General features: G+C 39.6%; 2 protein-coding genes across 4 annotated transcripts; one reads left to right on the top strand and one right to left on the bottom strand.

Annotated features, from left to right (window-relative positions):
• Nucleotides 1–13,261: 13,261 nt before the first annotated feature.
• Mios (meiosis regulator for oocyte development) lies at nt 13,262–46,460 on the bottom strand. Of its 3 annotated transcripts, none has more exons than XM_052719830.1 (12): nt 46,327–46,460; nt 45,208–45,290; nt 38,574–39,907; nt 38,201–38,299; nt 32,214–32,468; nt 29,492–29,661; nt 26,296–26,361; nt 25,222–25,380; nt 22,253–22,405; nt 20,304–20,508; nt 14,615–14,744; nt 13,262–13,675 (listed from the first exon to the last, which is right to left on the bottom strand). In XM_052719830.1, the coding sequence occupies exons 3-12, from the start codon at nt 39,865–39,867 to the stop codon at nt 13,579–13,581; spliced, it is 2,628 nt and encodes an 875-aa protein (XP_052575790.1). In that variant the 5' UTR covers nt 39,868–39,907; nt 45,208–45,290; nt 46,327–46,460; the 3' UTR covers nt 13,262–13,578. The 3 variants fall into 3 exon arrangements, with proteins under 3 accessions (XP_052575790.1, XP_052575791.1, XP_052575792.1); XM_052719831.1 differs by lacking the exon at nt 46,327–46,460 and adding an exon at nt 45,778–46,263; XM_052719832.1 differs by lacking the exon at nt 45,208–45,290 and having other exon boundaries at nt 46,327–46,453.
• Nucleotides 46,461–73,759: 27,299 nt separating this feature from the next.
• On the top strand, nt 73,760–251,876 carry Col28a1 (collagen type XXVIII alpha 1 chain). The gene is made up of 35 exons (XM_052721312.1): nt 73,760–73,888; nt 77,121–77,281; nt 78,097–78,653; nt 84,172–84,192; nt 85,340–85,396; nt 86,876–86,929; nt 88,650–88,691; nt 91,069–91,095; nt 96,391–96,435; nt 98,735–98,779; nt 99,992–100,045; nt 115,297–115,365; nt 116,401–116,469; nt 127,027–127,095; nt 130,124–130,192; nt 135,067–135,135; nt 139,357–139,425; nt 140,501–140,569; nt 146,118–146,189; nt 146,884–146,952; nt 150,111–150,182; nt 154,219–154,287; nt 155,321–155,389; nt 159,129–159,197; nt 159,524–159,592; nt 171,822–171,890; nt 175,303–175,371; nt 212,153–212,221; nt 212,691–212,771; nt 212,862–212,897; nt 217,748–217,784; nt 219,627–220,175; nt 221,887–222,044; nt 248,621–248,810; nt 250,243–251,876. Exons 2-35 carry the CDS (start codon nt 77,158–77,160, stop codon nt 250,413–250,415), a joined length of 3,429 nt encoding a protein of 1,142 aa, XP_052577272.1. The 5' UTR covers nt 73,760–73,888; nt 77,121–77,157; the 3' UTR covers nt 250,416–251,876.
• The last annotated feature ends 8,704 nt before the right edge of the window (nt 251,877–260,580 follow it).

Here is a 260,580-nt window from a genome sequence, read left to right as displayed (position 1 = left end):
CTTTTTCTTCATGCCTTTGAACTATCATTGTTCTTAGTATGGAATTCACACTTACCATTTGTACGTTCTGAATATAGAATGTCTCTCACAGATCTAGCTATTTTGAGAAATTTTGGAGACATTAGATCTGACCTAGTTAAAGGAAGTATATCATTGGTAGGTTGTCTTTCAAGATATAGCTGGTCCCTAACCCCTTCCTCACTGTACTCTTATTTCATGGCCACCATGGTATGAATTTGTCTTCGCTCCCATTCCCTGTCATCCATGAGGTACTAAACCATCTGAAAGCACTAACAAGCCCTCCTGTTCAATTGTGTATGTCAAGTATTTTGTCACAGTGACAAGTGATTGCTGTGATGAATCTGTGATTCTTAAGACTTAAGAATTAGTTGGAAGAATTCTTCAAGGGTTTGGAGAACTGACTAGAGAAGTCCCAGAATGTAGTGAGCAGAGCTGGGAAGACCAAAATGCTGATAGAAATAAAGACTGCTCAGTGGAGATGAGACTCTTGGGAACTAGACTGGAAAGGTCTATATTTTTATCCATGTCCTGAGACTAAGTGAGGCTAAATTCAAAATGAAGACATTGATTTGGCAGAGGAATTTTTACATAGGTTAGTATTGGCTGTGACATGTTCTCTGCATTCAGCTTTTAGCTGGGTTTACAATAAGAATTGGAGTACAAAGCTGTGTTGAAAAATGTGTAGTTTGGGTAGAAAGGGAATATTTAAAGTGGGCACAAAGAGAATGTATATAGTTGTTCAGAGCTCAACACCATGAAAAAGAAAGCAAATGTATTTCATTGGATAGTAGGAGAGATACCATGGGGGCATCACAGAATGAGTCTTTTCCTCATTTGGAAGGTTTCACATTAAGAAGGGAGTGTCAAGGAACATTGTGTGCATAGTTCTAAAGTTTGTTTTGGGGGGTTTGTTTCATTTTCCCTGTGTTTAGCTACACAAGCACTGTTAGCCTATGCAGACATGGCCTAAATGGATCTAGCTCCTGCCCAGACTATTAGTAGATCTTGGCATCATCCACATGGTGTTTGTTTTTTCAGGCATGTAAAACTCTGTTGAATACCATGAAGGATTCCACCTATATTTAAAGTAAGACCTGGGAGTCTAAATAGTGTTTTCAAGTCAGAGTCCCTGGAGGGAGCCTCACAGTGTGATGCATGAAACTTAAGCTGCAGTGCAGACTCCAGGGTGTAAGAGATGCCGGGACCGACAGCAGTGTCTGCAAAGTGAAACGACAGGAACCAATAGAGCCAACCTGAGAGGTCCCGTTGGCTACAGTGGGCTAGACCATCAGGGCAGGACTGCCCAGACCTATTAGCATGCTCACATCATGATACCACATGCCACAAATGCCACACCTGAAGCTACAAGAATTTCACTTTGCCAAACTGGATTTTGGTCTTTAATCCCATTCTTCCTAGTTGTTCTTAACTTTGTATTATTGTGTATTAGAGATATGTAACCTTTTTTTTTTTCCACCTTATAGAGGCCTTACTAAGAGGTTAAATATCTGCAGAAGTTTGAATTTATAATTTTGAATAGTGGCCTGTAGGAGGTGGCATATATGCACTGTGAAATGCCCATGATCTTTTTATACTCACATGTGGAATGTTACCATTTGAACATGAAATTGCCCCACAGATTCATGTGGTAAGCATTTGATCCCCATTTAGGGCTCTATTTTGGAAAGTTCTAGATAAAGTAGGTTACTAGGGGCACAGCTTTGAAGGGGATAACCTGGCTTCTGGTCCTTCCTTCTCTTTGCTTCTTGTCTGCCGTGATATGAGCAGCTGCCTCCTCCAGAGGTTTCTGCTGCTGTGATGTTCTGCTGCACCGTAGGTCCAAAGATAAGGAACCATGTGCCCATGGACTCAACTTTCTGAAACCATGAGCCAAAATCTTCATCTAAGTTGTCAAATATTTTGGTCAGTATAATTTATCTTTGATTTCAAGTTTTCTAGCTCCTAAGAAATCTACAGATTACTTAAGGAACATTAGCATAGCTGGTTATGGTATGGCTAGCCTTTTACTATATGGAATGAATGTAAGTATAGTTTGAAAACAAGGAGGGACATCAGCCATTCCCAGTATGTTTTGTCATAATATTGGAGAAGAGGTCAGTCTCCAGTTCTTTTAACCAACTTGGTGTTATCAAATGTCGAGAGTGTCCTCAAATTGTATTAGTCAGCCTCGGACCTCGCTCTCTGTTGAGTCAGTCCTCTGTGCTAGTGATAGGCTGCTGTGTCTGTGCTGCTTACCATGCACACTGAGTGTCCCATATGCACAGCAACTCAAGGAGTGTTGTCGGAACAAATATTTCCCTGCCACAAGTCCAGATTTTTCCTGCAATGATTTCACTGAAATACTATTCACAAATCATACAGTTCACCCATTCTGAGCATATAATTGAATGATTTTTGTGTAGAATTTCTAACCTTACTCAATTGTAGGATGTTTTCATTGTACCAAAAGGAAATTCTACAATACTTACATGTTCATTTTTTACTCCTAGTAAGTGCTCAGTAAATAGTGGTTGACTATAGAGTATCAGGGTAGGCAAAGGAGAGTTTCAGTATGTTCATTCATTTATAATATAGCATACATATATCTTTAAAAACTTTTATTTTAACTTAGTTTATAAAACTAAGAAACATAGAAAAGAGATAGCACAAAAACAGTGTAAAAAATGCCAGTTCTAGAATTGTAATAGTATTACACTTACTGAGGCATTCAAACTTGAAATTGTACAAGAAATATCAGGATTTAATGTAGATGACGAAATCCAAAACAGTTTCCTTACATGCTAGTTCTGTAGAGCTTCAGATGTTTGTCATGATAAAATTATACACAAATCTGAAAGTATCTTTCCTGTGCTAACTGCTCTGAGTAACCAATTAGTGCTATTAGTAAACATATAGAATTTGGAGGTTGTGTCTAATATGTTAATGTAATATGCATTGTCTTTCCACAAATACTCGGTGTTAAGTTCCAGGCTAATTATTGAAGATACATATAAAAGTCTGAAATCTGTCCACAGCAGCCTAGCATGCTTTCAAGGTGTCTTGTCTTACTAGCTAGCTAGTATTTAATTGATCTGAGGTTTCAAAGAAATCCTCCTGATTATGAGCCACCAGATACGGTTTTGCTTTATGAAACTTCAATTTGGTTTCTTCCTTTATCTAATTTACCTGGAATTTTATTCTTATCTGTTATGAAGATAAAGCTGATCCTAATGCCATCAAGTTGCCTTTCCTACGAAGACGGTATAAATCCTAGAGTATCAGTAAACACATGTTTTGAGTTACTTTCTGATAGTGATGTTGGCTTGATGTAAGCCATTTATGTTTCTTATGACCCCATTTGATCTACAGCATGGGGTTATGAGATGGCTAATTAAGACCAGAATTGTAGGCTCTGAACAAGTTATAATGTAATATGTTCCTCTTGACTGCAAGGATTAAAATTACAGCTAATATTGCTTCTGCTTTCATATTAAAGAATGTTAGCAGGGCATTGAGTTGTATACCAGTTCCTCATTTTAAAAGATGTAGGCTGAAATACTTTGGTTTCTGCATATTAAAAAATTCTGTTTCAACATAGTTGTGTCTTTGGGTGAGGAAATAAAGATCAGAAAACTTGAAGGCAGTTATCAAACAAATGCCACAATTTGAAAGAAAATAATACAGATGATTTAGAGTTAAGAGTTTAGGGCAATGCCATAGTTAACACTAACTTAACTAGTCTCATTTTCCAAGCAACTTCATTTCTCACAGTTTGAATTACTCAAGAAAATCTCACATCATAAAATGTTAAGGTAATAAATGTTATTTAACAATAGTTCTAAATGAGTAGAAAGATTGTGTCTCTTGTTGCTTGAATTTTTAAAGTTAATCAACAGGAAGATCTTTGTTGATGGATAATTTTTAATTAAAAGTTAATATTATTACATTAGGTACTGTTTAGTTATTATTTAGATAGCAATGTTTATTTTCATTAGTTCAACTCCAACTGATACTCTGCATACATATACTAACTAGTCAAATTGTGTCAAGTGCATTTAACACAGTCTGAAACAGCACCGTATTTCACTGAAACATTTTAATATTTTTCTTTGGAGAGGCTTTAAATTATATGAAAACACTGAGCCTGATAAGTGAATATGCTTTATTTAAGAGCTCCATCTGCCCTTTGAAATGATCAGAGTTCCTTTTAGCAAATTATTTCTTCCATATGTCTCAGAAATGTTATGGTTTAGTTGATCATGTGGTTGACCTTTTATACAAGGCAGACAGTGGACCAGGGATTGCCTCATTTTGGAATCTCCTTAGAAATGACTAAATGTTTTCCAGATGAACATATTGGAGACTTAGAGAAGAAGTAGGAGTAATTTGAAGTCATTGCTTCCAAACCAGGAGATTTGTGTGAACTTCTCTTTCTATTGGAAACCAGTGACCTAAAAGGAATTGGGCCTCTGGGCGGTTTGCTTTACTTTCAACAGTACAAATAAACTGAAAAAAAGTTGGGATTAATTATGCCATTTATACTGTTCTTATTTTCAAAAAAAATGAGATTAAGGCAGCTGCAGAGGTTTCTGTCTTTCCTTGTTTTCTCATTATGAACTAATACAGTGACTTTCCCGAATGTAACTTCAGTTACCAGTGGAGACAAATGGGGTCGTTTATTGTTAGTTTTCACAGGACCACTCTGCTAAAACTGGCACAAATATCCTGCCTTGTTCCTTCTTAAGGAAAGTAAAATCACTTTTCAGGAAAATAAAATGGGTTGTGTTGCTGTTGTCCCTTGATCTTTCATCATATGACCTAAACTTTGAGGTCCAAATTTAAGAATATATTTTAAGCAATCCAATGAAAATACATAATGAGAATATCTGAGCTTTAAAACTCTGAGATGTATTCAAATAAACAAGCACAATACTCCTGTAGTCTGTGACCCAACTGAAAGCTCAAAGGAAAAGCTACTCAGGAAAGAAAAATTTGTAAGTTTAAGACATCATTATGTGGTGCTGTGGAATAATCCTTCTATACACTGTGAAGACACTGTTAATAAAAAGCTGATTAGCCGATAGCTACGAAGGATTTTCAGGGCAGAGAGAACACTGGGAGGAAGGAGGGCAGAGTCAGAGGAGTCTAGAACCAGACTGGGAAGAAGCAGCATGGTAAGTCAATACATGAGGTAAAGGAGCCTCCAGGCAGCACATAGATTACTAGAAATGGGTTAATTTAAGTTAGAAGAGCTAGCTAAAAACAAGCCTAAGCTATCAGCTGAGCATTTATAGTTAATAATAAGTCTCTATGTGGTTATTTGGGAACTGGCTGGAGGGAAAGAAAAGTCCACCTACAGTGTGCACATCTGTGATTGCTTAATTAAAGAGAGGCAAGTGTTATATAATGTGTTACATCTAGGTATGTCTGGTACACAATCTGCAGCACATGACACTCGGCTTGCAAATTTTCTGAAAGTGGGATCTAGACACAAGTACGCTAGTGAGTGTTTCACTAGAAATGAGGCTAGGAAATTTCAGAGATTTGAAATAAAACAGCCTTATAACAACAAAATTCAGATTATCTAAAAATACATTGCAGAAATGGATGACAACATGGATGTACTTCAGCTTTTAACATTTTTGTGAGTTAAAATCAAAGTCAATGACATTTAGAAAAGCACTGCTGTTTCTGTGTTCCCTACATATTCTAAATTCAGCTACATATGTCTTGTGATCATAAGATATGGTTACAAATAGCAATAATCATTGCAAAGCAAATTACAAGGTGGCATGGGAAAACATTTCACCTCCAGCAGAGGAGGGAGTAGATTACCTCACTTATGAACCCTGACTGTTACATGATAAAGACAGCAGACTTTAAAATGAAAAGGTAATATATGCTAAAATAGCAAAATTACTGTATGAAAAGTAAAGACAGACCCCTTGCTTTAGGCAAAACATCTAAATATATTGATGAAAAACCTTAGACACAAATATTTCAACTTCTACGAGATCTGAAAACTTTACTAAAAGACTACTTTCTCAATTTTTTTGTCTTTTTATTTTCTTGAGACAGGTTTTCACTGTGTAGCTTAGGCTGGCCTCAAACTTAGAATTCTCCTGTCTTCACATACTGAGTGCTGGACTGTAGGCATATACCACCACATCTGGACTCCATAACTTTTCATATGGATATAATCATGCAAATAAAGATTCCAATTATATAGGGCTTTAAAATATTAATTACACAGCAATATTTTATAACAAATGTCCATTTGTGAAAGATTATGCACAATATCATTGTTATACATATTGCATGTATAATTATAGTGACATATGAAAATGCTCTCAAACAGATATTAGTCTCAACTTGGTTCTGGACTTCAGTTCCTGCTTCTTGTGCCAGTGGACTGAGGGATTTGGGCTACTGCACCTGCTCTCTGGTTCTTAGACCCTCGGTCTTAGACTGAGAGCAACACCCTTGGCTTCCCTGGCTCTTGGGTGTTCAGATTTGAACTGAACTACTTACCTGGATTTTTTTTAAATATAAAATATTTTCAATTTTTTTTCTTTGAGAATTTCATACAATATATTTGGATTCTATTTCTCCCCCTAAATCCTCCCAGATCACCTTCATCTCATCCCTCCAGTCAAATGCATGTTCTTTTTTAATATCCCATGGAGTTCAATTTGTGTTAGCAATATACTCTTGGGTATGGAGCCATCCACTGGATCATAGTCAACCAAGCAGGGCCACACCCTTAAAGAACAGATAAAATAGTCTGATGAACAGAAGAGTACCAGATTTCAATCTAGACCCTAGACCTAATTCTAGCTTTACCACCCAATTATTACACTTCCCAGAATGATCCTTTCTTTTCTTCCACTTCATTTATAATTTTGCATGTCCTGTTATTTAGACTCCAAATAAGTGGTTGAGTTAAAAATGGCCAACAGATGAACTACCAGGTGGTAGTTGCTTCCTAGAATGCTGTTCTGCAGAGGGTTCTGAGAAGAAGTGTGAATGGTGAGCTATCTGGGTCAAGCATCAAGAAGGGTGTGCTCATTGCTTATTCACCACCCAGTTCAGAAAAGCTTGGCCTAACCAGCTCATCAGAGGCTAAAAAGGGTACTAACTGTCACTGGAGAATCTAAAAAATGAAGGAACAACTGTAGAAAAATTGTCTCCCCTCCCCGGTCTTTTTTTCCTTATCATCTCAATTCTGGTTCTTACTAGGATCCCTTTCTACCCATTTCCCCAAATCCAAGAAAATGGCTGCTATCTACATTAATCAATACTGAGTAAAAATGCCCTCTAGTTAGTAGTCCTCAAAGCAGCCTTTCCTAGCTGCTTCTTAAATGCACACAGAAAACTCACAGCACCACCCACCACCTAACTGCTAGACTCTGGAAAGAATCATTAAGTATCGGGATGGTTCCAATCCCTGCATAATCAACCTTAGTTCTGGTACTTCAGCTGAGTGAATCTTATTCAGAGGTAGGTTAAACAACTGATCTTAGAAAATTTAGAAAGGAACAAAGAAAGGAAATTGGAAGCTAGAAGTAAATGAGGGAACAGTTTAAATTCAGGAATGCTAAGAATCCCAGAGGCAGAAAGAGATGCTAAAACAGAAGTTCTAAGTCCCATCCTTTTCCTTGTATGTATCTTTTACCAAAACAACAAGCTGTCCTGTTTTCATAGGCTATGTAGGTCTACTTTTTGCCATCTATTTTTGAATGTAGCCCACATTGTCCTGACAGCTAAATGATGTTCTTAGCCTCTCCTTCCAACATCTGCTTGCTCAAATACAAGAGTTCTGAGAATCGCTTGTCAATCTAAAGTAATTTGGCAGTTACATTATCGCTCACCATGCAAGATGCAGGGTCTCATACATTTATTTCCATGTCATATGACATGACAGCAACTAATAAAAGAGCGAGCCCGGCACAGTGGTGCACACCTGCAATCCCAATATTCAGAATACTGAGGCAGGAGGAATCCTGGGCTAAGCAGCAAGACCTGTCTCAGAAAGCCCAGAAAAAGAACTGGAAATCTGGCTATCATCAGATGGCGGATCTTGACAAGAACATAAGGTTTTATAATGCTCCCTGAAGGCAAATAACAAAATCTCCTTGAGAGATAGGACAGTGACCAGGAAAGGCCTTTGTTATCTTTAATGTTGTAATTTTTTTTTATTGAGATTCTGATTGTCCTACCATAACTCTAGAGTGGCAGATTCAGTTTCAGTAAGAATGCTGATGGCTAGAACATGATCAGCTGAAGCCTCCACTACTCAGTACAAAAGGACTGGAAATGATAGGCAGCTCATTAATCATTTATCCCAGGGATGAGTGTGTTCTGGTGCAGATAGGGGCCTGTAGGTGAATGCTGCCAAAATGAGAAATGTCACTTGTCAGGCCTCATGCATAAGCACCATAGAGCTATTTTTAAGCTTCTGTGCAGATTAAAGTTGTACGCCTCTTCCCTACAGTTCCGTCACATATGCTTGGCAATTCTGTTCTATGAGAATTCATTTTCACTCTGCTCAAATGTCTCTGCTGGAGAAAAATATTCAAATTCTTGCATGTACATGCATAAAGATATACAGAAATCTCAACGTTTCACATTGTGGAAGTGGACTCCAAGTGAAGACCAGTAGAAGAGACAAGCTACAAGTAATAAATGATTGGGGAGGGGGATTCTTTCTGGGAGGATGTTTTACCGGGAAGGATGATACAGTTTTAACCTCAAGGTCCCAAAGGAAAAATAATCATATACTCCATATAATACTTCCTGAAGGCAGAAACCACAGAATTCAACAGAGTATACTTAAAATTATCATTGACCCACTAGGTTAAGAACATTCCCAGGAGTGGCTGTCTCAAATGACCCTGAGAGCCTGTGCCAGCTTATTCATTTCCAGTTTGTGTCTGTCTTTCTAGTAGGGAATAGCCGTCCCTGTTTGGAGCAATATTTCAGCATTCATTGGAAGAATTTACTAAATTTAAAAAAATGCTACTTTAGTCAAGCATACAGTACTGCACACAGGGGGCACAGAGAAAGATCATGAGCCCAAGGCCAGCCTTGGCTACTTGTCTCCCAAAGTGTAGAAGTCAGGGAGGGCATCTTGTCTATCAACGGACCCTACATGTGTAATTTTCTTCTCTACGCTCTGTTTATGAGGAATCGAAGATCAGAAGATTTAAGACAAAATATTTCTTTTGCAACAGACATATCCCACAAATTTGTGACTTAATATTTATATTTATAAATGTATATACCTCCACCTATTTAGGAAATTTTATGTACACCTAGATTTGTGCAAATATTAAGTATTCTTGTCTAACGTGAATTTCCAAATGGATAACGAAGTAATTTTTCTTTGATTAAAGTTAGAACGTAGGAACTTTGCAATACTCATTTTTCACAAAATACTGCTACTATATTTGTTGTTTAGAAACAAAATTACATAATGTTAAAACATTGTTACATTTGACAATGGCAACTTTTTATTTAGCTATTATTAACTAAACATGGCTATAACATAAACATGGCTATAAAAATTTGGGTATTTGGTATTTCAAACTTCAGGGTTTCTTGCAGACTCAAGTGTATAAAGCATGCATAAGTGAAACTAACATTCTTTAAGTAAAAAGATACAAAGCCAACAGCTTTTGTGAATTGATACATAAATGTCTGTTTCACATTTGAGACATCAATCCCTTCAAACATATTTCAAGACAATTCTTTCTTTGTGACTTTAAGATTCCAACTTAATTAGATTACTCTATCTGAATTTCCAGTTAGGAAATTACATTAAGGCAGCATGCTTTTCATAAGTTGGATGAAAGACTATGTGCTGAATTATTATTGCTATTTCTGGCATTATACAAATTATCCTTAATCCTAAAGCAAAGCATTTAAAAACATTGTCCTATCAATGGTGTTAGTAAGGAAATTACATTTTGGAAGATATTATGGACAATTGTTTCCTTCAATTGTTAGAAAATTATTTTAAAAATTTAAAATAAAAATGAAAGAGACTGACGTTTGGCTGTAAAGATACAGATGCCTCAGCAATCTCATTCTGTCAAAACGACAAAGCAAATCTAAACACTGATCTGAATGACTCTGAATCTGATTGTACTGGAACTGAGCTTATGGCTACAACTTTCATCAGACACATAGATTCCATGACAATAATGGTGCCAATGATCATTTAATATCATACCTTAACAGTGTCCACCAATCAAGACATGCAGATGCTTGCTGGTCTGTTAGAAGCATGGGCATCTGGGCACATTCAGAATTCACCACTTACTGTAAAGAACTTACTGTAAATGAATTGTGTATATGTACTCCAGGTTGGATAACAACAATGGAGAGAGCAGGCTTCCTGCCATGGCCACAGAGCCAGAAGAGAAGAGTCAGAAAATCTACGAGGAAGACACAGAGGAGAAAAGGTTGAGATAGTTACTAATTATATCTAATTATATACTAGTGACTTCAGTGACATTAGGAGTTTTATAACCATAAATGGAGAGTGCAGTGCAATTTCTAACTATCTGAGGGAGGGCTAGACTAAAAGTATAGTGTTTTTGCAGTGTTACTACTAGACACAATACTGAGAAAAATGATTTCTAAGTAAATTAGAACTGTACTAACTTTCCTATTGTGAAACATGTTTCTTTACCTCAGGATAAATCACATCTGGCTGATTCATGATGGCAACACAAGATGCCTGGTCACAATTAACTTGAAAAAGCCAGTGATATGGGTGATATACATTTCCATTAATTTTTACATCCCTTATTATTGAAAAGAAATGCTAGATAGCAAAAAGACAAACATTACCCAAAGCCCAATGGGAAGACGGTCAAATTTCCATGAAAATATATTTAACATGCTGTGCATATTCCCACGTAGCCTTTCTTTTTCACCTACCAATGGCAGAGCTTCCTTAGTAAAAAGATCTACTTTATTTGAATAGTTGATCAGTATTCCCTATGTTTGTGTTAATATTTGATGTTATAGTGGATATTAAAGTTCTACATTTGTTTTGTAAATGAAGAACTACATCATACCTATATCTGTACATTTGTCCTCTTAGTAACTCGTAAAAGCTTTCTGCCATCTTATGACAAAGGGTTGACTATTTCTAAGGATTTTTAATATGTATTTGCTCACTTCATTTGAAGAACACTTACATTTGACTTCATTATTGCTCTTGGTGTTCTCTCGGACTGTTTCCTTCCCATAGTCATTAAAATGCAGATCCTCCCATTTAGTAGATGCAGATAGGTGAACAGCACCCTACTTTCTCCCTTTGTGTGCATGTGATACTAAGAAACCTTGTGAACTCACCTTATGTATGTTAAGCATATGTTCCCAATGACCTACGCCTTCTGCCCTTTACCGCCATCCTTTTAATCAGTGTGCTACTAATGTATTTGTCAGCTGACATAATTTATTTTGTCTAGACAAGTAAAAATGTCCCTATGTCTGTTACTTCATGTATACAATGGCAACAATATCTCAATAACTCAAAAATATCTTGGTGAGTTTAGTCTCAAATACCAGTGATCTAGGGAATAAAAAATGGGGAAATAATTCAAATCTATTTTCATTCCACACACAATGCAAGGCCAGATAAATAGACATCATATAAACTGTATGGTTAGGCTCAAAGGAAATATTAGGAAGCTATTACATAGGAGAACCTTTAAAATGTTACAAATAAGTCTATATTTACATAATAGACTTCATATTTATATCTTACACTCTATACCAAAACCTTTCATTAATTTTACATTTTTAGGAAAAATGAAAATATACATCCTAAGATTTTGACATTACTTTGAAGCTCATGTTAAGGACACAGTAAGGTTAAAAAGAATATTTTAATTTATGCAGTATTAAAGAAAATATTCTAATTAAATGAAAGTAGTAGGATTTATGAAGACCAATAATCCCATAATAGCAATTTCTATAAGAAATAAGTCATTATTCCCAAGTTTTTCATCTGAAAACTCACGCAGCAGAAATTTAGAACAGACATACATTATCCCCGATGTTACTCTATGCTTTTTGTATCATCAGATCTTAAATAAACTAGATTCCATTTTTCTTGAATATGTAAGTCACGTCTGTCTAGTCTAACTAGATCTTAGTCTTTCATCAGTCCAGCTGCCGACATAAAGTTTTTAATGTTATTCAGCTTCAGACACCTCCGAAATTTACAGAAAAGGATCCTTTAAGATTATGACTTCTAGCAGAAAATTCAGTTCAGGTGCTATGCACAGCAGGTGACAAAGAAGCATGATAAAATCCTTCCTCTTCAATCTGTCCAACTAGGCAGACAAACAGAAATGGAAACAAAGTCCTTGAACTGGCCCCAATGCACATACTTTAGCAACTTATATCTAAAATAGACTTCAAGAATGCCCTTGTTTTGCCCAACATCACGTAGTGTACCTCGGAAAAAGACAGATTCCAAAATTGACAGCACCATTAAACCTGTTCCTACATATGATCTTGCAAAGAATCTGTATTCAGAAAACTCTTCTGATGGTGAGAAGGCTGTTAGTATGGTAAACAGAGAAATCTCCAAAGACAAATCAGAACACAGGAAGAGAAAAAAATTACACTGAAAAACTCTTCAGCATATTTTCCTGAAATTTCACACATTTTTTCTTTTTCTTTTGTAAAGAAAAAATGTTGTGAGATACATTCTTTTTACTTTTTTTTATTCATTTCCTTATTTTCCAAGTGTGTGTGTGTGCACCTGCCTGCCTCATGCCACAGTGCCCTTGTGGAGGTAAGTGGATTCTCCTCTTCCACCATGTGGGTCTCAAGGATTGAATTCAGGTCATCAGGATCGGCAGCAAACCCCCTCACATGCTGAACCATCTCACTGGCCTGCTCTTAACTTGGATTTTTTGAGGAAGACAACAATGAACTATGTAAAAAATTTTTACATTAAAATATAAATGTATTAGTAAGTCCCCTAAGTGTGTGTGTGTGTGTGTGTGTGTGTGTGTGTACTTCTCTCAAACATATTGTTAATATTTATTCTCCAGTGTGGGTCAGGCGCTAATTCTCAATGTCAAAATTCACATTTTATCTGAATGGAATCTAAGCATGGGTAAGCTTAAATTTTTATCTGAACCATGGAATTGGCCATTTGGCTTTAAATATGTGCAGATTCTATCAAAAGATATCAAGTTCAGATTGAGGATGCAGGCACAAGGTCTGTTTTTATTCTAAAACCTTCTACATACATTCATAATTTTGACAAAACCCTAGAAGGTTCTTTCAAATGAACTTTAACCTACTGAACAGCACTTATATCCAGGCTCTGATGTTTATTTCAGCAGCATTTGCCTCTAAGAAGCACATCAAAATCACTCAAACATCAAATGGCTCATCTGATAGAATGATTTATTTCCCATTATAGGAAAGTCATGAGTGACTTGTTCTGAGGTATGTTTCTGAACTATGGAGGACATCTATTAAAAACTCCACACTTGAAGGTTTCTCTTTAGGTGTAGCATTTCAAGGCTGAACAGTCTCTGCTGGTACCAGATTTCCTGTTGTATCCAACTGCATACATTTACACGTGCATGCAGATACTGGACATTCTGCATGGTCCCTGAAAAAATGGTGAAATAACAGTTAGGAATCCAAGCTTTACATCCACAAATACATTTATATAATTATCTTCAAAATGCTACTGGGCTAAGTATGTAAACTAAACCCCATAATAAAAAACTGTATTCAGAGCATCAAATTAGAAACCATCACCAAGGTGAACTTTGAAGAGAATGTTCCTGAAAATGAACAGTTTTGGTTTCCACACTAATAATATACCAAAACAGTTACTAAGGGGATAGGGTATAATTAAGAGTTCAGGTTAGCACAAATGAGACAACACTCATGGGAGTGTTATGTTAATGAACGGCACAGGACCCCTAGCACTGCTCAGAATCAGCAAGTTCACTTTGAGAACCATCATTGCAAGAGCGATTTATGTGGGGCTCACCTAGAAAGAACTAATGTAGTAAACGTGTGTGTGTGTGTGTGTGTGTGTGTGTGTGTGTGTGTGTGCATGTATAACTATATTCATAATTTAATTATAAGAGAAATTGTAAGCTATAAAAAACTGTAAATATCCTATCTCCCAACAGGGTTAAATAACATTAAGCATTTAATCCATACAAAGGATTTCTTAGGTAAGTATAACTGAGGTAAGCTCTCACTATGTAGCCATATCTAGCCAGGAATTTGCTGTTCAAGCTGTCCCTGAACTCATCTCATAGGGATCCACCTGCTTCTGCCTCCCAAGTGCTGACATTAAAGCAAGCACCACCACACACCTGGCATAGATATTACTTTTACAGTTTAACATTATATAAGGTAATAGCAGAACCATCGACATTACCTTTGTTAAGTCAATAAGCAAATAAGTTTTAAAAAATTAATTCTTCAATTAGACATAATACAATGATACCAAGAGCCTGAGCTATTGAAAAGGATATTTGCTCTATGTCCTATAACTGTAAGATTATCAAGGAAGAAAAGTGTTGTTTACCTGAACCAACTAAGCATATGTCCGGCATGCCCACCATGCCGACAATTGTGACACCAGGTAAACCAATTGTTAAACTGAGCCAACTTTTTGTCCTTGCTCAAGTCCACTTTTTCATCTGATTTGGATCCGCCTATGGGAAAAGAAATTGATCATCATAAGCCACATCACAGCAGTTTAAGTTTCTTAAAGGGTAGCTATGTTAAAATATAAATCATATACTATATTGCAATAGCAATTTTATTAAGATCTAAGACTTATAGCTTACATGTATGTAATAGTTACACATACGTGTGTGTGTTTTTTTGTTGTTGTTGTTTTCAAGACACAGTCTCACTATGTAGTTCTAGCTGTCCTGGAACTCACTATGTAGACTAGGTTAGCCTGGAACTCACAGAGATCCACCTGCCTCTGCCTCCCGAGTGCTGGGATAAAAGGCTTGTGCCATTACACCCAGCTAGTTTACCTATATTTTTAATGGTCAACAAAAAAAATGCAGAAGTGTATCCAAACCCACTAAGAAACTATATGAATTGCAAAACATTAGTCAAAAACTTTTCCAAAAAGAAATCTAGACACAGGTTTCAGGTGAGTTTTACCGAAAACCAAAAGCCACTCAAACTTTTCCAAAGAAGATTTTAAAAAAAGTTCATGTGGTACTTCTTGGGGTTGGTACAATTTGCTAAAAAAATAACAAAAACAGCATGAGAAAAATGACTGACCAATCTATCTCCTGAACAGACATAAAAATAACAGGTAACATACAGGCAAACAGAACCTTGCAATAACACAACCCAATTCTCCTTCCAGGTAACTATAACAGAGACACTGTGAACATATATGAAGGGGGACATGAAATATTTACAGCAGCACATTATTCATCCTAGTAAAACTCTGGAAAGTAAATGGTTAACAACATATTAGAAAATCCTACTGTACTCCTGAACGAGACACTCAGTGGTAGTGAGAAATAAATTATAGCAGCAGTCATCAGCATCACACACACACACACACACACACACACACACACACACACACACACACACACAAACCAAAACAAAACAAAAAAACAAACAAACAAAAATCCAAAACTGGAAGTTTAGGGTTAATCAAAACAGGAAAATGAAAGGATAAATTTCATGTCTTCTGCATAAATTTGAAACTACAAGCAAAAGTAAATGTGACAAGGCCATGCATCTAATCAACAGGCTGAATAAGAAACTCAGAATCACATGTTCATCCTTAAAAACATAAACATACCAACAACACTAAATGGAATCAGTGGGTTATATTTATATATTTTTCTCTCTGTGTGTATATGTTGTGTATCTAATTAGCACACAAAATAAGAAAAAGCAGTCATGAATTTGAGAGGGTACAAGGGGGTAGGACTTGGCAAGGGTTGGGGGTAGGAGAGGACATAATTATATTTTAATTAAAAACACATTAGGAAAAAAAGAACTGGTACAGATAGGGTTGCTTGTGGTGGCACATGCTTCAAAACCTAGCACTTGGGAGGCAGAGGCAGGCTGATCTCTGAATTCAAGGCTAGCCTTGTCTACACAGTGAGTTCCAGGATAGCCGAGGCTATATACTAAGACCCTTTTTCAAAAATGAAAAAAAGACTGGTGTAGGCCATGACTTAAGAAAGGTAGGGGAGGAGACTCTTGGAATTTCTATTTATCACAATATATGACATAAATACTCATCCATGTTCAGTTCAAAAACAATTAAAAGACATGTACTACTACAAAAAATTTGTTTATACATGTGCATCTTCACATGTATTTTCTTGTTGACCCTTCCTGTAGTACTTGAATTTCAGGCATGTTGGACATCTCCAGGCTTTTCTACACACACTACTTTGCTATGCCACTTTTTGTGTTCCAAAAAATGCTGACTCTATTCATTTTGGCTACCTCAATGTTTTGTTTTAAAACAAAGCAAATTAAAATATTTTAAGATTCTACACAATTACAAATAAAAATACGAAAAAATTAAATAAAAACTGTTACCTCTAAGCAATTATTACCTTTTAAAACATGTATATAATAAAAATTTTACCTGTATCATTGCTAGTCACATTTAATAGCTACAGGAATAATTTTATAGCTAGGAATAGTTTCTTAAAACATCCATAATTTTCTCCTGATGGTATAAAGGTAAAAGAATGTATAAACAATATTTAAGAGGTCGTTGCACTGAAATTGCTCTAAAGGATTTACCAACAAATCAACAATGAAAAAAAGGAAAAGACAGAGGGAAAATACAGACTTACAGAGATACTTATTTTTATACCCTTGTGTAACGGTCTCTTTAGTTATTTATTTTTAACTCTGTGTGTGTGTTGCCTGCATGTATGTCTGTGCACCAGATGTGTGAGTAATGACTGAGGTGGTCAAGAGGACATTGGATCTCTGGGACTGGAGTTACAGATGGCTGTGAGCCATCATATGGGAGTTCAGAATCACACCCGGGGCCTCTAGACCAGCATCCAGTGCTCATAACTATGAGCTACTTCTCCAGCTCCTTTATTTTTAACTCCTAACTTTTCAGAGGGGACAGTCTAGAACAGGCTACTTACTGTGTACATTTTTCCTTTTTAAATGAAACTGACATATTAAAGTCTTCCTTGCTACAAAGAGGTAATTTTTTAAAAGATCAAGTGTGTTCAAATTTTTAAAGATTTATAGTGAATTAAGAAGATACCCACTGCAAAATATTTGGAAATTAAGAGTCTCACCCATGCACTAACAAAAGGAGGAAATCATTATAAAATCTAGCTTTAAAAAAATATGTCACCATTTATAAGTTCTATAAAGGCACAGGTTTTAATGTGTGGTTTTATTTTTTGGACTTGAATAACAAGTACTATTAAGTATTTGTAAAATGTTTAAAACTTATGTTAATTAAAACTTCTTAACAGAGTTTGATTACGTAACTGAGTTTAACATTATGCAACTCTTGTGCTCAGTGGCAGAATGTGTGCTCAGCGTGCGTGTGTGTGTGTGCGCGCGCACGCAAGACAGAGAAAGAGAGATTCACTAAATAAGCTCACGAACACTGACTTCTAGGACCATGATGTATGATGGATATAATGTCTGACTACAGGCAAAGCACCCGAGAGAGGTCTTTGTACTTGTATTTCTAAACTGGGAGACAATGTTTGATTTCTATTAAGTCTGTTCAATTTTGGAGCTAGGAATCTTCTGATAAAAAGAACAAATTCTCTAGTTACTGTATCATAGTCTTTAGGATTATGTTCAGGCTCCTAATTTTGGGGCTCTGCTTCCTATGAATGCACTTCCTAGATAGATCCTATGCCACTGAGGAGGCATGTGCTGTTCAGCATAACTTCCCCACACTTTCCACCCTTATCCATCCAGACACAGAAAGGCTTTCCTGATCATAACAAGCATCAGGGGAGCGGCCTTTCAAGATCTTTCAATGTTTCTTTCAAAATTCCTAACGACTTCCATGTAAAATACATTTCATTCTACCACAACAGGATAAAGCATTTCAAAATTCAAAATGCTTGGGGATTTTGTAAAAGTAATACAGAACAAATATACTTTCTATAACACATCAAGAAAGCCAGATATATTTGTAACTAAGTACAGTAGCATTTTTGCAGGAAAGCATGTGGGTATTCACAAATAAATAAAAATCTTACTAGTCTTGTTCATTTTTACCAGTTTTTATTGTCAAATGAGAGTATTATAAATTCATTTTTAAAAATCCTCTGAAGCCAGGTGTGGTGGTACATCCCTTTAATCCCAGGACTCTGAAGGCAGAAGCAGGCAGATCTCTGTGAATTTGAGGTTAGCCTGGTCTACAAATTGAGTTCCCAGTCAGCCAGAACAAACAAAGAAATCCTCCGGAATCTCAGATCTTCCTAAAGATTTTGGAATTAGACACAGGGTCTGTGGACTACTCCTTACTCCTCAAAATATATTACCCCTTCTTTCTTATTCTATGTTAGTTCTCCATGTTCCATGTTTACTGTTCATCATGGGCTCTAAAAAGCTCCTGGATTCACTCAGCTCAGTGCATCAGCCTTATCATAATATGTAAATAAGTAGATAAACTTATATTATATTCAGAACCAAGTATGGGAGAAATTTCTGAAACAAATATTATGATGTAATAAATCATAGTATTCAGCATTTATTAGTTTCCACAATAGCTTGAACTATCTATGATTTAATTTTTTTCAATTCCAGGTAATTATCTTCTCATACATGTTTCAAAATTAGGAAAGATCAAAAAGTTAATACGTAATAAAAAATGAAATGAACTGTAGTCCCAACAGAAGGCAGGTATTCTTTATAACTTCCTGGGACTTATGGTCCAAAGGCTATACTAAATGTAACTACTTTGATATATCTCCATTCTCACAGATACATGATTTATTTTCTTTTATTTTTTCACTGTACTAGATGCTCCAAATTATTACATTCTTGTTATAATTGGGGCTACATAAAAACCAGCATGCAGCATAAAATAAAAACCTTCAATTCATATTTAAATCAAATACTGGGGGTATGGTTATGTACACCTGTAACACCAGTACTTCAAAAGCCAAGGCATGGTCATGAGTTCTAGGCCAGCCAAGGCAACATAGTAAGACACTGTCATAAATACTAGAATGTATACTTAAAAACATTACACATGGAGGAAAAAGACACAATGGCCACTTCATTACACCAGTGTACTAAATAGCCAAATAACTTTTTTTTTTTAAAAAAGACAGGGTTTCTCTATGGAGTTAGTTCTGGATGTCCTAGAACTTTCTATCTAGACCACACTGGATGTGAGCTCACAAAGATCTGCCTGCCTGCCTCTGTTTCCTGAATTCTGTGATTAAAGGTATCCTCAACCATGCCCAGCTCATGCCAAAATGTTTTTTTGATGAAGACTTTTGACATTAGTATCATTTTCAAGTTACAAAACTGGAATGTTCCAAGCTATCAAGTATATTATATTCCATTATTTGCTGTTCTCAAAAAGTAATTCCCACGTTTACTGTAAAGAGTAATAAATATCTGGTATTTTTCATCATTAAAAAACATACATCATCCCTGGAATGGTGGCATATATCTTTAATCCCAGCACTTGGGAGGCACAAGCAGGCCAGCCTGGTCTACATAATGCGACCCCTTCTCGACAAACAGAGAACAATAAAACCCCACGTCTATACTACATAATTGTCAAAATAGCAAGACCAAAAACTGAGAATGCAAGCGTCCTGGTTTCTGGGCAAATAGTTTATGTATTAGAAGTGAGGATGAAGTCAAAAGGAATGTGACAGTACTCTGAGACTATCAAAAAGCCGTATGGATACAAGGTATTTGTTAACAGCTGTGAGCACATTGAATTTTAAATATCAAATCTGAAATATTGGTAGCTGCCATAAGAATGGTATAATTATAAAATCACTCATCTTTAAGCTTTAGTCATCAATTTTAGGTTGGCCAGCATCTATGAGATTACCTGAGTTACCATAAATACAGACTTTTACTTTTAATGTACAGACTTTATAAATTAAAGAGGTAATAAAAACTTTCAAGCCAGTCAGTAAAGTGCCTTTTCTTAAAAATAGTAGACATTAATATATATTTTACTTGAAACAATAATTGAATTATGTAGAAAAAATGAGTTCAGAAAAATATTTTGTGCAATGATGTCATACCAGGACAGCTAGAAACAGGTGTTCCCATGTTAATGAGGCAAAGTGCACATCGAGGAAGGGGTTTTCGACAGCCAGGGCAACTTGTGACCTTCGATTTGGTTGGTGAGCCACTCACACCATACTGACTAAAGCCTCTGCCCTGGTGAGGCACTGAGGAGCAGCTGTAGGAGATTGATTTACCACAAAAATTACAACTCACAAACACCTACAAAGCAAATGAAAAAGCAATTTAGTGCAAACCATAATGGAATTATAAAGTCTGATACTAACAAAATACATTTTAAAATTTTATTTTACTTTGCAAAATGATCCATCTGATTAGCTCTCAGTCCATGTCTCCATGTAGCAGTTACATTATTTGGTATTTCCTGTTACCTTTACTTAATTACATTCTTCCTAATACCACTGATACTTGTGAAATACTAGGACCTTTAGACCCTAACATTTTATAATTATCAGGGACATTGGAATGCATGCAAGGCCATTACAAAATACCCCAATGTGGTTTAATATAAAATGTGCCCCATAGAACACTTGGTCCACAGCTGGGAATAGGCCTTGATATACGGCCTAGCTGGAGAAAGTGGGTCATTTGGTATGGCCCTTCAGGTTTCTTAGCCTGCCCTCACTTCCTGACTGTGAACACAAAGTGTCAGCTGCCTCATGGTCCTGCTCCCATTCCTTCCCCACCACGAAGGGCTGTATTCCCTACAACTGCTGTCCCTTAAGCTGCTTCTTGTTAGGCAGCTGTTTACAGCAACAAGAGAAACTAAGGCACCAAAGTTCAACCACTAAACCAAAGTTCAGTGACCCATCCTCTGAACAAAAACTGCTTATAAAAGCAACACTCTGAGCTGGACTTCCTGACAGGCCTATGACCCAACTACTCAGGTAGCTGAGGCAGAGGATCACAAGTTCAAGGCCAGCCTGAGTAATTTAGTAAGATTCTTGTCTGAAAAAAGGAAGGAAGGAAAGAAAAAAAGAGAGTGAAAGAGAGAGAAAGAGAAGAGGGGAGGAGAGGGGAGGAGGGATGGCAGACAGATGGATAGAGAAAAAAAGAAAAAGAAAGGAAAGAGAAAAGAAAGGAAGGAAGGAAAGAAGGAAGGAAGGAAAGAAAAAAGGGAAGAGAGAGGAGAGCTGCGGATGTAGCTCAGTATGAGACCAACTGCTTAGCACATACAAGGCCCCAGGTTCCATTTTGAGAACAAAATAAAACATCCCACCACCACCTTTTCTAAGATGAAAAGGAATTAAGGCTCCTGCAAAAGTACATTAAATGTTTGAAACAAAGCGGGTGAGATGGTACAAACAGCCATTAGAAGGTGCTCACTAGGTTTTAAAAAGTATTCAGCTCTTCCAGATTAGTAACACACAGCACAATACTGTCTTACTAAAACACCTACTCCACCTTTGCAACTGCTGTCAAAAATAAAATAGCACCATCCAGTGCTCACGGTGAAGACAACCAAATATCTAACATCTGAAGTAATAGTACGATATCATGTCACATACCTTATGTGATAATTGATTTCATATTAAAAATGCCATATAGAGACATATGTCTATACTTATCCTATTTTTTAATCTCCAAATCCTGCTCTACTGCATATAAATAATACATAAAAACAATACACACATGGAATTATTGACATTTGACACTCTGAAAGTGTTTGGCAGACAATGAATCTCAGGCAGCCCTAGCAATTACGCTTTCCTGAGATCATCTGGGCCTACTGTCCTTTGTTTTATCTCCAAGTATAGGTCAGCTGTACAAGATGATTGTTAGGAAACAAAAAAGTAAAATAAAATAAAACAGGAAAAAATTAAGAACGAAGTGTGTTCTGGAACAAAGACAATAAGAGAAAGTCAATATAAGTAAAAGAATGGGTGATAATTCACTAATCTGATGCTCACATTAAATTTAATTTTCTCTAGAACAACCTACTTACCTGTGCTAAAGGTTTGGAACTGGGATCCAACTTACTCCTATGAATATCAAATTCAGCTCGTTTGTGCCAAAACCTCCAGGCATCTAATAAATTTCTGTAATTCTCAATCCAATATTGAACCCTTTCATCTTTAAGAACATCTAAAGGTGAACCCTAAAAAAACAAAACAAACAAACAAACAAAACCATGAATTGTTTCAAGTATTTCCACTGTCCTGGTTTAAATCAGAAGATTCTGGGTAGAACATGGTATGAGTAACTCGGAAGAAATGGCCTCTCCCCTGAAACTGGCTCCTAATGAGGAGAGCCTCACTACTCTGCCCTAAGCTGGACTTCACTAGTGATGTAAGAATGCACCTATGTAACATACCTGACCAGGAAGTGGAACTCCTTTTTGAGTTTACAGAGCAAGTGGAAAACTATCCACCCTCCTGGCTAATGCAGTCAATGGTGATAAAAGTCTCCTTGTCCTAAGTATTAAAACTTATGGATTCAAAAACTCTGCTTATAATGTATCCAAATTACACATCAAAACTACTTAATGACATTTAAACTAATACTGAATCTTGCTTGTCATATGTAATAGTGAAATGTTGTTTTCACATAAGTTAAATATGAAATGCATATAGGCATTAATGAGAAGCAAGAATTGGTTTTCCTAAGTTTACTTTAAAGTTCTTCTCATTCAGAACATCAATTTGACCAGTAAGAATATTTCTAAAACAGATATAAATGTCAGAGTTGACAGAAGAAAGATGTAATGCAGCATGTAGCACATTCAAAGAAATATGCTCAAAGAAAAACACTTAAAGACTTAAGGAAAATAATCCCTTAAACTAGTGATAAATAAGGAATATAAACTATAACAAAGTTTATTTTTAAAAATACTTATGGATATAGGAGAAAAAAAAGTTCCTGGCAAGTTTCATGGCCAAGGGCAGCGATAGAGAGAAGAACAAATAAACAAGCCAACATTAATTGTCCAGTGGAAGCCGGGAATGAAAGCACACACCTTTAAACCCAGCACGCAGAAGTAGACAAGGCGGATCCCAGCCTGGCCTACATAATGAATCCATGGCCAGCCACGGCTACACAACGAGAGCCTGTCTCCAAACAAGAGGAAAGAGGAAAAGAAATGGTCCCCCTGAAGAGGAGCTAAGTAATAAAAAGGAAAGAAGAAAAGGACCAGAACCCCAGGCTCTGAACACTAGAACTTGTTTATGCACAGAAAGGCCAAGAAGAAAAGGAGAACAAGAGTGTGGAAGAGATAAAGAATCAGAAATAATAGACCCAAACAATTTCCTGAAAAATCACAGGGCTTCTTGAAATAAATCCAGAGAGACATGAACTATCCCACATAGCAAGGAAAACAGCTAATGTCTCATCTGAACCAAAGAGGCCAGCTGAATATGAAAGCAATTCTTTAAAGCGCTGCAAGAAAAACCAAGATGAACTAGATGCTTCTGTTAAATGTAAGCTGGGCCATCACCTGTATTACAAGAAATGCTAGAGAATAAACAAGGGGATGAAAGAAGATTAAACTCATACCCACAGGAGGAACAGACACTAGGAACAGTAATGAACAAACAGATAAAAGTCTGTAATTCCTTTCTTTTTATAATTTATAGAACAAACAAATTACTAACTAAAACAAAAAGGACACTGTAAGTTGGAGCTTATAAAGTATAGAATAAAATATATGATGGCTGGACAAAGGAAAAGACGCATAAATAAAATTATACTGTCATAATACGTGTAAAATGTGAAGTTTAAGAAAAGCCCAGGGCTAGATGTGAGGTAGGAAAGGGGGGCTGTTACAACACGTCAGGTGTGAAATGCAGTATGAGGGAAATGTGACTCGGATGAGTTCTGGATGCATAGTGGGAGACCCAGAGCACCACATTTAACAAAAAGACAACAAGAAAGGCATAGCTGGAGGCCAATAGGAGACATAAGGGGAAACACAGAAAGAAGCAATGGGTACACAATAAGGCAGGAAAAACCAAGGAACAAAAGGAAAGTGGACAAACCAAATGAAAACAGCCTGATAGGAGAGTTAATCTAAATAAATAGACACAGAGGAAACATCTCAACTGAATGGCAGCAATTATCAGACTAGATGTTTTAAAGGTCACATTATGTACTGATTGTTTGCATTTTAACATTTTACAAATTGTGCTGTTGCTAACCCATCTGTACTCTGTAGTCGTATATCAGTAGTTCATTTAAAAGACAAACATCTCATCCAATGAGAAAAGTTATATGGCGGAATACCTTTGCTCACATGGGTGGTGGCTTGATGTTTTATATAAGCTGAAGGGAGGGGTAAGCACATTTTGACTGGCTTACCCAGGTAAGGCAGGCTTGCACATAAAAGGAAGAAGGCACCAAGGAAAGAGGCGCTCATGCACGAAAGGCTACGACTGCTGGAGGGCTACTGGACATAGCAGAGACAGACCTCAAGTTTCCCACCAAGGTAAAGTAGAAAGCAACTTTTTCCTGGAATCTGGTTTAACCACTGGACTGTTAAAGCAATGAAAAAAAAATGTTGATGAACTAGTTATTAAAATTACCCTGTTGGTAATAAAAAGGACACTAAGGGTTAAAAGAATTGAAGTATAACTTCTCTTCTATTGTTCAAATGAAACCACAGTTCATATCAGGGGAGGGAGTCCTTTATGGAAGATGGGTTGGACTCTGACCTGAGGCTCTGGTTCCATCTGAGCTTCACATAAACTCAGAAGCAGTCAAGACAGGTATTTCCCAGACTGAAAGAAAAACCTGGATAAGCTGATGAGATCAGGGGCAGTAAGATACAACCCAAGTCCCCAACAGATCAACAAGGTCAAACTACAAACCAGAACTCCTAAGCAAGGAAAAGAGAATGTATGCTTTAGCTGAGGAGATACACGCCATGCAGAGTATGGCTTGGCATTTTGGCTCTGAAGACCAGTGTTAGACTGCACTAACCTGTAACATGCAGTAGCTTGCCGTCTGGACATCTCCAGTTCTATCCACATAGCTCTCCATCAAGTCCACTCCATCTTTAGTGAGGCCTGTAAGCAAGATTCCTTCCAAATTGCCAGCCTCTTTCATTTCGTTGGTCAGCTTTTCGATGTATTTATTTAACTGAAAAAATTCAAAGTGATTTTTCTAATGCAATGTTTCACTACACATTCTATAACTGAGAATTACTATATTTAGAACAATTTTATTCTTGATGGAAAACATTTTAAGACAGAAACTCTTGCCAAAATCTAGACATGTACTAAAAAGTCTACATCTATTTCAAGTTCCACTACAGGATCCACAATCACTTTATTTTAGTGTGACATGTATGCAAGGGTATGTGTGGAGGCCCGAGACTGACATCAGATGTCTTCTCTGCCACCCAGCCCTGGGGTTACATGCGACACCCAGGCAGGGACTTACACAGGTTCTAGGAGATTCCACTGAGTTTTTCAACTGTGCTATCTAACTAGTTCCCAGAATCATTTCAAAACTGACATTTCCTATGATTATAGATGGCTAACTCTAAGGGAAGTGTCCTCTTGTCTCTCATGGTGGCATGAAACAGAATCACAGAATTGGAATGACATGGAAAATCATCAATAAAAACTACTTCCTTTACATGGTCTAATTTCATCCTATTCTAAACCCCAGCCAACATTCTTCCTCAGTTCCCCAACGCTGTCATTACAATAGCACTGCTAGTCATCCGTGTGCGTTTCATCCTCATAACCCTCAGAGGCAGCAGGTAAGTGTTTAGGTACTGAAGTCAAAGATTTGTGTATAGCATTACTAACACAAATTTAAAATTTGTATCTGCTAAGTTTTCTTCTAAAAGCAAAATTAAACTAAAACATCAAGTCAACATTCTAAAACAAATTTAGATATTGTATATTTATAATTTCAATGTAATAATTACTTTTTTAGATTTTATATAAAACTTTTCAGGTATATAATGATATATAAAGATTAGTTTCTTAAAATAATTCATAGTAACCAGTAATCACCTCAAATATAGACTGAATCAGTTCTCACCTGAGTGTCACCAAGGAATTTACAAGCAAATGCCACTCTGTCACGTACTGCAACTTTGTTTTCATACTGGAAAAAAAAACCCAAACAATTGTACATGCCTTCATTTTTCAGTTTTTACAGAGACTAAATATGTACCTAATATGTAAGTTTATTTTTATGTGTTACTATATATATATGTATATATGTATATATATATATATATATTCATAAAGCATACATTTTCATATGTATATATGTTCAGATGTTGGAAGAGTCACCAATTGCCAAAGAAGCCTTTTCTGATGTTACTATTAAGAAACACAGTATTAAGGTCGTTGTCCTTGACAGTACAGATTTACCTTTCAGACACAGACCTGCCTAATTCAGTTATATATATTTTAAAAATCAGTTCATTCTTCTATAATACCAATATAAACTGCAAGGCACGATGCACAAATATCAAATTTAAAATGTCATCTAATCCTTCTTTCAAAGCAATCAATTTTGAAGAAACAGCAACATAAAATTAATCACCAAATCTAGGAAATCTATGAACTGGGTATACCAGTACAGATTTTATTAAGAATACTAATAACTTGGGCCTGAAAAGATGACTCAGTGGTTAAAACATTGGCAACTTCATCCCGTAACTGATGGAAGCAGATGCAGAGATCCACAGCCAAGCACCAGGCCAACCTCCAGAAGTCCAGTTGAAGAGAGGGAAGAAAGATTATATGAGCAAGGGAGGTCAAGATCATGATAGAAAAAATCTACAGACAACTGAACCACGCTTGCAGGAAATCATGAACTTTAGATCAACAGCTGTGCTGTGGGATGTTCTGTATGTTACGTGTGTTGCTCTGATTGGGTAATAAATAAAACACTGATTGGCCAGTAGCCAGGCAGGAAGTATAGGCGGGACAAGCAGAGAATAGAATTCTGGGAAGTGGAAGGCTGAGGGAGAGAGATCTGCCAGCTGCCGCCATGACAAGCGAGACGTAAGGTACTGGTAAGCCATGAGCCACGTAGCAACTTATAGATTAATAGAAATGGGTTAATTTAAGATAGAAGAACTAGATAACAAAAAGCCTGCTGCGGCCATACAGTTTGTAAGCAATATAAGTCTCTGTGTGTTTACTCCGTTGGGTCTGAGCAGCTGCGGGATTGTCGAGAGAGATTTGTCCTGACTATGGGCAGGACCAGAAAAACTCTAGCTACACAGCTGTGTAACTTCCATAGTTCTGGACTAGACTGTGTGCATATGGGACACAGTCATGTAGCTTGGTCTGTTTAAGGGGCCCCTGGCAGTGGGATCAGGATCTATCCCTGGTGCATGAGCTAGCTTTTTGGAGCCCATTACCTATGGTGGGATATCTTGCTCAGCCTTGATGCAGGAGTCCTCCCTTGGTCCTGCCTCCAGGCTTGGTCCTGCCTCAACTGAGGCTTTACTGACTCCCCATGGGAGGCCTTATCCTTTTGAAGGAGGGGATGGGGGATGGGTCATGGGGAGGGGGGAGGTTGGAAGGGGGCCAGGAGGAAGAATGAGAGGAGGAATCTGTGGTTGGTATGTAAAATGAATTTTAAAAAAAATTCTTAAATAAAAAAATAAAATTTAAAAAAAAAAAGAGTATTGGCTACTGCTCCAGGGGCCCCAGGTTTAATTATGCGGCACCCACATAGTGGCTCACAAACACCTGAACTCCAGTTCCAGAGAATCCGACACTCACATCTGGCTGGCCTCCTCTGCCACTGCACACATATAGTACACAGACATACATCCAGAAAAACACCCACATACACAAAATAAAAATAAACCTACCTTTAAAAAAAAACTATAATTCGTAAACACAAAGCCTAAAAACTGTAAACAGACACTTCTGTTCAATATAGGTGGTTTGCAGCAGACTCTTCAGAGGCAACATTTTATTAATCGGTATTAGAAAAAATTACTTTGAAAATATTACTATAAATTTAGAAATGTACAAGTCATTTTGCAATAAGAAAAAAATTTATAGGTAGAAAAAAGATCCAAATTCTATCAAAATCATTCTATTAAAGTTTTTTTTTCAGTTGATACCCACTTTATTGTCTTTATATCTGAGAAAGTTGGAGCCCTAAAAGTTAACTGAATAGCTAAGATTAAACTGTGGCAGATCAAAGACTGGCTCTTTATCTGGCTTCTAAATTCAGCACTCACATAAATATAATATAAAAAATAAAACGAAAGTACACAAACATTAAATTACATACATACTTGAAATAGCTTGGATATATGACCTTCCTTCTCAGCTCTCGCTTTTGGTATAAGAGAAGAAGGGATCTTATCATAGGTAACAAATTAAAACACAGAAATGTAATGTTTAAACAGTCTCATTCCCTAGCACTTGCTCTAAGTATCCTGTTAGTTCAAACACAAGACTTAAAAATCTGGTTAACAAATGTAGTAATAACAGTTAAAAATAAACATTCCTTGATATTAATTTGAAGTTCAGAAAGGTTCACTAGAAGTTTATTAAAAGAAATGGACAAAATAAACTGGTCACTGTCAAAATAAACACTAACGTTTATTTAAATTTTCAGTATGATAGCTCAGTAAAATACACGTTTTTACAAATCTTATCGATTGCCAATTACTGAAGCAATGCATCTTTTATAAGAAATGCTCTAATAGCAAACAGAGGACTAAATCTTAACAGAGAAAGTTCTTTTCATCGCTGGAAAGAAAACAGAGTGCAAAGAGGTTTGATGTGAAGCTCGGGACTCAACAACTGAAACGGGTTAGGAAACCGCACTTCATGAAAGGAAGAAAGGATGTGCTTACACACGGGACTAAAATACCTGAAAGACTAGATCAAACGTAGTCTGGTGTAAATTGGGTGATTATGTAATTGTTTTCCAAACAGAAACTGTCTGAAAATGACCAACATTAACTTAAGATGTATGGACACCTTAGCCAAAACTGACTGATCATCAGTTGTACACACACATACACATCACACACACACACACACACACACACACACACACACACACACACACACACACGATTAAAACAGCAAATACATGTATATGTTTATAGTTGTACATTTCGACAGCTCAGTCCTTCAGTAAAGGATGAAATAGTCTTGGTTCTGCAGCTAAAATCTGTATTAACAGAATTAGAAAGAGCAAACCTGTTTTAACTCAAAGGAGCTTCTGGGGAAAGAAAACAACTTACCAAGACCCCATCGTAAGCCCCCGCTTCACTTGTCAGAAAGGCAAACATGACACACAGGTAGGGGTTGTTGAGCTGCAGTCGGAGTGTGCTGCACATCTCCCTCCAGAGGGAGTTCTTCTCATCCGTGTACCCTGACAAAGCCATGGCTACCACATTGAGATTCAGGTCTCCTGTAGGTTAAAAATATACAGCTAATCAAAGCGATCAGAAGCTTACTAACTTCTTTCCCTACAGTTCTTAAATTCTCAACACAGTGATCAGAGGGTGAATTTTATCCCAAAAAAAGAAGCCCACTTGAATAAGAAAAAAATTAAGACTGTTAAATTTGGGAGAGTAGAAAGAAAAAAAAAAAAAACAGTTCATATACACACGTGTAATTGTGTGCATAATAATCACTTTGTTTCTGCTGTACTAGACATTCAACACAGAATCCTATTGGCATGCTTTACCACTGGGCTGCTTCCACAGCAGCAAGTACATTTAAAACTGTCAAGTTCTTTGTACAGCTGTCTCCTTTGTGTTATATTATTATTTGGTATCTAAATGGAGACAAGTAAAACCATCTTACCAAAATCACTGCCCCCCTTATCAGTAAGGTCATCTATGCTATCTCAGAGTACTGATAGTAAATGTATATACCCCACCACTATCATTTTCAAAGTTTTCTTATTTTCCTACTTCTAATCATTTATTATTTATTTATTTATTTATTTATTGAGACAGGGTTTCTCTGTGTAGTTGGTGCCTATCTTGGATCTCACTCTATAGCCCAGGCTGGCCTCGAACTCAGAGATCTGCATGTCTCTGCCTCCTGAGTGCTGGGACTAAAGGTGTGTGCCACCACCGCCCAGCCCTACTTTTAATTACAAATTACATATACTGATATACGAAGTGTCAACTGGAGAAAAACAGTGTTTCAGTATTTTTATTATAATACACTTAGAAAAATTTCTAGGCCAAAATGAGCTATCAGAACTATCACAAAACTGCACTTAGACATGTTTGAGACAAAGCATCTGTTACTAGTGATTTTTAGACAGTTGCTCTGTGGTGTACAGGACTGCTTGGAACCTAACAACCTGCTCTTCAGTTCAGCATGGCCTTCTAAGTTTCGCTCCAACTGTGAAAACTACAATCTCCCTTTGCCTTTTTTCTTAAGCGTTGTCTACCTTTCTTACAGCTCGATTCTACATTCTTTCTTTTCCAATTAAAACAATTACCCCCGCCCCCCACTTTCTATTCTTAGCAGCTTCATTATTCACTTTTACAAAAATGTCTTCCAAGATACTTGGTGCTTCATTCCCCTGCCTACTCTTAAAGCTTTAAGTCTTTTAAAACAAAAGCATATGAATACCAAACTTTCCAGGTATACATGATAGGAAAGTATGCTTTCAGGTTGTAGCAAAACTGAATTAGAAATAGAGTCCCTTTTGGAGGAGGGAGGGCAGTGCTACACGTTGAACCCAGGGTCTTCTATGTGTTGTTCTTCTTTTTAACGGCATTGCATGCCTCTCATACTATCAAGTGCAGAAGGCTTTCCCTGAAGCAAAGGTGCTCAGGCTAAAGGATTAACTTTTTTTTTTTTTTTTTTTGGTTTTTCAAGACAGGGTTTCTCTGTGTAGCTTTGCGCCTTTCCTGGAACTCACTTGGTAGTCCAGGCTGGCCTCGAACTCACAGAGATCCTCCTGGCTCTGCCTTCCGAGTGCTGGGATTAAAGGCGTGCGCCACCACCGCCCGGCTAACTTTTTTAACTTTTGGAATGAAAATAAATATTTTACAGTCAATGGCATGTTTATTTTTTTATGGTATAAATGAACTATGAATGGGTTAAAGGTTGGCCAGAGCAAGTAAGAACTTAGTATTCTGAAACTCAGAAATAATTTTCTATATGTATTAAAGATAAATAGCTATATACACCTTAGGAATTTTCAAGTGAAATATATACCTGATAATCAAAACAAAACAAAACAAACAAACAAAAAAATCACAACTTGCCAGGCAGTGGTGGTGGCACACACCTTTAATCCTAGCACTCAGCATTCAGAAGCAGTCAGATCTCTGAGTTCAAGGCCAGCCTGTTCTACAGACCGAATTGCAGGACAGCCAGGGATACACAGAGAAAACCCATCTCAAAAAACAAACAAAAAACAAAACAAAGGGGGTGGTCTTGGTTTTTGACTGATCTGTTTCTCTAAGGATCTCTGGCAAATTGAAACTTTATCACCTTTGTTTCTTTCTTTCATTCCTTCCTTTCTTTCGATGCTACACAAACATGTTTTAAACAGACTCAAGTAGGAACATTTTCCAGATCACAATATGCTTTTCATAAGAATCTATATCAGTCTAAACAAAAATATCATTTAGTTTCCTACCAAAAGAGAAAGTATACAGTAAAATATATTTAGATGTTTGTAGTAAAGGTGCTCACAAACAAAAGCAGTTCCAACATACATTCCTTAATGTATATGATCCTTCTTTAAAACAAAAATGGAAATACATGCTGGAAAACTTATTATTAAAATGCCATTTAAGAACATTTTGTTTTTAATGACCTATCCTGAGGCATTTAAATATGGGACTGGCTAATATTTACTGCTTAGCACTATATACTTTCCCTTTCAATAAAAATGTGTGTAAGATGTGGCTAGGTAACTGAAAACTATCCACATCCTTTCTTCAGCAGATTCTATGAACTGTCAATCCTCAGAACATAACCTACTACCTTTTTCTGAAGATGCTCCTTCATTCAGGATTTGGATTGCTCGTCGAATATCCAAGTTGAACAAAGCCACAGCAGCAGCTCTTTCCCATTCTCCTTCTTGCACAAGAGAGTTCAAAAATGGCCCCACATCTACATCTGTTCCCTTCTTTATCCACCCACAAAGCTGTAATGCTAAAATCCTCTCTTCATTTAAGTTCTGAATATCAGTTTGCTTATCCAAGCCACTCCAATTATGTCTGCTGCTTTCCACCATTCCTAAAAATAGAAAACATTTTATATTGTTTGTTTATTGTTATTTTGAAACATATTAGGCAACACTTCAGTTTTACAAAAAAACATTTCAACAACATTCAGAATATTCAATTTCTCAGCCATAATCTTACAATAGCTTAAATAAGCAGCATACTGAAATTTTAAATAAAACATTTTACAGCACAGTTGAAGTACTAAGAAGTTATTGCTGTAAGAATGAATGTTCAGGCCCACTAAGCTGAGACGCTGCTTCAACCCTCTAAAATATATAGCTCTTCTCTAACTCACCACTTGTTTCCTCTGTCCTCCAGACAGCATTGAACATCAATTCTCACATCTGTTCCCTCACTAGAACAAGCTCTAACAGAGTAGGTGGTTGAATTACTTTATCTACAAGGCATGCCGTCTGCCTTGGAGAGCAAGGCACTTGAGCTCTCTTCATTTGCTGCTGTGTATGTGCAGTCACATGGCCTTAACAAGACAGGGCTGGACCACCTCTGTCTGACTGTTATAGTTTGTGTAACTATCCACATGCATGAAAAAGGAGACTGCAGTCACCAAAGGACTTCGAGGTAGATAATAAAGAGAAAATCCAATGGGAATGACCTGACTATGTCTCACTCTGCTATTAAATTAGAAAACTGTATATTATCTTTTTTTTAAAGAAAAAAACTTACTATTTTTTAGCATTACACTAAAATCATGGCAGTTGGTTAAAGGCAAAGTAATTTCATTTAGGCAAATAAAGACAAAGTGTACAAACATAAAGTTTAGGGACTTTATCAACTATAACACATTCCTAAATGTTCTAGAAAGTTTTATGATCAAATTGTCAAAAATACAAAAAGTATTTTCAAAAAAATTAAATTATAAATGAGGAAATGTGAGTGTCCATATAACAAACTTCCTTTATTTAGTAATTTACACATGTAACTTACAACAATTATATATTTATATAGTTATATATAACTCAATGATACTTACATAGATCAACAGCAAATAAATGAGCTTTTCAATCAGTTTGCCAGGTAGTGGTGTCTAATGCCTTTAATCCCAGCATTCCAGAGGCAGATGCAGATGGATCTCTGTGAGTCTGAGGCCAGTCTGGTCTACAGAGCTAGTTCCAGGACAGCCAATGCTACATAAGAAAACCCTGGGTGTGTCTGTTGGGGTGGGGGGGGTTTAATCCATCAATTGTAGGCAGGATGAAGTAGGGTCTCAGGGTTCCTTACAGTTTGGGAACCACACCCTTGATAATCCCCCCTCTGGAATTTGAGCTGAATCTGTGGTTTGTGTCTAGACAACAAAGCATAGCAGAGATGAAAGAATTTTACAGATAGAGCTAACTGAGGTCCTTACTCAATTGACTCTGAGTGACTCAATGGCCGGTTATATGGTCTTAGCCTAAATTAATCAGGTCAACCCTTAAAGAGAGTCTACAAAGAAGAGAAGCAGTAGAAAAGAGATCTCTTGGTCTTAAAGCAGTCAGAGCTGCCATATTGGTAAGGGAGTCTGTGAGAAGCAAAGAACTGTGAACAACCTTCAGGAGCCATGAGTAGGCACTGGCCACCAACCGACCAAAGAGAAGGGCATAGCTTGGTGCTACAACTATAACTACATGGAACCCTTGGCCTCTCAGCCTCTGGTCTCTAAATCCTAAAAACTACTCCCACCTCTGGTAGTAAAGGATGTGTGCATCTTTCTATCTAAAGCCAAATCTTATCTAAATCCAATTCTTTCCCATTCCGAGAGGAACTTTATCTCCTACATGTGCCTTCAACCTGTTTCTGTGGTTGTTGAACTTAACCAACAAGCGCATGAATTTGGAAGAGTACTCTGATCTCTAGAAGGAAATATTAACATTTAGCCACAATGTTCATTTTAGTTTTGTGAGACTTTGAGCAGTGGCCAGACTTGACTCATGGAGACAATGAGACAATCTATGTTATAGAAAAGTAGCAAAGGATCCAAAGCTGACTAGCCACAATTAATCTGTCAAGAGATTAAAAAAATAAAATAAAATAAACATTAAAAAGAGAAAAATAGCTGGGTGTGGTGGTGCATGCCTTTAATCCCAGCATGGTGGCTAAGGCAAATGGATCTCTATGAGTTCCAGACCAGCCTGGTCTATATACTGAGTCCCAGGACAGCCAGGACTACACAGAGAGACCCTGTCTCAAGACAGACAAAAAATTATATAGAGAAAAGTATTTAAAACTTAGCTGTCATTTTCAAGTTAAACTTTATATATGTACATCTATGTATATAAACAAAAATCACTTAGTCTAAATACCTTATAAGGAATAAAAATAGGTCTAAGCTTTCCACAATACCTAAAATTCATACTTTTAAGTAGCTTGTGTGATTATCACCTTGATGGTGGTTTGTGACAAGTCTAAAATATTATCCATAGTATTTTAAACTATATCTTTTCGCTTTATGGAAAAGTTGTAAGGTAAGTTAATAAACTAATTAAATAACTGTATATGAATTAGTTATTTTGTGGTGCTGTGGATTAAACCTGGCCTTGAATGTGCTAAGCAGGTGCTCTGCTGCTGAGCTACATCACCAGTCAAAAGGCTTGGCGGTGGTGGCGCATGCCTTTAATCCCAGCAGCACTCGGGAGGCAGAGGCAGGAGGATCTCTGTGAGTTCGAGGCCAGCCTGGGCTACCAAGTGAGTTCCAGGAGAGGCGCAAAGCTACACAGAGAAACCCTGTCTCGAAAAACCAAAAAAAAAAAAAAAAGGCTTTTTCTCTAGGGGAAGGGAGGTAGAGAGGTTGGAGATGGGGAGTGATGTCAAGACCTCACGTAGGCTAAGTACCAATCTATTGCTGAGCACCACTCTCCCACCAAAATTACTTTTTCTCCTGACACAGGCTCTCATGGAGTCCAAGCTGACCCTGAACACATTATGTAGCCAAGGATGACCTTAAATTTCTGAGCCTTCTGCCTCCACCTCCTAAGAGCTGGGATTATAGAGTTCACCAACACCCTCAGCTATATGCAATGCTGGGGATTTAACCTGGGACTTCCTGCATGCTAGGCAAGTATTCTCCCAACTCCAGCCCCAAATTACTTATTTTTAAGTAGAATATTTTTAATTTAATGAATTGAACTCTGGCAGCTCAGAGATTCTTAGCTTGGCAACTATGCTGTGGTTAATTAGGATTATCAAAAAAGAAATGTGATACCATGAACTTCAAATGGATCGTTATACTACAATTTTTAATATCTATAAAATTTTAACATATCTATGAAAGAGAAATTAAATGTATGCATGATATGCAACACAAAAATGAAAAACTTTTCACTGAATCTGATATTGCCCATATTAATAGAATCATTATCTTATTAATGCTTGCAAAGGGAACAAGCATACTCAATTAAAATAACAGCTTAAAAAAGTCTCAAATCACCAATCAGATTATATGCATTTGTATATGTCACACACACACACACACACACACACACACACACACACACGTATGTGTATAAAATATATATATGTGATAAAATAATACACTATAAGAATACTTTGGTGTTAAGAAAACAAAAACAAAATCTTAGTGAATTTGCTTCTTTCAATCAATTTTGAACACATAAGTTTTCTAGATCAAAGTTAAATTTTTTCAAGTATAAACAAAATTTCACTGTGTTGGGTGGAAAGTTGGTCAAGCCTTTTATTATACAACCTTCTGCCATATTAAAGACAGGAAGTGGGGTGGGAGAAATAGCTTAAGCAGTTAAGTCCTAGCTACAAGCCTATGAGCCTGAGTTCCATCCCCTAGAATTCCCACAGAAGGCCAGATGGAATGACCTGAATCTCAGCACTCTGGGAGATGGAAAGTAAAGAGAGGAAATTCTTCATGGGTTGGCAAGACTACTTACTGTATGAAGTTTATACACAGTAGGAAAGACCCTCCCTTAGCAAGGTAGATGGCTAGCACCGACTTCCAAAAGCTGTCTTCTGACCTCCACATGTGTGCAGTAGCATGTGCATGCCCATTCACACACATGCATGGCTTTTTCCAATCAGCATTTAAACATGTTTAATCTTATGTTGAAACGGCAAACACAGCAACAACAGCCCTCCCCTCTACTCTAGGTTAGCTCCCGCCACTAATTACTGTTTTATTCCTCCCTTCTATAGCCTAGTTTAATTATTTATAGTTGATGATTTCTCTTCATACTGTTCAGTTGTCTCAGTCAATTGGATCTAAAGTATGAAGTGACTTCTTTCCCTTGTCTGCATGAATATAAGCTTCCCATGTTTTTCCTATTCCACTACCATTCTCCACTTTAAGGCATTTCTTTGGGTTCTTTGAACAATTTCATCTATCCCATAAAATACCAGTATTTCCAACATACTACTTGCTCTCTGGTTATACTCCTCCTGTACTCTGGACTCTTAGTCCATTGCCCAATACTATAAATTTTATCAACAAAGTACTTAATTCTTTGTTTTTTGTTTGTTTGTTTTTTGAGACAGGGTTTCTCTGTGTAGCTCTGGTACCTGTCCTGGATCTTGCTCTGTAGGCCAGGCTAGCCTCAAACTCACAGAGATCTGCCTGGCTCTGCCTCCCAAGTGCTGGGATTAAAGGTGTGTGCCACCACCACCTGGCCAGTACTTAATTCTTTGTGGCAGTGGTTTTTAAACTCACAAACCATAGTATATTCAAGTTTATAAATGATGATCATATATTATGCCTGCCTTTTTACGTCTGTTAATAAATAAGGCCGTTTCTCATTAAACCTACTTATTTTATTATTTGATAAAGGTTACTCTTTCTGGTGTAGTTCTAATGGGAAAAAAAAAAAACACCAAAATGAAATAGATCATAAGCTGGCTGTTCATCTTTCAGCACTGTGCATCAAAGTAATTTCAAAGTCCTCAAAAAGAAAATCCACTATAACAAACGCAGCTTAACTGAAATGTTAAACCTACTCTGAAAGAGCATGTTATTGTGCATTTGGTGCTACTTGTAGCACAGTGAAGCAAGTCCTATAAAAAAAAAAATCTACTTGGACTTACTATTTCTGCTATGGCTTTGACTAAATAATGCGAATGATTTTTCTAGCACCTTAACTGCATGGAGTACAAATAGACTAATAAAATGTGGGAACCCTAAGAGACAATATAACAATGTCACAATTAATTCCAATAAAAAGAGTAAGAACAACTGCTTAAAGCAACCAGTTTGAAGGTAGATGGTGGGGGGATCTTTTATTCGTAAATGGTTTATCAATTTAAATCTTACATTAATTTATCCATTAATTGATTCCTTCACTTACTCATCAAGGACTTCCAGGTATTCTTCAAGTGTCATATCACAGTCCTTGTGAAAGTATTTCGGAAGCAAAATCAAAGGGATCTTCTTCAGTTAGAGATCTTTAAATTAAGTCTTTACAAGATGCTGTGATATAACCGTGGCTAACAATCAGCATCTTATAAATGAACTCTTAAAGTGGGTCTTCAAATAAACAGCACGGAATAGTAAATGAGTCGATTTAAGAAAGGTCTGTGTCACCTGAAGGAAGCAAAGTTCCTTCTACAAAGCCTCTGGGTATAAATGCACTCAATATACTTAACCTTCACTAAAATAGTGCATCAGAAAGCCCAGAGGGACAAAGGTATTTATATACACAGTCCTGAAACAATCTTAATCAACTAGGAATCAAGTAAAGAGTCCAAAAGTTATAAATGTATTTAAAATATAAAATGGAATTTTCTTACCCAAAGATGATTTTACTATTGATTTAATTCCTGCATAAACCAATGATCCTTTGTTGCCTGGAGATTTTTGATCCATATCTTCTGTATACTGCTTCATAAGTATTTAAATGCATAGGAAATACTGGTAATTATGCATAATAAAATATTTCAAAGTTAAAATTATTTTAATTAGGAGCAAATTCTTAAGAATCTATACAAATAAGACAGTTTCACTTTACTGACCACTTTCCTGTCCCCAGTCCACAAACTAAAACTTTCAACAGTTTTAAACAATTTTACCTCAGAATTTTAGATTATATAATTTGTGTTTGCATATAAAACATTCATCAAGTTTCCCCAATTTGCCTCAAAAAGTTAACAGGACAAAGGATATAGTGCAGAGTATACCAGAGTGACTTGAGCTGTGGGTCTTCATTTCCAGCTAAAATGTGGTTTCTCCATACCTGCTCTGTATCAAGTCCATACCTTGATAAAGCCCGGAGGCGCATTTTTGTTGCTATATCTTTTTCTAAGGAATTATCACTTTCTTCTTCTGCACATTCATACAAATGACGACCACAAGCCCACATTAATGATGTAATCGGGCTCCAGGCAAGAGATATCCTTTCAAAAACAGTGAAGTCAGACATTGTTCGGTTGGGAGTCACAACTATCATTCGATTTTGACTTGTCGGATGCCATGCAAAGGAAGCAATGTAATTGTCACAAGGTTGCACACTTCTTTCAATTATTGTGGGTTCTGTTTCATCCCCAATGGGAGTGGGTGTATGCTGCATATCATACAGCCTAATAATATTACTATCCCTTGTTAAAGTGGCAAGCAGACCTGTTCTAGTTGGACACCATGCTACTTTTGTCAAGGGCTTTGGTTGCTCAGTCAAAGTCAAAACCGGCTTCTCAAATTTCCTAAGATCCCATATTGCAACCTGACCTTCATAGAAGGAAGCAACACGATCATGGAAGTATGGGTCTACTGTCACTCCTTGTACAGCTTTTGTATTTACAAACATCTTCTGGCTTGTGTTACGAAGATCAAATATGGCGAGGTTGCGATGCATGCCAGCAAGGAGAAGTTTCTGGTCTCGTGGAAGCCAACAAAGAGATAGACAAGCATCATTTTGCCCTAACTCATACAGTGGTTTTGTTACTAATAATGTTGTTTCAGCTTCACCTGCTGAAAGTCTCACTTTTTCCATGGGAACAATATCAGGAGTATATTTGCTGCAGATATCCCATATGAGAACTGAAAAGTCAGCTCTGTGCTTGTCTAGACCAGCAGCAAGCCAGTTACTATCCAGTGGATTCCATGCGAGAGTATTGCATTGTCGAGCATGTTTTGGGACAAATTCTTTTCCTATCAAATCTTTAAACTTAGAGTTATGATCTTGACCAAGACTTGTAAGTACAACTCGACCATTTGCTTGTCCTACTGCAAGGAGACATTCAGGATCATAATTGAGATACCATGCAACACATTTCATATAGGGTGTATCTGAATTTATTGACAGTAATGTAGCTGCAGAGTCTTCAGATAGACGCAATGATCCAGCTTTGAGTTCTGAATTCACAGCCGATTCCACATGATAAAGGCTGAGTTCTGAGTCACATACAACAAATCTATCAACCTGGTGTGGTGCCCACAAAATATCAGGCTTGGTACCGCTCATGTTTATTGATGGGCTCAAAAAGTCCAGTCAGGTCCATTCACTGAAAATGTTTAAAAATAAGAGGTTTAAAATATCAACAAAGCACAATCCTTAGGTTGAATTCTTTACACAAGTACCTTCTTTTTCTCTATATTTGTATTTTTCTCTCCACCCAGATTTAATATTCATTTGATTAAAAATGAATTAAAGAAGAGTAACCACTTCCTGCAATAAAGTGATCTAGTATGAATCTGAGAACCCTACCCTAGCTTTATTTCCCATGCTGAATTATCTTAATTATACAGTTACTGGTACCTTCAATTTAACCTTGGGTTATAATAACTTCACTATGATGAGTAAATTAATAAGTACCATACCCGTGACAGGGGAAAACTTAAAGAAGCAGCATGAATGGCACTCCTAAGCAATGGTTAGAGCAGCACTCAGTGGAACACTCCTCAATGGTAGATGGCTGTATTTGTGCAAACATGGGAATTCCTAGTCACAGAAAGCTACTGAGCGTAAGTTAACTCACTTACTTTGGACTCATTTAACTCTATGTGTCTTATATAATGAAGAACACAAATCTGAAGTATAATATCATGCAAGGACATTGGCTTTTTTCAACTTTCAACAATAAGGACCAGGCTTCTGTAGAATAAAAACTAGAATGTACAAAGGAGTTAGAAGATTTATTCTAGCTTTGCTATAATTAGTTATAGGATGACTTTCTCATCTATTCAATAATGAAGTTATTTAAATTAGTACTTCCCCAATTTTACTCATTCATGGACCACTTATAATGCTAAAAGATTTCTCTTTACACTGACTCTTTTTTAAAATCTCAATATCAGTTTTAATTTCATCAGTAGTTTCAGAAACCATGAGTATACTGTATAATTACATTTTAATATATGCCAAAATAAATATATTTTGATTGTGTTCTACCTAAAAATTACCTGTTTATGATCAACAGTACACATATAACACTTACTTTGGGAAAATTAGTTAAGTGCCATTAGATGCTCTTAGTTTTTAATTTTATAAGGCTAGGTGAGTTTTGAGTAAAACTGGAATAGTTAAAAAAAATCTCATTTGAATAATAAAGACTGGATACAAATATTATATATTTCCAAGTGGCTGGCAAGAATTAATAGGTTAGATACAAAATTAACAAAATATTTACAAATTTCACTGTAATTATATTTGTACAACCAGGTTTCAGTTTTCAAAAAGTGAACATATGGTCCACCTACATATACTCCAAATATCAGGTATAGACTAACATATATTCCTAAGAAAGATATACTTTGATAAGTATTCATCTCACATATAGTTGCTTTACCTCCTAATCTTGAAAACATTCTTAGATGTGAATTCTCAATATAGAATTTCATAGACTCAATAACATACTTAACTTTTAAAAAGTTAAATACTTTAAAAAAGAGTTTTTTAAAAATAAAATGTACAAACTGAACTTGGGGGTTATCTTAAAAAAAATTAAAAGGACAAGAATTAAAGAAGAGTTAGAAGGAAGGGATGCATTTGAGAAGAGTAGGGAGCGAATATGGTAAAAATGCATTGTGTATATGAAATTTTCATAAATATTTAACTTTTAAAAAGATTTTATTTTTAAGAATGTGTGTATATGTACATGTCTGGGTGTTTATGCACGTAAGTGCAATGCCTTTAGAGGCGAGGAAATGGCTTTGGATCTCCTATAGATGGGAGTTACAGGCTATTGTGAGCCACCTGATGTGGGTTCTGGAAACCGAACTCAGGTCCTCCGCAGGAGCACAGTGCTCTTAACTGCTAAGCCATGTCTTCTGCTCTCATAAAAGTTAGATGATTGGAAAACAACACTTAGGAATTCTTATACTGGATTTATTTTCTTCTTTAACACTTCTGAAGCTCAGGATCAGTCATTTCAATCATATCCTTAATGTCACCTTGACTCTTTTATTTCCTTTTCCAGTGTGTTGTTTCTCTTTCCTTATCCCTAGATTATCCCTATTATTTACCTCTTCCCCTCCTCATCTCAGGGTACTGCACTGAGATAGTCTCAAGGCACTATAAACTGCATGAGAGATCAAGGGACATATAATTTCTAGTCTGTGATACTACCTCAACGATTCTCTTGTCTTTCCACTATGATCCTTTAAGGGTCAGAATGACCTTTGTGTTGTGCCTATGTGTGAGCATACATGGTTTATGTGTTCACGTGGACAGGTGTGTGTGCACAATGCAAATATATATAGAGCACAAGTCATGTTAGATGTCTTCTATCACTCTCTGCCAAATTTTCTAATATAATATTTTCAGAAATTTTTTGAGAATTTCACATGCACAATCTATTTTGACCATATTCACTCCCTATTCTTCCCAAATGCACCCCTTCCTTCTCACTCCTGCCAAATTCCTGTCCTTTTATTTTTTCAAGATAACCTACCCAGCTCAATCTGTACACTTTATTTTTTGAGACAAGGTCTCTTATTGAATTTGGAGTTGACTTATTTGGTAATACTAGTCCAGCAAACCCAAGGGATCCTCCTTTGCTTTCCACAGCCTCTCCAGTGCTGAAATTACAGGTCCATATCACCATGCCCAGTTTTTACATAGATTCTGAGGATCCAAACTTATGTCTTCCTGAGTGTGTAGCAAGCACTATACTGAGTCATCTCTTCATGGCAGAATAATCATTGTACAACACAAGCAACCAGTTAACACAATTAATTTACCAGCCTGTAAATACCTTCAGCCTTTACCTGTTGCTCTAACCTTCTGGCATACTCTACTTGCTATGTTTTATCTACACTGTTTTTCTGTTCAGTTCCAGAACCCACCCCTCTCCCAGTGACCTTATCTTTGCAAATGATGTTCTCCTTAGCCATAACACTTGCCTCACTCTTGGCTAAGGAAACAGCCTCAACTTCTAATCAACCATGTTCTCCTGTCTAGGAACAGACTCTCACTGACTAGCATTCTTTCTCTTTAATCCATCTGAGTCTCTTCTACTAGATTATGTCTTCCAAGACAAAAGATGAAATATCTTTTGTTTTCCATTGCACTTCTAGTACACAGCATAGAACCAGCCACTTGGTAGATGGTTAATATCTGTCTAATGAATGCATGTGTTCAGGGACCCCTGAACAACTGTTATTTCAAAGTTTTGCCTGTTTCCTCGTGCTTCCACCTTTTCCTAGCCCAGAAAAATCAACATTTCTTTTTTGGGGTGGTGGAACCTGGCTCTAAGCCAAGAACAAAGCACTGGCTGTTCTAATTGGTTCTAGTGACAGAAGACCCAGAAGTACAGCATCCTGAAAGGAGATTATTTTTAATACACTGTATTCTATTTGTTCTATAACTGCTTATTTAGCACCTTGTATGTTGTGGGCACTGTTTTCAACTCTGGGAATACAGTGTTGGACGGGGGCAGATAGAATCCTGTTCTAACAAAGCTGCATTCTGATAACAGACACAGTCAACAGAAAAGAGTGTGAAAACGGAAAAAGGAGGAAAAAGGGAAGCAAATCATATAATAGGAACCAGCTAAGACAGCAAAAAGAAAAGCTAGATGCCACCTACAGCATCTGTGGATTGTGACCCCTTTGGCAAACCTCTATCCCCAAAAACGACTTACACTATGATTCATAACAGTAGTAAAGTCACAGTTATGAAGTAGCAACAAGAATAATTTTATGGGTGCGGGTCACTACAACATGAGGAACTGTATTAAAGGGTCACTGCATTTGGAAGGTTGAGAACCAACGCACTAGAGTAAAGGATAATAGGCATACCTATAGTCTCACAAATAGAGGCAGCTTCTTAATAAACATTGTCTTGAGATTCTTGCTATGCTCCTGGGGGGGGGAGGGGGGAGAACTCAATACTTATATAAACACACTTTAACCTAGAATTCCATACTGGAATCTTATTCTTGATACAAAGCATGTATGGTAAAAATAAATAAATAAATAAATAAATAAATAATAAATAAAACAGATTACATATAGAAAAATACAATTCAAAAATTCAAGTGTTACTGCAATCTAGGTGTAGTGGTGTACACCTGTAATCATGGCATTTGGGAGGCAGAGGTAAGAGGATCAAGAGTTCAGAGCCAACCTCAGACACAGGAAATCTGTCTCAAAAACAGTAAGGTTACTGTATGTGCCAGTTATAGTCAACTTAACATAATCCAGAATCAGCTGATAAGAAAATCTCATTGAGGGACTGTGTAGATCAGGTTAGCCTGTAGGCCTGCCTAAAGGGGATTGATTATCCTGATTATATTATCTGAAGTAGAAAGACCAACATAATGTGAGTGATACTATTCCAGTGGGCAGGGGGATTGTCTGAATTGTCTGAGAGCGGAGAAAGCTAGTTGAGCAGTGAGCATGCACACATTAAATTACTGATTTCAGCTCCTCACTACAAAAGTAATGTGACTAGTTGCTTGTCTTCCTAGTCCCTGTCACCTTGACTTCCCCAAAATGAGGGACTATAACCTGGAAAGGTAGCTAAAATGAACTCTTCCCCCTGAGGGTTCGTCTGTCAAAGTATTTTACCACAGCAGCAGAAATCAAAGGAAGGCACTGTAATTTTAAAATTTTAATTTACATGATGCTCAGTGAAGAACCAATCAGCATTCTGATGCTATCCTTGTAAAATACGTGACCGCCCACAAAATTATGACAGTAACGCATACAAAATCACAGAACTCTTCAGTTCGAAAGGAACTGACTAATCTTTCTCATTTTGTGAGGGAATGAAGTCAAGAACAGACAGCTTGGCTCCTGGGCCAGGTCTGTCAACTTCCATCTTAGCCACGTGCTGTAGGAAGGATCAGCTACCTAACTGACAGGACCCAGTGAAAAATGCAAATGAGAGAAGTGATGGGAGAGCTTTAAACGGCTTGTCATTCTAAAGGTTAGGCTGGTGCTACCGCATAGACTGCACATTACAAAGATGGCCTGGAAAAAGCAATGTGTCTAGAACCATCCTGAAGAAATCTAACACACAATACAGATGGGTTCTCGCTCATTAACATGCATAATATGAATCCGGAAGAGAGAAAAGTAAATAAACAAATAAGGACTAAGAAATTCTTTAGCCACTTAATTAGCTTAGACCCTTACCAGTCCCTATTAAGTATTAACTTGGGTAAAATCTACCTAATTTCCACCACACAAAGTTCTAACATCCAAGACAAGATAATAAATAAGCTCTCTGCTTCACACAGATATTGGTATCCCCACCATTCTACCCTTCTTTCAGTCCTGGGAGTAAATGCTTTCAGATGCTGGAAACACTGCAAAATTCGTTGAGGAGGAAGGAGTTTGCAATAATTTAGGTCCTCACCTTCAGGTTTAGTGTTCATTTCCCTTCAATGGCTTCTCAATAAAGGAAAACCATGGAGAGTTCCTGGTTCACCACCAGAACATCTATAACATCCAAAAGAAATACTGTGAGTCGTGGCCTGTAATTCTCTAGCAGGCACAATTCAAAAGTAACAAATGAAACTTTATTTTTTATCTTTTTTGTTTGTTTGTTTTCGAGACAGGGTTTCTCTGTGTAGTTTTGGTGCCTGTCCTGGATCTCACTCTGTAGACCAGGCTGGCCTCGAACTCACGGAGATCCACCTGGTTCTGCCTCCCGAGTGCTGGGATTAAAGGCGTGCACCACCACTGCCCGGCTTAGAATATCTTTTAATTTAATTTAGCATATCAAAAGTATTTACATATATACAACCAACATTAAAAAAAATTACTAAACTTTTTACAATTTTGTATTATACCTTGGGAATCTAGTCTGTACTTTACACTTAATAACACATCTCAACCCCACGTGGCTATTGGACACAAGTTCAATACACTATAATAACGCAAAAACAAACCATTATATGCTTTGGGGGGTTGGCTACTTTCTTACCGAGCTACATCGCTGTACGACAGCAGTTTCAGGAAATTTGCAGTACTACCATCTCCAAGATGATGCACTGCACACATCTAAATTTTCATTAAAATAGTTATTCCAAAATAGCCGACAACAGTCATTTGCTGAGCAATTCAGCAAGACATACAGGCTTCATTCCTCGCAAGCAATCTGCATTATCCGTGGAGGCAGAGAGAGCCCAGAGCTCACGGGGTGACAGGCCCTTTAACAAGAATTTAATAGGGTACAACTGGAACTCAGCGTGTTGTTATTCCGGGTAAACCAGGAATCTGGTCGCGACTCCCACGTTCCAGACCCCCGGCTGAGCCGCTCGGCCAAGGGGGACGCGGTTCCACACACCCGCCGCGGCCGCGCACCCAGGGCGGTTGCCACGCGGCCGCGGGACGCCCGAAGGCTCCCCACGAGGCCCGCCGGCCGCCCGGTGCCGTGACCGGAACGCCACCCGCCGGCGAGGCTCTGAGGAAGCGGCCGCAGCCGCCACCCCGGGGCCCACACCGAGACCCGCTCCGGGCCGCACTCACTGACCTGAGGAGGTGGCGTGCCGCCACACAGCCGTTTCCGGCCTGACGCCGCCCCTCCCGCCGCGGGAGCCGCGCGCGCGCGCGGGCGCGGGCAAGATGGCCGCCGAGGCGCGGGCGGTGACCCGGGCCACCCGCGGGGCCCACGACCGAACCAGCGCCGCGGCCTGGGAAGCGGACTTCCACGCCTCGAGCCCCGCCTTCCCCTCGCCCGGCGCCGCCCCGGGGCGGGGCCACCGCTCGGAGACCCCGCCTTCCACCCAAGCGCTCCGCCCAGAGGGGGCCCCGCCCGCGAGTCGCGCCCCTTCTGTCGCCCACGCGTGGGCGGGGCCACAGCCTAGAGTCCCCGCCTTCTTCCCCACCCTCGCGAGCGCTCCGCCCAGCGTAGGCCCTGCCCCGGAAGTCCCGCAAGCTAGCCATTCTTTAACCCTAGGCCCATGGAGTTTGCTTGATTCTCAGGAGCCAGAAAGCAGGATCGAGCCAGTGCACACGCTTTAGCTTATGTGATCCATTTTAATTAACACTGAAAAGTAATGACGAGCGATGTAGTAGAAAATTCAGGATTTGGGGCTCATGATTAAACCCTTTGTTTATTCCAAAAATAGGTCATGAATACCAAGGACCGACTCACTGTGTTGAAAAGTTGGGATACAGGAATGAATAAAAAGACATGGTCCCTGTAGGAAACAGGACAGAAAAATGATGGCTTTTTAAAACTAATTGAATACTACTTGGGAGAACGCCCAACTCAGGGTGGGCCGCGGGTGTCAGCAGAGCTTCTTTGGGGACCACTAGACTAAGAAAGACAAACACTGATTACATGAAAAGGGAAACGACAAGAAGAGTTGGAAGAGAAAAACCTAGTACCGAAAGAGAGCAAATGCTGGGTCAGGAAACAGGACATAGGAGTGGGAAAGCAACAGTCCCTCACTTACCTGTGGGTTTGCTTTACGAAGTTCAGGTTTCCACTATTCAGCCAAAGTCTGAAAACATTAAATGGACGATTCCAAAAATAAACGATTCATAAATTTTGATCTCAGAGTGTGATGAAATCCTTCTGGGTCCTGTTCAGTCCAGCTCTGATCGTCATCCAACCACCCTTTGTTCCAGTGTACCTAAGCTGTCCTCTGGGCTATCAAATCTGCCAGGGCTTTTCCTTCAAGTAACCCTTACCTGGTAGCCTAATACTACATAACAATGCCTACATCAATCACCATTTCCTCTTATTATGTAGGCATTATATTGACAAATCATCACAAGAAGGGTGAGCATAATACAAAGAGTAAGAGAGACAGATTCACATACATTTTGTTATGGTGCTGTTGGCCCTTCATATCCTCCAGCTCTGCACCTGAAGGTTCAGCCACCACTGACCAAAATATGTTGGGCATGGTGGAGCACATCTGTAATTTCAACACCAGAGGTTGAAGCAGAAGCATCAAGAGTTCAAAGCCAGACTCCACTATATAGTGAGCTTGAGCTAGACTGGCTGTATGAAAATACCTCTGTGTCTCTTTCTCTGTCTCTCTCATCTGTCTGCCTCTTCATATGTATGTGTATGGGTATGTCTGTTTTAAACTTGTATGTTTTTCCTTGTCATGATTACTAAAGAATGTAATATACTAATTCTTCACATAACACTTACATTGTGTACACTATTATAAGTAATTTAGAGATGATTTAAGGTACAGAGGATGTATGTATGTTGTTTGCAAATATCACACCAAGATAAAACATTTGAGCATATGTAGATTTTGGTATCATTGGAGAATACAAAGGGACAATTATAACTACTATATTATATTATTATTGTTGCTGTGACTGTGCCTAATTTATAAATTAGACTTTATCATAGCTATATATGCATAGGAAAATATAGTATATTTAAATTTGGTACTAACCACAGTCCGAGGTATCTACTGACAGACTTTATATACAAGGTTAAGGGGAAAATAATATATGAATAAACCAAAGAGGTGAGGAGAGCTTGGGAAACCCTATTAGCAATGCATTGAAAATTAGCTTACAGCCTTTGCACAGGCTTTTTCGGAAAGGCAATTGTGGAGTCACTGATGATTCTAAGGTAGTGATATAACCAGTTTTTCCACAGAGAGCTGGAAGGTAGAATAACCAAGTAAAAGATAATGAAGACTCAAATTGCCAGTGGTAAGAAGACAAGTAGGTTGCTTGTGGGGTAATTCAGAAAGTGAGATGAACAAAGCTTGTGACTGACCAAGTCAGTGATGAAGATTCTAAGGCGTGGCTCCTGAGGTATGCTGCAGATGTTTCCATTCTGACATAGAGATTCCCTTCAGATGGCTGACAGCCTAATCCTGTATCCTTGTGCTTGGAGTTGGGTATGATGATAGCAACTGGTCATTTTAGTAAGAGGGTGAGTTTGAGGAATGTTTTACATTTTTGACTCCTGCTATGTAAAGAACATGAAGTATAATCAAGGAAATATATCATAAGATCCATCACTTTAGCATGATCCTGCCCATCCTCTAGTTGGTTTTGGCCTAGAACGTATGTCCCCACATAAGTAAGACCAACCTCACATTTTGTAAAAATGGCTTTATCAACACCTGCCATAGTTGAGGAAAACTCCATCAATAGATGACTTGACTTCTTACTTCAGAAAAAAAAAATCAAAACTACTAGGTAGGGATCCCTAAAGCCCCCCATTGTTTCCAGCCCCACCACCCCTTCTTCAATCACTATCACACTTCTAGCTGACGTATGGAGGTAGTACATGTTTCTGCTATTGTGAGACCTGAAAATATCTGCTTCGGTTTTTTTCTATGCTTAGGTATCTTTAGCCTCACCATTTCTGCTGGGTGTGACATTTACATACTCAAATCACTCTGTTTTCCTCAAAGGCCAGGATCATACTTGTTCTGTCTGATTCCACTTTCTTGCGTCTTTCTGGAATTTACTCCACTCTGTCTTTCCTACCTACGAAGTTGTTTGCCAAAGGTCAGCGATGATATTCACGCTGCCAATTCCAATGACCAAGACTTCACCTTTGCATGTCATGCACAGCTGACTGCTTTGCTCTCTTGAAATACTTTCCTTACCTCCTGAGTGCTGGGATTAGTCGTGTGGTACCACATTTGGACCATTTATCACTTTAAAAGAGCATACTTGCCTCCAAGTTTTAGAAAGACATTTGGTAACTCAGCTTTTTTTTCACATATATATATGATATATATCCACATCCTTTGGCCTCCCTTTCAGCTGGATGCAGTCAAAAAGTTGTGAGTGTGAGCACTGAGTGTGAGCAAAAATGGACCATGTTCCTTATAGGAGAAGCTTCTCTCATCCACTGCCTGGAAAATGGCAACAAGTATAAATCAGAAATGGAAGCTATATATTAAGGAAGGCAAAGGCAGCTCATTGGTCTAAGTCTTAGCATAATTTTGGAAAGCTGAAGGCTCCTTCCTTGGATCATTAAAGGTTTCTGGAGAATTACACAAGATAAAATTAACATCATTCTCTTTTCAAAAAAAGTCATATTTTCTGTTCTATACCTCTCATTGAACAGTATTTGAATAAACTGTCTTTGTGACCTAGAAATGGATAATGTCATTAAATTAGTCTCTCTGTTCCTATAACCTATAACCTTGGTTTAGGTATTTTTTACTTCTCAACCAGGTGATAGTCTTCCCACGTGGTGCCTGCTCCCTTCTTCCTAACATTTCATCTGTGTGGCCAAATTTGCCTTCTTGAAAGCCCCTCAAGTGATCCTTCATTTAGATTCTTCGTTTATTACATAACTTCTCAACCCAGTCTCAAGATGTTATTCTGGCAGATGATAATGATTAGTGTGATGGTTGGTTTTTGTCAACTAGACACAAACTAGAGTCACCTGGGACAAGGGATCCTCAATTGAGGAATTACTTCCATTAAGATTGACCTGTGGAGCATTTTTTAAATTGCTAATTGATGCAGAAGGACCCAGCCCACCATGGGGGGTGGGTGTCATTCCAAGGCAGGTGGGCCTGGGCTGCATAAGAAAGGTAGCTGAACCTGCCACACTTGCAAACTAGTCGTCAATGTTCCCCCATGGTCTCCGCTTCAGTTCCTGCCTGAACTTCTGCAATTGACCTCCGTCAGTGATGAACTGTTACCTGAAAGTGTAAGATAAAATAAACTCTTTTTTTTCCCCAAATTGCCTTTGGTCATGGTGTTTATCACAACAGAAAGCACTTTAGGAGAGAAACTGGGCCCAGGAATTCTGGGAATGTGGGGAATATGGTGAAACAGACCATGTTGTTTTGTGAAAAATTTTGGAGCTTAGGGCTAGAAAAGCAATCAAGTGTGAGTGTTCAGAACTTAGTGAGCTATTATTATGGGAGTGTGGAAGATAAGAATGTTGATAAAAGTGCAGACATTGGAGATGTGGCTTGTGAAGTTTCAGAGGAAGTTTGAGAGTCCCTCAAAGGCTCTATCAGGGCCCTTTGTATGATACATTTGATTAAGAATCTGTGGAAGTGAACACTTCTATGCTTTTCTGGGACAATCTATTGTGATTAATACAAGACCAGCAGTATTGTAAAATTGTCAAGGACATATTCCCTAAGGTTCAGCACATAAGAGCTGAGGTTCCAAGAGATCCAAGGATGTATTACTAGCTGGCAACTGAACTTCGGAATGTATAGGAATTCCCCACATGGTATTGGTTTTGATATTTGGAAGGAATCATGGAAATTGGCTGAGGCTGGCAGCATGACGGGATTCATGCCTCCCTACAGAGAGGCCAGGAGGCCATTTGTGCAGGTGCAGCCTTAGTTGCAGTGGTAACTCCAGGATTTGGGAGATGCCAGGCCCATGGGATGACCACCAATGACAATGGTAGGTATGGAGTGACTCAAGACTGAGCTTAATAGATAAGGTGCATGTGCTGTGGATGGCAGAGCCACAGAAGTGGAGTCACCCAAGCTCTTTGGAGCCCAGAAGATCACGAGTCTTAGATGTCACACACTGAGCTGTAGCTAGAGTTTTCCTGCCTGGCCCACACTCAGGACAAATTTCTCTCACCTGCCAGTCCCACAGCCGCTCAGACCCAACCAAGTAAACACAGAGACTTATATTGCTTACAAACTGTATGGCCTTACCAGGCTTCTTGCTAACTGTTCTTACAGCTTAAATTAATCCATTTCTATAAATCTATACCTTGCCATGTGGCTCGTGGCTTACCGGCATCTTCACATGCTGTTTGTCATCGTGGCGGCTGGCAGTGTCTCTGACTCAGTCTTCCACTTCCCAGCTTTATTCTCCTCCTTGTCCCACCTATACTTCCTCCTGCCTGGCTACTGGCCAATCAGTGTTTTATTTACCAACCAGTGTTTTATTTACCAACCAACCAGAGCAACACATTTGCCATACAGAACATCCCACAGCACTGAGCTATGTATACTGTTTGAATTTGGTTTTAATTTTATCTGATTGTAACTGTAGCTGGTTCTTCCTTCTTGGAATAAGAAAGTATATAAATTATTTTGTATTTTATAAAAACCTAGAGTTAAGAGACCTTAGACTTTTATAGAGACATTAAATACTTAAAATGTTTATTTCTTTTTTATTCTATAGGACTTTAAAAGTTGTATTATGTTTTATAGCATCGTATTAACATGTGACCTTGGGGACAAACAAATAGGAAAAGTTATGGTTTAATAGTATTTAATGTATTCCTGTGTCAAGTTGACAAGGAGCCAGTTGTGCTGGCTAGCTTTTATTAATTTTATACAGGCTGGAATCATCTGGAAAGAAAAAATCTCAAGTGAGAATTTTCTGCATAAGAATGGCCCATGGAGCATGTCTGTGGAGCATTTTCTTAATTGCTAATTGATGCAGGGGGCCCAGCCTACTATGGGTGGTACCATCCCTAGGCAGATGGACTTGGGATGTATAAGAAAGGTACATAAGACATATAATCAAATAAGTAGCATCACTCCATGGCTTCTGCTTAAGTCCCTCCCTCCAGGTTCCTGCTTAGATCTTCTGCCCTAACTTCTCTCAGTGATGAACTATTACTTGGAAGTGTAAAATGAAATAAGCCTTTTCCTCCCCAAGTTACTTTTGGTCACAGTGTTTATCACAGCAACAGAAAGCAAACTAGTACAGTTGATAAGAAAAAAGATTTGTTTTCAATGAATAAAATTAATTATAGAATTACCTAGAGCATATAGACCCTAAAGCAATTATATTGGTAGGAAATTCTGTTGGTAGTAAAATAGAGAGAAAATGATTCTAAAATAATATTAGAATGTAGATGTAATCCAACTGAAGATAATAAATTCAAAACCAGCATTAGTTTAAGAAAAAGATTAGGTTCCAGAAATGCCAAAGCCTCTGGAACACTGAAAGATGTTACTGATGAGGTTACCCCTATTCTGGCCAGACTTATTTCTCACATTTGTTTCCTTAACTCATGCTAATGCCAACCTACTGAACTGTTTACATGTACTTTCCCACAGCACTCTCTCTATAATGTCTTTGTTTCTCCTCTTCCTCCTTCTTCTCCCCAACCCCACTTCTCCTGTCCCCAATTTCTTCTTCCTTTTCCTCTCCCCCCTCTTCCTTTTCATCTTTGTCTTTGTCTTTAGAATGCCCTTGTTCAAGACTGAGAAAAATCCAAGTTCATCCATGCCTCAAGATGCATAAGTCCCTCCTTAAAGTCATTTGCTGCTGGAAGTAATGTCATCCTATGCCTGTCTGTCATTTGCTGTACATCCCTCAGACTCTTGGTATACACAAATTGTATTATAAATTCGCAGTATTGTGGCTGCACTGAAAATTCTTGGAGGGTGAGATATATGCTATAATCAGTGTTCCTCTCATTATTCATTGAATTAAAACAATGTGAAAATCATGCAAGCAAATGAGTATCTTTAATCCAAATGGGTTTTTTTAAAAATTGCTGTTGAATACTGAAAGGCGTATCTTAAAAATCAGATGTTTCTACCATGCACAATTATTTTGTTCTCTGTGTATCTTTCAGGATTTGTTCACAGATCATTTGTGGAACAAGATGTTACTAGTGAGATTTTTGTCTTTAGTTCTGGCTCTAGCCCTATGAGACTAGAGCACAGAAATGAGGACTGAATATCCTGATAGTTCAGAGTGAGGTGCCGTTGTCTAGGCAGAGCTGGGAGAGATTTTGCTGCCTTAAGACTCAAACCCTCTTGGAGGATATAAAGTACTTTGAACCAAGGAGTCTGTGAGAGACTAGTTTTAGAGAAATTAATTTTGTAGGTGAGGTCTAGGGGTGCTGTTCTCTGTGGGGAAACTTGATTTGTGTGTCTTAGAGGAGGAAAGTGAATGCAGAACCGGGTGAGATGCTATTAGAGAGGAATGCCTGTAAAACTTGGAGGAGAAGACATGGGGCAGCTAGTTTCAAAGTCCAAGAGGTAAGAGGTGAGTGTTCTAAGAACAATGCTGACTCCAAGCATTTGTTAGCCCAGAGGATGCCCAAGCCTGCCCTGTCAACTGAATGGAACCACCAGGTTGAAATAGTTAGGCTGTTGGTGTCAATAGGACTTTCTGACTGGAGTAGAACATCTCAGGAGAGAAATGTTGGAAGCATCCAGGTTTGGACAAGATGGTATGTTATGGAAATTGTATTTGATATGCAGCAAGAGAAGTTTCATTAAATCTGGCATTAAGAGAACTTCAGATATGAAAGCCCCAACAAAGCAGAATATACGAGAGTACATGGACACTTTCTGAACTCAAAGCAAGGTATAACCAACCTAGTACAGGGGTGTGATATGAGATGTTCCTCCATAGTCTGGACATTTGAATACTTGGTCCCCAGTTAGTGGCTGTCTGGGGAGGCTTAGGAGGTATGGCCTTGCTGAAAGAAATATGTCAGTGGGGATAGGTTTTGAGGTTTCAAAAATCACTCACTGGTCCAAGTTTGTTCTCTCTCTTTCCCACTGTGGTTTAAGATGTGAGCTTGTAGCTTGCTGTTCAAGCCAATCTGATGCCACACTTCCCTGCCTTGATGGTGATGGATTGTTATTCCTCTGGAAATGGAAGCCCAAATAAATTCTTTTTCTGTAAGATGCCTTGGTTATAGTGGTTTATCACAGTAATAGAAAAATAATATACCAACTAAGTTTTTTATTCATTTCTTCCTAAAATGGTCAGACACTGCTATTCATGAGCTTGGGGAAAACAGAAACCCCCAAATAGGGAAATGAGAAAGTTTCTGATGCCCTTTTTTAACTTCAGGCTTCCAGCCAGAAGCAGCCTGGGCTGAGGAAGAGAAAGCCTCCAACTCCAGTTCAGTTAATCACATGGTGTAAACATGTTACTGATAAGAACGAGATGGTTTTATGATGAAATTTGAAAGAAATCACTTTTCTGTCAAAGACTGGCCCAAAGATTCATGATCTCTGCCTGCAATTCCATCCAACTGGCAAGGAAAATTCTATTCTACTGAAAACCGAGTATGAAAGCAGGGAAACAAATCTGTACTGTGATGCAGTCAATGGGCCCCTACTCTTTTAATGAACTAGTAACACGGAGCTATAAACAGAAGAAAAACAATTTTTATGCGACTAAAATTTGCAGTGCTAGAGGCTAAACCTGGAGCTCTGCACATGCTAGGCAAGTGCTCTACAGTGAAATACCTCTCAGCACTCGGGAGGCAGAGGCGGGTGGCTCTCTGAGTTTGAGGCCAACCTGGTCTATAGAGTAAGTCCAGGACAGCCAGGGCTACACAGAGAAACCCTGTCTTGAAGACAAACAACTGAACAAAAAAGTGATTCTTCAGTCATTATAATATTAATTATAAAATTTAATAATCAGCATGCAAAATTTTCTTCTACACACAGATTGAACTGCATAAAAAGTGTAATGTGGTGTGATGTGGAGGGGCATTGGCATCAATTGTAGTCATGCCAGACTGCCATTGTCAGGTGGCAACAGTCTATAAGAGAAGAACTTTCTCAGTGTGGAATAGTACTGAGAATGATACCATAAGTAATGAGGAGCACTCACACATGGCAGGTAAATTATCATGTGATGGATGCTCGAACTTAGGTTAAAAAACAATCTCTCTAGGAAGCATCTTTACTTTTGCTAATATAGAAAAGAATCTCTGTAATTGTGTAGTTATTTAAGAGTTAAAATTCCGCCGGGCGGTGGTGGCGCACGCCTTTAATACCAGCACTCGGGAGGCAGAGCCAGGCGGATCTCTGTGAGTTCAAGGCCAGCCTGGGCTACCAAGTGAGTTCCAGGAAAGGCGCAAAGCTACACAGAGAAACCCTGTCTCGAAAAACCAAAAAAAAAAAAAGAGTTAAAATTCCAATCTATGTTTGGTTTTTGACGTGTCAGCCAAGGAGATGCATATCACATTCAATTCTTTGTAGGTATGTGAGAAATAAATGTATTGAGCATAACCTGAAGAGCCCCACATGACTGAGTATGACTGCAAAGGGCTGAGCTATTTAAAAAGCAGGCTGGTCAATCATTTCCATAGGCAGCCTTAAGCATTCTTTAATACTATACATAATAGTCTATATTCATGTTTAGGACATAAACGTAGGGGGTTATGGTACATGAGCTTTAGTATGTAAATTTTTAAATGTCATTTTTTGACCCTACATATATGTAAATTTACTGACCTAATTGAAGATTTATAATATCTTCTGTTTATGTAGGGATACTTTATGCTAATTTATATAAATGTTAAAATTACGTTTATTAAATACCTGTATTATTGACTGAGAGTTTTTCTTTCTTATAATTTTATGTAAAAGTTTGAGAAATAAGACTCTCATTTATTGGCCTGTAGAGGATGTAGATGCATCAGTAGCTGCTTTGATGTTACCGGATATAAGTAAAGTCTACCCACCATATTCAGTAGACTCACATAGGATTACTCATTCTAATAAAAGCATTGACTCCAGAAGTTTCTGTAGTTAAAATTAACATTGCTATTACTCCTAGCTCTTTGAAATTTTGATTACTGTAAATGATTCCTTTGAAGCTAAAGTTTTCTTTCACTTGTATTTATTTTACCAGGTAGAGTTTAGGGAGTGGAGAATATAAAAAGGAATGAACTGCCTGCATACATACACAGCAGATAGGTATTGTTAGTGATTGCGTGGAACACTCTTCCTCTGGGTTTAGAGTTAAATAATTATGCTTTATAGTCAGAGACAAGGAAATTAAATGTCAGTATGAATCACTGAATGGGACTTGGACCCACCCTATGATCTAAACTTCCTAGTTCCTGTTCTTAGACTGAGCTCTCATTCTTGGATCTTAAAACATAAGTGTAGAGAAGATGAAGTCACATATGTACATGATCTTTAGCACAGTTTTGTTCTTTCAGTTCAAGCAAAATGGGAAAGTGGATATTGGATTTTAACCTTCATTGTTCAGGGTAAATATCACTACTTCTCCCATAGATAGGATTGACCCAGGGGCAGACAGATGCCAAAACATTATATACTAGTGGAAATATTACAGAAAAAGAAGGGGGAGGAGTGGGATTTTCATGATAGATCCTAAGGAATTTTTCAAGTTTAAGAGATCAAAGCCTTTGGAAAGAAAAGACAGTTCCAGAATATACACTATTTCAAGTAGCTCTTCATTCCACAATTATTAACTGATGAATAGTCATCATGCCTATATATATATGTATATATATATATGTATGTATATATATGTATGTGTATATATGTATGTATGTATATATGCATTACAACAGAAGTAAAATAACATTGAATTCCTTCCCTTAACTTGTGAGATAATATTAGGCAATAGAAAATGTTTACATTCCAATACAAAATGCTATAAATTTTGTTAGTTGGATGTTTCCATAGATAATTCTGGAAGAAATTAGAGTAGGAAGAGAGTTTAAGAGACTTTGGGTTGAGCCAGCTCAACTCAAGCCCCAAAGGGAAAATTTAGATTGCATACTATAGTCCAGAGATCTAATGAGCTTCCACATTGATTCAGTGATGGAAGAATGTCAGTATGGATCATGTTTCTTTCTATTCTCTTGTTCTCTGATTACCTTCATCAAAAGGCTGATTCTTTATCTGTAGGCATTTCTTCATGTGAGAAGTCTTTTCTGAAAGCTCTGAGGAGCAGGAAAGCTTCTTCCCTAGAAATCACCAGCAAACATCTTTGTAATCTTATTTGCCTGAACTAGATATTGAAATGTATCCTCTTCTAAATGAGTCACTATAGCCCAGTGGTTCTCAACCTGTGGGTTGTGACCCCCTTGGGGTCACATATCAGATATCCTAGATATCAGATGATTTACATTGCAATTCATAAAAGTAACAAAATTACAGTTATGAAATAGTAATAATTTTATGGTTGGAGGTCATCGCAACATGAGGAACTGTATTAAAGTAGCACAGAATTAGGAAGGTTGAGAACCACTGCTATAGCAAGGGAATGGGATTCTGTTCATCTATGTTGACTATATTAATAGTTGAACAATGTCTGAGCAATAATCAGAAAATAAATGTTTGGATTACAAGATTTAGAGGAAAAATGTTCAGGAAATCAAATGAAATTTTAATTTCAGATATTCAATAAAAATTTTCAGAAGTATGTCCTAAATATGAGATATGCGTGTGTTAAGAGACCATATATTTTTAACTGAAACTCAAAATCAACTGGACAGCCCACATGTTTTTCTTTTGTGTGTGTGTGATACTGAGATTTGAACCCAGGGCTTCATGCATGCTAAACAAGCCTTCTGTCACTGAACTGTATTCCAAGATCATTTATATCTGATCTAGAGAACCAGTTAAAGTAGATAAGTGGAAGACAATTACAATGCTTACTTCAGCTTGGAGAGTTGGGGAGGCTGGAACATGGCCCCCTTGTTTATTACATCTCCACCAGCTTTCAGTTTCTGATAACTACCTGAGCTTGGCTGTCCTGGAACTTGCTCTGTAGACCATGCTGGCCACAAACTCAGAGATCCACCTGCCTGCACCTTCCAAGTGTTGGGATTAAAGGTGTGTACCACCATGCCTGGCTCTAAACTTTTCTTTAGTTCCTTTTTACAATTTGGAAACTTATCTTATTTGGATTTTGCCCTGAGGTCACCACTCCGTTTATTACATTTCTTAGTTTGTTTATCTCCTTGAATACAGGATTTAGCTCTACTTTACTTCCTGGTGTTCTTTTTTTCCTCAAATAGTACACTTTCCTTGTTCAGCTTGCTCCTTTTTATTATAAGTCTTTATAAGCACGAACACTAGTAACCATGTGACAGAGTCTACACTAGGCTGTTTTGAGATTTCCTTTGCCAATGGAATTAATCCAAATCTCTTCCTGTTGTGTGTGGAAGACTATTTCCTTGGAGTCACCCACCATCTCCTCTTCTACATAGAACCATGAACCTTGAGGGGAGGAGTTTGATGAAGACATCCCATTTAGAACTGAGTTCTCTAAAGTCTCTCACTCTCTGCACATTATCCAGTCGTGAGTCTATGCGTTACTTATCATCTATTACAAGAAGAAGCTTCTCTCATGATGGTTGAACAATGCTGAACATTATCCTATAGATTAGAGGTTGGCAAGCTTTCCTGTAAAAGACAGAAAGTAAACAGTTTAGGCTTTGGGGACTATTGGTCTCCATTACAATGACTCAACTGTATTAAAAAGCAGCCACCAATAACAAGTAGGCATAGTTCGGATCTGTGTAATCTTCATTTACAGAATAGCCAGTTGGCACATGTAATGTACTTTATACTAGCAAATTATCACATGTCATTTGAATTCACTGAGAAGCTAGCTCTAGAAGTGGGGTTGTCCATTCCCCACTTCAGACCCAAACACATTTATGTCAAATTTTCTCCAAGACCTCTTCTCAGGAGATTAGCTGGGCTCCCTAACTCTTGGATAAAGAGAAATGAGAACAGCAAAACCACCCTAGAGAAAAAGCATCGTGTCCTGGAAAACAGCCAGAAGGCAAACTATTTCCAAGAGAGGTTACTATTTTTCATCCTGTGATGTAAAAATGCCCACACTGGATCAGGCCCTCTGAATGGGTGAGACAGTTGATTGGCTTGATCTGTTTGGGAGGCATCCAGGCAGTGGGACCAGATCTTGTGCTCATTGCATGAGTTGGCTGTTTGAAACCTGGGGCTTATGCAGGATTGTTTGGCTTGGCCTGGGAGGAGGGGACTAGACCTACCTGGACTGAGTCTACCAGGTTGACCTCAGTCTGTGGGGAAGGCTTTGCCCTGGAGGAGATGGGAATGGGGGGGGGGGGCGTTGGGGGGAAGGTGAGGGGGACGGGAGGGGGGAGAACAAGGGAATCCGTGACCGATATGTAGAACTGAATTGTATTGCAAAATAAATTAAAAAAAAAAAATGATTAACTTAGTATAGAAAAGAAATTGAGGTTCTAGAGGAAATGAAAAGAAATTGATCTTAAAGTGATATTGAATATTTAGTAAAGCTTTATATTATCAGCTATCAGAAAAGTTGATTTCTCATGAATAGATGTGGATCCAATACCAGGATATTTTGGCAAGATTTCGAGTAACTTTATATACATCTGTGGATGAACTATGAACCAATGGCTGAGGGGTCCACACTGGATCAGGCCCTCCGAATGGGTGAGACAGATGATTGGCTTGATCTGTTTGGGAGGCATCCAGGCAGTGGGACCAGATCTTGTGCTCATTGCATGAGTTGGCTGTTTGAAACCTGGGGCCTATGCAGGATTGTTTGGCTCGGCCTGGGAGGAGGGGACTAGACCTACCTGGACTGAGTCTACCAGGTTGACCTCAGTCTGTGGGGAAGGCTTTGCCCTGGAGGAGATGGGAATGGGGGGGGGGGCGTTGGGGGGAAGGTGAGGGGGACGGGAGGGGGGAGAACAAGGGAATCCGTGACCGATATGTAGAACTGAATTGTATTGCAAAATAAATTAAAATAAATTAAAAAAAAATTATATACAAAAAAAAAAAATGCCTCCAGTGTGAAAGAGAAGCCAGAAGCTCAGCAATGAGAAGCTCATCCATACAAAGAAAGCTTGACGAGGAACTCCAGATGACTGGCTTCCCTAGTTGGTTGTTTTTGGATGTTTGTTAAGTCCTCAATTTGATTATGTTAACTTTCTGCTGTTACTTATTCTTTTACTTGGAAGTCTTAGCTGAGGGAATGTTGCTTTCCTTGGAATTCTGTTAGGAACTCCAGCTGACTTAATGGGCTTCTCTAGTCAATTCTCTACCCAATTTCTCCTGGGTGTTTTAAGTACTTAATTTGATGGTATCTATCTCTATCTATCTATCTCTATCTATCTATCTATCTATCTATCTATCTATCTATCTATCTTCTTCTTCTTCTTCTTCTTCTTCTTCTTCTTCTTCTTCTTCTTCTTCATCATCATCATTATCAACATCATCTAGTTATCTATCTATATCCATTTCTTGCTACTTTATCTTTAACTTTAGATTGCTATATACTTAACAGACTCACTCATTCAAAACCATAAGTTTGGCTATTACAGATCATTCTCCAGACCACAGAGAACAGCAGATTTGGCACAGAAGAGGAAAGTTGGCTGGAGTCTGCTGTATATAGCAGGGATATGTACATTGTTGTATTTTTGATATTTTAGCTATGGCCTCACACTGTAGCTTAAGTTGGCCTGGAAATCATTATATCACATTGGCCTCTAGATGATCTTTCTTCCTCAGCCTTCCAAGTGCTGTCATGCCTGGCAAATAGCTATTTCAGATAATGTTGCTTTTGTTTACAAAGAAACCTTCTTTCCTTCTGTGAACCATTCTACATCAGCCACACTTCCCCTAACAAGGATGGAAAGTTATCCATATATAAGATGAGTAATTGCAACAGAGACCAATTAGTTCCCAACCTCAATTAGTCCCCAATGTCTAAAATGTTTACTTTCTGTCCCTTACAGGACTTCTTTTCTACAAGATAATGCTTGGTATCACTCAACCCTCATCAGAGAAGCTTCTTCTTGCAGTAGATGAGAATTAACATGGAGACCCACACTCTGGACAATGTGCAGAGAGTCGGGGAGTTTGGAGCACTCAGTCCTAAATGGGATGTCTTCATCAAACTCCTCCCCTCAAGGCCCACAGTTCTATGTAAAAGAGGAGATGATGGATGACTCCGAGGAAACGGTGTCTTCAGACCCAACAGGACTGAAGACATGTGATTCATCTGGCTAGTGTTGGATTAGAAATGAACATATGCTCCTGGGACTCTTGAGCTGTTTATCACAATGATGACAGTCTCTGACCTTCTATAGGATCATCCTGGTGCTCGGTTGATGTGCATTTGGAGCTGTCAGTGGTTTGTGTCCAGAGAAACAAGGTAGAGCTGAAAAATGCACAGGGAAAATGTGCTAACTAGATTGTCTGAGGCTTAGATTCACTTTTCCAATGTGTTTGTCCTGCGGAGCAACAGGATTCCTGGTATTTAGATACACAGCATCTCAGGCACACCTCTGTCTTTACCAATTAGGAAGTTTAACAAATTTAATACTGTGTTGGTTTTTGCCTAACCTCATTTGAGCTGAACTTTTGTCACTAATAGTGAAAGAGCATAATGCCTTCAAATCTGTAAGTTCAAAAAGTCACTCAATTAAAGTTGTGTTTTTTGTTAGATGCACTTGGTATCCAGGATAGATTATAGAAGACTTGGAGTGAAGGAAGATAACGGCTAAGAAATCCACTTAAGAATTATGCTGTCTCAGCTAGAGTCTGAAACCTAAACTGTGTTCTTACCTGGGATTTCTGGGTGTTGGGAGGTATCTAGTGAGCTGATTGAGTGGCCCTAACATCAGTCTTTAGACTTTCAATCATTGATTCTACAAATATTCCATAAGCTATCTAGGAATTATCTGCTATTCTGGGTGTAAGCTATCTATAGTTGAAAAAGTATGATCAATTACCCAAATCTATTTTGCTGCCTATTTGTATGAACAGAATTTTACCAGAACACTACTGTGCCCATTTGTTTGCGTATTTGTCTGAGACTGCCTTTGTGCTATAGAAGTAGTTTTTAGTACTTGGGACAGATATCCTGTGACCTGTCAAACCTAAAATAGTCACTTGTCCTTTAACTGAACAGCTTTGCCAATTATTGAGCAAGACTGATGGAATCCTTGCTCCCTTGAAGTCACGTTCCAGTAGAACACAAGAAAGAAACAGAAATATGATGAAAAAATAATGTGGCTTTGTATACGTGTGTGTGTGTGTGTGTGTGTGTGTGTGTGTGTGTGTGTGTGTGTGTGTGTGTGTGTGTGTATAGACAAGGAAGTCCTCTTGACCAGAAATCTGAATGTAGAGAACTTGCCACAACAATATCTGTAACCTGAGCACCTAAGCATTCTGTGCAAAAAGAACATGTAAGAGCAAATGTTCTGTGGTGTGAAGAGACTTTTTGAGCTAAGACACAGAAAAATGAAAGTAAGTTAGAAAGTAGAGAACAAAAAGGTAAATAAATTCAAGAGATGGTGGATTATGTGGGATCTTTATAGGATCCCAGGGCAGGTGTGCTGGGTAACTTGATCCAAGCTAGCCAACTGAATAGGGAACTTCAGTTGAAAAAAAAAATGTTTCTCTAAGACTGGCCTGTTGGCAAGCTTCTGGGGCATTTTCTTGATTAATGATTGATGTGGGTGGGCCCAGAACACTGTGGACGGTGCCACCTCTTGGTAGGTGGTCCTTGGATGTATAAGAAATCAGGCTGAACAAGCCAAGGGAAGAAAGACAGTAAACAGCATTGCTCCAGGGCTTCTGATTCAGGTTCTGCCTCCAGGTTCCTGCCTTGAGTTTCCTCCTTTGACTTCCTCAACGGACTCTGGCCTGGCATATGTGAGCCAAATAAGCCCTTTCTTCTCCATGTTATCATAGCAACAGGAACCTAACTAGACTAGTAGAGACTCCCACATCCCCTTGTTCCTATAACTCCATCTTTCATGGTAGCCTGGCTAGGAAATTATTTTACAGATCTTTTATTTATCTATGTATTTATTTATTAGTTTAAAATTTTATTGTGAGCCGGGCGGTGGTGGCGCACGCCTTTAATCCCAGCACTCGGAAGGCAGAGCCAGGCGGATCTCTGTGAGTTCGAGGCCAGCCTGGGCTACCAAGTGAGTTCCAGGAAAGGCGCAAAGCTACACAGAGAAACCCTGTCTCGAAAAACTAAAAAAAAAAAAAAAAAATTTTATTGTGAAAATTGCAAACATGCAGAAAAATAGAATCACATGTGATAATGACCCACACTACCCGTATTTTGCATTCTACAGTTGACACTTGACATACCTTTTGTATATTTGTCTAACACACACACACACACACACACCCCAAGTCATCACTCTATCTTTTCTAAAAGATGCATTTCAAGCTGGATGGCAGTGGCACAAGCCTTTAATCCCAACATTCAGGAGGCAGAGACAGGCAGAGCTCTGAGTTCAAGGTCAGCCTGGTAACAGAGTGAGTTCCAGGTCAGCCCCTGTCTTGAAACCCTCCCACCTTAAAAAAGATGCCTTTCAAGGGAATTTGCAGATACCAATAAACTTTCTTTTATATTTTATAAACTTTATTATTTTAAGAAATTTTCAAATAAATAAAAATTTGCACATCCAAATTAACCAGACCCAAAGTCTATACAACTCAGTGAACTTTTATAGATTTAGAATAGGCATTTGGAATGGAAGCTATGAAACTTCACATTAAATTTTATACTTTAAGTTTTGAGTATCTTTTGTACACTTATCCCAATATATTTTGTATACTCAACACCCTAAAAAAACTCATGACAGAAATAGAACTAGAAAAACTGTCTGGTGGTTTAAATGAAAATGGCCCACATAGGCCCACAGGGGGTGGCACTCTTAGGAGGTGTGGCCTTGTTGGAGGGAATGTGTCACTGGGGGCGGGCTTTGAGGTCTCAGGTGCTCAAGTCAGGCCTAGTGTCTCACTCCCTCTTCCTGCTGCCTCCTGCTGATGTAGAACTCTGAGCTACTTCTCCAGCCCCACATCTACCTGTGCTCTGCCATGCTTCCTGTCATGATGATAATGGACTAAGCCTCTGAACTGTAAGCAAGCCCCAATTAAATGTTTCTTTTATAAGAGTTGCCATGGTCATGGTGTCTCTACACAGCAATAGCAGCCCTGATTAAGACAAACTATTATTTTCATGTCCTCTTTCATAAGTTGTATCTATTACCTGCATGCAGTCCTTCCTTATCCCTTAGGTTTGGTCTTCTTTGTTCTCTTTTCTTCATGGTGTCCTGCACCCACATGTACATTTGTTTACATGTACACATGTATTGTTGACTAGATTTTGCATATGATCATGAACATGAGGTTTAGTTCTTCCTAAGATTGTGTGAACTCACTTGATACCATACATTCTAAGTCCATCTATTTTCAAGCGAATTTTTTAACTTCATTTCTCTTTAGAGCTGAGCATTTTATATATATATATATGTATATATGCATATATGTATATATGCATATATACATATATATAAATTTTCATGATCTATTCATTGCTAATTGACAGTTAGATTGGTTCTAATTCTCTTCTACAATGAATAAAGCAGCAGTAAACTTGGGGTGCAAATATCTCTATGGTAGGATATGGAGTTCTCTGGGTATATGCCCAGGAGTGAAATAGCTGGATCATATTGCAGTTCTATTTTAAATTTTTTGAGAAATCTCCAAACTGAATTCCACAATGGCTGTATTACTTTGTACCCCCACCAACAGTGAATAATGGTTCATTTCTCTATACATTCTCTCCAACATTTGTTGTCACATTTGTTGACAGCTGTTCTGACTGGGGTGAGGTGGTAACCCAAAGTATTTCAATTTACATTTCCCCAATGGCCAGGGATATTGAACACTGTTTAAAATAGTTATTGACCATTTTTATTTCTTTTTTAAAAGATGTCTGTTAAGTTCATTTGTCCATTTGTTGATTGGCAGTTTTCCTCTTGGTTTTTATTTTATTATGAAATACCAACTTAAATTAAATACCAGGTTATTTCCTTGATATTTAATTTCTGCCATTCTTTTTAATTCTTGTCATTAGCACCTTCTCTGAAGTGTAGCTGGGAAAGATTTTCTCCCATGCTGTGAGCTGTCTGTTAAGTCTACTGATTGTTTCCTTTGCTGGACAGAAACTTTTTGTTGTGTAGTCCCATCTGTTAATACTTCTTGGGGTTAGTTCCTATAACATTGATGTTCTATTTAAAAGGTTCTTGACTGTACCATTATCTTGATTAAGTCTTAGATTCATTTTGAATTGATTGTTGAACAAGGTGAGAGATATAACCAATTTCATCCTTCTGCAGGTAGAAATCTGAGTAGTCTTCCCCCTAGACATTTCAGAATTCCATAATTCAAATTTGATTACTTTTGAAAAAAAAGGTTTAAACTAAGTGGTAAAATTTAGGGGCATGAAATGCCAACTACAAATCACTGTCTATTTTATACATGTGCTGAATTATCACACTATACCCCACAAATATGTACATAAACATAAAAATGTTTCTCTACATACATATTTTTAGTAAAATTTGCCATTGCCTTTTAAATCAACATTATTATTTTATGTGCTGGGGTGTTTTGCTCGTATATATGTCTGTGCACCATCTATGTGCTTTGTGCTGTGGAGGCTAGAAGACAGTGTCATATCCCTTGGAACAGTTGTGAGCTGCCTTGTGGGTTTTGGAAATGGAACCCAGGTCTTACTGAAGAGTAGCCAGTGATCTTAACCTCTGAGCCATCTCTCCAGATCCTCCCAACTGTCTTTTTACTTGCTTATTTCTCACACTAGATTACAACAACATTGTTACTTGTTTTCTATCTATTCCTCACATAGCAGGAAACAAGTTAATTTACGTGAATTTCCATTTTATCTTATGCTACATTAGGCAGTTTTTCTGTTCATACAGCAAAGTAGTCTGGCCACTGTTTTGACTTACCTCTTTGTTCTTCTAGTAAGAAAATTTGGCGGGGCTGGAGATACGGTTTAGTGGTTAAGGGTACTGGCTGCTCTTGCAGAGAACCCTGATTCAATTCCCACCCTCACATGGCAGCTTACCACTGTCTGTAACTATAGCTCCAGGGAATCTGACACCTTCACACACACATGCAGGCAGGCAAAACACTAATGCACATCAAATAAAATAAAAATAAATAAATCATTTTAGAAATGAAAGTTTGTAGAAACCAATTTCCCCACTCATTTAGCACCATAGGCAGTGAGCAACTTTAACTGGTTGTGGTTAGACTCTCACACTTTCCACAAAGTTCCACAAGGTGGTGCCCAAATATTTTATTTCAAGCAACAATGCCCAAGAGTCATGGTAATTCCTGGCTAACTTGTGTTAGTATTTGACATTTCTGAATTTGGCCAATTAGCAAAATGTGCAATATGTAATTTTAAGTAAAAATCACTTATAGTAAATAAAGTGACATATGTATAATTTCAGAATTTCTTAATATGTTATGATTATTACAGCAAGTAACTTTAGTATATGGCTTAATATTATTAAAAGCTTTCAAAACCCCAAATAGTAAATTAAGAATTTGCTTCAAGTTCATTTTACTGTAAGCTTTATCTACAACTGATCTATCCTTCATGTAGAATTTAAAGGAATAGAAGAAGCAAGCAATTATATTAGAATAATTACATTTTTTTGTTGTTGTTTTTTTCGAGACAGGGTTTCTCTGTGTAGCTTTGCGCCTTTTCCTGGAACTCACTTGGTAGCCCAGGCTGGCCTCGAACTCACAGAGATCCACCTGGCTCTGCCTCCTGAGTGCTGGGATTAAAGGCGTGCGCCACCACCGCCCGGCTGAATAATTACATTTTGATAAAAACTTAAAGATGACTCTATGATCTTAATTTGGGATAACACCGTGTGAAACAATATGTTATGAACAGACACACAGTGAGACACAGTGGAAGAGACTAAAAACGTTTTTGTTCAGGAATTCAAAAATTATTCAGTTTTTTTGTTGAATCTTCTTTTGAATCTTAAGTACATTGACAGGCTTATTGGATTTATTATTCATATGAGTGCTGAGCCCTAACTGTATTGCTAGCTGTATTTTGGTCAGGTTGACTTCAGAAAATTTAATCAGCATAAAACCTTCAGCTACTTGGACAAAACAACCCAAACCTGGAGGATAAAGTTTCCCAGCCAATAGAAAGTTCTAAGATGGAGTGTTCATACCTTTGGTGGCCAAGCGTTAAGATTTACACACTGAGAAGTGAGAGTCATAACATGCTGGAATTTGGCCCGTGATGATTTTACCTGAGCCACTTGCCCCTAAAGTTACTCATAGTTTCCAAATGTAAATTTCTTGCCATGCAGTCTCTTTCTTCTCTTCCTCTGCCATAAGCCTAGAGAGTGTAAAAGGCTATGAGCCTCCAGGGAGGTTAGGAATAACGAGAGGTAGCTGGTACTGCAATAAAGAGCTGAACTTTATTTTCCCTCTAATTCTGGCTTTTCCCTTTTGTGGCTGTTAACATTAGCCCCTGTTTTATCCACTTTGAAATGGAGAGAAATTAACTATGCTCTGTCTTTACATTCTATTTTGAAATTTGATACCATTGTTTGCCTTCAGCATAAGAAAGGTTTGAATACGTTGTACTGGGGAATTAAGGAATTCATCAACATACAATACCACACCAATACCAGAAAATAAATTCAACTCATTGAAAACTAGCAAATATTTTTTCCATTAAAAACAAGATTGAGGACTGAAGAACAGCTTGCCACACAAGTGTGAGGACCTGAGTTCTGCTCCTCAGAAACTACAGGGAAGCCAGTGTCACCAGCAGAAGGGGAAGACCAATACCCCAAAACTCTTCTGACATCTACACATGCACCGTGGTACCCATGCACCAGAAATCCCACCCATGAACACAGGCACACATACATATATACCATACGTGCCCATATACACAAAGTTGTGTTTTTTTTTTTTTTAAAAAGGAGTCAATCATTGTTATTAGAAGATCTGGTCTTCTTTCAATGGGTGTTGAATGAAAAAGTTAACTGTTATATCCATTGAGTGAAGAGAATAATCAAATTAAAACTGAACTTGCACACCTAATTTCTTTTTGGTGTTTATTAGAAAGGAAAATTGTCAATTTTTTTCTAGGTAGCCTCCCAATATTTTGATCTGAAGTAGTTGCTTTGATAAGGAAGAAACAACATGGAAGAAGGAAACATATAAAAGGGACAATTCTAGTAGGCATAACACTGTTGTGGGAATATATGCTGTCCTTTTGCCTTTAGAGACAGTATGTGTTGCATGTGTGACAATTACTCAAGCTGGGAACCAAATGCCAGAAGATTAAGGAAGCTATATTAGGGAATAAACAATGTAAGAAAAAAAACTGTTTCAAATTGCTGCATGCCTAAGTTATTCTAAAAAGACAGTTTTTAAAATAAAAATAGCAATAGCAAAAGATAAATAAAATTAGAGGATATGGAAAAGGTAAACTATAGCTGAAGTTTTCCTGTGTCTTACCTGGCCCATGGTCAGGACAAATCTCTCTCACCCACCAGTCCTGAGGCCACTTGGACCCAAGTAATACAGAGGCTTATATTAATTAAAACTGTTCAGCCATTAGCTCAGGCGAACTATTGACTAGCTCTTATACTTAAGTTAACCCATAATTCTTATTTATGTTTAGCCACATGGCTTGGTACCTTTTCTCAGTTCTGCCTTCACATCTTGCTTCCTCTGTGTCTGGCTGGCCACTCCTGACTCAGCCTTCCTGTTCCCAGAATTCTCTTCTCTGCTTTTCCCACCTATACTATACTTCCTGCCTGGCTACTGGCCAATCACTGTTTTATTTATCAACCAAATCAGAGCAACACACATTCACAGCATACAGAAAGACATCCCCAGCAGTAAACTGAATCAGAATTTGGTGAGGACGTTGGGACTGCAACTCACTGCTCCAGACTTAGGCAATGCCCCTTTCCCCAAGCTTCACTGCCAATGACGACTTTCATTTCCTTATTTTCTTTGAAGGATTTTGATTTTTCTCTTTGCTGATGAATAGGACCAATACCTTCTTGTTGTTCTTCCAGTTTACTGTAGAAGAGCACAAGAAAGTGTCTAAGCCATATTCCTGGGGCCAAGGAGCATAAGGAGTCTTGGAAGCTTCAGAGCTTTGGGACAGTTGTCAGAAGTTCGACCACACCATGTTTTATACTGGGGGAAAAATTAGCAAGGGACTTTCTCTAAAATAGTTAGGAAGCTCATTGCCTTCTCTCTTCTCTGTCATGGCTGCTGGTGTTCTTTTATACTGGATCAGCAGCACAAGTGGCTCAAACTGAAAGGAGCTGTGCAACATCGTGTGATGCCTCACTTACTCTTGCCCCAGACAGATCCTTTGGATACAACCTTCAGCTGATTTGTGACCAGCTTTTTAAAATGTTTTTATTACTTCACACAGATTACTTTTCTGAGATATTTAAGGCAACAACTGATAGATTTCCTTTGAAATGCCACTTCCTACGCCTTGTCTCACATCTGTCATGTGAAGGTGACAAGTGTGGCTAACATCTGCAAAGAAGGAAGAAAACATGTGGTTTTTACCTGAAGATTTCACTGTTACTTAAAAGGCCCAGGGGGATTTCTTGAAAGTATGCTTTGTGAGGAGGTAAGAATGAAACACAGCATTCACATGGAAACTTCATCTGATGATAGGATAGGTGTTAGAAGTGAGACTCAAGTGATCTTTTATTTTGTGATGTATATATGTGGTATATGGATGTGTTCATGTGTGTATGGTGTATGCACATGTGTGTATGGTATGTGCTTGTGTATTTACGTATGGTGTACGTATGTGGTATATGTGTATGGAGGATCGGGTTGTATGTGTGGTGAATGTGTCAATGCATGAGTGTGAAGTGCAGAAGAGGATATATGGCGTGACCTGCTTGGTCACCCTCTATATTATTCTTCTGAACCAAGATTTCTCACTGAACCTAGAGTGGCAGCCCACAAGCCCCAGCAATCCTCCTGTCTCTGCTCCCCAAACTGCTGGGACTGCTTGGCTGGCTGTTTTACATGAGTGATGGGGATTTGAACTCAGGACTTCATGCTTATGCAACAAGTACTTTAATCCATTGAGTCATCTTCCTAGCCACTGTTCTGACACTCTTTAAGTTTAGCATGGCAGTAGGAAGGTTACTGAATGATTTTTTTTTGTCGCAATATTTGCAAAACCTGAATTGCTTCTCTTTTTTTTCTTGCATGTACATGTATGTACATATCACATGTGTGGACGCCAAGCATCCCTGTTGGATGCCTTTCTCAGTTGCTTTCCATTTCAGTTGTTGAGACAAGGTCTCCCTCAACACCTGGAGCTCTCTGGCTAGACTAGCTGGCTAGTGAATCCGAGGACTCCTCCTGCATCCACTGGTCCAGCACTGATGGGATAGGCATGTGCTGCTCCATCTTTACATAGGCTCTGGGGGATGGAGTTCAGATCCACAGGCTCTTTACTCACAGAGCCATCTTCCCAGTCTTCTTTTTATTTTACTTGAAAACCTTATTTCCTGTTTATTTCAAATTAAAATTTTGCCAAGAAATAATTGTAGATTCACATGCAATTCTAAAATAATAATTAATAATTAATAATAATAATAATAATAATATTTATAATACCATAGAGCCGTGCAGTCTGTTCTTTACTCAACCTGCCCCGATTGGCAGCATCCTGATGTACTTACAATGAATGTCATGGGCAAGGTGTTGACATTGGTAGTCATGATGCACCCACTCTGTCACCACCGAGGTTACTCTTGATGTCATTTATAAATGTGTGGACTCTCTTACCTCTACCCATGCTGGTTCTTGAGAGTCTGTGCTAACCACTACTCCACTGCTCTCCACTCCATGGCTTTGAAGTGCATGCCTCTGGAGGGCAGAGGGTGAAGTGTGTGTGAGGCACTCAGCACCCTGCCTGACACCGCCCTGGTGATCTTGAAGCAGAGGTTGTTATCGTTATAATAAAGGAATCAATTATGTTAAAATATCATCCTAATAAAGTTAACTATAGGACCTGCAATGTGACTCAGAAGGTTAGAGCGCTTGTAGCCTAAGCCAGACAATCTGCGTTTCGTCCCTAGCACCCAAATAGAGGTAGAAGAAGAGAACTGACTCTACAAGGTTATTTTCTGACCTCTACACACACTATGCCCAGAAAATATAGACACACATACAAATAATCAACAAATTAATAAGAAAGCTAATTTTTAAATAATTATAATAATATATCTATTGCCATCTCCAATAATCAAGTTGTTATGGGTCTCAGAGGAAGTCCATACAGAGAAGTCTATCATTTGTCGAGTGATAAGGTATATTTTGCCCCAATAAATGTTGACTTCCTATGGACTTGTTAGTGGACAAATCTCCCCTGCCTTCCTGTACCCGAATAACCAGTCAGAGGCTTAATAATAATTATAAATTGCTTGGTCTATGGATCAGGCTTATTGCTAGCTGACTCTTACATCTTAAGTTAACCCATTTATATTAATCTGTGTATCACCACGTGTCTCATGGCTTTACCTACATCCTATTACATCTTGCTCTCCTGGCGGCTCACAGCATCTCTCCTGCCTCTGCCTTTCTTCTCCCTGTATCTCTCTTGGATTTCCCACTTGGCTCTTATCCTGCCTTGCCAAAGCAGCTGTATTTGTCAACCAATGGGAGCAACACATATTCACAGTGTACAGAAAGACATCCCACAACAATGGACTGAGTCCACACATTAGAAAATAGAAAAAAAAGACACCGGGACAGTGCAATGACCTCTTTTCTTGGAGAGGCATCTCAGAATACCAGCCACTATAAAACTGTAACCACAAACCAAGTTCTTTGCCAGCCATTTGAGAAAGCCAGTGACTTGAAGGCAAGTTTTTTTTAGCCATGAAAAAAAGTTCTATTCAGAAATCCAGCAATCCAAAGATGGGGGCTATCACTAGCAAAAGTCCATTTTGCTTAGGTCCTGAAGGTGCAAGGCTCTGATTAGAATTTTAGAGGGGCATGCCAGATAGGTGGATACCAGGATAGTTACACATTTGAGTGGTCTGCTTTTCTAATGCACAAACTGCTATGTCCTGGGTGGGGTGGGGATGGTCACTCGATGTCCTGACTTCTTTAAATGTAAAGAAAAGTTAGTTATTAAAATGTCCTGTGCCAGCTGGTATAATGGTGTGCACTTTTAATCCCAGCACTTAAAAGGTGGCAGTAGGCAGATCTCTGTGAGTTTGAGGCCAGCCTGATCTACATAGCGAGTTCCAGGACAGCCAGGGCTACAAAGTGAGACCCTGTCTTGGAAAAAAACCTCAAGCCTTTTTAGTTGTTCTCAAGCATAGGTAATACTGCACTTAGTCATTGAAAAGGTGTCTTTAATCGGAGACCAGGGGAAGCTTTGGTCCCTTGGTGAGGTGGAAAGGCAACTAGAAAAGATAGTGCAATGCAACTTCTCTTTTTTTTCTGGTTTTTTAAGACAGGGTTTCTCTGTGTAGTTTTGCGCCTTTCCTGGAACTAACTTTGTAGACCAGGCTGGCCTCGAACTCACGGAGATCTGCCTGTCTCTGCCTCCCGAGTGCTGGGATTAAAGGCGTGCGCCACCACCGCCCGGCACAATGCAGCTTTCCATAGAACAGCTGTAACCTGGTAGGTGGCTTCAGTCAGTGGTGACACCTCCAAGGTGTCCCCTTCAGCACTTTCAGTCAGTGGGAGATCAATAATAAATATCACATTGCTCAGCTCTGTCACCTCCAAAGTTAGTGGAGGTGATTTAAAATCAGCTAAAAGCAAGCAGAACTGGAGGACTTATTCAGGTTTCCCCCAAGTTACAGTTACAGTTAGAAAAACATCTTGACAGATGACTCTCTGCCTGCTTCCTTGATGGGAGAGCAAGGCCCTCATAGAAGTTAGGGGCAGACCCAGAACTCAACTAAGACTATATATTACTTAAACTTTCTATTACAAAGAATTTCCAAGAATCAGAAGTAGAAAGACTGGAATAATGAACTGCTACATGCTCATCATTCAACTTTGAGAATTATTAATCTCATGTTCATCGAAAAAACAATTTTGAATCTGAGTCTGATATCATTTATATGCCTCACAGTGCTATTCTAACCAGTGTCTCAGAGAGCAAACCCCAGGCAAAGAAAAAAACAGAAATCAGAAGGAGGATATAGTGTGAGAAACAAAGGCAGGTTGCCAATCAATGCCTGAAGGGTAGAAAATTTTCTCAGGTTTTTTTCTTCTTCAGAAGAGTAGTCTGGAAAACACAGACTTATTCTGAAGGGACATTGTCCCTTTAAGTTGCTTACTGATCCCACCCAGATCTTGCACCTTGGCCAAATGCCTAACCACTCTAGTAAACAAGAATAAGAGATTGCAGAAAATTCAAAAGCAAAGACAATTACTTCCCAGAGAACAGAACAATATCAAGTAGCTAACTGCATCCCTAATAACGTCTTTGCTCTGGGCATCTACTGCACTGGTCTCTCTTTCCTGCTTGACAGACTGCCTAAGGTAAGACACAGCTGCTTGCTTTTCATTCTTTAACTCAGGACCATCCAGGAACCCTGCAAGGATAAATGGCCGATGTTCTGGTCATGTGAAGGGAGCTTATTGAAAACTTTGCCCTCTGCTGTTACTTGCAACCAACTGTTAGATAAACATGAATAATTGCTAAACTGAACTAAAACGAGTTATTAAGCTATTTAACTTTTTGTTTTGCAAATTTTATTCTAAATTTACAGGCTACTAAACTGTGCTACAATAATGTTAATATCTTTGGGAAACTTTTTGAAGATTTGAAATGAATTTCTACAATTCAGGATTAATTATAGAATATTTTAACATTTGACTAGTTTAGAAATTTGAGTAAAGAATATCCAATCATCTTATCTTCATGTAGAAAGTAGTAAAATGTAAAAACTGAGAAAAATTCATAAAATCTACAGAAAAATTATTTTACTTCTGAAGAATTATAAAATATAAAGTCTCTTGAATGCATTGACCCTGATATTCACCTGAAATAAATTTTAGGCAAAATTTCAAAATGCAATATTTGCCAAAAGGTCTGCATTTATAACATTTAGCCTATATTAACATAGAGTTTTATATTTCTTTCATTTAACTAACCCATTTTCCATCCTTTCGATCCATTTGTACATCTTTCTAAAAGATAAGAACTATTAAACACGAGAGCAACAGAACACTCTGAAGGTGATTAAAAGTGGGTGGGCCCTCAAAATGTCAAGCTAATAAAGTCAAAGAGTTCAGGAAGGTGATAGACTGGAAAAACTAGAGAAAGAAAACTAGAAAGGCAGGAGAGTGCCCAGGGAAGCAAAAAGCTTTGCTTCAGGTGGCTAGCGAAGAGCCCTCAGAAGAAGTCATAACACAAAGGTGTTATGATTGTTGCAGGGGCTGAGCTGTGTCAGTGACTGTCATGCACGTGAGGGTTTAGCTATAAATTCAGAACTCTGAGCCAAGAAAACTACATGTTTGAGTGCTTCGTTTTAAGGGAGGACAAGTCATTATTTGAAGCCAACAGTTCCAAAGTCCTCTCATCCTCTCAGTGTCTCCCTCCCAGAACTTCTGAGATGTTCCTCATGGTATGGACTCAAGCAAAGAGAAAACACCTGTGTAGCACCCATGATTTCTTTCCCCTCTGAAAATGCAGTAGCAGCCTTGTGTGTCTATGTGATGCCATCTTTGCACTAACTTTCGGAATTAAAGTTGTAGTTCTTCCATGGACTTCTCCTTGGTTAAAACAGAGATGCCATTTGCATGTTCTATTTCCTTAGCACAGTTCCAGTGGGTTTTATTGTTTGTTTTTGCTTTGAATACCCAACTGTCTTCTTATCTTAGTATACCTGGTCTGAAGCTTGGTTGACATGTAGCCACGTATACTTGGTACATGGACCAGCCCAGGTGCTTGTTCATACAGAAGCAGTGTTCTCTTAGTAAACGTCCTGCTGCATGCTATTTGAGGAAGAGACTAGTGGCCTGGATCCAGGCATTGCTTTGTCGCCGACCTAACAGTCTTGCTTCTTTGGGGGGTGGTTTATCCATCTGGCATGTATGAAAGAAGTCAGTCTCCGACTCATCACCGCCTTTGCATGTATTTCCACCCTCTACTGAGCATCTGGAAAATCATGGTCATGAATTTTCAGTTCACATTCTCTGGAGGCAAGGTGCCAAAGGAGGAAGCTGTGGTTCCTTTTCCAGGCCTCCTGGAGTTAATAGAGCCAGAGGAGGCAAGCACTCAAAACCATGCAGATTGTTAGTTCTAAATAAACTTTTTGTTCTCATTGTTTTGGGCATCCTGATCTAGCAACATACATATCAGTCTTCTTTTGTCACGGAATTCTGGGGATTTAAACATCACTTTGTGTACAGCTGGGCATATTAGACTGATACAGATGACTGAGAATTTTGATATAGATTTAGAATTTTCATTGTTTATCTACCTAGAAAAATAGTTTCACTGTGTTGTTTGAAGAGTATGACTCCTTACTTCAAGTCTTTTCCCATTTACTGTTTGGAAGCTGCTTTGAAGCAAATCTATTGCCTTTTGTTCTCACATTCTTTCGATTCATTAGATATGCAGTTCTACTTTGAACCTGATGAAGACAAACTTTCCCAAGCAAGAGTAGAAAAGAGAAAGGAGTATGGGAGGCTGAGGAATAATTCAATTCTTACCTGAGTTTTGAACTCAATGATGTTGTATGGGTAATAGTGAGACTGAAAGGGTAGTGGTTCTGTATGGTCCAAGGAAGGTGTGCACTTGCTAAGAATCGGTTATAATGAAAATGAATGGAGCAAACATTCTGAATTCACTCTGAGGAGTCTGCAAACAACAAAGCAGGTACTGTGATGGAACCATAGTCCCTAAATAGTGTGGGCCCGAGACATTGACAAATGGCCCTCCTTACTCCCTGCTCTCCATAATATAATGAGAAATTACTGCTGCTTAGACATAGTTATTGAATATGAGTGAATATTTACTAAGAAATGTTTGTTCATGTTACCATGACTTGCTTAGGTTGGAAACTTTAAAAATCTCAGTGTGATTATTTTATTTGAAATGTGAAGGTGTGTGTGTGTGTGTGTGTGTGTGTGTGTGTGTGTATGTGTGTGTGTGTGTGCGCGCGCGCGCGCGCGCGCGCGCGCGTGTATTTGAGTGAGCCAGCAGAGGACACCATGCTGAAGTTAGTTCTCTCCTTACACTACATGGGTCCTGGAGACAAACTCAGGTCATCTTGCTTGGTGGCATGTGCCTTAACCCACTGAACCATGTTGTTGACCCATATGCCAATTTTTAACTCTACAAGCTTGAATTTATTTATTTATTTATTTATTCTCCCCCCTTTCTTTTATGGCTTTCAGTTTAGTGTTTTTATGCAATTCCTGAGTGTGTGAATGAGTAGGTCTCTGTTCCCTGTGCTTTCTCTTGGATTCTTTTCTGTCTGTTTCTTTGTTGATTTGTCAATTTCAATGTGTTAGTTTTTGTTTTTTCATATCCTATCACATCATATCATATCATATCATATCCTTTAGAAGTCTGTTTGTTTTCTAATGATAGTCAGGAAGGGGATCAATCTGGATGGGAGGGGAGATGCAGAGGGACTGGAAAGGATAGAGAGAGGTAAAACCATAATCAGAATATGAGAAAAAAATCTATTTTCAATAAAAGGAAAAAATGGTAAACCTTACCTTTTATGGAAGTATTTATAACTTGATTTTCCATTTCAAGGTGTTACCAGGCAGATGAATTTTCACCATCTCCCATCATGAGGAAAAGAGATGCTGCCTTCTGTCTCCTGCTTTTGCCAGCTTTTATGACTCAAGCAGTGTGTGGACAAAGAAAGAAAGGACCAAAGCCAAACACACTGGCCAGGAAAAATGACTTCCGGGGTAAAAACATAGAGTGTTTAAAAAGTTTTAGTTTTAGCCTGTGAAAGCACTAATATAAAATTTTAAAACAGTGTTTGATATAAGTAGAAACTCATATGTATGTATACATGTGATGTTCTACTTGATAAAATTATATCATAGCAGTAATAAGCCCTGCATATTTAGATCACCTCAGAGATTTTAGAGCACTGTGCATGTATTATTTCATTTGAACTCCACTTGTAAAATAGGAAGGACAGAGACAGTCACTCTCACAGTATAGGTAAACAGGGACAGAGAGCATAAATGGCACCTTCAAGGCCATAAGCAGATTAGCTATTAAGAAACTGATCGAGGATTCACATTCAACTTTATTTTCAAATTAACTTTGTTTTTCTGTTGTTATTCCTACGATGAGTGTAGACGTTTTCTAATTTGATTTCAAGGTCCTAATATGACATAACTCAAGTGTTGAACAGAACATTATTGATTTACCTTTAGACTCCTTTGCCTCATATTTGTTTAATTTTAAAAATATATTGCACTTTCCTTTCATATGCTTTAAGTGGATTTACAATGCTGAGAACATATGACACTTTTTTTATTTGGTCTTGCTTTTCATTTTATGAGAGGAAAATATTTTGTAGAATTAGAAAAATATTTAGTTCTGTAAAGTTAAGCTTTACCTTAAAGGCAATCTGTCATCTTTCAAAGTCTCTCTCATAGTTACTACTCTCTTAGAAACAAAACAGCGCATCACCTTGGGGTTCTAATTATGTGATATTGCATGTTGAGGAGGGACAATTATGTTACACACCCTTTGTGTTCTCTTTCAGACTCCATTTGCTTCATAGATGTTGTCTTTATCTTGGATAGCTCTGAAAGCTCTAAAATTGTCCTCTTTGATAATCAGAAAGATTTTGTGGACAGCTTGAGTGAGAAGATTTTCCAGTTGACTCCTGGTCGTTCACTGAAATATGACATCAAGCTGGCAGCCCTTCAGTTTAGCAGCTCTGTCCAGATTGATCCATCCTTTTCTTCTTGGAAGGATCTATGGACATTTAAGCAGCGGGTCAAGTCACTGAATTTAATTGGGCAAGGTACCTTCTCTTATTATGCCATCTCCAATGCTACAAGACTACTTAAGAGAGAAGGGCGTAAAGACGGTGTGAAAGTGGCTTTGCTGATGACTGATGGCATCGATCATCCCAAGAGTCCAGATGTCCAAAGTATTTCTGAAGATGCTAGAATTTCAGGAATATCCTTTATCACGGTGGGACTTTCCACTGTGGTCAATGAAGCCAAACTTCGGCTGATATCTGGGGATTCATCCAGTGAACCTGTTCTCCTACTGAGTGAGCCAACCCTTGTAGACAAAATCCAGGAGCGCCTGGTAGGTACCTAGAGGGTTCAACATAGATGTCTCATGTGTTTTGATATGTTAGACTTAAGCTATTAAGAGTAGATAAGAAATGTTGACAAAGTAGGATTCTCATTGGGCACAGAACCTGAAACTTTCTGGAGCTTCTTTCCACTACCTTGACAATTTACTGGGAACGTGTGAAGTTTGTCACAGGCTGAGGTTGGGAAAGATTACTTTTAAAGCATATACCATACTCTCCTGTTCATTCATCTAAGATCATGTACATTGTTGACTTATACTCATTTTGATATCAATTTGTGGTCTGCCTTATTTGTTTTAATTTTGTACTTTCTCATTTCCCACTTGCAGAATGGGACTGCCTTATCTATTTCCATGTTTACTACTTAAACATATTTAAAATTTTTTCTTTTTATTTCTTATTTGTTACAAGCCTGTCTATATTACTTTTCCTATTGCCTGAAAAAGCAACATAGGGAAGGAAGAAAATATTTTGGCTCGCAAATTGAGGGGGTAGTCTGTCATGGTGTGAAAGCCTGGTGGCAGAAGCATAAGGCACTTGGTCATATAGTATCCATAATCACAAAGCATAAAGAGATGAATGCATCTGTTAGCTCAGGGTCTCTTATATTCAGGCCAGGACTCCAGTTCATGGAATGCTGTTGTCCACTGTTAGGGTAGGTCTTCCTGCTTTAGTTAACCCAGTCTAGAAACTCCTTCATAGACGAGCCCAGAGGTTTGTCTCCTAGGCAATTCTAGATCCTGTCAAGTTGACAGTCAATGTTAACTGTCACATGATCCACTTTCAAATCACCTGTAGTCAATCAATGATTTTCCCATCAGACCAGGGAATCCTTCTCTTTGTGTTGTTAGCTATGGAAGTGCCTTTCTGTATTGACTACCCATCTATGTGTAAGAGCTTTCCCTTGCTGCTTTGGGAAACTAGGCAAAACAATCAAAATGAAACCCCTCTTTACATTTCTCAAGGAGAAAACTCTCAGATAGAAGTCAGTTGATTTATTAAATGTTTAATACTGATTTTCTAAAAAATACTAATTAAAAGTTTTCCTAAGCAGATTACATTTCTGTAGTAAGAGCACACACACACATACAACAACAACAACAACACGTAAAGAAATCTGTGAGAGAGTAAAGCTGAGATGAGGTGGGGAGTATATAGGAAGTATTGGAGGACGGAAAAGGAAAGGGTCAAAGGATGTGATTATGTATTGAATTTCAAAGGCTTAACTTTTCTTGAGATGGCAGCAAGGCAGAGGTGTCCTTTAGGCACTGATCATTTCTCATGAATATTTTCTAAATGTTGTGAAGAAAATTCAAACATTCCAAAGATTTTTTTTGATCCATTTGTTCTCTCATCCTTTCTCAAGATTTAACTTTTAATCTCAATTGAAAGCCAACATATGAAACACATTTTTCCTAGCAAATAATGTCACGTGTGGCGTGCTGTCCAGCTTTCCACATATCTGGTGCTGCACCAAACACTCCTATGTTTTATATAATCTCTGTAAAATTTATTCTACATGTATGTGTGTTTTTTTCTGCATGTATGTATATATAGCACATGTCCTTGAAGGTCAGAAGAGAGCAATGGATCCTCTGAAACTGGAGTTACAGGTGGTTGTGAACTGGGAACCAAACTTGGGTCCTCTGCAAGAACAAGTGCTTTAACTATTGAACAATCTCACTATCCCCTCTATGTTTTATTTTTCTTTATTCTATCACAATCTTACGTTGTACATTAATCACAATGGAAGATGATTATTATCACCTGTAATTGGAAGATTTCCTGTGTCCCAACCTGCCAGCGGTCAGGACAAATCTCTCTCACTCATGTCCCCCAAGTAAACACACAGAGGCTTATATTAATTATAACTGCATGGCCATGGCTCAAGCTTTTGCTAGCTAGCTCTATATCTTAAATTGGCCCATAACTATTAATCTATGTATCGCCACATGTTCTGTGGCTTTACTTGTGTCCCATTACATGTTGCTCCTTGGGCAGCTCACTGGCATCTCCTGACTCAGCCTTCCTCTTCTCCAAATTGTCCTTGTCTGCTTATCCCACCTATACTTCCTGCCTGGCTACTGGCCAATCAGCGTTTTATTTATCAACCCATCAGAGCAACACATTCACAGCATACCGAGCAATATCCACAACAATCACCCTATTTTATTGCAAAAGAGCTGAATGAAAATTTAAGGTATACCAAGACTGCTGAGTATGTATGTTTAGCCCTGAAAATGAATGCATATTTAAAAAGGAAATCACAATGAATTTTGAAAACTTGCTCAATCAGAACTGTCTTCCAAACTAGCAACATCACTCTTCCAAAGTTACTATTGTTTCTTGCCTCTTGTCTCCGTGGACTGAGCCTATATAGACTGGAGTCAGAGACTAGGCCCATGATTCCCAGATGAGTCTGGCTGGGAGCAGATACTTCACAGGAGAGTGAAGCTTGTCATGGAGTGAGGACAATACCTAGCCCTGCCTGTGCTGGTGGTTTGAGGAGTCCTCACCACTCAGCTGAATGCAAGATGTTTCGTATAGAGCAGAATCCTGGGAAGGTAGACATGTGGTGGTCTGTTGTTCCTCCCCTCTCTTCATCTGTGGTGTGAGAAGGGCTGACTCCAGAAGGCACCGAGCAGGCAGCTCCTTGTTTGGCCAGATGTTCAGACTCGGGATGTTGCTACCCCCCTCTAAAAACACCCTTGCTGAGATTCCTGCCCAACCACGGACAAGAACTCTTGGCAGCGGACTGGAGCTAGGACTGTTTGTTTCTGGGAAAACAGAAAATGATCATCGAGACTCTGCTTCCTCAGCATCCTGTGACTTCAACTTGTTTGTTCAGATGTTAGTTCTGTGAATAAACCTCTCCTGACAAAGGGATACTGCTTTCCGAATGCATCCCAGGTCCAGAGTTCTTATTCGGCTTTGGAAAGAAGGACACACCAACATTCAATGTTTACATTGCCCCTCTCTATAAAGCAGGACCTGATTTTTCACCAGATCGTTGGTGAATTCCTCATTTAATCTATGATTATTATACCATTAGTTGACATTTTCACTTTTTATTTTGAAATTCTTATGTGGTTAGGTTTTCAAAATAATTTAGTCATCATTTAAGAACAAAAATGCATTTCTTAAATGCACAATTCCATCAATTTTGACAGGTACACATATTCATACAATCACCAACACTATTAGAATGCAGAAATTACTATCACATAAAAATGCCTACTCAAATTTCTTTGTGATCTCTGTCTGTCTCTGTCTCTCTGTCTCTCTCTCTCTCCTTTACTGCAGAGTGACTAATCTAATTAGAGGCTCATTTCTGTCTGTTTCAGAGTTTATAGTAGCAATTTTTCTCCTAAGTTAAATTTCAAAGGCTTTTGTTGTTGCAGAATTTGCTGGCCTTTGCTCCCATCCCATTTTTTATGATATTAATAACTTTGTCAATTCTTCACATTTCCTCCATCACCCTTTATAGCATTGGCCTTGTACTCAACTGGCCCTTCCCTTCCAGCCTTCTATTTTGACCACTATCCCATTATTCAAATCTGAACCCATTGATGGAATGTACTTCTTTTATTTTGGTGAGGACATTTCTCTATTTATTCTTGTCATTGAAATGAGTTTCAACAGAACTTACAAGCCATAACTCAAACTGAAATCTGTAGACCGCCTTTAAAGATGCCCTTCACCCCAGCTGTGACTGTGTGTACTTCCTGGTCATTCTCAAAGCCAACCTCTTCACTAAGGATGGAAACCCACTTTCCAGCACACCCAGCTCTGTCCACTGGACCCTTTGACTATCTGTCCTCACTGTTGCCCTTGTCTTATTGCCCACACTAGTCTTTATGACTCTTTCCCCCGCAAACTTTGACATATAGAGCAGCATACCATTGGGGTGTTAGTTGGTCCATTGCATTCCTTCCTTCAGAATCATCCAGAAGCCCCACCTATTCCAAGAAACTGTTCCTCCCCCACTCTCCTCGTTTAAGACTTCCTACGCTGCTTTCTGTGTGTTGTCCTCAGTTAGAGGTTTCTGACTGTGAGTGCCCTTAGAGATGAAGCTTTGTTCTTTGTTTGAAACAATCTTATCTATTATGAGTGTCAGGTCCATTTCTGTTTCTATAAAAATATAAATTCCAGAAAATGTGAAAACAAATCAACTACAAAAATAGTTACTTATGTTGTTAGGGTGCTAAGGAGAAATACAGTGAAGCAAAATTGAGTTTTCAAAGGGAGAGCTGAAAAAAGGCACAACTATGCTAAAAGCATGAATTCAAAAACCAGTAAGGTAAGGAACCAAGTGTGGTGGCTCATGGCTGTAATCCTAGCTCTTGGGGTGTTAAGGAAGGATTGTCATGACTCTGAGATCACTCTGGACCACACAAGGAGTTCTAGCCAGCTTGGGCTACATAGTAAGACCCTTTCAAATAAAAAAGGCCACAAAAATGATAAAGATGAGCCAGGCGGTGGTGGTGCACATCCTTAATCCTAGCACTCGGGAGACAGAGACAGGCAGATCCCTGTGAGTTTGAGGTCAGCCTGGTCTACTAAGTGAGTTCCAGGACAGTCAGGATTGTTATGCTGAGAAACATGCATAATTATTTCTACATAGAATCATATTTATAATAATACTTTTTGTCATGGCACATATATTGTTTTTTTATCATTTAATTCCTTCTACATAGGAAGTTATAAATGTAGTTTTCTTTTATATGAATAATGCATATTGTTATGAACTATTCAAATGTTTCACAAAATATTATTTTTAGTACTGCTAAGATGTAAAAGATACACCTCTTTTCCTTACATTGGGCTTTTATAAATAAAATATCATATTCGGGTCTCTTAAAAGTTTGAGTGAAAAATCCTTTCTCCTAGGTAATCATAATAATGAGGTTGTGGCGTCCCATGTTTCAGATCATCTTGAAAAATGCCACCAGCCTTGTGATGTTCTGTTTTTGAGTTTTAATCCAGTTTTATAAGACCTACTGATAATTTCATAAAAAGATGATTCCCAAATCAGTGTTTTAGTGCCAAGAAAAATAAATGCACATATGTACAGAGCTGGGGACAAGAAAATATGTAATTATGTATTTGCTTAAGTCTTTGCAAGCAAAAGTGAGTTTTTCATTACAATCAATTAAGGTTAGAGCTAAATTATAGAGATAATTAGAACTGATCAAAGAAACAAAAGAAATAATAGAACTGATCAAAGAAACAAAAGCTACAGCACAGGGTGCAGTAGGATAACGTTCTTAGGAAATAAAGAGTAATTTTGAATGTTAGTGCCCCTCCTGGCTCCTATTATTACATGGCTAAGGGCGCTCCCTGGGTGGTTGGCTGGCTGGTTTTATTGCTTTTACAAGGTTAAAAAGGCTAAATTGCTATTCTTCTTGGAAATTGCATATCCCATAGAGAATAATTAAGACTAATAAAAAGATGGAAGCAGAACTATTAATCGAGTTAATGTTTCATTCTTTTTCCCCCCTGTTCTAGGATGTCTTATTTGAAAGGAAGGTAGGCACCACATGCTTTATTACTATGAATTACTCTGAAAACCTGGATTAGCAAACGAATGTGATTCCCATCAGGTGTGACTAAATGAAAACGTGTAATACTTTTTAAAATCAGCTACTTTACTTTGAGGAAACCACATGATTTTATTTTTATACCTCTGTATTTCAACTGTAGGTTAGAAAAATTTAGAAAAAGTAGAAAATATTTAGTGGGATTTGAGAGATTGTTTTAGAGATCAATGCTACCAAGTGACAAAATTTGTCTTTACTTTGACTTGATTGTTTTATTCTAAGCATGGATCAGATACTAACTGCTTGCAGGAGTCCTCTGATTCGGAAGGTACTTCTGCTATTGACCAGCACCAATCTAGTACTCAGTTACTGCTGTTTGCTGGTTGGACTTGAAGCTTATTCACTTCTCTATTTTGAAGAAAACTGAGCCAGATAACAGCAACCAATCAGAGCACGTTGCAAAGCAAACTAGCTAGTAGCCATCTATTGGAAAGGGCATAGTACAAAAGGACACAGTTTTTAAAAAAGGTGGTTATGAGCATGCCCAGGACTCCTGAACTAGACTCTCTGCACCATGAAAAGAACAGGTGATATGGCAGCATCTGTTAAATGTGGTCTGTAACTTTTGAAGACACGCAGAGAAAACAACACATTATCATGGTTGAGCCTGTTAGGCAGCTATCATAAAACTCATTCTGTTTTCAGAGATGTTAAAATAAAAACAAATGTGCATCTTGGAACCGATAAAATATGGTTTAAATCATGTTTTCTTTTGTTGAGTAGGGAGAAAGTAATATTTATATATGACTGAGCTGTGATGTGTTATATAGAAGAGAGTGATTAGAAATTCCAAAATTCCACAGAAAATGCTTATTTTTCTATTTGAAACAATCTCTTTCTAGAAGTGCATTAATAAATATTTGGTTGAACATTTGTTTTATTTAGCCATAGCAAAACTTAGTAATACTTCAGTAACTGGCTCTTACCCATCCTGAGTTTGCCTTGAATAATTTAGTAGAAAGAGAGAGAAACTTTCTTCAAGAGAGTTTCAGTTAGTTGTATAATGACTAAGATTTGGCATGCTAGCACACACTGTATTTCACTGTGTATTAATGTTGTGTTTCTTGCTGATTCAGTGTGAACACAAGATCTGTGAGTGTGAGAAGGGAGATCCAGGCGACCCAGGGCCTCCCGTGAGTAGATGTCTATGTTGTACTTGGGGTTGATGAAGACAGTGATGAGACTGTTTTCAGAAAGGGCTTTTCAGTGTCATTTCTTATTTGATAATTGGAGCCAGAATTCCTCAATGATGAGAAAAAAACATAGAAAGAGCTAATAGAAGATATTGGTGGTTTAGGTGATGACTTATCTCACCAGTGATGCAGCAGCAACACCATGTAGCCTCATGGGGAAAAAGTCAGTTAGGATGCTTGGGGAATTAGGTGAATTCTGTAAATGGAAGCAACCGTGAAGCAACTGAAACCCAGTGGTGGGATTCACCGTAATTATTTATCTCTGACTAACAGTGTCAGAGAGCATCCACACTGCTCGTTCACTTATCTATGTGATTTGAAATCTTGTCCTAAGAGTTTGGAAACCTGGAGAACAGGTTTTACAAAGTGAATGGACAACATTTGTGACCTGGAGCTTGTATTTGAAGGTGGTGGCAAAAACACTTATGTGTGAGTGAATGTGACATATTTTACCCTGAAACTTAGATCCAGACTTCAAAGTTTTTTCAAGTAACTCTACCAACCAAGGTATTGGAGTGTTGGAATTCCTTTCTCACAAAATACGGTTAGATCTATTACATAATAATATGCCAGTCAATAGACGCTGAGTTCACTAAAGTGAAGGTTTAATCTTCTTTTCCTCTAAAGCTGTTGTTTAACTTATTACATTAAGAGATTGCTGTGAACAGTGGCCAGGAAAACTCACTATTGGGAATTGACAATTCCCGTCACAGCTTCATAGTACCTCACAGTACTATCACAGCTTCATAGGAATAAATCATTCATTTCATGTTTATTTAGTGCCCTCAAAACCAGTTCTCAGGAAAGGAAGCTTTTTGGTGGTATTTAGTACAGGATGGAAGAGTTCCCTCTTCCTGTATCTGGAGGTGGTCCCCTAGATCTAAATAAAACTCTTTATCACAGGCAGGCAAGCTGGCTCAGTAGAGGTCCACAGTAGCCCAGGCCAGAAACCACCCACCCCATGTCTATTCAATCAGACTTAAAAACATTTGTATGAGTTTAATTTTGTTTGAAAAAATGGATGAGAAGTGACTGAAGAAGAATTCAGTTGGGAAGACAGACATTATCCTCTTTTGAGCATATGGAAGATTTGCAGTGTTCCTAATACAGTAAGGGGGTAACAGAGTTGAATATCAGCTTGCTTGGTTACAGCTGCAAAATTTTTTTTTTTTTTTTTTTTTTTCGAGACAGGGTTTCTCTGTGTAGTTTTGTGCCTTTCCTGGAACTCACTTGGTAGCCCAGGCTGGCCTCGAACTCACAGAGATCCGCCTGGCTCTGCCTCCCGAGTGCTGGGATTAAAGGCGTGCGCCACCACCGCCCGGCGCAAAATTTTTGATACAGCTGGTCAGAAATGATTCAAAAGCATAGACAACTGATAGAGTACTTAATAAAAATAAACTTTTCTCCATTTACTTTCAGGGTACCCATGGGAATCCCGGTATCAAAGGTGAGCGAGGACCAAAAGGAAATCCGGTAAATGAATAAACAGTTTTCTTTGAAGCTAATACACCTTGTATATTTATTTAGAGAGTGTCTTGGTAGGTTTCTTTTGTTTCTGTCAACTTGACACAACCTAGAGTTATTTGGGATGTGAATCCTCAATTGAAAAAAATGCCTCCATCAGATTGCTTAAAGGCAAGTCTGTAGTACATTTTCTTAATTTATGATTTAAGTGGGTGGGCCAGTCCCATAGCAGGTGCCACCCCTGGGCAGGTGGTCCTGAGTTATATAAAAAAGTAGTCTGAGCAAACTACAAGGAGCAAGCCAGTAAATAGCTTTTCTCTGTGGCTTCTGCTTCAGTTCCTGCCTCCATGTTCTTGCCTTGAATTCCTGCCCTGACTTCCTTCAGTGATGGAGTGTGACCAGAGAGTTGTGAATTGAAATAAATCTTCCCTTCCCAAATTGCTTTAGGTCATAGAGTTTTTTTTTTTTATCACAGCAATAGAAACTATAAAAATTAAATAACTCTTGATTAATCAGGAACTCACTCTATAGCCCAGGCTCAGACTCCTGTGTGCTGGGATTAGAGGAATGAGCCACCACATTCAACTAATTGAGTCAATTTCTGTAGTATATGAAAAGTTTACACAGCTGATAAGGAATTATCAGGCGTCTAATAATTAAAGAGGCAAATGATGCAAAGCATTTTAAAGAAAGGAAATAAAATTAATAAAGAAGGAAATGGAGATTTTTCATTAAGTGAATAAAAGAAATTTGACTAAACATAGGGTCCTCTTTAACAATAACTATTTATATTTTTGGAAAGTTTGGATCCCACACGATTTTTTTTTTTAAAGAAACAATTTTCTAGTTCATGCAGCCTTGGTTTTTTGGTGTTTTGAGTTTCAAGACATGTTTCTTTTCTTCTTTCTCTCTTTTTTTCTTTATAACAGTGGAAGCCTCAACTTTAAATAATAGTAACTAGTCATAGTGGTGTGTGAGGCCTTTGCTCTCTGCTGCAAGGACAGCTTGGCACACACATTTTGGGGAGAAAACAGGAAATACATAAGAGGCATTAAAACACTCAAACTTTAATTTAATCCCATTTCTAAGAATATTATTAAGAAGAAAATCCATCTAACATTATATACATGAGGGTATTCTTGGCACTTGCCGAGAATCTGCTTGCCGAGGAGAGCGAATGTGTAGCATTCTTGGGCCATGCTACAAAACCATCTCATGTTGACTTACTCTACCAGGTCCCAACTGATGCCATCACACCTTTTTTTTTATTGTATTAAAAACTAGGCTATAAGTCAATATTCACATTTCATTAGTTTGGTTTGTAGTTTTGTGCTCCATACTTGATTTTCCTAAGTCTTGCTGAAATCAGGCAATCTCTCTTGAGGAACATTTTAGAAAATATTCAAAGCCCCTTGGAGAAAAGCCAGAGTGTCCTGTTCCAGAAAAACACAATGCTGTGTTTGAGAAAAACACCATGTTGTAAACTGGAATGTGGCTGAAGTTGTGAAAATCAATCTGCGTTATGCACCCCGACCATCTGGCTTTACTCCAAAAGGCCAAACCTTATCTGAATTGCCATTTTCCTCTTAGATTGCATGGTGAAAATATCAATGGTCAAGGCTTAAGATTCTTCTCTAATTGGCTTACCCCATTATCTAGGAAGAGCACATTTTATTGAGCAATCCATCACTTGCCGAAGAATTTTGACTGAGTTTGTTGTGTATTGCAGGGGGATGCTCAGAAAGGAGAAACTGGAGAAAGAGGTCCTGGGGTATGTGCAAAATTGGAATGCTTTTCTGAAAAGTGATCCTGGGACTCTGTGACTGACTGGCTTGACCCTGCAGAGCAATTGCAAAATTGATTCCTATGTACCTATGCTCTTGGGGGCTCAGGCAGACAATCAGACAGCTATGATCTCAGAAGTGGAACTATGGGGGGAAAATACTCTAATTAACGGAGTGGTGATAGGACCTATGACATCGCCCAATACCCAGCTGAACTATTTATGAAAGACTCAAGTGACAAAGGCACTTCACTTTACTGCTTTTGGGTATTTTTTTAATGATAAAAAATAAGCTGGAATTTTAAAAATGTAAGAATTATATTGTCTAAACTATGCCTTTATCAATTCGATTCTCTTAACAAAAATAACTTGATTATTCTGTTTTGTTTCTGGAGATTGCTTGGGAAGTAATTATGGTATGTTATTACACTTTTAATTTTATGTCTTCTAGGGCATGGCAGTAAGGATAGCAAATGGAAACACCACAGTGACAAACAGGGCTTGTGTTGTGTCACCTCTGTTTGCCTATCCCCTTGGTCATTGTAAACAGGCACAGAATCAGAACCAGAATTTTAAGAAGTTGGTCTCTCAGAGTTTTTAATTAACCTCCTTGGAAACATCTGACAGAAAGTTCGATCCCATGGACAGGAGTTTGTTCAGAACTTCTGCCACCTATTCAGGAAGTACTTCTTAGTTGTTGTGTAGATTCTCAGTGCTGGGTTTCTCTAGGTGATGGGAAGCTCCTGAACCTGAGGTGAGGTGAAGAACTCAAGGGCTGTAAGTGAAGAAAATTAACTGAAAAAGGAGCTTGGGGCGGGGACAAGGAGGAGAGAAAACTAAGATGATTATAAAAATTTGACCCTGTAATTTGAGATATGATGGTACTAGAAATCATAAAATTTTATGCCTAGAAATAAGAAAATCAGAAACAAACTTGGCAGACTAGTAATGCAATTTTGGATACTTTAAATTGGAGTTATTTTAAAGCCAGTGATTAATAGGCCCTGAATGGGAAAAGCAAACAAACGAACAAACCCCTGAAGAGGTGACCAAGAATTCAGAAGAAAACAAGAATATACTGTGAACAAAGTAAAACTCCTTTGTGTCTGCAGAGCTCTATTGAATCTGTCCAAAATCCATTCTTCCCTCTTTCAACAAAAAGTAGTAACAAACATTTTAAACGGTTGTGCATTGTAATGAGTAGAGGATATTCCAAGAATTCTGAGACTAGAAGCTTACCTATTCTTGACACAACAAATGTGGATGATTTTTGCAGGAAATACCAAATTAACTGAGTATAACATGGTCTTTAATTTTAAGCACCATCTTAGAAATTGAACAATTTCTGTGAACAAATATTTCTACACTGGATTAAATTATGCTGTCACTCTCTTTGGCCAACTCTACTTTCAGCTTCTATTACTAAACACCCATTAATTTAGAAAGAAGTATTATTTCCTGTCTGAAGTTTCTATTTGGAAATGTTACACATGTGATGAAATAAAATTTTTGTAGGATTCATGTGTAACTGCAGTATTACCTCATTTACGCCATCAGTTTCTCCAGCTTGTATTAAATACATCGTACAATTCTATTTTCATCCTTGAAAATATAGTTGTAGGATAATGATGGAAAGGACTTGCTATTTCTTGGAGTTGGCAATTTCCCAGTCCATTTAATACTCAGAATTGTGTCTCTTAGAGGGCTTATGGGAATGACATAGTGGAAAAGCCTCCTCAGGATTCCTACGAGTGACTCAGAAGACAGCTGAGGTGCTGGCTTCTCACTTAGCGTGAGATAAAAACCAATAACTCAAAGGTCACTGACTCATTAAGGCTGATAGAGGAACCATTCATTTCCCTGATGTTATATATTTTAGACAGGATGTGAAGGGAGGACCATAATGGATACAGACACTTACAAATATTCTAAAGGGTATGGTCTCAGCTCATTTCAAAGCCAGTCTCTCTAACTGACCCTGAGAAACATTCAGCTGCAATAGTTTGATAGTTTTAAAGTCAATATAACAGTTTGAAAGCACTGTTATTGGTCATCAAGTTCACAATGACTTTCAGTGTACATTCTCTCCTTTGGTTTTGGGCCAAAGGGTAAGAAATTGAATTTGAAACACAGAAATCTGGAACTGAGAATAGAATGTAACAGGGAAACATAGGTTCATTTTTCTCCTTAGTAACCGCATATTTCCAAGCTCAGGGAGACAGAAAGTAGCTTGCGCTTATGTGGACTTACTTCCAAGACTTGCTGATGGAATTTGTTGCACCTTTTATGTGAAAAATGTCTGGTGCTCCCTCTAATGCTGTTTTATAATATCTTCCTTTACCCTTTGATTTCTCTTTTAAACTAGGGAATTCCTGGCTACAAGGGTGACAAGGTAAGTTGGTAACAATCAGTTGACCAGAATTTTAGAATAAAAACATAAACAGAGTATGCTTAGGTACTATTATTGTCCTTCCTCATTTCCAAGCACATTCTTAAGTCAGTTAGTGTCAACTACTAGTGAAATGTAAGATGGGGATATGTATTGTAGAGGGTGAAGGCACCCCTAAGATTCCAGTGTCCCTCCAACTCTGCAAACATGGTTTTTTTCGTTAGAGAAACTGATTTGACAAAAAAAAAAAAAGCAGCATAGGTTGTCAGATAAAAAAGCTCCTCCATGCAAACAAATGCTAACGCTTAGAGGAAGCAGCTGTGCTGTTGCTTATGTTCTCAGAGAATCCAGATGCTGACCATCTCCCGGGGAAAGAGAGTTGATCGTGGGTAAGCAAGGCAGGACTGTTGATCTCAGTGAGCTAACAACTTACAGAAGGAGTAGGTTTGACATGGAAACACAGGGTACAACTTGGTAGATAATTTCATGATTATTTGCAAATTACAAACTAGGAACTTAAAATGCTTCAAAAGAAACTTAGAAGTTGCACCGGTTATGGAAATCTCTGAGAGTGCTCAGTGGTTTATTGATACACCTATCCCAGAGTTCCGTATGAGCAGATCTTCTGGTTGAAGTCGGAACATGTTCCTATCATCCATTCTGTCCTACAGAGCACATAGGCCACAGACCTGGGCAGTGGACTGGCAGTTTTAGTGGGTTCTATTATAGGTATTCTTGGTCTCCCCATTTCCCAAGAAGTCAGCACTTTTACAGTATGTGAATCTTGTGCCATCTTTCTATTTGGTAGACACAAGCCCAGGAGCTCCTGTGAAATGGCTGAAGCCTGCTAGGTCTTATACAAACCTCTTTCCAATCAAGTACTTCCTGAGTCTGAGAGGGATCCAAGATGTGGCTGCCTTTAGCAGGAGTGGGAATCATACAGAAAGCACTGTTGTGCCCATTGAACTTCAAGACTTACAGCTTCTCTTCTTGTGGAAGGAGCATGTTATAGGAAGTTCAGGGCTTTGAGTTTGGGACTAGGGGTGCATGGATATTTAAACAATCTATGTGTTGTTCTTTGTTTGATTTTTTCCAAGACAGAGTTTCACCTATCCCAGGCTGGCCTTCAACTTGCTATGTAGTGGAGGATGATCTTGAACTTCTGTTCTGCCTTCCTCTCCTTCCTATGCTGGGGTTACAAGTGTGTTCGGACACTTCCAGGTCATCTGGTGTTGGGGATGGAACCCAGAACTCCAAGCATGCTGGGCAAGCACCCTGCCAACTGAGCCACATCCAGGCCTTTTTATTTTTTTTATAAGTACATTTCTCAATTAGGGAGTCAGAACATTAGTTTGAGAGTTGGATTTATAATGTTCAGCTGTCTAGAAACACAATATATGGGCTTCTGCCTGTATTCTTTGGATCAGGACCCCACAAATAGCAGGGGAGAATCTAAGCACAGGCCTGTAAGTATAGTTCCAGCATTGGTATGCCCAAAAGAGGGAGGGTTAAGACAGTCCGTGTTTTCTAACTCAGCATCTAGAAAAACATGAGCCCCTCAAGATACCAGAGTGACTGTTTCTTCCTCTACACAGAACTGAATTAATACAGGCCTGGGGGATTTACGTAGTTAGTGGATAGTCAGATGGGGTAATGGGTGTGACAACATATTTAAGCTGTTTGCTGGTACATAAATGTGAAGTGTTGTTATGAAAAGGAAAGAGAAAAAAATAAAAAGGAAAGAGAAAGATTTTAATAAAATTGATATTTGTGAAAATTAAAAAAATCAATAAATATAAGGTTCTTTTATATATGGTTGAGGAAAACTCATGGATGAGGCTCCTTATCATGTGTGTGTGTGTGTGTGTGTGTGTGTGTGAAGATTCAGTTAACTTCCTGGGGAATTGTAAACTTACTGGAAGAGTTCGTTCTCACTTGGAACACCCAAACTGTCAGAGCAAAGTAGCTCAGATCAGTTGACACTCAGATCAAGACTCAAGACCGAATCCAGAAGGACAGCGTTAGGAACTCGAGGCTGGGACAGACAGGGCAGATCTGTTCAAAGCTCCCTGAAGCACTTGCTCATTAGAATTATGTGATTGTGGTCACTCTACGGGAGTTCATGAGCCCACCACAAAAAAAAAAAAAGGAACTGCCTTTGCTGAGGCAAATAAAATGGAGACAATATTTTCATTGATAGAAATCTGCCCACAAAACAAATGCTGTTCCTCAGGACCCTGTTGCTAACAAATCTGTCTGGGGACAAATGGAATGTGAATTCCGGCCAAAAGAATTTTGAATGTATTTATGGTAGTTTTCTGTTTGATATTTTGGTCATTTTGTTCCTATCCAACATTAGGAAATTAATTGCACTCCAATTGAGAGTTCAAGAGCAATTTTTCCACTTACATTCTGAAATCAATATTCAGCTTGTTCTCGGTGAAAACTCAGTTTTTCCTGGGTCAGTTTGACTCGTAGGCTGTGGTGAGACTCGATCACTTTTGAGCAGAGTACAGCTGGCTGTGAGAGCGGCCGCTTCCTCCCTTCTGCCCAGACGCTAGCAGGAGCTGGGCAGTGTCCTGTGCCGAGGGTCAGGTGAATGGAAAGTAACGTACAGCCCATGGCAGCGTGCCTTGTTGAGCTATGGGCAATTAACAACACAGACTTGAAAGTCTAACAGGGTCAAGTTCGTAGTCATGGCAATGTAATGTCTCTGAGCCTTGCATTCCCTTCAGAGGACTGGGATATGTATGTAAATACTGACACATATATGTTGTGAACATATATAATCACAGAAAGGCTCAGGGACAAACTTTGTGCCCGTAACTGGTGATTACAAGGCCATTTCCTTACAGCAGTGCTACTCAGTGTGTGGCACACAGCGTGGCAGTCAGGTTGGTTGATATTATGCAACGAGATAAAGCTTGCACAAGAATATGAATCCATTGTGTTATTAAGTCCAGGGCTTCTGCTGTATTTAGTACAATGCAGCATTCTGTATCACTAAGACCTGGGATTTCAACTACTGGTTTTCATAGTTTGACTTCCCCCGAAGAGGAGCAATGTACTGAATTACATTCTAGTGCAGTTTTCTTATGTCTCTGTGCAGTGGCTCAGTGAGTAACATGTGCTAGAGCAGCCACAGATAATAAAGCAAATGTAGCAGAGGCAGAGGTTAAACGAAGGGCTCTGGACTAGTAAGACTCACAGTCGGCAGGCAAGCAGACCGTTCACCCCTCCCGTCAAGTTTCCTTGCTTTAGCAATAAGAATTGTCTCGAGGCTCAGAATAAAGATACACATGGAATCATTTTTAGGTGCTAGAGAGTCTTATTAACTACAGATGTGAACATTTTGAGAAAACTTGAATCTTTTCTGTCTAATTGCCTGGTGCTTTTCAGTTCCAACTACCAGAAGTTTGAAAAGTCTGAGAGGATGGGTTACCATTCAGAGGCTCTCAGTCCACTTGCACAACTGTAAAACTGTAAAACTTGTAAAAAATAAAAGTATTATTCTTAATATTTTAATTGTGAAAATTATGTTTTTTGTATAATATTATACTTTAAATTTGTATGCATTGTAAAATGTTCACATTGACCTCAATGAATTTCCTGTCACCACACTTACCATTTCTTACAGTGACAATACTTAAAACTTATTTTTTAAAGATCAAGAGTAAAATCGTTGTTAGCTGTAGCCTGTGGTGATATATTGCGTGCCCCAACTATAAGAGGCCGTCCTTTAGGTAACAATAGCCACCTTATACAATACGTCTTTTGTCTATATCGTTAGATATAAATAGACCTTTTGAACTGATTGCTCTCGTCTAACTGAAATCTCGTGTCCTTTGACCAGTCTCCCTAAACCCCCGTGTGTTGTACCTGATAACCGCTATTCTTCTCTCTGCTTCTAGTTTTTAGATTCCACATATAAGGGCGATCATGAGAGTGTTTGTCTTTGCATTGGTTTATTTCATTTAATGTATGTCCTAGGTTAATCCATGTTATTAGAAAAAGGAGTGGTACTCTATCATAGCTCTCTCTCTCTTCCTGTCTGTCTCTCTATAAATACGTGTGTGTATCATATTTCCTTACCTTTTTTGAAACACAAATGCTCAGTCTATAAAGTTAAACTGACATTTATCTAAAGCAGAAAATGTCAGGTAATATCAGCAAAATACTGCTATAAACTCAGAAGCATAATTTTAATGTTAGTTTTTTAATTTAATTTTTATTTTACTAAGAAATTTTTTATTCATTTTGCATACCAACCACAGATCCCTCTCTCATCCCTCCTCATTCTCCTCCTCAGCTTTTCCCTGCAACCCACTCCCCAACCCCTCCTCCAAAAAGTTAAAGCCTCCCATGGGGAGTCAGCAAAGCCTGGTACACTCAGTTGAGGCAGGACCAAGCCCCTCCCCCTGCATCAAGGCTATGCAAGGTGTCCCACCATAGGTAATGGGCTCCAAAAATCCAGCTCGTGCATCAGGAATACATCCTGATCCCACTGCCAGGGGTCCCTTAAACAGATCAAGCTACACAACTGTCTCCTGTTTGCAGAGGGCCTAGTCTGGTCCCATGCAGACAGATAATACAGCGGGTGTAATAATTAAAGTTGTGCAGCATGCTCAACAGTGGACTCTTTTTTGTCTGGAGGATCTTGCTAACTCGCCATGACTGCCTTCTCCAGATATAATACTGTCTAGTCTTAGGAACTTTCTATTTGTTTTCTATGCTAGTGCTACTAACTGATCAAGGTCAGTATTCAGACTGGAACATGGCATTGTGAAAAATATAGGGACTTTCAATTAAAAGAGAGCTGGATTCAGATCCTGATTCTATTCTATACTTACTATGTGATTATATAGACTATATATCCTATTATATACAAGCTATATGATTGAGGGACAATACCTCAAAGAGTTTACATTTTCCTGATTGTAAGAACAGAATTATAAAGCTGATTTCATTGATGCAACTTTTGGAATCAGATCACTATATAAAGAGAGTGAAATATGGTAGATGATCAGTTATTTTCCTTCAAATTCCATTTCTCTGTCACAAATGACAAGCCCTCATCAGGTGGTACTACTGATTCGAATAACTTTAGAATAAATTAGGATAACTCATGGACAAAAAAATTCAAAGTTCAATTCCCCCCTCAGTATTGAAGATGAAGTGGTGTGAAATTGTGTAGAGCACTCACCTTATGTAATTATGCTAAGATGCTTTCTCTAAAACTCAGAATATTAAAGACTGCCAATGTGTTATTTATTTACGTATTTATGTATTTATTTGTAGGGTGAACGAGGAGAATGTGGTAAACCAGGAATGAAAGGTGACAAAGTAAGGAGCATGGTTTTAAATGTTAGCAGCTGTCATCCCCTTTGGCCTGAGTTTCCTTAAGAAAAAAATCTTGGGAAGACCTGGAGTTCAGTTTTTCACATCTGAAACATGTAAAAACTGAAGTAAACATGTAAACATGAAGTAAACATGTAAAACATGAAATAGAAAACCAGAGAATACATAACTTAGATAATGAAGTCCTCCCTCATAGACCATTAAGACCATTTTGTGACATCCCAGTCTTTGAGGTCAGTCCTATTGAACATCATGGTGGAAAGAATAGCTTGCAGGTCAATGCAAGGTGCGCTGAGTGCACTGGAATGGCCTTTGGATGCAACTTCACACAGAAGACTAAAAAATGCCATGAAGTTAGTGTAATGACAGGAAGCAGGTGGCAGAACTAGAATAGAGAATAAGCAATAGTATAACTGTTTACCCTAGATCAATATAAATATGGGTGAGGAACTTAAGCTAGAGACATATTCAACTTAGCATGCCAAAGACTTTCTTGATCTTTCTTAATTCTTAATAGATCCAAACTACACAGACTGTGTATCCAAAAATATAATTATAAATGATGCCAAAAGGCATAGAATAAAAATAGTTGCCATTCCAGTAAAAAAACTATTGACTATGAAGGCTATCGAGATAAGGAAATATAAAATGTCTGTGTTATATGGATGGATGGATGGGAATGACAAGGGAAGATAAGCAGAGGCTGAGGAAGAGGATAAAATAACAATACTGGCATGTTGCATCAAATTCTTTAAATAGCTTGATCTTTCCTGGAAGCTGATAAACTACTGTAGAGTTGTAGACAGGCTGCAGTATACAGCATGGTGATTATTTCTAGGTAAATCAAAGTGAGACAATGAATACATTCAAATGGGAGAAGGACACAGAAATTTGTAAGTACAGATGAATGAATCCACGAAATAGAAAAGAGATGAAAACCAAATACTTGGGGACATATTATGAGGTTAAAATGATTGACAAATAATTAATATATTTCATTGACTAAGATGCTAGATGTTGTAAAATGCTGCATAGTTTTCTGTGCCAAAAAGAAAAATACTGCCAATTTATAGGATGTGATTCATTTCAAGTGTATCTCAATGTTAAGATATAAAAACATGAATATGTATGTATGTATAGGGTCCATAAAATATGGCACCCTTGATATGAAACATCCTTTCACACAAATTTATAAGAAAAATATGTGAAAACATTAAGAGACAGAAAAAAACATAAATAAGGAAAATATCCAAATATGCCTGCAATCAGAGAGGTGAAATTAAGACATTTCCATAATTTGACATAATTTTACCAAATTAGCAAACAGCAAGGCAACAAATGATACTTGTTCTTGATTAACATCCCATACAATTAATATATATATATATATATATATATATATATATATATATATATATATATATATATATATATATATATATATATATATATATATTTGTATTCAAGTAATGACCATGGCCAACACATTTTATTTATAAAGTTTCTTCCTTTCCATATATAGGTGATAGACAAAGGAGTGACAGACCCTCAGTGGCCTCTGCTTCAGTAGTCATCTTCTAGAATCCTTAGTGATGAATCAGAATAAGACAGAGATGTAAACACACACACAATCTAAGGTTATTTAAAACAGCACTCATCAGATGCACTTCAATGTCCAAACTAGGGAATGAGTAACAAATTATGGTAGGGCCTGATTTTTATCAAATAACTTTGAAAAAAAGGTAGAAAGCTTGGAAAAGGTAATCTACACACTGTATTATACTCACACAAAATAAATTGTAAATGTATTTTGAGATATGGAGCACACTGAAATATTTTGGAAGATTATTGAGTATAAACAGTGTTTTGTCAAATTCCAAGTTAAGGACAAGAACAACCCAGTTGTCAAGCAGACTTATCACTGATTGAACAACATTGGTTTGCTGGAAAGAAATAATATTCCACTAACTACAGGAGTTTCTATACTTAATTAAATGTTCTAAGGACCTTTGTGAAGCAATTCCCTTACTTTGAACCAAATATCAACATATAGGCTAAATACTGATATCATAAGTTGGATTTTCTTGGAGTTTATTTATTGAAGCAAAGTTTGACTCTGGGGTCTCTTGTTAATTAGGATCATTAGGATCATTTTGATTCATTCTCTTTGATGTCTGAATAACCAGGAAAGAGTGAATGTTACCCAGAACATATTTTTAATCTAAAATCTATGCTTTATAGAGATGGATAATTAGAGAGACTTACCATTAATTTTACTCCACAGGGACCTCCAGGGCCATATGGACCAAAGGGACCCAGAGGAATTCAGGTAAGGAGGCAAATAGAAAATCTAAATTTGAGCTAGACTCAACTTGTGAGCTTTGAATAACAGTAAAACAATAAGCAACAACAACAACAACAACCCCCTTGGCCCATTTGAACCATCTTTAATTAAACCAGAGTGTCTAGAAATTGCAGCTAGGCATCAGTAATTTTTAAAAGCTCCTGGATGATTCCAGTTTGTAACCAGGTTTAGAAACCACTTTACTAATGTTTTGATTAACTTAGCTCTCTGAAGAACCTCATCAGTGCACTTGATAACTTCAACTGATGAATAGCTAAGGGAATAGAAAATAATTTATATGGAGAAAGGCAGATATGAGAAGGAAGTAGCCATTGATTCTATAATATACTTATAAGAGTTGTACATTTTTTCTAAATTTATTTATCTAAATATTTATATTATGCCCTTCGATTCAAGTAGTTAATTCTTGAAGATATGAAATGAGTCTATAATTTAGTTATGTACTGTGGACCCCAGAAAATAATTCAGATCAATTTTTCCAGTGAAGCGACTTGTGTCTTCTGAGATAACAATGGATGTAGATGAGCATGAAGATGTAATTATAGCATTGCAAAAACTCTCCTGAGGGTTTGGAGGTACAGCTCAGTATTTATCAGACAAGCATGAAGCCCTGGCCTCAATCCTTGGCACCACAAAAACAAGACAAAACAAAACAAAGCAAGAACAAAATCAAGCCAACAAAACCCAGCTCCTCAGATAGGCTAAAAGTTATGTTTTTAACCCAAGAATTGTTAGGCTGTGTCTAGTTAACCAACTTCTTCATTTTGACCTGGATTTGCCAGAGCAAGGTGGTGACTGGCCATTGCAGGCTTGTTGTGAGGGACAACTTTCGATGATCTGCCTAGAAATATTTAAAAAGTTGTTTGATAGGCAAAAATCTTTTTAAAAAGTGGAATCCAACACAGGAAGAAGATGAAAAACACAGACTTCGAAAGCAAAGATCCTATTCAAAATATATTTGTTTTTAGTGTATGTTGTTTTAGAAGCTTTTAATTTGACTCAAGGAGTTTATGCTGTGCAGGTTCTCATTTGAATGTGATCCCAAAGTAGGTCAGAGCCTTACAGTCAGGCTGCTGACACCAGGATGCCCAGGAACCCTAGGAAATGGGTTATGTTTTTTTGGTTGGTCTTCTAGTTTGGGACATAAACTAATTCATGGTTTTCATCTTGGAGCAGGGCATTGGTGGACCTCCAGGGGATCCAGGCCCAAAGGGATTTCAAGGAAATAAGGTAAGTTTTTCCTAATTCGGAGATGGGCATAGTGCCGTTTGCTAGTGCATTATGCTGCTGTGAGTTTTATTAGACAGGAATCAGTCAATTCTTTGAAAAGTGCCTCTGGAAATACTTAGTAACCTGCAGGTGTATGCGCAGGATCAAGCTCACGTATACACAGAGAGGCAGTGGTACCCTTTTATTATTTACTACTTTATTATTCGGGCGTTATTAACTATGAGGAATCATCCAGCACTGTTGATAGGCTACTGTATTACTCTCGATGTCTAGTATTTATGGTTCACTGGGAACTGAAAAGCAGTACCCTGCAATGAGATGCCAGCCATTCCATTTTTCTCCTAGTAACCAACCCCACATACAGTTTATTAGAGAACAGGATTTATGACTGGCATGAAAACAGGAACCAGCATTCTCAACCATCAGTACCGTGTTTGTGACAATATCCCATAGATAATCCAGTATGACAGAGGGGAGGGGTGGAATAAGAGCCAAATAGTATCCCAAGATTCTCTAAAGGGGCAGGTGTTGAAGTACCTGGTTATAGGACTTTCTTTTCCTATGTGTCTGGCCACTTATCACCTAGAAACAATGCTCCTCTTTTCTTTTCAGCTCTTCTCAATGACTAGTAAACTTCATAGATGTGATCAATATCCAGTAATGTACCCACAGAGGTAGTGAAGGGAGGTGTGTAGAATTTTGGACAACTATTAGCTACAGAAGATGCCATCCTCCATTGACCCCCAATAAAGGTCATCTTTTGAAGATGATGTTAGCGTTAGTTATAGGGAACAGTTGGGCTACTTGAGCGTTAATTCTCCAGAGGGTGAAAGGGAGTGACAAGTGTGTATTTTTAATGAGATAATGACAGTCTGAGATTTCCCAGGCCACTTTTAATTGGCAAATTAAAATAGAATGGGCCTCTCAGCAGGAGCAGGCTTGAGCTTCATCTAGGGAAATGTCTTTTCCAGTCCTTGCCTATGATTAATTCTCTCGGGGGGACAGAAATGGCTCTGCTGAATACTGAGTGGTTTTCATAAAATTGCTTCAGCTGTAGGTAAAATCCTGCCCAAAGAAAAACCATGCACGTCTTGACAGTACATACATATTTCTAGGAATCATTGGTCAAGCAAGATGCTGATTTTTATAATTGTAAAACAGAGGCTTAAACTAGGGTATCATGGCAGAGGTTTGTAACAGTGACAGAAAAACAGATGAATGAGCCATAAAGGATGTGAGAAATTGTGCTGGCCTCATGTTGTCATTTTGGAAAGGAGAAATAAGGCCCAGACTGCATCTGAGGTGGAGGCGGGGTGAGGGAGAGGCAGGGGCAGAGGTGGGGCTGTCAGCTTCACAAGGGACCGAGGAGGAGGAACAGCACTGGGTGGTGGCGGTGATGGCTATGGCAGTGAGGGTGTATGGAGACAGGTCCTTAAAGGGTTGTTATTATTGAGGCATGTGCCACTACCGCCTGGCCTATCACTTTTCTTTATGCCTAATAGACATCTCTACTTAGGTTTATGTTTGTTTGTTTGTTTGTTGTTTTTTTAAGAAATAAACCATTTCATCAACTTTAGATTTTAATTCTAGAAATGCACTGATTTTTAATAAATGAGACTTCTTTGCATGGAGGAATGATTATAATAGACAGAATAGTTCTGTGCTTGATTTTCATGGCATGTTCAAGAAGGGAGTCATCTTCCCAAAAATATTTGATGATTTCATCAAATTTCATCTCAAGAATATTTCTTTAAGCATTTTTATTTCTTATTTGTTTGGATTTTTTTTTTTTATATGCGGACATTGTTTTTGAGACAGGACCTTACACAGCCTTGGTTGACCTGGAACTCACTGTATAGACTGCAGAGGACTTGAACTCACAGATATCCACCTGCCTCTGCTTGCCAAGTTCTGGAACTAGAGATGTGTACCACCATGCCCTTCAAACATATATTTAAATTAAAAAAATCCAATTAAAATTTAGCTGTGATAAATTATACATGACATAAAATTACTTAGAATTTCTTTTCTTCCATCCTCTCTCTCTCCTTTTTCTCCCCCACTGCATGTTTCTACTCTTCCCTGTCTTCTCCCCATTTCTTTTTCCTCTCCCTCGCTGCTATATTATTATTATTATTATTATTATTATTATTATTATTATTATTGACAGGGTCTTGCTCTGAAGCCCAGGTTGCCCCTAAACTCGGATCTTTCTGCCCCTACCACAAAGTTCACAGCCCATTATAAGATGCCAATTTCAGCCAGACTCAATTCTAGCTGATCCAATGGATGAGACAGGATGACCACTAGGCCAATTTGGGTGACTTAGTAAGATTTTGACTCGAAATTATAATAAATAAATAAAATAAAAGGAAAGTGAGAGAACTTGACTGTAGTTCAGTGGTAGAGTACTTACTTAGTATGTAAGGCCCTGCTTTAAATCCCTAGCAGCAAACACATACACACACACACACACACACACACACACACACACACACACACACACACACACACACACACAAGCTTGGGCAATGCTAGAGAAGGTGTTGGTATTATTTGGAAGCTGTAAGGTAGAAATGACTTTCCCTGTCTATCTTTAGTTATAGTTCTCATTTCAGGTAATAAATTTATTGGTCTCTTTGTCCTCCTCCTCCTCCTCCTCCTCCTCCTCCTCCTCCTCCTCCTCCTCCTCCTCCCCTCCTCCTCTTCCTCTTCCTCTTCCTTCTACTTTTGATCCCTTTCTATTTATTTCATGTTTTGACTATTTGCCTATATGTATGTATGTCCACTATGTATATGCCTTGTGTCTGAAAAGGCCAGAAGAGAACATAAAATCCCTTGGAACTGGACTTAAAGGCAGTGGTGAGATACCATGTGGATACTGGGAACTGAACCAGTATCCTCTGGTAGAGTTTCAAGTGCTCTTAACTGCTGATCCATCTCTCTAGTGCCTGGTCTCTTAATCTTTGTTTTGAAATTATTAGTACTTTCTTGTAATTTTTAATATTTTTGGGCCTGTTAGTCAGGGTCACATTAATCATCGGCTATTGTTTTTTTTTTCCATCTTATACATTTGTAAGTATATTGTCTTAAGAATAAGGTTTGGGGGAACAATCCCATCTTGTCTCTTGGGATGTGTTTCTAAATTGTGAATATATAATAAACTGCTTTGTTCTTCAGTCTGAAAATCATGTTACATTGAATATTATGTTATTCTTTCTTCTCATATATTATTTCATTAGAAAATATTTTTAAGAAATTGCAGTTGAAATTTATGCCCAAAACTCTAAATTTCAAGCAGTCTGTATTTTCTAATGGGCACGAGCAAGATTATTTATCCTCATACCTCTACAATCATAGCTAACATTTATTGTACATTTCTTACGTGACATGTACAGTCCTTAATATACTGTTGCCAATATTGCCTCCTGAGGCATGATTTATTCTTATCACCATTAGACAAATTAAGCTTCTGAGGTTCCAAGAATGTAAGCAATGCTCTCAGGCCCTTAGAGCTGGAAAACCTCAGCATCTGAGGATAAAGTCTGCTTTTACCCATGATATGCTATTTACCCTCCTTCAGGAAAAGAAATGTTGAATTTCTGAATATTTTACTCAATACCAATGTGTTTCTTACAGTCGACATGGAAATTATACCTATCTCATCTCACAGTCCATTCTAAGTGTGAGAAACAGTTTGTTGAAAGGGCATTTCTGCTTGTTTATAAGCTCACATGAAATTCTAGGAACAAAGGAAGGAAACTGCCTGGAGAAAAGAAACTGTTTGAGCTGAATTTTCAAACACTGTGTCTCTAAGAGACCAAAACAGACACTGTACACTTACAACATTCACAAAGATTCCGTGAGAGTTTCTAGATGGGGCCTGCCTATGGCTTTGAATTTATGAATGGTGTCTCTCATGAACTACAATCACTGTTTGTTGTTCTGGGTTTGGATTTTCTTCATCAAAGGTCTCCTGAACCCAGAAAAGGTGGCCAAAGAACAAAAAGAAAAAAATAGCATGTGCTAAATCAGGAAAAATGTGCCTCTGGCCCAGTTTCACCCATCATTTCTGCCATTAATACTTTCCACATGGAAATTAACTCCTATTCTGCCCTGAATGCCCTTGTTGCCATAGCAACAAAATATAGATGTTTCTTAGAAATAAGCCTTGGTTCAGAGGCCCTCAGTCTCTCCCACTCACAAGGATCATGTGATAGCACTCATAAGAGCATCCCAACAGTCTTTGAAATCATTAGAGGTATAGTTATGGACATATCTGAAAAGCCTTAGCCCTGGGACCAAGCTGAACTTGTAACTCAGGAGAGACTGGAACCCCATGGTCCCAGCACTGCCAGCTTTCCCAAGGCCACTGTGGTTGGCCCAGGCTGTAATCAACAGGGCCCTCTGCTAGCTAGCTAGAATGGGTCAAGATGGGGAGGACTTTCAAATTTGTAAATAATTACGAACAAACGAGCACAGTGAGGGGATACAAGATTTTACTTGCTCTTGCCAGATCTTGAGACCTTTCTGAGGTTCTTTTTAAGGGATATTTCTTTCTCAAATCTCATGCAAATCTGCTCTTTCTGAGGGGAAGGACTGTGTTATAGCATGTGTGAAGCTGCCAATGACATTTGAAGGTGCCCCACAGTAGAGCCTGGTAATCAGGGCCCAACAAGCACAGGTGACCGACACCATATGTACCTCAAACTATTGGAATTGGTGCTATTAAAACTATATCACATGAACTTATCTTCAGAGGCAGCTGTCTTCCATGTTCCACCTTGCATCGTTCTAGGATATCCACAATATTTCCAAAAGGATTTTTTCCTTAGAGTTTTCTTCTTCCTCTTTGGGTTCATGTATAAGAAACACTAAATACTCTTATGTAGGAGACTTAGTATTTATGTTCAGTTTAGCTTCAGAGATACTGAAAAAATTCAGTGAAATCAGGCAGGGCCAGTGGGTGGTGCAGGGAAATGCATGACTGTTTGGAACAGCCAATTATTCTTCTAACATTATAAATTGGGCCGAATGGTGTAGGGTTCACCCATCAATAGCTTCCTGTGCACAAATTAAAACATTCTTCATGCTCTCATGTGTGTTCTCCTCAAAGTGGTAAGAGGATGTGATTCATGTATGACTTAGAGTCTCATGCTTTCTAGAATGTTAATATTTTACTGGCATAGAAATATCACTACTGAAGACACAGTAGTTTTAAAATACATTACTTTTGGCTAGTCTTAAAATACTTCATTTGGCTCAAAGTTAACATAGTGGCTCTAGGACAGTGGTTCTCAACCTATGGGTCACAACCCCCTTGGCAACCCTCTAGCTCCAAAAATGTTTATAGTTAATATTCATAACAGTTGCAAAATTGCAGTTATGATGTAGCAACAAAAATAATTTAAATAATTTTATGGTAAAGGGTCGCAGCATTAGGAAGATTGAGAACCTCTGCTCTAGGAGGTTAACCTACTAAATATAACTAATATTTCCAGTCATAGTTTGGAAATAGTTAAATGCCATAATAAGAAAAACTGAAAGAATTTTAGATTTCTCCTCAAACAAGAATCATGTATAGATTTATTTTAAGGTCTCAAACAACTCTCTGCTTTCAACTACCTACCAACTATGGTTTGTAACATGATATGTAATCTCTTATAACGTCATGCGATGTAAGTCAGAGAAAGCTTATGAAGTGTCTGCAATTCCTAGTAAAAATAATTAATCAAGAGAGTTTTCAGACACAATTCTCTAAGCACATTGGTTGCATTTTGGGCGTGGAAAGCAGTTTCAAAACAGCTTAAGCATTGTGCTCCCTGGTTCTCCTAGTGGGGGCTGGCAGTTATGAACAAGATTATGATGAATCAGTGCATAGGGAGGAGCTCTTTATAATTTTCATTATAATATTTGTCGAATGAATGATACTGGCCAGATTTTGAGACCCTTCTGCTTTCAGAGATGCTGAAGTCTAAATATTATTTCTGTTCCAAACCTAATTAAAGGGAAAGAATTGTTAGTAATTCAGCAATTCCTGATGTGGAAAGAGCTTTGACTTGCATGAACATCTGCTCACCAGGAATTTAAGCAAGCTTATTAATTCATCTGACACGAGACAACTGATAGTGACAACTTGAAAGAGTTCCCAGAACACATGGGTTGTCAGCCAATGACTTCAAGGCTGATGACTTTCATGCCTAAATCTCTGATCCCTATGGCTTCAACAGCTGAGGTAGACTGTGTACATGCACGTACATGTGTGTATATGCAGTTAGAGCCTGCCAACACAGAAGCTCTCATGAGCCAAAAAAACCAAAAAGCTGGCAACACTTGCCAGGACATTTCTGTGTGTAACTCATATGCCTAGTTAGATTGGACACTAGGTAGAATAGAACCAGCCATGTTCTCAGAAGAATGCCATGGCTTTTATAATTATGTCACTGTCATTAATTCAAGTACATTGCAATAGCAATTTTGCAGGGGGGGAAAGTTGTTCATTCTAAGGATAAGGCATTTTATTAAAATTGTAAAGGACACATAACCTAATGTAATTTGAACCATTGAGAAAAATTCATTGGAATTCAACATGATAACAATGTTATTTAACAGGTATTATTGTTTATACTTCATTTATCTTATCATTTCAGTGAACTCTGTATGAACCAAACAATACTTCCTCCTTCTAGTCTCCAAGCATGACTTTTAAAGAAACACATAATACTTCAAATTGGTTACCCTTTCCGTAAATCAGTGGTTTTGTTGCCACAGGAATGGAAGGTGTCCAACTTGAATATTTTCTAACAACTTACTTTGTGCAGGAGAAACCTAAATAGTCCATCAGAGGCAAGGTTGTAAAAATCTCTCCAATTGGCTTCTACCAGACTTTCATTTTAGTGAAAGTGGCACACACTTCTCTAGCTTTTGTTGTGTGTGAGGGAGCCTGACTTTGCCACCAGATCGCCCTGCATGAACTGTCATTTCTGTCTGACCAACATGATCAAGCACTGGCAACCCCATTCTACAGTTACTGAAATCTAGTAATACTGCTACTTGTAGTTTTTACCAGTTCTTTGTTTTCATAGAATATTTTCTTTAGAAAACACAAATGGATACATGTGTGGACTGTAGTCGAGTAGATGGTATTTTAAAAATATTTAAAATTGGAAATTTGAAATAATGATGGTTCTACCGCTAGTACAGTTTATTAACTATGAGTTTATATATAAAGTTACAGTATGTAATCACAGCATTACAAAGTATAATTTACATTAATTTTATCACCAATGTGGTGACACATTGATGTTATAGATCTTAAGTACCTGAAATGGAATGTGAGTTGGTTTGTGTAAGATCTATTTCTTCTTGGCTTACATCTTATTATATTTGTCTTGTCTTCCTCTGAAAGATCTTCAGTTGTGAATATATTATAACTCCGACATTTGTGCCTTTCATCCTATTCCAAAAATCAAATGGGTTTTAAAATTCTTTAAAAATGAAAAGTATGTGACTTTAAGAGGTAGTTGGACATGGTAGCTAAGGGCGCCATCTCTGATGCCAAACTGCGAGGCTGACAGCAGTTTTAGGTTTTATTAGCTGTGAAATTCGGCATGCTAACTGACTTCCCTGTCACTCAGCTTTGTTGTCCATGCTCTGGGTTGATAAAAGTTGTTGTTAGGACTGAAGGAATTAATATATGCAAAACATTCCACATAGCATCTGTCCCAGAGTGGATCCCACACGTGTTGCCAAGCTTTATCAAACAACTGAACCTTTTGACAGCCTTCTTCACAGCATCAGAAGTCTATACCGCTATTCTTCCCTGAAGTAAGCCTTTAACCATACAAAACTTCCTCTGGAACAAGAGAAAGTAGGAGCTCAGAATAGAGAACAATTCAAATGTACTCGATGGAGACTGACTTCCCTGTGCCCTACTTCCTATTTGACCTTCTTTTTAAAAGAGGAGGCTTTCCTGACTTTTCCCCTAAGGCTCTGCACAGACTCTTGACTAGATTCCTGTTGAGATGTAACCTGGCCACATTTGGACCATCTTGCACATAGAAAACGCTCATAGTTATCCTTTTCTGTTTTGAAAGCCCGAGAACAACTGTCACAGGACTCGCATTGGATATGTCACTTGTATCTCAGAAATGACTCCAAGAAGTTGTCAAGACATCTTTTCAAGGGTGAAAGGGGCCCAAGGGATGATTAAACTGTTCATAATTGTGCTGGGTTTCAATGAATTGGGCAGCTCTTACATTAGTGGTTCTCAACCTTCCTAATGCTGCAACCCTTTAATATAGTTCTTCAGTTGTGGTGACCCACAACCATAAAATTATTTTCATTGCTACTTCATAACTGTAATTTTGCTATGGTTATGAATTGTAGTGTAAATATCTGTGTTTTCTGAAGGTCTTTGGTGACACCTGTGAACGGGTCATTTGACCCCAAAGGGTCCATGGCCCACAGTTTGAGAGCCACTGACTTCCATTGTTCATTATTTTAGAGAAAGGAAACGTTTTCTTTGGTTAGAGTCAGTAATAGGTACAAAAGTGTTGGGTTTTCTTTGGCTGAACTTTCCTGAGAATGTAAGCTTTATTGTGATCTCATTATTCTTTTAGCTATAAGAACTGTTAATTGTGTCTAGGTGAGTTTGAAGGAAAAATTGTGGAATAGTCACTTGGCAGCATCATGCATTAATAATTTATATACCTAAACCAGTTGCCTTTATTGAAAACTTAGGTAACTCCAAAGGAGAATTTCCAGACCTATAGTTTCTCCCAGAGCTGACCAAGTATCCGTACAGTTCCTGCTCTCTCGCTGATGCTGAGTAAACATCCAATGCTTAGGAGTTTTCATGAATAACTGTAATTAGCTAAGCATTGACATATCAAAGGGGAGCAAAAATCTCACTTATCATCTTCTCAGAATGGTAGTGGGGGCTTGGGACCACATTAACGCACTAGAAATACAGAGTTGCAGAAAAACAGTGCTCTTATTATTAGAGTGAGTTTCGTCTCATCAGAGAATTCTCCTTTAAGCACAGTGCTTAAGACATGATCTGAAGGGTAGATAATAACAAAGAGGTCATAAGAGCACCCAAGGTAGAGGGAGTGGCATGTTCTAAGATCTAAGATCTCATGGCAGAAGTGAACAAGTCATGCACAAGGGACTGGCCATTGCTACTAAAGCAAAGAGGAAATTGTGACAGGGCTACAAAAGCTGCAGTGCCATGCTATGGAGCACCTTGCATGGAGCTGTTTTCTTGTGCTAGCAAAGGGAAGTGCCTCAAAGGTTTTTGTTTGTTTGTTTGTTTGCTTGTTTGTTTTTTCAGTTTAAAATAAAAAGGAAAGATTTCTCTGATAGCAATGGAGGAAGCAGATTGGAGGGTGCTGGAGTTGTAGGTTGCCTATTAAGGACCCTGCTGTGGTTTGAACAAAAGTTAAACCTTGTGTGTATTATAGAGATGGATGAATTCAGGAGAGATTTCAGAGGCATGCCTACAGGTGTCTATATACATTTTTCGTGGATGCCTCCTGCATTCTGGTTTGACGTAAGAGGAATGAACTGTGGAGATATCACATAGATGGAGAATACTAGACAATAACCAGGTCTAGGAGAAAAATGAATTTAATCTATATTTAGAAATGGCTAGTCCCTTTTGCAATTATTCATTTCCCAAACTTCCCTGAGGCTGTTTCTGTAGGTTTCTGGGACACAGTTAATTGTTGGTACTGTCCATGGTTCTGAACCAAGTCTCTGGCCTTTTTAATCTTTTCAAAACCCATAGCCATATAAGGTTCTTGAGCACTCGGAATGTGTTTTATATAGTTGGAATTTCTTCAAGCCTAAAGTACATGTGAGCTTCAAAGATGGAACTGAAATAATGAAGAAATTAATCATTAATACCTTAAAATATTGATAACATTGAGATAATATTTCAGGCAATAAGTAAGCGGTTATTAATTATAATTCATCTATTTCTATTTACTTCCTTAGTGTAGCAACTAGAAGATTTAAAATTATATTTGGGACTTGTTGAGTAATTTCCACTGGACACTGCTGCTCTTGACAGGGACCCTATTTGTCACCCTATTCTTAGCTCCTTGAGCCTACCAAGCTTCTTGATATCCAAAGAACATCTCATATCATTCTTCCCTCTTCTTCAACTCTTGCTGTTTTTCTTTTGTAGCAGAGTAAATAAAATTCCTACCTCTTTGTTTATTTCAAATATCTCCCCTATTGTAATAAACTTTCAGAATTCCTTAAGGCAGAATTAAATATTTCTTCCTAAGAGATGCACATGTTCTGTTAACATCTCTATTCTAGCTAATCCACATGCTTGTGTTTACTTTCTTATTTGTTTCTCTCTCTGGGCAGACTATAAGCATCTGCAAAGTATGGATGTAATGTGAATCATTATTCTAATTATATCAACTGATGCTCAATTACAGGCATAGGTTGCTGTTCACCAGGTAGTTGACCAGACCTTGTAGGAGGTTGGTCAATAAAGCCCCAGTGAATAACAATTGAATGCTTACATAGTAAACAGCTACAGTATATACTTGGATATAACTTGGAAATTTTACAGACAACATTTTGAATCTTCTTAACATCCTTGTAAGGTACATGCAATCATCCTTGTTTTGCATTTTGGAATCTCATAAAAGATCTAATATTGCAAATGAAAGAACTAATCCATTGGACTAAATGGCTCCAAGGCCATGTTTTATTTTTCATGTGATTCTATACATAATGAAAAGTGGACTTAAATGCCGATTATATTTCTGAAATGGGAGGAAACCCTATTTCCTAGAATTGTTTGGAGATCAAATGAAATAATGTGTGTGAAGAATCAGGGCAATGCTTATAAACAGTAGGTTTCATTTCACATTGGCTTATTCTCCTCTTGAGGCCCAGAGCAACAGAGACATTTGTAACTTCCGGGAAGGACCTAAATGGTCTACCTGACCAACTCATTGCCCCACACATGCATACGCCCATTCACAAGGAGGCCATAGTAAACAAACCATTACACCTCTAAGAGGTGATGCTTCTTAAACCAGTTCTCTTTCTTGTGGTAAGTGCTTCTAGTGGTCAAGAAAAGCGAAGCAGGGAAATAGCAAGTGCAGTTAGTGTTGCGGGTACATGATCCATGCACGCGTGTGCACATACGTGTGTGCTGATTAGGGCTGGCAGGGATAACAGAGATAAAAGGATCAAGTCTGGACTCTTCCCTGTCTGTGATGTCCTGCTGAATTCCCAGAGAGCAATTCTGAGTGTGGATTCCTCTGCATGCCCTGTCTTGCTGAGGCAGCATGTCTCACAATGGGTATCACTTTCTTTGCCACCATGGTCATGGTAGGGAAAATGCAAAGGGAATTAACATTAACCCTATGTTAGTGCTCATTTATGGGTCCTATGTTGTGACACCAATCTCCTGGAAAGAAAGTTTAAGTTAGTAGCGTGTGAAGATGTGTTACTTGTGGGCCGTGTTCCAGGAAGGGAAAGCAATCCTCCCACGGTCTTCATACTCCTATAGTTCTCTTGAAAAAGCAGCATGAAGAAATCTCCGTGGTACCTGTGTCTCGCCTGGTCCTGCAGCTGGTGGGACCCAAGTAAACACACAGAGGCTTATATTACTTACAAACTGTATGGCCTAATGGCTCAGGCTTCTTGCTAGCTAGTTCTTACAACTTAACTCAGCCCTTTTCTATTAATCCATGCATTGCCATGTGACTTTATGACTTACCAGTATTTTCACATCTTGCTTCTTCTGACAGCAGCTCGTAGCCATAGCGTCTCCCCACTCTCCTTTCTTCTCCTCTCTCTCCAGTTGAAATGTATGGCCTAACCTTATCCTGCCTGCCATAGGCCAATGCAGCTTTATTTATCAACCAATCAGAGCAGCACATATTCACAGCATACAGAAAGACATCCCACAGCAGGAAAGGCTTCCTCTCTTCTTGATGTTCTTGGGTCGTACTTTTCATGGTAACCACCAAACCAATTGTCAGTAGTTAGAAGAAACTTTCTTGGGCCGGGTGGTGGTGGCGCACGCCTTTAATCCCAGCACTCGGGAGGCAGAGCCAGGCAGATCTCTGTGAGTTCGAGGCCAGCCTGGGCTACCAAGTGAGTTCCAGGAAAGGCGCAAAGCTACACAGAGAAACCCTGTCTCGAAAAACCAAAAAAAAAAAAAATAATAATAAATAAATAAAAAAAAATAAAATAAGAAACTTTCTTGGAAACCTGGGCAGTGGTTTGTTTCCAATATCAAACTTGTAGATAAACACTGAGTAGGGCAAAGCTTCCACACTAACAGCAGCTCAAATTTCCCCCAAATGGTTAGTGCAAGTGGCTTCTGACCTATTATGAAACAAAGCTGTATTTAAAAGGAACAAGATAGAGCAAGTGAGCTTAAGGTTTTATGTTATTATTGCATTTTAATACTTTCCTAAAATTGGAATTTTAAATTTAAATAATCAAAACTTAAAGAAAAACATGTTTTTTAAAAAAGGTTAGCTAAATAACACCGTAATTTCTAAAAAATTATAAAAATTGACTTGAGAGCCAGTGGTGGCACACTCCTTTAATCCCAGCACTTGGGAGGCAGAGGTAGATCTCTGTAAGTTTGAGGCCAGCCTGGTCAACAAAACAAGTTCCAGGACAGCCAGAGCTGTTACACAGAAAAACCCTGTCTCCAAAAACAAAACAAAACAAAATGGTAACCGGAGGACACCATTAACACATTAGCTTCTTAAATTATCTTCCAAAATAAGGCATTAGCTTAAGAAAAACCTATCCCAATAAATAATATGTTTAAAATATTAAGGCTGCCTTAAAATTTTTTAACATTTTTTCTCATGGAGTGATTAACCTTTTTCTTGATAGCTGGTGTTTTTAATAGAGTAGGTTATCTTACACCAATATTAATATAAAGACCTTATCTTAGAAAAACTAGCTATGTGCATTTTAAGTGAATATCTTTGCTATTTGGTAGGACTTGTTAATTATTGAAATGTAGCAGAAAATAAAAAGTGGTCAAAATTTTACTATTGTTATGATTTTAGAATAGCTTCATTCCAGATATCTCCATGCATCTTTTTTTAACCTTCTCAAAATAAATAATAAATAAAATAAAATAAAATAAAAGAGCAAGAGGGCTGAGTGGGTAAAGGTGCTTGCTGCCAATACTTGTAATCTAAGTTCAACCCCAGGGACTCACATGGTGGAAGGTAAGAACCAACTCTTGAATGCTGTCCTCTGACCTCCATCTGCGTGCTTTGGCATGGGAACCCACATATACACACCCAGTAAAATAAATAAATACACAAATAATAAATAAATGTAATAAAACATTAAACAAAACCAAAACAACTCAACTACACACCCAGCCTTGTGTTTAGTATTTTTCCTAGGTGCTGACTTGGGGTGTGTGTGGGGGAGTTGTACTGTATTGTCTGTCAAACATTTACCTTCTTCAGAGAAAATGCCCCTGTTAGATTTAAAAAATAAACAAGAACCATGTCTTAAACTTCTCTGTGTTTACTTCATGGTCCTCCACAAGGCAAGTATACAGTATCCCTTTATGAACTGATGGGACCAGCTACCCATATGGGGCTCGTATAACACACATGGGCATTCCAACCTGGGTGGAAAGTGAAAGGAACTGCAAGAAAATGCTCTTCAGAGAGACGAGATTTGAATCTCCAAGAGGCTGAGTCTTTTCTAGCCACGGCTTATTTTTGAGGTTAATAAAACAGATTCAAATTTGGTATGAACTTTTATGTCTGATATGAAGAGAAAGAGAGAGAAATTCCATGGACAAGAATGTGTAAAATAAGAATGGCCTTTAGCTGCCTGCTGCAGAACATTTGGAGAAAGCAGGAGCAACTGCAGAATTTCAAAAGAAAGAAATTCACTTGATTGACCTGCCAGACTGGGTTTTCTCCACAGCATGCACAGCAGCCAGCTGTGAATGCCATCGCCCACATGCCAAAGCGTCATGAACTCTGACCCTGATGTTTATACAGATTTCCTGTGTTTTAATTAATTTTGCATCTGGGCATATGTTTCGGGAAGTTGTCTTTTCTTGTTCTTTTTCTTTTTCCAGTTGGTCAAAGTCAACAGACTTCTCTAAAGCCATGTTCTTCCACACCAGTATAACATTCCTTTGGTTGCTGTCTGTCCCCTCCAAAGTCATAGGTCTCTGGGGGGAAAATCAAAACTAGTAAAAACTCTTTAATTTTCCTTAACTTGAGTGAAGTCTGGTCTCGGTGTATGTCTAACTTTACCTCTTGCAAACAAGAAGAGAAATGTTTACTATGGGTAAAGCCTGACCTTAAACATGAGAGTGGGTAGAATTATTCCTTAGCATAAATTAAAGGGTCATGTGTGTGTATAAAAACTTGAAAACATACCAATATTAATCAAAGTAATAGGTAATTAATTTAAAATTTTTATATGTATGTTTTAAGATACAAGTTGCAGTAGGATTAAGCACCTCCCCATATATTTAGGCAGGGCAAAGCAATCTGGTATATGGAATAGATCTCCAGGAGCCAGACAAAGCATTAAGGACAGCCCCTACTCCCATTGTTAGGAGTCTCACGGAGAGACCAAGGTACACAACTGTCATATGTATGTAGAAGGCTTAGGTCAGTCCCATGCAGGCTCCCTGGTTGTTGGTTCAGACTCTGTGAGTTCCTATGAGCTAGGTTAGTTGTTTCTGTGAGCTTTTTTGATCTTTGACCTCTCTGGCTCCTACAATCCTTAGATGACTGGAAGCGGGGATGGGGGATGGGGAGGGCACTTTTCAGGATCAGGTAGAAGGGAAGGGAAGGCAAGGGGAACTCCCACAAATCTACAAGGATGACCCTAGCTAAGATTCCTAGCAATAGTGGATACATAGCCCGAATTGTCCAACTCAGTTGTCCTCAGAGAACCTTCATCCAGTGACTGATGGAAACAGATTCAGAGACCCTCAGCCAAACAATAGGCTGAACTCAGGGAATCCTGCTGAAGAGAGGGAGGAAGGATTGTAGGAGCCAGAGGGGTCAAGGAATATTATGTTTATTTTTATTATGATTTGCAATATTTTTGAATGTTATTTAAAAACTATAAATAACTGAGGACAGGGTCTGTGTAGTAGGCTTTGCTGTTGTTTTCAGAGCTGCCATTGCAACCTTGTACACCAAAGAACTGCTCAACAAATACCACTGAGCTGAACATGCCTCTCTGTTTCACTCTAGGGTGAACCAGGTCCTCCTGGTCCTTATGGTCCCCCAGGAGTCCCCGGTATTGGACAGCAAGGTGTGAAGGTAATGATACTTGCTTCATTGTCTATAGATGACTATTGAACTTATTACTGGGCCGGGAAAGTGAAGTGTAAACCTTGTTCAGTCATTTTTTCTGCAGCAGGTATATACATTTTGGGCCTTTGTACACTGCAGCATCATGGTCTTGGACAGTTACCATAAGAATAACCAAGACACATTTCACTTTGGTTGGAATGAAAACTTTGCTTGTCCAAACACTCAGCCTCTCATAATGCACACGTGGTTACTTGGGCTTTAAACACTAATGTACAAATGTATTATTGGGAAGTGTAGCATCTGAATATGTAAACTACCACCTGCTCATGTTACATGAGCAGAACCTAGAGGCCCAACACACTGAGTAAATGCTGGCAGGAAAATTTGTAAGTAACTGTGAAGGTAGGGAGCATCCTGGGGTGCTCTGTGTCACACAGAACATATGAGAGAGCAGAGGGACATACTGATTTTAAATGGACTTTATGGTCTAGACAACAAGACTTCAAAAGGGTACAGTTCTATTCAGTATGCTTAGAAGGTAGTCAAATGCTGCCATACACAGCATTTCAGCAAGAACAACATAAAGACTCCAGGGTAGGTGGAGCTTATATGGCAAATTACTGGAGGAAGATTCTTTGGAAGGAGATCAAGTCTGAAACAGAGCTTAAGGAGAGGGGAAAGGGTAGTGTGGGGACAAGGAAGGAGTGGCATTTTAGGATAGTGGCAGGGAATAGCTCACATCTTACCTTGGCCATCTCAGAAACAACTGCAGTTCCTCTCCCCCATTGCTACACTATCATTTGTAAGTGCTGGACACACTGGGTTGCGCTTAGACAAGGGCTGGTGAGCATTTTAGGGCAATTTGTTTGCTTCAATTCACGTTCAAGCCCATTAGCCTCCTCTGAATATGTTGTTGTTGCTCTTGAACATGGAAAGTTTGGTTCTTTTGCTACTTCTCTCTGTTGAAATTGCCAGCACATTTTCTATCATCTTATTACTTATTTAAAAACTCACCATGTAACTCTGCTCTTCCTGTCTCAGGGAGAAAGGGGCCAGGAAGGAAGAACAGGAGCTCCGGGACCCATTGGAGTTGGTGAACCGGGACAGCCAGTAAGTACAAAAAATTGGAAAATACAATCCTTATGTGTTCATTCTGGTAAAAATAAATGGCCAAGTGACTCTGTTTTGTATGTTTTTGTGTTAAAAGGTACTTTAATAACAGAAGTATGTAAGAACCAGATCCACATTACTGTTCATGCATGAAATAAGGCTACATACATGGTGTGATAGTTTGAATGTAATTGGTGCCCATAATCTCATAGGAAGTGGCACTATTAGAAGGTGTAGCTTTGTTGGAGTGGGTATGGCCTTGTTGGAGGAAGTGTGTGTCACTGTAGGGGCAGGCTTTGAGGTTTCCTGTGCTCAGGATACTGCTTAGTGTTTCAGTCGATTTCCTGTTGCCTGCAAAATGTAGGACTCTCAGCTACCTCTCCAGCACCACATCTGCCTGCATGATGCCATGCTCCCCATCATGATGATAATGGACTAAACTGCTGAAACTGTAAGGCAGCTAGCCCCAATTAAATGTTTTACTTTATAAAAGTTGCTGTGGTCATGATGTCTTTTCACAGCAATAGAAACCCTAACTAAGACATATGTGTGATCTTTTCAACTGGTCTTCTCTCACTGTAATCTTTTGTAAGATTCATCAGCTTGGCAAAGGAAAAAGAGTTCTCATGTGTCAAAGTTTCCTAGGAGGTGACAGATCTGGATTAGGCCTACTGTCTATACATGGTGGTTGATATCACTGTAGCCCTGAGAACAATGGGGCTGGAATGAGGCTGAGGATCTTCTCATTACGTAATCCTTGAGAATGCTCTAAAATTGGGATTGGTGATGGGACCAAGATCAAGCCTATTTTATTCACAGCTTCCACCTTCTGTAGCTTTGAAGTTTGCTATTGTTGGAAAGGGAAAAAAGGGTTCTGTCAAGAGAGATCTGCAGAGGAAATGAATAAAACATGACTCTTCTGTTATGAGGATCTTTGTTAACTTCTCAAGTAATCTTTATTCTCAGCAAAGAACTGTCGCTGACTCACTGAGGCAGAAGCAAAAGCATCTAGCTGAGCAGTAGCCTCCCTGTGTGGTTTTGTAGTACATATCACCTCATATAATCACTAACAGAAACACGTTTCTTTGCAGTACCTGTGAATGAAACAGCAGTATATTGTCTGAGGTTTTGTTTTATATGACTCTGTGTGTGTGTGTGTGTGTGTGTGTGTGTGTGTGTGTGTGTGTGTGTGTGTGTTGCATATTTCAGGGCTCAAGGGGCCTGAGGAGGGCATTGGATCCCCTGGAGCTGGAGTTGCAGGTGGTTGTGAGCTGCCCCAATGTGGACGTTGGGACCTGAATTGGGGTTTTCTGCTAGAGTAGAAAGATCTCTAACTGCAGAGTCATGTCTCTAGTTCTCCAATTTGACTTCTTAATAGAGTCTAGATATTTATCCCTTATTAGCATTGTTCTACATAATTTCATTCTACCTAAATTATTTTTGTTACAGCATTTTTTTTTAAATTTTTTTTTAATTTATTTTAATTTATTATGCAATACAATTCAGTTCTACATATCGGTCACGGATTCCCTTGTTCTCCCCCCCTCCCGTCCCCCTCACCTTCCCCCCAACGCCCCCCCCCCCCCCCATTCCCATCTCCTCCAGGGCAAAGCCTTCCCCACAGACTGAGGTCAACCTGGTAGACTCAGTCCAGGTAGGTCTAGTCCCCTCCTCCCAGGCCAAGCCAAACAATCCTGCATAGGCCCCAGGTTTCAAACAGCCAACTCATGCAATGAGCACAAGATCTGGTCCCACTGCCTGGATGCCTCCCAAACAGATCAAGCCAATCAACTGTCTCACCCATTCGGAGGGCCTGATCCAGTGTGGACCCCTCAGCCATTGGTTCATAGTTCATGTGTTTCCATTCATTTGGCTATTTGTCCCTGTGCTTTATCCAACCTTGGTCTCAACAATTCTCGCTCATATAAACCCTCCTCATTCTCGTTGATTGGACTCCCAGAGATCCACCCAGGGCCTAGTCATGGATCTCTGCATCCAGATCCCTCAGTAGTTGGATGAGGTTTCTAGCACAACAATTAGGGTGTTTGGCCATCCCATCACCAGAGTAGGTCAGTTCGGGCTGTCTCTCGACCACTGCCAGCAGTCTGTTGTGTGGGTATCTTTGTGGATTTCTGTGGGCCTCTCTAGCACTTTGCTTCTTCCTGTTCTCATGTGGTCTTCATTTACCATGGTCTCCTATTCCTTGTTCTCCCTCTCTGTTGTTGATCCAGCTGGGATCTCCCGCTCCCCCAAGCTCTCTTTCCCTCGACCCTCGCCTTTCATTACCCCCACTCATGTCCAGGCTGTTCATGTAGATCTCATTCCATTTCTCTGTCATTGGGCGATCCCTGTGTCTTTCTTGGGGTCATGTTTTCCGGGTAGCCTCCCTGGTGATGTGAGTAGCAGACAATTCATCCTTGTTTCATGTCTAGTATCCTGCTATGAGTGAGTACATACCATGTTTGTCTTTCTGAGTCTGGGTTACCTCACTCAGGATGATTTTTTCTAGATCCATCCATTTGTCTGCAAACCTCATGATGCCATTGTTTTTTTCTGCTGAGTAGTATTCCATTGTGTATATGTACCACATTTTTGTTACAGCATTTTTTCCATTAACATTTATTTGGTTTTACCCATATCTTTAACAGTCTCGTTTACGATAGCTTCTCTCTTTTGTTCTCTCTCTCTCTCTCTCTCTCTCTCTCTCTCTCTCTCTCTCTCTCTCTGTTCTTTCTTTTTTAACTTTTATATTTTAGACAGGGTCTCATGTAGCCCAGGCTTGCCTCAAGCTTTTTATATAGCCAAGGATGACCTTGAATTTCTGATTTTCCTGTCTCTACCTCTGGAGTGCTGGACTGAAACGTCCATCCCACCTTCTTTTTTCGTGGTGCTGAATGTTGAGCCTGGGCTTCAAGGATACTAGGCAAGTGCTCCACTAGCTGAGCTATATCCCCAGACTTTCACCATTTCCACTTGCCTGATTTCTTTCTTTCTTTTTTTAGGAAGTGCATTTTTAGTAGCTGTTTCGAGTGAAAGTATATTAGCAGTAAGCTCAGTCTTCAGCTTACATGTTTTTATTTTCTATTACAGTATTAATTTCCAATTACATTATTTGGTTTTCCATTTTAAACTTTTATTTTATTTGTTATTTGTGTGTATGCAGACATGCATGTTGGGGGGACACTCATGTGCCGTGGCACACATAAGAGTTAGTTCTCTACTTTCATCACGGGTTCTGGGGAACTGAACTCAATTGACTTGGCAGCAATCCTCTTTACTGACTAAGCCTTCTCCCTGGCCCTTATACTCTTCTTTTTCTGGGTGGGTGGGTGGATTTTGAGACAGGGTTTCTCTGTGTAGCCCTGTCTGTCCTAGAATTTGCTCTGTAGACCAGGCTGGCCTCGAACTCACAGAGATTTGCCTGCCTCCCAAGTGCTGGGATTAAAAACATCCACCACCACTGCCCAGTGGCCCTTATCTTCTTAACAGTGATGGAAACCTGCATTACATGTTAATTCCACTTTCTACCACCACCAACTGTGTACTTTAAAATGTTTGCAATATGTTTATAATTTCATAATAATTTATCCTTTATCCAGTTACATCATACCTCGAACGCAAATGAAGGCTTACGCTTCTTGCATCAATCACACTTATGCTTCTTTAGCACCAGTCATAGAAGTCCGTCTGCTCTCCCCTTGTGACCTAGGTAGAAACGGCTGCAGGGTCATCTAGGTCCATGTAGGCTGACACAAACTATTTCAAATGGTCCTGGCCAAGGCTGTGCCTTCAGGAGCCAGAGGGGGTCACTGTGTAATTCTCTCAAGATGTCCTTAAGGGATGGCTTTGGTGACACAAGGGTGGTGAGGTTGGCTGTTTGATTGGCAGTCCCTTTGTTCTGGGAAGCCAGGGCAGCCCTAAAGTGATTTGCTCATTTGGAGGAAATGAACATCAGGAGTGCTTAAGAACTTAAAGAAGTTCTCATTAACTCTAATAGCGATTTATCAGCTTTAACAGTGCCTAACACCTACCCAGTGCCTCAGGGACAGGGGAATCCTCTTTTCCTGTTTTTGCGGCCACAGAAGCAGCTTACAGGCCTCTATAGAGTGCACCTCTTATTTTTGAGCCCTGAGATCATCGCTGTTTTTCTGGGCTCAGTTATGTCTTTATGATTCACTTGAGAGGAAACGTTACATTCTTTGTCCTTCTGTTTGTCATCAGAACACTGTCACAGTGCTGTCAGAACATGCCATTCTTGTTTTCCAAGCTACAGTTATGCAAATTATACTGACACTCTGATGGTTTGTGCTTTAGCTGGAAAGGAAGATCATAACGAAGGTGAGGAAAAGCCCAGTACAAAAATGTTATGTCATAATGATGATAATAATAAAAAATCAACCATGTGAGTTTTGTAATTATTTAGAAGTAGCAAGAAGATTGGGAAAGATTCTGTGGAAATCCCTTTCTTTTTGCCTCTTTGCCTGATCATTTCGAGCGACCTCGTGGTTAGTACGACTCTTGGTGTCACAGTGATACAGTGTGGTGATAGCTGAGGTAGCATTTGAGCTCCGGTAACTAACTCTGAACTGTCAGCCCTAGTCTCTGTGTAATTACACTGGTGTGGTGCTTATCTGGTAACTATAACTAATTCATAAAAAGTAAATTGGCCAAGAGTCTCCAGGTAATTTCTCCGTGTGTGCAAGGTTATTCAGAGTACTTTCACTAAAAAGTATGCTCTGAAGTAGAACTCCAATTACTTTGAGGTTAAAAATAAAATAGATGACACTGTTGGAAGATAATGGCCAATTTTTACTATGCGTTAGCACACTAATGCTTGATTTTATTAAGGAAAGTTATATTATAAATATAATGAGCCATCATTTTTTATTCCATTGTTAATGTATCCATAAAGCTTTTCACTGATGAGACTGTACTAATTATGTTCCTGCATTATACATATATTTGGTAAAAGCCAAATAAGTCTGTCATGGTTGCAATCCTTCATGGCTTTTACAAAAGACAGTGAGATTATTTATGGACGCCTTTGTATCTTTAAAGGGTGATACACAGGTCTAAGGTTGTAGTGGCTCAGTTGATAAAATGCTTGCCTAGCATGCAGAAGGCTCTGGGTTCAATTCCCAGCACTACACTGTGGTGGTTCAGTCTGTATCTCGGCACTATGGGGCTAAAGGCAGGAAGTTCAGGAGTTCAGGGTCATCCTCGGCTCCAGGGATTCGAAGTGGGTCTGAGCCACATGAGATCTTATCTAAACAAACACATACACAAGTTAAAATTAAATAATAAAAATGAACTCCTCTATTTGTTTTTGGGGAGGTCATAAGGGTGGGGGTGGACCTGGGAGTACTGGGAAGTGAGTGTGATCCGGGTGTGTTATGTGAAATTTCCAAAAAATCAGTAACAATTTACGCTAAAATATAAAAATAAAAATGATGCTTAACCATTTGCAAATAAGCGTTTTGTAAAATGGTAGTTTGCACTGCCTAATAAATTGAAAGCATCATTCTTCTAGTCCAAGCACCTATTATTTCTCTCCTCTGGTTAATAACCACCTTCCTTCATTTCTGCTTAGCTGAAGGACCTGGGAGTATACCAACAGTCTAGACTATCACTTCAGCTTGTGCTGATTAATTCTTGGTTCACTGGTTTGGAAATCACCTAACTGTGTGCCCATGAGGATTAGCTTTGTCCTCAGGGCTTGGAATCAAGAGTTACTTAGAGTGCCAATATGCTTGCTTTCAACTCAGCTGACATGTTCTAGAAATACAGAGAAGGAAGGAAGCGGGACTGATGTTGGTTCTGTTCAGTGTGCCTCTCTCCACACTGTTCAATGGAAGCCAATTCCCCCAGAGACTGGATTATGTGCAGTCTTCCAGAAAAGGACAGATGTAGCAGTTGTGGGACTCAAATCCCCTTCATTTAGTCAACCCTAGAAAGTATGTATTGAGTGATTAGTACTTAGCATTAAGTACTAAGTTTATCATTAGAAAGACTAAACTACTTATTTGAGCTCACATTGTTAACATATAGTAAAATTTACTGTTGTACCTCAATCTAAAAGTCCCTGAAATCAGCTTTTAACTATCAGAAAAGACTGTTTACTCCCCGAGACCAGGAGTTGGTCCGTCTGCTATTCCTGGACCCCAGCACAGTTCATTTTACCAACTGGGCATTTGGTGTATTATTTAGCATTCTGGCGTTGTGATAAAATGCTATTCCCGCAGTTGCTGTGATAAAATGCCATTCCCAGAGAAACCTGGTAGAGGTGGTGGTGGGAGCATTTCAGCTTACAGGTTATAGTTCATCGTTGAGAGAAGCCATCCATGGTGTAAGTTCAAACAGAAACCTGGCAACAGGAACTGAAGCAGAGGCCATGGAGGGAAAGCTGCTTACTGGCTTGCTCTCCATGTCTTGCTCAGAATGCTTTCTTACACAGCTTAGGACCACCTGCCCAGTGGTGGCACCATTCACAGTGGACAGGGCCCACTCCTATCAGCAATTAATTAAAAAAAAAAAACCCTGCAGATATACCCCCATTCCAATCCGATGGAGGCAATCCCCTACTTGAAGTTTCTCTTCATAAGTGACTCTAGTTTGTATTAAGTTGACAAGAATTAACCAGCACAGTTAATCCCTTGTCAACTTGACTACAAAGTTCTGTAGCAGAGACATAAGAAGTGAAGGGGTCATGGAGAGAACCTGAGGCCTGGCACCATGTGGCAGGGTTGGAGTTCCTGAGGTTAGGAGATTATTGGTAGAAGTATAGCCTTGATTGCTGTGGAAGCCCCAGGATTGAAGGGTTGTAGAAAAAGCTGAGCTGTGGTACTAGTTGGCAGAACTGGAGTTCCTGAAGAAGCCTGACAAGGCCATTGGTGAAGGTGAAGCCTCAGTTACAGTGGAGACCCTCGCATATTGGAGATGACAGGGCAGTGGGATGACCACCGAGGACAGTGGCAGATGTGGAGTGGAGCTGCTCTGAGCCTAATAGATCATCTGTGTGTGCTATGGATGGCAGAGCTACAGAAGCAGGACTGCCCAAGTCCTTTGGAGTTCAGAAGATCATGAATGAGTTACAGATGTCACACACTGATCTACAGGACTTGAACTACACTGCTGAACTTCGGTTTTGCTGTGATCTGATTGTTACTGTGCTCTAGTCCTTCTTAGAATAATAATAAAAAGTATGTAACTTATTTTAGATTTTTAGAGGATCCCACAGATAAAAGATTTTAAAATTCTAAAGAGAACTTGGACTTTGAAAGTGTTGAAAATTATGACTAGGAATTGTAAACTTTGAGACTGTTTTATGGTGTGTTATTAACATGAGTTCCTGAGAACAAAGGAAAGGTTATGATTTAATAGTGATGTGTCTGTGTGTAGAGTTGACAAGAGTCAGTTGTGTTGCTTAATTGTTGTCAACTTGACACAAACTAGAGCCATCTAGGCAAAGGGAACCTCAATTGAGGGACTTTTTCCATCAGATTGGCCTGTGGGCTTGTCTGTGGGGGCGTTTTCTTCATTGCTAATTGATGTGGGAGCACCCAGACCACCGTGGGTGGTGCCATCCCTGCACAGGTGGGTCTAAGATACATAAGAAAGGCAGAGGAGATGAGCCAGAAAGCACCAGGATTTCTGCTTCAGTTTCTGCTTTCCAGTTCCTCCTTGAGCTGACACCATAGCTTTCCTGGAGGATGGGCTGTAGTTTGCAAACCAAATAACCCCTTTCCTCTCCAAGTTGCTTTTGTAAATGGTGTTTTATCACACCAATAGAGAAGCAAACTATTAAATTTGGTGAATGTTTGTTGAATGAACAAGTGAACCCAATACACACATTCCTCTTATTTAATGTAATTTTGTTTTTTTTCGTTTGTTATATTTTTAGTGGAGAGTAAATTGTTAATACTTTCCTTAAATTGTGTAATATTAGCTTGGCACTTCTCAGTTTAGTTTACAATCTAGTTTTTATGCTCATTTTAATTTTTTCTCTAATTAATTGCTCGGCCATTAGAGCAAACTGTCATAGATATTAGACTTTTGATTAAGGTTTTGGAGTTAAAAGCTACTTTTCCCATAAGCATTGCAATTTAAATTAAATTCCATGTTAGCTTTTTCTTTTAATTAAGTCTTTACTAAGTAGGCTATGCATAAATAATAAAGACCAACTTTTAAAATATGCAATATTAAGAAAAAGCAAAAAGTGTGTTTAAGACTGGCATAAAATCAGGTTTTTATTTGTTTTGTTTGTTTGTTTTTGAGACAGGGTCTTTCTATGTAGTCCTGGCTATATAGACTAGGCTGGTTTTGAACTTATGGAGCTCCACCTGCCCCAGTCTCCCACGTGCTGGTGTTAAGGGCATGCACCATCACATAGCTTGCTAATTGTTTTCTGACATGAGAATGAGTGAGGCACATCATGCTGAGTCCTGTCCTGCTGCCATTCTTGTGCAGAAAACATCTCTAAGGCTTCTGGCATGTGTGCTGGAGATCTGAGCTCATGATTGCCCAGCAATGACTTTACCCTCTGGTCATCTCCTCAGTGTCCAAAACTAGAAACATTTTAATTTTTGTTTATTTTTTTATCTATATTGGTTTTTGCCTGCATGTATGTCTGTGCACCATGTGATGATGTCCAAGGAGACCAGAAGAAAAGTGCTGGATTTTTTGAAACTGGAATTACAGACAGTTGTGAGACATCATGTGGATGCTGGAAATCAAACCAGGTCTTTTGGAGGAGAAGACAGTTCTCTTGACCTCTGACCATCTTTCAGTTCCCCAAATAGGAATTTTCAAAGGTCAAAAAGTTTCCCTCCTCTTAGGGGTTATGGGGATGAATAGAAAAGGAGAAACTTTTGCAACACAATTTAAGCTATTTCCGCTAATAGATGGATTGATAGTGTTCCCTGGCCAAGGGAGTTGGCCTGAGATAGTAGTCCACTGAATTGTCCACAAGCTCTAAAGCCAGCACACTGCACCCAGTCGGCATGCTGCACCACAGTGATTCACGTCTGTAACCTCCAAACTGTTGGAGTGGAGACAGGTAGATCCTGAGGCTCACTGGCTAGCCAGTGTAGACAGAAACCATCAGCTCCAGGTTCAGGGAGAGAACATGTCTCAGAAAGTAAGGGGGAGAGCTGAAGAGATGGCTCAGCAATTAAGAGCACGCATTGCTCTTGTGGGGACTCAAGTTCAATTCCCAGCACCCAGGTCAGATGCTGCCACAACTGCCTGTAACTCCAGCTCCAGGGGATACCCTCCCCCATACACATACACACACATTAAAATAAAATGCCTAGTGTTGATGCAAACCTGTGTTTTCTTTCAGTTTTCAATGAGTGAGTTTTCTGGCAGCCCACTTTACACTGCGCTGTTTCCTTCCTTACTGTGGGAGAAGCCCTCACCTCTCCCGGTGCCTTTCTGAGAGAAGCTATGAGGACTTCTTAAAACCATGTCCCCCCAGTAGTGATCTTAGGAAGATATAGAATTTATGCACAAAATTGTCTGTGAGTTCACCCAGCTCCAAAAATAACTGAAGTTTGTCAGGTCAGAAAGTGGAAACAGTAGTCACGCTTCTCATGGGCCTGTCTCCACAGGCTTTTCCCAGGCTCTTGCAATGTTTACTCAAGCAAGTAAGTCTCTTCTCCTGACCACACAGTCCTGGATTTCTTGTTTCATGGGATGTGTTTTCTTACCCATATTCTGAGGTGTTGTAGAATATTATTGTAAGATGTATTGCATTTGTTTGCACTGTAGAACATTTGTTTAATGATGCAAAGATGTGTTGCATTCTTTTATGTTGCATTTGTTTAACTCTGTGAAGTTGTGTTACTTTGCCTGTCTAAAACACCTGATGGTCTAATAAAGAGCTGAATCATAAATAGTGAGGCAGGAGTGAGGATGGGTGGCTGGCAGGCAGAGAGACTACATAGAAGGAGAAATCTGTGAGGAAAAGAAGAAAGAGCAAGAGATCAAGGAGAGGAAGATGCTAAGGGCCAGTCATCCAGCCACCCAGCCAGCCAAGGAGTAAGAGTGAAAGTAAGATATACAGAAAAAAAAGGAAAAATCCCAGAGACAAAAGGTAGATGGGATAATTTAAAGTTAAGAAAAGCTGGTAAGAAATAAGCCAAGCTAAGGCTGGGCATTTATAATTAAGAATAAGCTTCCATGTGTGATTTATTTGGGAGCTGGGTGGTGGCCTCCCCAAAGAGTAAAGAGCCAAAAGAGAAAGAGCAAAAACAACCAACAACACTGAAGCATTGTTTGTTTCCATTTTCTTCTAATTTGAAGACAGCTAGAGGCTCTTATGCCTTTCAAAGAGAAGGAATATTGAATGCAGTGAGGATCCTGTTACTCACAGGCCCTTACAGCTGATCAGCATGGATTGCACTAGAAGGATTCTTACTAAAAATGGAGTGGGACTACATCACCACCATGTCTGTGGGAACTGAAACTGACCATTCTCTTCTGGTGTTTCCCCCCTCATCTTATCACCTCCCATCCTCATCCCCATTCTCTTCCCCCACCCTCTCCTACCCTAACCAGGGTCCCCGTGGTCCTGAGGGAGCACCAGGAGAGAAGGGCCCACCAGGAGAAGGATTTCCAGGACCAAAGGTAACAAAAGCTTCTGAACCAGTGGAAAAAGTACTTTGTCTTACATGGCCATGAATTACAAACTGTTAGAAGCCAAGTGTTCTCCTGGCCATTTTCACCCCACTAAGTAAAGAATATGCAAATTTCCCCATAACATGAAAGCACATAAGCATGAAATTTATAATTATAAAATAAGTAATCAGCAGACTTGCATTTTGTGTAATTACTGTATATTAATTAGAAAATTATCTTAGTTTATAGGCACTAAAACTACATGCATTTCTTTTGGGTCCAGAAGTTAAGTTTCTGAGTGTAGCTATGGCAACCTTTGTCTCACAGCTTTGTTTTACTAACTCAGATAAGAAAGAGAGTTTAACACCTCAGTTTTAATAGTATTGCTGTCAACATCATAAGAAGAGTAACTTTATCACAAAGAAAGAACAAGACATTCTGGAAGACCCACTGCTGACCTGGAGTTGGGAAAACAGGCTTCCTACTGTTTCCTCTACCCTGTGTGTTAGCCATTCTTTCTGTAAAGGTCCAAAATGGCAGGTACTTCAAGCTTTATGAGTCCCTGAAAACTGTTGCAATGACTCAGCTTTATGGTAGTCTGAAAACAGCCACAAACAATGTATAAATAATGGCATGTGGATGACTAATAAAACCATATTACAGAAGTAGGCAATGGGGTCTGATTAGTGGTCTGTGGTTGGCCAACTCTTGGTCTTCAGTCTACAGCGTATCTGCCAGCAGCCACATAGAAAACAATTTTCGAAGGTACTTTGGGTCCTATCCACAAAATTTTAGAATAAGAGACACTTTTGAAATCTTTCTTCATTTCTAAAGTCTCTCTCTGAAACATACATGTTGAGGTATACACACAATCCTGAGAACCATATGCTGCTCTCCAAGTGTCTAAGAACCCCTTAGAATGTGTCATTCTTTCAAGTCACTGAGGTCTGAGCTCTCAGCTACAGCTACATGCTCTAACCATCTCATTCTTACCATCTTATGCATCTTACTAAGAGATACTCTTCAGAGCTTAGAGCATCTCTCTACCATGATAAATATTTGGTATCCATGAGAAACCCATGTTTCAAGAGGGGAAAGCAGTTAACTAAAGCAATAGACACTAAATTGTGAGTGATAGATGGGTTAAATTTTAAAAGTTGTCCTTGTTAAATTTATTATAGACTGGAAATAATATGTGGGATAAGGTGACCTTAAGTCACCTTAAGGTAACTATCCAAAGAATCACTCTTAAGAAGGCAGATCAAATGCAATTTATTACTATATTTCATAGTTATGTGTAGTTTCTTCAATGCTTTGGTACCTAGTAGATTTCTATTTATGTCTCACCTAAGTAATCTGAAAAATTCAAATATCCAGAATATTTCTCTTTATATCTCTGTGCGTTAAAGCAGAGGAGGGGGTGAGAATATTATGCTAAATACTAAGATACTGGAAAGTATACTATTCCAGGGCATGCCTTAATGGTATGCCCAACATATTTTATACTGTATAAAAGTGATACAATGGGGTGCTAGAGAGATTGCACAGTAATTCAGAGTACTGCTTGCCCTTCCAGAGGACCCAGGTTTGATTCCTAGCACTCACATGAGGATTCATGACCACATGTAACTCCAGTTCTAGGGGATCTGATGCCCTCTTCTGGCCTCTGATGGCATCAGGAATGCACGTGGTGCACAGACTTATATGCAGGCAAATCATTACCCATACATATGCTACATTCTGGAATAGTAATAATAATAACCCAGGGCACTGTATTGGCTCCTGACTTACCAAGGAAAGGACCTAGTATCCTCAGTGATGCTTTAGGATCAAGTATACAAGGTTGCATTCTGGGTAAAACTTAGTCAGAACACTTTATTTTCCCACTGGGCAGACTAATAGGAATTTCAATAGATAGCTAATTTGCAATGGTATAGGAAATAAGTAGTTAAATTATGGTGTTTCAGTTTTATTTCTGTTTCTGTGATAAAATAACCTGATAAAAAGCAACTTATAGGATGAAGCTTACTTTAGCTTAGAATTTCAGTTTAGGGTCCATCATAGCAAGGAAGTCACAGCAGCAGGAGCTTGAGAGAACTGGTCCTACCCCACCCTCAATCAAGAACAAGGAGAGAATGGATGCCCGCACAGTCACTTGCTTACTTGCGCATGTTCAGTTCTGTTTCTCCACTCATATGCAGTTTACTCCTTAGGGACTGGCGCCACTCACAGAGGGCTGTGTCTTCCCATATCGATGAACTGACTCAAGATAAACCCCCCGCCCCAGACATGCCAACAAGACATTCCAATGTAGACAATCTTTCATTGAGACTTTTCCTAGGTGATTCTACATTGTGTCAAGTTGAGAATTAAAGCTAACCAACACGTATGACTATGGAAAGGAATGCAGTTGTAGTTCCCTATTTTTTAGAAAACAGTCTTAGTTTTTACTCTTGGTTCTAATGAATGTATTAACTGAATTTCACTTCTGACTGATTCATGTGGCTTCATTTCCTCATAAAGGCAGAGGGTACTAAGACTTTATAATATTAATATCAGGGCAGAACAAGTGATTCTCATAGCTTATTCGAGATTTTCCATGAATCCTTATAACCTTACATTTTTAGTGAATTTTTGTAAATTCAAACATTGATTCAGTAATGAACTCCAGCAAGCATTAGTTCACAGGAGAGACAAATTTTCCTTATCACCATGGATCCATTTTCATCATTAGTAAGGAAAAGAGGCTTGTTGTCATTAGTTACACTACATGATTGATTGGTTCTCTGATGGGATTGGAATTTAGCTCTTTTTCAGCTTGAGTGATGCTGTGTACGTGCTTTCTTGGACAGACTCATTCCTGTTTAAATGTTAAAAACAACCCATTTTTTTTTCTGAGTTGCAAATCTCAAAGTTAGAATTACTAATTTTGAATAAGCAGTGAGTTTGGATGCTTGATTTGAAGAAACTATAATATAAACTCTTTTAAAAGTCTTAGTTTTCTTTGTGTATTGATATCTTTTCAATTTGCTTTTAGGGTGAAAAGGGTTCTGAAGGACCAATTGGCCCACAAGGATCGCAAGGCCTGTCAATCAAAGGGGATAAGGTATTGCATATAAAGTATATGATGGAAGCCATCATAAAGTAAAATTATTTTTGACATTGCTCCTTATTCATGTGCAATTTGGGTTGCATATAATAAGAGAACCATCCCACACAGGTATCTAGTAACTATAAACTAGTAAGTTTTGGGTGTTTTACTATGCAGGATGAATTATGATGTGAAAATTCACATTATTTATATTTCAAACAATTCCTCACTTATTTGAGTTCTAACTTACAGTGCATTCTTTTATCAGCAATACATCTTTGAAACCAGATATTAGCAAAAGATATTTCTAGATAAAGAACACAGTTGTTGAAAGTATATTGATGGAGCGCGTATATTGATGGAAGGAGAAACGATGCAATTATATTATGATCTCAAAAATTTAAAAAAACATATTGACAATAATATATTACATGAAAATGTATCTATGCACCTATGAATCTAACCTATATCCTTGGGCTCTCACTCAAAATCATTATCCTTAAAATGAAGCTAGAGTAAGGGAATTTGTTTAAGAAAACTAGCTTTGCTTCCTTTAAAAGCAGAGACCTTCAGAGTTTGCCTAATATTAGGCAAAGGTTATAGGCTCATTGCAGTGAGGAAGACCCATGCTGGTGGAAGCCAGTACCAACTCAGGACAAGGATGCAAGGCTAAGGTTTCCATAGGATTTGAGCTTGTGTTGGTAGTTTGAGGCACATTCACAAAGACACAAGCTGGCTTTGGACTGGATGCTCTAGGGAGGGGAGAGAATCTTATGGTTATTTTATTACTCTCCTCTAGAAGTTGTGGGAAAATACTTGTGGATGAGTTGTGACTGGTTAAATGTAATAAATAGTAGATGCACCCAAATTTAGACAATATATGAGATGTCTAACCATTTGTTGAGATTTGAACATTTTTTTATTATTATTAGTTTGTCTGTGTTCAGACATGATGACAGCGTACTCTTGCTTCCCTACGGTCCATAACACTGTCTGGTGTTTGTGGTTTGTGAACTCCTGTTCAGCCCTGTAGCCTCACTGCCAGGTTCTAGTTAGCAGAAGCTGCCTTACTCCTCACTAGTAATTTGTTTACTTTAAAGGGCTCGGTGATTAGGAGTGGAACCGAAGTTGGTGATAGAAGCTACTAGAAGTTGATCAGACCCTAAAGAACAGTGGGGAGTGGAAGTTGCCATACACACACACATACATAATTAAAAGGTCATGAATTTTAGAAGGATTGGAGGGCACATGAGCCACTGGGGGAGAGAAGATGGGATAGAAATAATGTAAATACAACATTCATGTATGAACTTGCAGGGAATAATAAAATAGATGTAAAAAGAGATGTATGCAAAAACTAGAGACCTCATGTCAATCATGAGTTATTTATCTGTCAAGCTCTAAGCATATCATTATATTATTTATATTAGAATAGCAACTGATAAGATCATCTCAAGTGTTGAGTTTCAATCATGAGTGATATATTCTCTTCTGACTGTAATTAGCAAAAGCAATGATAAACAGTGAGTCATGCAAATTTTAGATCTAATGTAATTCTTGGTTCAAATAGCTGAACTCTAAGTGTAACTACAGCTGTAAAATACTTCTTTCTTCCTTTGGAGTTGTGAGAACATGGTGGTCGTTGTGACCTCAGTACATTAACCTTCCAAGTGTTACTGTGACATGGCATATGTGCTCTCACATCTGGAGTTCATGCAAAGAGAACTTTGAAATACCTGGACACTGTCATGTAGAGAAGCTTTTATTTGCCGTTCTCTTACAAAACCAACTCTGTCTGCTCTTCTCTTACTGGTCTTTTTTTTCTTTTCCCATTATTTTAGGCAAAATACAAAGTTCAGAAACTTTGATGTGTGATTCAAGTGACAATGTAGTATTCCTATCTTAAGACTCACAAATATGTAATTGGTTAAAAAAATGATGAAGTACTTATGACACAGATATTAATTGATTTATTTTCTTTAATAAAATTATTAATTGTATATGTGGTACTGTGTAATATAAAGACATTTTCACACAAGTATATATTATACGTTGGGCATATTTCCCTTCCCATAATCCTCCTCTCTTCCATCCAGGAATTCCCACAGATAGTTGTGCTTCTACTTTGAAGTCACATGTGCATACAGTATTGTCTAGGAACATGAACAAGAGAAAACATATGTTTGTCTTTCAAAGACTATCTTAATTCTCTTTGTATCATTCTCTCCTATTGTATCACAACCAAATGGTAGGCTCACAACCAAAAAAAAAATTTTTTTTGCAAATGATATAACTTCATTCCTATGGCTGAAAGAGTTCAATTATGTACATATACATTTTCTTTACCCATTTCTGTTTTGTTTAACATCTAAATTGGTTTCCTAACTTAGCTATTATGGATAGTGCTAGATCAAACACTGATGACAGCATAGACTTTTTTTTTAAATTTTTTTTTTTATTTTGCAATACAATTCAGTTCTACATATCAGCCACAGATTCCCTTTTTCTCCCCCCTCCGGCCCCCCTCACCTTCCCCCCAACCCACCCCCCATTTCCACCTCCTTCAGGGCAAGGCCTCCCCCGCGGACTGAGATTAACCTGGTAGACTCAGTCCAGGTAGGTCCAGTCCCCTCCTTCCAGGCCGAGCCAAGCGACCCTGCCTAGGCCCCAGGTTTCAAACAGCCAACGCAGACAGCATAGACATTTAATTGTAAACTCTGTACGAAGGTGGGGGGGGGTCTTTGCTTTCTTTACTGACTAACTGCAGATTGTTGCTTTTGAGGTGGATTCTGGAGTCAGCAGGCTTGAAGCTAACTACTGTCATCTTGCCGTTCTTGAAGGTCATCTGGGAAGTGGAGACACAGAAAGGAGTTTTAAAGATGACTGAACTAGACAAGGCATGACACCCACTGAGTACAGGGCCCCTGGGGACTACGGGATCAAGTTCTGAGTCAGGACAGTCTATCTCTGATCAAAACTAGACACATTTTTATTCTAGGGCATGTCTCGACACAAGTTTAACATAGTTAACTTAATTTATATAAAATCTGATCCAATGATGTGATTTTGTTCGTAAATAACTATTCCACCCAAGTTGCCTGCTTATCTTTCTGAACCAAATGTCACTGGCACACAGGCGCACCTGGTCATTTTCCCCTATGGCTGTTTACATACAACTAAAGCAGCAACCTTCAGTTACAAAGCAGACCTTATATTGGATGTCAAGTCAAAAAGATTCTTTATTCAACCTTTTGAGAAAACGTTTGTTAACTGGGTCTAGAGGTATAGGCCTGTAATTCCAGCTACTCTGGAGGCTTAGGTAGGGGCATCACAGATTCAAGACTGGACCACAGAGTAAGTTCAAGGTCAAAAACAGCATTGAGAGCTCTTATATCAAAATAAAAGGTAAAAAGAAAGTTGGGTGTCTGTCTCAATAATAGAGAGCTTGCCTCACATGAATCAGGCCTTAAATCCAATATCAAGTACTCTGCCAGAAAACATTTGCTCTCCCCAATGTAGTCTAAGTATAATTGCCATTAAAACAAACACGAAGCATATTTGTCCATGCTGCTCAATGGCACATTTCTCAATAGGTGTGTTTGACCTAACTGTGGTATTTACTGACCCCTCCCCCTTTGAAGCCATCTCTTTTGTTGGCCTCTCTGGATGCTCTTAGTCCACATTGCTGTTCCATTTCTCTAACCTCTAAAGACTGCAGTTCTAGAAGGACTTGCCTCTGACCTCAAGTTTCTTGGTAAAGTCAGCCAGGCATGGCATTAACTGCTGTCATTATTTTGAGGGCCCTCAGACTGAAATCCCTAGTCCCTCTCTCTCACTTAGTGTCTTCACTTAGATGTCAGTTCCAGGCTTCTCAGATTGAACAAGTCTGCTACAGAGCTCCAGGTATCCCTCCACCTCCAGCCTTGCTTCTGTGGCTTCTCTTTCTCAGTAAGTGGTAACTCTCTTCCTTCAAAAACCATGGAGAAATCCTGGGTTCTTCCCAGTTGGCAGCAAATTCTCTTAGCTCGACTTCATAAGCAACCTAGGGCCTGAGTGCTCTCTCATGAACATCCATTTTTTTTTAAGACAGGGTCTCACTATGTAGCCCTGGCTGGCCAAGAACTTGCTACATAGACTCGGCTGATATCTGACTCACGGAGATCCACCTGCCTCAGCTTCCTGAGTGCTAGGATTAAAATAGAAGTCACTAGTGAGGGCACACCACCACACCTGCCCTCACTGGTAATTTCTACTTTGTTTTCTTGGAGAAGTTTGGGTTCTTTCCTTTTGTTTCCTTGCATTTCTTAATTTTTGACATGTTATCTGAAAAATTTAGAAATACTTTTCTCTGATTTATTTTTCTCATACTTTATTAATTTTATACTTTTAAATATTAGCTGTGCTCCATAAGGAAATGTTTGTATTTTTATAATAACTTTATATAGCTTGAGTTGTGAGAAAAGTGGCTGCTAAATGTAAACTGGTACAAATTCTAGGTCATTCTTATATATTTAGGAATATTTATATATACACATATATGTGTATAATAACAACAATTAATAAAAGCAGAGGTCATGAATTTGAAAAAGCAAGGAGGGGTGTCTGGGGGGTTGCTGGGCAGAGTGGAGGGGGAAAGGATGTAATTATGTTATAATCTCAAAAATTAAAATAAATAGTAAAAATTTCATTAAAGATAACTACTTTAGATAAAACAGTGGATACACCACTAATTATTTTGGTACATTGGACTATAAATTATTGAAAGGAAATGCAGGATTTGATTTTTCATGTTGAATGTGTTAAAAGTATAAAGATAGATTTTAATCTAGGTCAATTCCAGATTAGCAAGGCATGGGTGAATGATGTTTTGTCTACTCATATTTTGACAGGGGGATTTGGGACCTGTAGGACCCCAGGGACCAGTGGGTATTCCTGGCATCGGAAGTCAAGGCGAGCAGGTAAGTGGTTCTTGCTTCCTCTTTCTTGGCAGACATTTCATCCCAGTCTTTGTGTTCAGGGAGGATCAGACCTGCGAGCATGTCTGTGCTCATTTGGCAATTGAATTCCAGTGGAGTGTTAGTTCAGAATAATGCAGGAAAGGATAAAATAGTATCATGAGGAGATTATAATTTTAGGACTTTCAATTCCTATATTAAGACATTACTAATAGGTAGGTATTCTGGTATAATATTTTATATGTGTAGCCCTCCTTGGGAGAGAAGTATTTTCTTACCTGCTGGCTTGTAGTATTTTCCTCTTTGAAGTAACTGTATTCTCAGCTCCAGTACCATCAGAGGAGTGTTTCACATCCCCTTACCATTCTCCTACCTAAGCATAGCATTGGGACTTAAGTACCGGAAACAGGCCTGCCTAGTTAACTTAAAGGCATCCTTCCCCAAAAGAAGCAGAACATGATGGGATTTGTTTGTAAAGGACATGGGGTCTCTTGTGGTCAGAAGAAAGGAAGGATGTCTAGATCCTCAGAGCTGGAACTGCTTTTAAAATCTTCTGATACTCGGGGAAGCTGGAAAACTGTCCAATGTAAATGGTCCGAAGCCCGAACATCAGCACTACTATTGTTCACTCTCTGCCTTTAGCCGTACAGTCTCATTTAATCAAAGCCACCAGCAGACACAGATTCATTGCCCTGGTTAGAAAGTGGCTAGCTCAGCTGATTAAAATTTAGGGCTACAGTTTGAATTATTATGTTGCCTGGAGAATGAATAGTACTTCCTTGACCTAGAGTGATGACAGAAGAAAAAGGTTTGAAAGTGAGGTAATTCCAAATCTCATTGCTGGCCTGAAGTGTTGAGTTCATTCCTAAGAATGCTTTTATCATTATTAGTACATATTTGTTATCCCAAGCAATAGTAAGGTTGATTAATATTCCTTTTCCCACTTCCTCACCCTTGGCAGAGTTCCCAGTCTAATATGTTAGAAGGATTAAGGTGCAGAAAACATCAAGGTCAATCTGTAAATAGGTGTGGAGGTAATAATCAGAGCTGGGTATTCTGGCTACTGATGCTCCCAGGTTGACTCTCAAGACCCATGGTTTGTCTGCTGGGCCCTGCAGGGCTGCCTTCTGGTCCCAAGATCCTGGCAGCTCTGTCACATCCTGGGTTTTGCGGTTTGTTGGGGCTGTGATACTTATCTGGGACTGACAATGAGGTTCAAAGGCAGCCCAGTCTGTCCAGATGGTCTGTGGATCTGCACCTCCCACCTGTTACTTCCTGGCTTCCTGTTCCCTTTAATGCTGGGTCTTAATGGAGATTGCTATTTTTTTAGTTAAATTTTTAAAAACAATTGCTTTCAATTTTATATGCCCTTTCTTCGTTACAAAAGAAAAACAAAAACTTAAAGGTAAAATGTCTTTACAGGGCTGACCCTTAATGGGTAGGAGAATGAGTGGAAATGTTTGTAAATATTCTGTGCAAAGAATTCATTTATTCTTTGGTGAGAACTGGCATAAGTGATACTTAAACTTACTCTCTGCTTATGCAGTCATTCAATTCTGTTCTTCACATTCATCTGGCATGTTCTTGTGCTCATCGCTTCTTCCTGTGTTGATTCCTGATAGAAATGTATTTCTCCAATCATATACTTCTGAGGAAAATCTGTTCCTCAACAACCTGTAGACAATGTCCTTTAAATGGTCTGCAGATTTCAATTAAATATTTATAGACTCGACCACCTCAGATGTTTCACAGAGTGAAATGGAATATTAGTAACTAGACAAGGATATGTAGGCACACATGCACTATGTACATACTGTGGTATTTTGTTCCTTGTCCATTAAATGACACTGTGGATGACTATAAAGTTAGAGAAGTTCCTTCTTATAACCATTGTGGCTCCCTAAAATTTGTGGACTGCTCAGTCTCATCAACCAGAGAAAAGGGAATATTTGTATTTTATTTTAAAATGTATTTGTTTTTATTTTATATGTATGAGCATTTGCCTGCATGTAAGTATGTGCACTATGTGCATGCCTATTACTTGTGGAGGCCAGAAGAGGGCATCAGATTCCCTAGAACTGGAGTTATAGTTGATTGTTGCTGTCATGTGGGTACTGTGAACTTCAATATTCTGTAAGAGTAGCAAGTGCTTTTGGTCACTGAACCAACTCTCTAGCCCCAATATTTATATTTTAAAAAATAAACAAGCAGCTGTATTATCTAACTAGCAAAAGAGATGTCTTTTTTGCATTATATAAGCATAAATTAATAATGTATCTTATAAACATTTCTACAGTTACAGTTTATGGGATGCAAACAAGCATGATTTTAATGTTTTTATCTTGATAGCCTCAATTTTTTCCCCCAGTGGGGACCACATCTTCTCTTTCCTGCCATTGACTGAAATTTCCAGCCTAGCACAGACTTGAATCTCCTTTAGACCACTAAAGTTGTAGGACTGCTGCATGTTGCAAATCCCGGGTTTCTTTCTGTATCAGACAAAAAACTTCTCTGGTTACTATTAACTTTCTCTTAATCTTCATTATCTGGGACACACTGGAGGGGATGAGGGGCTCTCTTTTCTCCTGGGCTGAAGCAGAGAGAGACTGTGCAGAAGAACATGAACGTTCTTTCTTGATTGGTTCTGTGGTGCATGGCTTTGGGCGGCAGGGTTTGGGAGACATGTGCTCTGACCTCTGGTCAATCCCTTTGGTCAGTCCTCCTAAGATACCCAGCTGCATCTCTCTCAGTCTGCGTCTTTCAGGACTCCATTCTTCCTGCTGCAGCCCTAGTGCCCCTCTCAGTCTCTTGGGCAAGATTCAAAATAGTGCCAGGCCACCCTTGCTTCTTACTTTGCATGATTTTACTGACAGGAAGCTCTCACACAACTTTGCTCTGATAAATTCTAGGTACCCAGGATAGTCCCCATCTGGCCCCTTTGGGCTACTGCAGGCCATTTTAGATTACTCAGGCATGAGTCAGAAAACAGTGCCCTGTGTTCCCCAAAGCAAAATCAAAGTGGCTTCACTGAAGTCCTCCTTCCAGGTAAGAGTAAAGAAAGTCTCAACCAAGCCCCTTCTCGTTTTCTACAAAGAAAACTCCTTGTAATCTAGATAACTTTCTCCGGAAAAGTCGTTTGTGAGTCCTCTGTTCCTCTACTTCCTTTTACCTACAGTGCAGCAAGGAATTATGTATTTAAACATGTTTCACTTTGATGTATGTCAGCTTGCCTTTTAGAGTCCAGGTCATGTCTTTAACATGTCCCTGCATCCAACTAGGAAATATGTTTCTGTGCACATGACAAGAGATGTGTGGATTGGTTTAGCACTATGGAATTTTCCTTTTGACCTTGAAAATTCCAAGCTGGGCAGAGGCTGTGTTCATCAGTGTCGTCAAGGGGCCAGGTTTCTCCATTCTTATTAGCCTGTCTCCCTGGGAGCTTTCTTCATCCACATGGTATAAGACTACTGCATGGCTTGTCCGCAGGAAGAAGAAAAGAACCACGAGCAGTTCTTCCTTTACAACAGGTTTTCAACCTGTGGATGGCGACCCCTTTGAATGACCCTTTCACAGGGGTCGCCTTAGACCATAGGAAAACACAAATATTTACATTATGATTATATTACATTATGATGTATGCAGCAAAATTACAGTTACGAAGAAGCAATGAAAATAATTTTATGGTTGGGGGTCACTGCAACATGAGGAACTGTATTAGAGTCACAGCATTAGGAAGGGTGAGAACCACTGCTCTAGACTGAATGAGAACTTACACACCTCACTGTATCCACATCCTAATAGTCAGGATCGAGTCCACATACCTACACCTGACTCTTCTAGGGATGAGGAAGCATGAGTTTTGCTATATAGCATTAGTTGGTCTGGAACTCACTATATAGACCAGACTGGCCTCAAACTCATACAGATTGGCTTCTTGTTGCCTCCCAAGTACATGCTGGGATTAAAGGTGTTCACTGGAAGCATGAGATTTATTCTAGGTATTTATGTGGGCCAACTGAAATTTATCTTACTATTATAGAAGGAAAGGATGTGCATTGGAATTTAAACAATGGGGTTTGAGTGGATGCTTCCAGTGGTCCCGTCAATAGTTGGTGTGGTGTTAGCAATTTGTAGTGAGGAGCTACACGTTCACTTCAGAAGATACAAGGCTGTCCTCCAAACATTTCAATTTCACTAATAACATTTAAAACTTTTATTCTAAAGGGGATTCAAGGTCCAGTTGGTCCACCTGGTCCACAAGGACCCCCAGGACAAGGCTCACCTGGTTCCAAGGTAACTTTCTGAATGACAGAAAAGTTTAATACATTTGTAGTGTAATTGTTGTTTATGATTGAAATTCAATGACTTTGCAAGAGAAGAGATGGAATTAACATAAAAATCAGAACATTCTAATGCCAAATGATACTGATTTTATTAATTACTTAGAAGGTATAATACATATTCTTCTTGGTTTAAATGCTTTTACTTGCATAATCTTTTTTTATATCTTGTTTTTATTTTTAATTATGGAGACCCTATTTTAGCAGTGCAAGTAGGCGTCAATACAGTCAAGCCTCTCTGGGTTGGTGAGCTTGCAGTCTCATCAGCATGCCCACAGCGGCTTCAACTTCTAGCATTTAAAAAGATGGAGACAGCTTCAGGAGAGGCAGTTACTGTATAATCAGCTACCTTCCACACTGCTTCAAGGATTACTATTCATTGCTGTAAATAAATAAATAAGATACTTCTCAAAAATGCTTGCTCACCTTGGAGCACATATACAAGAAGAAAAACATCATTTCTACCCTTCAGATTATTGATTTATTTGTTTGCTTGTTTGTTTATTCATTTATTTGTCTTTTGGGGTGTGGGGAAGACAAGCTCTTTCTGTATAGACCAGGTAATTCTCTAACTTAGGATCTCCCTGCCTCTGCCTCCCTAGTATTGAGATTACAGGTGTGTACTCCTATTTTATTTGGGATGCATCATTGAGAGTTTGGGTTGCTCTCTGGTTTTGTTGTTGGTCTTGGTCAGAGATCAGTGGGGCTTTCTATGTATCTGTTTAACTGTTATACAAGGTAACTTGTCTATGTGTCTGTTTAACTGTTACACAAGGTAACTTGTCTATCTTTTCAAGGTGTACACCACATGCCCTATAGTTTAAGTCACACTTACAATAAAACTCCATGTAACTGAAGGGGTTTCATATGTAACTACTACTCTCTTTCTGTGTGTGTGTAGTGGGGGGTGAGAATTAGGTACATAAAGTCATCTCACTTTGTTGATATACAAAAGCTCCAGGGAGATCAAAGACAGGAATATATGACTTTTATTGTGCTTTAATATTCAAACATTCTTTCCTTCCTAGGGAGAAGTTGGTCAGATGGGACCCACAGGCCCTAGAGGACCAATGGGAATTGGAATACAGGGACCAAAGGTGAGTTGAGTTAATTGCTGCTAAGATGCAACCAGGCAATTTACATAATGCGATGTAAGGTTTCCTTCACCTCCAAGTGCAAGAAAAAGCATGCATATGCCATATACATAGCTTGTTTCTGTTAACTTTAAAATGTGCTAAGAGGAGCCGGGGGTGGAGGTGGGGGGTGGTGCATGCCTTTAATCCCAGCACTTGGGAGGCAGAGCCAGGTGGATCTCTGTGAGTTTGAGGCCAGCCTGGGCTACCAAGCGAGTTCCAGGAAAAGTGCAAAGCTACACAGAGAAACCCTGTCTCGAAAAAATAAAAAAAAAAAAAAAAAAAAAAGGAAAAGAAAAAAAATGTGCTAAGAGGAAAAGTGTAATTATTATTTCTTAGTTTTCTTGGTGTTTCTATCAGACAGGGTTGTTATAAAACTCATACTTCCCTGGGACCAAGGGGCCGTGTTCACCTCATTTGTTACTGGATCCAGTTTTGACAATATGGTGGGCTTTTAAATACTGCTGAAGGGATAAATTAATACTTGCTCTAACCGTCACAGGTTCTGTTATTCACCCTGAAGGTATGTAGGCCCTAGTGAACCATGCTGAGTTTTACACTTCACCATTATTTGGCTGTCACTGCCAAGGTTCTTGTCAACATTTGGATACTAGAAGAATAAATATGTCAGATGTAAGCTTAACAAGAATATACATATGCCACAAAATGTAATAGTATATTAATAAAGTGATAGAACTGTCATTCATGCATGGCTTTGATATACTACATACTATGCTAAGTGCTAAATATGATGCATATATGTATGCACACATATAGATATACAGTATACAAGTATACTCTTGTAAAGTACAATTTACGTGTCAATTTAGAAAGACAGTCCATAGTATGTTAAGGATCATCAGTTAGACTATCGAGGTTTAAATCCCAGTTTTTCCAGTTAATCTGAAGTTTCTCTCATGTAAAAGTAAAATGCTTCACTGTATGAGAGTATCTCATTCCGTGTTTACTCCCTTTCTTGTTTCTGGTATTTAAAGTGCTTCTTCTCTTGTCTGACTTTTGCCCATGCTCCTGCCATAACATGTCACACTTCCTTTTGTAAATGCCAGACTACAAGTTTACCTGACTTGTAGAAAGCAAACAGAGGTGGCAGTGTGAGGTCACAGAGCACACAGTCTTCTGGTTGGGTGTTGCAGGGGCCCTGTCTCACGGGGGACTGCCATTGCACTTCTTGCTCACACTATAGCCTCGTCTTAACTGGAAAAATAGGAAATATGCAAAAATATGCTTCATCATTTTAATTCTTATTCTCTGAAAATTAAAACAGCATTTTCATGTGCTCAGTGGGCCTTCATCTTTTCTGTTTGTAGATTCCTAAGGATGCTAAGTACTTTCTGTTAGGTTTTTATCGTTAGAGTCCTTTATACATCTGGATGTTAAGCTTTTGTTGGCTGGGTTACCAGTATCTTCTCCTAGGTTGTAACCAGTATTTATCCTTTGACATTTTGGTGTGTTTCTCACATTTTATGTCTTGTACTTTTAAAATCTTATTTTAAAACATCTTAAAGTCATGAAAATATTCTCATGTCATTTTCTGAAAACTTTATGCTTTGCTTTACTTTAAAGTAATCTTTTTATCCACGTGGACTTTAGCTTTGTGTGGGGCGCCAGTATGAGGAATCTAGCTCCCTCCCATATTGTTAATGTGTCTGTTCCAGTTGCTGAGAACACCATTTTGCCACACTGGTTTGCAGTGCAACCCATGCCTTGTATCAGTTTACATGCATATATCCTCAGGAATCAGTGCTTAGATCTCTATTCTTTCCCCACATCTGTTCATATTTCTCAGCACTATTGCCTCCGGTCTTGATTCTTCCAGATCTAAAATACATCATGTCACCGGGGATATAGCTCAGTTGGTAGAGTGCTTGCCTCACATGTGTGAGAACCAAAGTTATGTTTTAAGTTCTAATTGTTGTGCTTAAGAGATCCATGAAACAAAAATGCCTCTAACCTGCAAGCCACTTGTCCAAGGACAGGTTCTTCCTGAGATGCTGGAAGATATTGTTTATGGGAGATAACAAGTCACATGTTTTCACTCCCTTAAACAAATTTGTTTGACCCTATTACAGTTGATGTGCTTGATCACATGTAGGTGGGAAGCAGAGGTAGATGGGCAGGAAATATGTCTGGATGTATACTTGCCCCTGATTGGATGGATACAGGTGGGAGGTAGGGAGGTAGGAAGTATGTCAGGATATACACTTGTCCTTGATTGGACCTGATGGGAAATATGGTGGCCTTATGGGGTTGCCTTTTTAAGTGTCTGCAAAACGTAACTTGCTGCCATTTTCTGGGAACCCAGGAATGGATCTGGCCAGAGTTCATCATCCTGGCCAGTATTTAATTAAAACTGGCTTCAAGTTTGACTCAAAATCATGGTAGTGATTTTATTCTCACCTTGTGGGTTTAACACATGTGCAAAGTCCTGGATTCAGTCCCCAGTACTATATAAGTCTGTGTAGTAGTGCATGTCTGCAATCCCAGCACTCAAGAGGTAGAGGCAAGAGAATCAGAAGTTCAAGGTCATCCCTGAGGCTATGCAGCAAGTTAGAGGCCAACCTGGGATACATAAGAACCTTCCTCAAAGGGAAAAACATCCCATCATGTGACAAGAAAAATATTCTTATTATCTTTCTTGCTTATTGGTGATTCTAACACATTTTAGGATTATCAAACTTAATAAATTATCTCATTGAATCTACAGATTAGCTATTGAGTTCTTCCAACCACAGAGTAAGGCTTTCTAACTTTTCAGGAAAATATTTTCATTTTTTTTCTATAAAGATCTTCTATCTCATACTTTTGCTTAAGGTCATTTTCGGACTCCCCAAAGAAAATTTGTCAGTATGAATTGTTTTCTTTCCAACAACTTCTGATTGGCTACTGTGGGCCTATTGGAGAATCCCTTGCTCTGTTTTCACTTTGGCATGCTGACTTTTACCCATAGTCACCCTGTGAAATCACTTACTATTTCCCATTGAAGTGCTTCATACTCTTTTACATGAAATTATACTGTCTGAAAAGAAACAAAATTATATGATGCTTGCTGTAAATTTTTGAAGTACTCTCTTAGGTCAATGATAGTCTCTTCTATTTCAATTTTTACCAATTTTGTCTTATTTATTATAAATAAGTAATGAATTTTAGTGAAGTTCTATTGCTACTGAAATAGTTGTTACTCTGTTTATCTGATATTAATGTTGAACCATTCTTATATTTTATTTTTTTTAGGTAAACTCAACTTCTCATGGCATTTGCTTTTTAAGGATGCTTCAGTTGATTAATATTTTATTGAGAACATTGTGGATTTTAATGTTGAATCATTCTTGTATTTTACTTTTTTTAGGTAAACTCAACTTCTCATGGCATTTACTTTTTAAGAATGCTTCAATTGATTAATCTTTTATCGAGGACATTGTGGCCTTTTAAAATAACCATTCATAGTGTTCTTAGTATATAATAAATAAACATGCTTAGTATATACACTTTGATAGATTTTGGTGTATGAATGGTCTTGAAACCCTCTCAAAACCAAGATAATACAGGCATCCATTGCTCATTAGGGCTACCATGCATCCTCTGCAAAACTGCCCTTCTGTCCCCCTAACTTCTACATACTGATGTGTTTCCAATGACCTGCTCCACCACGGATTGCTTTTTCTGCCCACGCAGAAGAATTATCTTGATACGCACTTTGCAGAGTGTGTGAATAATGGTTTCTGTTGCTGAAAAGCCTCCCTTTGTACAGGGATACCACAATTTACTTATCCATTTTCCTGGTGGTGGGGATGTTGGCTGTTTCCATGCTTTGATGTTACAAATGAGAAACATTTATTGAGGTGTCCAATTTTCCCTTTTCTTGAGTCAACGTCTACGAGTAAACTGGCTAATTTAAATCAAAATGGGTGGGTTTTGCCTCTTTCTGTTTCTGTTTTGTTTTGAAATCTTTTATAAGATTTTATAAGATAGAGACCCTGTTCTTCAAAGATTTGAAAGTTTAGTGTTGGCTTGGCGAGGAAGTCAACAGAGCTTCGCTGTCTTAGGAAGTGAAGAATCCAGAGCAGTGGTTCCCAGCCTTCCTATTGCTGGGACCTTTTAATACAGTTCCTCATGTTGTGCTGACCCCAACCTTAAAATTTCCTTGCTGCCTTATAACTGTAATTTTGCTACTGTTATGAATCGTAATGTAAATATCTAATATGCAGAATATCTGATATGCAACCCCTGTGGGGTCACGACCCACAAGTTGAGAACCACTGATCTAGAGGCTTTAAATTAATTTCCTAACAGCATTGCTTTACAAAGCTCGACCTTTTAATAAAGTTCTTGAAAATTATGCATTTGTTAATGTTTTTCTTTTCCTAAAAAAGGTTCTTATTTATGTGTGTATGAGTGTGTGTGTGTGTGTGTGTGTGTGTGTGTACATGTGCAACATGTGTATACAGGAGTTACAGTGTCCTTGTTTGAAATTTTCACTGAATTTTAAATGCTTTTCAAAACTCTGTACTGTGTACAAGTTCATATAACTTCCTTTTCTAATATTACTCACGGCATCATTTCTTTTAACACGCTAATCATTCCTGCTACTCATTTATCATTAACTTTAGAAATATCCCCTTTTAATGTTATGAGTGGGCCTGCTTTGTGTTTGAGTTTTTCTGTTTCTCATTTTTGTCATGCACTTCTAGTCAGTCTTAGGTTTACTGTGATTTCCCCCCCTCACTAGCTTTGCAGGTTGGCTGACTTTGAATTAGTTCAGCACTTTTTTTTTTCCCCGGTAAGAACACTACCATGCCATTTGAAAGCAGTGTGTGTGCTTTAGCGACTGGCTTAAAGGAGTTATTGCTCATCACGAGTCACCTGGAAAGCAAGGGAATCGCTGCATTAGAGCTGCATGGGGGTCAGAACCACACTCCGCAGTTCTCCTTTTGTAGCAGTTTCATAGAGCTGGTGTGACAATGTCATACACAGAGTCCTGGAAAACCGGAAATCTCATAATTCTGGAGGCTCTCAGTCTGAAATCAACATATCTACAGCCGTGGTGCTTTCAACAAACTCCACAGGGGAGAATCCTTCCTGGCCTAGCTGCCACCATGCCCGTCAATCCTCGGCACTCCTTGCCTGTGGCTGCACGCCCCTCTTCTGCGTTTGCCTCTGTTGTCTCAGGTTTTCCGCTTGTTTTCACAGGGCCTTGTCCTCTTTTTTTTATCATGACTCCAGTCATACTGAATCAGGACTCACCTTAATAACCTCATCTTAACTTGGTTATTTCTATAAAGGCCCTATTTCCAACTAAGCTCACTCAACCCACGGCAAAAGAATGAAAAGTAGAGAGATCAGGTAACTTGCCCAAAGTTGTGAAGTTTAGTTGCTAATCACATTTCTTTGCCCAGAGGCTTTTCTCAGTATTGTAAGTTATGTTCAAATACCACAAAATGGAGGTTCGCAGTAAGGACATTTCACTTAAATAAAATATCTGTTTATCCACCAGGGGGAGCCAGGTGCAGTGGGGCTCCCAGGACAGCCTGGAGTACCTGGGGAAGATGGAGCCTCTGGAAAGAAGGTGATCTTATCGTTTTCATAGTATCAGTGTCTAAACAGAGGGACCAGAGGAGCAGCTCGGTCCTCCAGGATCTGGGGTTAAACTCCCCAGGGCAGACAGCATCTCTGAGAACAAATGTTCTTTTCATTGACCTCAGAAAGAGCCTGGTTCCATGGCTGTCGTGGTGCCCCACACACTCTTTGTCATGGCCGGTATTTTGGCCTTGGCCCTTTGGCTTTCTTCAAGAGTTCTAGAAACCACATCAATTTAATCTCAAACAAAAACACCTCTCTTCCTCCAAAAAAAAAAGTCTGTAGATGCATCTAGGAAGTTGGGCTGTTGTAAAGATGCGCTGAAATATTTTCTGTTGACCTTTGAAGCACCCGGTTTTCAACAAAACTACTGAAAAAGAGCAGATGGCGAGGTGCAATGTCTTTCTTGTTGAAAACAAACAAACAAAAAACAACCCCCAAAAACCTACTCAAGGTGAGTGAAGAGCCTAGGAAAGTGAGCTTAGGGCTTTGGAAATTGGGAGACCAGAGCTCTTTGTGGTATTTCAGCCGCTCTGGTGAAAGGGGAGTTTAATGTTAATTTAGTCATTGATAAGCTTCCACTATAATTTTGAGACGATAACGAAGGTCTGGTGTGTTTTGTGGGTGGGTTCTGCGTTCTGTCCTCCAGGAACCAGCTGAGGCATTTGTGTCCTTTCCTCCAGGGAGAAGCTGGGCTTCCAGGAACAAGAGGCCCAGAAGGAATGCCTGGGAGAGGCCAGCCTGGCCCCAAGGTATGCAAACCACGGCTCCTGCACAGGAAGCAGCTGTGTTTTCCAGTCCCCAGTCTACAGAGCCAATTTAGGAGCATCTGCCTTCCATTCTTGCTATGTCAAACATGTTTACATCTTGCTTAAAATTATGGACACTGTCTTGTGAGCTTTTAGAAGAAGGCAAGTGTATATTATGTGTCTTTATTTTCCCACATCCATCTTAAGACCTGGCATAGAAAAGAATTCAACACATGTTTTCTCAATAAACGGTTAACTGATATTTAAAGAAAACACGGGAAGGAAAAGAATTCTCAAGATACAATGTTAGAATTTGAAAGCACATAAAGTTTATCCAAAAATTTGTAGGCTTTCACATAATAGTAAGGCATATCACCTCATTAAGTGTCAATTTAGGGGATGGGGTTTGTAGCTTAGTAGGAGAATGTGCTTAGCATAGGCAAGGCCATGGGTTAGACTCTTAGTAAGTAAACAAAATGGCCCTTTCACTTTGCCCCCTCTAGAAATGCCACTTGAATAACATGGGTCTTTTTTTTGAGACAGGGTTTCTTTGTAGTTGGTTGTTTTTACCCTTTACCCTTTGGGGGGACCACCACCCAGCTCCCAAATAAATACACATGGAGACTTATTCTTACTTATAAATGCCAAGCCTTAGCTTGACTTATTTCTAGCCAGCAATTCTTAACTTAAATTACCCCATCTACCTTTTGTCTCTGGGCTTTTACCTTTCTCTATTTCTGTGTATCTTTTCCTTCCTTCTTATTCTGTGTCTGGCTGGGTGGCTGGACCCTGATGTCCTCCTCCTTTTCTTAGTCCTCGATCTCTCTTCCTAGATTTCTCCTCATATTTATTCTTTCTGTCTGGCAGCCCCACTTACCCTTTCTCAGCTATTGGCTGTTCAGCTCTTTTTTTAAACCAATCAGATGTTTTAGACAGGCAAAGTAACACAGCTTCGCAGAGTTAACAAATGCAACATAAAAGAATGCAACACGTCTTTGCATCATTAGCAAATGTTCCACAGATGAGAAGATATAAATTTACCCATAGGATGAGGCCTTTAGCAAAATAACATCCCATCTCCAAGGGGCCAGAATTCCTATAGCTTTTATGCAGAGTTGTCAATCACACTGCATACATATTAGTATTCCATTTATAATTCTATTGAAATACTGATATCCCAATTAATCAGCCTCATAAAAGTATTAACTAAAATCAAACCCTTAGTCTTAATGTGAAAAACTGAAATTTAAATATATGTGTACAATTTCAATCACTTGAACCTATCCACCTTTTCTTCAAACAAAGAGACAGGAACATTTTTTAAAACATCATGTAAAATACATGTTTAGAAATACTGGCCTATTAATAATCAGAAGTGAGGCTATGAGGAAGGGTAGTGTCTCTGAGAAGGATCTGAAGTTTAGGTTATGAAATGGATGGAGAAAGTCCCCAGAACAGCGACAGCACATGAATAGTGAATGTGGGAAACCTAAGAGAATGGCTGTCAAAGCAGGGAAAACCAAAATGCACTGATCACCAAGGAGAATGCAGCACAAATAATAGCTGGAACATAGGATGCAGCCCAGGCTATCCCTGGGCAGCACTGGTACTTCATGACATGTGGCTGTGTTTTCTCTGTTCCTGCCCAGCCCCACGGACCCTGCAGCTGCTTATAAAATAATCACTCAGAAGCTTATATTAATTAAAACTTCTTGGCCATTAGCTCAGGCCTACCACTGACTAGCTCTTACATTTAAATTCAGCCCATTTTTGTTAATCTATACGTTGCCACGTGTTCTGTGCTTTACCTGAGTGTCATTACACGCTGCTCCCTGGGCGGCAGGCTGGCATCTCCTAACTCAGTCTTCCTCTTCCCAGAATTCTCTTAGTCTGCTTATCCCGCCTATACTTCCTGCCTGGCTACTGGCCAATCATCATTTTATTTATCAGCCAGTCAGAACAACACATATTCACAGCATACAGAACATCCCACAGCAGCTGTGCACCTGTTGTTGTGTTCTGAGGTGATTAGGTCAGTAAGATGAAGTTGGTGGTAAATGAAAGAAATTAAATAGCTGTAGCTGTGCCGTTCTTCCCTGCCCAATCATGATGGAGAAGTGCTGTTTGAGTGTGTCCTTTACTTGTGTCACTGCTCTTTATCCCTGTATACTCTACAGGGTTAATTGCACCATTGTGGATTCAATTGGAGGCTCTGTCTTTTCAGTAGAGCATCCTTTTGTTGATGTCTTCGTACATGATTCATTGGTTTTCAAGGCATAGTCTCTAGATCAGCTGGGTCTGCATCACCAAAGAATATTTGACATGGAAATTATTAGGTCCTTGTGGAGACCGACTAAATCAGAAACTCTCTGGACATGAGAGCTAGAAATCTGTGCTCTCCCAAGCACTCTGGGTGATGATGATGATGCTTGTTTGAAGACTGTGGCTTCACCAGATGTATCAGCAATGTGCCCCACTGGGTGTCCCAGCAATGTACCCCATTGAGTGTACCAGCAATGTGCCAGTAACCTCAGCCACAAACCCAAGGAGAGAGTCTTTCACTGATGTGGACCCACATCTGGATATAATACCCCACAGTAGAGCCTCATTGAGAGAGAGTGCTCTAATGCTGAGAGCTTTGGTGGAAGGTAGCAGAATTCTTTCTGGTAGTAGAAACTGCTGAGTAGAGCCATGCTGAGGAGCTGTGGGAGGCAGTTTCCGGCTCTGCTCCAGGTTACTGCTTGAGTATCTTCTTACCAACAAAATTATTGGCCTTCTTATGTAGAATGAACTAGACTCCCCACTGAGGAAGAAATGGGGCCTTGATTTGAAAAATGTCTCTTTTAATGTTTTGAAACTGAAATAGCATGAACATTGAAATATCGAATGTATCAGAACCATCTGTGCACAGACTTGTGGTACAGAAGACTTGTAAATTCAAACAAAAGTTCTCTGCCATTCAGAACTTAAAAATATCAAATCATTTTGAGTCAATGACAAAGACTGGGCAGGATTCTGCAGAGCTTTGGGTGGTCAGGTTGTGTTCAGGTGGAATCCCCTGAGATCTGGTGTTCGCTGAGAGCCTGGCTCTGATGTGGGCACTGTTGGCTGGAAGAGCATGTGCTAACACAACCTCTACATCTTTGCAATTATTCTGTCAGGGTGATGAAGGAAAGAAAGGGAGCCGAGGAAATCAAGGACAGAGAGGCTTTCCAGGACCCGAGGGGCCAAAGGTATGTTTCTTATGATCTCATGTGTGCTTTGAGGAGACTGCAACTGTGTCTGGTTTTAATAGAATATTAAATTTCCACTTCAAATTTGATTACTTGTTTCCTTCCCAACAAATACACAACAAAAACCCCCAAAGGAAAATGTCTTTGGAAAACTTTCTCTTTCCAGACCATAATAGAATGGAATAAAGAGATCTCTCAAAGTATATAATCATTTGTGCTTGGGGACAATCTGACTGCCAGTCATCTCTAGTAATTTCATAAAGGCAGGGACACAGCACATCCCGCTCCTAGCATCTTCTTTTACTAAGCTACAATGAGTCCATCATTGATTGACAGGTAGCCTCCGTGGGGCTGAAGAGTGGCTTCCAAAGGCCAGTCCATCCTGCTCTGCTTTGAGCCGTCTGAGCCAATCACTCATATAGTTGGAGAATGTGTTCTATTTCACAGAGCAATCATGACAATAGAAAGTTTAAGAGATGACGCTCAGCACAGTCTTTGGCACTCAGTAAACGCTTGACACAGGAGTTATTCAGAAAGAGAAAAAAATCCATTCTGTGAAGTGGAAAATAAGAGTCTGTGGCCTGAATTGTCCAGAGCAGGGTGCTAAGGGGGAAGTGGAGTATGAGGCAAGAGGTAAGAAGTATCCTGACTTAGTGAAAGCTGGCTGTAGTTGATGTCAGAACACTGCAACAACAATCCTGAGAGTTTATGTCTTCAGGGAGACATAGGTTGTCTTAGTAAGGGTTTCTGTTGCTGTGAGGAGATGCCGTGACCACAGCAACTCTTATAAAGGAAAAATATTTAATTGGGGTAGCTTACAGTTCCAGAGGTTACCATTATCATCATGGTGCAACATGGTGGTATGCAGGCAGACATGGTGCTGGAGCAGGAGCTGAGAGTCCTGTATCTTTACCTGTGGCAACAGGAAGTGGTCTGAGACACTGGGCATAGCTTGAGCATATATGAGACCTCAAAGCCCACCCCAACAATGGCACACTTCCTCCAACAAGGCCATACCTACTTTAACAAAGTTACATTTCTAATAGTGCCACTCCCTATGAGCTTATGGGGGTCAATTACATTCAAACTATCATAAAAGAGGTAAGAGTATTTAATGACCCCTTGATAAGGAAGCAAGTTTATTTTAAAGTTTTAAAATTAGATTTATTAATTTTATTTTAGGTGTTTACATTTTGCCTGCATGTATGAATATGTTCTATGTACATGATTTGTGCCCTTGGAGGTCAGACAAGTGAACCTGATCCCTTGGAATTGGAGTTAGGGATGGTTGTCAACCATCACGTGAATGCTGGAAATAGAACCCAGGCCTTCTACAAGAGCTACAAGTGCTCTTAACTGCAGCTCCATCTCTCTAGTCTCAAGAAAGCAAGTTTTGAAAACTGGTGTTGACAAGATGTGAGCACTACAAAAGAGGGTTGCCTGCAGAGCGGTCACTGGTCATGGCCCTTAGGACCTGTGGGTCACAACCCCTTTGGGGTCGCATATCGTATATCCTGCACACAGGCATTACTTTTTATGTTTTAGCTAATCTTATTCAAAGCAAACCTGGTGTTTTAATAGAGGATTTTTTTTAAAGATGAAGAAAAATTGCCATATTTTAGAAGTAATAAATCTAGAAACATAATTTTTGTCCTAACTCTGGTTTTAGTGAAATTTTATTTATTTATGTATTTGTGTGTGTGCATGTGCCATGGTGTGTGTGTGTGTGTGTGTGTGTGTGTGTGTGTGTGTGTTTGTGTATGCAAGTCAGAGGACAGCTTGTTGGAGTTGGTTTTCCCCTTCATCATGTGGATTACAGAGACTGATTTCAGATTGTGAAGCATGGCAGTCAATGCCTTTGCCTGCCGAGCCAGTTACTTGTCTTTGTGAAAAATTTTAACTGACTAATGTTTTGTTCCTTTGTCAGAGGATTGGATGTGGGTTTAATCTGTTGCCAGATCATGACTCATGTGTCACATGCCATCACCCACAGGTTTGGATTTAAGGATGAGCACACACATGTTGTGGCATAAGCAGGTCCCAGCAGGCCGTGTGCTCAGTTAGTAGGCTATACTGTGGAGAATCCCCATAGCCGAGGCCTCAGCTGGGAAGATGAACATGGCCCCTCATCAGCGAATGCTTTCATGGTGTTCCTCCTGGAAGAATTGGGATAGTCCAGTGCACAGTTCATGCTTTTGAGTTTTAAGAACACCTACTTTGGGCAAAGGAGGAATTAGTCATTGAACTAAGATTCTAGAAGCCAATTGAGGCTTACCATAGAAATAGTTCAGTCTCTGAGTCAGGCCTCCCTCTTTTTTTTTTTTTTTTTTTTCTTTTTTCTTTTAAAGGGCCAGGTAAAACATAGTTCAGCTTTGTCTGCCAAGAAGCAAAATTGAGACTGTTGTGTAGGCACTTATATTACAACTACTTGAAAATATAAAAACTAGTCTTAGCCCAAGACTGTTCAAAACCTGGGGCCTGCTGGCTTTGATCCACAGGTGGCCATTTCCCTGTCCTCTATCTAGAACAGTAGTTTCCAAATGTCTCTGATTACAAACACCTGCCAGGAAAATTTTGATCACATTCCAAATAAATTTGTTCATTTTTTTGTTACAATTTTAATGTAAAAACTATTTTGCAATATATGTTTGGAACATTATATAAAGATGTAAAAATATTATAAATTTATGTATGAAAATGAAAATATATGTCTTAGTTGGGATTTCTATTCCTATGAAGTAACACCATGCCCAGGGCAACTTTTTTTTTTTTAAGGTTTACTTGTTTATTTAAAGTTTTTTTTTCATTTTACATACTGGACCATGGCAACTCTTATAAAGGAAAATATTAAATTGAGGTGGCAGCTTATAGTTCAGAGGTTCAGTCCATTATCATCATGGTGGGAAGCATGGTGGTGTGCAGGCAGACATAGTGCTGGCTACGTTTTGATCAGAAGGCAACAGTAAGTGGACTGAGTGTCACACTGAGCAAAGCTTGAGCGAAAGAGACCTCAAAGTTCATCTCCACAATGACACACTTCCTCTAACAGAGCCACACCTACTTCAACAAAGCCACACCTCCTAACAGTGTCACTTCCTTTGGGTCCATTTTCTTTCAAACCACCACAGTATATAAAGTTACGATATTTTTTTCTGTCCCAGGGAATCAATCATTTTGAACCTTGTGATGTGCAATGACAAGTATTTGGGAACAGGGTCTTTCAAACCATGTTAATAACACTGTGTCAGAATCCTCGGAGCTGTTTATAAAAATTCACACTCCTGGGCCCCATCCTTCAGATCTATGGAGTCTGGATTTATGGGCTTGGAACTGAGCACTGCATATTTGCCAAACTCTATCTGTGTAATAGCCTTTGAGAAACACTAGTCTAGATTCAGATGAGACACAGGGCTTACCTATTGTTCCTCAAATCTTTAGGACTTAATATTAGATAAAATGGAGGCAGAAGAAGAGATAGAGCAGAGGCAGGAAGTCAGGAAAGAGCAAGGGAGAGAAAGATGTTTTAATTTTCCTTTTCAATTTTGAAATAAAATATATAAAATCTGTTTCAGAAAAAGGATTTGTATAATGGAATACTAATACAACATGGACCATGACAATAAAAGCAACAAAGGAAAAAGGATTATAAATTAGCCGAGTACTGTAGAACTTATGTTGAAGACTATTTCTATAATTGAATACAAGATTTTGCTCTGAGCTTCTTGGCATACAATATAAAACACAGACACCATGGATTGCTTCATCTTTATTGGCCAGTAAAAAGCTACACAAGAGATAAAAAATTCCTACTATTCAGGACTTAATTGAACACATTTATTTAAAGGCACTGAGAACTTACAGGGTAATAACTTCAGCAGTGGTTTGCAAAGGATGTTCCAATCATTTTCATATTCACACTTATAGAGACAGGGGTTTGAATATTCTGAAATATACAGACATTTGTTTTCTTTTCTTACTATAATTACTGCATATGGTTTCTCTGCTTGAAATATAACAGCTATTCTTGTTTTCTCAGGGAGAGCCAGGCATTATGGGCCCTTTTGGAATGCCTGGAGTATCAATTCCTGGACCAGCTGGACCAAAGGTATGCATTCTTGTGACTCTTTAAAGTTGGAGGGAAAATACATACATGTTTTTATGTCAATGATGATGGTTTTAGTGAACTAGAAGTTTAGTTTGATCCCCAAGTAACACTCACAGATAAACAGACTAAAAGCCAGACTTCTCACCCCTGATGCTAAGCTTGCCATGTTTTTTTGTGCTCCCTCTCTCCACCCCTAAGCTGTGGTGATATTTTATTTGTGCTTAAATGTGGTGATACTTTATTTGTATGTTAATAAATAAAGTTTGCCTGGAGATCAGAGGAAATAGCAAGCCATTTTAAGTAAACACAAAAGTCAGGCAGTGGTAGCACACGCCTTTAATCTGGTCACTTGGCAGGCAGGGTCTCTGAGTCTTCAAGGCCATACTAGGGAACAGAGCCAAGGGTGGTGACACATGCCTTTAATCCCAGTACCAACCATAGAGACCTGGAGGTCTGTACAGACAGGCAGTGACAAGGAAGTGATGTAGCTGGGCTAAGAGCCAATGAGAGGGCAGAACAGCAAGGCAATAAGGGCACAGGTAAATGGAAAGTAGTTCACTTTGGAAGCTGTGGTGTGGTGAGATAAGATTAGCTGGTGGCTATTCCTATTTCCCTGAGCTCTAAGGCATTCACCCCTATATTTGGCTCTGTGTTTTTTATTTAATAAGACCACTTAGTAATTCGTCTACACCAAGCCTCAACACAAATAAGAATGTTGTTGCATTTACAACAACAACAATCTACAATTGAAAAATCTGGAAGAAAAGATGCACTCAGTTTTAAAAGAATTCCTAGGCAGTCTTACATCTAAATATTTGAGTCTAATTATCACATATTATTTTAGTGAATTGTCCCAGACCCCTATAGAAATCTTTCCTGAGTTTATTAACTCTTCATTTGAGTTTTTCAAATTTTTCCAAAGGATGAGATGGATAGATTAAGCTTTTTACACATGGGCAATCTATTTTCACCATGCACGTCTGTAGTTCCTCATATAACCTAGAGCCTTGCCAATGTTATTTGAAATGGACAGGGAGATCGAGGAGGACCTGGGATGCCTGGTCTGAAAGGAGAACCTGGACTTTCTGTTCGAGGACCAAAGGTATGCGTTTTTTGTTTGTTTGTTTGTTGGTTGGTTTTTCACGTTCCCTTTCTGTGTGTGAGAAGGTAGACTTATGGAGGGTATGTAACTAGGTGGCTGAGTACTTGCTTAGCATGCACAAGGCCCTTTGTTTGATCCCTGCACTGCAAAAGAAAAGAAGCAGAGCAGCAAGGGGGTATGAGGAAAAAGAGGAGGAGGAGGAGGAAGAATTGAAGAAAGGGGAGGAGGAGCAGCAAGAAGAGGACTTATCACTAATATGCTAGCTAGCTTTCTGCCACCATGATGAAATATATGTATCATCAATTTGTAAGTTTATTTTGGCCCATGGTTTTCAGTGTTTTCAGTTCGTGGACACCTGTTCATTTTGTTTGAGGTCTGTAGCATCTCAGTACATCAAGGTGGGAATCTGTGATAGAAGATTCCTGCTCAGCTCATGGCAGTCAGTGAGATAAAAGAAATAGGAAAGGACTGTGGTCCCAATATCCTCTTCAAGGTAATGCTCCCCATGACCTAATTTCCTCCAACTAGACCTGAACCCCTAAGGGCTCTACCATTTTCTAGTAGGGCCACAGGCTGGGGACCAACCTTTGAACACATAGACCTTTGGGGGATGTTCAAGATCCAAACTATCCCATTTAACAAGCTGATCATTTACTTGTAAAGTCTATTGATGAAATAAATGTAAAGAGGCCATGTCCTTTGGGGGAAAAAGAAAAGGAATAAGCAACAGTTTTACTTTTCATATATTTAGGGAACACTAGCTCTCATGGTTGAGTGTTAGTTGACTTAGTCATTGTTAGAAAATGCTCTTTTCGTGTCACCAGAGTCACAACTGCTCTGGTTTGCCCAAGACTGAGGGTTTCTGTCATATAAAGCTTTCAGGAATAAGTTTTTTTAAAAAACCCCAGACAACCTTAGCCAGGTTGTTCATCCTGCTCCTGGGACCCTGGCTATGTAGCTGACTCAAGGAAAAATGTCAAATTTCCCATGTGAAACTATAGATGGGGGTTGGGGATTTAGCTCAGTGGTAGAGCGCTTGCCTAGCTCTGGGTTCGGTCCTCAGCTCTGAAAAAAAAAAAAGAAACTATGGATGTTATCTTGTTTAGTTATGTGAGTGGGAAAGTTTTCGTGTTGTTTTGATAACTGGTTGTTCGTACTTCGTGCTTTATGCTGTTTATCTATCCTCACTCTTGCCTTTGCATGATCATGTGCTGCTATAATAAGCCTCACTTGCTATCTGCTGAAGATTATTGGGCATCACAGATGATGGTACTTAGATATGTTTGCCTCTTCAGCCATTTTCTCCCCTTTTGGGCTCTAGTGGTATTCTTAATGCCATTCATTCCCAATACAGTCATTTTCACATTTTCAGGGTCATTCACTCTTTTGAATGTCTGATGGAAGGTTGGCACATTAGTTCAATTTTACATGCTACTTCAGGAGAACTCTTGGCCTGCCCTAATACCCATTTCAAAATACCACACTTCAATTTTTGTGCTGATTTCTGTTGAATGAGAGATAGGTTAAAATGAATTGCTCTGAACAACATTTTCTTGAATCAAATGGAGAAAGGCAAAAATGGCAAAATTCTATTTATAAAAGTGTTGTAAAAAGGCCTAAATAAAAATCTGTCCCTAGTCTTGACCCAAGACACTTCCTGGATTCATTGCCTTGCTGTGACCAAATATCTGAGAAGAAGCAATTTAAGGTAGGGAGGGTTCAGTTTGGTTCATGGGGAAGGAGGCAGAGTCCACCATGGTGGGGAAATCACGGTGGCAGGAATTTGCTCATATCTTGTCCAGTCAGGAAGCAGAGAAAGGAGAATGCTAGTGGTCATGTAGCCTTTTCCTGTCCCCCTTTTTATTAAGTCCAGACCCCAGTCAATGAGATGATGCCAATCCACATGCAGAATGGATCATTCCTCCTTAGGCAAACTCTTTGGAAACTCCCTCAAAGACAAATGTATAAGCCTGTCTCCCAGGTAATTCCAAATCTTGTCAAAGTGGCAATGAGGAGAACCTATCACACTTACAGTTAGGTTAGAAGCAACAAAGTTACTGCAACTTCCACAGGAGAGTAGACAAAGACCTGTAGGGAGAAAATGTATATAATGTGTATTCTGGACTCCCTCCTCTGTGCTGAGTACCAGTGGCTAATTGCTTTCAGCTGTTGGTAATATAGCATTGGCTTAGAGCACAGAAATAAAAACCCAAGGTAAAATTGGATTCTTTTTCTTTTAAGCATAACCAGGGAGCAGTTACTGTTTCATTTATTTGTTTGTTTTGTTGGCTTTCTCCTTGTATTATAGCATGGTCAGAGATGGAGTCTTATTTGGGAAAAAGTCTCATACAGGAATGGCCAGAGTTATGTCAACTGGAGCCGGAATGGCTTAGCAAGCTGATTCTGTTAGTGACCAGTTTCCAGTTAGGGATGTACCAAAATTCCCCTCACCTTCCTCTTGCTCTCTATTACACTCCAACGTTAAGAGATCACCTTGAGTTTGTGCTGGTGACAAATAGTGTACTCTGTTTTTGTAAGTGGCCAAATAGTCTCTAAAGGTGATCCTTTTTGAGGCTAACCACATAAAACCAGACTCTTGGGATTGACAAGGAAAGATAACTACTGCACTCATGGCTCTCAAACTAAATGGAACTTTCTTGGGGCTTAAACGGCCTGTAGCTTTTATCCTTCCTCAGTCATTCATTGGCAGGAATTAGTATCAATGGAGAGCTGGATTGAGGGCAACATTTTGGGTTGGGATAATCACCATTTGATCTCAGAATTTGCTTGCGTGTAAAGGGAACATTTGAAAGTATTATTTGCGTTTCTATTCTTGGAAAACAGAAATTGGGCTGTTACAAGAGTTCCCTCCCAATATAAAATAATAATAAACAATCTAAAGCACAAACAGCTCTTTATTAAAGCAAGTGATGTGTACAGACAAAGGCTGTTAGCCATCACAGTAACAAAACGGTGTGGTGTGTTGCAAAAACACCATTTTAAATACGTTTCGTAAGACTGTGAAATTAACACATCTTCTAAAAGATTCTTCAAGTTCTTTTCCCTCTTCTGCTCCCAGTTTACTCAGCTCAGAAATTTCTTGGATTTTTATTTGTACACATTTAATAGCTTACTGCTGTCAAAAGGACAATAACCATCCATGTCTGGCCTCGGTATAGGAAGTAATGGCTGCTAGTTAAAGTCACAGTGCCAGGGGTTAGCAGCAAAAGTCAGGGGCCCATCACTCTGTAACTTAACCTGTTTGAATCTCCATTTGGGTGATTCAATACTTGTAATTTCAGCACACAGAAGAACACAGTGGACATAACCTAGTTTGGTAGGCTCTTTGTATTTGAGTCAAATTGATTACCTCTTCTTTTTTTACTCCCCCTAAATTTTCTCATGTTTGTATTTCTCCCTGATTTGTGGTACACTAAGCGTTTGTACATTTTTTAAATTAAAATACTAGCAACAGCTGTTTTCCGATCCCCATGACCCATGTTTCCTATAGAAGACTTTGTAATGGTTCATACATCCCTTCCTTTCACACCACACATCCAGTGATCTCGAATGAATGGGATTTTTGAAAAGATAAGGGACTGCTAAATGTTGCAGGTATTCTCCTAAAGTTTCCTTTGCCTTATCAACTCCATCTTTGTTTTCTTATTCAGTGTTTAGCCTAAGATCTGCGAGAAGTTTCTTGCTGTAGTACCATGACTTGGTATTGGGATTTTTGCAGGGTGTCCAGGGTCCTCGAGGACCAGTGGGTGCTCCAGGACTCAAAGGTGATGGCTATCCTGGTGTGGCTGTAAGTGTAGCTGTGTCTTCTTTTCATATAAATCATTTTAAATTTATGCATACTAAATACACATATTTGGGCTATAGTATGATAATTTGATACATTTACATAATGTAATGATCATATTTGGCTTAATTAGCATTTTTGTTTCTTTAAACATTTGTAATTCCATTGTGTTGGGAACCTTTGAACTCTTATAGTTCCCTATAAACTATACAGTCAGCTGTAGCAATGATGAAACATTCCTTCCCTCCCTCCCTTCCTCCTTCCCTCCACTTTTCTGAGCATTACATACTACAAGGATGCTTATTCTCTCTCATACTTTGTCACCTTAGGGGCCGCGAGGAATGCCAGGACCCCCTGGACCAATGGGCTTACGTGGTGTGGGAGATACTGGAGCAAAGGTAAGATTTTTAAAGTAGGTAACAATACTAGTTTCTAAGAAAGTATGTACAGGGAACCTTGGTAAATGTGATTCATTTTTATCTGACACACTAGAAGAATAGTGATGTATGAAGTAATTGATGAGTTAGTCACCCTTACCCAGGATTCCTTGGGAAACATGCCCATGAATATGTTGAATGACTTCATGGTTCTTGAACAGACCCTTTGGTAGCAACAACCCTCACATTTCTTTGCTTCTTCGTCTTCTGTACCAAGGTCTGGGTTCTGTTCAGAACCCTCTTCCCTCCTTTTCATCCTGCTCTTTCCTTAGCTTCTCTCATCCTGTCCTAAAGCTTTATGCCCTATCTTCATGATGATGATGTCCAAGTCTCTATCCTTTCTTCCTTCAGCTTTTCCTCATGTGTCTAATTTCTTACATAAACTTTCCTTTAATTTCTTATAGACATCTTTAACCCAATATTCAAACCAGTCCCCTTAATTCTTATCCGTGTTGTTGTAAAAGGCAGTGCCTTGCAGCCCAAGAACTTAGTCATCCTTGGTCCTTTCCTGACCATTGCTTTCCTCTAAGTTCTGTCCTTTGCCTCGTTCTGACAGTTTCATGCTCAGAATGCACCTGCAGTCTGGATCATTTTCTTCTGCAGCTTCCTTCAGGCAAACCGCCACCATGCCTGGGTACCCAGATGGCCTCTTCACTGAGCTTCCCCCTTCCAAATCCGCCCTCTTACAACTTATCAGGTTAGGTGACCTTTTAAAACCATAAATCAGACAAAATTCCTTTCCTGCTTAGAAGTACTCTGGTGACTTCTCTAGCCTTGGAAGGAAACTCGGCAACCTTTCCCCAGCCTTTGAGGCCTTATGCCCTGACATGGTCTCTGCCTGTTTTCCCTTGCCCTGACATCCAGTCACCCCGGGCTGCTATCCCTGCAACTCTTTCATGCTTTCAGGGTCATGGATCTGGAAGGAGGGCCAGATGTTAAGACCTCAGCTAAAGTTTTCCTCCAGATTTCCCTTAGAAAACATCACCGCTGCCCTTTGGCATGTGTTTCATGTGCAGACTGGATCACTCTCTGGGATCATTATGCTTATATATTATCGATGGTGCTCTGTGGGTTCCATGAGATGTAATGTTTCTTGGGGACAGGTTCTTGTAGTCTCTGCTAAGCTCTTGACTCCAGAAGTGTTATCACCCAGCTCTAAAATCTACTGAATGAATGGGAAGCGAGTGAATAATCAGGGTTTTTATGGAGAGAAGTTCGTTTTTAACTACTCAACTATTTACTTAGATCTCTCATGCTTCTAGATCATTGCAGAAAGATGATACATGTGTTTAATGCTAACTGTTACCTTTTTGTTGTTGTTTCTGCTACAGTAGTTAGCAGTGAGAATGCTTATGTACCACTCTCCTATGGTGCAGTGGGTCCCTTTTTCTCCTGCCTCACCCAAGGAGAACAAAAGATTAAAGACTAATGGCAATAGCAATCGTCTGTATGAGGGATTTCCACCTCTGCCCCAGTTGTAATTCTTGGGATAATTGTGAGAATCCCAGCTGAAAGTGACACATAAATGTCATATGTAGAACTTGAGATTCTCTGACAAGTTCAGGTGGGTTTGACTCAGATCCTTGAAGGAGCCTTAACGTTGCCAACAAACCATACTGTATTCAGATAGTAGGTCACTTTTTCTTTAACATATAGCATCTATCAAAACATTAAAATTCAATAAACTAAAAAGATTCAGTGTTAAGTATCATTACTTCCTGCTCCAAGTGAAACATTGGTAAACCCTTTTGTTATTATACTAAATATTTCCCTACAGGAAGCAGAAGCTTATTTCTGTTTAAAATAAGATATGAAATAAAATATGTTAAATATATACTTGGCTGTGTTTGTGTTGCAATGGAAGCATATGGCCATTTATATTTTCAAAGAGTAGCTGGTTATGAATATTTATATAAGTATTATTATATTAAGCTATTATGTTACTGCTTCATATTTAGTATTAATAACAACACAGATAAAGAACACCTAAAATTTAATCCTTGTGAGTATTCTTCTCTGTCAGATTATTTAATATGCAGACTAAGGTATTTTCTGAATGATTTTGTATATCACATTCTTGCAAAAATTCCCTGCACTTTCACATTTTTCATTATTTTTGGCAAAAATACCAAGAAAAGTATTCTTACTTGCAAAATTTTATCTTACCTTTTTGATTTTAGAAGTAACACGTGTGTTTCCAGAAGGCATACTGTGAGTGAAACTCATCTTGGCCTCCAACTTGCTTCCAGCAGGAGAGAGTGGGGGAGGTCCATAGCTAGGATCTACCTACCTGTCTCTGTTCATCTGCCTCCCTCTGCCTTGTCTTTGCCCTCTCTACGTTGTCTTCTGTTTCTTCCTGTGCAGAGTGTGTAAGCCACAAGAACTCCAGCTCCAAAGGAGATATTAGGAGCATGAGCTAGTCTTAGAATCAAAGAAAGTTTTCAACCATAGTTTGAAAATAAAGAAAATTCTGGAAGCAAACACTAGCTTTTAAGTAACTTTCGAACCATCTCTCCTTTTGAATAGAGACCCTAAGTATCCATCTGGCCTTCCCTTCTGAAGAAGACTATGAAAGCACACATATGCACAAATATATACACAGACATAAGTGAAGAAAATAAGGGAAACATTTTGAAAAAGCTGACTTACAGTTAATTTTATCCTTCCCATAAAGTAGAGATCAAATCAGCAAAATTGTCAATGACAGACAACAAAAGCCTACTACCCAAATATGTTATAAATCTTTCTGTTACTTTGAGTTAAAATGCCAGAGAAACTGTAAGTATCTAGAGGGGTGTGTTTGTGTGAGTGTGTGTGTGTGTGTGTGTGTGTGTGTGTGTGTGTGTGTGTGTGTATGTGTCCACATTTATATCCTGGTATGTTTTTCATTTAAACTCTGTGTAGTCACCTTAAAACCTTGGCCTTAAGGCATGAACTTGCAAAACAAATGTGTTTTGAAATGAGGAAACTATTAAGGCTGATGATTAATTTATGATGGTTTATGTGATATTTAGTTAAGGTCACATATGTTTAGCATATGACACAAACATTAGAATCAAAGCGTCTATGTTTTAAAACATATAAAAAGCAATACCTGGCATCCAGCACCTTGTGGAACTCTGGTTTCCCCTAGTGGAAAATGTTTATAGACCATCAAATTTTGGCAAGAATTTCCGAGCTATTTCAAAATTCTTATAAAAATTTTCAAGGACAACAGTAGATGTAGGTTTGAAAGTCCACCTGGAAAATATGCTGGGAAAGGACCGGAGCGTTTGGCCTCTTGCTGAGTACAAAGAGCTCCTGTTGTGTCCTGATGTCTACACTCACACTGGTGGAAGTCATCCTCAGAGACCCTGCCCATCCCTGCCCGTGTCCCTCCACTGGAGCCCTGAGAATAAAGGGAATCCTTATGATTTGAAGACAACTTTGAGTCACTCCCAGCTTCCTTTTGGGGGCTGCAGTTAAGTCATCGCTCTTAAGTCTTTACCTGAAAACCCCCAAGGGGCCTGCAGCTGAGAGAGAGCTGACCCTCAGATAAGCCCCAGTCTTGGAATTTGTTTCTGGCCTTGGTGAAGTAGAATACTGCAGTGGCTCTCCGAGCCCCTCAAGGGCAAATTCATCTTGCTGGGTCCTCTTCGTTCTGTTAGTGCCAGGAAAAGCCAAGGTCTCACCCAAACCTGTGGAATGGTTTCATATAGACTAATCCTCCAGGATTATTGGGTTGTTATTGTTCTTTGAATTATGATAATGATTATAATTAGTATTTATTACCTAAATATTTCTAGAATATTGCGTTTTGAACATTTTCTCTATTTTTACAGAATTTGGGGAAATTGATGAGCAGAGGTTGAACAACTTGCCTCTTAGCAATGTAAACATGTCAGAGCATGTATGTTGTGTGTTAGAGAGGGAAACTATGAATCTGATGAGTGACAGACTGAGAGGAGGGCTAAGTTAGAAAAGACAGAGGGCTTTCCAGCCCCCCCCCCCCCCCCCCCCCCCCCCCCCCCGTGCTCAGTCTCCACTGCTGTCCATCTCCTAATCTCCTGTACCGTTTTTCGTGCAGTTGGATTGCTCTTCTTTCTATCCTAACTTTTCCATTATCAAAACCTAGATTGTGTAAACTGTAAAGAGAAACACAAACCAAAAAGAGTTAAACGTTTTCCCCAAGCCTTAAATATTGAGTATTGTAAATACATCCTTTATTTGACAAAAGTGGCCCATAGTAATAAATTAAAATGCAAGTCTATGTGAAATTCCACTGAGTATCATTATTCTAAAAATGTTCCCAGAGTCTGAATTGCTTCTCTGTTCTCAGCAATGGTTCACATATGTGCATGCTACCACCAAGTCTTGGCAGAATAGAGGACCAATTCACACAGAGAGGCATTAGGAATCTGGGGTTTCCATCAGCAGATGTGGACTGGACAAGGAACTCCATTTTGAACAGGCCAGACAAGAAGGGCCAGTCAAGGATGCAGGATTTGGGATAATGATATTAAAGATTCATGATTCCAAAGTAGGCTAGAAACCCACTTCTCCCTAGTAGTCCCCAAATTTAGAGGAGGCAGGGAAGTGGGGGTGAGTCTGGGAGGGGTTGGAGGCTGAATATGATCAAAATACATGCTCATGAAATTTTCAAAGAATTAATAAAATTATATTTTAAAATGGGCCATAAGTTCAAAGCAGAAATAATTAAAGCCAGAAACGTGAAGTTTGAAGGGTAGGGAGTTTGACCTATAGGTTTCTGAAAATGTCAAATTCAGGACCTGGGAAATTTGATGAGGTAACTTTTCAAGGCAATTCCTTGAATCCTTGAAAGCTGAGCTGACTCCAGGCTGCCCACTACTTTAAATACTGCTTTCTTCTCTGCTTGCTGTTTTCTGGGGCTACATTCCTCTTTCCTAGAGTGTACACATCACCGTAACCCTGAAGACAGACACTAAACCCTGAACATTAACTACCCACATTGCCATCTCCACATTTTGCGTTTTTAACAATACAGACTGTAGAAACTTCCTCTGACAAAGAGGCATGGTGAATATATATATATGAGAGCCTCTTCTTCCCTTATTAGGGGCAACATTGGTGTCCTTACTTGCATGATTTTGAACTCTACTGACTAAGAAAGACTTTCCCTTTCCAGTGAGATTCTTAGCACCAGGCCATCATATGCTCAGTTTCAATGAGCTGATGTTGAGAAAAGGAAGAAATTACCAACAAGCCTCAAAGTTCTTTAGCAAGCATTAAAGTTAGCAGAAACTAAGATACAAGTGTAGCAGTGGTAGAGGAGTTGAAATTTAAAGCTGGGAAGACACCGGAAAGGAAGCATGACAGCAGCTTGAGAAGCTGTGCTATCTAGAGCCTTCTCAACTGTTCCTGTACTCTCATAGTGGTCATGCTGGTAACTGTCATTGTTTCCCTGGTTGTACAATGGCCATCAGTGAGGAGTGACAGGCGGATAGGACAAGCATTAGTTAGCCAATAGTTACATGACCCTTATCTAGGTGTCTGTATAAGGCCTCTAAAATTTCCACTGACACTCGGACAACATGCGAGTGTGGTACTCATGAGTTACTAACCCACGGCATCTGCTGACATCATTCACAGTGCTTATGTTGGTGGAAGCTGAAGACATCGTAGTCACAGTTTAATTTTATTCCGAACCCGGAAAGAGAGAAACACTTAATGTCTTTAATTTCTTTGACTTCCCCCTTATTTTAAAATTCAACTTTTCCTTGGCTTCATCATTTAGTGAATCTTTAGAGTATCATTCCTTGAATAATTCTTAAGACTGATGTTTTCCACAGTGAATTCAATTTAGTTTTCGATACCTCCATACTAGAAAAGTGTGAGATCACTGGATGAACAACTGTAAGTTGCTTTTATCGTCCTCTCAAAGAATGGCAGGGGCTCATTGGCGTAAACAAAAGAAGAGAAGATAAGTAAAGCCTTATTAATGTATATGCATGTGTAAGTCAGTCTAGTAGAATAATTACTGTCTAAAGTATTTTATCTAAGTCTTACAAAATATAGGAAGCACCACAATCTGCCATTTTTTCATCATTATTTCTGTCCTAGACCCTTTGCTATTTGTCAGCTCCATGACCCCTGAGACCTAGTCTCCTCATCTGTGATTTGCATGACATCTGCTTCACAGGGTCCCTCTGATAGATGCATGAAGCGATGGACATAAGGCGTTTGACACAGAAGCATTCTAATTAACAGCCATCATGACATGTATCACTCCATGAAATGAGGTACACTGTAGGCTGGATGAAAAGAGATACAAAGGACTTGTCTAGATAGGCGATCTGGACTAGATCACTGCAAAGTTTGGGGTAAACCCCAGAATCAAGGAACAGCAATGAAGGGGGGCAGGTGATAGAAAGGGAAGCCTTAGCCAGCAGGCACTTGTGCAGGTGGTGTGGGCCTTTTATTACCCGCGAAGAATTTTTATAACTCGGGATATTTTTTTTCTCAGGAATATGACTGACCTGGTGTAGGAAAAAGACTTTCACAGCCACAGAGCTGTGGTCTCTGCATTAAATAGCAGCTGAAAGAAAGATTCTGGGGACGGCTGCCCTTTTATAGCTGGTTTCAGGAGACATAAAATGGGAAATGGGCTCTGGGAGTCACACCTGGCTTTGGATTTCACCAAGCTCCATAGGTGTGAACATGCCATTTGTTCCCTGAAGCCTCAGTTTCCTTATTTATCAGATGGAATAAGTTGATGTTCATAAGATTGCTACGATAGTAATTGAAATTACTTGCTGCATAATAAACTTCCTAAGTGTTTATTATTACTCATAATAAGATTTCTATTATAAGCTACAGCAAAAATTTGCATGTGGGAGCAGCTGGCAATTCTCTAGTCCTTTCTTTTGTGAAAAAATAGGAGTCTTAGTGTATGCTTACTACCATCATCGTAAGAACTTGCCTGTTTTTAAAGGAGTCAAAATTAACTGCTCTGTAAGGTTATGGTGGCTAAAACCCTTGCTAGATCATCCGTTCACAGGAACAAGTGTGTAGATCATTCATTCTCTGGAACAAGTGTGTAGTCAGTCCTAAACTGGCCATTTCCAGTGAAAATGAAAGAGGTATCTCCCATCTCGAGTCCCTTTGTGGGCAGTGAGAAGCAGGAGGTCTTCTAAACAGCTCTTTCCTTGAGGGAGTAAAAGCAGATGATTGCAGAGTTTGGGCTGTGGGGTTACAAAGTGAGTGACATGGGTACAAATAGAAACTCCAGAATTTGCTATTTTGTTCATTGTCTCCTAGTACAAGGGCTCCCTCTGCAGGCTCTAACACCCTCCAATGTTGTATGGCCAGCTGAATCCATTACTAGAGAACGGCACTCATTCTACTGACAATAAGCCCACATAACAGAAAATGCCATAGACAAACACACTCGTTCTTAGGTACCACTTATGTGTCATGGCAGACGCAGTGGTGTTGTGACATGAGACTCATACAGTCCTTTCTCTTCCATGCCCCAGCTGTCAAGGTTTTACAAGGGACCCTTGGCCCAAGGGACAAGAGACATAACATATTTATGATGTATTTTCTCTGTCATCATGGTGAGATGCTATTTCTCTCTATAGCTCATCAAATTTCTGATATTGTTGTCTATAGAAAGCATATTGTACATACATGTGTGTGCTCACATGCACATGTTTTAATATGATCTGTACTAGTTGAGAAGACACTTTTAACCAAAACCACAAGGAAAATACCATGAGTTCAGTAGTGGCATGTCAATTTTTTTCTTCAAAGAATGAGATTAAAAAAAAAAAACCTATGCCTTCATTTACAGTCCCCTTTTTAAAAAAATTATATGACATTTGGTACATATCAAGAATGCATGAAATGAGCAAATTTTATCTGTGATGCTCATTATCTACCCATGCACCTCTCCCCTTTGGCCAGTTTCTTAAAAAACAACATTTAAATTATGTATTCTTTTCCTACAACACTACGACAATACTGACTCATGGTCAATGGTGAGATTTTTATTGGATATTGTTCATGAATTTAAGCAAATGTTATTGAAACCATTTATTGTAAACATTAAGAAAGTCACGTGACACAAGCGTTCAACATACTGATTACACTTCACTTACCAGCAGGCAGCCTGTCTTTTTTCCTCTGCATTGCTACTTCTCTCTCCACTGCCTTTCAGTGAAATATTCCCCAGACAGCATCCACATAAAGATTTGATATTTATCTCTCAAATAAAAGAAGTTCTTTTCAAAACATAGCAGCCAAACTGCTGTAAAACCTAAACACACCAACGATTTCTTACTATAGCAAATATCTAGTGTTCAAATTTTCCAGTTTGCCTCGTGAATTTTTTATTATTGTTTTGTTCAAGTAAGTTGGGTCTGAATGGTGCCTACCCTGTTGCAGAGGGTTATTTTAAGGCGTGTTACTTTTGTTTATGTCACATTTGTTTAACCCTGTGAAGCTGTGTGACTGTTCCTGTCTAAAACCCCTGATAGTCTAATAAAGAGCTGAATGGCCAATAGCAAGGCAGGAGAAAGGGTAGGTAGGGCTGACAGGCAGAGAGTATAACCAGAAGGAGCAATCTGGGAAAAGGGATTGAAGATCTAGGAGCCAGGGAAGGAGGTGGACTCCAGGGGCCAGCCACCCAGCTGCACAGCAAGCCACGGAGTAAGAGTAAGATTTACAGAAGAGAACAGGAAAATTCCAGAGGCTAAAGGTAGATGGGATAATTTAAGTTAAGAAAAGCTGGCTAGAAACTAAGCCAAGCTAAGACCAGACATTATAATAATTAAGACTAAGACTTCATATGTGATTTATTTGGGAGCTTGGTGGCAGCTCCCCCACAAAACAGCAAAGACAACCAGCACCACACACTGCATTTGATTGAGGGACCTCTCACCTCTCTTTAAATCAGTTTATTCCTCAATCCCCACCCCCTCCCCCACCCTGGCAGTGTGTCCTTGTACTTCCTTCAGGAGTATGTTGTTTGTTCTTGCGGATTTTGCTCATGCTGTCCTTTATACTCAGGGTGGTGGTTCATGTCTTTTTCTTCCTGTTTTTATTTTAAACTGGCAGACCTAGCCATCTATTCAAACTAGAGCCAGGTTCAATTTTTCTCAGCCACATCATTCACAGCTCAGGTGGTGCGTTCCACAGAGGAGGCGCGTCATGTCCAGCTACATCATGATTAGTCTGCCTACCATAGCCTGGGGCAATAGAGATGCTCAGCAACCCAGGAAAGGAAGTCATCAATCACATCTGTTTGACAACGTATTTAGTGATTCCAAGCAAAACCTGTATAGCAATATTTGCTGGTGCTCTCTTTTGTTGGGGAGTATTAAAACCCTGACAGATAAGAACTTCATCTCTCTTAAGCAGCAGCAGAGAGGTAGATTAGTCAGGTGTAGCTGGAGGCCCTCACATGACACAGACACTTGCTTTACTGGTGTTTCAGAGGTTCTCAAGAAAGGAGAGATCATACAAATGTGTCGGGCACAGAGTATTCATGTTACCTGCTTCAAGCTCTTTGTGAGAGACTGATCCTTAGAGCTGGGAGGAATTTGAAGTCACTCAGGGCTGACAGCCAGTAGAGAGAGGTATTGAAGAGATAATTAGTACCCGGAGCCTCAAAGGCACACTCGTACTAGATGGCAGAGATGGAACTGTGTCATGTGGACTTTTTCTGAGGAAACTTAACAAATGTCTAATCATCCCAGCAAGAGCATGATGACAGAAATAAAGAAATTATTCCACTCAAGTGCAGCTTGGAGCACCAATGAATTTAACAGAGATCAAAATTTCAGAAGTGTGAATGAAGAGTTATTTACAGGAGCTTGGGCAACTTGTGGATGACTACACCACTGAAGAAAAAAAATATCTTTCTCTCAGCCGCTATGGCATGGAGTGCCTGTAAATCCTTTGGAAAGATGGTGAGAAACGAGCTGGTAAAAAAGTGAGCTGTAAAGTTACCCAGATTATTTTAATTATATCTTGAAACATTGTAGAAAGACAAACATCTTGGGACATATAGGTCGACAAAAACCTGATTCTGAATCTTCTTTAAAACAAAAACTTAAAACAGTTAAATTTTATACATAGGATATTTTGCCTTTGTGTAAGATTGTGTACCTTATGTTTGCCTGGTGCTTCCAGACGCCAGTAGAGGGTGTCAGATGCCCTGGAACAGAAGTTGCAGACAGTTGTGAACTACCATGTGGGTGCTGGGAATGAAACCTGGGACCTCTGGAAGACCAACTTGTGCTCTTAACTGCTGAAACATCTCTCTGGCCCCTCCTCTTTTCTTGTTCATGACTTCACAGAAGCATGTCTCTTCACAGGAGTCCTCCACTTGGGGGCACAATCCAGTGATTTTTTGCAGTAAAGTTTAGTTTACAACTGTCTTCACAGATCAGTTTTTAGAACATTTCCTTACCCCATAGGATCCCTCATGCTTATTTATGATCAATTCATGTTTTTAATCCTGGCCTCAAGCAAATACTAGTATATTTCTGTTTCTGTAGATTTATTTTCTTCTGGATATTCAATAATTGGAATCCTACAGTATGCCAGTATCTGTCATTAAGAACAATGTTTTTGAGGTGTGTTCATATGATAGCATGAATGCACAGTTTGTTTCTTGTAGGATTTTGTCTACTCCTTCCCCAGATGATGGACATTGTGTTCTTTCTGGTTTTGAGCTATAATGAATAATTCTGCTAAGGACTCACATTTGTGGGACTTTGGGTGTAATGTGCCCTTATTTTCCTTGAATATATGCTTAACAATGAAATCGCTGGGTTGGGTGGTACATATATGTCACATTTTAGAGAAAGTGCCAAGCTGTTTGCCCAAGAGGTTATAGTAGCTGGTCAGAGGGTTACTGCTTCTTCACTTCTGCCCAGCCTCTTGTGCCTGTCCCTGGGCAGACTTGCAGAACTTTAGTTGTGCCCTCTTTCATTAAAGCTGTTGTGCAGTGAACTGGCATTTACCAAGTGACATTTATCCTGTGCTAGGCCTTCTGAATCACTCTCTCATTTTGCTCCCATCCCTATGAAGTGTAGATATTATCTTCCACATATCTGGTGAATTTATTGAAGTTCAGAAGAATTAGGTAAAGGAGTCAGCATGGTAATAGAGGATTGTTTGAGCATTAAATGATATCAACCCTGAACATTCCTTACATTATCTTGGCATAGAGAAATTGAAGAATGAAGAGGGTTTTATTTGTGTCTTCTTAATAATGCCATCTCAGGAAGATCTAATGAGCTGCCTTAAAGTGTCATTCCTTGGAGAAACAGCATGATCTTTATAGAATGTAGCCTGTGCTCATAATCACTCTTGTGGCCCAAGTATCACAGAGTCAACCCCCAAGTCAAATAGCATTATTTTAGTTGAGGAAATGATAGGGGCAGCTCATTCAGGATGTGGTTAGGAGCTCTTCATGGTCACTTTTTATCCTTCAATTTTCTTTCCTCCTCTGTTAAAAAAAGCAGTAATTACTTTCCCAAATTCTAGAGAAGCAAGTTCTGAAAGAAGCACACGTTAATGCTGCCAAGAAGTTAATTAACTGATTGATTTGCAATGGAACCCTTTATCAGGAAAGAGTATATAAGAGATGAGAAGAAAGTCAAGAGAGCACACAATGTCAAACCAGCAAACTCATTTAGGTGAAATGGGCTCAATGAATTTCTTAGGAAAATTCAAGGGTGTAGCTAGAGTTTTCCTGCCTGGCCCACAGTCAGGACAAATCTTTCTCACCTGCCAGTCCTACAGCCGCTCAGACCCGACCAAGTAAACACAGAGACTTATATTGGTTACAAACTGTATGGCCGTGGCAGGCTTCTTGCTAACTTTTCTTACAGCTTAAATTAATCCATTTCCATTAATCTATACCTTGCCACATGGCTCGTGGCTTACTGGCATCTTCACATGCTGTTTGTCATCATGGCGGCTGGCAGTGTCTCTCTGACTCAGCCTTCCACTTCCCAGCTTTATTCTCCTCCTTGTCCCGCCTATACTTCCTGCCTAGCCAATGGCCAATCAGTGTTTTATTTATTGACTAATCAGCAACACATTTGACATACAGACCATCCCACAGCACAAGGGACATTAAAAATATATATTCAACATGAAAAGTTATGTAAGTTTTTTTTTTATTGGTAACTTGTCATTAATTATATCTTTTCAGGGAGAGCCAGGGGTCAGAGGTCCTCCAGGCCCTTCTGGGCCTCGGGGCATTGGAACTCAAGGACCGAAGGTAAGTCCTCAGGTTTCTGATGTGTGTGAGCATCAGGTGCCAGTTGGGACATCCCTAATTGGAAAATCCTGACTAAAAAATGCTCCAAATTCAGAAAATTTTGAGCACAGCTTGACTACAAATGTTGAGTCCATAGCTGACTCCATGTAATGAGTGACTGTCAAAATCCTGCTGCCTTCAGGCTTGTGTAGAAGGTGTCTGTGAAACATTTTGTGTTTAGATATGGATTATATCATCATACACAAACAATTATTCCAAATTGTGTAAAAACTCAGTTCTGGAACACTTGTCACCACAAGCATTTCTGAGACAGGACAACCAAGCTTTAACACCAGCCCACTGAACATGAAAAGTTATGTAAGTTTTATGTAAGATCTTCTCATATGAAGAAGCCCTTATTTTGCTGTTGTCTTAGTTTTTTCTGGATTATTGATGAAATCTTCTTTGTTTATGTCATGTGACCTGCAATATCTGTAAAACATTTGCCTCCCTTACAAAATCAGAAGGGCAACTTTGTAGCTGGAAGTTTTCCTGTGTCCCACCCAGCCCTCAGGTCCCACAACCACCTGTAAAATAATCATTCAGAGGCTTATATTAATTACCAACTGTATGGCCTATGGCAGGCTTGGCTTCTTGCTAGCTAGTTCTTTCATCTTAAATTAACCCATTTCTATTAATCTGTTTTGCCACATGGCCATGGCATTACTGGTCTGCTGGCATCTTGTTGCTCCTTGGGCAGCTGGATCATGTGTCTCTTTGACTCTCCTTTCTCCTCCTCTGTCTCCAGTTCTAATGTACCGCCTAACCTTTCTCGGCCTCACCATTGGTCGAACAGCTTTATTTATCAACCGATCAGAGCAACACACATTCACAGCGTAAAGAAAGATATCTCACAACGTACAGAAAGATATCCCACAGCACAACTTCTCTCAACTGTTGAGAGAACTATAGTTGCAAAGTGTTCTAAATATTTCCAGGTTTTCCAGAAGCTGTGCTATCTTATCAAGAAGCAAACACTAGCTGGACATGGTGCTATACCCCTCTAGTCCCAGCACTTGGGAGGCAGAGGCATGAGGATTGCAAATTCAAGGCCTACATGTGCTACATATCAAACTTGAGTCCATCCTGAGCTACAAATAGATAAGAAAAAAAATTGCATCTTTGTTTGGCCAGACGTTTTTTGGGTAGCCTTTTAGCAGGTCACTGGCTAATGTATGCACTGTATAACATATCTCCAGCCACTGCGTCAGAACTTGGTGCAAAGATCAACCTTCATGCTCCCCCTAGAAGGTTGAGAGCAGCTTCTTTCAGTGTCTGTTTTCTTTATTTCTATGTATCACTCACTCCTCTCCTCTAGGTTGATACTTACCAATTCTTTTAATCCAATGTTTCTCACTGAGGGGGATTTTTTTCTCCTTTCCAGAGCTGCTAGTAGGGGCACTTAGACAAGATCAGAACTGGAGACATTTTGGGCTGTCTCAACTGAAGTCAATACTGTCATTTACTGGATAGAGTTCAGGAGTGCTGTTAAACAACCCTCGAGGAACAGGACGACTTCCCCATAGTTATCTCAACCAAAATGTCAGTAGTGCCGAGTGTGAGACACTCTTTTAATTGTTCATACATTTATTTGAGAAATGTATTTTTTATTTGTTCAAACAATGAAGCGAGGACGTTTACATCATGTTCGTGGCTAAACCAGTGTCAGTGAGCCACACACCACAAGTCCAGGTTTTAAATGGGTCTAGTCACCCCCAAACTTCACGAGAATTTAAACCCCATCAATAGAAAGGAGGGAGGAAAGAATTTTTGATCCCAGAGTTTGGTTGAGGATCCCAGCCTCACCAGGATTCTTAGTTTATTCCTTTTTCTTCCTTGAGTTTCATCTGGAAGAAGGCTAGTTTAGAAAAATCATGGTTCACTGTACGTGCATGAAGACTCCCTAAGATGACAAAGTCACCATGGGGGGTGGGGAGGGAAGTTGGATCCATTTTTTTCTTCATTGTGTCAATTTACAAAAATATCTTAAACAGAAGTAGAAACATATATATATATATACAGTATAACAAAAATAACCTTGAATTTGTGTCAATATACAAGAATCCATACCAATGTAAATTGTTTAAAACTGATACTTTTTCATCCTATCACATCTATCCTCCCTATTTCTTTTCTGAACGAGATCCCTGAATCTAACCTCTTTGTTCAGCACCCTGTGCTATAACAACTTGTAACCAATCCCCCTACTTGATGACAAACATTCATAACCCTGAGAAAGAAAAGCCATCCACCCCACCTATTGGGAAAGTGGGCTCGTATTCTTACACTTGTCCCCAATGAACAAAATTGGTTTGAGAAGACAGCTGTATGCTGCACGAGATTTTTCTCTAGCACTTGCCTGCACTGGGCTTGGGAGGGTATCGACACACAGTGCAAATGCGAAAGGCGGTGGGACCAAAACCCACCTTAGTGCCTATGGGCTGCCCAGAAAGGCAATGCCAGTGTAAGCAGAGCAGAACCAATCTGGGTGGGCAGCAGCCTCTGTGCAACCACGGAGTGGTGTGCCTGGCTGGACACAAGGCCCCATGTTGGGTGCTAGATGATAGAGGAGGTCAAATGATTACTGTTTACTATCAGTAAAATCTGTGCACAAATATCACAATAAGGGATGGGAATCTGAGCCAGGTAGCCAGCTGCTCCCTCTTTCCAAAAGGGCCCGCCTTATCTTTGGGTCACATCTACTTCCAATGAAAACTTCACCTCTTGGACCAAAACACTCCTTTCAATTGGTTAGCTGACTGGTGACAGGATTTCTGTAGCATTAACTCACTAATTTTTGCCAGCTGTTGAGTCCCAGGGATTGTCCTGTCTCTGCCTCCCCAGTTCTGAGATTACAAGTACCATACCTTGCTTTTTCATGCGGGTGCTGGGAATCAAACTCAGGTTCTCTTGGTTACATGGCAAGCACTTTATGAACTGAGTAATTTACCAGCCCTTCCATTGACTCTAATAGTATTCCCAGTGAACTGGCATTCCATATTAAAAGGGAGCAGCGTGTTCTAGCCTTCAGAGAATCTGGCATTCGTGGTCTTTGAACTTGGTGTGGGCAGCCTGGAGTGGGGGCATCTAGATTTGCCAAGCAGAAGTCCCTGGCCTCTCCTCCTGTTTCCTTCAAGCTGTTCTTCCTTGCCTCTTTACCCACATTTGGATTATATGTAAAAGTTTGTAAACAATTCAAGTAGTCTAAGAATGTTTAGAACAACATAGCTTTAAATGAAATAGAAACTATCTTATGGCAAGAGGATCCTAATTAGCTTAAGTAAGAATGAAGCCAAGAGCAGTGACATGTCCAATTTCTTCCTCTCCTTTCCTGTCTATACTTCGTTGTCAATTTCTGTCTCTCTCTTAACAGGGTGATATTGGGCAAAAAGGCCTGCCTGGCCCTCCTGGTCCCCCTGGTTATGGATCACAAGGAATTAAAGTAAGTGAATCTGATTGTACTGGAATCATCTCTCAAGTCAGTAGGGCAATGAGAAGAACATGTGGCTTCATTACAAAACACAGATTTAGTGAGAGTGTCACAGTTAAAATGCACCCAGGATTTAGAGTCAGCATCCAGAAGTGTGGAAATGGTACAAGTGCAGTCTGTTTGTCAACACTAACCATGACACACATTGCTTGGTGAAGCATTGGATGGTTCAGTGGTTTGAGAATCTTTGGAATCTCTCCTAACAGGATGCTCTCTATCTCCTTTGAAGCTCTCTCACTGACTTCAGCTGAGGGCTCTCTTTACAGCCCTAGGGGGAGGACATGGGGGAGGTGGGGCATTAGGGTGGGGCAGTGGTGGGCTGCTGAAGGCACAGGGAGTGGCCATGGGGGATGGCTTGGCAGAACCTGCTAGTTCTAGCTTGAAATAGAAGCCTTAGGAGCCTCTGGGGTAATATTGGTACCCTAGCATGAAGGATGGACATATAAACTCTGCAGTGGAGTTTGAGAACTTTCTAAACCCTCCAGGTGGTTCTCCCAGGGAGCCAGAGTGGCTATTACTGCTCTGGGCCCCAGGTCTTTATTGCTGGAATTCACAGCCAGCTGCCTTCTACTTTGTGTTTGCTCAGGACTACTAAGTTTATCTAATGAGGTGGAATTCTCAGGGTTTCCCCTGTATCTAAGTAGAAAAGCTTCAGTAATGACATACTAATTACTATGTAATTTCAAATGTTCCCTTTTTCTATTTCTAATATGTTGAGTTCATCTGTAAACTGTACCACCTCATCTATCTATCCTTCTTTGTGCAATAAATCAGCAATTATTTATTACTCTGTGAAAGAGCATAATTGCTAATCTATAACTATAGATAATCAAACTTCATTCTAAATGTGGAAACATTTAAAACAGCTGTTCTCAAGCTTCCTAATGCTGCAGTCCTTTAATACAGTTTTTCTTATTGTGGTGACTCTCAGCCATAAAATTATTTTTGTTGCTACTTCACAACTATAATTTTACTACTATTATGAGTCATAATGTAAATATCTGTGTTTTCCAATGGCCTTAGGCAACTCCTGTTAAAGGGTCTTTTGACCACAAGGGGGTTGCCACCCACAGGTTGAGAACCGCTGATTTAAAACAAACTCTCAAAATAGCATAACTTAGTAAACAGGAGACAAAAGGCACCTAAAATAAATGTGAAAGTCCTATGTTAGAGTTAAATGGCATACTTCTGTATAGAGTGAGCTAAATCAAGAGCAAAAATCACTGAACTGGTATTAATCTTCCAATCCAAACACAATAGCTAAAGTCTGCATGATGGGTCTTTTAAGTAACAGTTACTCACCTGCCAGGCTGAATTTCTAAGCAAAGACAGGATAGCATACTGTTGATAACATACAGGCACAAGAAAACAGTGGAACTCCACTTATTCATAAACTACATCACTCTACTAACCCATCCTTAAATTCTGTGGTTGAAAGATGGTAATGTCCTGTGGAAGTTTTTGTAAGAATTTTCTTAAGAAATATGGGGCTGGAGAGATGGCTCAGCAGTTAAGAGCTGTGGCTTCTCCTCCAGAGGACCTGGACTTGATTCCCAGCACCCAAATAGTGGCTTATAACTGTCTGTAACTCCAGTTCCAAGAGATCCAGCTGTCCTTGTGGGCACTGCACACATGATGTACAGACATGCAGACAGAACACCCATATACATAAAATAAAAATGATTTAAAGATGAGTAAAGAGGAAGAAATAAATATATATGAGATTCCTTGTCACCAACATGAGCTCAGTTTCCATGTCCTCTAAGCCTATCACCTCCACTTCCTAAATCCAGTGTCAATTTTCTTCCTTCTATTATCTGGATTTACTTCCTGTATTCACACTGGAGAAACTTAGGTTGCATTCAGTTAATCCTTCTCACCAATCATGACTCATCTGGCTTTGGGCTCTTTCTTATGTCCTTCAGGTTATGCCATGTTCACATCTACCCTGAGTGAAACTAGGTCACAGTACCTGGCATGACATGGATCAAACTCCAAACCCAAACCACCACATTCCTTATAAAATCCTATCAGCAATAAGATGAGGTGATCCTCCTCCACTTAGGTCTGTGACCTGATGCTGCTTGCAAGGCCAAGTCACAAAGCCTCCTTAGACATGTTGTTTTGCCTGGCTTCCAGCTAGCAGCTGCGCATGAATCCTTCCCTCAGCATGCCTTCCTCATTGTCCCCACCCACAGACCCACAAAAGGGAGAGAACTCAAAGATAGAGTTGGCATTTGAAGACTACATAATAAGTGATGTTTTAGTTTTTAGGATCATTCCTTGACATAGTTCTCTCACTTTCTAAGAATATTTGGGTCAATGAAGCTTGCACCTTTTGGTACACCTGCCCAAAGGCCTTGATGAGAGCTCAGTCAACACTGGGTCTTGAACTGCATCCTGCTCTCCTGTAACTTCTCATCCACAGGGAAGATGGGACCAAGGCTGTCACCACAGAATAGTTCTGCTTCAACCTCACTGTGGTGCTGGAATGTTGGCTCCTTCCTTAGTCATGAGGTGGTAGAACATTCCAATTGGGAAAGCAAGCAAGGAGCAAAGGTGGCCCTCCCAAACTCTTCATTCGACTCAGGAGTTGGCCTTCCTTGTTCAATCTGTCTCAGACATTCTCTTATCACCGTTTCTCAGAGGATCAGGAGGTCTTTAAAGTCCTTCCATACTTAAGAGCATTTCTGAAGTAGGTTTGTGCACTGAGTTCTGCTGTGACTTTTCCTATACACATATTGTTTGTTCATGGAGGCAATGCACCTCTCTGCCATTGGCTTCAGCTCTTCACCTAGGCTTGGGCAGGACTAATCCATCCAGCTGGTAGACTTCCCACATACTGTGTTTGGCCTGAGTTTCAGGACTGGCAAGTTTATTATCAGTGTTGAAACATTACCTTTGTGACTTGCTGGGAAATTTGATGAATGCTGTCTGAAAGAGGCCCCAATGTTTTCAGAGATGACAAATAGTAATTACCGCAATGCTCACACTGTCACCAGGCTAACAGACACCACTAGGACATCTAGGGACTGCAAATGAAGGGGACTCAGTCAACAGTGGTGGATACTCAACCAACATGAGCAATGGAATATCGAACTTTGAATTTGGCTTTTCTAGTCCCTGAATATTGTGTACACACCTTAGTTTCCTTATCTGAATAATGTGAATGATAATAGTATTGCCTCCTAAACTTTCTGTGAGGTATAATTGAAATGGAACGCCATAGGAGGGATAATGCACTTGTTTGTAGGTGTGTTATGGATTTGCAGCTAATAATTATTATCTCTTCCTGCCTCTCTTCTCTCTCTGCCAAGTGCACGGCATTTTCTAGGAGAAAAGTCTTAGGCTCTAACATTCAAATTATTTGATTCCCTTAAATATAATGTTAGTAGTTCTAGTTTACATCGGGCTCTAGTGTTTTCTTGACCCCAAACGTGTAATAACTCACATAACAATCGTTAGAGGGCAATTTTCCTCCAAGAAGGATATCTTCCACTTCCAGCTTCCCCATTGGTTTTGGCTGGTGCCCTCTATCACTAACTCCACACAGACACAAAGAGAGCGTGAGGAAAGGGCACACTTGCCTCCTAAACATTCTGGCTAGAATGTGACACATATTATCTCTTCGCACAGTTCTGTTGTTGACGTTGTTATATGATTGTGTTACTTGCAAGAGAGGCAGGGAAAGGTAGCTTGATTGTGTATCCAAGAAATTAAAATAACCAAAGGTTTGGTGAAGTATTGACAGTGACTGTCAATAATAATGTAGCCCTTTTCTAGGGAAGATGAGAAAGTTAAAGGTATTTGTTACTCTGAAGTATGCTGATGCTTTCAGAAGAAAACAGAAAACATGAATAGTCTCTATGGAAACATAAAGAATACCCAGATATCTCTAATACTGTGAAGTATGGTACTTAGACTTATAGGTACTGAGCTCAGCACTATCCTTTCATTCATCTCACAAAAGACAAATTGGAGGCTTGATAATCGTGTTTGTTTCGAGCAGGATGATGAGACTGACTTAGGGATTTTCTGAGGAGTCAACATCTGGAGGAAGCTTGGGATGGGGAGTGTATAGGACTAGGAGAAGAGAGAAGGTGCTCACCTGTATCTACAGAGGAGCCAGGAATAGAAGCAGGAAGCTATTGAAGGGTGTCGAGAGCTGATGTTACAGGGAAGGATAGAGCTTGTACAAAAAGCCTCATGTGAGGAGATAAAGAGGAGCCAGCAGTTAGGCCCATGTGGGATGTCAGGGAAGGTTGGAGTCTTGAAGTACTTGTAAGACCAGCAGCCTTCTTGAGGATGGCATGGCTGTGCTGATAGTCTAGCTTATGGGGCCTAGTGCAGCAGTGGCCAGAAAATGAAAGGCTACTCCTGCTTGACGTCTCTGATCCAGGAACTCAGGTTAGAACACAGCATTCTAAACATCTGGATTCTGTGTTTAAACTTCATGCCATTTCCTAGGTACATTTCTGTTGTTTGACATCAATTATGTTGAAATAACTATTCATATAACCTCCAAATTTCTGGGTTTTTTTTTAGGGTATTTATTCTTGTTTTTTTATACATTTTTTTGTTTTGGTATTTTTGTGTGTCTTATTGTTTTTATTTTTATACATTTTAATTAAAATATAATTATATCAGTGTTGTTGGGGGGTTTACTCTTTTTTGGGGGGACTGCCACCCAGCTACCAAATAAATTCACATGTGGAGGCTTATTCTTACTTATGACTGCCTGGGCTTAGCTTGACTTAGTTTCTTGCCAGCTTTCCTTAACTTATTCCTACTACCTTTTGCCTCTGGGCTTTTCCCATTCCCTTACTCCTGTAAATCTTACTCTTACTCGATGCATTGCTGTGTAGCTGGAAGGCTGGCTTCTGGAGCCCTCCTCCTTCTCTGGCTGCTCCTAGATCTTAGCTCTCTCCTCCCAGTTTTCTCCTTCTATATAAACTCTCTGCCTGCCTGCCTCACCTATCCTTTCTTCTACCTTGCTACTGGCCAGTTCTTTATTAAACCATCAGGTGTTTTAGACAGGCACAGTAACACAGATTCACCGAGTTAAACAAATGCAACATAAACAAAAGTAACACACCTTAAAATATTATTCTACTACACATCAGTTTCTCCGTTCCCTTTCCTCCTTCCAGTGTGTCTGTGTGTGTGTTTAAATACGTACAAATATATAAATACAACCTGCTGAGTCCATTTTTGTTGTTTGTATGTATATAGATACAGTTTCAGGGCTGACTACTTTGCATTGGGTAACCGGTTAGGGGGCCTGTACCTGGGAGGCTAATTCTCCCTCTCTTGGCAATCATTGCTTGCCTGTAGCTCCTTGTGAAGACGTGGGACCCCCATGCGATTTCTCCCCTTCTGTGTTAGTGTGTCTGTTGATACTGGTGTTGCTCCAGTCTGTGTGGTTGGTCATTTCTATGAGAGGCTGTTTCATAGCAGACTTCCTGGTGTTTGACTCTTCCAGTTTGACTCTTTCTGCCCAGTCTTCTGCAGTGTTCCCTGAGCCACAGATGAAAGAGTTATGTTGTAGATGTACACAGTGGAGCTGGGCCCTCCATGATCCACTGATCTCTGTAGTGTATACAGTTCTGGTTTTCCGAAATAGTCTCAATTTGCCATAAAAGAAGGTTTCTTATGTGGGGGTGGTAGCCACACTCATCTGTGGGTATAAGATTTAGAATGTAGTTAGGAATTACGCTGTTAGCAAAGTGATAGTAGTAGATTCTCTTCTAAAGTCCATGATCTCACTAGCCCAGGAGGCTGGCTAGATTTCTAGTACCAGGCATGACTTCCCTCCTGTTGAAGGACCTTAAGTCCAATTAGACAGCTGTTGGTTACCACTGACATGTGAGTGCCACTGTATTAGTCAGGGTTTCTATTGCTGTGAAGAGACACCATGACCGTGGCAGCTCTTGTAAAGGAAAACATTTAATTGGGTGACCTGCAGTTCAGAGGTTCAGTCCATTATCATCATGGTGAGACATGGCGGAATGCAGGCAGATGTGGTGCTGGAGAGGTAGCTAAGAGCTCTACATCTTGCACAGGCAACAGGAAGTGGTCTCAGATGCTGGGTGTGGCTTAAGCATATATGAGACCTCAAAGCCCGCCCCCACAGGGACACACTTCCTCCAACAAGGCCACACCCACTCCAACCTCCTAATAGTGCTACTCCCAACCCAATGAGCTTATGGGGACAATTACATTCCAACCACCAGAGCCACTTACTGCACTCTTTGGGATGGATATCTTGCCATGCTGGCCATTGTGCTTCATCGGCATCTCATCTGGGTAGGACTATTAATTGCTTACCTCTCAACAGCTGGTATAGTATTTTCTGGTACTGTGGAAGCTAGACTGCAGGAAGGAGGCTTTCAGGTTCGATCCAGCATGAATAAGCTGAGTCCTGTGTCCTAAGTGTACATACAGTGTCTTCAGCAATAGGGACTTACCTTCAATCTCCGAGAGGCAACGACAGCAACAGCCATAGTCTACATCTTTTGGGAGTCACTTGGACTTTGGTGCTAAAAATTTCCTGGTGTTTGAACTTAAAAGTTTTCTTTCCACTTCCGTAAGCAAATAAACAGCAGTGTAAAAAGTAACCCCAAGCTGGGATGGTACTGTCACTCCATTCAATTTTCATTCATTTCAGAAATTAAATAGAAAAAGTAAATGATACAGTTAACAGCATGGTGTAGGTGTGTGCACACCTGTGTGTGTGTGCACGAGCATGTGACTTGTCTTTGGATTAATCTCAGATGCTTACCCTTATTGTTATTTTTTAAATGATTTATTTATTTGCCTTGGTGCATCTGTGTAAGGGTGTTGGATCCCCTGGAACTGGAATTACAAACACTTGTGAGCTGCCATTAGGTGCTGGGAATTGAACCCAGGTCCTCTGGAATCGCAGCCAGGGCTCTTAACTGCTGAGCCATCTCTCCAGAGCCATTGTTATTTTTGAATTCGCACTCTAATTCCCCTACACAGAAAGAAAGAGAAGTACAAACCACAGAAGTTCCTGCGTATTGATATATGCCTGTAATCACAGCGCTGAGAGTCTGGCACAGGTGAATTAAGAGTTTGAGGACAGCCTCCGTGAACTAGTGAAATCATGTCAAATGAAAAACAGCTGAGAGTAAAATGTTGCCACAGTTTGGTATTTGGGGATTATACCTGAAAATAAAAAAAAAAAAAAACCAACCAACCAAACAAGCAAACAAACAAAAACCCCAAAAAACAAAAACAAAAAACAAAAAGAAAACTGGCAAGGGAGGTAGGGGCTAAAAATTGACCCTGGCAACCCAAGTTCACACAGCTCATTTTCATGTGGAAGGCATTCCCACATCTTCATAGCGGTCCAATTGCTTCCTCAACCAATAGAAGCTAGTCATATGGACAATAAGCCAGCAGCAACCGTGGAGCGTTTGTCGGGTTGCTGACATCGGGGAGTGTGGTGTTGTTCAGTGGGATTGGCACTGAACCAGTTGTGGTTTTCACTTGCTAGTTCACACTTGCACACTCTTTTGGGCCAAATCCTTTTTATTCTGTCCAGCTAGTGAGGAAAAAGGATGACTCTCCCTGCCTTGTCCCCTTCCCCTCCCCTCCCTCCCCTCCCCTCCCTGCTCCTCTAAACCTGAGGCTGTTACTAGGTGATTTTTTTTCTCTCAACTTCATTTTCTATTTTTCCTTTTCTAAAATTTAAGACAGTGTCTTATATAGTCTAGGTGGACCTTGAGCTCCCAATGCCACCAAGGATGGCCTTACATTTTGAATCCTCCTGTCTCCCTCTTCCAAGTGCTAAAGTATGGGCCTGAAGCACCAGGCTCCACACGTTCTCCTTTGCAGTGGTCCGTTCTCCAGATCAGAGCTGGGATGAGAAGCCGGGAACTCTCACATGAGTGCAGCCGGAGACATTACTGTCAGCTCGTCGGTTTGTTTTTGTTTTTGTTTTGTGTCCATATCCTGTAAACAAGGCTCTGGGCAATGATCTGTGACCATCACCAGTTTGCTTCCCTACGACCACACTCTTTACACCGCAGGGAACTTAAAGAAAAATCAAACCCCAAAGTGCTTTTGTGCTTTTAGTCAAAGTTAATAAGGCACCCTACTCCAAAGTTTCACAACGTTTCCCAATTCCAAAAAGAAAAAAAAGTCAAAACAACTGTTAGCTTGGTCATGGAGATGAGTAACTGTACAATGGGTGTGCTTATGCCAAATGTTGAAAAAAAAAGATTTCAAATAATGTCAAAAGCTAGAAAATTATGTAAGATATTTCATTTGAGCTGGTATATATTTAAAAGTCCTACCATGCTATAATAGTGTATAATTTATAATGACAGTAAGCCAGTGGGAACTACTTCTTTCCCTCTCTTCCCTCATCTCTCCTTCCTATCCACTGTCCTCCTACCCACGCACCGATATCTGTCTAATGTGTCAAGAAACTGTAATATATATATATATATATATATATATATATATATGTATGTATGTATGTATGTATCATCTTCATTTTTGTAACAGATGGCATCCCTACAAACCCAAGTTTAGTAGCGGCATGGATGCATTTCTTTTAGCTGCTGTTACTGTCTTTATAGCCCATGAGTTTTACTATTAAAAATTTATAAAAACCTTTCTTCTATCATCAATGCCTGGTAGTCATTTATTAGTGTGTACTTCCCCCTCTCCTTTTAGCAAGGTAAGAGGTACTTTACTGCTCAGAGCTTAGAGCTCCTAGTGAGAGCTGGGGCCATGTACCTTTGTATTCAAGTGTCGCTGTTCCAGGAGTTAGGGCACTAAACCATTCCCAGGATCACCCAGGGCTGCTCTTCCACACGTCCCTGGACCACTCAAAATTTAATTTGCATCTTCTTGTTAATCCTTGTCTCTTAAAGATGTGGGGTGCTTGAAGGACTTCTCTCCCTGCTAATCCACCACTGGAAGAGACAAGAGTATAAAAAGCAGTTGTTTTGCCCAAGTGCGGTGAGTGACCTTTGAGAAGAGTGTTAGAGATTTCTTAGAAATTACAGCAGAGTCCAGCTGGTGCCTGAGGCTGGCCTTGGGAGAGGCTGGCCTTGGGAGAGGCTGTACACCCACATGTACACATCAACAGGCTTATCAACTCATTGGGGTTAGTTTGCTGAAGGATGGATAGACTTTATTACACTACAAATGTCTCTGAGCAGTTGATGAGAAGCCCACAAGCTATGCTAACTTTTACTGTTCTTGCAGTTTATCTTAAGAAGGTTACAGCAGTTGTTTTTTTAGTATTAGCAAACTTTTATATATGGCTTCTCATTTGAAATATAAATATAAGAGGGAGGAAATTAAGTTCTAGGTCAAAGTCATTAGAATCCGCAGCAAAGGGACAGTTATAATTCTTAATTAGAACTCATAGTTAAAGCTGGCCGACCATAAAGATAACTTCAGAGTAATCTTTCCTTCATCTTGTGAAGTATTCTCTCAATGTAGTTAATGTTCTTGGGGTGGGAACCATGAGTCACCACACAGGAACCAATGTCTCTCTGCCCCAGGCAAGCTGAGTGAGAAGACCCAGGCTTTACAACAGGGAGAAATGAGGGCACTAAAACCTAGTGCCTCCTTGAGACTCAGAGCAGGAACAAGGAAGAAAAAGAAAGAAAAGAGATTAATTTTTGACAATCGTACTTTTCACATTATTAGTTTGGAAATTACACAATATGTCCTTCTCCTTTTCTAATATTTACTTTTGATTAAGATATTGACATCCAGGCCAGTGTTGGTGCTACACGCCTTTAATCCCAGCACTTAGGAGGTAGAGGCAGGTGGACCTCTGTGAGTTTGAGGCCAGCCTGTCTACAGAGAGAGTTCCAGGACAGCCAGGACTGTTACACAGAGAAACCCTGTCTCAAAAAAAAAACCCAAACAAATAAACAAGATATTGACATCTGTATGAAACTCTAAAAGTACTTTTACCAACAATGATAAGGGAGAAGGTGTTAATTCCTTACCCTACTCTGATACTGTTATTTCATATCTTAGTCAACTTTATCTGCTCAAGACAAGATTTTATTTCTTAAAACAATCCTCATGGTTTATTTAGATTGATCCATCCATTTATCATTCTCTTGAGTCCATTTTTATATCTCAGAATTGGAATCACTCTCCTTCTACCTCAACCACAACCCAGAGCTTTCTTTACAAACAGGTCTGTCCAAATGACCCTGCTTGCCTTACTTGAAAATATCTTTCCTCTGTAATATCTTCCCCAAATACATTTTCCCTGTGTAGAATCTAGGTACATAGATTTTTCTCTCAGTGCAAAGAGTTTTCTCTGACATTTGATACTCATTACTGATCTGAAGAAGGCATCAGTCTGCTTCTTCCATGGTAATTTGTCTTTTCCTCTGATTTTGGAGGGTTTTCTTTTTCTTTCATTTGGTGTTTAGCTGTAGAGTGTATATTTAATAGATGCAGATTCGATATAATTCTTGATTTTTAGACTATATCTTTTATTATTTCTAGAAGATTCTCTATCATGTCTTCAGACATACTTTTGGCCCAGTTTTCCTTCTGCTTGACCCCCTTTACTAACCTCTCTGGAACTTCAGTTAGTTAAACCTTTTTGCCTTTTCATATTTTCTGTCTCATCTTTCTGAGCTATGACTAATACTGTTCTAGTCTGCTTTTCCAGTTCCCTGGAAAGTCCTTTTTTTTTTTTTTTTTTTAAGCTGCATCAAATCTGTTTCGGGAAAGAATTTACTCTCCTCAATTAAAACACTTCCATTGTTTCCCTAGAACATTTCTAAAAATAAATAGTAAACAATGATAATAATGTAAGCTGCTCTCAGTGGATGCTGTTTCCTATGTGACTCTGCATCTCTCTGTCTCTCTACACAATATGATGAGGGCATCATGTTTCTCCTCTTGTTTCTGAAAATGCTCTCCTTCTCTTGGGCTGTGCTCTGTTGTTTCTTCTCTCTTGGCATTTGACATGACAGGCTCCTTCTCTTCATGTGAGTCTTAACTGAAGAATGATCTCCATAGCAACAACATCCCTGACCACACTCTCTTCTCTTTATAGAATTCAGGGTCATTCTATTATCCTGCTTTATTGTTTTTAATGACATGATCGGCCTCTGAAAATATTTATTTGTTTCATTTGATTTATTATCTGTCTTCTTCTAGGAAAAGGAGATCTAGGAGAGTAAGGATTTTGTTACTTTGATTTGTGCTCACATCCCCTAGCACCTAAATCAGTGTCCAGTATATAGCTGGCCAGTCAATATTTACTTGAAGAATAAATGAAGTAATACTTGAGTAAATATATGGAGAAGAGTTACATGCTATGTGATAATAGAGTTTCCCCTATACTATTTGACCTTCAAAAACAAGTCATTCATATATACTATAATTCAACAATTACAGAATTCTGTCATTAGTGGGACTTTAAACTTGTGAAATGACTTTTTTTCTGTATCCTAGTGTTTAGCTGTGTAATTACTTTGCTCTTCTGAGTAGATACACTTGATCTATTGGCCAACATTTTCTTGGAAGAAAGATTTAGCTTTCTTGACTGTATGGTTATGGTCACAGTATCTATTACTATTACGGTAGGATCACAGCAAATGTACTAAAAATGTCTTTGTTTGCTAGGAAAAAAATCTGAGGGCATTGGATCTGTCTGTTCAGTGTGGTTCTGCTCAGTGATCATAGGGCATGCATTCAGTAAATTCTTGATTGAACCTACTCATGCAGATTTCTATGATCAATATTTTACCTATCATTGATAGATGACAGAGCAGTGGCCTGTCAGTACATCTTTCAATCACTGCTAATGTTATACATTCCATGGCCATTCTAGGTTAGTAAATTAGAAGGAAATGAGACACTGAGCGCTAACTTCTTCTTAGGGAAGTTTAGGGAAGGGGCAAATTCCTATTTGAAGAGATGACATTTAAAGAGCAGTACTAACACATTCATTACAGTCCGCTGTGCTGGCACAGAGAGGAGCTTTGATAATGCTGCTTTGGCTTCTGTAAGCTATGCCTTCAAAGCAGAAAATAGGGTTTTCATCTACTAGAATACTAGTCTCTGTTCAAAGTTCCCCAACTGGCTTCTGTTGATTTTGAAAAATGCAATTAGTTGAGCTAATAGTTCCCTTTCTGATTTTATGCTAGTTTTACAAAGAAATTAATTTTCCATATACCTCCATCTCTCTTCCCTTCCTAAATTACCTTACTTGAGTGACTTTGTAAAGTCAATCATTATATTTGTTGTGCTTTTCTGCCATGTATGTATTTAGATGATAATATACTTACACTCTTTGCCAGAGTGGCAAGACCAATCATGTTAATATGCTTTTCAAAGTGGAATTTGCTTCTATTTTGCATATCAGAAAAAAATCAGTTTGCATATAATTATAAAGTCAGCTCTCCTTCCTGCTTAAAATAAAAGATGCCGACCCCACTGGTTAATTCTGGCTAGTTGCACAAAGCTTTATTTCTGCAGTTCATTCAATAAAGCTTTTTGAATATACATAACATTCCAGGCTCCATTTTAGGTACTTGATATATCATAACAAAAGTGGTAAAGGTTCAGAACCTATGGGAACTGCATCTTGTTGGCAATAAATATAATAAGTCAGGAAGTTACAGAGCATGTTTGCAGATGAAAACTACTATGACGAAAAGAGAGAGAGAGGGAGAAGGAGGAGGATGTGGAGGAGGAGAAGAGTGTAAAGACATTTTAAGTGGATTGCCTTGTGGATCTGGGAATGGCCAGGATGAAGGAGTTCTGCAAGGTTTCCGTAGGTAGGAGGGTGCTTGGAGTGTGCAAAGAAGAGCAGAAGGATAGCCTGGCTGGAAATGCCATTCAGGAAGTAACAGCAGTGGGTTGGGGAAGGATGTGTAACCCTTCAGGCTTGTGAGATCCTTGGCTTTCCTCAACAGTGAAGTTGGGAAGGAAGCACTTGCTGGTTTTGGACAGAGTTGTGGTGCAGTCTGACTCTCTGTGTGGAAGACCTGTGATCCTCTGCTGAGGATAGACTGTTTTGGGGCCAGGACTGCAGACTAGCAAAGGAATCCAGGGGACATGGTAGGGGCTGGAGGGAAGGAAAATATGCAATTATATTTCAATTAAAAATAAAATGAACCACTGGGTTTTCAGCTACTGAGCTGCACTGGGATGCATTTCTACGGGGACTGCCACAAAGCAAAGCTCCTAACCTGGGTGTATATCTGAATATGCAGCTATTGAGAACACGACTGGAATCCATCACTTTTCCCCTCTGCTCTGTTTACGATCATCAAATACTAAGCTGTTATCAGTAAGATTCCCAGATGTAGGGCACAGCTAACAGAAAGTCTGTCTGCCATATTTGACTTCCCTGTCAAAGTTCAATGAAGAGGTATTTCTCTTCTATTGCTTATCAACAAACACTTTAAAGTGCATTTCATATTTTAAAGTTTATTTTATTTATTTATTTACTTGCTTACTTCTGGTTTTTTGAGACAGAGTTTCACTGTGTAACCCTATCTGTCCTGAAATTCACTCTGTAAACCAGACCTGCCTCTGCATTGCAGTTCTCAGATTAAAGATGTACATCACCACTCCCGCTTAAAGTTTATTTTATTTTTAATTAAAATATAATTATACAATTTCCTTCCCTCCAGCCCCACCATGCCCCCTACCATGCTCCTTTTCAAGTTCATGAGCTTATTCCTTAATTCTTATTGTTATAGACATATAGGAATACATAGATAAATACAACCTGCTAAGTTCATTTAGTGTTGCTTGTATATATGTTTTTAGAGCTGATCACATAGTACTAGGTAACCAATTAGAGGGTCTCATCTCTGAGGAAGAAATTCTCCCTCTCTCGGGAACTTAATTGCCTGTAGCTCTTCAATTAGTGGTGGATCTCATGAAATTTTCCCTATCTACATGGCATGTGAGTTGGTATTGTTTTGTTCTGACCTTGTTTTATCAGCCATATTGATGAGATTTCATGGGTCTAGTTTCTCTGTTATATCAAAAGACTCAACCTGAAAGCAAACTTCCTGGTTCTTACAATCACTCTGTTCCTTTTTCTGGGATGTTCCCTGAGCCTTAGGTGTAGGGGTTGTGATATGGGTGAATCAATTGGGGCTGGGCATTCCATGGCCAGTTGTTCTCTGTGTTTTGACCACTTGTTTTGTTCTGTAACCATCTCCTGATGCTGCACAAAGAGGTTTTGTTGATGAGTAGTGAGAACCACACTTACCTGTGGGAATAAGGATAAACAATTAGAATGCAGTTAAGAATTATGATGGTTTAGGAAAATGGCAGCAGTAAGGTCTCCTCTGGGATCTGTGGCCTCACTAGTCATGAGTAGTTGGCTAGGTCTCCAGTACCAGATATGGTTTCCTCCGTTATGTGAGTCTTAAGCCCAATTAGTGAGCTGTTGGTTACCCCCAGGATAAGAATGCCACTATTGTACTGTTACGAATATCTTACTGTGATGGTCAGCGTTGTGGTTCATAGGTGCCACAGTTGGGTAAAATTATTGATTGCTTCCCTTCCTTGGCAGCTTGCATAGCACCATTTAGTATTATGAAAGCTAGTTTTCAGGAAGGAAACTTTCATGTCAGATCTAGTTCAAATCCTGAGTCCTGTTTCTGAAGCACATGGTATTCATGTGCTTTGGGATTGGGATTTACCTTCAGTTTCTGTGGGGCAAGCAAGAGCAACAGAAGCAGCCTGTGTTGTTTGGGGAGCCTTTTGGATTCACCTGACCAACAACCTAAAAGAGGCATCTCATGCTGGGTACTGGGATTTTTGTTAGATATATTTATGGTTCTTGGAAGAATAATTATCATCCCAGGTGGTGTGCCTTTAAAATCTATCTATCTATCTATCTATCTATCTATCTATCTATCTATCTATCTATCTATCTACCTATCTACCTATCCATCCTTCCATCTATCTATCTATCTATCTATCTTTCTATGTATCTATCTATCTAATTTTAGATAAACATAACTCCCCATGACTTTTCAAGTATCCTAGTGTTATTCCTACTCCTCTCTCTCCCCTTGTGTTGTTCTCCCTCCCTCCTCTCCATTTAAAGCTTCCCCTTGTCTTTCCCATTTTCCTCTTCATATTTCCTGTATCCTTCTTGTTATAATTTATTAAAACTTTATTGGAAAGAACTTGCCTTATATAGTGCAATTAGGTGTATACTTCTTAATAAACTTAAACATCATCCATAGTAAATGTGGGTGTGAATATATTATCCCAAGTTCAGTTTATGATTTAAAAACCATTTGTGTGTTTATTCATCAAGAAAATAAGTGTTTTATTTTTAAGAAGGTTTTCAATGTACGCTGATAGAGACCAGCTTCAAAATCCAGCAAGCACATATGACACGGGCATCCATTCTTGAGTCTTCTCAGTCCCTCAGCTCTTAAAGATGTAGTCATACTGAATACCTTTAAGTTCCCTGGCCCCAGTGCTGTGTGTCAGCTGATCCCTTTTTGGGGGGAGATTCCCTTAGCATCCTACTTCACCAGGTCAACTCTGGTCAGTTATCAGGGCTTGTGGTATACGGTACCTCCTCTGAAAGGCTCTGTCTCCTTAAGCCTGAGTTCTGTTTGGGTTCCATGGAACTTTAGGTCATCCCATCATAGCACTTCCCATGCTCTAAATGTTCATTTTCTGCCTAAACACCAGATGCTGAGATAGCAGATACCTTGGTTTATAGTTAGATCTGGACCACTGGATGTACACCTGGTACATAGCAAGTGCTATTCAATACAAAAAGAGGAAGTCCTCACCATACCTTTCCCCAATATCTTTAATTCTGCCCATCTTTCAGAGCAAATATTAATGAGCATATTACATGCTAGGTACTGATCTAAGTGCAGGAGGTAGACATGTCTATGACACTGAAACTCACTGTTTTTTATTAAATGAAATTATCAAAACATACAGTGGGTTAGGAAGATGTCTCAGAGGGTAAAGGTGATTGCCACTAAGACTGGCAACCTGAATTTGATCCCTAGGACTCAGGTGGTGACTTCCACAAGTTGTCCTCTGATATCCACGTACATTCATACATTTTATGGCACATGGGCGCGCGCACGTGCACACACACACACACACACACACACACACACACACACACACACACGATAAATAAATAAATGCAAAAAATTACATAGCAGAAGAGAAAAAGAAAGGGAGCTGACCTGTAGAATTGGATTTCTTGCCTTTATCTTAGAAAGATACCAAGCAAGGCAACATTATTTGGCATTTGACCTGATACTTATTTAAAACCTGGTAGAGTTGGTTCCAGCATTTTTACCTCATGGTGAAAGTTACAAGTTCATATAGTCTAATTCTCTAAACTTCAGTTAAAAGCATTTTTCTTTAAATACAAGATGTCTGCCACACACATGCTCTCATAGGCTAATATGGTGATGGGCTATGTTTGTTTCAAAGGTTGGTATGTAATGTATGGTTGAGAATTAATAATGCTGAACTCATGTTCTAAAAGGAGTCTAAACCATGCACTAAAGAGAGTATATTCCTTCAAAGTCAGAGCACATGTTTATAATTTATCATTTCTCATTAAAAATGGGGCCAGCGTTGCAGCCAGCCTCATTAAGAGGAAACAATATCGACGTTTAACCTTGGTACTTCACTGATGAGATTGTGAACTGGAACTAATCTTAATCATGTCAGCCACTGTGCAAAATAAATGGTTTACGAGGGTAACCAGCTGGATTAATGGTTACTCAATCATTTTTTTTTTCTTTTTGTAGACAAGGTCTTGCTGTGTAGCATTGTAGCCTTGGCTGGCCTGGAACATGCTGTATAGACCAGCCTGGCCTCAAACTCACAGAGACCCACCTAGCTCTGCTTCCTCAGTGCTGGGATTAAAGGTGTGTATTACAAAGACATTGGTAGATTTTTAAAACAAAGAATATAGGGAAGAGACTCTCATTGAAAGATTTTTACATTAATTGTTTTGCTCATTTTTGTCAAAATGCTCCCATATCATTTTTCCCAAGTGGTCCTTGGCACTCAATGCTGTATGTGTATCAGTGGAAACCCAGGCAGTAGGCAGAAGGAATTGGAGGAGTCTTCAGTTACAATTTGGGGACAGACTCCATGGCTGGCACATTCAAGGATTGTCCATAATGGTTTGACTAGAGTGCATCCAGCCTTGAGTGCTAGGAGAGGTGAGAGGTGTGAACAGGTAGCCCAGGGTGTCAGAGTGGGTGCCAACAGGTGGCTGGGGTCTGGATTGGATGTGGGATCTAGTACAAAGAAAAGAGTGGAGGAATATTAAGATCGAGAGCCTGGATGAATGGAAGGGTGGAGTTGCCATCTTCTGGGGTGAGAGACAGTGAAGGGAGAATGGGTGTGAGCAGCACAGAAGGACTTGGAGGCTTAACTCTGGGTCTATAAAGATAAACTTCCCCTGAAGCTGCTCAGGAGGAACTGGGGAGAGGAATCTCGGTTTCAGGGCAGGGGACAGGGCGGGTTAGGGCAGGACATACAACTCATAACTCACAATACAGATGACATTTAAATTCTTGAGCTAGATAGACCTACAAGGTGGACAAGCACAGCACCCCTAAGCATTTGGAGGGTGACAGGAGGAGAAGATCCAGAGAAGGCCGGCGGTTGAGATGAAGTAGCAGTGGTGTGGAAAGAAATCCAGTGGCACCCAGAGGCCAAATGAAGATAAGTTTTGAGGACGGTGGTGTCAGTGCTACTGTTTAGATGAGAACTGGAACACAATCAGGAGAACTGAAAATGTGGAAGTCACTGGTGACCCTGACAAGAGTTGTTCACATACACGTGGGGACGGGGGCGGGGCGGGGGGGAGGCCCTAACTGATGAATCTGGATCCAGGGACTGTGGAGAATATTTGTATTATCTTTATTCTTTTTTCCATGAGTTTGAAAGCATTTTAAAATGTTTAAAAATTGAGAGTGATAAGAAGGGAAGTGAAGACAGAATTTACAGACAACATTTGGGACATAGGACATAGAGAACCAGAGTAATGGGAAATCGTGTGTGTGATTAAGGAAGGTATTTTTTTTTAAAGGTGAGAGACATCATAGTGTGCTGTGTAGTGATGGGAACAGCCTTGAAAACAAAAGTTTGTGATGCCAACGAGAATGGAGTCCCTCCCCATATCTTAAACGTTCAGATCAGAAATAATTTCTTCTACCCCTCCCCCACCCTGCCATCACCCAACGCGAAAATCAGTTCTACAACATTCTTAATGACAATCTGTTTGGGGCATTCTTGGGAATGGAAGCTTTCTTCTTTTGTTGTATGTTTTTCAATGACTATAACAAATTCAGGAGACTTTCTTACTTTAAATAAGGTAACAAGGCATACCTGTTTTTACACTGGTACACTTCATACCATTCAACCTCGTAAAACTCCCCTCCCTCTTCCGTCCTGCCCCACAGACGTTATCACTGCTCATAGCGTGGTGCACAGTCTCTTTGCCTTTCTTTCCATTAGATGTGCATATTCACACGTAGGTGAGTGGACTCTTTTAAAATCATTCTGTCCTACGCTCCCAACTTGACTTTCTTCTCTTGCTTAATTTAACAGGGACACTCTCAAAATCAATGTGTATTTTATTGTATAGTAGTCCATAGATGGATGTAAAGTATTATGTACCCCTGCCTACCTTAAACAGTGTTAGAGAGAGCTTCTCATGTTTTCTCATTCTTGTTTGAAGATTTCCCCTCCACCCTGTTATGTAAGGCATATTCTTTTTTTTTTTTTTTTGTTTTTTGTTTTTTTTGTTTTTCGAGACAGGGTTTCTCTGTGTAGCTTTGCGCCTTTTCCTGGAACTCACTTGGTAGCCCAGGCTGGCCTCGAACTCACAGAGATCCGCCTGGCTCTGCCTCCCGAGTGCTGGGATTAAAGGCGTGCGCCACCACCGCCCGGCCATAAGGCATATTCTTAGAGCTGATGCTGCCCTTGCCTGGGACGGCCCTCTGCCTGCCATGGCGTTTTTCTATTGCTGTTAATTCTTTGATGTGGTTTTTTACTTCACTTTGTATATGAGTGTAGGCTTATAAAAATCCAGGGGAATGCAAGTTCATCATCCATATATTTGTCACTTTTACTGTTGAGCTTTCATAGGAGTTCATGATTTACCCTTGAAGCAAGCACCGTGTAGCAAAAACCCAAGTTAACAAATGAGTTTTCTTTAAGGATTTGTTTTAGTAAGAGACTGTGACTCCACGAATCTTTTCATTGCTTTATTGTTTTGCTTGACCTCAAATGCTGTCCATACATCTAAGCTTCCGGGTTAGCAAATCAGTTGTCACTGAGCAGTTAATGAAGAAAATCTAGCAGAGTTTTGCTGAGACACTCAAGAGAGAAGTTTCCTTCTATGAGTAAGTTTGGCTGTTCTGAACTCAGTGAGAGAGAAAACTGCATATAGATGAACGAGCTGGAGGATTGCCTGCAGGAAGTGTTTGTCAAGGCTCTTCCATACTTTATTTAAAGAATATATAGGACTTTAATCCCCAGAGCATATAAAAAAAAGTGAACGTTGAAAGACATTTTCTGAGAAGTGACTCAGATGCTGGAGCCCAGTAATTCCTATTGTCATAAAGATGGACAGATATTTCTTATGTAACCACAGTATGGGAATCACTGCTCTGAAGATACAGAGCCCTAAAAGGATTTGTTTTATTTTAAAGTTTTATTGAAATTCAGTCACATACTACACAATCTACTACTTTAATGTATTCTTGGGTGCTTCATTTTTTTTAGCATGCTCACATAACAGCACAACATTATTACCTAGTTTTGAATGTTTTCATAATCCCCCAAATAAAGCACATGGCCCTTGGCAGCCACTGCCCATTACCTCCTGTTGAACTATCAGCCCTGGCAAACGCTAATCTTTCTATCTTCATAGATCTCCCTATTCTGAGTGTCTTACAGAAACCAAATTATGATACGTGCACTTTTCTGACTAGCTTTTATAACAGAACATAAAGTTTTTGAAGATTGTTCATGATGTATCAGACCTTTCTTTTTAAATCAAATAATATTACATTGTGTAGGTATATTACCTTCTGTTTATCCATTTTTCCACTAGTGTACATATTAGTGTGTTTCTACTTTTGATTTTTATGTACAACACTGCTATGGACATACGTAAGCTAATTACACACACACACACACACACACACACACACACACACACACATATATGCATTTTGTTCTTGTTGCTTATTTGGTGTTTTGAGACAGGATCTCTCTATGTAGCTCTGGATGGCTTCCCAAGTGCTAGGATTAAAGGCATGTGCCACCATATCCAGCTGTTTATATATTTTAATTTCACTTGGATATTTACTCTGTAAGTATTTTAAGGACAGAGTGACTTGGTCAGTTGAGTATTAGAGTATATTAGAGTTAGCAGGATAGGCTTTCTTTCATTTTCTACTTCCCTACCATTCCTGTCCTCGGTGTACACACTCACAGTCACTCTCTTTGTGCTGGCTCATCCTTTTGTTACCTTGACACAAGTTAGAGTCATCTGAGAGGAGGGGAGCTCAACTGAGAAAATGCCTCCCTAAGATTGGCTTGTGCACAAGTCTGGGAGGGATTTTTCTTGATTGATGATTATGTGGGAGGGTCCAACTCATCATGAGTAATGTCACCCCTGAAATGGTCATGCTAGGTGCTGTAAGAAAGCAGACTGAGCAAGCCACAAGGAGCAAGCCAGTAAACAGCACTCCTCCCTGGCCTCTGCATCAGCTCCTGCCCCAAGTTCCTGTTTTGAGTTCTTGCCTGACTTTCCTGGATGATGAACTACATGCTGTAGAATGAAATAAACCATAGTGTTATCTCCATTAAGATTCATTTCAGACTTAAGGGGTCCAGAACTATGAAAGACTGTGAGTCATATTAAACTAGTGAATTCATGTCGATTTGTTACAGCAGCCACAGAAAACCTTTTGGTCATAGTGTTTTTCACGGCAACAGCAGCCTACGACTCTTGTTTCTTGGTAGTGTGTGGGTATCCCCAGGTTGCTTAGTGGGATATCTGGCTGCTTCAGACTCTGAGGGTCCTTTGAAGCATGGAGAAGAAGAGAAGGAAGCTTCTACTTCACCTTAGAGGGGCTCTGGAAATGGAATTGAGTTCCATCTTTAAATATAGGATTAAGAAACAACTCTAACAATATAGACCACAGGTGATGTTGGAAACTAAGTAAGTTAAAGGGATACATATGATAATCAAGCTGTCACTCACACTGAAGCATGGCTTTCCAACAGTCTCCAGCCATATTGCAAAGGCTAACACATGGAATAGTCATCCCTTTCCCTTGGAGTGAGAGTGTCTTTCCCAGCATTCCTTTGTCTCCTGAAGAGTGAAGTGCCATAGATGAATAGTATTCTCCAAAGAACTGTCCTTGCTTGGAATGCTGGCCTGCAAAGTGCTCTGTTCATGGCTTCCTCTTCTTGGCTTCATGACACTTGGAGTAATACTTATGAGCCAACTTACTTTTGATGATTTAACACAAAATGCTCTAGTTACAGCCTGCCTTGCCAGCAGCTAGAGGAATGACCTTAGTCTCTGGGTTGCTTTCCTGTGGTTACTGGAACAAACTGGCACAAAGTCAGCTTGAATACAACTCATCTGCAGTTCCTCATAGTTCTGGAAACCTTTGAATATTAAATGAACCTTAATGCAGAAAACACTAAGCGAGCTTTGAAGAGGAAGAGTCCATTTCCTAGTCTTTTCTAGATTGTAGATCCACATTCCTAGTGTACCTTGACACAACACCTTTCTCCATCTATAAAGCCAATGGGCTCTACCTTTTCTCATTGATTCTGTTTCTACCACAGGCCACCTGCTCTTCTGGCATACTTCCTTCTGCTTCTTTTTGAAGGAGACTCATGATTACACTTAGGATCCACCCAGATAATCAAAAATAATCTCCCTGTGTGAAGAACTTGAACTTAGTCACAGCTGGAAAGACCCCCTTTCCATGTAAGAGAACATTCAGTTGTTCCAGATCTTAGGCTTATTATGGCCCAGGTATAAAATGGTCCTGAAAGGCTCATGTATTGAAGGCATGGTGGTGCTGTTGGGAAGTGATTGGATTACCACGGTGCTAACCACCTCAGTGGCTTAAATTCCCTGATGAGTTCCCAGATGAATGTGCCAAATTGAAGAAAGTGGGCCATGGGTGGGTATGCCTTTGAGGAGGTGTATCTTATTCCTGACTCTTCTTCTGCTACCTATCTGCCACAAGGTGAGATGTTTGCTCCACTGATCATTCTCCATCAAAATGTTCAGTGTTGCCTTAGGCACCCAAAGATGCTGCTAAGCAAATAATGTGCTGCAACCTTGGCAACCGTGAGCCAAAATAACTCTTCCCTCCTGTAAATTCGTATCTCAGGCTTTCTGTTACATCAAGAGAAAGCTTTAGTAACCCAGGACTCAGATGTCTTTCTAGGTCATGGTTCAGTCTACTCTAAGATTACAGCATTATGAAGCGGCTTAGCCCTTTCAACTGCTTTTGTATCCATTCTTGTCGGTAAATGAACTGATCCTTGGGGGGAATAAAGAAGAGTAATTTGAAAAGCACACGTCACAGAATCTGTTTGTTCAGCAAACTTATGTAGAGGGACTGAATATTATGCTAAGAGGCCCCACTTTCTGCTGCTCAGGTAGTGGCTGTGGCTGTCCAGGTCAGCATTTCTTGCTCTCCCCACACTCGTGCTGAAGTGGTCTGTGCAGTCAGCAGAATTCATCTCAAGTGAGCCACAGCGGGTTTCCTTACACACGAACACCTCTTTACAGATTTTATTCAGCTGTCTCAGAAGCCAATGCTGTAGGAGATATTCACAAATTAACCCTGGACCCAACTCCACATTCCTGACCCAGAGAACCTGGTTATAAATATCTTCTTCAGCGGATTCACCAATAAGTATCTGCGGAACTTTCTCATACATCCTTATTTTATCATCTCGTTTCTATATTGAACCCCCAATATTTAAAATTAAAATATAATTATGTAATTTTCCTCTATTCCCCTTCCTTCAACTCCACCCATGACCTCTACCTTGCTTTCTCTCAAATTCCTGGTCTCCTCTGCTTTAATTGTTCTGGTTACATATATATGCTTAAATATATAAATACAACCTGCTGAATCTGTTTGGCGTAGCTTGAATGTACAAGATTTCAGGGATGACTACTTGGTGGGGTAACCAATTAGGGAGCTCGTCCCTAGGGGAAGACTGTTTCCTTCAGCTCAGCATCCCTGGACTTAGCTGTAATTCTCCTTCTAGGGGTGGAGTCACATGACAGTCCCCTTCCACACCAGAATGTCTGTTGGTATTGTCCTTGTTCAGGTCTAGTTTAGGAAATATATTATTGAGGTGTCTTGGGTGAAGCTTCTCTGTCATTTCTAGGAAACACAGCAGAGATTTTTGGACCCTGGCTCTTACAGTCTTGCTTACTTGATGTTCCCTTGAGCACTGGGTTGCAATAGTTGTGTTGTAGATGTATCCATTGTGGCTGGATACTCTATAATCAGTTTGAGTTCCAAATTTTTATCAAGAAATTTTTCTTAATCATCCTAAGAGGCACCTAGATACTTGTGTGGTTTGTGAGGTTAAATAAGATGGAGTTTAGAGTATATGGTCTTTAGTCAGCTTTTATAAAAAGGTGGTCAGCCTCCATATCCACTCTTTATGCTCAATATGATATATAAAGATCAGAAATATGTACTTCAAAAGGTAAAAAATAAGGCTGGATGGGGCTGGAGAGATGGCTCAATCATTAAGAGCACTGGCTCTTCTTCCAGAGGAGCCAGGTTCAATTCCCAGCACCCACATGGTGGCTCACAACTGTCTGTAACTCCAGTTCCTGGGATCTGATACCTTCATACCAATGCACATAAAATAAAGTTAAATTGTCTTTTAAAAGGCAGGATGAATAGTTTCTACTTTGGAAATTTATAGTAAATAGGATGGATAAGATATCAGCATCCAAAGCTGTTATGACATACGTGGTATGAGAGAGGTTGATATGAATGACGCTAGTTATGGCTGGAGTGAGGACAGGTGGGAGAAGACCGCTTGGATGTCTTAGGAGAGCTAGTCTTTACGCATATGTTGGGTAAGGATGACCAGAGAGAACAGAGGTCATGACACAGAGAATCTGCAGTCCTAGGAGTCTGAGGGGTGAGTTTATGAGGGACAGAAAACATGACAGAGTAGGCTTTCTGTTTTTGATAGATTTGGTTCTGCAGTGGCTATCTTATGGAAAACTCTAGAAAGTAGACAGGAAGTTAAGCCAGGAGTTTGAGATAATAATGACTATAGAGACTAGAGAACTGGAGCTTAGCTTTATAGGGTTACTACTAAAGTCACAGATGTAGAGAAGATGCTCGGGATAATAATAAGAAAGGAACCTGGTACATGTCTATCCTGAGAACACAAGGGACACCAGGGGAAAGATGAAGTCATCTAAACCACACTGCCAGGGTTGGAAAGGTAGCTAGCTCAGTAGTTAAGAGTATGCAGTGTTCCTGCAGAGGCCTGAGTTTGCTCCCCAGCAACCCTGGCAGCAGGTTCATAGCTACTGGTAACTCCAGCTCTAGGAGAGCCAATACCCGCTTCTAGCCTCCATGGCCACCTGCATACACGTGCATGCACATAATTAAAAGAAATCTTTAAAAGGAACCAAACAGCAAAATATGTGATCTTCTAGAGACTCAGGGCAGGGAACCAGGAAACTACAGATGGTCAGCAAAGGGGCTGTGGCAGATATCCTTGCCCCTAGCATAGCCAACTCCCATTAAGCCCACTTGTCTCTTTGTATTTATCATTTTGGTACAAGTATATTTGAATGTTAGCTAAGATAGTCATGAAATTTGGCAGGTTTATATAGAGAGATCTAGACAGAAGGGCAAGACAAATTGATGTATGCAACTGAGACCAGCTGGCAAAACCCTTCAAAGCTATGGTGCTTTTTTACTATGACCTGACAATATATTTAGTGCTAGGATTTAAACTAAGAACAACTTTATTATTAGAAAATGAGACTAAATTCTGCCAATCAAATAGAAACCCATGACAGTGAGCGTGGGTCCAGGAAGCAATCAAGCAGCCAAGCTAAGTGCCTTGACTGTTCTGGGATTCTTTACAAATGCTCGTCTGCTGATTTCTCAACTCCTTCCTCATCTGCTGGTGGTTATACATAGAAACTAGAAGCAAAGACCAAAGCTTCAGCCAAATGACTAGTGGAGCACAGTGTCACCAAGGTGAGGATATTTGTCTATATATAGTAGAAGTAACCGCCGTATTAAATAAGAAACACAGAAACAATGCAAAGATGAAAGCCCAAGAGGTCAGAGCTAAGAGCCTTACCCTTCACTGCTGCAGCTATCCTCTTCAGCCAAGAGAGCTACTTCCTGTGTGTTTGTCTTTATATAGACTTTCTGTTCTGCCTTCTCATTGGTTGTAAACCCAACCACATGACCTCCTCGTCACTGCCTGTCTGTACAGACCTCCAGGTCTTCTATGGTTGGTATTGAGATTAAAGGTGTGTGTCTCCATGCTGGCTGTATCCTTGAACACACAGAGATCTACCTAGCTCTGCCTCCCAAGTGGGATTAAAGGCGTGCACCACCACTGCCCAGCTTCTGGTAAGGCTTGCTATTAGCTCTGACCCCCAGGCAACTTTATTTATTAACATACAAATCACATTTTAGTACAAATAAAGTATCACCATAATGTATTATAAGTTTTGTGATGACAACTTATATATTTATAATTGTTTATTCTTTTGGTTGACTATCTTTTGGTTCCTGAAATTTAGAAGTTCATAGACATGACCTGCTTCTTCCTAGATAAGTCTGCCATCTCAAGGCATGCTTCAGTGAAAGAAGGTTTCAGATATAATCCTACTGTTAAGTGTAGCTCTTTATTAAAAAGTAAGAACAAGCCGGGCAGTGGTGGCGCACGCCTTTAATCCCAGCACTCAGGAGGCAGAGCCAGGCGGATCTCTGTGAGTTCGAGGCCAGCCTGGTCTCCAAAGTGAGTTCTAGGAAAGGCGCAAAGCTACACAGAGAAACCCTGTCTCGAAAAAAACCAAAAAAAAAAAGTAAGAACAAAAACACATGCAGTGAAAGACTACTCAGAGTTCCAATTTTGTATCTTAATCACCTGACTCTCATGTTCCTTTGAAGTGAGAGACAAGTACCTATACAGCATCCCAGCCAGTACATCTTGCCCCATCCTACGGTAAAGTGCATTTTTGATATCTCTCTGGAGCAAATCCATGTGGTACTAGTTGAAACACATGTCTTCAAGTGTGGATTATGAGCCATGATGTAGTCATGGTTTACCTAACAAGGAAGATCTGTTCTAAGAGATGCCATGAGGTGATCTCATCATTGTGTGTACATTGTAGAGTGTCCTTACACAAATCCAGATGGTATAGGCTCACCATTTATCATGGCCTCTTGACACAATCAAGAGATGTAGAAAACATACATCTGTGAGTTTCCTGCCAGAACAGCATAAGGTACTATTTTATAGTCATGTTACAGTCATGTTGGAGTATGCTCTAATGCAATGATTGAATACAGGACCATTAGTATGTAAGAAAGCATCATATATTTATCATCAAGCATTAGGTACCATACCTAGCTGCATGTGCTATAGTTTGTGTGTATGCATAGTGTGGTATGGTGTGTATGTGTGGTGTTGTTTGTGTGTGTGTGTGTGTGTGTGTGTGTGTGTGTATAAGCATGACAGTGATGTCACATGTCTTTCCTTGATTGTTCTCTAACTTTAGGAGATAGAACCTCTTGCCAAACCAGAAGCTCATTGTTTTGATCAGATTGACTGGCCACATATCTCCACACATTCTAATCCTTAGTGTTAGAGTTATAGACACACACTACTATGCCTGACTTTTCAAATGTGGGTGCTGAGAATCCAAACCCAGATCTTACGCTTGCCACAGCAGGCGTCTTGTTGACTGAGCTGGCTGTTCAGCCCAGAGTGTACTCTACTTTTAATTCTGAAAATTTTTATTTTTGAGAATTTCATGCATGCATGTTCTATCTTTTGATCCAACCCACCTCGCACTCTCTCTCCTCTCCTTTTCGATGTTCTCTACTTTTAGATGGCTGCCTGTGTCATGCTTGCATCACCACAAAGGTGTGAGTGGTGATCAGGCTGCACATGTCACCAGGATGGCAGGAGGCAATGGGGGTTTTTCATCTCTCTTACAATCTTCTGGGGCCACAGCTGGATACACATGGCTGCTTGTTGAACAAAATGTCATTATACAGCACACGATTAGATATTTTAAGTGTTATATAAAATTTTTAACTCCACATCCTAAAGTGTAAACTGAGTTAACTTGCATATTCACATACTGGTGATATTATCTAAAGGGAAATATAGTAAGGTTAATTACAGATAACATGGTAACCACATTCCATTGGTTTTATAGCAATAAGATAAAAGTTACTATGGTAGGCTGAACACTGAATCATGCAGATGTCCGTTCCTCACCTGTGGAATGTGGATTTATTACTTTATGGCAGAAGGAAACTAGGAATGGGGGGAGAGGAGGTTGTTCCAAGTTATCTGGGTGGACCCCAGAGGAAGTCTCAAGCAAGAGGCAGGCAGAAGGAGACAGACCGTGGTAGAAGGCATGTGTTGCTAGAAACAGCCTGGAGTAGAGGGGGATGGGGAAACCCGTAGAAGAAGGAAGGCACTAGAAGCTGAAAGAATGAATGCAGCATATTTCATCCTCAGAGCCTCTAGAGAAAACTTGTTCTGTCTACACCTTGGAAACTGGTTTTAGATTTCTCACTCCTGGAACTGTGAGATAATAGACGGGTAGTGTTTTAATCCTCTACATTTGTGGCAATTCATTATAGCAGCCCTAGGAAAAGATACAACCATCAGTACTAATGTCAGCAGTCTCATGGTCCAGCACCTGGAAGTTTCCATGGGAGCTGTTCTGAAAACTCTCGCTGTATGTGGCTGACATTTCTTGGCTGTACACTGGGACCATGAAGAATAAAGAAATAAAAACACATAGAAAAGGTGTTGGATTGTCAACCATTGAATCTGTGAATGATTTTCTTGTCTCTCACTAAACACAATTGCAACTAGATCACCATTTGAATGGAAATCAAATATAATGAAGCCATGTTTTTGTTCCATTCATCCTATTAGGATTATATTCTGGCCCAGTACCAGAAGCTCTGGGGCTCTGCTCCAACAAATGCTTGCCTGATAGCATGTAACTTACTCATTGATTCTCCTCTCAAGCAAATGGGCTACTTTATCAAACAAGCATTAGGCTGTCTGGGTCCCCATTAAAGAGTGTTAACATATCAGAATGGGCCATTCAGTTAGAGGAATGCAGTGCCACAGGGGGATGGGAGTTTAAGGAACTGGAAGCAGTTGATTATCAGGTTAGAGAGGGAAGAATTGCCCGGGCCTCTACTCGGTGCCAAGCTGGAACAGAAGAGTGAAAAGTAGTAGAGCCTTTGTTTGGAGGGGCTGTCAGCTTGAATTTGGAAAACAGAATTACTGTTGAAAATATTGCAAAATCAGAAGTAATCCGTGGTAACTTGAGAGAATTGTTGGAGCCCGACTTTTATCATCTATGTATTTGCTCACAGGACTGTTAAGAAGTTACACAGAGACACGAATTTGCTCTTTGCTCATAGGGAAACAATAAATGGCAGTTGCTGCATACAACAGCAGAGTGTTATGATCAGAACTTTCAGGAAATCAATGCCCAAATAGCAGACCAATCTGGTTTTCGAGAAGCCCCCAGACAAGCACCTTCTATTGACATGTACAATTTAATGTACTACAGAGGCCAATAAAAAATGGAAATTTTCCTTCTTGTGAACTAGCTGTGCCCACAAAGCAGTACAAAGCGGTTTCTGGCTTGCAGGCAAAACACTGGCAGACTGTTCAGGCTGGCCATTGGTCTGATTAACTGTACCATTCACCCACTAAGTCAACATCTTAACACAATACCACCTTCTTTATTCCAGCTGGCAGAAAGTTTTCATTCTCCACTTTCAAGACTTCCAAGTGCCTCTGCCAAGTTCTTATTAGTAATAGTGTGATCAGAAAGGGGAGAGGCAGTGTAGAACAGAGACACAGTGCAGAATGACATTTAAAAAAGAAATCCTGAGATACTGTAGGACCATTACAAAGTATTGAGGTTTAGACTGTTTCATATGGTTGCACAACTGCATAGGCCGAGAGCCTCAAAGGTCCCCGTTGACCCACGGCCGAATGTTAGTCCCCTCCTCCATCAGTTTGCACCATGTAACCAGGTCTCTGGGGTGCTCAGACAAGGCTACCCTCCTGTCAGAGAAGTTTTTGTTTGAACTAGAATTTCTGGCTCTGGTTTGCCTTATTGATTTTAGCCCTTTCTCTTTTAGCAAGTAATAGAAAATGCCTAGGAGGAGAGCTCTCCAGTAAAATGACAAGGATGTAAAGATAAAAATAAAACTGAGATGGTTCATGTTTTCACCGAATAGAGCCTGTGTGCAGGTTGTTATTTTCTTTTGCCTTTCAATCTTCAATGAGGCAGCAGGCCGGAGCCAACATTTCAGAACGTCTTAGTACATTTCCCCTTTGATCATGGGCTTCTTAGTTACTGTTTCTAAATATGAAACTCATATCTCTTCTCAGAAATAAAAATCTCTGTTCTATAAATTAACACTGTTGTTCCCTACGAGGTAACAGAGAAAACTCGGGTGGCGTGAACGCCAACAGGAAGGGGCAGTGGTAGTGGTCAGAGAGCCCCTTTGGTGAAACGTAGCCTGGTGTCCCACTTCTGTCAACGTTTACATGTTGCTGAGGTGGAAGTCCTAATCTGGTAGGTGGTAACCACACTGCGAGTATAACCTGATTGTATTCACCTGGGACAATGCTATTGCTTGTTTCAAAAGTTGAACCAGAGGTTATATGAATGTGAATCCTGGGAGCTCTAAAAGGTTTTAGTAATGGTCAAAGCCTCCAGAGTTCAAAGAGCAGAAATACCCGTAAGTAGTTCATACTGCAGGCTAGGGAGGTGGATCAGTGGACAAAATGTTTGCCTTGTGAGCACGATGGCCTGGGTTGGATTTCCAGTGCTGAGAGGCAGAGACAGAGGCTCCCTGGGACTCCCTGGCCAGCTAGCCTGGCCTCATTGTCTACCACCAGGCCAAAGAGAGATTTGGACAAAAAACATGCACAGCACACCTGAGGAATGGCACTCTGGCTTCCATACCAGGTGTACTCGCATGCACACATGTCTGTGCACACACACCACACATGAAATCCTCATGTTGGACTCTGTTGTAGCTTCTGGTATTTATTTAACATGTGAGTTCTCAGACTCCAGGTAGCCTGTGGGCTCAGCTGCTCCAATGAGGATAGATGACACCTTTGTGCATTTGTTTATTCTCTGATTAATTCCTTTCATACACTGATCTCTAATCTTTATTTTGAAATCATTGCACATTTAAGCAAATTGCAAGTATAGCATAAAGAATTCCTATAGGCCCTTTATCTGGAGCTGCTAGATGTTAATATCACCAAATTTGAAAAATCAAAGTATATGTGCATGTGTGTATACATAGTCATGTTATTTTTTAATGAAACATTTGATAGTATATTGAAGATATGGTATTTTTACTTTTTCTCTTAAATACTTCAGTATTTTTTGTTACAAACAAGTACATAGAGAATGCAATATAGCACAATGGTAAATATCAGAAAATTATTGTTGGTATCACACAGTTTAACCTACATACATAATTAAAATTTTGTCAAATGTTCCATTCTTTTTAATTAAAAAATTGTGTTTATGGATGTTTTGTGGCATGCATACCATGTGTGTGTCTGGTGCCTGCAGAGAAGAGGGTGATGGATCCTTGGAATGGGAGTTACAGATGGCTGTGAGCCACCATGTAGGTGCTGGGAATCAAACCCAGGTCCTCTGCAAGAGCCACAGCTACTTTAACCACTGAGCCAGCTTTCTGACTCCAATTCCTTCCATTTTTAAAGGACTTTCATTTTCATTATTTAGTGGAAAATTATTTATATGCGGTAAAATTCATACCAGTTCTCTGAACAGGCAGCTCCTGCCAGCCTGGGCTGAGCATGCATTCCTGGCCCCAAGCAATAGGGCAGCTTTAATGCCTGCTCCTAAGATTCCTTGCTGTGGGTTTTAGTCTGTTTCCTTCCTCCAACTGCTGTGAGCTGTAGACGAAATTCTAAACGGTCTTATTAAATAAGAAACACAAAGCCAAATACAGAGTTAAAAGCCCAAGAGATCAGAGCACTAGCGAATAGTCTTTAGCTTACCACTCGCTGCCGTCCTTCCCCTGAGAGACAGACCTTCTCCTGTGTGACCCGTCTTTTTATTGCCTTTCTGTTCTACTTTCTCATTGGCTCTAAACCCAACCACATGATTTCCTCGTCACTGCCTGTCTATACAGACCTCCAGGTCTCTATGGTTCGTACTGGGATTAAAGGTTCGGGTCACTGCTTGACTGTGTCCTTGACTATGCAGGGACTCTGCCTGCCATGTGATCGGATTGAGGGCCTGTGTTACCATTGCGCGGACTTCTGCTAAATGGCTTGCTTTTAGCTCTGATCCCCAGGCAACTTTATTTATTTACATACAAATAAAGTCACATTTCAGTACAAATAAAATATCACCATAATGAGCCATCACCTTTGCCTAAGAGGTAAGGATGTTGGTTGTCCTTTCCTTAGATGACCTTTCCCCATAGGGAGTGCCATGCCTTTCCTTGGGTGATAGGGTTTGCACATTTCTGTCCACTCACAATCCCTATGCTGAAAGCCTCACTCTCAAGGTGATGTTATTGGGAGGCACAGCCTTGGGGATGTGATTAAGTCAAGAGGGCGGGGCTCTCACAAATGAACTAGTGTCCTCAGAATAGGTCCAGAGAGCCGCTTGTCCACCATGTAAAGATGCACCCGGAAGACACCATCTGTGAACCAGAAAATGGTCCTCATAGACAATGCCTCCTCCTCTGTCAGAATCTTGGGCTTCTCAGCCTCCCGGACAGTAAGAAATGGATAGCTCTGTGTGTGAGCCGCTATCTCCCAGTGTTGTTGGTTGTTTTGGCTCTTTTTTGGGGGGGCCTGCCACCCAGCTACCAAATAAATACACAAAAGCTTTTTCTTACTCATGAATGCCCAGCCTTAGCTTGGCTTGTTTCTAGCCACTTTTTCTTAACTTTAAATTACCTGGACTACTTTTTGCCTCTGGGCTTTTCCTTTTTTCTTACTTCTGTAAATCTTACTTTTACTCTGTGACTTGCTGTGTGGCTGGGTGGCTGGCCCCTGGAGTCCCCCTCTGTCTCTGGTTACTTCATCTCCCCTCTTCCCAGATTTCTTCTCCTATACATTCTCTCTGCCTGTCAGCCACACCTACCCTTTCTCCTGCCTTGCTATTGGCCAGTTCTTTATTAGACCATCAGGTGTTTTAGACAGGCACAGTAACACAGCTTCACAGAGTTCAACAAATGCAACATAAACAAAAGTAACACACCTTCAAATAATATTCCACAACACCCCAGTGTTTTGTTGCAGCATCTTGGACAGAATGAGGCAGTAGGATGTGGCTTTATGTCCAGGCCTGTATACACCACAGGGAGCTGTCTGCAGCCTCCCACCTGTCACTCCTGCCCAGCCTTCCTTCTTGCATGTCTTTCTTCTGAGCTCTGGTGGGTCCCAGCAGAGTAGCCAGGGGGTAGGGGTTATCTCCCCTTCTGCCTGTAGCCCCAGCGTCCCATCATCTCACAGCAGCCACATTGGCTGTTAGGAATAGGTTCAGAATTTTATCTGAGTCCTATTTGCCAGATTATACATAACATCTGGTATTTCCATAAGGGAAGGGTGTGCTAAGGTTCTTGCTCTTCTTGGGGATCCAGTGTTTTCTAAGATGTTGAGCAGTGGTTGTCCCACAACTACAGGTCCATGACAGTCTACAAAAGAGTGACTTCACTTATACAAAGAGGTCTTCGAGGAGTTCCATACCTTTCTAACAATTATGTAGACTAATTGTTTCTTAGGCAATATTTCATATTTCTACAGCAGATATTACAAAAGATGTCCAATAAAGGCTTATGACTAACTGCCCTTTAAGAGTTATGCAATTTCCCAGCAAAGTGAAAAGCCATATCCTGAGGGAAAATCACTGAGAAGTCAATTACCACATGGGTCACTGGATGTCCAGGAGCCTACCCTGAAATGTTTCATGATGTAAACATCTTATATATAGTTGTTGTTTTAAGAATGATTTATTTTTCGTGTTTCTATACTGTGAGTAGAAACTAGAAGTTCATTTTACACTTTTTTGAGCATCTATGAATTTGATTTGTTCTTCCTATGCCCAATAAAACATTTAAAAAGAGTAACAATTATTTTCTTTCTTACTAGTAATACAAACAATTAAAAGATTCAGATAGTTGCACATTACTCTTGTAAATTTCTTTTCTATAAAATAATCAATTATTGAAAGCTAAATCTATCCCACTTTTAGCAGGCCATACTTAGAAATGGAGTATAGGGATACAGTGGTTGAGAAGTTCAGTTTGAAAGGTGTATTTAATTATATTTTCCAATAGATACAACCTTTCTGGCATTCTTTCTAATCTAGAGTGAAATCATTCTTTACCACTTTTCTGAGCCATAGAAGGAAACCTGATTAAGGCACAATCGCCTCTGCTAAACTAAGCATGGGCTTACCTAATAAAGGCTTTTAGCCAGCTGATCTACTCTGAAAGTTTTAGGAAACCCTCAAGTGTTTTGCAGGAAAGCTAATGGTTACAAAGGAAGAAAATCCTTTATGTTACAGAGGCCCAGCTTCCTTCATTAACAACTATAAATAGAATGTTTACATTAGAAAGCATTTTAGTGTAGGCTCCTAGACATCCAGTTACCTCTTGATAGATGCCTTCTCAGTGATTTTCCTCAGGATATGGCTTTTCACTTTGTTGGGAAATTGCATCACTTCTTAAAGGCAGCTAGTCACAAACCTTTATTGGATAATTTTGTAATATTGCTGTAGAGATCTGAAATATTGCCTAAGAAACAATCATTCTACATAATTGTTAAATGGGTATGGAGCTCCTCCCAGGCCACTCTAAATGTAGACTTCCCAGTGGTGATTCTCCATTACATCATAGTATCACAGTGTTTTTTACTATTCGTCCTCCTTTGGGATAGGGACAAAGCTAACCACTGGATTTCTTTGTTCTACCATGAACTTTTTGTCTCCCTTGTACCTGACCAAGAATCCTTCTGGACTCATCAGCACAGATACCAGTGGTCTGAGGCATTGCCTCAATCCAAAGCTTCCTTTTTACCAAATATCTCATTGAATGAAGATGCCCTCATTCACTTCCACAAAACATCAGAGGAAGCAAATTTACACAGTGACCTTCCCTGAGACATCTTTCTTAAGACTATACATGTAATATGTGGATTGTTTACTTTTTAACTAAAATGAAGGATAGTAGAATTTCAGGCAGTTGTCTCCTTAGGGTCCTTCATACCTCTCTATGGACTGGCCACCTAGTCCGTAGCTAGGCAGACCTTTCTAAACTCTAGATAAGGCTGGGATCCATGCCTACTGGAGCCTGTTTTCTGGTAAGTATGAGGTTGTTCTGTTTTCTTTACATTTCTGCCTACTCTTCATCACAACACATGTGTTATTTAGCTGGCACCAGTTTCCATGTAGAGTTCTGGGCCTCTCAGTATTTCCAGATTTCCTAGTGGGAAAAGAGAATCACTCTTGATTGCAAACTGAATAAACAATATCAATAATTTCTACCAAGTCAAAAGTGGACAACAGCTTCTTGAGGGTGAGTCATCACGTAGATATGTCTGGAGTTTGCAGTCCTTCCCGCTAGGCTGCTATGTCATAGAATTAGGCTTGGCTCAAGGACACCAAGATGAAATGACATAGCTGGGTGGTAGTGGTGCACGCCTTTAATCCCAGCACTCGGGAAGCAGAGGCAGGCGGATCTTTGTGAGTTTAAGGCCAGCCTGGTCTACAGAACGAGATCCAGGAAAGGCGCAAAGCTACACAGAGAAACACTGTCTCGAAAAAACAAAACAAAACAAAAAAAGAAAAGACAAGACATTTAGGGAACAAGTTCTCAAATTTGGCCATTCTAAGGAACTTGCTTTGTATCTTGAATTTAGGAGCCAATGCTTGCAATCTATTCAGATACAAAGGAACTCCTAGAGTTCAGTCACACTCTGCTGTGAGAAATTGACTCATGGCAGAACAGACATTTATCTCTCCCTTCACCCATTATTCTCTTTAAGCTAGTGTGAGGTTGGGACTAGGGTTATAGTTTTTATTGTGCCCACTGACGTTCTGGGGTTGGCTAGGGAACTTCTGAGCATATGATGAAGGGAAGTAAGATAGCTCTGCCACCCCAGTATCTTTCGTACTCTGCCACAGACAAATCCCCTGACACAGACTTCGGTACGGATTTGGGATAGATTTCTTAGCAGCATAGTTACTGTGACTTTTTAGTAGTGACTTATTTGTGATTTATTAGTGATTATTTCTGTTTCATATTCTATACCATGATGTTGTTTTTGCCCTTGTGTGTTTTGGACAAGAGAGGGAATTAAAATGTGTGGGGAGAGCCAAAATCAAGTCCTGCCTGTTGCTATAAACAATCAAAGATGAAACTAACAGGTTATAGTAATTATATAAACAGATCCTTATCCTTGATTGGAGGAAAATGTTTTATTTTTCTCCCCATTATTAATAAGTGCTTTTAGCGTGTTATAAACATAGGAAAATACAAAGATAAACTGAAACATTAGCTATTTGTGAACAAGTACATGTGTTCATTGTTGATTTTAAAAAATATGTGGCACTGGTTACCATAAGAGGAAAGGTCAGAGGCACAACAAAACCCAGTATCAGAGCTTTATTAGGAGGAAGGGTGGGGGACATAAGAGAGTGTGGCCAAGTCTAGGGCAGAGACACTTGCTGGTGGGGGGGGGGGGGAGGCGGGGAGAGCAGAAGAGGAGGGAGGAGTCTGTGTCTGCTTTTTAAGGATTCCTCTGCACATGTACAGGTGGACTTGTAGACCTACACCACGCATGTGCTGATTGCATGACTGCGCTTTGTGCATTTGCACAATCACGCAGTGCACTGATGACATAAGACGTAAGACCCCTTTCTTAGCTACTGAACTGCGCATGTGCGGTCATATAGCTGGAGTGACAGAATCCTAACACCCATAGCTTTAGATCAGTCAAGACAGAGATGTCTATACCACAGGAATGCTAGCAAATCATGAAATCTATTTCTCTCTATGTATCTGTATCTATATTCATATTTTATATCATCCCTCAAAATTGGGTAATGCTGTGATGTGGTTCAGAAGCTGCAAGTGATGCCGGGCGGTGGTGGCACACGCCTTTAATCCCAGCACTCGGGAGGCAGAGCCAGGCAGATCTCTGTGAGTTCGAGGCCAGCCTGGGCTACAAAGCGAATTCCAGGAAAGGCGCAAAGCTACACAGAGAAACCCTGTCTCGAAAAAACCAAAAAAAAAAAAAAAAAAAGCTGCAAGTGAGTTTCTAACTCCCTAAACATTCTGAGTTATTCTGGGGAATTGATAAGAATACCTCTTTCTTATATCTCACATAGGGGGAGCAAGGACCTCAAGGTTTTCCAGGCTCAAAGGGCACAGTGGGCCATGGCCTCCCTGGCCAGAAGGTAAGTGAATCAGAATTTGATGGAAATGCTTAGGCATATGGTCTCAATTGCTTAACCTTGATTTTGACAGAGATCTCATGCTTCCTGTGCCTCTCTCCACACTAAAAGAGCCATCTGCCATAGAATCCAAATGCCGCAGCTTTTCTACTTACCATGTATTTTCCCTCATTCTTCAAAGGCAACCAATAAAAGAATAAATCCTTATGAGACATGTAGGAGACACAGAAACCTCAGGAACCTGGTAAATTATACAACAGTTGAGTTTCCTGGAGGCAAGGAGCTGATCAGAAGGTGTCTCATTTCCTCTTAAGTGTAAATGATTTTTCTCCCTATGTGTATTGATGTCAATAAGAACTCTAAGTATTTAAGGGGGTTTTAGTTGCACCAAATTAAACTGTAGGACTTTTTCCCCTTATTTGGCTTTAATGCTCACGATGTGAGTTTATCTTTTAACCATATTTTCATACAGGGAGACCATGGAGAACGGGGCGATGTGGGGAGGAAAGGTGAAAAGGGAGAAATTGGAGAGCCCGGATCTCCAGGAGAACAGGCAAGATGTGGTTTTTCAAGCCTCACTCCAGCTTTATACTCTCGGCTGGTCTAGCCTATCCTGAACGTTACTCTTTTTCCCACTAAGTAGGGCTTACAAGGACCAAAAGGAGACCTGGGACTTACGGTGAGTATCTATCCTGGAGGGAAGTTGAGGGGTCCATGCTTGCAGAACTATTACACTCATGTTGTAGCTTTAGAGTTATGAATGTTTTGGATGTTGGTTTGTTCTGTTTAAATAATGTTGTTTGCTGCCAGGCCAGTGTTGACGTGGGTGCAGGAGGTAATTCAGTCTGGAGGAGGGAGAAATCACACTAGGGAGCCGTGCACAGCTCCATGTGAAGGCATAGGAATGCTCCCTTCTGGCTTCTGGTAGAAATGATCAGGTTGCTATTATTGGCAGTAAGGGAGTGATCTGCTTAGCAGAAGTTCAGAGGCCAATGAGCTTTTATTTCCTGTGGCTTTTCTCACTTCAGGGTAGGGGCTCTTTTTTCTTGAGCTAGTTCCTTAAGGAAGTGCTATAGGCTAGTCATCTCAAAGCTGGGATTATACGTATGGCCAAATTTGCAGATTTGTTGAATGTCTACAAACTTTTTCTACTCTTTTCCACCCACTATTAAAAACAAAAGAAGATGATTCTTCAAATTCTAATGGGTGGGAAGGTTCTAGAATTTTCATAGCAAATTCAAACTCTTCCTTTCTGATTAGGGAGCGCTTCCTCTCCTGGAGACTAGAGAAAGGGACATTTAGTTTTTTTCTTTCTTCTTTTTTGTTCAATTATCAGCTGGGAATGCTGATCCTATGTACAGCGGCAGGAAAATCAGAAAGGGAAGGGAAGGGAGTCTGTCTGGTCATGATAACAGGGTCTTTCTGTTGTCCCCCACCACCAATCAGATCCCTGAAGATGTCTACATTCATGCAGCAGTTACCTGCCAACAGTAGCAAAGACAGGATTCTGTGTAAATGGTGGAGGGAGCATTTCTCATGGCTTGATCTCTGCCTTGTTGTTCTGACATGGGGGTGGGACAGAACTATTTTCCTTCATCTAGACATTTGCATATTCATTTCTCCAACATTCCTTGGGTATTTACTGTGGTTAGACTTATGGATATGCACTATGAAAATAGGAGCCTGTGGGAAATAAGAGACGATGACCCTGAATTTGGGAGAAAGAGACAAAAAGAGTTCATCTACCATGTGATGAATATTTTGCTAAAAGAAGATTGAGGGGAATGTGGTAGTCCAGAGGAGACCAAATGATATGTGGTAATATTCAGGGCAAGAGAGACTGTCTCTTAAACAAAAGGGTTTGTCTTTGCTTTTGTGAATTTATTCAGCCTTGGCTGCTTTGTACAGTCCTATAGTGGGTTTCAGTAATTTCCACTGCTTTACCCTCTCTTATCCCCTGCTCGTTCAGCTGAACCCCCTTTTCCCAAGAAGTTCCCCCTCAAACTTTCATGTTGTGCGTGCGTGCGTGTGTATGTGTGTGTGTGTGTGTGCGCGTGCGTGGGTGTGTATGAGTGTGTGTGTATGAGTGTGTGTGTGTGTGTGTGTGTGTGTGTGTGTGTGTGTGTGTGTGTGACTGAATTTAACTAGGATTGTTTGCATGAGCATGGCTAGGAGGTTATTTATGAAGCATGGACTGCTTTCCAGGTATTTCTGATGAAAATACCCCTTCAGATATTATATCTTTGCTACCTTTTCTCCCGCTGTGATGCCTGAGCCTTGAGTGAAATGATGTAAATGTCCCTTTTAGGCCTGAGCACTCCACCGTTGTTATTGTTAGCATTTGAACCAGTTATGGGCCTCGGCATTAATCACAATTAGTTTTTTAAAAGTTTCAGTTCCTTCAGCAGCCCCCTGTCAGTGTCGGTATTTCCCAGTGTCTGAACTCAGGCTTCCTGTCTTCAGACTCAACAGGGAAGGTTAACTGTTAAGGCACGAGGGTTTGTAGTTTGAAAGGCCAATTGAATACCATAGTAAATCAAAGGGCAAATGAAAATACTTGTTTTTCCTATGAATATAGAAAAAAATCTTTCAGACTGTGGTAGATACACTGGCTCCTAAAGAAACTAAAGAGATGGCCACTGAGATGTCTCAGGGGATAATGGTGTTTGTTCCCATACATGTAAGCCTGATGACCTGAATTTGATGCCTGCAATCCACACAAGACTTCACATATATATTGAAGCAGGCGCCATTCACCACCTCTCCCCACCCACTCTCTGTCTGTCTGTCTGTCTCTCTCTCTCTCTCTCTTTCATATATATATATATATACATACAAACAAAAAAGTAATAATAATAATAAAAAATGAATTTAGAAGAATCAAAAGGCTGAGCATCCTTGCTTCGGGCAAACTGACTTGTGGTCCCTGTTTAAGTAGTCACATGTACCACAACATTTCTTGAATCTGTCTACAGTTTGGATCACTCCTTGGAACATCAGAGCTTACATCCTACAGTCATCTGAGCATCTTCAGGTGGATGTCCCAGAATGCACCAAACTCAATGGGGCTCAGTCACCCAGATTCTATCTGCCTCTCTTCATGCCTCCATAGTCCAGAGCAAGCCCATGATCATCTGCTCCCTCTTAAACTCTTTCTATCTCCACCCTCTTCTCTTAGTTACTTGTCAATCCCATTTTTTTCACCATCTAGAATATGACTATGTAGTAATAATAACCAGTATTGTGTCTAAAATCAAATGGACTTCCTTCTATACTACTGTTGGAGGCATCAGTTCTCACAACTTCTCTAAAACATAGCTGTGAGCATTGTGCTGCTCATCAAAGAACCTTAAAGATGACCATGCCTTTGATCAAGCTTTTCAGATTAAGTAATAATATCAAAAACAATTATAATAGAAAGTTAAGTGAAAAAATATACTCATAAAGCTTGGTGTAGATATTTTTCCCACATGTGAAAAGTTAAATAGAAAGTTGTATGTGGTGGTATATACCTAAAATCTCAACAGCCAGAAGACTGAGGCAGGAGAATTAAAAATTCCAAGCGAGGGCCGGGCGGTGGTGGCGTTCGCCTTTAATCCCAGCACTTGGGAGGCAGAGCCAGGCAGATCTCTGTGAGTTTGAGGCCCGCCTGGTCTACAGAGCAAGATCCAGGACAGGCACCAAAACTACACAGAAAAACCCTGTCTCGAAAAACAAAAAACAAAAAAACAAAATTCCAAGCAAACCTGGACTACATAGTGAGGCCTTGTTTCAAATAAACCAGGTGACATGCATTTCTTCTTTCTAGAGATACCTCACATAAATACATAAAGTTTCCCTTTCAGCATGCCCTCTGGTTCAGATTTATCAACTGTCTCTCTGAATGTGGAAAAGTATGGCAATGCCTGAAGAAGAGAGACCTGTAGTAGATTTTTGGGGGGCTGCCAACTCACAAATAATAACACGGAGACTTATGATTAATTATAAAAGATTGGCCTACAGCTTAGGCTTGTTCCTGACTAGCTCTTATAACTTAAATTAACCCATTTATAGTACATTCTATCATGTGGCATTGCATCTCTTCCATCTTGCACCTCTTGTGTCCTCTCTGTGTGGCTGGTGACTCTGCCCTTTTTCTTCCCAGAGTCCTCTCTGTCCTCAGAAATCCTGCCTAACCTCTTTCTAGCTATTGACTGTTCAGCTTTTTATCACACCACCCAGAGCAATACACCTTCACACAGTGTGCAAATATCCCACAACAGAGACACTGTTGACACCTTCCTCTTAGATGATTTGATTAGTACAACTCAGCATCATATGAGAGGAATCATTGTTTTTATTCAGTTTGTCACAAAACTATTGTTAGATGAAAATGACCTCAATAATCTCCATCATGCTGCTAATTTAAGTAAGCTGTGTCACCGGTTACAAACATTGTCTTTACCCCAGTTCTGTCATCATGGCTTTGTTCTCTAAAGTTTCACGTTGTGTATCTGTTAGCTTTATCTTATTACATTGACTGCTGTTCATTCCTGTTGAAATCCAGGGTCCTGTTAAACGCTATTCTCAGCCCCATGTCTTTAGCAAACACAGACTCTGGCCTCTGTTAGTCCATCCAGTCCCTTGTAAACAAACAACAAGCAATGAACAGTGTTGGTAGACCAACTTCGGGAACCTGCCATTAGAACAGACAGACAACTTCTGTGCCTGTCGATAGGGCAGAGCAGACAGGCAACAGGACAGGAAGGGGCTTTTAGAAATATGAGAGCATTTCATAAGGAACCAAGAAGAATATCAGGACACGAGGAGGGGACTTTAAGAAATGGGTATTGGAGCCGGGCGGTGGTGGCGCACGCCTTTAATCCCAGCACTCGGGAGGCAGAGCCAGGTGGATCTCTGTGAGTTCGAGGCCAGCCTGGGCTACCAAGTGAGTTCCAGGAGAGGCGCAAAGCTACACAGAGAAACCCTGTCTCAAAAAACCAAAAAAAAAAAAAAAAAAAAAAAAAGAAAAAGAAATGGGTATTGGAACTGAAAAAGGATCAAGAATTGGTAGGTACCTCTAGGTCTCAACGCTTGCCTTAGTGACTCAGCACATTGCCTAAATCGTTTGCTGACTGGCACCATGCCAGAGGAGGCAGGACTTTGTGAGCTCAGACCTGTGCACATTCACCTCATATAATCTGTGTCATTACCCCAAGACCCAGAAACTCTTACATTGTCTGATAGCCCAGGTCCCACTTTATGTCGTCTGATAGCCATGGTCCCACGGCTGACATGTACTGGAGTTTTTCGATTTAAGGTCTACAAGTCTGATCTATTAAGTTTCACTATTCGACCTCATTTTGGGTATGACACAACTTTATGTATATATTATATCCAAATTCCAACTTTTGTGCTATTCTTTTAATTTTCTCCAGTGAAGGAGTGAATCAGATGGCCCAATGCTGAGTATAAGACAAATCTCTCGGGATTATAGGAAACATACTGTAATCATAAGCTTAATGTTGACACATTTTCCTTTTTCCCCAGAAAGAAGAAATTATCAAACTTATTATTGAAATATGTGGTAAGATTTAATTATCAAGAAAGTGAAATGTCCTGTACAGTATAAGCCCTACTGTGTGCTGTGTGGCAGAGCTAATATGATCGTCCAGGAGATACATGTACATGGTGGGGAAATGGGAGACTCACCTGAAAAGTCAGTGGGACATGGAGAGGTGACATGGGGGAGGCAATTGTTTTCTTATTTCCTTAAGGCTGTCTGGAGAGTGGGAGGCCCCAGGGTGTGGGTAGCAGGGCCTTTGTAAGTGCTGTGCTCATCCATAGTCAGTGACTTACCTGTGCCTGGGAAGAAAACTGACAGTGGAAATTCAGTTGCAAAGCCCAACACACACCCGGAGACTAGCTAAGGACTGCCACAGGCTTTCCCCTCAGCTGGGATGTCTCTCCAAAGTGAGTTTCAGTGTGATTTCTGCAACTGTGTTCTGTCTCACAGGCAGGAAGACATTCAGGGGTCTACCTTGTTTCACAAGGAAATCTAAATTCCCTCACGGCTGAGCACTTTAGACTCAGAGTTACCAGAGAGAGAGAATGACGGAAAAGATTAGTGGAAGGAAAAGATGGACGGGATGAGGATGACTTCTGTGTTCGAAGGGGACAGAGGCAAGAATAGCACTAAATCCCAGCACTTCTTTGTCTCCTGAGTACTGAGACCTCTGGTAATAGGACAATTTAGACCCGGCTCCTGGATTAGATTTTTGGGGACCCCGGCTCTGAGAAGTTGCTTATTGACCAGTATTTTCTGGAATCCCTCTTATCAGAGAGTTCAGGCGCAGATGGACTGCTGGCTTCCTTGACAGCATGGGAGCTGTAATAATCCTCCCAGTGGGTGACTGGAGACACCGCCTAGAGCAGCTGCTCTCGTGTAGACTCGCCTAGAGCAGCTGCTCTCGTGTAGACTCGAGGGCCCTAATCTACCCCCTGATTAAACATTGCCATCCTTTCACTTTATCCATCCGGCATACCAGTGAGCAAATCTCCAGTTCCACTTAAAGATATGGTTGAAGGTTAAAATAGCAGCTTTGGGCTGTAGTTTAAATAGAAACTGTAGAACGAGGAAAGCAAATCCAGAGCAGCAGTCGCCTCACAGAGAGGAACGCAAGCAAGGAGGCTTACACAGAACATGCTAAGTTTTAAAAAGGCTTTTACAGTTTAATATAAGAAATAGACATACAGGTGTTTATTATCTGCTATACCATAGTTCCACTCTTCTGTGGTGTGACACGATCAGTGGAGAGACAGAAACAAATGTCTGTTTACCTCAGATAGGAAATGAATGACAGATCAAAGTCACAATGTTACCAAAGTCCGACTTGGTGAGTCAATGAGTTTATTGGGGTGACTCTCAGGAATCTATGGGAGGGGTTACTTACAAGAACATAAATGATTCAAAGGCACCAGCATTACCAGAAGACATCCCAAGCATTGTGCCTGCTTAAAAAAAAAACAAAAAACTAGAATCTCAATCCAGAACTCTCTATGTGACTGGTAGGCAGTCCTTTCTGCTTCTATATGAATCTGGTAAATTTCAGAGACTTTCTAAGACTTGTGAGTTGTTGATTTCCTCCTTTTAGAACTTCCTTCATCTTAAGGAACTTCTGTCCAGGTTAGAATATTTCAATTTGGAGGAAATTTCTACAAAAGAGCCCCCCATACATATTTTTTTGAATAAAGTGTGGAGTCCAAAGAGGAGAGAGTTATAAGCTGTTCCCACTGTAATAGGAAAAGAAGACCACAGCTGAGGCATTTGGTTCATTGCCACCCATCTTGCCACTCTCCTACGGTGGTGATATTAATCTGTAATTTTTTTTCATTTCTGCAACATTTCTATGTCTATATTCATCCTTAGGTTGTGGGCCCAAATGCAAAGAGACTCCACTGGAGTTGGTGTTTGTGATCGACAGTTCAGAAAGTGTGGGACCAGAGAACTTTCAGATCATCCAAAATTTTGTGAAGACTCTGGCTGACCGGGTAGCCCTGGACCTTGCCACAGCCCGGATAGGCATAATCAACTATAGCCACAAGGTGGAGAAGGTGGCTAGCCTGAAGCAGTTCTCCAGCAAGGATGACTTCAAGCTGGTGGTAGACAATATGCAGTATCTGGGAGAGGGCACCTATACAGCCACTGCTCTTCAAGCAGCCAATGACATGTTCAAGGAGGCAAGGCCAGGTGTAAAGAAGGTGGCCTTGGTGATCACTGATGGACAGACTGATTCCCGAGATAAAAAGAAACTGGCAGACGTGGTGAAAGATGCCAATGACTCCAATGTGGAAATATTTGTGATTGGGGTGGTGAAGAAAGATGATCCCAACTTTGAAATTTTTCACCAAGAAATGAATGTCATTGCTACTGACCCAGAACATGTTTATCAGTTTGATGATTTCTTTACCCTGCAAGGTAAGGATGTCTGCCCCAGTGACGAGGGATTTATGGTGTTCTTTGCAGTATCACCACCAGATTATCTTGGCAACAGCCATGTAGGAGCCTGTTTTCAGGTTCCTCGTGGCTTTACCCAGCAGATCTGCATAGAGAGGATGAACAGACCACGGACCTGAGTGCAGGTGTCTGAGATGGTCTGCACTTGGCTGTGAAGTGGGGAGGTCTTTTGTTCCACCCCTTGGTGTTTCTATAAATACCTTAGGGCAGAGACAGTCAGGGTCCATTGGAAAAGGTTCCAGGTTCTCTTGAGGCTATCCTGTGTTTTCTATCTGTTTATCTCCACAATATAAATCCTTCTATCTAATATTTCCTGCTACTCTCACTCAAGAAAACTCTGGGGAACTGTGAGGTTGATGGGTAGCTGCCCCGCACAGCCAGAAACCAAGACGTTAAAGAGGATTATATCAACATTACATTGTAACCTGTAAGCTACAGAAGGTTAAAGACTAATGTTGTGACATTGAGTGTAGAGGACACAATCCTGTATTTATTCATGTGTAGTGAGTATTCAGTTGTGGAGCTCAACTGGAGTTTCCATGGCAGTGGACAGGGATGAAGGGAAAGATGTTGGGACTATTGGTAACTGTTCACAAGTTTCCTAACTATAAGAAGGGGTGTCATGACCAAAAGGCAAAGCAGAAAAAAACAAAACAAAACTGGAATTGAAAAGAAATTAAAAAAACTTGATGATAAAGTTATGGAAGTCTAAAGAGATGAGAAATGCAAGCAACAGGGCTTGGAGGTCATGCTCTAGTTGCTCGCTTTATACTTACAATTTATAAATTTATAATTTTTATTTTATTATTATATTTTATTTTTAATATATTAATTATTATATTATTTTATTATATTATTAAATTTTATTTTTATAATTTAAAATTACAATATTTATGGTTATAAAATTTATACTTGGCAATTTTTATCTTAAAGAGTAACCTTTGGAAGTATGTCACTATGCTAACCTGATGGGCATTCTTAAACTAAATATCTTTTTGTATTTACTGATACTTACCAATGGGAAAACTAGTATGCAGCTGAGTACTACTTCACTGCTTCAGGTTCTTCCTACACCAAGTACCAAAACCACCAGTCATAGGGATAACTTACCATGCTCAGGAGGTTTGCTGATCTGGGTCTCCATTTCCTCAATGTTCTGCTGACTGACTGGTAGATTCATCCGATATATTCAGTTTCACTGGACTGTTCATATGTTAGAATGACCAAAAGTATCACACATTTGAGAAAATGGTTATATTTTACCAATTGAATTAAGGCTTTATCATCTTATCTGAGAGAGTTTTTAATTTGTTGCAGTAATAAAGAATATATTTTTGCATTAATTGGCCTTTTGTTAACCCTAAAACCAGATGCAACTACCTATTTTACTTAGTAGTAGGAGGCTAGCCCTGTCCACAGAATAACTCAGTGAACTGGCACTTTGGATAAATGGGCATTGATGATGATTATGTCTTCTGTGCTACTGTGTACTATTAAATAAAGAGATTTGACACAATCTTTTACAGATAATAACATGTTTCCTACCGTAGTTAACTTAGCAGTTGATTTCAAATGATGGGAGGGGGCTTAAGGACAGTGCTGATCTCTTTAAGTAGGATTGAGTGAAGGTTCACTGCTCCACTAATCCCCTTTTCTGCTTCTGTTTAAAAAGATACTCTGAAGCAAAAATTGTCCAAAAAAATTTGTGAGGATTTTGACTCCTATCTCATTCAAGTTTTTGGATCATCATCCCTTCAACCTGGATTTGGGATGTCAGGGCAAGATCTCAGCACATCTACTCCAAAGCCCACAAAAGAAATTTCTGAGTCGGTAAGTAGCTGTGAGCTGGAAAGTAGCTGAGAGTTGGGAAGTAGCTATAGGTCAGTAAGTAGCTATTGGCTTACTCCTTGCACCGAAATGGTGTAGTCTATTTGATATTGAAGGCATTGTTCCTGCCCTGCCTGCTTAGGATCAGCTGAGCTATGTATAATTTTAGGTCCTTGGTTCCAAGTGTTACCATCTCGATGGTAGATTTCCAGTTCTGAAATAGCCCTGGAACTTATAACATGAAGATGGATTAATTTTTTCCATTTTTGATATAATTTATTGAGTGTCACAAATAATATATTTATATTATACTGTTACCATCATAGTAAACATATGCCCTGGGACAGATTAATACTATGCTATTTAAATTTACCCTCTTGTTATGCTTTGTATATCATTTTCTACTAAGTTACAGATTTCCCACATTCATTCATTCATTGGTGCAGCCACCTTGTAGCCTCTCAGGTTTTCCCAAAGTTTACACGTGTGTCCAAGTGTCAATCTCCCAACTCCATACCACATTCTTATCCTTCAGGCTTTCTACTTCTGTTCATGGAATGGGAGGGGTGGGGACTGTACATGATCATGGTACAAGGTGGGTACAGGTGGGTGCTCAGGACTGGTGCTCAGCTTCCCAGTGAGGATAGCTTCCTTCTGGAGATAGAGACAAACATAACTGTCTTCTTAGCAAGCTTCTGGGAACTGACTTAAGCAAATCAGATCCAGAGAAAGCTAGAGAGTCTCTTGTTGTTTGCTTTTTACTCTTTTGAGGGCCCTGCCACCCAGCTTCCAAAAAATACACATGAAGGCTTATTCTTAATTATAAATGTCCGGCCTTGCTTGGATTGTTTCTAGCCAGTTTTTCTTAACCTAAAATTAACCCATCTACCTTTTGGCTCTGGGCTTTTCCTTTTCTATTCCCATATACCTTTCTTTGTTTCTTACTCTGTGGCTTGCTGTGTAGCTGGGTGGCTGGCCCCTGAGTCCTCACCTTCTGTGGCTACTCCTTTTTTTTCTTTCTCCCAGATTTCTCCTTCTATTTATTCTCTCTGCCTGCCAGCCCTGCCTGTCCTTTCTCCTGCCTTGCTGAAATATGAAATGTGTAAGAGTCTTGGTTGAGAGATTATAAGGTTGTAAATAAGCTAAGCAGGGGCAGCAGAAATAAGAGGAAGGTGTAGATTGGAGAGCTTTTTCTAGGTAGAATTAGCAGGATTTGGTGAGTTGGCAGTTAGAGCAAAGGTCGGTTTTGATGTGACCATGGGGATACTAGCTTAGAGATAAGATAGAGTGAAATACCATAGGCGACCATGAAGACTACATGGTGGGGGTGGGGCTACTTCTTAAAAAGAAGATAATGAAGTTTGTTTGTACCGTGTTAAGGCCCTTAGTAGCATCCAAGAATAAGTTAATATAGGAATGAGGAACAAGAAGACCACGTGCCTTTGGTAGGGTATCCTAGGAATTCTGATCTCCCTGAGAGACCAGTGACTTTAACAGATGGTGAGAGGTGAAGCACTCCAGCTGAGGATGGGGAGGGTGAGATATTGGAAGCTTGCAATGAATCCAAATTTCTTGGAATGCTCCAAAGTCAATAGGTTCTCTTAGAAGACTTTGTAAGCAGCCAGGTTCCCAATAACGATTTAGTCTGAGCAGACAAACGTACATTCACCTCAGCTTAAACCTTGGAAATACCTGAGAAATCTCATCAATTAAAGGTAGATGTACATGCACAGAAATGAAATGTTGTTATAACTATGTGTGCATATAAGTGGTTATGGTCTTAGTCACACTGTTCTATTGCTGTGAAGAGATATCATGTCCATGGCAATTCTTACAGAAGAAACCATTTAATTGGGGCTTGTGTACAGTTTTAGAGGATTAGTCCATGACCATCATGGTGGGAAACAGACAGGTACTCAAGCAGTAGCTGAGAGTTTTACATCCTGATCTACAGGCAGCAAGCAGAGAGAGAGAGAGAGAGAGAGAGAGAGAGAGAGAGAGAGAGAGAGAGACAGACAGAGACAGAGACAGAGAAAGAGACATACAGAGAGACAGAAACAGACAGACAAAGAGAAAGAGAAACTGATACTGAGCCTGGGATGGGCTTTTGAAACCTCAAAACCAACTCCCAGTGATACACTGCCTCTGACAAGGCCATACCTGCTAATCCTTCCCAAACAGTTCTACTAAGTGAGGCCCAAGCATTTGAACATATGAGCCTATGGGAGCATTCTCATTCAAAACACCCAGTCATATTCTGTACTTGAGTATCTATCTGTATTGCTATAACATCCAAGTATCTGAAATAAAATGAATCAATTAAAATCTTCAGGTTCTCAAATTGTTCCCAAGTCTATTCTAGGCCATGTTGCAAAGTATGTAAATGCCTAGAAGTCTATTTCTCTTTCTTTCGTGTGTGCCTTATTCTTTTCTTTGTTGTCCCTTTTATCACTTCATTCCGATAAGTCTGTCATTCTTTCTTCCTTATATTTCTGAAAAAAAAATCTGTTCTTAGGGAAAAATTTGGCATGAATTATTTACACTTTAGTCTGATATTTAAGTTGGTGGTGTCTACTGCAAAGAAAATCTAACCTTTTAAGTATTCCATTTAACTATGGAAGGAGACTTGATCCTGACTGAGCTGTCCTCTTAAATATCTGAGAACAGGAATGTTGAGAAATAAGGATAGCAGAAGTATCTCCTGGTTCATAGCTGGGAAGACTCTGCTGTTTCTCTTACAGAACAGTCAAGGGGAGTTATTTGTGATTATCGTACTCTGTCCCTCTTCTTAGGGGTAATTTATGCTTTCTTCTGTAATTTATTACATTGTACATTATTCATAATTATGTATGTATGTATGTACCTTAATTTTCTAATTTGTAGAAGTAACTGTCTTATTCAATAAGAAACACAGAAACAATGCAAAGATAAAAGCCCAAGAAGTCAGAGCTAAGAGCCTTACCCTTCACTCTGCAGCTATCCTCTCCAGTCAAGAGAACTACTTCCTGTGTGTTTGTCTTTATATATACTTTCTGTTCTACCTTCTCATTGGTTGTAAACCCAACCACATGACCGCCTCGTCACTGCCTGTCTGTACAAACTGCCAGGTCTTCTATGGTTGGTATTGAGATTAAAGGTGTGTGTCTCCATGCTGGCTGTATCCTTGAACACACAGAGATCTGCCTAGCTCTACCTCCCAAGAGCTGGGATTAAAGGCATGTACCACCAACTCCCGGCTCTGCTATGGCTTGCTATTAGCTCTGACCCCCAGGCAACTTTATTTATTAACATACAAATAAAATCACATTTCAGTACAAATAAAATATCACCATATTTCCCCTTTCCTATTTTAATAAAAAGAAAAAAGGAAAAAGGTTATAACTAACATAAGAAAAACTATATACAAAAGTATAATAACTATATATAATATGTACAAGTAATAATAAATACCTAAACAATGTCTAGTCCATTTGTATTTGACAAATTCAGAGAAAATAATTCCATTATCTATCCTATTTTGGTAAGTCCAAAATGTATCTAATTCACTTTCTATCCTAATTAATCTTCAACTTTAACTAACTAATCTTCAACTCCCTCAAAGACCCAAGAAGGAAATAATATTACCTAATAAAAAATAAAAACAGGAAGTGCATGTAAGCAGCCTCCAAAAAAAATTGTGAGTTGACAGAAACAGCCAGCTGCCTGGATAGTCACCTGAGGTTTCTCTGCAGTGTTGGGGCATCATCTTCAGCCTATAGGCTTAGCGTATCTGACAGACTCATTTGTGAAGTAGGATGTATACAAGGTCAATAGTTTGACCTCACATTGGGTGAGAGCAGTCCATGTACCAGAAACACCTGAATTCCACTAGTGTCCTGTCATGATTCAGGATTTTAAATTCTGGAAATTGTTGATGGTTTTTGAATTCAGCTGTCCATTCTTCTTGGCTGTGTACATGTGGCTTCATCTCAGCATCCCATTCTTCTCCATATCACTCTATTACATGCCAATCTACTATTGAGAGGGGTGAGCTTAGTTACTCTTCAAGAATAACTGTTTCAGCTGCTGTTCCATTGCACATCAGAAGTCATCGGCCCACTGCCTGTTCAGCTGCCTTTGAAGAAAAGGGCATTGTACCTCTTCCAGATTGTGAAGGCCACTTCAGGGATGGTGCCATATGGTCTTGGCCTCAGAAGATGCCTTTTGATAAGGACATAACCACACTTGTTTTGGCAAGAATCGGTAGTCCTTTGTTTCATGTCCTGTCTGTCCTGATTGTCAGCAGTTGATTCGAGGATACTTTGTTGTCCAGTGGCTAACTTTTGCCACAATGAAAGTTAACTCCATATGCAGTTTCTTCAATGCCTATATTTTCTCTGAAGTAGATTGGTACTGCCAGGAGCCGACATGTCTCATAGTCATAAAAAAAGAAAAATTTTCTAAGTTATTAAAACATTTCAAATGCCATATTCTGTAGATCTCTGAAGGGTTTGAAGATGAGCTCAATTTTGAAAACATACTAATACTACTACAAGTTCTATTATAATGTCTAACTACTAACTTTCATTTCTTTATATCCTAATAGTTGATAATAATAACATTCAAGGATCAGAAAATTGCATTACATTGTTAAATGAACGGTATAAGTACAATTAGAAATATACATATAGCATTTTTTAACAATATCAATTTCAATATATATAATTTGTACAATCCAATCCAATGTAAAGTATTTAAAACTAGTAAATTGTCTTTTTCTTTTTCTTTTCTTTCTTTCTTTTTTTAAAAACAAGAACCTTAAATCTAACCTCCTTTGCTTAGCCCTTTTCCTAACCCTTGACAACAACTTGTAACCAACCCCCCTAAACAATGAAAATTATCCCAGACCCAAAACCCATTAAAAGACCAAAAAACCACCCGCCTCACACCACCTCTTTGGGAATGTGGGTGTCGTATTCTTAAAATTGCTTCCTGCTGGGTATGGGCGAACGTATCTTTATCCTGAAAAGAAAAAATTTAGGTTAATTGCCAAATTCTAGGAAAGGTAACTATATCCTTCGTTATCCAGTCTGTGTATAATGACAAAGTTCAGGGTTTATCTTAAGTCCTTATTCAAGTAGTCTTTGAAACTGGATCATCTCAGCTAGCCCTCTCAAAATTGCTCTGAGCACTTTGTAGTTCAAAGCTGATCTATAGATGATGTGTGTCAGCTTAGTGATATTATTATTGTCCATGTGGAATTGTTGTTGTTGTGTGGCCCCGTCTTCTTTCTGGAGACTTCAGTTGATGTTAGGCCTGGCCGTGATTTCCTGCAGAAAACTGATAAGAGACTCAAACACAAAGACATATATAAGCAGCTAATTGAAGCCTTTTTTCTAGAATTAGTATTCTATATGACCATTCATATCTTAACACAGTTTAAAATGTATATATCTGTATGTATATATATATTAATCTTGTAAATTTTGATATAAAATTTATACTTTAAGAAAAGTTTAAAGAATCAGAATAGAATCAAAGAGTTGAGATTAGTAATAGAATAGTCCCTTAATCAATTTGGTTTTTCTCCTGTCCCATAGCAGAAGATGGCTCTTTTCTTCTGGCATGATACAGGGAGTTTGCATTTTCCTTTTAACAACATGCTTGAGTTTAAAGAAGGAGAGAGCCATTCTTCAACTCCGAAGTCAGCTTTAAATTTTAATTGAACTGGGACTACAAGAAGACCAATAGTGTTAAATGTCTTTAGAGAAGAGCAGAAACAAACATTTAGGAAGACTTATAAAATTTTATAGATGATATACCCATACGCCATTTCACTCTGTTTCCTGGGATAGATGATTTGTCCTTTTTCTTCAGTTGTCTCATTTGTCCAGTGCTCTTCAGATTCCTTAGCCTTCATTCTCCTAAAAGACAAAAAAAAAAAAAACAAAAAACAAAAAACAAAAAACAAAAAACAAAACCTTTCCCCAAGACTAATTTTGGGGAGATTCCTTTTTGGCAAGTTATTATCTGATTAAATGAAAAGACATGTGGTACTGGTATAAGTTAGTTTAAATTGGATGTTCATGTTGGTTGATGAACTATCACCTCCTCTAATTAAGAGGTCTCTCTTGTTCAAATCGAACCTTTATCAATTTTGATGGTACCCACAGCTTATCTTCTCCTGTAGAAACAAAAGCAAAACCTCGTTCCCAATGTAACACATATCCTGGTTTCCATTCTGAGGTCAGCACATCCTTAAAGTATATAGGCTGATTTAATTCTGTAGTTTTTTTCTGTTATCCAATGTCTCTCTGCAGCTGTTGCTCCTTTCTCATTGGCATTGAGAAAATTCAAAGTTAATAGAGCATTATGTAGTCTATTTCTGGGGGGTTTTGTTACTCCTTTTTGTTTATTTAGCATATCCTTTAGAGTTCTGTTTGATCTTTCTATAACTGCTTGACCTGTAGGATTATGTGGTATGCCTGTAATATGCTTTATATTGTAATAAGCAAAAAACTGTTTCATTTTAAGAGAGATATATGATGGAGCACTGTCAGTTTTAATTTGTGCAGGTATACCCATAATGGCCATAACTTCTAGCAAATGAGTGATTACAGAATCAGCTTTTTCAGAACTCAAAGCAGTTACCCATTGAAATCCTGAATAAGTATTGATGGTATGGTGTACATATTTCACTTCCAATTTCTGCAAAGTGAATCTGCCAGATTTCATTCCTCTGAGTACCCTTTGGGTTACATCCTGCTGGTAATAGTGTTTGATTGTAGAAGGAACAAGTAGGACATTTCTTTACTATTTCTTTGGCTTGTTGCCAGGTTATGGAAAAATCCTTTTTTAAACCTATTGACATGATTTTTTTTATGAAATTCTGAGGCCTCCAGCACATTTCCTATCAATAATTTATCAGTCTCATCATTGCCTTGTGCTAGAGGGCCTGGCAGACCAGTATGGGATCGAATGTGAGTTATATATAAAGAATGACTCCTTTTTCTGATTGTATCTTGTAATTGAATGAATAGTGAAGTTATTCTGAAGCATCAGGGATAAATTCTGCAGTCTCAATATGTAATACCACTCTTTCAGCATACTGAGAGTCAGTTACTATGTTGAGAGGTTCTGAAAAATCCATTAATACCAACAGAATAGCATACAATTCTGATTTTTGAACTGAATTATAAGGACTTTGAACCACTTTACTTAAATTTTCTGATTTGTAACCTGCCTTTCCTTGTTTGTTGGCATCTGTATAAAATGTACGAACTCCAGATATGGGTTTTTCCCCATATAATTCGAGGCAAGATCCAATCAGCTCTCTTTATAAGATCAATTCTATCACTTTTGGGATATTTGCTGTTAATTTCTCCCCAAAAATTACTGCAAGCTCTTTGCCAAGGTTCACTTTCTGTCCATAATTTTTCAATGTCCTCCTTAGTTAAAGGTAGGACAATTTCTGCTGGGTCTATTTCTGCTAATTAACAAAGTCTCAATTTTCCTTTCCAAATCAAGTCAGAGATTTTTTTCCACATAAGTTTTTAATTTTTTATTCAGTTTATTTGGTAAAAATATCCATTCCAATATAATATCTTCCCTCTGCATTAATATTCCTGTAGGAGAATGCCTAGAAGGTAAAATAACCAAAATGCAATCCAGCTTTGGATCAATAGGATCCATGTGCCCTTCATGTACTTTCTTTTCTACCAAGGCCAATTCTTTCTTAGCTTCAAGTGATAATTCTCTTGGACTATTTAAGTCCTTGTCACCTTCTAAGGTTTTGAACAAATTATTCAGTTCATAATTTTTTACCCCCACAATAGTTCGTAGATGAGAAATGTCTCCAAATAATCTTTGAAAGTCATTAAGAGTCTGTAGTCTATCTCTCCTAATTTGCACCTTTTGGGGTCTAATTTTTTGTAGTTCTATTTTATATCCTAAATAATTAATATAACCTCCTCTTTGTATCTTTTCACGAGCAATTTGTAATCCCCAGCAAGGCAAAATTTTCTTTACTTCTTCAAACATTCTTTCTAAAGTATCTGCATTTGAGTCAGCTAGTAAAATATCATCCATATAGTGATAAATTATAGATTTAGGAAATTTTTTATGTATCACTTCCAATGGCTGTTGTACAAAACTTTGGAACAGGGTTGGGCTATTCAACACTCCCTGTGAGAGGACTCTCCATTGAAATCTTTTAACCAGTTCATAATTATTGTAAGTAGGCACCGTGAAGGCAAATCTTTCTCTGTCTTTTTCTTGTAAGGGTATTGAAAAGAAACAGTCTTTTCAATCAATAACTATGAGAGGCCATCCTTTTGGTAACAGAGTAGGCAAAGGAATTCCAGATTGTAGAGAGCCCATTGACTGAATTACTTTGTTAATTGCTCTAAGGTCTGTTACCATTCTCCATTTACCAGATTTCTTTTTAATAACAAATACAGGAGAATTCCAAGGGCTAGTTGATTCTTCAATATGCTGAGCATTTAACTGTTCTTCTACCAGCTCTTCTAAAGCCTGGAGTTTCTCTGTTGTTAAAGGCCATTGCTGAACCCATACAGGCTTGTCTGTTAACCATTTTAAAGGTAGAGCTCTTGGTGTATTTGGAAGATCATCAGTTGTTGTGCCTTGTTCTTGTATAATATGGATGGCTGGTGACCACTCATTAGAATAATATCTTCTAATATTTCTCTTAGAAACATGTGCTAGTTTATGATTTGTTTCTGAGGTTGGAGGGTTGTTAATCTGAGTATTCCATTGTTGCAACAGGTCTCGACCCCACAGGTTCATAGCTATATTAGCCGTATATGGTTTTAATTTTCCTCTCTGTCCTTCTTGACCTATATATTCAAGCCATCTTGCACTCTGTTTCACTCGAGATAATGTCTCAATTCTTAACAGTTGAATGTTTACCTCCTGAAGAGGCCAAGTTGGACGCCAAAATTCTGGTGCAATTATGGTAATATCCGCACCTGTGTCTACCAGACCAGACAACAAAACACCATTAATTTTTATCGTTAATTTTGGTCTTTGTTCATTAATAGAAGTTTGCCAAAAATTTTTCTTTAAGTTTTTTCCTGAATTTTCTATTCTGTTTCATCATCCCTACCAGCATATTTTATTCCAATAGGCATTTGGTTATTTAATTGCTCTAAGTAGGGTTTTCCTCTACAACTGCAGGAAAGGTTTGAACAGGATTTGCTGTGGGGGCCTGCCTGAGGCCCCTCTGGGAGTTTCCCGAAGACCAAGGCAAAGGATTACCTTGCCTGTCCCTTGTTGATCCACTGTTTTCCCTTACCACACCTTCTGCATACTCCAGAAGGAAGGGGAATTCTGTTGCCATTGTTCCTTAAAGAAACATTGTTTCTAGGAATGACCTGCTTACAGTCCCTTTTCAAATGTCCTTGCTTTCCACATCTAAAACATCTAACATTCCTCAAACCTTTTGAAATTGCTTCTCCTACCCACATATCATCTTGGTCATGAGACTCCACATGTGTCTCTAATCCAGTCTTCCAAGGGTGCAGATACTGCCTTTAATGGCCTGATTATTCTCTTACATGCTGCATTCACATTCTCAAAAGCCAAAGATTCAATTATTATCTGACTAGCTTCTGAATCCGGGACCATTCTCTTTACTGCTGAAGCCAGTCTTTGTAAAATATCTGTGAAAGATTCTTTTGGGCCCTGTATATCCTTTGTAAATGACTCAGTTTTCTTTCCTGGTTCTTCAACTCTGTCCCATGCATTCAAGGCTGCCATTCAACATAGAATTAAGGTTTGGATATCACATAAACATTGTGTTTGTACTGCAGCATATTGGCCTTCTCCAACAAGCTGATCCTGGAAGACTTGTATTCCTTTATCACTCCATTGTTTTTCTATGTTTTTAGCCTCCTCCTTGAACCACATTTGCCACTGGAGCCTTTGTCCGGGGTTCCAGAACAGCATGTGCCAGCTCCCACCAGTCCTGTGGTATAATCCTGTTATAAGTTGACCAGGTGTTTAACATTTGCTTTACGTATGGGGAATGCATGCCATAAGATACTATTGCTTCCTTAAACCTTCGTAAATCTAACATTTCAATTGGAGCCCAAATATTTTGTTTATTCACTTGATCAGGTAACTGCTGTATGGTTACTGGATAAATTAAGGGTGACTGTGTAAAAACAGGCTTTCTTTCTGTAACCTTATCATCCAATCTTGAAACAACTTCACTGTTAATTTCTTCTGTCTGAATTTGAATTTCTCTATAATTCATTTTAACAGGCTTAACAGGTTTTTCTAAAACTTTTATCCTGGCACTTAAATTGACTATCTTTTTAAATAGTAAAATGAAGATAAGAAAAGTAATAAAGTGCATAATTTGATCAACATTAATCTTCTCATATAGTTGTTCCATTGTCAGACTGCCTAAAATTTCAAACAAAGCCCAATTTTCTTCCAATGTACACATAAAATCCATTTTTTTTAATGTGGAAAAAAATTCTCTTTTAAATAGTTTCCTTTAAAATATCTGATATCTTAATTGACTTACCAAGTCTGCGTAGAACAGTAGAAATCTGAGAGAATTTCAAAACAGCCACCTAGTGTTCGAGGTGTGAATCCAGAGAGAGAGAGAGAGAGAGAGAGAGAGAGAGAGAGAGCGCAAGAAAGCGTAGCCACAAGTTCTGGCTAAAAGCTTAAATCCAGCCACGTGTTCCCGCTTGAGCCTAGTCAAGCCTGGGTTCTGGCTTACTTAAGCTCCGACCATGTGTGTTGGCTTTACAGGTAGGGGCCCTGTTCGGCAGGGCAGGCCTGAGTTGTTTGTAGCACCGGCTTTAAGCAAGTAGCTCCAGCTGCAGGTAACCACTTGGGGCTATGGTCAGTCTGGTCTGAGACTTAAGCCTACCTGGGCCCGAGCTAGGGAGCCGCGCCGCCCAGGAGGGAAACCGGACCTGCCACTAAGCCAAGCCAAGGAGTTTTTAATGGACTCTTGCCACGTTGGACACCAAATGTAGAAGTAACCATCTTATTCAATAAGAAACACAGAAAAAATGCAAAGATGAAAGCCCAAGAAGTCAGAGCTAAGAGCCTTACCCTTCACTCTGCAGCTATCCTCTCCAGTCAAGAGAACTACTTTCTGTGTGTTTGTCTTTATATATACTTTCTGTTCTGCCTTCTCATTGGTTGTAAACCCAACCACATGACCGCCTCGTCACTGCCTGTCTGTACAAACTGCCAGGTCTTCTATGGTTGGTATTGAGATTAAAGGCGTGTGTCTCCATGCTGGCTGTATCCTTGAACACACAGAGATCCACCTAGCTCTACCTCCCAAGAGCTGGGATTAAAGGCATGTACCACCAACTCCCGGCTCTGCTATGGCTTGCTATTAGCTCTGACCCCCAGGCAACTTTATTTATTAACATACAAATAAAATCACATTTCAGTACAAATAAAATATCACCATACTAATTGATTAAAATCCCTTGAGGACACAATTTGCATCTAATTAAACCTTGTTTAATTACATGACTTAAAATTATGTTTTGTCTTATATCTAGTAGACATTCAAGCCATACTTATCAATGAAACAAATGTTATATTAGCTATTGGCCTAAGAGAAAAATCTGAAGCTTTTCTTCAATGAAAAATACTAATTACACTGTTGTAAAATTATAAACATAAAAAGATCCTAGGATCCCAGTAGCACAGGAATTAAGACCAACAAATTTTTTGTTTGTTTTGTATTTTTTTTTTTAAAGATTTATTTATTTTATGTATACAATGTTCTGTCTGCACATATCCCTGCAGGCCAGAAGAGGGCGCCAGATCTCATTACAGATGGTTGTGAGCCACCATGTGGTTGCTGGGAATTGAACTCAGGACCTTTGGAAGAGCAAGCAGTGCTCTTAACCTCTGAGCCATCTCTCCAGCCCTGTTTTGTATTTTTGAGACAGGATCTCACTATGTATCTATTGCTATCCTGGAACTCTTATGTATACCAGGCTACCCTTGAACTCCAAAGAGATCCCCCTGCCTCTGCCTCTGGAGTGCTTGGACTTAAGAGGTGCACCACTGTACTTGACTTGACCATTAATAAATGGAAACTTATGAAACTAAAAAGCTTATGATTTCAGTAAGAGGCAGCCTACAGAATGCTTAAAATACCTTTACCACCCATACATCTTACAAAGAGTTGAAGATTTAGTGTGTAGAATATACAAAGTTCTCCCCTCCCCCCCCCCAAAAAAAAATCAGGAAAACAAAAAACTCAATTTAAAAACGGAGTTCTCAAAAAATAAGACACAAATGGATGAGAAACATTTAAGAAATGTTCAAAATGCTTAGCCATCAGGAAAAATACAAATTAAGACTACTTTGGGATTTCATCTTACCCTAGTCAGAATAGCTAAGTTAAAAAAAAAATGATGACAAATGCTGGCACAGGATGTGCAGAAAGGGGAACATAGACTCACTGCTGGTGTGAGTGCAAACTGGTGGGCCAGTATGGAAACTGGTATCGAAGTCCCTTGAAAATGCAGAAATAGATCTACCATATGATTCAACTATACCCCTCCTTGGCATATATACAAAGAACTCTATGTCCTACTGTTTTAGGGTTTCTATTGCTGTGACAAAACACCATAACCAAAAAGTGAGCTGGGGAGGAAAGGGTTCATTTAACTTACACTTCTACAGCACTGTGCATCATTGAAGGATGTCAGGACAGGAACTCAAACAGGGAAGGATTCTGTAAGTAGGAGCTGATGCAGAGGCCATGGTGGGATGTTGCTTACTGGTTTGCTTTCCCTGGCTTGCTCAGCCTAGTTTCTTATAAAACCCAGAACCACCAGTCCAGGGATGGAAACACCTACAATGGGCTGGCCCCTCCCCCATCAATCAATTAAGAAAATGCCTTACAGCCGGATCTTATGGAGGCAATTTCTCAATTAAGGTTCCCTCCTTCCAGATAGTTCTAGTTTGTGTATGAAGTTGGCATATGACTAGCCAGCAAACCTACTATAGAGATACTTGCACATCCATGTTCATTGCTGCCCTATTCACAATAGCCAGGAGATGGAAATCACCTGTTTCTATCATCAGATGGTGAATAGGATAATAAAAATGTGGTGCATTCACAGTGGGATATTATTCAGCTGGTAAGAAAAATTAAGTTTGTAGGTAAATAGATGGAGCTAGACACTGTCACTCTGAGTGGTGAAACTCAAATTCAGAAAGACAAACATCACATTTTCTCATTTGTGTATGTTAGTTTTGAATCTGCAGACACATATGTGTTTCAAATTTGGAATACCCACAGAGGTCTGGAAATTAGTGCGGGACCATGAGGGAGGGCTCCAAAGAAGGGGAGAGAGAACATAATGATAGAAATGTTTAAGATAGAACAATGGAACAAGAAGGGTTAAGTGGAGTGGGGGGTGAGAGGACAGGCTAGAAGAGGGAAAATGAGAGGGATGATAACTAAAGACTTCAAAAAAGTCGGTGAAAACTTTCTACTGTAGATTCTTCCTAAATATGTTATGGCATTAATAATGTTAACACTTCGTGTTTATTTATTCTTCCTGGTTTGGACAGTTGGGTTAAGATTTTCATGATATAAATGAAAGCAAGGCAGAGAAATCAATTAAACATCAACTCATCAGGTCAATGGTTATATCCAGTAATGGTCCATTAATTCCATAAGCACCTTCAGTTCCTGTGTGAAGTTATCTTCCACAATTCTAAATGAATTAATAATTACTGTCTGTGCATGGACGTTAATCTCCTTGAACTAGTTTCTTACAGAATTCTTTACATACTTTTTTTTCACTTTGAAGAAGTGGAAAGGAATGAAATCTTATCTACTCTTGAAAAAAAATTTCTTTGTGTCATGAAAAATTCTTCCTCAACTGCATATAACTTAGATCACTGACAGCCAGACCACTTTTTCTCTGGCGGAGGAGGATGTGGGGTTTCTGTACTTAATGGTTCCCTAGCAACCAGATGACTGACAGCCAAGCTAGTGTGGGATGAGCCCCAGGGGCAGCTTTGTCACTGGATAGAGGGGGTTGGTGGAGGAGCAGGCTGGAGAGCTGCCCTCTTCCTGCTAGTCTCCAGTCTACGAGAATCTTCTGCACCAGTGTACACTGCAGATCATTACAGGGCTGACTTCTGTGCCCTAGTGTCACTAGCTGGATGCCCCTGTCTCCAGTTCTCTCTCGGCACCCATCATCCCATCTCAAGGTCACCCAAACAAGCCATTTCTGAGTTGGGCTCCATTGGGATTTTTTTTTTTAAGATGGGGGCTTATTTATAGTCTGAGCTGACCTGAAGCTCACTATGCACCTAGGCTGGCCTCAAATCCATGGCAATCCTCCTGCCTCAGCCTCCTGTGTGCTGGGATTACAGACTTGAGCTAACATGCCTACTTTCTACTGGAACATTCTCAAAGAACTGCTACCCTGGTCAGGTTCAGACTTGATGCTGAAATTGAATATATTGCTTCATTCCAGAATCTGAGCCTGGCCTCTGGCCTCAGCTCTGATGTGATGCTATTTAACTTAAGTTCTTCAGTGTTTCCTTCTACTTGGTCCGAGTTGGGACTTGGCTTCTACATCCCCACCAGACATTCTCCCTAGGCTCAGCAAGTAGGTTTCAGATTAACCTATTGTAAAAATAAAGCAGTCTTTTCTGAATTTACTCTGCTCTTTTGCTAATATCCTATTTATTTCTATCTTCTCATAATAAAATTACCCCTTTTAGGCTAGTGTCTTCTGTCCCATCTTTCTCTTGCTTCCTGGCTCTTTATTTTCTCTGCATGTCTGTGTGTCTTCTGCTCCTTCACTCCCTCTCTTTCTCCCATTTCTTCCTCACCTTACTCTCCTCTCACTCTCTCATACCTCATTCTTCTTCTATCTTTCTGTAGTTCCTTTACTGTCGTCTGAAGCCAGGGTATAGCCTCCAATGTGCCTCTGCTGTAGCTGGAGTTTTCTCTAGCCCTGCCTGGCCCATGGTCAGGACAAATCTCTCTCACCCACCAGTCCCGCAGCCGCTTAGACCCAACCGAGTAAACACACAGAGACTTATATTGCTTACAAACTGTATGGCCGTGGCAGGCTTCTTGTTATCTAGTTCTTCTATCTTAAATTAACCCATTTCTGTTATTCTATATGTCGCCACATGTTCCGTGGCTTTACCTGCTGCCTTTACATGCTGCTCCCTGGACGGCAGGCTGGCGTCTCTTTCCACTCCGCCTTCCTGTTCTCCCAATTCTCCTCTTTGCTAGTCCTGCCTGTACTTCCTGCCTGGCTACTGGCCAATCAGTGTTTTATTTATCAATCAATCATCCACAACACTCTGCAGAAGGCCACCAAGGACCAGCTGATTGCCAAATCTTTACTTGACCTCTTGTTTGTGTGTAACACGACAGCCACTGTCTGAAGTGAATTTCCAACCTTCTGCTAATACTTTTTCAGTTACCTCAGGGGTTCCTCTCTCTTTCTCTGTCTGCCTCTTACATATAGACACTCCCTCAGCTCTTTCTCCCACTTTCTTTCTCTTCTGAGTTTTATTTTAAACTTTCTTTTTTGTCTTCTACAGTCTCATTGTGAGTTGTTAAACTGCCACACCTAAGTCTCCAATTCAGACCTTCATCTTGGACCCCACAGTCACCCTCTGATGACCTCTGTGTACCTTATTATGACTGTTCCACAGATGGTTAGCCCCCCAATCACTGGGTTCTCTTTTATGTTTCCCTTCTGTGGTACAACCCCAGCCAGTCATCTCTCAGGAAACCTTTGATGTGTTCAGAGTATAACTCCCCACACTCTGTCTTCTCTAGAATGTTCTTGACATTCCTCTGTCCATTCTACCAACTTCTCTTCTCACTATGTCATTATGTCAAGAATCAAGAACTCTTCATTTGCTTATGTTAATAATTTCACCACGTGGGCTGGGCAGTGGCAGTGCATGCCTTTAATCCCAGCACTCGGGAATCAGAAACAAGCGGATCTCTGTGAGTTTGAGTCCAGCCTGGTCTACAGAGTGAGGTCCAGGACAGGCACCAAAACTACACAGAGAAACCCTGTCTTGGAAAATCCAGTAATAATAATAATAATAATAATAATAATAATAATAATAATAATATCACCACATGGTCATAATTTATATCTCAACTCTTTCCTAAATGCTCTCTAGCTTATTAATTACCTATTGACAATGTCATTTTTTTCTTCTTAAAAAAATACAAGTTATGCCAGGTGGTGGTGGCACACACTTTTAATCCCAGCACTCGGGAGGCAGAGGTGGGCAGATCTCTGTGAGTTCAAGGCCAGCCTGGGCTACAGAGTAAGTTCCAGGCTAGGCTCCAAAGCAACACAGAGACACTCTGTCTTGAAAAACCAAAAAAAAAAAAAAAAAAGAAAGAAAGAAAAAGAAAAAGATACAAGTTATTTCACTTGCATATATATTTCACTATGGCTGAATTTTCTTAGAAACCTGTTAATAATAGAACAGCTGATGTTAGCTTGGTGCTAAGGCCCAGTGACAGAGTAGGAGAAACAGCATAGATGTTTGACAGTGTCTGTATCTTCTTTGAATGTTCTATAGAAGTAAAATTTTATAGGCTTCTTAATCATATTATAGTGACTGTGACAAAGTACCCTATCCCAAGGCCATAATCAAGGGCACTGAAAATGTCAAGAGACATCAGACCAAGCTTATTGCTGTTTAGTTTCTCTGATGCCAGCAAAGTTAAGTTGACTTCCTGAAATCAAAGCTAATTATCCTTAAATGGTCATGACTAAATCACATCTACAGATGTGCTTATATTGGCCAAATCCCAATTTACTTGTTTATAAAATAAAATTAATGCTCTCATTGTGGCGAGAAAGTCCAAATCTCAGCAAAACCTATGGAACAGCTAATTATTAGACTGGGAAGTTGCTGGGGAAGCACTGACTGTTGCTGATGACTTATTACCCCTTGAGTGTGAGGTGTTCTGTCCTACAGAATAGAAAACAAGGCAACTAGATACTGAGAACCGACCTAGAAGAAATACTGCAGATGCAGTCAGAACACTTGGTGTGTGCTCTCAGTGCTGAAGATATATACTTTATTTCTTTAGCTCCAAATTCTATGTTTTTTTTTTTCCATTTTATTATTTCTAATATGGAGATGTATCTATTTCATGTATGTCTTATTTGAAAAAAAGACTTCTAAGTTTCCTTGTGTTACTTCCTGATGAATGACAATCAAAATGTGGGAGACTTTATGCTGAGTACAGTCTAGCATTCTATGTCTGTGAAAGCCCCAGTCATTCCAGGGAAGGGCAGCTCAAGGCAGTCTAGAAACCTTAGAATGCAAATCACTTTCACTATGTAAGTGCTGATGGACCTCCAAGAAGAGTTACCACCTGGGATAGTTCTAGAAGGAATCCAATAAAGCCAGACAGACACCTTTGAACGTGTTGGCTGTATTGCCAAGACCTACCATGCTGGGAAATGCTAAGTCTGAACAAAGCAGTCACTGTACTTGTTTTTTTTTTAAAAAAAAAACAACAAAAAACAAAACAAACAACAACAACCCCCCCCCAAAAAAAAACCAAAAAACCCACTTACAATTATTTATTTTATTATTTCATTATTTTATGTGTATGAGTGTTTTGCCCACATGTGAGTGCCTGGAACCCTTGGAGGTCAGAAGAGGATCCTGGATCTCCATGTGACTGGAGTTGTAAATGGCTGTGAGCTGCCCTGTGGGTGCTGGGAATTGAACCCAGGTCCTCTGCAAGAACAAGTGCTTTTAACCACTGAGCCGAGTCTCCAGCTCTACCCTTGCTTTTGAACAGTGTAATAGAGCAGAAATGGACAGAGGGGTGGGCAGGCTTGCGATTTCAGGTTTAAGCTTCCTACTTCACTTTCAGACAGTGGCTGTCCTGTTATACACAAATGAGAAATCAAGTTACAGTCCCAGTCTGTATTTTTTGTTGGTAAAAATATATTCACACAGGAAAAAAAATTAGAGTAGGGAAACTATATCAACAGTAATTATCTGTGAGTAGAATTGCTTCTGATTTCTATTTCATTCTTTTTGCTTGTCCATTATTTTCTAAAATTCCTTTCAGCAAACATGTTTGCTTTTGTAAGAAGGAAGAAAAATTTTAAATTGCCAACCACAACAATTACACATTTGTTTAATAGTCTCCAACTTGACTGAGCCAGAAGATTGATGGAATTATTTTCATTTATAGAAGAAAGTTAATTGTGTTTATTCTGAAACATGGTATAATGTTACAGTTGTGGAAATTCCCAAATGATCGTGTGATTTAGGAAGCAAATAGGCATTTCTACATAGAGAAAAAGAGGAACTTCTCAGGCTCCAGGACTCAAGCTCTGTAAAGATTCAAAAGCAGAAGGAATGCCTTTAAGGCAGTTATTCTTAACCTGTGGGTCACGACCCCTTTAGGGGTCAAATATCAGATATCATGTGTATCAGATATTTACATTACAATTAATAACAGTGCAAAATCACAGTTATGAGGTATCAATGAAAATAATTTTATGTTTGGGATCACCACAATATGAGGAACTTTATTAAAAGATCACAGCATTAGGAAGTTTGAGAACCACTGCTTTAAAGAATCCGTGCTGCCCAGAGCACGGAACACTCCCCTCAGAGACCCTCTATTTCCCATTGTAGACTACTGCCAGTGGCTTTTCTTTTGGTACAATGTCATTTAAAGTGGCGATGGGAGGGGAAGGAACAGTGTTTCTTTGTGGGTCAGAGCCTTTCTCCCTTCCTGTTGGAGAACAGGGGACTGAACCCTTTCCCTCCAGCCTGAAAATGTTCTATTCGAAGATACTAAGAGACACACACACATAAGTAATCGGATTAAAGTGGGCTCACTGGATAGGATATGTGAGTATGTGTGCGTGTGTTTGCATGCATGTGCGTAGAGAATCGAATGCTGTAAAACAGTAGATAACAGAGGACATCTACTAATGACAGCTAGCTCCTCTCACTTTCTGCTGGGATCCCTGGTTTAAAAAGCATCAGAAAAACTACTTTATTTAGTCCATAGTTTTGCTTACTGAAATCAACAAGGAGGAGATTGAGGAGCCTTGTAAGAATAACCACACTGGGCTAGGACTGAGGTTGGGTGACTGGTTTCACTCCATGTAGCTAAGATCCAAGAAAGAAAAGAAAAAAAAACCACTTATAATTATTCCTATAAGTGACTTGCCTAGCTCTTGATAACCGTCAAGAAAACGACTTTTGACTTTTTCTTAAGCAAAGTATTTTCCCTATTTCATTATATATCACAAATTGAGATGAAACTTGAAAGTTTGGGTGTAAAAAATTTGCTTTTGGGACCTGCCCAACTTGGCCCCAGGTTCTGGCCACCGGGCAGGTTCCCTGCTAGCCCCACCGGGAAGGATCCCCTTCTCCAAGACCCCCTGGCAGACCCTGCAGTCTCCAAGCCCTGCCCCCACTCCCATCCCCCTGAGCCCCAAGCCTCTTCCTGAGACTTAGAGGCTGGCCCCCAGCTCCCATCTTGCTCCGGACTTCCCTTTTGGAAAACTGGTGAGTGCCCTTCCTTGCCCCGGACCCCATCCCTGGGCACCAGCCACTCCAGGGAAGACCTGCCCAACTTGACCCCAGGTTCTGGCCACCAGGCAGGTTCCCTGCTAGCCCCACCGGGAAGGATCCCCTTCTCCAAGACCCCTGGCAGGCCCTGCAGTCTCCACGCCCTGCCCCCACGCCAATCCGCCTGAGCCCCAAGCCTCTTCCTGAGACTTAGAGGCCGGCCCCCAGCTCCCATCTTGCTCCGGACTTCCCTTTTGGAAAACTGCTCCCATCTTGCTCCGGACTTCCCTTTTGGAACACTGGTCTGGCTGAACCAAGTGTGCAGATAAGGCCAGTAACAAAGCACAAGGAGATGGGCAGACGTCAAGGCAGAAACATATACAACAAAATGAATAGCAATACAGCATCACCAGGCCCTAGCCCTCCTCCAACACCTAGACCTGAACATCAGAAATTGGAAGAAGCAGAAGAAAACAGCCTTATGAATGACATCATGAAGAAGCTAGAGGCTTGTGTAGAGGAAAAGACAAAAAAATGTGAAGAACGCTGTAAACAACTAGAGGAAAGGGCAAACAAATTAGAAGAAATCAATAAAGTCCTGGAAGAAAACAATAAAATACTGAGAGAAAATCAAGAAAAATCAATGAAACAAATGAAGGAAACAGTCCAAGACCTGAAAAGGGAAATAGAAAAAATGAAGAAGACACAAACAGAGGGAATGCTGGAAATAGAAAATCTGAGAAAACGATTGGGAACTTCAGATGCAAGTATAATCAACAGAATGCAAGAGATGGAAGAGAGGATCTCTAGCGTTGAAGATACAGTAGAAGAAATACATTCATCAGTCAAAGAAAACACTAAAGCCAACAAAGTCATGAACCAAAATGTCCAAGAAATTTGGGACACCATGAAAAGACCAAACCTAAGAATAATAGGGGTCGAAGAAGGAGAAGAATACCAACTCAAGGGCACAGAAAATATATTCAACAAGATCATAGAAGAAAACTTTCCCAACTTAAAGAAGGAAATGCCTATGAAGATACAAGAAGCTTATAGAACACCAAACAGACTAGACCCCCAAAAAAAGTCCCCTCGCCACATAATAGTTAAACAACTAAACGTACAGAATAAAGAAAGAATATTAAGAGCAGCAAAGGAAAAAGGCCAAGTGACATATAAAGGCAAACCCATCAGAATAACACCCGATTTCTCAATGGAGACTTTGAAAGCCAGAAGAACCTGGACAGATGTAATGCAGACACTAAGAGACCATGGATGTCAGCCTAGACTAATATACCCAGCAAAACTTTCAATCACCATAGATGGAGTGAACAAGACATTCCATGACAAAGCCAGATTTAAACAATACTTATCCACAAACCCAGCCCTACAGAAAGCACTAGAAGGAAAATTCCAACCTAAGGAAGTCAGATACACCCTCGAAAACACAGGCAACAGATAAAGCCACAGCAGTAAACCCCAACGTATAGAAGTACCCACACATCACCACCAAAAAATAACAGGAATGAACAATCACTGGTCATTAATTTCCCTCAATATCAATGGACTTAATTCACCTATAAAAAGACATAGGCTTACAGAATGGATACGAAAGCAGGACCCATCTTTCTGCTGCATACAAGAAACACATCTCAAATTCGAAGATAGACACTACCTAAAAATAAAAGGCTGGGAAAAGACTTTCCAATCAAACGGTCTTAAGAAACAAGCGGGTGTAGCCATCCTGATATCCAGCAAAATAGACTTCAAACTAAAATCAATCAAAAGAGATCAAGAAGGGCATTACATACTCATCACAGGAAAGATCCACCAAGATGAACTCTCAATTCTGAATATTTATGCCCCAAACACAAGGGCACCCACATATGTAAAAGAAACATTACTAAAGCTTAAATCACATATAAAACCCCACACATTAATAGTGGGAGACCTCAACACCCCACTTTCACCACTGGACAGATCTCCCAAATTGAAACTTAACAGAGAAATAAAGGACTTAACTGATGTCATGACTCAAATGGACTTAATTGATATCTACAGAACATTCCATCCTAACAAAAAAGAATATACCTTCTTCTCAGCACCCCATGGAACCTTCTCTAAAATTGACCACATACTTGGCCACAAAACAAATCTAAACAGATACAAAACAATTGGAATAACCTCCTGTGTTCTATCAGACCACCATGGTCTAAAGTTGGATTTCAACAACAACAAAAACTACAGAAAACCTGCAATCTCATGGAAACTGAATAATACCCAACTGAATCACCAATGGGTTAAGGAAGAAATAAAGAAAGAAATTAAAGACTTTCTAGAGATCAATGAAAATGAAGACACCACATATCCAAATTTATGGGACACTATGAAAGCAGTACTAAGAGGGAAATTCATAGCACTAAATGCCCACATAAATAAGTTGGAGAAATCTCACACTAGAGACTTAACAGCATACCTGAAAGCTCTAGAACAAGAAGAAGCACAGTCTCCCAGGAAAAATAGACGCCAGGAAATTATCAAAGTGAGAGCTGAAATCAATAAAATAGAAACAAAGAGAACAATACAAAAAATTAATGAAACAAAGAGTTGGTTCTTTGAGAAAATCAACAAGATAGACAAGCCCTTATCCAAACTAACCAAAAGACAGAGAGAGAGCATCCAAATCAACAAAATCAGAAATGAAAAGGGGGACATAACAACAGACATTGAGGAAATCCAGAGAATCATCAGGTCATACTTCAAAAACCTCTATTCGACAAAACTGGAAAACCTAAAAGAAATGGATAACTTTCTGGATAGGTACCACATACCTAAGTTAAATCAAGACCAGATAAACTATTTAAATAGTCCAATAACCCCTAACGAAATAGAAACAGTCATTAAAAGTCTCCCAACCAAAAAAAGCCCAGGACCAGATGGTTTCAGCGCAGAATTCTACCAGATCTTCAAAGAAGAGTTAATACCAATACTCTCTAAATTGTTCCACACAATAGAAACAGAAGGAACATTACCAAACTCCTTCTACGAGGCTACAATTACCCTAATTCCTAAACCAAACAAGGATACAACAAAGAAAGAGAACTACAGACCGATCTCCCTCATGAACATTGATGCAAAAATACTCAATAAAATACTGGCAAACAGACTCCAAGAACACATCAAAACAATTATCCACCATGATCAAGTAGGATTCATTCCAGGGATGCAAGGGTGGTTCAACATACGAAAGTCCGTCAATATAATACACCATATAAACAAACTCAAAGAAAAAAACCATATGATCATCTCACTGGATGCAGAAAAGGCATTTGACAAAATCCAACACCCCTTCATGATAAAGGTATTAGAGCGATCAGGAATACAGGGAACATACCTAAACATAATAAAGGCAATTTACAGCAAGCCAACAGCCAACATCAAATTAAATGGAGAGAAACTCAAAGCAATTCCACTAAAATCAGGAACGAGGCAAGGCTGTCCACTCTCCCCATACTTATTCAATATAGTACTTGAAGTTCTAGCCAGAGCAATAAGACAACATAAGGAGATTAATGGGATACAAATTGGAAAGGAAGAAGTCAAGCTTTCCCTATTTGCAGATGACATGATAGTATACTTGAGCGACCCCAAAGATTCCACCAAGGAACTGATACAGCTTATAAACACCTTCAGCAACATAGCAGGATACAAGATCAACTCAAAAAAATCAGTAGCCCTCCTATATACAATGGACAAAGAAGTGGAGAAGGAAATCAGAGATACATCACCCTTTACTATAGCCACAAATGACATAAAATACCTTGGGGTAACACTAACCAAGCAAGTGAAGGACCTATATGACAAGAACTTTAAGTCCCTGAAAAAAGAAATTGAAGAAGATGTCAGAAAATGGAAAGATCTCCCATGCTCATGGATAGGCAGGACTAACATAGTAAAAATGGCAATCTTACCAAAAGCAATCTACAGATTCAATGCAATCCCCATCAAAATACCAACACAATTCTTCACAGACCTGGAAAGAATAATACTCAAATTCATATGGAAAAACAAAAAACCCAGGATAGCCAAAGGAATCCTGTACAATAACACAACTTCTGGAGGCATCACGATCCCTGACTTCAAGCTCTACTATAGAGCTACAGTAATAAAAACAGCTTGGTACTGGCATAGAAACCGACATGTGGACCAATGGAATCGAATTGAAGACCCTGACATTAATCCGCACACCTATGAACATATAATTTTTGACAAAGAAGCCAAAAGTGCACAATGGAAAAAAGAAAGCATCTTCAACAAATGGTGCTGGCAAAACTGGATATCAACATGTAGAAGGCTGCAAATAGATCCATATCTATCACTGTGCACAAAACTTAAGTCCAAGTGGATCAAGGACCTCAACATAAATCCAGCTACTCTGAACCTGCTAGAAGAGAAAGTAGGAAGTAGTCTTGAACGCATTGGCATTGGAGACTACTTCCTAAATAGAACACCAGTAGCACAGACTCTGAGAGAAACAATCAATCAATGGGACCTTTTGAAACTGAGAAGCTTTTGTAGAGCAAAGGATACGGTCAACAAGGCAAAGCGACAGCCTACAGAATGGGAAAAGATCTTCACCAACCCCACATCTGACAGAGGACTGATATCCAGAATATATAAGGAACTCAAGAAATTAGACATCAAAATGCCCAACAGTCCAATTAAGAAATGGGCTATAGAACTAAACAGAGAATTCTCAACAGAGGAAACTCAAATGGCCGAAAGACATTTAAGGAATTGCTCATCATCCCTAATCATCAGGGAAATGCAAATCAAAACAACTCTGAGATACCACCTTACACCTGTCAGAATGGCTAAGATCAAAAACACTGAAGACACCTTATGCTGGAGAGGATGTGGAGCTAGGGGAACTCTCCTCCACTGCTGGTGGGAATGCAAGCTTGTACAACCACTTTGGAAATCAATATGGCGCTTTCTTAGAAAATTGGGAATCAATCTCCCCCAAGATCCAGCTATACCACTCTTGGGCATATACCCAAGAAATGCTCAACCACACCATAAGAGCACTTGTTCAGCTATGTTCATATCAGCATTGTTTGTAATAGCCAGAACATGGAAACAACCCAGATGCCCTTCAACTGAAGAATGGATAAACAAAATGTGGTACATATACACAATGGAATACTACTCAGCAGAAAAAAACAATGGCATCATGAGGTTTGCAGACAAATGGATGGATCTAGAAAAAATCATCCTGAGTGAGGTAACCCAGACTCAGAAAGACAAACATGGTATGTACTCACTCATAGCAGGATACTAGACATGAAACAAGGATGAATTGTCTGCTACTCACATCACCAGGGAGGCTACCCGGAAAACAGGACCCCAAGAAAGACACAGGGATCGCCCAATGACAGAGAAATGGAATGAGATCTACATGAACAGCCTGGACATGAGTGGGGGTAATGAAAGGCGAGGGTCGAGGGAAAGAGAGCTTGGGGGAGCGGGAGATCCCAGCTGGATCAACAACAGAGAGGGAGAACAAGGAATAGGAGACCATGGTAAATGAAGACCACATGAGAACAGGAAGAAGCAAAGTGCTAGAGAGGCCCACAGAAATCCACAAAGATACCCACACAACAGACTGCCGGCAATGGTCGAGAGACAGCCCGAACTGACCTACTCTGGTGATGGGATGGCCAAACACCCTAATTGTTGTGCTAGAAACCTCATCCAACTACTGAGGGATCTGGATGCAGAGATCCATGACTAGGCCCTGGGTGGATCTCTGGGAGTCCAATCAACGAGAATGAGGAGGGTTTATATGAGCGAGAATTGTTGAGACCAAGGTTGGATAAAGCACAGGGACAAATAGCCAAATGAATGGAAACACATGAACTATGAACCAATGGCTGAGGGGTCCACACTGGATCAGGCCCTCCGAATGGGTGAGACAGTTGATTGGCTTGATCTGTTTGGGAGGCATCCAGGCAGTGGGACCAGATCTTGTGCTCATTGCATGAGTTGGCTGTTTGAAACCTGGGGCCTATGCAGGATTGTTTGGCTTGGCCTGGGAGGAGGGGACTAGACCTACCTGGACTGAGTCTACCAGGTTGACCTCAGTCTGTGGGGAAGGCTTTGCCCTGGAGGAGATGGGAATGGGGGGGGGGGGGGGTGTTGGGGGGAAGGTGAGGGGGACGGGAGGGGGGAGAACAAGGGAATCCGTGACCGATATGTAGAACTGAATTGTATTGCAAAATAAATTAAAATAAATTTAAAAAAAAAAATTTGCTTTTGTAGTTATGACCTTGGGTGCCTTGGAGATGAAGTGTTTCTCAGAATCCTTAGAAGCTAAGCTTCCTACAGCAGTGGGCACCAGCTGGGCTCTGGGTGATAGATAGCAGGAGAAGGCACAGGGTTTTCAGCTGGCACTGAGCAATCATCAAATGGGACACAAGGGGGCTTTCGTTTAAATTGTGTTGTCCTCTCTTGTCTCAAGTCTTTGGCTCAAGATTCATTGAGTTCTGGGTAGATATTTTGGAATATCTCAGTAAGAGTTCTAGTGTTAGGAAATGGAGTAAAAAAGACCAGAAAATGTTAAATTAGTGTTGAATTTTTTATTCATAGCAATAACCAAAAGAAGAGTGAAGACCATCCCTTTTCAGTTTTATGTATTTCATGCCCTGCATGCAATTCTCCATGGAAGTTCTCAGCAGAAGAGCATCTGAGCCCAGATGCAGACAATGAGTGTGTACACACTAGAACCCACACTAAGTAGCAGGAAAGCCGATTCTTCTCTAGTCAGGGCTGGGGCATGATTTTGTGAGCTTTATTTGAAATAGTATTGGACAAAAAAAAAATCTTTTTTTTCCAAGAAATTGGTTAGACTTGTTGAGTTGACATTATCAGAAACAAAAAATTATAATGTTTTTTTCCTTCTTTTGTGTGTGTGTGTGTGTGTGTGTGTGTGTGTGTGTGTGTGTGTGTGTGTGTAGGCTAATGTCTCTAGAGGCCAGAATGAAGAGATTGAACCTACCGTGTTGACTGAGGCTGGTCACTTGGCTGTCCTTACCCCACCTGAGGCCACCAACACACCTGAACCATTGCTCAGCAGCCCCGAGGGAACAGAAACCAGAACTCAAAATCCCAATTTGATTTTACAGTCAGAAAAATCACTGCACAAAGGTAAGAGACCTCTGTCACACAGCTGCTGTATCCCCAGTGTGAGGGAGGCACACCAGCGTGGTCTCTAGAATTTCCTCTGAGGAAGTGCTATAACTTAATCAGGGAGACAAAGCTGGTTTTGGCTGAGTCCTAGGGAACCTGAGAGGCAGCTCTCCAGGGAGTAAAGGTCATTATGGAAATGCTACAGTACAGGTTTTAACCTGAATATTTCAGAGGTGATTGTTTTCCTGTTTGCCACAGCCTCATTGGCTCTGTGTTCTTCTCAAATGCAGATATTAGGGGTTTTGACCCTTTTGATTGTATAACTCAGATTCTGATCCAGCAACATGTTTTCCAAGTTAATATATGTACGGAGATATGCATCTCCATTTTGCAATGTATAAAAAAAAAAAAAAAAAGCAACAATACCCAAGTCCAGCAGAAGCTTAGAAGAACTTGAAAACAGGTTGCATGATATAAGTTCTTTAGTTCTTGAGGTAGGGGTCGTGTAAATCTCTTCTTTTATATTAGGCTTAAGGAGTCTTCATAGCAGAAGTAGATTTAGAGATCAGTTTTGGCAAATATATCAAGACACGCTCCAAACGTGAGGAAATGATTAATGGAGTCGAAGGGAAGACTGACTTTGCAATAGAGACGAAGCTTATGATGCACGAACCATCTCTAAGAAAGTCTTGGGCAGCTGGTTTCTGTTTGTCTGACTTTTCTTACCTTGGGTAAGATTATTTTCAGGTCGAAAATAAGAATCAAGGCACTCTTCATTGTTGGTCAACGAAAAGGGATTTAATAAGTCAGAGGCTCTGATTAAATTAGCAGCATATGACCTTATTGTTTTGACTTTGCTATAGGGGTGCACTCCTGAAGTTCACAGTAACTGACATTACAGGGTCATACCCTGTCTTCTTGGGGCCTGTAACAGTTGTCCTTTAAACATAGAACTGCAGTATCAAAAATGCCCTTGGGTGCTTATGTTTTATTTAAATTAAATACAGAAGACCTGTGCTGGGCACAGTAGCACATCCTTGTAATACCAGTCCTCAGGAGGTGGAGGGTGGAACATTACAAGTTCGAAGCCAGCCTGGGATACCTGGTGATTATTCTTAAAAAAATAATCCTATCTTCTACTGTCAGCAAATTCCCCAGAGGTATTAGTAAATGGATTCTCACTTATGCCTGCTTTGAAATGTGCAACTTAATGGGGTTTCATAAAGATGAAAGACTTAATTTTGAAGGAATGGATCACCATGGTAGAGTTTCAGGTATTGAGTGTAATATAGAACCCTCCTTTCAATAACTTAGAACCATGTTTTCTCAAATTGGTTTATTCCTATGCATAAAAAATTATGTTTTTCACTTCATAAAGCTTTTGTTTTTTTCCCTGATGTCTTCAGAGAAAGAAAAACTCCTAGTAACCTCCACCCCCTTTTCTCCCTAGATCCAAGATGTGAGGAAGCCCTGAAACCTGGAAACTGTGGTGACTATGTAGTTCGATGGTATTATGACAAACAGGTCAACTCTTGTGCTCGCTTTTGGTTCAGTGGCTGCAACGGCTCAGGAAACAGGTTCCACAGTGAAAAGGAATGCCGAGAAACCTGCGTTAAACCATGAATTAACCTGCTTCCATTGGAGGTTCAGAAAGAGCCTAACACAAACAGTGCACCACATTAGAGCATCCACTAAGTACTGATAGTTCATAAACATATGGAATCCTCACAACCACCACCTGCATCGTATTATATAGGACATAGTATTACTAACTGCCTACCCTGGTGAGAAAGCGAAGACTCTCATGATTTCAGTGGCTTATCAGCTGTCACCCAACGGCAGGGTGGAAGTGCTAGGGATTTGGACTCAGCTGGGTGACTTTAGAACACAGGATTTATCTGCTTCACAGCCTGCAGTGTGGCCCTGATTCCCGATCATTCTATTACACATATGATGTCAGATCAAACCCCACCCTGCCTGTGCCCCCCACTCTCAAGGGTCAGGCAGTGGAGAGTGGTCCGTGATGGGAAGGACTTTGGTTTGAAAGTTGGAAGTGGTAAGAATGTTTGCCTGTGAGCGCTGGGAGAGTGGCAGAGGATGGTGAGGGCAGTGAAGAAATTAGCCCAAAGTGATAGCAGAGAGAAATAAGTCTGAAATAAATTCACTGATTATATGACAAATGGACACTTCTCATCCCTCCTTGGTATCAAAGCCCTCTGTATGCTTAAACTATGTATTAAAATGAAGCAGGTTTTACACTTTTCCTTTAAAAATACATGAATGAGACTTGATTTTATGGTGAGGGAATGAGAATTCGGTCCACCGTTTTGTAATAATTTTGTCAAATATTCCGTGTGGGAAGGCTGCGAGTTCTGAGACAGTGTTTTAACACATCATCTACAACATGCTTTCTCCTCCTCAGCCTGTCACTCTCCTTCAAGCTGGATACCAAAAAGCTCCAAACTAAGGAAATGGAAGGATAGCCATCCTGACCAAAATAACATTGCAGGGGGTTCTGTGGTATAATTAAAATTGCATCATGTAATATTTTTATTAAAAGAGAACACATACAGCATGTGTGTCAGTTTTAAAAGAGGATGAGTCAGGCAGTAACTGTATCACCTGCAGACTAGACCAAAGCATGACTCTGTGGAAGGCCCTGTGCCCTTCACGCTCTGCCTTTCTATGCCAGGGATCTCCTACTCCAAACTTGTTTCACTGTTGACTTTTCTCTGTAATTTTACATGTAAAACTACTCTTATCTCTATGGATGCCTAAATAACATACAGTTAGTCTTGCATAGCTTATAGATGTTTAAAAATGATGCTCTATTCTAGCCTTCTACAACTTAATATTTTAATTTAGCTGTATAATCAAGCCATATTTTACCTATATAAATATATTCCCAAATAATTTATTACTTAGATGTTGGAGTCTTAGACAACTTTTACTGAAATATGTACTTCTCTGTGATTTGCTAGATGACAGTTATTCATATGCATACATTTGTATGAATGCCATACTTGTGTAATATTTGTGGGAATATATAATAATATATCTAATCACCGCTTTGGCTGTGATCAATTGAGCTGTTTCCATTTTATTTTTTCACTATTCCACCAGCATTACTGAGGATGTTTTCATATTTGTGACCCTGGAAACACAAATTCCAGTTTCTCAAGGGTAGATACCTTAACTGGAATTTCTGAGATGCATATATATATATATTAAATTTAAAACTAGTATACATCATGCCGATTTCCTCCCCAAAGTGAACCCGTTTATTGTAAGTTCCCACCACTTGTGTCCCAGGTGTGTTGTTTGCATGTCAAATACACTGTTGTTTGATACTTCGTGTTAGCAGATTTCTTCCTTTTGCTCAGATAACTGTAACGTAGTATCTTGTTTAATGTGGTGTTCTCTGGAACACCCTAGCCAGCTTCATTACCATCTGTGTTCCTGCTCTGTGAGATACCTGTTTATAAGACTTTTTATTGGATTGTACTGTTTTCTTTATTGAGTTCTTGGAGTCCTTATATATTTTGAGTTCTATTTTGCTTGGTGTTTATATTGCTATCATGTTTATAGCCCACCCTCCTTTCTCCCTGTCTTCCTCCCCCTCTTCCTCCTCTCTTTCATTTTTTTGGTGTTGTTTTCTGTTTTAATTTCTTTTTTTCTTTTCCTTTTTTCCATTTTTAGACAGGGTTTCTCTGTATAGCCCTGGCTGTCCTGGAACTAGTACTTGTAGACCAGGCTGGCTTTGAACTCACAGAGATCTGCCTGCTTCTGCCTCCAGAGTGCCGGGATTAGAGGCGTGCACCACCACTTCCCACCTTCTGTTTTAATTTTTAATGCAGTGAAGTTTACCTGTCTATATTTGCACTGCTCAGCTTCTCAGCCATCTTTCCTGGGGGCAAGACTTCCCAGGACCAGAAATCATCAAGAGCTGGCAGCACCTACTTTCCCACCTCTGTGCCTGGTGATTGATTCCTTACCTTCCTATAGCGCTTGGGTGGTTTCAGAGTAGCATCAATTTTCGTCCTTCATCCTCTTTAGCTGGCCTTGAAGGAAGGTCTGAGCTCTATCACATTTTTATTCTTTTATTTGTGGTGGAATTAAGGGCTTGGGGCATTTTCTTGTCTTCTGAAAGTCTAGCAATGCATTATAAAGTGTTTATTAGTCACCATATGTTGTTGGAAAAGTCGAAGGATTTCAGAATGTCTCGTTGCAATTTTGACAGGAACAAAAGTATTTATATTCCCATCTCAAGTTTTTCATAACTTTGCTCCCACAGAAAGCTGAAATGCAAACATGTTGTGTGTTGACTTGGGTTTCTTCCTTTCCCTCCTTCCAGACTAAGTCCTGTGACTTTAAGGACCACCCAAAAACCACTCTTTAGCGCTGTCTTCTTAATCCTGTCACTCTTGCCCAGCACTGAAGACCAAACCCCTGCCTTCTGTCTTCTCCTTTTCCACAGTGACCACAAGCTCAACTGCTTTGCATATTATGGGGCACATCTGCTTCTTGCTACTGTAACAAATGACCACAGTTTTAGTGGCTTAAATAACAAAAAAAAATGTGTTAATGTATGGTTGCATGGATTGGAAGTCTTGTGGACTAAAACTAGTATGCTTAGTGTCCGGAATGTGTTTCTTCTGAGGACCTCAGGGAGAATCCTTTTCTCTTTTCCAACATGGAAAGGTCACTTATATTCCTTGGCAAGAGTCCCGTTGTGTCTCTGTCTCTGTCTGTCTGTCTGTCTGTCTACCTCCCTCCTTCTCTCCCTCTTTCTCCCTCCCTCCCCCTTTCTGTTTATTAAGACAAGACCATACTCTGTAGCCCACCCTTTGTGTTATCCGGCTTCCCCTACTGAGTGTTGGGATGGAAGGCATGCATATGAGACTCCATTACTCTGTTTTCCTTTCTTTTCATTTTTCATTTTACTCTGTGGGGTTTTGATTCCAGCCAAGATAGGGACTTACTTGATAGCCCAAGGTAGCCTAAAACTCATAGTAATCCTCCTGCCTCAGCCTTCCCAGTGTTGGGATTACAGTTGTGTACTACCACATCCAGCTCCTTCCTCTGTTTTTAAAATCAGCAGAATTGGTGATGTCTCTCTCAAGCTGCCATCTTTCTGGATAGTTGACTAGGAACCAGTAATTGTTTTTTTTAAGGCTTGTAGTCAGATAGTGTCCATTTGAATAATCCAATGTCATCTTGTTACCACAAGATCCTTCACCTGGGTCATATCTACCGTCTCTTCTGCCAAATGAAATGGCATACAGGTGTTCTAAGGATAAAGGAGTGGGCATCTCGGAGTCCATTCTGCTATGTGCCATACTGCCTCTCTCCTCTACTGTCTGAGCTGTTCAGGAGCAGGGACATCATGCACCATTCCTCCGTGGGCCTTTCATTCCTCACAAGCTGGAAGAATTCAGTGAATTTAAAAGCAAATTAAATTCATTTTTATAAAAGTCATTTTAGAAATGATAATCGAGTGAGGAATAGAAAAAGATCATGAAAAAGTCAGATGAGTTTTAATAGAGAATATACCAATGTGAAAACTATCCTTCTCAGATCCATTCTGACAGTAAAAAGCCTCCCACTCCATCATTAGCAACTAAAGGAAAAGCCACAGTGCTTGTTGTCTAGATAGATTTTTGGATCAAAGAGAATAAACGAGCTGATAATTGATTCTGGAAAAGAGGGTGATGGTTCAGCATTTCATTTTCGCACACAAACACCACACACTTGATGAGAGCGTTTCTCATCAGCTGACATCTTACACCATCATTTCTATCATGCTGGCTATTTAGTGGAAACTTCTGCTTCACTAACCACACAAAACACTCCTCAGGTATGGGAATTCCTGTTGCAGGATATTTGTTCACTGCGTGAAAATGTACTGCTGTAACTGGTGTAATAAATAATAAACAGCCAACAGCTAGGTGGGAGGTATAGGTGGGACTTCTGGGCAGAGAGATAACTCTGGAAAGAAGAAAGGTGGAGTCACCAGCCAGACACGGAGGAAGCAGAACGTGCTGAAGGAAAGATTAATATAAATGGGTTAATTTAAGTTATAAGAAGTAGTTAGCAACAAGCCTAAGCTATAGGCTGAGCTTTCATAATTAATAAGAAGTCTTCTTGTCATTATTTGGGAGCTGGGTGGCGAGACAGAGAAAGACTTGTTACAAATTCCATGTTAAATTTATGAGATGACAATTAGGTTTCTTGACTTCATTCTTTATCTTGAACACAGAAATAAGTAATATCGGAGAATGAAGGAAAAACATTTGCAACTGTAACAGTTTTTTTTTTTCATGTCTCTGAAAAAAACCCAGAGATCCTATAAATAAACAATAATTTTAAAAGAAATCTAGGAATTCAAATATGATGCCCAATAAACATATGAAAAGACACGAAAATGAGTCTCAGAAGGAGCTGGAGGGCAGGAACTTGGTAAAGAAGCAGAAGGACACAGGTGATCCTACCGAGGACCCTAGCTAAGAACCACCACCCGGATGCTCTTAAGGGAGAGTCCAGTTGCCCTGGGATGTCAGATGTTTAACTCACTGTGCCCTTTCCCTTACAAATCTTTAATCCAGCATGTTCAGTAACAACAATGTAAAGATTTTTCCCTTCCTTATGGTATCTTTAAATGAAATGTCACTAAAATAAGATACCCAGAATAGCCCAGAAACGTGTGTGACTGTTAAAACTAGAACAGTCCCAACTCTTATTTCACACATAAGTTCCTAGCATTTCATTTTTCAATTTTTAAACATATTAGACTGATTTGCATTTTAAAAGCACTCATCATTTCTTATCATTTAACATAAATTTGTCATCCTGGGGGAAACACCTTAAATTAATTCATTTAAAATTACCCTGGGCTCAAAAAATTAGTAATGTTTAAGCCTTGTTCAAATTAGGTTCAGAAATAAGGGCTCTTAGATTAATCAAAAATCCTTAGCTCCCATGTCTCTCTAGTGCTCTGAGCTTTAGACAAAACACTGTGAAGAACGGATGGTATCAGGTTTCTGATCGGACACCATGTCCTTCTGAAGCACCCCATTCCTCACATTCCATTGCTGTAACTGGACCTGCTGCCTCCCCGGACTCGACTGTCACATACTCCTGCCCTGACCTGCAGCACCATCATTGTGATCTTGTTATTATTTTAAGGCAGGCAAGCTATCCCTTCTTTCATTCTGGCCAAGCCAGACGCTTCTCCTGTCTCCATGGCTCTTCCCCAGTCCGCTTCTGTAATTCTGAGCTTGCTCTCAGTTTCCGAAGATTTTCTGGGTACCTAGAATGGGATGGGAGCAAGTTATGTTCTTTGTTCTAAATATGTTACTTTGGGCTCCCAAATGGCCGCCAGAAAAATTCCCCTCCATCATATAAGCAAAGCAGAGATTACACCACAATAAGAAGGACTTTTTTTCCCTGTTAGTTTGCTTTCCAGTGCTGGGTACTGAACTCAGGGCTCACTCAGGCCAAGCAATCACAAGCACAGCCCTAGAAGGGAACTCTGAAGGATCAAATGGGAGTTGTGGGTTGCAAAGTCTTCTTTTCCTGTTCCCTCTAAAATGGACTGGAGACTTCCATTTTATTTTCATCATCCTTCAAATTTGTCCTTATGTGCCACATTCATAGTTTCCTGACATTCTGTTTTAAATACTAATGTAATTCTCTAGTTATTTCCTCCTTGACATATTGTTAGTTTAGTGCTATGTTAAATTTATCATTTGGCCATTTTCTTCTCTTGCATATTAATGAGGAGCGCTATGGTTTGCCAGTGTCTGCAACTTGGCATTTTTCTCAAGCTGATCCTATTATGAATAAATCACCACTCAGAGTTGCCTTCAGCTATTTAAAAAGCAGAGATAACAAAAGCCAGAACATGTCTGCACAGGGAAACAAAACCAGCTCTCCGTTATGCAATTGTTTCATCTCATCTTTATAAGAAATAAATATTTGGCATTAGTATAGACTTTCTCTGCTGTTTATTACTGCTTTACTATCATAAAAAACTGAAAAATGCAAAAAACAATTTAAATGGTATTTCTCCAAATGTTGGGATACTATCCTTGTTTTTCCCATGTTAGAACTTAAGACAAAACCTATTACATTTGCTTTGTGCCCCAATCCCCAGCAATGACAAACAAGAAATCCCTCAGTAGTCCATTCCTATGTGAACGGCACAGTACTTGGGCTAGCGACCTCATCTTGTCCTTGAGAAACATCCCAGATTCTCTGTTCCTCCTTGTGTCTTTTTTGGTTTTTCCGAGACAGGGTTTCTCTGTGATCTCGCTCTGTAGACCAGGCTGGCCTTGAACTCACAAAGATCCGCCTGGCTCTGCCTCCCCATTAAAGGCATGCGCCACCACCGCCCGGCATGTTCCTCATGTCTTGTACCTCATTGCTCAAGAGCTATAGGTTGGCTTAGCTCTTTTTCTCTACCCTGGGTCTACCATTGCTCCTGACTTCAGATTTGGCCTTCTCACTTCCAATCTTAGCATCTACTTGGAATCTGGAGTCACTAAGTCCTGTGCAGGTGCAGTGACTTGAATCTAGTCATTTTTCTCCTTAAAGCATTTCGCTTGCTCTCCATTTTCTTCAAAATGTAGGATGAACATTTTAGCATAGTATTTAAAGTTCTTCAAGCCCATACTGCTGTTTATATGTTCAGTTCATCTCCCTCTGTATCTTTACATGTACTTTTCATTTTTGTTCTGTTTGACTATTTGCTATCTTTCAAGAGTATCATTTGGTTCTCCTTTGGTATTTTCTAACTCTTCAGTGTTGTTGGTTGCTTTTGCTCTTTGAGGGGGCCCGCCACCCAGCTCCCAGAGAAATCACACATGGAGGCTTATTCTTAATTATAAATGCCCTGCCTTAGCTTGGCTTGTTTCTAGCCAGCTTTTCTTAACTTTAGATTATCCCATCTATCTTTGGCCTCGGGGCTTTTCTCTTTCTCTATTCCTCTATACCTTTTCTTTCCTTCTTACTCCCTGTCTGGCTGTGTAGCTATGTAGCTAGGTGACTGGCCCCTGGGTCCTCCTCCTTCTCTAGCTACTCCTTTTTTCTTTCTCCCAGATTTCTCCTTCTATATATTCTCTCTGCCTGCCAACCCAGCCTATCCTTTCTCCTGCCTCACTATTGGCCGTTCAACTCTTTATTAGACCACCAGGTGTTTAGACAGGCACAGTAACACAGCTTCACAGAGTTAGACAAGTGCAACATAAACAAAAGGAACACACCTTAAAATAGTATTCCCCAACACTCCAGTCTCTTCTTTCCTCCTTCCATCTATCCCTTTTCAGGACATGGCCTATCCCCACTTTTACATCATGGAGTCCATCCCTTATCCACAGGTTAAGAACTATCTTATTGTTTTTAAGTGCCTCAGAGCTATCTCTCTTATTTTACCACCTCCTTTTACTGGACGTCAAAATATATTCCAATATCTTTCAGTGATTACCAAAACTTTATGAAGTATCCGTGGCCTTTTGCTAGATCTGCCTGTGCATATTTATAAAGTGAAATGCTAAGGACAAAGAGCTGTGGTTTTGACAGACATGTCGTTTGTCCTGGTGACAGTGTGCCAATTCAACATTCCTAACTTAGGAGCATGCCTGCTCTACTCCCCATTTAACTCTTGTCCATCTACTGGGTAAAGATGGAATTTCCTTCAGTTGTAATTATTCCCATTTTTTCATTTCTAATGGTGCAGAATATTTGATATATACAAAAGAATATCCATTATGTGAAAGTAGGTTTATAACAAACTAATGTTATAAAGACTTGTGTATCTGTTACCTAGCTTAAGAAATAGGTCATTATTAGTACTTATTGGAGCCTCCGCTGAAGCAACTTGAAAATAAATGACCATTGTATTTGAGATGCTCGACGATGTACATCCCCAGGGTTATGTAGCAAGATGTTATGTAGCTCCTGAGGATACATGCCTAAGGATGCTCTAAGTGGCTCTCCACAAGGCACTACTAATGGAGCAAGTCAAACTAACTGCAACCCAGGCCAGTGAACTTGGGTTCCCAGCAATGGGCTGGGAGAAAGGAAATGCTAGTGCAAGAGGCAGCATCAGGGAGAGGGTGGCTGCTTCCACTGGAGGCTGCAGTAGTCTCCTTCCTGCTAAGAACAGTTTTAAACTTCCACTAGTGCGGCCGGTCATCTCTGCACGTCCTCCCATCGTGATCTTGACGTCCCCCGCCTGCAGAATCCCTCCTCTCTCTCATCAATTGGATTCCTGGAGCTCAGCCTGGTGCCTGGCCATGGATCTCTGTATCTGCCTCCATCAGTCACTGGACAAAGGCTCTATGATGACCTCTAGGTTATTTGCTAGACAGGTCACCAGAGTAGACCAGTCCAGGCACCCTCTGGACCACTGCCAGCAGACCAAGGTGGGGTCATCCTTGTGGATTCCTGAGAGCCCCCCCCAGCACCCTGCCTCTCCCTATTCCCATGATGTCCTCATCTATCATTATGTCTCCCTCTCTGCCCTCCCACTCTGTCCCTGTTCCAGTTTGACCCTCCCATTTCCCTATGTTCTCATACCCCACTCCTCGCCCTCTGCCACCACCCCACACACACACCCAGTCCACTTATGTAGATCTCATCCACTTCTTCACAGGGTCATCCATGTGTCCCTCCTAGGGTCTTTCCCTGTTAGCCTCTCTGGAGCTGTGGGTTGCAGTCTGGCCATCCCTTACCTCACATCTAGTATCCACTTATGAGTGAGTACATACTATGTTTGTCCTTCTGAGTCTGAGTTACCTCACTCAAGATGATATTTTCTAGTTCCACCCATTTGCCTGCAAATTTCATGATATCATTGTTTTTTACTGCTGATTAGTACTCCATTGTGTATATGTGCCACATTTTCTTTATCCATTCTTCAGTTGAGGTGCATCTAGGTGGCTGTGGAGCTCCCATGGGCCTGGACTAGGCTCTCTGGATATGGAAGACAGTTGTTTGGCTTGAACTGGCACCCAGGCAGGGGGATTGGGATCTGTCCCTGGTGCATGGGCAGGCTTCTGGAAATCTGGTGCCTGTGGTGTGACACCTTGCATAGCCTTGGTGCAGTGGGGAGGGGCTTGGACCTGCCTAGGCTCAATTTGCAAAGCTATGCTGACTCCCCATGGGAGACCTCGATTTGGGGGATGTGCAGATGCGGGTTGGCTTGGGAGGGAGGGAGGGCTGGGGGGTGGGAGGAGGGAGGAGGGGAGATCTAGGTGGTACGTGGAGTGAGTAGAAAATGTCTTAATAAAGAAAAATGAGCCGGGCGGTGGTGGCTCACGCCTTTAATCCCAGCACTCGGGAGGCAGAGGCAGGCGGATCTTTGTGAGTTCGAGGCCAGCCCGGTCTCCAAAGCGAGTTCCAGGAAAGGCGCAAAACTACACAGAGAAACACTGTCTTGAAAAACAAAAACAAAAAAAAAAAAAATGAAAAAAAAAAAGAACAGTTTTAGAAATACAGCAACAAAATATAAAGAGAAGTTAGGGACTTTTGTAGAATAGACATAAGAGGAAAGACTTGTGCCTTGGGATATTTAGGAATTTTCAATTATTAACTCACCTGGGTCAGGGACAGCTGTCTTGGTGACAGGAAAACAGTGCACTAAGAAGGAGACCACACATTTTAAACTGGAGCTTCTATATCAGAGACAAGAGGAGCAGTTACTTCCTTACACTGGCCAGCATGTCTGAAGACCCTACTGAGGGTTTTACTCATTCTTTTTGCTAGTGTGGACATTATACTCATTTGA

Source organism: Peromyscus californicus, unplaced genomic scaffold, assembly GCF_007827085.1.
Source record: "Peromyscus californicus insignis strain IS unplaced genomic scaffold, ASM782708v3 Scaffold_6__1_contigs__length_162567912, whole genome shotgun sequence".
Taxonomy (NCBI): Eukaryota; Metazoa; Chordata; class Mammalia; order Rodentia; family Cricetidae; genus Peromyscus; species Peromyscus californicus.
The sequence above is the reverse complement of the archived record's forward strand: the minus strand, read 5'-3'. Positions and strand labels throughout refer to the sequence as shown.

Bases quoted from the DNA above. Each gene is read 5' to 3' on its own strand.
- Mios (XM_052719830.1), bottom strand. From the start codon at position 39,867: ATGAGCGGTACCAAGCCTGATATTTTGTGGGCACCACACCAGGTTGAT. The intron at 26,362-29,491 runs GTAAGTTGTTTT...TTTTTTTTCCAG, and splicing joins GGGCTTACGATGGGGTCTTG to TATGAAAACAAAGTTGCAGT. The intron at 25,381-26,295 runs GTGAGAACTGAT...GAATTTTTTCAG, and splicing joins AATTCCTTGGTGACACTCAG to TTAAATAAATACATCGAAAA.
- Col28a1 (XM_052721312.1), top strand. From the start codon at position 77,158: ATGAGGAAAAGAGATGCTGCCTTCTGTCTCCTGCTTTTGCCAGCTTTT. The intron at 98,780-99,991 runs GTAAGGAGGCAA...ATCTTGGAGCAG, and splicing joins AGGGACCCAGAGGAATTCAG to GGCATTGGTGGACCTCCAGG. The intron at 159,593-171,821 runs GTAAGATTTTTA...ATATCTTTTCAG, and splicing joins TGGGAGATACTGGAGCAAAG to GGAGAGCCAGGGGTCAGAGG.